At 41.6% G+C, this 288358-nt stretch overlaps 4 protein-coding genes across 14 annotated transcripts; 1 reads left to right on the top strand and 3 right to left on the bottom strand.

The window, feature by feature from the left end:
- Positions 1–10165: 10165 nt before the first annotated feature.
- Positions 10166–36580, bottom strand: TMEM267 (transmembrane protein 267). Of its 5 annotated transcripts, none has more exons than XM_037902752.2 (4): positions 36408–36580; positions 21792–21951; positions 19233–19624; positions 10166–11650 (listed from the first exon to the last, which is right to left on the bottom strand). In XM_037902752.2, exons 3-4 carry the CDS (start codon positions 19554–19556, stop codon positions 11315–11317), a joined length of 660 nt encoding a protein of 219 aa, XP_037758680.1. In that variant the 5' UTR covers positions 19557–19624; positions 21792–21951; positions 36408–36580; the 3' UTR covers positions 10166–11314. The 5 variants fall into 5 exon arrangements, with proteins under 5 accessions (XP_037758680.1, XP_007052887.1, XP_037758681.1 ...); XM_007052825.4 differs by lacking the exon at positions 36408–36580 and adding an exon at positions 22222–22617; XM_037902753.2 differs by lacking the exon at positions 21792–21951.
- Positions 36581–39950: 3370 nt separating this feature from the next.
- On the bottom strand, positions 39951–61925 carry C5H5orf34 (chromosome 5 C5orf34 homolog). 4 transcript variants are annotated; one of them, XM_027817433.3, is made up of 13 exons: positions 61646–61925; positions 60904–61131; positions 60322–60411; positions 57788–58452; positions 56801–56902; positions 53567–53690; positions 51505–51596; positions 51125–51194; positions 46499–46669; positions 44704–44798; positions 43037–43117; positions 41665–41705; positions 39951–40946 (listed from the first exon to the last, which is right to left on the bottom strand). In XM_027817433.3, the coding sequence occupies exons 2-13, from the start codon at positions 61096–61098 to the stop codon at positions 40756–40758; spliced, it is 1917 nt and encodes a 638-aa protein (XP_027673234.2). In that variant the 5' UTR covers positions 61099–61131; positions 61646–61925; the 3' UTR covers positions 39951–40755. The 4 variants fall into 4 exon arrangements, with proteins under 4 accessions (XP_027673234.2, XP_027673242.2, XP_043402320.1 ...); XM_027817441.3 differs by having other exon boundaries at positions 44704–44831; positions 61646–61896; XM_043546385.1 differs by lacking the exon at positions 41665–41705 and having other exon boundaries at positions 39951–40989; positions 61646–61899.
- A 12862-nt stretch (positions 61926–74787) lies between these two features.
- Positions 74788–120546, bottom strand: PAIP1 (poly(A) binding protein interacting protein 1). Its single transcript, XM_007052823.4, has 11 exons — positions 120039–120546; positions 118111–118280; positions 113545–113733; positions 107931–108043; positions 97942–98053; positions 96619–96744; positions 89571–89677; positions 83267–83384; positions 83043–83097; positions 81118–81211; positions 74788–76186 (listed from the first exon to the last, which is right to left on the bottom strand). The coding sequence occupies exons 1-11, from the start codon at positions 120400–120402 to the stop codon at positions 76093–76095; spliced, it is 1542 nt and encodes a 513-aa protein (XP_007052885.4). The 5' UTR covers positions 120403–120546; the 3' UTR covers positions 74788–76092.
- A 2550-nt stretch (positions 120547–123096) lies between these two features.
- NNT (nicotinamide nucleotide transhydrogenase) lies at positions 123097–207245 on the top strand. 4 transcript variants are annotated; one of them, XM_037902760.2, is made up of 22 exons: positions 123097–123642; positions 136261–136468; positions 143378–143607; positions 145219–145436; positions 147828–147915; positions 148619–148707; positions 150640–150827; positions 152563–152696; positions 154844–155035; positions 156951–157104; positions 165957–166118; positions 167352–167462; positions 168448–168593; positions 170185–170380; positions 171445–171678; positions 176570–176730; positions 177869–178048; positions 181673–181832; positions 183169–183250; positions 196032–196150; positions 202783–202898; positions 205349–207245. In XM_037902760.2, exons 2-22 carry the CDS (start codon positions 136318–136320, stop codon positions 205496–205498), a joined length of 3261 nt encoding a protein of 1086 aa, XP_037758688.1. In that variant the 5' UTR covers positions 123097–123642; positions 136261–136317; the 3' UTR covers positions 205499–207245. The 4 variants fall into 4 exon arrangements, with proteins under 4 accessions (XP_037758688.1, XP_007052884.2, XP_027673214.2 ...); XM_007052822.4 differs by lacking the exon at positions 123097–123642 and adding an exon at positions 132791–132942; XM_027817413.3 differs by lacking the exon at positions 123097–123642 and adding an exon at positions 132829–132942 and having other exon boundaries at positions 136265–136468.
- Positions 207246–288358: the final 81113 nt, after the last annotated feature.

The raw sequence follows: 288358 nt of genomic DNA on the forward strand, positions 1-288358 counted from the left end.
GCTCTCAATTTGGACTCCACAAAATTGTGGCACCCAAATTCTCTAGCCACTTTTGAAAATCTCAAACTTTGTCCTTTCTGGAACTAGAGACCAGACATGAAGGTCAGAGATGTGACCTTTCCTAAACTGCAGAGATGTTTGGCACTGGTTTCGACACACCTCACTTACAAGCCATTAAATTATTATAAAATAAAATCTGATACAACCATTTAGAACATTTTGAGAATCAGCATTTTAAGTTTTGACAGCTTCAGTTTGTTACCAACGGTTATGTATCTTAACTGTATGGTTGAAGTTTGTTCTTTAGGTTTTTTTTTTCTCTCTTGCCCTCAGTGTCAGAGAGTGTATATGTTGTTGAATTGTGTAAGGATGCTTTCATGTTATTAGCTTGAAAGCTGGTTTTAAGTGCTAGCAGCTGATATACATAATTATTTGATGCCAGCAATGCTGTTACAGTAAAATAATACCAGAGCAAACAGTAACTTTTGTTTCATAGGCCTCAAGGAACTGTTGAGTTGCCTGCAGGATCTTCACAGAGTGGGTTTTCAATAGGTCCTTGCATCTTACTTGCACAGTTAAACATCACTGGGCAACTGCTTTGATAAGACAAATATTTCTATAAATTAAGGGATGGTTTTAAACTTCTCAAAGGTACAAAATACCATTTTTTCTTAACTAAGGAATCTCACCATAGTGAAATTTTCTTTAGCCTTATGTTGATATGGTAATTGTTACTATTTCAAAGTGTAACCGTAGCACAGTGAGGTTTCCTATTAATTACCACCTCCCTTCCTTTCCCCCAAAATCAATTCAAAAACTACATTCAAAGAAAACAGATGGAAAGTGACAATGAATTCAGATGGAAAGTGATGATTAAGCATCAAGCCTCCAAGAAATGCAAAAGGACTGAGTGTAATAAGCAAGCACAATCATAATTACTTTTGTCAAACATCTTTAATGTTCCAATAGTGTTATAAGTAAAATAAAACGGTCTTGCAGTACAGTATTCATTCTTATGGCCAATTTAGAGGACTTAAAACCAAAGTTGACAACAGTTAACAGATACCAGTGTAATACTTAAAAGAAAATCCTACAATTACAGATTTCCTCCACTTAAAGAATGCAAACAACAGGATTCTGTAAATGCCATTAGGATGGTGATAAAATGAATGGGAAAAGATGGCAATACATTTAAGAGATTGATTCAGCACATTTTAACCTGACAAAACTCTGCCTTCAATGGTCCCTTACAATATATGCTAACTACTTATGCTCAACAATCTGCTCCACCTTGCATTTGGCTGAGATGTTGGGAATATTTTACCTAGACGTTAAGAAGAGCTCTGTGTAGTTCAAAAGCTTCTCTCTCTCACCAGCAGAAATTGGTCCAATAAAAGATATTACCTCACCTACTCTCTCTAAAACTCCCACTGACTGTTTTCAATACAAGTTTTGCCTTGAAAAAGGGAGCAAGATCATGCCCTTAAGACCAAAATCTACTCTCCGCTACACAGGTATAAATTCCAAGTAAGGTAATACTAACAGAATAGAATTTGGCTTATGGGGAGTATAATTTACATAAAAAGGAGAATTTTAGGCTGATTCTATTAGCTTCTGTTAACTGAAGACTCTCTTTGATGTATTTATTGGTTTCAGAGTAACAGCCGTGTTAGTCTGTATTCGCAATAAGAAAAGGAGTACTTGTGGCACCTTAGAGACTAACCAGTTTATTTGAGCATGAGCTTTCGTGAGCTACAGCATCCGATGAAGTGAGCTGTAGCTCACGAAAGCTCATGCTCAAATAAATTGGTTAGTCTCTAAGGTGCCACAAGTACTCCTTTTCTTTTTGATGTATTTATGTTGCTCATAATTTCATTTTTATTTCAGGGAATGATTACAATGCAAATGCACATTTACAAGCTCCAACCAGGGCCGTCCTTAGGATTTATGGGGCCCTATGCACTATTATTAAACTGGTGCCCCTGTGCCCGATGGCAGTCCGGGCTCACATGTGTATTTTAGATAAGGGTGGTCTTTTGAAGGATTTATTAAAAAAAACTATATGTCCGAAGATCCAAGCATTTAAGGCTAAAGATGAATACTCAGATTGTGCATCTAAAAATCTATGCAAGGATTTTTTAGAGATATGATTTTATAATCTTCAGCAACACATTAACGAAATATTTTTAAAGCAAATTTTAAACTAAGGTCCTGTAGACTAACATGTTCTGAGTAAATATTACAGTAATGCACAACTGTTTTTCTCAGTAAATTCAGAAACTGACAGTACATCGCTGGGGTTGGCAAATGCCTGTTAAATGGCTTCATTACCACTTGAATGGCTCTTTAACAGTTTCATTGTTGTGCTAATAGGTCTGGCAGGCTGGAAGTCTTTTTCACTTTTAAGTACTAGATCCCCTCCAGAGGAAAACTCAACAGGCTACAGCAGCCAGCTGTGGTGGGAGCCTGCAGGAGAACAGGGATAGGAAGAGGCGGAAGGGTGGACACTAAGACACAAGGGTGCCCCAAATTTTCAGGTGCCCTATGCAGCCGCATATGCCTAAGGATGGCCCTGGCTCCCATCTTGACAATTTCAACACAATTAAATTATCTTTAAAAGTATTTTAACACATGGTTTCCCTCTCCTCAACTGCTTTTTTGTTTCCAGGTAGGAACATGAAGCAGATTTTTCATAGTCAAACGAAATGTTATTCCAATAACTGGTGAATGCCTTAGCCTGGATAGTTAACAATATACTTAATTCAATTTAACTCAGTACATGAAGACACAGCTTTGGGCAAGGCAATGATCAGTGAACTGTCATAATTTATCACAGATTAATTTAAGGCACAATCAGTATTAAAGTTCTTTAAAGCAAAAACTGTACCAGAACCCTAAAAAATATCAATTGCATTTTAAAATAGAGTAGCAGTGTGATTTTTGTGGGGATGTACGTCTTATTTTCTAATAAGGCCACTGGACAAGTAAAACAATTTTATGTCCTATTTACAGTTTTGTTGCATTTTTTTAAAATAGTTGTAAAACTGAATATATATTTAAACAGAAGAGCAAGTTACCAAAATAGAGAAACAGCATATACCCCCCAAAACAGTTTATGTGGGGGGAAATAAATATTTTTGCACTTTAAAAGTACAACCAGGAATTTTAGCATTTATGACAACCTGTGATGATTCTTTGTACACTAAAGTAACTGTTAAACTAACACCTGGGAAAACCTTAGTGGTGAGTATCTCACATTTTAAATTAAGCAATTATTCTGCATTTGCTATACTATTTTCAGTGAATTTAAGACTGGTGCACTCTATACATTTATACTTACTCTTACTGTAAAGAGTGCAGTAAATTTCAAATACATTAATTAAGTCACCCACCACGTGTCTCTAATATTCTGGGACCAACAAGGCTACAACAACACTGCATTCAAATACATTAAGTTACTTATAGAGTGAAAGACTTTCAAATGAGTTAATGCAGTCAGAAAGGCCTTTGTCACCATGTGGCTGGACTACATCACTGCAATCTACCTGCACATAAAGCAGTCAGCCATCAAGAAACGACGACAACTAGTACAGAATTGAAGGTGACATCCTGTCTTCTTAGCAGCCTAGCATACCACAAGCACATAACTGTCCTCTTCTCTCTACATTGGCTACCCATAGAATACAATGTCAGACTTAAGGGATTGATCCTTATCTTCAAAGCTTGCAATGGCCTGAGCCCAAGTTACCTAAAAAATTGCCTAAAGCTTCAGATGAGAAGCATGATTGACAACTCTTTTCCTCAGCAAAAAGGATTTGTCTACCACAAGGGAAAAGCCTGTTTGTGCAGGAGACAGATCTTTCTTGGGAACTGGTCCAAGACTGTGACGCAAACTCCTGCTGAGTCTAAGAACAACTACAATCCCCATCACTTTGTCCAAGTGAAAGGAGTGCTTTTCTGACTTGACCTTTGCTAATACAAAGAGATAGTGATGTGTACATAGGACATACTTAAATTTTTAAAAATTCCTGGGGATAGGGAGACTAGAAAGAGCCACATGTGACAGATGATAGTTATGTTGCTTAATGCACTTTTGCAGCTGTGAAAACAAGTTCACCATTTTTGAAACATTTAAGATGTTCACAGTTTAACTAAAATGACACTGTTAAGTGATTTCTCTATCTAGCAGTTTAACACAGAAGAAGAGGTTACTCATCCCATGCAGGGTGGTTCATTGAGATGCATCCCCCTATGGGTGTTCCACTCTTGGTGTGCGTGCCTTGATTGGAGATTTTCATTAGCAGTGTCCATTCAGCCCACGCATTCACCATTGGTATCCTTTTGCCCTGCTCCGAGGCTGTATGGGAAACCATTCTCTTAGTTCCTTCTGCACTACTGAATCTCAGAGGAAACTCCAAAGAAGAGGGGAAAGAGGGTAGGTACTGGAGCACTTGTAGGAACAAACATACATCTAGAAGAACCACAGTTACTGCACAGATGAGTAACCTTTGAGTAGTTTCCCTGAGTGCGCCACTCTTGGTGACTCCAGAATAGTGTCCCCAGTAGGAGGAGGACTTCGGAATGGAGTCCATCACAGAAGAGAGAACTGCATTGCCAACTGCAGCATCATACCTGGAGGCATTGACCAGGGCAGTGTCTAGAGAAGGTATGTAGCGACGACCATGTAGTGACTCTGCAGATTTCTGAAATGGGAACATGTCTAAGGAAAGCCATAGATATAGATCATGATCTAGTCGAGTGCACCAAAAAGCTAATGGGGATGAAACATCGACAACCTGGTAGCAAACTATAACACACTCAGAAATCCATTTATAGAGTAGCTGGGTAGAAATGGCAGAGCCCTTTGACCTACCTGCAATCGAAACAAACTGTCTATTGGATTTACAAAATGGTTTAGTTCTCTCCAGGTAGAAGGATAATGCCCTCCTCACATCTAGAGTGTGGAGAACAGTCTCCCGGTTAGAAGTATGCAGTTTTTGGAAGAAAACTGGCAGGTATATGGTCTGATTCAGGTGAAATTCGGAAGTTTCTTCAGGGAGAAACCTGGGATGTGGCCATAAGGACACCCTATTCTTGTGGAATATGGTCAACAGCTCTTGGTAAGATTGACCCTTGAGTAGCCTATCCTCGAGGTAAGGGAATATCACAATAGCCTGACGACATAGATAGGGAGCCACTCCTGAGAGAACCTTCAAGAACATTATCGGAGCTGAGCACAGGGAGCAATCAATACTGAAAATGATCCTGGTCTACTCTAATCAGAGGAATCAGTTGTGAGATGGATGCATTGCTATATGGAAGTACGTGTTCTGGGGGTTGAGAGCCAAATAACAATCCCCTGAATCTAGAGAAGGAATTATAGCCTTCAGGTTCAGGGTCACCATCCTGAACTTCTGGGATCTCATGAATTTGTTTAGACATCTAAAATTGGTCGCCACCCTCCATTCCTCTTTGGTATAAGGAAATGGTTTGAATAGAAAACCTTTCCCCTGTATTGAGCAGGTACCAGTTCTATTGTGCCTAACAGAAGATTTTATTTCCTGCCTTAGCAGAGGCTTGTGAGAGGGGTCCCTGAAGCGGGAAGGGGAATGAGAAGGGAAGAAGGAAGGAAAGTAATGTGGATGGTGTAGCCCGATGATATTACTTCCAGCACCCATTTGTCTGAGGTGATAGAGTCCCAGGCATGCTGGAAATGGGAGAGTATTTCCAAATGGGGGAAGATGAGCAAAACAATGAAGCTGGCAGGTTAATGAGGGAGGGAATTCGAACCTTCAGCTGTCCCATCAAAACTAATGCTTTGATGATGATACCTGTTACAAAGCCATGTCAGATGGATTAGACTGTCTTTTCCTCTGGAACCTGCCTTTCTTCCGGGGGTTCTGCAGGTCTCTGGAATCCGGAGAATTGTACAGGGTGGGATCTTAGTACCTTTTGTGATCTGCTGAACTTACATTTGTTTGCAGGAGTATAGATGCCTAAGTGTAATGTGACCCTGGAAAGTATGTAACAACTCATCTGTGCTCTCTGAAAACAACTTCCATCCATCAAATGGGAGATCCTTGACTGGGAAGCCAGACAACTGTAGGCAGGAAGCCCTACTCATCACCACCACCATAGAAACAGAATGGGCTTTGGTGTCTGCAGTATTGAGTGCTGCCTGCAGCAACGCTCTTCCCAATAACTGTCCCTCAGCCATACTGGCCTCAAATTGTTCCCTTTGATCTAGAGGAAGGTGTTCAATAAATGACCATATTTCATGCAGCTGGTGAAGTTGTACTTGGCCATCAATGCTTAGTAATTTGTAATGAGTAATTGCAGCATAGCCAATGAATGGGCCTTCCTTCCCAGGAGGTCCAGGGGTTTTTGGTCTCTGTCATATAGGATGGATTTATAATGGCATTGTTTGCCCCACTCGTTAACCACATCAATGAAAAGAGAATTGGGAGGTGGGTGGGAGAAGAGGAATTCAGAGTTCTTGGTGGGGATATAATATTTCTTGTGGGCCCTTTTACAAGTGGGTGTTAGGTAGCCAGGGTTTGCCAAATAGCATGTTCCAGTAGTCTCATTAACAGAGAGGGCAACTGTAGAGGGTGTCAGAGTGTAGAATGTTCAACAGCTTGTGCTGGGGTTCTCCAACCTCCTCAAGGGGTATCTGCAGACAGTCTGCCACCCGCTTAACAAGGTCCTGGATTGGCTATTGAAGGAGGAGGCAGCGGCATCAGGGCCTCATCTGGCAAAGAGGATGAAAAGGTGGTTTGAGGCATGGCTTCTTTGTCCACCCTGGCCTCCTGCTCCTCAAATATTTCCTCCTGTTGCTGTGGGGGAAGAAGCTTCGTTCTCCCTATCATCCCAAGGGGATAAGGTCATGCCCTAGGAAACAGGTGATAATAGGGGTTCTAGCATGGCCATGCAGGAGAAGGGGTGGCATCCAGGGTTGCTCCCACCAGGAATGATGAGATCCCAGAGCATCTTCCCTGCCCCTTTGGGAGAAGGGGTTAGTGTAAGGGCGTACTGGAGAACCCTGCACTGAAATGGAAGCAGCAGAAGGTAGGTCATCATCAACATCCTCTTTTTCTAATGGGGGAATTCCTACAGAAAAGGGGGGCAATGGTACCAGGGACACAAAAAAGATCCAGAGACCAAGAGGTTCTCGGTAGCAAAAGATATTCACTACCTTCTGGAGACTCTGGTTGAGCAGTCACTGCCAAGTCTTTCTAGTATCTGAAGTCCTGTGGTACTGAATGGTGCTGTTTATCCTTGTCCAATGGCACCAGAAGCTTAAGGGGCTTTGAAGCTGGCATCGAAGAGGTTGGAGGCTTACATGGTATTGTGATACTTGGTAAGGGCATCGAGAGACGAGTCAGAGTTGACAGCATAGATCTTCTATGTTCGGTGCTGTCCCCAGCCAAGGGTGCCAGGGTCTTCCTAGAGCACTGTTTAGCCTTAGAGCTGTGTTTTCTAACATCCTCCCCCCAGAGGGGCCTTTCCCCTATACAGTACCGAGCCTCAAGGAAGACCTTTTTGAGGCTATAGATCTGGCTGGAGACCGAGGTCTTTTTGAGGGAGAATCCCTGGGAGGGGAATTAGATCTCCTCTTCTGAGAGGATTTGGGAGGAGGGCTCCGAGCATTTCTTCCTGCTAGGAAAATGCTGCACCAAGGTGGATGGGGCACTAGAAACTCCTGGAGACTGATGTTCAGAGGGGTCTTGACCTGGTTCCAAAGGAGGGCAGAGGGCACACTTAATCATGAGGAGTTGAAGTTTGACTTCTTAGTTATTCCAAACCCTAGATTTCAGGGCTAGATGGAAGTTGCACTTCTGTGGCATATACGACTGGCCCAGGCAGTGAATGCCTGTTATCAACTGGGATGGCCACTTTACACAAGAGGCAGTGTTTAAACTCCAGTGAACCAGGCACATGCCTCACAGGGAGAATTTCCCTGATGAGAACAGAACAAGTCTTCATAACCAAAAGGAGAGGGTTGTTTTGTTTTGAACACTAAGCTAACTACAACTAACAAGCCAGTTAACTAAACTAAAGAGAAGCTCCATAAACGCCGAAGTAGGCGAGAAATAAACATGCTAGCTCCGTCTCGAGCTGAGGTGGTTGAGAAGGAACCGAGGGGGAGGTTTACCCACACAGCCTGATATAACCTCAGTGCAGGGCAAAGGATACCAACAGCACATGCCCAGGCCAAGTGGACACTGCTAATGAAAATCTCCAATCAAGGATGCATTAGGCACATGTGCACCAAGAGTGGAGCACTCATAGGGATACTACTCAAAGAAGAACTAAACTTTTTTATAGTACTAGTCTTAAGGAAAATTGGCAGAAATGTATCTGGTACAAAAATGCTGTGATTACAACCTGAAAATGTAATCATCTTTAAGAATCTTTAGTTCCTCTCCCCCATCAATTTGTGAGAGTTTCATTTTAGTTTTATCATAATAGTCTTTGAATAAAAATAAGTTATACAGATAATATTGTACTATGAAGCAAAAACAGAAGAAACTTTCCCATATGGATTGTCTTTATGCATGGGTTTTAATTACTAAACATTCGGTAGCCTATATTTTTAAATAAACTTTAAATAAAATCCCTACCCTATTAGGAGAATAGAAGTTTTTGTTTTCTCCTCTTATTGTTTTAATTAAAAAAAAAAGAAGAAGAAAAAGAAAGGATAAATATCCAGTTCCCGCAAAAAGGACACTATTCAATTTGAAATTCCTGTGGTGTTGCATTCTGGGCAGCAATCCTGGGTGATGGGTGAACCCTGGGCTCGGGGAGGCTAGCCCCCAGCCACTCCTTCTGCCCGAGGCCCCACCCCCCCACTCCCATCTCCACCCCCGGCACATGGGGTGGAGTCCCTGGCTGCAGGCCAGCCACAGCGGAAGAGCCCCACGCAGCACAGCGCCACAAACCAGGAGGGGGCCTGGAGGTGGAGCTTGGGCAGGGCCACGCAAGGCTGTTTGCGGAGGCTCAGCCTCCCCCCGCCTTTGATACCCGTCGCCCATTGCAGCATTTGTTGCATGTAAAAGGGAAAGATTCACATGCTGTGCAAAGCACCCCTAAAGAAGCTCCCTTTTTTCATGCCATACTGCTCCCTCAAATTTTCTTTTTAAGGAGGGTACTCACTTTAAGACCTTTAGGTTTCATGCTAAGCAGAATAACTGCATCAACACTCTTCCCATAAGCCTAATTACCATATGATACTCAAGTGGTGCTGAGTCTTCTGCTTCTGAGAGAAGACTGGTGGGAAGTAACTCTTTAGAATGGGGTGCAGTATGCACAGCTGAATAGCACAGGTCTATGCAGCCCCCCATGAGTCAGTAATAGCAGAGGCAAAGTTAGAGAGCTCTAAAATGCACAAAATACAGAAGTTTTTCTTTTCTCTTTGTTCCTATTATTTTAAACAAATCCAACTCTACAGTTTCTCTTCCATAAAAACATCTCCGCAGGCTAGATCTTCGGGTGGTGTAAGTTGGCATAGCTCCACTGAAGTCACTAACTTACACCAGCCAAGAATCTGGATCCTTACTCCTATAAATAAATTGGAATTTGTTGTTTTAAGAGTTTTTAAGAAAGAGGTTGATGCAAATATTTCACAACTTACAATGATACCCACTAAAACCTAACACACACAGTTCTGTTTTGGGGATTTTCTGAGAGACTTCTACAGAATGAAAAAGGTTACTTTGAATAAGCTCATGGTTCACATTCCTGCCATTTTCATGAATTTGCCACACACAAAAAGTTGCATGTTACCAGCATAAAATAACAACATTTCAGTATAATGAGGTGCTTTTGTTTTTAAGTAGAGGAACAATATATTTAGTAGAAGCTGCTGCAGCTAAAAAAGCTTCACAGTAACAGGTAATAGATACAGTAGTAAACTCTTAGTACAATAGCTATATTTCTGGAGACATTTCAATTTTCTTAGGATTTAACTGAAAATTCTTTAAAGCTCATACTTTCCTGCAGCAAATAAGCCTTTAACACAATTGTTTAAATATTAAATTAATATTTATTAGTATTAAATAATGCAAACCTTGGTTAGTCTCTAAGGTGCCACAAGTACTCCTTTTCTTTTTGCAAACTTTCTGTAATTTCACAGACACAGTACTCCTAAACTAATTGTTTTCTCTTTTCTAACCAAAAATCCCAGATAAGAGTTGTTTGGAAATTGAATATCAGGCAACTATGCAAGAGCAGTGCTTGGAATACATTTTACTAAATAGCAGGTTTCAGAGTAGCAGCCGTGTTAGTCTGTATCCGCAAAAAGAAAAGGAGTACTTGGGGCACCTTAGAGACTAACAAATTTATTTGAGCATAAGCTTTCGTGAGCTACAGCTCACTTCATCGGATGCATTCAGTGGAAAATATAGTGGGGAGATTTATATACACAGAGAACATGAAACAATGGGTGTTACCATACACACTGTAACGAGAGTGATCAGGTAAGGTGAGCGTCCTGCTGGTAATAGCTCACCTTACCTGATCACTCTCGTTACAGTGTGTATGGTAACACCCATTGTTTCATGTTCTCTGTGTATATAAATCTCCCCACTATATTTTCCACTGAATGCATCCGATGAAGTGAGCTGTAGCTCACAAAAGCTTATGCTCAAATAAATTTGTTAGTCTCTAAGGTGCCACAAGTACTCCTTTTCTTTTTACTAAATAGCAGTCACTGTTCAAACTTAAGTGTTCCCAGACAATCAGTAGCACATCCTGAAAAAACAAAAAGAGCACTATTTTTCCAGCCAGTTGAGTACAAGAAGTTAGACTCAACTGAGGTAAACTAACAAGTTACAAAAAACAGCTGTTAGATATTTCTCAGAAGTGATATACAGCACTGAATTCTTACTAATACTTAGCACTTCTGTAGTGCTTTACATCTTCAAAGTGCTGTGCAAATGTTAATTATAGAAAGAAAGTTGGTGCTCAAAGAGAGAGCATATTTCCCAAAGTGGAGGGTGACCAGAGGAATGGCACTACTATAGCAGAGATAATGGCAGGAGGAGGAAATTTAAATATTTAGGAATGACTGAATTTTATATATTAATTAGCTATTACAGAACTGACATTGAACACTACAGATGTCATGAAGAGGATGTCTGGAAATTACATCAACACCTTTCAGACAACAGATTTCTGTAGCCACAAATAATCAATTCTGGAATTATAAATGGCTCCATGGCTTCAGATTGCCTAATTTAGAAATCATGAGGAATGCACAGGGATCAGCTTCTCTGTAATCTTTAAAACAGGTGACTTCCAAGGACTACTATCCTTAGACATCAATGCGAATTCCATGTTTTATAGACATTAGTTCTCCAGTACCTGTTAAATACATAACAAATGAACACAGATGAGGTAAAGATGCTGTGATTGCCACATAAAGCCAGTATGGCAAGGGAGCAGTTTTTCCAAACGGACAGATCCAAAGGCCATGACGAATTCCATCACGGACATGGTGAGAAGTCCAGGATATACACAACATCCAGGGAAGAAAGCACCATGAGTCCTTAAGCCTGAAAAGGTGCATAATAAATTTTAATGTCACAGCCACAACAGGAATCACAGTAGAACAATGAAGAAGTGGTCTTTGTGGAAGAGTCAGAGCAGCCTGTGGAAAGGAAAAAATACAGTTGGCAACCAGCACCATCATGACAAGGTAAAAATACTTCTTGGATGTTTACAGATAAAATATCAAGTGAACAAAAACCATTTGTTTCCCACAGAAGTGCAAATAAAAGCTGTTTTTCCTATTATCTTTATTCATTTCTCCCTCTCAAGATTTGAGACAACTGTTCTTATCCAGAGTAGCAGCCGTGTTAGTCTGTATTCGCAAAAAGAAAAGGAGTACTTGTGGCACCTTAGAGACTAACCAATTTATTTGAGCATAAGCTTTCGTGAGCTACAGCTCACTTCATCGGATGCATCATGCATCCGATGAAGTGAGCTATAGCTCATGAAAGCTTATGCTCAAATAAACTGGTTAGTCTCTAAGGTGCCACAAGTACTCCTTTTCTTTTTGTTCTTATTCAGTATGCTGCTGTGGTGAAATTCAATATACAGCATATAAAACAAACAGGAAATACACAACTGTACAATATACTATTTAAAAAAACCACCCAAACGCATCTTGTATTAAATTAAATTTACTGTGCTGAAATATATTGATTTGTCAATATTAGATATACCTTATTTAATATAGTAATAATTTCTAACAAAGCAAAATGAATAAAATCCAATTAAAAACACCCACCAGCTCATTTTGGCTGTCTTCTTGTCTCAGTATTCCTTGTTTATGGACAAAGAACATTTTCAAATGCTAAAAATTGTTTACATGTATAGTTAAGGTCAACATGAAATTTTTTAAGATCAATTGTTGGCTAATAACCATCACATTGAACTTGCTTAATATTAACTCAGTTCAATAACAAGAGGATATTGGTTTCTGTTGAGGTATTTGTCAAGATAGAATAATAAAAGTGTGAGATTTTGCTTAAGGTGAGATCAAATGGACTGTTTGTCACAAGAGGATCAATAAATGTTCACCATGTATGTATGTACTGGGGAAGACATTGCAAATGTGCCTATTAGAAATACCTAAAACTTTCTCCGTTATGTGTGCAGCCACACATTTCTTTAGCATAGCAATTTTTTAATATTCTAAAAGGGAAAGAAAAACAGCAGTTCAAAAGAACTACTGATCTCTCATGCAATCCGGAAGCAAGGATTTGCATCTCCTCTGACTGGCTGCAACATGAATTCAGGTAGAACTTATTAACAAGACAGGATGTGTTCACTCTAATGGAATGCCTTGTGTATAACCCCTCCGGATTCCTGAAGAGGATTTTGGAACAACTAAAAAAGAAACTACCCAGAGAATCTTTCCCAGGTTTTACATAGAGCTCACTATATGTTGGGATAGGAGTTTGGGAGTTAATCATTGCTTTGTGACTATCCATGTAGGTTAAAACATGATCAATAAAGCTAACACACATGTACACTTCAATACAGAGTCTCCGTACTTTGATTTAAGGAGCTCTCAAAAATCTATTAATTTTTATAATTGTTTTTATAGAATGTAAATTGCACACAAAAGTCCAAGACGGGCACTCAACAAATTTAAATAGAAAATAAAAACGATACTATTCAAGACTTCAGAGCAAGTTAAAAAAAATAGAAACTTTGTCTTGCCATGTGACTACAGCCCTTCAGTAGCAAGAATGTTCTTTTTTCTATATAACAAATGGTAATGGCAAGGTTCCAAAGAACCTTTGTCCACGTGCAGACAGACCACTAGCAAAAGCTGATCAGTTATCCTAGAATCATAGAAGATTTGGGTTGGAACAGACCTCAGGAGGTCATCTAGTCCAATCCCTGCTCAAAGCAGGATTAACACCAACTAAATCATCCCAGCCAGGGCCTTGTCAAGCTGGGTCTTAAAAACCTCTAAGGATGGAGATTCCACCACCTCCCTATTCTAGTGCTTCACCACCCTCCTAGTGAAATAGTGTTTCCTAATATCCAACCTAGACCTCCCCCACTGCAACTTGAGACCACTGCTCCTTGTTCTGTCATCTGCCACCACTGGGAATGGCCGAGCTCCATCCTCTTTGGAACCCCCCTTCAGGTAGTTGAAAGCAGATATCAAATCCCCCCTCACTCCCCTCTTCTGTAGACTAAACAAGCCCAGTCTCCTCAGCCTCTCCTCTTAAGTCATGTGACCCAGCCCCCTGATCATTTTCGTTGCCCTCCACTGGACTCTCTCCAATTTGTCTATGTCCTTTCCGTAGTGGAGGGCTCAAAACTGGACGCAATACTCCAGATGTGGCCTCACCAGTGCCGAATGGAGGGAATAATCACTTCCCTCGATCTGCTGGCAATGCTCCTATCAAGTTATTTAGTGTTTTGTGGTGATCAAGAAAGAGTAGGCTGTACTGTGTGATCTCATCAACATGACCAGTTTCCTACAGAAGAAGCTTGCATGTGAAGGCATCAGCAGAAGAGGATATAGGGTGGGAAAGGGGGATGAGGAAGGAAACAGCAGGGACCACTGTTGAACAAAGTCCCCTTATTACTGCTGATTTTGTTCCCATAAAACCAGACAGAAGCACTAACAGGAATACTAGCAGACATCTTTAGGAAAGAGTGACACAGAGCTGGCAGCAAGCATATTGGGCCTTTCAGGGTGAGGGGGCTTATTTCTTGTTAAGCTAAAGATCCAGAGTAGGTTTGGTGGTTATGGAGAACAAAGCTGCAGGATCAGGATTCATACGGATTTAATCTATAAATGATTATACAATGGAATTAATAGAAAAAATTAGGGCTGTCGATTAATCACAGTTTTAATCACACTGTTAAACAATGGAATACCAATTGGAATGTATTAAATATGTTTCTACATTTTCAAATATATTGGATTTAAATTATAACAGAATATAAAATACAGTGCTCAATTTATTATTTTTTGAATACAAATATTTGCACTGTAAAAATGATAAAGAAATAGTATTTTTCTATTCACCTCATACAAGTACTGTAGTGCAATCTCTTTATCTTGAAAGTGCAACTTACAGATGTAGGGTTTTTTTGTTACGTTACTGCACTCAAAAACAAAACAATGTAAAACTTTAGCACCAATAAGTCCACTCAGTCCTAGTGACTGTCTGAACAAGAAGTAAGACAAACAAGTTTGTTTACATTTATGGGAAATAAGCTGCCTGGTTCTTATATACAATGTCACCTGAAAGTGAGAACAGTCGTTCGCATGGCACTTCTGTAGCTGGCATTGCAAGGTATTTACGTGCCAGACATGCTAAACATTCGTATGCCCCTTCATGCTTCGGCCACCATTCCAGAGGACACGCTTCTATGCTGATGGGGGGAGAACCGTATGTCTCCTGCTCTGTTTTACATGCATTCTGCTATATATTTCACGTTATAATGGTCTCGGATGATGACCCAGCACATGTTGTTCGTTTTAAGAACACTTTCATTGCAGATTTGACAAAACACAAAGAAGGTACCATTGTGAGATTTCTTAAGATAGCTACAGCACTTGACCCAAGGTTTAATAATCTGAAGTGCTTTCCAAAATCTGAGAGAGATGAGGTGTGGAGCATGCTTTCAGAAGTCTTAAAAAAGCAACACTCTGATGTGGAAACTACAGAACCTGAAACACCAGAAAAAGAAAATCAACCTTCTGCTGGTGGCATCTGACTCAGATGATGAAAATGAACATGCGTCGGTCCGCACTACTTTGGATCGTTATTGAGCAGAACCCATCATGAGCATGGATGCATATCCTCTGGAATGGTGGTCAAAGCATGAAGGGACATATGAATCTTTAGTGCATCTGGCACGTAAATATATTGCAATGCCAGCTACAACAGTGCCATTGAACGCCTGTTCTCACTTTCAGGTGACATTGTAAACAAGAAGCAGGCAGCACTATCTCCTGCAAATGTAAACAAACATTTTTCTGAGCAATTGGCTGAAGAAGAAGTATGACTGAGTGGTCATGTAGTTGCTAAAGTTTGACATTGTTTTACTTTAGAATGCAGGTTTTTTGTACATAATTCTACATTTGTAAGTCCAACTTTCATGATAAAGAGATTGCACTACAGTACTTGCCATAGGTGAATTGAAGAAATATTATTTCTTTTGTTTAGTACAGTGCAAATATTTGTAATAAAAATAACTATAAAGTGAGTACTGTATTCTGTTTTGTGACTGAAATCAGTATATTTGAAAATGTAGAAAACATCTAAAAATATTTAAATAACTGGTATTCTATTATTGTTTAATCGCGATTAATTTTTTAAATCGCTTTACAGCCCTAGAAAAAATAAAAGTTTATTCCATATATAATTGTTATAGGTTGGGCTAAGTCTTGTTGAAACTGGTGGTGTAACAGCTACCTTTCATTCATAGAGAAGTGTAAAGAGCCACTGATCTCATTTATGAAACCAGGTAGGTGAAACTACGGGAGCACCACCCAAAACACAGGCACATGGTAAAGTCTGTGTACAAGCTGAACCGTGTGACCCAAGGGATTTCCCTGGGGACTGATACAGTGAATGCAGGAACTAGGGGATTGACTGGTGGAGCTGGGTGTGGGCATGACAGAAAAATACACAGAAAGACACAGAGAAGGAGCAGACAGCCAAGGAGACATCCAGAACAAGCACTGGGACCACAGCCCTGAGAAAAAGCCTAGAGAGAAAACTTTTTGGATACAGTAGAGAACATGCTTTTAGAATACAGTGATGGCGGAAACTAGGCTTGGAACTGTAAGTAGAGAAACTCTTTTCTGATTCCTATTGTGTTCAGTGAAACAGGACTTGGTACATTCTTTGTAAATGAACAGAACTGCATCCAAGAAATATCTGATTCCATCAACAATTTCTCTTCCTAACAAAAATAACTTGAGAGATCCTGAATTTTGGAAACTGCTCTCAAGTCAAAAAAGGGATAAAAATGCTCCACAGAACTGATCCATTCCTAAATGAAAAAATCATGTTTGTAAATTTTTGTTGATTCAAATTTTTAGTGTAAAAGGATCTCATACCAGAGTGTGGGCTCATTCCAAGTGCTGACATCACAGTGCTAAAAGTAAAGGCTATTCCATTGTAAGAATTACTGTCCTACATACGAATTGTTAAACTGAGTAGCTGTCCATCAATAGGCAACCTGGACAGTCTCAACTATCCAAGGCACATTTCAATAGTAGTAAATGATAAACCTACTGAGCAAAATTCTCCATGACTAATCCATTTATCTACAGTTACTCTATTATTAATACTTAACTCATTACTCTGACTTATCTAGAGAATGAAATGTGCTACTTAAAGTAAAATTTTGGAACAAGAACGAGTAAAAGGTTTTCTTAGATACTTTTAAGTACTTCAGGAGTGCCCATTTCTAACAGAGAAGAAAATACATGATCATGCTACTGCTGAAGTTAATGGTAAAGTGACCACTGACTTCAACATAAATCTGTAGGAGCTAATCCTACACTTGAAGAAAGAAATGAACAATATGACATCTTACTGGTGTCAAAGGATGTTATTCTTTATTCCTTTCTTCATTAGTGGAGGTACTTTTCATTACTCAAATCTTGAGGTGAAAAGTCTTAATATAGTTCCTCTATATGGTAGCTAAAGAAAGAATTGTTCTTGTCACAATCCTTTCATAAGTATACTGTTTTTCACTATCTATTGTAATACTGGGTGTTGAATTTTCATAATATATAATGACTGTCAGAGTTGGAATTTGAAAAAAACACATACTATTTTACTAGACTACAAACTAACAGCAAGAAAATTAAATGTCCATGTTTAATACAAAATTTCAAACAATAAATGCATTTAAAAAAATAAAGTATAATCATTCACAAAAGTAGGTTCAAGCAGAGTACTGTAGTTGAAAACAGGAATGATAGTACAAGCTGGAGTATTGTACATGCAAATATTATCTTTTTTGCACTGACATACTATTGGTGAAATTTTGCCATCTACTGGAAATAGTTAAGAAAAGGCTTATTTTCAGAATATTCCTGTTGAGAAAAAAAAGCCTCAGGATAGCGAATAGATTTTAAAAAAAGAAAAAATACTAGGTTTTAAAAATAATTAGTATTTAGTGACTCACATATACAAAGCAGATTTTTAAAAATAAGTGGATGACCAGATGACAAGTATTCATTAAAATAAATTCTGGCTAAACTTTTTGGGACATGGACAACCTGAAAACTAGTCAGTTTCAAATAATGAGTTAAGTGCCCTCTGGCAATTTTGTGGTTTTAAAATATTTTTCTATTTAAAATTCAAAAGTGTTCTGCCTTTTCTGTTATATGAAAGTCCCACACAAACAAAAGGGGAAACTGACTACCCAAAGAGTATAGTCAAATGCACAAAGTACACAAACTGAAAAAACTGAGATTTCCCTCTCTAATCTTTCATTTATAGCAATTGTAGGTATATCTTGTAAGAATAGGAGGTACAACATTTTCAAGCACAAGTATGATTTTAAAATCTCTGTTACGAATAATAGTGCCTTTTACACAAAAACTTCCTTACAAATTTAATTTAGAAAATTCAATTTTTCCCAAGTTGAAACATTTTTATATTGTTCTTTACTTTTTATTAGGTTTAACTTATGTGTTACACAGAACACTCAAATCTGGTTCTCTCCAACAAGGCTGGCACAAGAACTTTGTTCTGACACAAACAGCCCTGCAAAAAGATCCCTATCTATTATAAATACACATTCCTTAATATCAGTGTCATATTTCCTCCTCTTATTAATCCAAAGAAAATCAATCTAGTGTCAACTGCTTCTTTCAGAGTAGCAGCCATGTTAGTCTGTATTCGCAAAAAGAAAAAAAAATGCTCACGAAAGCTTATGCTCAAATAAATTGGTTAGTCTCTAAGGTGCCACTAGTACTCCTTTTCTAACTGCTTCTTGAGTACCTCCTAATGGTAGTTGGCTATGAACATCAAATTGTTAGGAGTGAGATTTTTCAAATGCTGGTCTCCATTTTTCCTCCACAATTTGCAAGCACAAACAATTGCAACACAGAAGTGACTTTATATGATGCCTACAAATAGCTGTGGTCCTAAAATTCGCCTGTAATTCCCCCCCCCCCCGCCCCCCACATACCTCCTTCTGCAGGTGCAAAACAGAGCCGTAGCTAGGCTTAATTTTCAACCTGTCAATGCCTATTCTTATTTCACAGTAAATCTTATTTAAACTAAATAACAGTTGGACGTTCTGTCATCTGGCTGCTTTTACTACTTATTCTAAAAGAAAAAAAGGGACGAATCTCATTTAAATAGACACAAAGTGTAACCTGGCTAATAAAGCGAGTGATATACAAATGTTAGGAGCTATATGCACAGAGTCTCCAGAACTTAAATATCTACATCTGATACTACACTTTTTTTAAAAGGCAAAAAAAATGCCACATTGGGCCTTTAAACTTAAAAAAATATGCAGTGAGATGTAAATGAATTTTAACATAAAATATAGCTTTTTATATATGTTTTAAAAACATTTTGTAACCAATTAAACACATCAAGACAATGAGACCTCTGACTGCAAAGTTTAGGCTCCAAGAGCTGATATAGTGTTTAGAAGTAGGTGGAAATGCAAAAATAATTAAGAAAACAAAGTGAACTTTGATCTACCTTGCTTACCTGTAATGAAAGGGAGTGAGCAAGAAAAAAATGGTCCACATCAATGACAGAAGAGAGGAAACCAGCTAAAATGACTTCACTAAAGTCACTCTTCTTCCTGAGCCCAATCACTATCACCCAGGACCATACTCCCACCACACCATGCACTCCATTATCAGAGAGAGCTCGGAGCCAGTCATGTTGCTGAATGAAAGGGAACTGCAGAAGTCGGTCTGCTATGAAGCAGAACATTCCCAATCCTAAACTGGAAATAACTGAAGCTGTGCTGAAAGTTTGGAGAAGAGCATGAGCCTTTTCAGTCTCAGATGCCATAGCAAATAACATGTCACTGTACACAAGATGCCATCAGGATACACGCAGCCCATTATCCTTTTAATCTTCAGTCAGTCATTCTGTAAATTATCAAAGAGAAAAGTCTTAATGAAGAAATGTGGCAGCCAGCACTAAATACTTGTTAAACTCAACTATATCTGCAGCGGTAATAAAACATATCCTAATAGCAAACTCATTGCTCAAAATCTAAGATTCTCCAGAAATACTAAATACAATTAACTTAATTTATTGACCCAAACAGTATGGATCTGAATCAAAAATTGTGTGCTGTTTTAATGAGAACAAACACACACTTTAGTACACTCATGCATTGACTATCTTTTGACATTTCCAATTTCATAAAACAAAATCTGAGAATTATATCCAATCATATCCCAGTCTTATTTCGAGATTTCCCCTTCCTTTCATATCAGGATTTTCACCACATTAATGCCTCTACTTTGTAGCCACGTTGTTTTGATTCTGGGGTTGATCAGATCCTCAAAACCTCAGAGCTTTTAATGCTTTGAATTTCACATCACAACTTGCAGTCTTTCACTACTATGGGAAGTTTTTTTATGCAGCCTCTTTCACCTCTAGAAATATTTTTATATAATGCACACACCTCTGTTTCCCCCCTGCAATTTGTTAGCATACATACATAACAAAACTGCCTCTCAGAACACAGTCTCAGTTCTAAACATCTGATAGTTATGCTCCTGCATTATTTCAAAAATCTGTGGGAACAGATTAGTTTCAAAGCATATTTTCTATTTAAAATGCACTCTTTACATGATGGTTGCTATCTCCCTATAATGCAGTAAAGCTTTGATAAGCACAAAGTCCTTTCTTTTACATTATTTTTTTGGTAAATAAATTTTTTTTTACTTGAAGAAGACAATTTATTCTCACACTCATGTTAAGTGGTGCCCTTAAAAATGATTTTTGAAAGACATTGTTATGAAATTTTTCATGATTGCAAATAAGTTCTTTATTATAAACCGTACAAAAGTTGAAACTGAAATAAATTTTCTTAACAAATATTTCTTCCATCCTAAGCACATGCAAGTGTATTGTAAGGTTGTCCAAAAGTGCTTCATATGCCAGACATTCATTTTTAAAGAAAAAAGTTCATTGAAGCATTCATTTGAAAAAAGAATGAATAATACATGAACTTTGCACAGAGATGAGAAAAAGTAGGTCAAGTTTAGAGCCTGTTAACCATGACTGTACCCCTTCAGAGTAATCATGTAACATGAACCATTTTCTGCAGCATGTCTTTGTACTTTTTTAAAGATTCATAATTTAAAACATCACACTTTGAAGAATTAAATTCCATTTTTTTTTCCAGTTTAAGAAACAAGTGACCCCAGCATCCCCCAAACCTTTTCCTAGCCAACCAAGTAGCAGCACTTATTAAAGAAGTGGTTCGCACAGCATGGAGGGTGGGGGAGAAGAGCTGGAAAACTGGAGAAATATAGTTAAAAAGACCACTTCTACTTGATTTCCATGTCAGATTGGATGTTGTCTCAGCTCACAATATACCATGCACAGGACTCCTGTTTAGGAAGAGTTCATTAAGAGACATTAAGAGCTCTTTGTACGTACATACATATGCATGCATGCACAGTTGGAGTAAGTGGACATATCTCTATTTACTTCATTGCAGTTGCGTCAACTTACTTCAATAGCAAATTTGGCTTACAGTCCACAGATTATAGCATTTGCACCTGCTTGCTGTACTCAAATCATTTTGGGATGTTCACACTCCCTACTTCTAACTACAGAGGTAAGGAAATACATAAACAGTCAAACCCCAGTAAGCACAGACAGCTGGTCCTGTCTTTGCACAAATCAAACCAAGTAACAGTAAGCATTCACATAGCACAGAAGCTTTACAAATGTTTTACAAAATATATATGAGCACAGAACAGAAAATCAAAATATGGAAGAAACCCCAACATCCCCATTCACCAAGCTTCTACCTGATAAGTTCCTAAACAAATATGATCACCAAATGAGAAATGACATAAGCTAGACCACAGATGACCTATGAATGACTCTGGATATCAACAAAACTTAACATTTTTTATAATTGATCGTTAGTTAAAGATAGAAGGCACTCAGGAAAACAGATAACTTGCTACAGAGGAAACCCTCCCATTTAAAACACAAGTGCCTATTTCACACTAATTTGACATTTCATGACATTATATTCAGAACATCCAGAACTGTAAGCTACCTTACCTCAGCAGGTGAGAGCTTTGCTGGAGATTAGACTGTGGGGTAGCTGACTACCTCACCAGCAAACTCCAAGATTCTGCTAGTTTAAACCTGGCCTTGTAGGTGATAATCAATGAATACCAGTTCCTGAGAGATGTCTTTCTGCAGTGTCCAGGCCCTCTCACTGTGACACACAGAGAAATAATTAAATTCACTCACTCCAAAGAGACAGCATACACAACAGCCTGTTAGGTTAGCTGAAGACTCACACCTCACTTTAATACATAGCAATGAGACTGTTTTGTAATGAAACTAGAATAAATTTATTAATGAAGAACAGAATTTAAGTGATACTAACCAAGAACAAAAGAGACAGGTCTGGTTACAAACAAAACATGCTTTCTAGTATACAAAATTTAATAGATTATAATCCTGGTCTCAGGCAATTACTCACCAATAGTCAGTTCCCAGAGACTTCAGCCCACATGGTTGAAGGATCCACCTTTCACAGATTCCAAGAACTTCTGGCCTCTTTTGTCCCATAAGTGTTGTATAACTAGAACATCTTTTTGCTTCTTCTTATATTTTCCAGCGTCCATTATCTTTTTGCTTCTTCTTCTATTTTCCAGAGTCCATTATCTCTGTCTCAAGAGCCAGGAAGACTTCCTGGGGGTGCAGACTCGGCCCCCGGTCTCAGTAAACTCCTTCCTCCATTTCTTGATAATTTGATTGCTTTGTTTACCTTGTATGTGTAATCCTTCTGCCAGGTGGAGCCAGCAGCAACAAGGGCTGCGTTCAATATCTAGGGGTTCCTCTTGAACAATACAACACAGAACCGGCTCAAGCCCATACCCAGTAACCTGGGAAAATTACACACCACCCCATGGCACCTCTGAGAGGCAATACTTCCCCACTCACAATCACAGAGTCTGAGTGTGGAAAAGAAACTTTTAATGAAAGGAAGGTCACCTGACATTAATTAGTGAAAATACCACAAGCAGGATTCATAATCATAAAACTGTGAGGAGGACACCCACCCCAGAGAGCGTAGGGCAGTGCCTTCTGTCTCATGTTCTTGAGTTCTACAACCAAAAGTTCCTTTTCTGTGCCCCTCTCTGATCCCTCACCACACTCCACTCACAGTTGTTGTCCTTGGTCAGTGAGGATCCAGGGTTCAGAGGCGCATCTGTGTGAGTTCACTTCCCACCCGGGAAGAAGGCACCTTGCTTGCTCTGCCATCTGAACACTTGCTCTGGCCAGCCACCTCGCCAGCTGCTCGTTCACCTGCCGACTCGCCAGCCGCTCGTTCGTTGGCTGATTGTCAGTTACCTTCTGCTGCCTCCTGACTCTCTGCTGTGACCTCTGCATATCAGTCTCTTAGTGATTTTCAGCGCTTTGCAGACTGGACAGAAACACTGCCCCACCAAAAGTGATTTCAGCTCTCATTTGAGCACTTTGACATAACTAAAGGCTCCTAATGAAGCCTAATTAGCTCTATCTTTGAACAGTGGGAAAGAACAGACTGGTGACCCATAGGGAGAGTCCACACCTCCTGGCTGGGACACCTATCCCCACCCCTCTTACTCTCACAGGGGTCTGGCATTCGAGCCCCTGGTTTACAAGTTCCGTTCAGCTGAGGGCGACCCCTCATTTGGGACAAGCTCAGCACAATTCTGCTCCCCTTTAGTCATACAATGAAGATAACATTGATAACATTTCTCTACCCCTGCATGCCATACTAAAGTGATTTGTAACCCAACACCAGCCAAAGCTTGGAGCTACACCACTCCTATCTGCTAGATACCTACACAGAGTAGGTGTGTTTGTGTAAATACAGTTTGCTTCTTAAGTCTCTCCCCTTCCCGAACTAGCTGTCAGGGGAGAGCTCATTCAGACCCTGCTTACATCTGTAAACGTACTTTTATTGTCCTCTGCCTATAATTAAGACAGACAGGTGAATCCACATTCTTTTGTCTAGGGCAGGATGGTTTAATGCATTGCCTCCCAAATGCATTTAAAGAACGTATTTCCAGCACACATGCATAACTCTTTGTACTCAACACGTACATACATCACATAATCATTTTTGGAACCAGCATGTCACCAGTTTACATACGATACCTCACATGATACATTTTAGACACATAGTATGATACTTATGTTGGGTGTAGTGAATGTGTCAAGCCTGATATGCATTGCAGTATAGTGGGCCATCTGCCTGTGGGCATTTAGGGGCTCTTTCATCTGCCATTTTGTTGCCTAGTCACCCAGTTTTGAGAGATCCTTTTGTAGCTCTTCGCAGCCTGCCTGGGACCACAAACGTGAAATTGCAGCACTACTAACTGTAGGCTGTAACCTGTCATTTAAATCAGCTTCTGTACCAAATGACTGGAGGATAGCTAATATAGCTGGACCGCTTGGTAACAGTGATCGTAATATAATTAAATTTAACATCCCTGTGGCGGGGAAAACACTACAGCAGCCCAACACTGTAGCATTTAATTTCAGAAAGGGGGACTACACAAAAATGAAAGTTAGATAAAAAGAAATTAAAAGGTACAGTGCAAAAAGTGAAATCCCTGCAAGCTGCATGGAAACTTTTTAAAGATACCATAACAGAGGCTCAACTTAAATGTATACCGCAAATTAAAAAACACAGTAAGAGAACCAAAAAAAGTGCCACTGTGGCTAAACAACAAAGTAAAAGAAGCAGTGAGAGGCAAAAAGGCGTCCTTTAAAAAGTGGAAGTTAAATCGTAGTGAGGAAAATAGAAAGGAGCATAAACTCTGGCAAAAGAAGTGTAAAAATATAATTAGGAAGGCCAAAAAAGAATTTGAAGAACAGCTAGCCAAAGACTCAAAAAGTAATAGCAAAAAAAAAAAAAAAGTTTTAAGTAAATCAGAAGCAGGAAGCCTGCTAAACAAACAGTGGGGCTACTGGACGATCAAGATGCTAAGGAGCACTCAAGTATGATTAGGCCATAGTGGAGAAACTAAATGAATTCTTTGCATCGGTCTTCACAACTGAGGATGTGAGGGAGTCTGCCAAACCTGAGCCATTCTTTTTAGGTGACAAATCTGAGTAACTGGTCCAGATTGAGGTGTCATCAGATGTGGTTTTTGAACAAATTGATAAACTAAATAGTAATATGTCCCCAGGACCAGATGGTATTCACTCCAGAGTTCTGAAGGAACTCAAATGTGAAATTGCAGAACTACTAACTGTAGTCTGTAACCTATCATTTAAATCAGCTTGTGTACCAAATGACTGGAGGATAGCTAATATGACTCCAATTACAGGCCAGTAAGCCTGACTTCAGTACCGGGCAAACTTGTTGAAACTATAGTAAAGAACAAAATTATCAGACGAACATAATTTGTTGGGGAAGAGTCAACATGGTTTTTGTAAGGGAAATCATGCCTCACCAATCTACTAGAATTCTTTGAGGGGGTCAACAAGCACATCGACAAGGGGGATCCAGTGGATATAGTGTACTTAGATTTTCAGAAAGCCTTTGGCAAGGTCCCTCACCAAAGGCTCTTGCGCAAAGTAAGCTGCCACGCAATAAGAGGGAAGGTGGTCTCATGGATTGGTAACTGGTTAAAAGATAGGAAACAAAGGGTAGGAATAAATGGCCAGTTTTCAGAATGGAGAGAGGTAAATAGTGGTTTCCCCCAGTGGTCTGTACGGGGCCCAGTCCTATTCAACGTATTCATAAATGATCTGGAGAAAGGGGTAAACAGTGAGGTGGCAAAATTTGCAGATGATACAAAACTACTCAAGATAGTTAAGTCCCAGGCAGACTGCAAAGAGCTACTAAAGGATCTCTCAAAGCTGGGTGACTGGGCAACAAAATGGCAGATGAAATTCAATGTTGATAAACGCAAAGTATTGCGCATTGGAAAACATAATCCCAACTATACATATAAAATGATGGGGTCTAAATTAGCTGTTACCACTCAAAGAGATCTTGGAGTCATTGTGGATAGTTCTCTGAAAACGTCCACTCAATGTGCAGTCGAAGTCAAAAAAGCGAACATAATGTTGGGAATTATAAAGAAAGGGATAGATAATAAGACAGAGAATATCGTATTGCCTCTATATAAATCCATGGTACGCCCACATCTTGACTACTATGTATAGATGTAATCGCACTGTAACATTACACTCCATCTTCTTATGAAAATATGATTGTGGTAGGGACATAACTAAGATATGCTTTATGCAAGATAACTCTTGTAAGCTATCATTGGAAAGGTTATAATTTACTGAATATGATTATCCTATTTGTATGCTTGTATCATTTCTGTATCTGAAATTAGGACTATTGACTATGTATCTGTATTTCAACTATGCTACTCTGGGTAACACTCACTACTAACACTTCAGGTACAACAATGAAAAAGCCCAACAGTGCTGACGGCCCATAAGCAAGAGACAATGGACAGTAAGAGAGCTTAGCCTTCCTGTGAACCTGTGGGTCACCCTGTGAAGAATGGCCACAGGGGCCCTATAGGTTTTAGAGTAGCAGCCGTGTTAGTCTGTATCCGCAAAAAGAAAAGGAGTACTTGTGGCACCTTAGAGACTAACAAATTTATTTGAGCATGACCTTTCGTGAGCTACAGATGGATACGGATGCATCCGATGAAGTGAGCTGTAGCTCACGAAAGGTCATGCTCAAATAAATTTGTTAGTCTCTAAGGTGCCACAAGTACTCCTTTTCTTTTTGCAGGTAAGATGAGCTATTACCAGCAGGAGAGAAAAAAACAAACCTTTTGTAGTGATAATCAAGGTGGGCCATTTCCAGCAGTTGACAAGAATGTGTGAGGAACAGTAGAGGGGGGAAAATAAACATGGGGAAATAGTTTTACTTTGTGTAATGACACATCAACTCCCAGTCTTTATTCAAGCCTAATTTAACAGTGTCCAGTTTGCAAATTAATTCCAATTTAGCAGTCTCTCATTGGAGTCTGTTTCTGAAGTTTTTTTGTTGTAATATTGCCACTTTTAGGTCTGTAATAGAGCGACCAGGGAGATTGAAGTGTTCTCCGACTAGTTTTTGAATGTTATAATTCTTGACGTCTGATTTGTGTCCATTTATTCTTTTACGTAGAGACTGTCCAGTTTGGCCATTGTACATGGCAGAGGGGCATTGCTGGCACATGATGGCATATATTGCACTGGTATATGTGCAGGTGAACGAGCCTCTGATAGTGTGGCTGATGTGATTAGGACCTATGACGGTGTCCCCTGAATAGATATGTGGACACAGTTGGCAAGGGGCTTTGTTGCAAAGATAGGTTTCTGGGTTAGTGGTTTTGTTGTGTGGTTGCTGGTATTTGCTTCCCGTTGGGGGGCTGTCTGTAAGCAAGTACTGGCCTGTCTCCCAAGATCTGTGAGAGTGATGGGTCGTCCTTCAGGATAGGTTGTAGATCCTTGATGATCCTGCTGGTAATAGCTCACCTTACTTGATCACTCTCATTAAAATGTGTATGGTAATACCTATTGTTTCATGTTCTCTGTGTATATAAAATCCCCCTCCTATATTTTCCACTGCATGCATCCGATGAAGTGAGCTGTAGCTCACGAAAGCTTATGCTCAAATAAATTGGTTAGTCTCTAAGGTGCCACAAGTACTCTTTTTCTTTTTAGGGGTCCTACAGACGCAGGTGACCATGTCGCCCGATACTGGAACCCATCTTGAATTCTGTACTTTTCCACGACAAGCTGGGGGGTGTGTGTGTCAAACTAGGAAACAAAGAACTCCCGCCTTATGCAAATCCTATTTAAGGGTAGGGAGTGAGGTAATCCTGGTGGTCAGTTCTCCCCTGCTACCCCACCCAAGAGGACTGGAAACAACTAAGGCCCCATCTACACTGGCAAGTTTCTGCACACTGAAGCAGCTTTGAGCGCTGTAACTCCCGAGATGTACACACTGCCAAGCCACTTAGTGTGCAGAAACTGTGCAGTTGCAGCACTATAAAAAACCACCCCAACGAGAGGCGTAGCGCTTTCTGCACCGGGGCTACAGCGGTGCGGTGCCAGTGTAGACACCATGGCGATTACAGCGCTGTGGTTGGCCTCCGGGAGGTGTCGCAAAATGCCTGTTCTCACCTCTCTGGTCATTGGTTTGAACTCTACTGCTCTGCCCCTAGGTGACCAAACATCAGCCCCACCCCGTACATTCCTTTGCAAATTTGAAAGTCCCCTTCCTCTTTGCTCGGTGATGCATGCAGTGGTCTCAGCACATCTTCCCAGGTGGCCATGCCTCCTCCACGCACTAGGCAATCCCCTGCTTGGAGCAATGCCGAGCTGCTGGACCTCATCAGCATTTGGGGAGAGGAAGCTGTGCAGTCCCAGCTGCGTTCCAGCAGTAGGAATTATGATACTTACGGAGAGATTTCATGATGCATGATAAAAAGGGGCCATGACTGGGACACATAGCAGTGTAGGGTAAAAGTGAAGGAGCTGTGGAACACCTACCACAGGGCACGGGAGACAAACTGCCACTCTGGTGCTGCGCCCACAAGTGGCCGGTTCTACAAAGAGCTGGACATGATACTTGGTGGCAACCCCACCTCCACTGCGAAGGCCTCTGTGGATACTTTGTTGGCTGACGTGCCAGTCGAGAGTAGACTGAGCCAGGAGGAGGAAATCTTGGACGAAGAGGGGGATGGGGACACAGAGGATGACTCGGAAGCCAGAGATGCATGCAGTCAGGAGCTCTTTTCTACCCCGGAGGAGCCTAGCCAGTCACAGCAGTCGGAGCTTGGCAAAGTGCAAACAGGAGAGGAGGCCCCTGGTAAGCGGATCTGATTTTGGGAATTGCTGAAGCGAGTTGTTGGGGGCAGGAGGGTTGCAAGAAGCAGGCTTGTCTCCCACCGCATGCCTTGTCTGAGTGGCAGAACAGGCTGTTGATAGACTCCCTCACTTCATGGGAATCTTCCTCAGAGATCTCCAGGAAACTCTCGCGGAGATAGTGGGCAATCTGCTGCTGCAGGTTCCTCAGCAGAGCTGCTTTGTTTCTTGCCCCATTAACAGTAACTTTCTCATGCCACTTTGCCGTGACTGGGGGAGGGGTGGAACCATTGCTGCATACAGGCTAGCCGCATGTGTGCCAGGGTGGAAGCCGCAGGCTTGGAGAAAACCCTCCCTTGATTCCCTGCTCACCCTCAGCAGCGAAATATCTTCCATAATGATTACCTCCTGTGGAAAGTGTGGGGACAGAAATTATTACCAGAACCACCCTAGAGTGCCTGCTGTCCCCAAGAGCCACGTGCCAAGTGTACAGCAGGGTCCGGGAAGAGTGATTTACCCTGCCCCTGTGGCTACTCACCATTTTGGGGGTCTTGTGGCTCATGTGTGCTTGTTTGGGGTCAGCCAGTTAGTGACAGGTGTGAGAGTACTACCTGTGTTTTAAAGCACTGAATCGCTGTTGCAAACAATACTGCTTCTGTAAAATGTTGCATTTAAAACTTCACAGAGACGACCTTGGGAGGCCAGCCTCCCTTATCAGTGGCAGAACGGCTGCGGAGAATTAGAAAGCGTCCAAGAAGAACTAAGGAGGACTTTCTGCATGAGGTTATGATGCACTCGGCTGCCAAGAAACAGGAACTGAAGGAATGGCGGGACAGCGAGAAGAAGGACCGAAAGGAGAACGCGACACACCAGAAAGAAGCCACGGAGTAGCTCCTAACAGTTATGGAGTGCCAAGTGGACACACTCCAGGTGATACTAGCTCTTCAAACCAAGCAGCTCCGCCCCCGCCCTCTCCTGCAGCCGCTGTCGCAAAATTCTTTCCCATGTGCCCCACACGCACCGCCAACACACTGTTATCAACCTCCTGGCTCCACTCGCTACTTGCAGAATTCCACTCCTCCCTCCTCACAGTCTAGCAGTGTGGACTCCCACTACCCACTGCACTCAACACCCATCCCTCAGCAGTTTGGCCCTGCTGAAGTACAGCACTGGGTGCATTGTACTCCAAAGGAGAAGGTTGGGTATGATCCCCTGAACATACACAAATCTGTAGCTGTCCCGGGAATCCTCCTCCTCTTGAGAGCTTCCCTTCCCCCATACCCTCTCCCCTTCCCTGCTGATGAATTTTTTAATTTGACTCTCTCCTCCGGTTGTTGTCTTTTAATAAAAGAATTGTGTTTGTTTGAAAGCAATCTTTATTCTATTAAGCGAAAGCAAAAACAGCACTGCAAAGCAACATAAAATAACGTTAAGGTCCCTTCTTGCATCATGTGCACAGTCACCTCCTAGCATTACAAACACTGCAATCCCGAGCACAGCAAAAAATATTAGTGGCTTTCAGCTTCAAATTTCTGCCTCAAGGCATCCCTGATCCTTATGGCCCCGTGCTATGCCCCTCTAATAGCGCTGGTCTCTGGCTGTTCAAAGTGAGCCTCCAGGTGCTAAGCCTCTGCGGTCCAGCCCTGAGTGAAGCTTTCACCCTTCCCTTCACAAATATTACGGAGCGTACAGCATGTGACTATAAGCACAGGAATATTGTCATTGGCCATGTCCAGCTTCCCATAGAGGCAGCGCCAGCAGGCTTTTAAATGGCCAAATGCACACTCCACAGTCATTCTGCACTCTCTCAGCCTGTTGTTGAACCGCTCCTTGCTGCTGTCAAGTTGCCCCATTTATGGCTTCATGAGCCATGGCATTAAGGGTAGGCGAGGTCTCCCAGGATCACAATGGGCATTTCGACTTCCCCTACGGTGATCTTCTGGTCCAGGAAGAAAGTCCCTGCTTGCAGCTTCTTGAACAGGCCAGTGTTCCGAAAGATGCATGTGTCATGCACCTTTCCGGAGCAGCCTGCGTTAATGTCTGTGAAACGCCCACAAGCGCATGGAGAACCATTGAGAAATACCCCTTGCGATTAATGTATTCGGTGGCTAGGTGGTCTGGTGCCAGAATTGGAACGTGCATGCCATCTATTGCCCCTCCACAGTTAGGGAAGCCCATTTGTGCAAAGCCATCCACATCACACACGTTGCCCAGAGTCACGGTCTGTCAGAGCAGGATGCGATTAACGGCCCTCCACACTCCTGCTCATCATCCCAGAGGTGCATCACGATTTGATCCCACCACTCAGTGCTTGTCTCCCAAGCTCAAAAGCGGCGTTCCACTGTGGTCAGCACCTCGGTGAATGCCACAAGCAATCTCTACACTACTATGCGTGGTGAGATCAGTTTCGCATTCCTCTTGCCTTTGTAGTTTAAGGAATAACTCCACTGCCACTCGTGACATGTTGGTCAGAGCGACCAGCGTCCTGGTCAGCAGTTCGGGATCTGTTCCTGCAGCCTGAAAGAAGCAGAGCGTGCAGTACACAAACCGTTGAAAGATGGTGCCAAATGCAGACGGAAGCACAGGGATTGATGGGATGCAAAGCAATGCATCATGGGGCATTGGGACCGGATCCAGAATGTCCCCCACCCCCCTCTGCCTTCCCACAAGTCTTAGCAGCAAAAGAAAAAAAGAGGTGCTCTCTGGGATAGCTGCCCAGAGTGCACTGCTCTGAATAGCGCTGCAAGTGTGAACACACGATCGCGCAGGTAGCTGTCAGTGTGAACACACAACAGCGGTTTCCCTTCTGTGCTCTCTGAGCAGCGCTGTAACTACTGGCGCTGTAATTTTGCAAGTGTAGATGTGCCTTTAGACTGAACTGGGGGCAGAGAACTGAACCCAGGCTGGAAGGGCATCTGGCCTCTGAAGAAGATTATTAGAACCACATTTAGGATGAGAACTTGCATGTAACCAGTTTCTTTAGTGTATTAAGCTGTTTGCGTGCTCATTTTTATTTTCTTAGTAATCTGCCTTGTTCTGTCTGCTACCTCTTTAACTACTTAAAATACACCTGTTATAGTTGTTAAATTTACTTCTGGTTTACAATATAACCTAGTTTATGTGATTTCTAAGCTGGGGGGGCCAGAAGCGGTGTACACCCTCCTCCACATTGACGGAAGAGGCAAATTTTATATAATTTTGGGTTTGTACTCCAAACGGGGGGGTAGACATCTGAGTGCTGTGGCAAGCACCTTAAGCTGAGCCTTCCCAGAGCGGATCTCTGTCTCTCTGTGAAGCTGGGCGTGTCACTGTGTGCTTGGCTGGAAAAGGCGAGGGAGCCAAGCCCAGCAATACTAGGTGAAAGGGGGCCCAGACTGGTAGAATAGTCTGACTCAGTGGTGTCCCAGCACACCAGATGACACCTTGGGGGTCCAGACCATCATATGCCCCATCTCAAAAAAGATATATTGGAACTGGAAAAGTTTCAGAAAAGGGCAACAAAAATGATTAGGGGTATGGAATGGCTGCCACATGAGGAGAGATTAATAAGACTGGGACTTTTCAGCTTGGAAAAGAGACTAATAAGGGGGGATATGATAGAGGTCTATAAAATCATGACTGGTGTGGAGAAAGTAAATAAGGAAGTGTTATTTATTTCTTCTCATAACACAAGAACTAGGGATTACCAAATGAAGTTAATATGCAGAAGATTTAAAACAAACAAAAGGAAGTATTTTTTTCACACAACACACAGTTAGCCTGTGGAACTCCTTGCCAGAGGATGTTGAAGTCCAAGACTATAACAAGGTTCAAAAAAGAACTAGGTAAGTTCATGGAGGATAAGTCCATCAATGGCTATTAGCCAGGATGGACAGGGATGGTGTCCCTAGCCTCTGTTTGCCAGAAGCTGGGAATGGGCGATGGGATGGATCACTTGAAGATTACCTGTTCTGTTCATTCCCTCTGGGGCACCTGGCACTGGGCACTGTCGGAAGACAGGATACTGGGCTAGACGGACTTTTGGTCTGACCCAGTGTGGCCATTCTTATGTTCATAGAAAGATGATACCAGACACTAGACTAGAGGGTTCTTTAATTCAGCAAAGGCATAACAAAACCCAATGGCTGAAAGCTGAGGCTTGACAAATTGAAACGGGAAATAAGGTACACATTTTTAATAGCAATGATAATTAACAACAGGAATAGATTACAAAGAGACGTGGTAAATTCTCCATCACTAACTTTTAAAATCAAGCCTGAGTATTTTTCTAAACTATCTGCTCTACCTCAATGACAAGCTATTGGGCTCAATGCAGGAAGTAATGGGTGAAAACTCCATTGTCTGTGTTATGCAAGAAGTCAGACTTGATCATACTTGTCCCTTCTGGCCTTAAAATCTATTAAGTCTCAAGCCTAAAAAAACAAATTCTACAAGCAACCCCATTCACATACTATTAATATTCAAGACACTGGAGCAAACTCTCAAGAGATTACCTAGTGGGACAAGAGATCAAAACCCAAAACAATCTAATCTGCTATATTTTTCCACATAAACATTCATCATTAAAAGTGTACTTTGCAATCAGAAGTTACAGCAGTAGTCGACTTGGGGTGGGATGTATCAGAAATATGCAAAACATAGGTAGGATCTTAGGGGTGTGATCCACGAAGCAATTTAGGTGCCTAAACTCCCAGTGTGTGGCACCACTGCAATCCACGAAATTCTCCCTTAGCTGCTGCCTAACCCTGTAAGCACCTACACTCACTTAGAGCCTAATTTTCTGCAGTAAAAATTCCTTAGGCACTTCAGTGCCCTGGGACATGCAATCTGCTGTCTCCCTCTAGGCACCCTGGAGCCTATGTCCTGCCTAAGCCCCAGAACAATTCACGAATAGGGGAAGATACATGTTTGTCCACCTAAGTCACATGCGGGGCCTGATCTGGTAGGCAACCACTAAACATGCCTATCAGATCAAGTCCTATTGAAGATCTGGGAGGTGGAGCGGAAGGAGGTGCCTGTCACAGTTCATGGCAACTGCAACTGTATTCTCCCTCCATGGTCCAGCAAGAGTGTCCGCTCTTGGGCTTCTGGCTCCCCAGTTGTCACCTCTCTTGGTCAGAGAACCACGCATCTTTTTGTCTCCTAACCAGGGTATTTCCAGGCTGCACAATTTCCTGCCTATACTGTGAATTTCCCAGCAAAGTCAGACTGACTAAGCAGGCCTGCTCTGATTTTCTCCTCAGAGGCTACAAATAGTATAATTGCCACTGTTGTAAGTTACCACACAGCCCTCTCTAATCAAGTACATTTATTCCTAAGGTAAAAGCATTACAGAGAAAATATATTAAAGACAACTAAAGATCCTACATGTGATGCATGCTAATAACCTTACCAGAGATCGCCTCAACTCCAGCAAAGGCTCTGACTGATGAACAGTTGTTCAAACCCCAACAAGAGGTTTTTCTGTGGTCACAAGTTCACAACAGCTGTTAGCTCAGAACAAACACACCCATGAATCTTAGAGTCACTCTTCTATCCAGTATAGGCCTCTGACCTCATCCTCATGTTACAGGTGATCAGCAAACAATGGGTTTCCTCTCAGGTTGCAACTTCAAATGGATGGATCCAGAGCTAGGTAATTTGCATTCCCCTCCTAAATATTTTCTAGGAAACCCACTGAACTGAAAGTTCAGTCTTATCTGGCCCACTGTTTTAAAAGAGTCCACTGGAGAACTCCTTGGCAAGGAGAAGTGGGAGGTGATGGTGTACGTCTTGTAATTTTTAGCCCAATGGTTAGAGCACTCACCAGGGATGTGGGAGATCCAGGTCCAATTTACCCCTCTCTCTGTAGTCCAGTAATCTGGACATGCACCTGGGCGGTGAAAAGACCCTGGGCCCAGTCCTCCTGCTCCTATCACTCTTCCATTTTTTATCCATATTGGAAGAGCTTCAACAGTAGTGACAGCAAGAACCCCACATTGGATTATCCAAAAGCACAGAGGTTAAAGCTCTCTCCTCAGAGGTGGGAGACCCCTGTTCAAATCCTCTCCACCCCTCTGTCTCCTACATACCAGGTGAGTGCTCTAAGTCAAGGCCAAAAGTCAAAACGTGGGCATCACCACCTTCTCCAGCTGTTTTGTGAGGAGTGAGGCAGGTACCTAACTCATTCATATAAGAAACAGCTTAGGTGCCTAAGATGCCTAACTCTAAGCAGGTTTCAGAGTAGCAGCCGTGTTAGTCTGTATTCGGAAAAAGAAAAGGAGTACTTGTGGCACCTTAGAGATGAACCAATTTATTTGAGCATAAGCTTTCATGAGCTACAGCTCACTTCATCGAATGCATTCAGCGGAAAATACAGTGAGGCGATTTATATACATACAGAACATGAAAAAATGGGTGTTATCATACACACTATAAGGAGACTGATCACTTAAGATGAGCTATTACCAGCAGGAGACAGGGGGTGGAGTGGGGAGAAAACCTTTTGTAGCGATAATCAAGGTGGGCCATTTCCAGCAGTTAACAAGAACGTCTGAGGAACGGGGGGGGGGGGGGGGGGGGGGGGGGGGGGAGAGGGAGATAAACATGGGGAAATAGAGCTGTAGCTTACGAAAGCTTATGGTCAAATAAATTGATTAGTCTCTAAGGTGCCACAAGTACTCCTTTTCCTTTTCCTTTGTGTAATGACTCATCCACTCCCAGTCTCTAGTCAAGCCTCAGTTAATTGTATCCAGTTTGCAAATTAATTCCAATTCAGCAGTCTCTCGTTGGAATCTGTTTTTGAAGTCTTTTTGTTGTAACTTTTAGGTCAGAGATCGAGTGACCAGAGAGATTGAAGTGTTCTCTGACTGGTTTATGAATGTTATAATTCTTGACATCTGATTTGTGTCCATTTATTCTTTTACGTAGAGACTGTCCAGCAGAGACTGGTTCTTGTTTGTGGATAGCTAGCAAAGATAAGCACCTAAATCCAGGCTGCAGGGAGGCACCTATCTTGGAGGGAGAAGCAGGGTATAGGACACACTCCTGTTGTTGGCATCTCTGATTGGCTAGTTTAGGCAAGTCCCCGTTTAGCATCCTAGCTTTTGTGGATCATATTGTTAGATGCTTCTCTAGCTCTCTCCCCCCTCCCTTGTTTCGGGAGCCTAGGTGCCTAACTCAGCTTTATAGATCACAGCGTTGTTCCTATGATTTTTTAGGCACCTAAAGTCAGGTAGCAGAACCATTGCAAGCAGGGGATGGCCAGGCTGGGCGTGCGGGGGAGGACTCCACATGGAAGAGTTTATCAGCCTGACAGAAGCGGTTCTGAAGAGCAGTCAGTAAATCTACTACCTGGCTCCACAGAGCAGAGCTAAAGCCCAGCTATCCCGGGTGCCGCTAGTCTCTAGCGATGACGAAGCAGCAGCTCAGCACTTGCTCTGCCCCAGATCCCTAGACTAGGCGGTCTCGGCTCCCGGCTGCTCCAAACAAAACCTGAGTAGGCTGTGACGGGCGCCCAGCTTTTGGTGCCAAGGGAAGGGGCGTGTGTGAACCCTCCCTAACCCTGCGGGAGGGCGCGTGACACTGGAGCCTAATTAAGGCAGCAGAGGAATCCGCAGCCGCGCTGAGTCTCTGAGGCCACGCAGCCAAGAGAGCGTCTGGGGGGGCGAAGCGCCAGCTCCCCCGGCTGCCCCACCCCGCACCGACACCGGGGCCTCGGCCCAACCTAGCCTGGACCGACGTCAGGGCCCCTCCGCTCCCCCATCCTAACGCCGGGGTGGGACGGGACGAGGCCCCGCCCGAACTGACCCCAGCCCCGCCTCCCCTGCCCTGCCCGGCTCACGCCGGGGCCGCAGCGCAGACCTTTCTCCTCCCAGCCGCTCCTGATGCTGCCGCCTCTTTCCGCAGCCGGCGGCTCCGGCTCCGCGCGGCGCCCCGCGTCAAGGGCCAGCCCGGCTCGGCTCACTGGGAGGCGCTGCCGGCGGCGGCGGTCACGGCGGGGCCCACGTGTCCCTATAGCGACGCAGCGGGCGGCCCCTCCCCCCCGCGAAAAGGCACAAAGCACTCTGGGATAGCGGCTAGCGGGCCGACCTCCGGGAGCCGCCCCACGCGGCGCGGTGCCCGGCCTGCGGGCGGCCCCCGGAAACCCCGCTGAGCGTCCTGCCGCCCCCAGGGGCCCTGTCCGCGCCTGCGGCTGCTCTCGCCGCAGCGGGGGGGGGGGCGGCGCCTGTTGCCGCGGCGCGGGAAAACCTGTGGCCAGCTGCCAAGGTAGACAGGGCCTCCGGCCCTCTGAGGGCAGCGCCGGATGCCCCCAGGCGCCCCCCGGCCAGCCCAGTTAGCTTTGGGGACATGGTCGTTGGGTTACGCAGCGTTCCCTTGGAAAACGTTTCCCAGAAAAATAAGCCCAGCGCCTAGGTCAGGGACTGTAAACGCATCGCCAGCTGCACCCCCGGGCAGCCAACAGTTAAAAGCCCCAGAGATGCTAGTGTGCTCCGGCCGCAGACACCTGCCTGAAACGCAACAGCAGCTTGTGACAGGGTTAGACAGGCCCCTAAAGCTCAGTCAGTCTAACCCCGGCCCCTGCCAAGGTGGAGCCTGTGTTGTGTCTAAACCATCCAAGACAGACGGCTCAGCCCAGCCTGCTCCTGAGACCCCTCCAGGGAAGGAGATTCCCTAACTGCCCTGTGCAGTTTGTTCCATTGTCCTAGCGTACTTAAGAAAAATTTAACTGAGATTTAATCTACATCTGCAAAAACAACAAGGAGTCCGGTGGCACCTTTAAGCCTAACATTTATTTGAGCATAAGCTTTTGTAGCCTAATGCATGGAGAGAAAGTTACAGATGCAGACATAAATATACTGACACATGGAGAAGGGCGTTACCTCAAAAGTGGACAATTTGATCAGGGAGGATGTACTCCACTCCTAACAATAGATGAGGTGGTGTCAATTCCAGGAGAGGCAAAGTTGCTTCTGTAACGAGCCAACCACTCCTAGTCCCTATTCAAACCCAAATTAATAGTGTTAAATTTGCAAATGAATTTTAGTTCTGCTGTTTCTCTTTGAAGTCTGTTTCTGAAGTTTTTTTGTTAGAGTATATAGCTACTTTCAAATCTGTTTTAGAATGTCCAGGAAGATTGAAGTGTTCTCGCACTGGCTTTTGTGTATTACCATTCCTGATATCTGATTTGTGTCCATTTATTATTTTACGTAGGGACTGTCTGGTTTGGCCAACGTACCTGGCAGAGAAGCATTGCTGGCACATGATGGCATTTTTAACATTAGTAGACATGCAGGTGAATGAGCCTCTGATGGTGTGGCTGATGTGGTTGGGTCCTCTGATGGTGTCACTAGAGTAGATATGGGGACAGCGTAGGCAACGAGGTTTGCTACCGGGATGGGTTCCTGGGTTTGTGTTTCTGTGGTGTGTAGTTGCTGGTGAGTATTTGCTTCAGGTCGGGAGGCTGTAAGTGAGGACTGGCCTGTCTCCCACAGTCAGAAAGTGAGGGATCGTTTTCCAGGATAGGTTGTAGATTGTTGATAATGTGCTGGAGAGGTTTTAGCTGGGGGCTGTACATGATGGCCAGTGGAGTTCTGTTATTTTCCTTATGGGGCCTGTCCTGTAGTAGATGATTTCTAGGTACCTGTCTCGCTCTGTCAATCTGTTTCCTCACTTCCTCAGGTGGGTAGTGTAGTTTTAAGAAGGCTTGATAAAGATCTTGTAGGTGTTTGTCTCTGTCTGAGGGATTGGAGCAAATTCGGTTGTATCTTAGGGCTTGGCTGTAGACAATGGATCGTGTGATGTGTCCTGGATGGAAGCTGGAGGCATGTAGGTAGGTATAGCAGTAAGTAGGCTTCCGGTATAGGGTGATGTTTATGTGACCATCACTTATTTGCACTGTAGTGTCCAGGAAGTGGATCTCTTGTGTGGACTGGTCCAGGCTGAGGTTGATGGTGGGGTGGAAATTGTTGAAATCCAGGTGGAATTCTTCAAGGGCCTCCTTCACATGGGTCCACATGATGAAGAAGATATCAATGTAGCACAAGTAGAGGAGGGGCGCTAGGGGACAAGAGCTGAGGAAGTGTTGATTTAAGTCAGCCATAAAGATGTTGGCATACTGTGGGGCCATGTGGGTACCCATAGCAATGCCACTGTCTTGAAGATAAGTTGTCCCCAAATCTGAAATGGTTGTAGGTGAGGATAAAGTCACAAAGCTCAGCCACCGGGTGTGCCGTGGCCTCATCAGGGATACTGTTTGTGACAGCTTGTAGTCCATCCTCATGTGGAATATTGGTATAAAAGAGCTTCTACATCCATGGTGGCCAGGATGGTGTTTTCAGGAAGATCACCAATGCATTGTAGTTTCCTCAGAAAGTTGGCGGTGTCTCAAAGATAGCTAGGAGTGCTAGTAGCGTAGGGTCTGAGGAGAGTCCAGATAATCCTGCTGTAGGAGTGCTGGTGCCCGAGATGATGGGGCATCCAGAGTTTCCAGGTTTATGGATCTTGGGTAGCGGATAGAATACCCATGGTCGGGGCTCCGGGGGTGTGTCCGTGTAGATTTGTTCCCGTGCCGTAGCAGGGAGTTTCTTGAACAGATGGTGTAGTTACTTTTGCTACTCCTCAGTGGGGTCAGAGGATAGTGGCGTGTAGAATGTGGTGTTGGAGAGTTGCCTGGCAGCCTCCTGTTCATAATCTGACCTGTTCATTATGACTACAGCACCTCCTTTGTCAGCCCCTTTGATTATAATGTCAGAGTTGTTTCTGAGGCTGTGGATGGCATTGTGTTCTGTACGGCTGAGGTTATGGGGCAAGTGATGCTGTTTGTTCACAATTTCAGCCTGTGCACGTCTGCGGAAGCACTCTATGTAGAAGTCCAGTTTGTCATTTTGACCGTTAGGAGGAGTCCACGCAGAAAATCTAAATCTGCTATGATGCAGTTTGAACCTATTGCCTCTGAGCCTGCACTCTGTAACAAGAGTGAACAATTTTTCTCTATCTTTTTTATGGCAGCCTTTTAACTATTTAAAGACTGATATCTTGTCCCCACTTCATCTCCTCTTTTTCAGACTAAACATATCCAGTTCCTTCTGTCTTTAGTCATATGGTTTACATTCTATCCCTTTGAGCTTTGTCACTCACCTCTGGATCTTTTCCAGTTTCTTTACATCATCTACAGATGAGTACTATTAGTTGAAAAAAAAAAAAAAAAAACAACTTCAAGCCCCAGGTTTAATATTTCAAAGTTAAGAGTTTTTTTTTTTTCTTTTCTTGAAATTAAACTAATACTAAAGTTGGTTGCAGATTGATTCATAGGGCATGACAGGGACTCCCAAATTCCTTTTCAGGAAGATTACACACACCTCCACCATTATGCTCCAAAGTATCAATGCTAAAAAAAACAAACAATTTTCAGCATGAACAAGCAGGTTAAGAGTATTTTATTAATTATTGGAGTGTTGTGGGTTTTGGAAATAATTGGTAGTGCAAGCTTCTTTTCATTAGTAATTTAACACAAGACTAGTTAAAGCAGCAGAGAATATCCTGGAGGGAATAATCCTGTATAGTAGTATTGGCTGATAAGGTTAGGAACAGACAAGATGTTCTAGAAGACTTCTTCTTTATCTACAGTATGTATAAGTATGATAACTTAAACAAAACATTTTCGTTTTAGGTAAGGCACTATAAGGAAATATTAAATGAATAACAAACAACGGTTTATTTTCAGACGTTCTTAAAATAGTATTTTACAGTAAAAGTATAGAGCAGAAATAGTTCAGGGGCCATCTTAAATATTCCTTTGATCTCTTAAAAAAAGATTTTCAAATTTAAAAATTGCTTAACCAGATTATGATAGCCTAGTCAGTTATTTTACCAGTAACAACTGCTTAAAACAATTCTGTATGTATGTTGTAATTTACAAACATGCATTGTCATTTAATTTCTATTAAAGAAGGCACTTTTACTCAAGCCCTACCTGTAAATAGAACCAGACTACATAAATATACCTCATTTCTGTTCTATCCTTTGTATGGCATATTAGAATTCTGTTGTTACAGTAGGACAGAGTCAATTATTCAGAACAAAAAGTACAGCTCTTAGGGCCTGACCTTTCATTCCTTGAACACCCAAAAATCCCACTTGATGCACAAGACTGCAGGATAGAGCCCATAAACATTTAAATAAAGCTGTCTTTCAAGTGCTTGCTCAAGTGTCACTTCCCAGAAGAAGCTAGGAGAGATTCAATATCTTGGATGACTTTTGAAGTTTTTTCCAAAGCCTCTGAGATGCTCTTTTCACCAATATCCTCAGGTAAACTGTTTTCTGGTTGTCTATCAGTAATATGAGATGGATTATTTTTCATAGACGAAGTCTTGTTTGGAACATTGCTGTTCTGCAGTAAGACTAGCAGTTGCGTTGTTAAGGAAATTTCTGTTTGGTCTTCCCTCTAATAATTAAAGAAATTATTTTAAAATATTTTAACCATGGTTCTCAATTGCCAATGCATCCTGCAACCAATAAATAAAACTATGAAATCAAATATGTGAAAGTTCTTTAATATGTCCGCATCTTATTTCAATCAAATATCTATATTAAATTAATATTTTCCTGTATATATCAAAGCATATTTAAAAGAAAAACCATCAAGGAAGATATCAGATTGTGCAGTCTAAAGGAATTAACAAGGCATGTTAAAAAGCTAAAGTAAATTTAGGGATAATTACATGATGTTTTGAGTATATGAAGTAACAGGTTTTTTTCAGCTGGCTTAACAATGGAGCAAAGTTGAGGCACTTGATAACTTTGTTGACTTGGACTAGATAAGGCATATACATCACTCCTCTTTACAATAAAAGGTTAATAAAAAGATACAATTTAGAAGTTTGAACAACAGAGCTATTCCCTTTTGAGAATTTCTGTGTGTTCTGCCAGTTTTTTGGAGTTTCCAGTGGTGTGACACGGGGAGCAGGCCTAGGATAAATAACTGGGCAGAAACTTTAAAAAAAAAAAAAAAAAAAAATAGTAACCATTGAAAGTAGAGACCTATTCAATAAAAGGAGTAAAGGGACACGGTCATTTAGCACTCAAAATATGCTAAAAGAAATTTTTGTTGAAAGGATACAGTTAAATCTATGTATTTTCTCAAGTTCAGCAACCACAGACCTGTTAAAATAAAATTTAAAAAAATTTTATATAGCAGGATAGATAATGAAAAATTTCTCATGTCTACTTTTGCCCTTATGATTTTATTTCCTTATGCAGTTTTATAGATGACCTGTGCAAGTAAAAGAATGATTTGCTTTTTCCTCCCCCCACTTCATATTTTTGAGGTCAATGGAACTGCTTGTGAATAAAGTTAAATATGTGCAATTGTTTACAGGATGAGGGCTCTACTTTGAGACTGTTCTCCTCCACCAATTTTAATTCAATCGATCTAGAGCTTTTTAATGCGAAATTATATAGGTGTACCAGTATTCTTAAATATCAGCACAGTGCTAGGGAATAGCTTACATATTAATCAAAAAGGACACAGCTAGAAGTCTAGTTAATTTAAAAAGTCAGTTGGAAGTACTACACCTGCCCCTAAAGCCCTCTGCCAGTTACTGTGGAGTTGTGATCACATTTCCCTATTTAAAAAAAAATAAAAATGTTTCCTCTATTGTTGTGTAAGAGACACACACACAGGGAAAACTGTACATAAACTGCTTATATAAAATCCTGTGATGTGCACAAAGCAAACAATAAAAGATTTTTTTCCTTAACTATCTCTGAGGTAGTAATTTTAGATGTTACTTGTAACAGTTCATAAAAATAATTCAGACATAAATATGATTAAATAGTCCCTTTCACTAATGTTGCAGATTCTGTAGAAGCACAAGATGTGTTCCTGTGGGGTCAGAATAGTGATTATTCAAACAAACACTTTAGCAACAGGAGGAGTACAAAGCCAGCACCTATCCTTCAAAGTACATATTTATAATCTGTGTTCTTAGTGCCTATTACCATGCTATCTGAGCACTTCCCAAAATGATGGGAGCGTACACAGAATTTAAATATTCTTCTGATTATAAATTTTTCATAGTAAACTGTCACAAGGAAGCATATATTTTGGGACTAGAATTTTCTGGATTTCCTATGCTATTATGGACATATTTTATTTTTTAATAAGGATGATTCTCTCATAGCCCAGTTTCTCTGTTTGATCTTGCAACAGAGTCAAAACACTGTTTAATATTTGTCTTCTGCTTTGGCAAGAGCTTCAGCATTATGGCTTCAATACAGAAACAGAAAATAGATATGAGGGAACAAGCCTCTGTTTAAACACAAGCTGCCTGTATAGTTTAAAATATTGTAAGAAAAATTATGTGGAGTCATGAAATATAAAGGGGTTTAAATTTTTCATCTTTAAAAAAATGCAGTATGTCATATTTAGGGTTTAAAACTTTGGTGGTTTCCTTCTATACTATGAATAGCAAGTTATATGTGATGAGTACCAGTTTCTCTCAGTTGCAGGAAGAGTCTCTCCCTCATCATCATTCAAACTTCTGCACCATGCTACTACTGTTTCAGTGTATCTGTATTCAGAAGACAATTCATAAAAAAGAAAATAATAATTTAGATCAGACAAATACCCCTTAATTAAATTTGAACAGAAAACTGACAGCATTAAACAATAAATCTGGAGTAGGAAATGGAACAGAATAGAGCTAACCTCCAGAATATTCTTATGTGAATTTGATAAAAGAGGAAAACAAGAAACCTTCCAGAATCAGTAAGCGATTACCCAGTGAAGAAATTTTTCCTTTTATTAATCCCATATATAAATGAAAAGAACCTTACCGTACAACTGAGTACATTTTATGATGTCTAAAAAAACCACAAGGAACATTACTTTGCATTTAATTTGTTGCTTGTGAAACACTCTTCAGAGTTTCAGGTGATAGAAGAGAAGATTAGATACTGGAGATAGAAAGACAGTTTAGTGGTCTAAAGCATCAGATTTGATATGCCCAAACTCACTGGAACCAAAAACCAGAGTTTTGAATGCTATATGGTCAACTCAGCCCTTAAACTTCATAATACAGGAGTTCCATGAATTAAGTTCCATTCAGTTTGATATGCATGTGATTTGAATGCAACTTTAAAACTGAGGTATTGTCTTCTCTGCATGGATATTAAAGAGTCCACAGGAATTTTCGTAAGAATACAGGTTGTCCTTGACCACAGTTTCCCCACTCCTATATTGCGAAGTGTGCCAGTTGTCCACTTGGTTGCATCTCAGTGATCAAGTAATTTCTGTTATATATAATATATGGCGTGCACGGTTTGTCAAGTTACTTGGATAATCTTTACGATGAGAAGAGCTACGTAAATGTAAGATATTACATAGCAGCATCTGAACACCCTAAGCAGCTGTCCAAGAAACAATGGATAAGGACATGGTTTTTCTTTTAGAAAAACAACATGCTGTTATATGCATCATTAATACAACTGCCTGCCAATGAGCAAACTAAGGGCTTAAGTCCTGCTTCTCTTGTTTGCATATTCACAACAGCAGTCCCACTAACTTCAGTTAGACTATTTGTGTCATCATGGTGAGTAGGATTGGCCGTAACAAATTTATGGAAGTGATACAAGAAAATTAACATTAAAATAATTCAAGAATTGCTGTCTGATCAAATTTGTGTTAATATTTGTATAAAAATAATTCTTAGAGAATTTAAGTTAAGCAACCTTTTTGAACCCTTTAAGTAGCTGTGGATATCAGGTGTACCTCAGCAAAGAAGTGCTCTCCCTAGCCCTTTTGCTTAGGATACATTATTTGAGCCCTCCCCCCCCAGCAACTAAAACTAAAACACAGTTAGACCCCATGGCAGTCCCTCCTGAGTGCATCCCTCAGGTGACAGGCTTTGCTTCCCTCACCTCCTAATAGCTATTATTCAGAATGATGGAAAAATGATTAAATTAATAAGTGACTATCCCATCAAATTAACTGTCTAAAGCCCTGAGCTGTGCAATCTAGATCTTTGCTAGTCAGTCAGGTACAACCTTTTCCACAGTCTGTTTTACAGAAACACATTCAACTATTTACATTTCTTGACACAAAAAACTTTTACTGAATTCCTGAATTTGTTAAATTTGTTCCTTGCATCATCTGTACCTTTCATAAAGTCCAGGATGATTTATCTGGATTAGCTGCTGTGCCCCATCAGGACAGATTACTTTACACCATCCTGTGGTAGCACCTTGATTTATCTTGGAAAAGACAGACAAAAGAGCATCACTGTTCTGCAGTGGAATCAAAGAAGTATACCTACTTTAAACAACAGCAACAACATATGCTAGTTCAAAGAGAAATATCTGCAAATGCTTCACTTAAACGTTTGTATCTGGCTATGGATGTAAGGTGTGGTCTGGTGGCATGATCACAGAAACACCACCAACTGGGAGTTCCTGGTTCCAAGAATTGCCCAAACACTGATTTCAATGTGCTGTCTGAGAATAATGGAAAATTCAACCCCTTCACTTCCTGTCTGACCCCATGTGAAGAAATGTCCAGTCTTTCAGAATTTTTAATTCCTTCTGCTTTCATCCGTAGAATGAGGTTATAGATTTGTCTTGATCCTCAAGTTCTGTTATTGTTAGAGTAGCAACTTCATACAAACGAAACATCATTTCGTAACAAATCTTACTCTGCATGTACTAGTCACATCTGCTAATGCTCCCCCCCCAACCCCCAAGTATTTTTTACTTCAGTTAACATGCTAACGCAACAGAGCTACAGAAGAGTAAGTTGGATTCTTTCCCCAAGCTCAAGCATTATCTGTGGAACTGTTAAACATTCAATGGCAAGTCTTTTATTACCAGCGATGATGCATGAACTAGAAATCACATAGCAACTCTCAGTCTCACCATCAACGCTGAGTTTGCAACTTGACACTCAGGAAAAAAAAAAGCAGTAGTATTTTTTCCTTGAAAACTGAATTGATTTACAAAATAAATATGGAATCCCATTTCTACATGTCACTTATCACAGAGGAAGCATATATTGCATTATTATAATATTTGCTGATAAAGGACATATTTAATGCCAAAAAAATAATATAAAAAGTTTGACACTCCTTTTTGTAAGAATTAAGATAAAAGTGTGCTTGGGAAATGTGTTTAATATTTGTTAATTTCTTAGAGGATGCAAAACAAGGGCAAGAATGATGCTCTCAGCTAGAACTAACCAGCTACAGCTCACATGCCTTTAGATACGATCAGTACTGGTCTAGTAAGCTTGCTTAAGTATGGCTTGCTAGAGGGAATTAATATGGTTTCCTTGTCCAGTGTAAACAGGACTTCATGTCAGTCTTGGTGATTTACTCATTTTTGTAAAGTTGGTAATATTACATAATTTGTAAATGTAAGTGAAGTTACACCCCATCCTTTTACTTTAACACTTTTTCTGAGAGGAGATGATCGTCTGAGATAACAAACTCCATTTCAAATTACAAAAAAAAAAGTTGAGCACTCTTATACTATCAAGACTTAGTATATTTTTCAAGGATAAACAGTTCCAGCAAAATTCACATAATAGCAAACAAACTTATAAGTACCAGTGCCTCTCTCCTTAGTTATGGTTTGAGACAAGGGCTGTCATTATAGGCTAAAGGAGAAAAAGTTTCCCCCTTGTTAAAGTATTGGCAATATATCAATAGTGGCAAATAAGGAAAGGTCAGATTTTTAACTAGATGAAATATCAATTTACCAGCTCATGACAGTGAACCAGTGTATAACCAATGTGACTTACAAACTCAGGGCAGATGGAGGCTCCCCAACTGCACAATTTGCTTTTTAATGCCTATCAGAACCAAATATAAAACTTTCCCTAGACTTCACATTTATTAACTAACACCACCTTCAGATAGGAACAGGGGAATAGCTGTTTTTAAAATCTTTCTGAGAATTACCTGTGTTCTTCCACAGCAAGAGCTGAAATCCCAAACCATATTCAGGGTCATCCCATCACAAAACAGAGCGTGGACTTTATTATCTGAATATGCAACAAGTCTTCCCACATTGGGAATAACTGTTTCATGCAACGGAACTGGCAGCATTTCTCTTCCATCTGTCCCTGGTATCTAATGTGAACCAAGTGTTAAAGAAAAAATAAAATTTACTATATTTAAAATTACGTTATTACTAATATTAAACTTGTACCAGATTCACAGTGCGGCTTTTTTATTGAGACACCAGTAACCTGCTTCCCTGCCTGGTTGTACCGGGCAAATTAGTTGAAACAATAGTAAAGAATAAAATTGTCAGACACAGAAAAACAAATTGTTGCGCCAAAGTCAACATGGCTTCTGTAAAGGGAGATCATGTCTTACTAATCTATTAGAATTCTTTGAGGGGGTCAAAAACATGTGGACAACGGGGAATCCAGTGGACATAGTGTACTTAGATTTCCAGAAAGCCTTTGACAAGGTCCCTCACCAAAGGCTCTTACATAAAATAAGTAGTCATGGGATAAGAGGGAAGATCCTTTCGTGGATTGAGAACTGGTTAAAAGACAGGGAACAAAGAGTAGGAATAAGTGGTAAATTTTCAGAACGTAGAGGGGTAACTAGTGGTGTTCCCCAAGGGTCAGTCCTAGGACCAGTCCTATTCAACTTATTCATAAATGAGAAGGGGAAAGGGGTAAACAATGAGGTGGCAAAGTTTGCAGATGATACTAAACTCCTCAAGATAGTTAAGACCAAAGCAGACTGTGAAGAACTTCAAAAAGATCTCACAAAACTAAGTGATTGGGCAATAAAATGGCAAATGAAATTTCATGTGGATAAATGTAAAGTTATGCACATTGGAAAAAATAACCCCAACTATACATACAATATGATGGGGGCTAATTTAGCTACAACTAATCAGGTGAAAGATCTTGGAGTCATCAGAGAACTATCCATGAAGATGTCCACGTAGTGTGCAGCGGCAGTCAAAAAAGCAAACGGGATGTTAGGAATCATTAAAAAAGGGACAGAGAATAAGACAAAGAGGACCTTATTGCCCTTATATAAATCCATGGTATGCCCACATCTTGAATACTGAGTACAGATGTGGTCCCCTCATCTCAAAAACATTATACTGGCATCAGAAAAGGTTCAGAAAAGGACAACTAAAATGATTTGGGGTTTGGAACGGGTCCCTGAAGAGGCTAGGAATTTTCAGCTTGGAAAAGAGAAGACTAAGGGTATGTCTTCACTATCTGCTGGATCGGCGGACAGCAATTGATCCAACGGGGATCGATTTTATCGAGTCTAGACTAGACGTGATAAAATCAATCCACGAGCGCTCTCCCGTCGACTCCTGTACTCCAGTGCTGCGAGAGGCACAGGCAGAGTCGACGGGGGAGCGGCAGCAGTTGACTCACCGCGGTGGAGACACCACAGTAAGTCGATTTAAGTACGTTGACTTCAGCTACGTTATTCACATAGCTGAAGTTGCATAACTTACATCATTCCCCCCCAGTGTAGACCAGGACTAAGGGGGATATGATAGAGGTATATAAAATCATGAGTGGTGTGGAGAAAGTGAATAAGGAAAAGTTATTTACTTGTTCCCATAATATAAGAACTAGGGGCCACCAAATGAAATTAATGGGCAGCAGGTTTAAAACAAATAAAAGGAAGTTGTTCTTCACTCAGCGCACAGTCAACCTGTGGAACTCCTTGCCTGAGGAGGTTGTGAAGGCTAGGACTATAACAGGGTTTAAAAGAGAACTGGATAAATTTATGGAGGTGAAGTCCATTGATGGCTATTAGCCAGGATGGGTAAGGAATGGTGTCCCTAGCCTCTGTTTTTCAGAGGGTGGAGATGGATGGCAGGAGAGTGATCACTTGATCATTACCTGTTAGGTTCACTCCCTCTGGGGCACCTGGCATTGGCCACTGTCAGTAGACAGGATACTGGGCTGGATGGACCTTTGGTCTGACCCATTTTGGCCATTTTTATGTTGCTCTCTGACTTGCTGACATCCCCTTACATTCAGAGGGTTCAGGCCCCACCAGCTAGTCCTAGGTCTTTGTTCTTAGCTTATACCCACCTGTAGAATACATGTAACACGAAAGAATTAAAGTTATCTTAAGTTTGGTTACAGGTGTGACTTAACCAACAAAGAATGGAGAAGCAGAGCACCACTTCACAAATTAGCAATCCAGAAGGTAAAAGATTAGTGCTGATCTCAGGATCATAGATATAGATATCTATGTGTGTCTCTTATAAAGAAGCCCCCAAACAGCAAGTAAAAGAAGGCCTTGAGAATAATTAGTATTGTAGTGTGGGAAGGCTGTAGGGCAGGAGTGGGCAAACTATGGCCCACGGACCACATCCAGCCTGCCAGCTGTTTTAATCTGGCCCTCGAGCTCCCGCTGGGTAGTGGGGTCTGGGGCTTGTCCCGCTCCGGCACTCCAGCCGGGGACCAGAGTCATGGGCCATTCTGCATGGCTCCCAGAAGCAGCAGCATGTCCCCCCTCCGGCTCCTTTGCATAGGGGCAGCCAGGACCCCTATGCATGCAGCTCCACATGCTGCCACGCCCCAAGCCAATGGGAGCTGGCCAATGGGAGCTGCAGGGGCAGTGCCTGCGGATGGGGCAGTGCACAGCAGAGCTGCCTGGCCGTGCCTCCGCGTAGGAGCTGGAGGGGGGACATGCCACTGCTTCCAGGAACTACTTGAGGTAAGTGTGTTGGATCATATTAAAGAAGTTCTGTATTAAAATCACAAATGAGTTTGATTCCCCATAGTTTAAATTCCAGCGTATTACTAATTAGGAGGTCTCTTGGTTTTTGGTACTGTTTCTCTCCCTCTATGTGTGAAACTTGCAAGCTGCTAATTGCATTAGTACATTCTAAGACAGAGTCTGTTCTCAAAGCAATTCACACAGAGAGAGACTCAAAGCAATACTCTGTAACAGAAACAGCACCCAGAGACTCTCTGCCCTTTTGTTGTATTAACAATTGTGATTAAAATAGAGATAGAGGATGTATGTGGATGGATGCTTGGTGTGGATAATAACTGAATGATCAGGGAGGTGCCAGCCTAAGAATCCAGTGTCCATCGGCTGAAGAAGGCGTCAAGTGGAAATAACCAGAGGACCCCCGGAGGGCAGACTGGAATCCATCCAACAGCCTCAAGAATGGGAGAGCCAAAGAACAAGATAACATCTAGCAGCACGGAGCCGTCAGGAATGTGCTATCTGCTGATTGATTCAGCAACAGCATGATGAAGCAATTCCTATAGACTGGCATAGGAAGAAATTCCTATAAAAATGGACTCTAGGAAGTGAGAACTTTGGGGTCTGATTCTGCAAACCAACTTCCGGGAGCATATCGATGAGCATCTGACAAGGCCCTGCTCCCTCCTCATGTCCAGGCTACCCAGCCAGTGGCTTGGCATGAGCAACTCTAAGGCTGGTAACTATGATAACAACCTTGCAGAACCTCTGTGTGTGTGTGTATGAATGAATGAATGTGTGAATAAATATGAGATTGAATGGAATGTTATAGCTATAACTAACTGCTTACTATGATTCTTTCTGTATTCACAATAAAATGTGGTATTTTGCCTTTTTCCCTTTTAATAAGATCCTGCTGGTTTTTAAATTATTGGTATAACAAGTGCCTCCCAGAGCCGGCACCCCTGAGCCACCCCCCTGCCCCAGCCCTGATCCTCTTCCCACCCTCTGAACTCCTTGGTCCCAGCCTGGAGCACCTTCCTGCACCCCAAACCCTTCATCCCCAGCCCCACCCCTGAGCCTGCACCCCCAGCCGGAGCACTCACCCCCTCCCACATCCCAACCCAAATGCTGTGAGCATTCATGGCCTGCCATATAATTTCTATGCACAGATGTGGCCCTCAGGCCAAAAAGTTTGCCCACCCCGATGTATGGTTTCAAAAGTAACTAATAAAATAAAGAGCTATAATAACAAGACAAAGAAAAACTGTCTTAAAAGAAACAAGTCCAAATCTTCCCACTGTTCTGCTTGGGGGTGGGAGGGAGAAGGTATGAAAGGAAAGGCCTTGGGAAGAAAGGAGGGTCTAATTCTTATCTGGATTAAGACTAGAAATAAGGGGGAATTGTCTCAACTTGGTTTTTAGCTGAAGTCAGTAACTGGCAATGACATTACTTGTTTGTTAAAGGGTATAAAAAGTAAACTCTTACTTCATTGCTAATACCTGCCTGACCACATTGAAGCTGACCAATATGGGTCTAAGCACCCACAGGTTTAGCTCATTTGTAAGTATCTTGATCAAATGCTTATCAATGTTTTGTACTGTTTAGACATAGTAAGTTGCTTATTAGGCATGTTTAGAGCAATGGTGTAAATACCATATGGCCTTTGGATTTAATAAAGGAATTTATGGCTAAATTAGTGTTTGGTTGTTAGCCAGATCAATATTATGAATTTCAAATATTATTACTAATTCCAACACCACCTCTCTTTTACCCAGAAGCTGTCTATAGACCCTACTAAACACATGCTAACAATTCAAATGTTAACATACTTACAAGTCTACAAGTTACAAGTCTTCAGTTACATACCATTCTCCAGCAGCAGATACTGTAATTATGGGTTAATGAAAGTTTAGTCTTGTAACAGTACTGGAGAATTCTGAGAAGGAAAAAAAAAATACATCTCTCATATGCAGAAAACATGCTGCACTGCACAATTACTTACTGTAGCTTCATTTACACACAGTTACTATTAAGGGTCTATTTTGTAACCTAATTTCATTATGTTTATATATTTTTCTGGTACTGTTGATATAATTTAATTTGCTTTATTTCTTATACTCACAGTTATAGTTGAAGTCTAACTAGAACAACATGGTAATTATTATTTGTCATCTTTGTTACTGAATGCCCTTCCAAAGGGCTAGAGCAATTCATATAACAAAAATAAAACAAAAGGAATAATTCACCTGGTTGCCTGGGTAATAATGGAACAGATGGAGTATGGACTTTCTGGTGTATCTGGAGGCAGACTGTTTGCTGAATACATGTTTTCTTCTCTCTAGAACATAACAGAAAATAGAGGACTTATATATAAATACTGTGGTATTTAAGAACTAGCAAGATACCAAGTTTGGGGCATTTTTTCGCCCAGTGAACTGTTATAGCAGCATGTTTGTGCTGAAGGACGAATAAGAATATCCTTTCAAAGCTACAGGGCAGTCATATTCATTAGACCATGTCCTACACTCAGACGTAAGTACAAAAATTGCACAGACTAAACAGGAACGGAGTACTTTTATGAGGGCACATTTTGGCCTATCATCTGTAAATGTGATGCTACTCCAAGTAACGAACCAGTTTTGAGACCTGTTGTGTGGAACCTTACCCTGCTTTAAATTCTTAAACTATCCAAAGTGCTTGAAAGATGGCAAGGGAGTCAACATTTTAAATAAAATATTGAGAGAAAGCAGGGAACAGTCAAAGAAAATATAAACGGAATGAATGAATATACCTTGACCTGGTGAGGTTACAAAACTATCATGACAATGCACCGAAATCTTAAAACAAAGCAATATCGCCTCTATGGAACATTAGAAACTTATTTTGATTGGATAATTTTGATGGAATAAAAAGATTTTGAAAGTTGCCGCCCCTATTTTGAATGGTTCTTTTTGAGGCACACCAGACATCTTATTCAGCATGGGAGGAGGCATCACCACCACCACATCAAACAAGCATCCTGTCATGGTCATCCCCTTGGACCAAGGCCTTTCACCAAGGCCCAGCTGTGATGCTAAATTCCTATGATCTGATTTTGAAAGATATTCTGACCAGACCAAGTAAGGAGATAGAACCAAACATAACTATTTCTAGGGCTGTGTTCTTAGCAACTCCTAAGATGTGAACTTAAGGTTCATGTTATCCACACACCCTGTGAGTCAATTTCCATCCCGCCCCCCTTCAAGTGCCTCATTTTAAGAGCCTGGTTTAGACAGCCAGAACAAGTTACACTTTGCAACACTCTGCTGTGACCATCTTATAAACTGATTCACTGTGGAGGTTTTACTGAGTCTGCAGTTGCCAACTCAGTTATTTGCTGTGCCACCTGTGGTCATTTAGCAACTGAACTGCATCCTAGACACACAAGCTGCATTTTCCTGTATTTTCTGTTCTTTTCCACTCACCCCTTTATTATTTATACTATCGCAGCACCAGCAAAAATCAGGATATCCCCAAACCCATTGTGCTAGGCACTGTACAAATACTTGAGATATGTTCTTTGGGGCAGAGCCTAAAATAAATAGATAAGAAAGAAAGGGTGAGAGGGAAAACAGAGACAGAGAGGTGAAGTGACTTGTCCAAACATAAGTAGGTCAGTCAGTCACAGAACAAGGAGTAGAACCCAGGTCTGGTAGGTCCCGTCCACTGCACCACACTGCCTCTTTTATTTGTCTCGTTTTAATAAAGGAGATCAGAATTTAGTAAGAGAGCTTAAGAACTGAGAGCTACCACTTAAAATTGACACTCTGGACATTTGATGCTATTTAAAAAAATTAAATTTCAAGAATGAAGTTTTTAACGGGAAAAATCTTAACAGAGAAAAAAAATGGAGAATATGGGATCACAATACCTACTTTTTTGAGTTTTTGAGATAAATGTTCTAACCAGATTTTTCTCTAATTCACAAGTGATAAAAATACATTATTGAAAAATCTTCAGTGTAACTTTCATGCAAAATACTAAAGTGTGACTTAAACTAGAACAATGTCTTAGTACAAACTGTCCATGCATCCGATGAAGTGAGCTGTAGCTCACGAAAGCTTATGCTCAAATAAATTGGTTAGTCTCTAAGGTGCCACAAGTACTCCTTTTCTTTTTGCGAATACAGACTAACACGGCTGCTACTCTGAAACCTGTCCTGTTATAGCAGTTTCTTAAAGTGAAATATGCTGATAACGTTGAATGGAAAATTAGAGTAGTATTCAAGTAGTAAAACAGTTTGATTTTTTTAAGTAGTGCGATTCCCACCTGTCTTGTTTCTTTGTGAACTGAATAATGTGTAAAATAGTTTCCCAAAAATGCTCCTTCTGACTTGAAAACTGATCCATCTCCAGGATAAATTTCTATAAAGTTTTCAATATCGTGGATAAGCCTATGAGATCAGAAGACAGAACACAAAAGTTGTTAACTATCAGTATTGCCATTTAAAGGGAATTTTTTTTTTTAAATTTACTAGATGTGAATACACATCCTTTCACCAAAGCCACCACATGAAAAGTTATTTCCTTGTTTCCCCAAACAGTATTCTTATTGCTTACTTTTTATTTTCCCCTTTAAAAAGGAAGCTTAGCTTTATGTTTTTACAAAATTGGAGAGAGCCTTTTTTTAGTTTCTTAAATATAAGTAGCTATCCCATAAAAACATAATTCATCCACAGGTAATGGAAATGAAATATAGCAATGATGGAGGAGTGAGGTGTACGTCCACATTAGAGGGAAGTTCTGATTAAACCCTCCAAGAGACAGGAAATTCAGATTTAATGCTACCTTAGCAACCTTACCACCTCTTCGTTGCATATAGTTATTTTAATATGATACAGGATTTTTCATTACATGATCACATAATATTATGTGATCTATGACTAGACCAGGGCCCAATTCTCCAACTTAATCTGGGTGTGCAGTGTGCTCCGTCCACAAAAAGCCCCACTGAAGTCCAAATGGCTTAACATGGGTACAGGGAAACACATGTGGAATGAATTGCAGAACTGGGGCCTTAATAGCCAGTCTGCTCATGTAGGGTAAACATTTGGAAAGTTCAGAAATAATTTCACGCTCACTGTTATTTGGCAAACAGATATTCTAGAGAAAGAATGAATCTTTAAAGTATTTCCTTTCCCACTATACTACTGTGAAGGACAAAATACCAAAGTCTCTCATTTCAGTGTCTATTTGAAAAAGTTTCAGTTCTCATCAAAAGACAGTTAAACAGCAAATGTGAAAGAAGCATTTAAATAATCTTACTTTAAAATTAGGGCTGTCAAGCGATTAAAAAAATGAATCGCGATTAATCACACTTAATAACAGTATACCATTTATTTAAAAATTTTTAGATGTTTTCTACATTTTCAAATACATTGATTTCAATTACAACACAGAATACAAAGTGTACAGTGCTCACTTTACAAGTATTTGTACGGTCAAAAAACAAAAGAAATAGGATTTTTCAATTTACCTAATACAAGTACTATAGTGCAATTTCTTTATTATGAAAGTTGAACTTACAAATGTAGAATTATGTACAAAAAAACCCTGCATTCTAAAATAAAACAATGTAAAATTTTAGAGCCTGCAAGTCCATTCAGTCCCACTTGTTCAGCCAAATCGCTCAAACAAGTTTGTTTATATTTGCAGGAGATAATGCTGCCTTCTTTTTGTTTACATCACCTGAAAGTGAGAACAGGCGTTCTCATGACACTGTTGTAGCCGGCGTCACAAGATATTTATGTGCCAGAGAGGCTAAAGATTCATATGTCCCTTCATGCTTCAACCACCATTCCAGGGGACACGTGTCCATGCTGATGACGGGTTCTGCTTCGTAACAATCCAAACCAGTGCAGACCAATGCATGTCCATTTTCATTATCTGAGTCAGAAGATTGATTTTCTTTTTTGATGGTTTGGGTTCTGTAGTTTCCGCATCGGAGTGTTGCTCTTTTAAGACTTCTGAAAGTATGCTCCACACCTTGTCCCTCTCAGGTTTTTAAGGCACCTCAGATTCTTAAATCTTGGGTCAAGTGCTGTAGCTATCTTTAGAAATCTCACATTGGTACCTCCTCTGCATTTTGTCAAATCTGCAGTGAGAGTGTTTTTAAAATGAACAACAACATGTGCTGCTATAACATGAAATATATGGCAAAATAGAGCCGGGGACATACAACTCTCCGCCAAAGAGTTCAGTCACAAATTTAATTAAAAAAATGCATTAATGAGCGTCATCAGCAGGGAAGCATTTCCTGTGGAATGGTGACCAAAGCATGAAGGGGGCATATGAACGTTTAGCATATCTGGCACATAAATACCTTGCAATGCAGGCTACAAAATTGCCACGCAAATGCTTGTTCTCACTTTCTGGTGACATTGTAAATAAGAAGAGGGCAACATTATCTCCTGTAAGTGTAAACAAACTTGTTTGTCTTAGCATTTGGCTGAACAAGAAGTAGTGGGATTGAGTGGACTTGTAGGCTCTGAAGTTCTACATTGTTTTATTTTTGAATGCAGTTATGTAACAAAAAAAATCATTTGTAAATTGCACTTTCACGACAAAGATTGCATTACAGTACTTGTATGAGGTGAATTGAAAATTTTTCTTTTATCATTTTACAGTGCAAATATTTATAATCAAATATACAATTTGATTTCAATTACAACACAGAATACAATATATATGAAAATGTAGAAAAACATCCAAAATATTTAATAAATTTCAATTGGTATTCTATTGTTTAACAGTGCAATTAAAACTTTAATTAATCGCAATTAATTTTTTAATCGCGATTAATTTTTTTGAGTTAGTTTATCACATGAGTTAACTGCGATTAATCGACAGCCCTATTTTAAATGATTTGCATATAAATCTATACAAATTAGTCCATATTAAAGTTTGGCTGATTGCTAAATCTGGATTCATTTAGAAACTGAGACCAGCATATTAAAACTTGGTTGCCTGAAATTAGCCCTAAACAAGCAGCATGATTTTCAGAGGAGCCAAACTCCTAAACTCTGGCAGATGTCCATAGGAGCTACAGGAGCTCAATACTCCCCTCCCCCCACCCGACTTCAAAAATAAAAAAAATAAAAAAAAAATTCACCTGTCCTCTTACTTAGGGGTTTTAAATGTGGCTTCAGAGTCCTAACTTTATTTGTAAAATATGTACCCAGCCCAGAATTTTCAAGCACAGGAAATTCTGAAGCACCTTTTTAAAAGTTCATATAATTAAAAAATGACTGAATAAAACATTTTTCAATTCAGTGACAAATGTTTACTCCCAAGTTAATACTACAATGGCCACAGTCACAGTCTACAAAGTTTTATTTCAGAGTAATGAACCCTGATAAACACAGCAGAAACATGATCAGAACATTAAATGTAACTCCTCAATAAGTAAAATAGGGATTTGAATCTGGAAATGTCATCTTTTAAAAGCCTAATTCCCATAGAAGTGCACAAGCTTCCAAAAGTGAACAAATTATTTGTTTCTTACCTGTAAACAATACCCTGGCACCAAACAATTTTTATTAGTAGAGGGTGTGAATTATGTTCACTGTCTTGCTTCCTCTGTAGAAAGAAGTCACAGAAACTCCATCTGTGCAAAAGTCAAAGACAGAAAAGGTGCAGTAAGTTTGCAGTTTATCAGTATTATTAATAATATTTTGCACTGTTCTAAGAAGCCAGGGAAATCTTTGCTTAACTTGCTTAATTTTTGATAAAAATATATATATAAAAAAATGCAATACTCAACTCACATAAAGCAGCAGTGCATATTCAGGAACTGCAAATGGATGAATTGAGAACCACCCTACTAGCCAAGAAATTATTCTTCAGGTCAATGAAAGGTCTCAGAGTAAATTGGCGTGAGAGACAGTGTTCAAACTTTGTGACCCTTAAAAAAATTGTTTCAAGGACACTCAGTCTGCTCAATTATTACCATTTAATCTGACTTTCTAAGTTACAGCTCTACTTTCCCGCTCATGCTTTATATGGAAAAAGTTACTTATAATCAAATACGAATCATGTTTTTGTGAATAGCCAGCAACACCCCTCCCATCCTCTTCCTTTTTCTGAAAATAAAGTTTAAAACAAAAAAAAAAAGTAGTCCATGCCGCTGGCAAACTTCCCAAGCATTATTTTCCCAAACCCAAAGTAGTTGTAATGTATTTTTTGAATATCCCCATTATTAATTGCATATTTGTTTAAGTAGAGCTTCTCTCTCCATAACAAACCAAATATTAAAGCTTAGCATTTTTCTTCAGATTGATATTACAATTTCTTACACCGGTATACGTATTGTTGGTCTTATGAATACCACATTTCATGAAGTTTGTAAGAAAAGGGTGTTTGTTACATGTTTTACTTTAAATAGACATTTATGATGGTTAATATTCAATCAGGCTGTTGAAGATCTGCTGTTCAGATCTAGGGAACTGTAATATATTACACAAAATTAAAAAGCAAACACATTTCCTGTTACCTGTGTAGATGTGGTGCACTACAGCTGAGTGGCAAAGCTCTAGGCAGATGAGAAACTGCCTTTGTTTTTTCACTTTGCTTTAAAACATCAGATCCCGCAGTTCTATTTCTAGTGCATTTATTCTTCACATATGTTTTATGTATGTTATCAGTGTGCAACTGATAGAACATTAATGCCAAGGACAAAGGGTATTTCCATTCTTCTGGATATGAGGAAACAGACCAGCGCTGCATAACCCACATGTATTCAGATGAACAGCATGTAAGAGACAATGGGGCCTCATCTTGTCCCTTTATTTGGTTTAAATAGTCCTTTGATTTGTCCAGTTCCCTGTATTTGTTTATAGTCCAGCAACGTTCCTCTTTCTTATTCTCCATTCTCATCTGTTTAGGAAACATTTCTGAGATAAAACTTCGGCTTGATTTTCCATGCTGACCTTTGTTTTCATTATTGCTGTTTTTTTCAGAGACAGATGAAGACGCTGCACACTTTTGGCTTACTTTGCATAAAAACTGCACAGTAAATTCTTGTTGCAGTTCTGACATGCAGAGATAAGCATGACCATCTAAGGATGAGACTGTTACACTGCCATTATCCATACATTCTGCTGCATCAGTAGCATTGGGGCTCGGCCAATTGATTTCTGAGATATCAGAGAAAAGAATCTAAAAAGAAGAAAATGAACAGAAGGTAGTAAAATCTATTTTAAGTGAATTTAGTTCTTCTGAAAAGTGACAGTGGTGAAGAGTGAAGGTTCCTATTTATCTATAAAATAAGACATCTCACTTCACTTCTCAAGTGTGCTTCTTCCCGTTGTAGCGGAACCATACCCAGTGCTAAAGGAGTAATTTAGTTACTATGCTCATGCTCATTTAATCCTTGACCTCTCTGTTGAGACTGCCAACAAGTAGGCTTGGCAGAATTTGAATTTTTTTTAAATAATTTCAGTTTATTTTTAAGCTTTTTTTTATTTTTATCCATTTAAATTTTCACAGTTGTGCAAAATCATGGAGGGAGGTCAGACAATAGTTATTTAATGACAGATGCTGGGACTCAAAAATTAAAGCTTTTTAACTGTTAAAAACAAAATTTGTCAACATCAGATGTCAAAATATACAAAGTAATTATCCTTTAATCAAAAACTAAGAAGTTCTCAAGTGGCATTTTTTTTTTAAAACTTTGCCCATCTGTAAATTTCAATTATGATAGATAGAAATATGTTTATTTCAGTTTGTGTACAGTGAAAACAATGTTTAAAAAAATAAATCTAATCCTTCCAAGCCTACCAACAGGGCAGCAGCTGTGGTGATTTAGTGAGGTGGATCTCTTTTGAAGTGCCTAGAATATGTTTCCGAAGGAAATTTTAAAATATAATAATGAATTTAGACCTTTTGTGTTATCACATTTCAGAGGTACCTGAAAATGTACCTGTTAAACCTATTTGCAAAAAAGGTGTCAAAATCTGACATTAGATCAGTTACACCTCAACTACCTAGCTACATCCACGTACAGATTATTGCTTCAACTTACATTCTTGTATAACTTTTTCTACTGTGCTCATCATTTTAATATTCGGTGCTTTTACCAAACTAAATACGTTAAATAAAATAGTTTCCAACATCTTACACAAAGTAAACCAAATCCTGTATCTACCTTAAACCCCAGATATATGCCAAAATGAAGATGTACTATGTACTGCAACAAGTCTTGGATTTTATTCTTACTGGTAAATTGAACTAAAAAAAAAAAAAAAAAGTTAAGTGATATCTTTATTATTCAGCAGTAGAGACCATGCATACAATACATCTTAGTTGAAGCTTGAAACATTTTAATCGTTTTTCAAGTTTCAATTAATAATGTAATTCAGCCTGGAAAAAGAGATGACTAAGCGGGAATATGATAGAGGTCTATAAAATCATGACTGGTGTGGAGAAACTAATTAAGAAAGTGTTCTTTACTCTCTCTCATAACACAAGAACTGGGGGTCACCAAATGAAATTAATAGGCAGCAGGTTTAAAACAAACAATAGGTTTCTTCAACGCACAGGCAATCTGTGGAACTCTTTGCCAGAGGATGTTGTGAAGGCCAAGACTATAATAGAATTCAAAAAAGAACTAGATAAATTCATGAAGGATATGTCCATCAATGGCTATTAGCCAGGATGGGTAGGGATGCAAAACCATGCTCTGAAGTGTCCCTAGCCTGTGCTTGGAGGAAGCTGGGAATGGGTGACACAGGATGGATTACTTTATGATTACTTGTTCTATTCATTCCCTCTGAAGCACCTGGCATTGGCCACTGTCGGAAGACAGGATATTGGGCTAGATGGACCATTGGTCTGACCCAGTATGGCCATTCTGATGTTGTTCTTATGTAACTTAAAATCAATTTTTTCTAAACCTAATTTACCAATCAAAACTTAAAATGAACACATACTATGAAAGTAAACTAAACTAAAAAAAAAAAAAATCACTGAATCAGACTCCCACTGAAGTTTATTTTACAAAAATATTATTAGGTGTGCAAAACTTACATTTTTCCTTTCAGAAGGTATGATACTTGAAGGTAAATACAAGGAAGTACAAAACTGGTTCCGGAAATCTAGTGCTCGTAGGAGTTGCTCCTGAGGAAAAAGTATGAGACACGTTATCATGGAACTGGCTATGCAGTAGGAACATTTCAGTGGTTGCTTTATCTCCTCTTTTTGGGAGGAAAATAGCGATTAAGAATTCAGCATTATTTGTACACTGATAACCAACAATGCCATCACAATTTCTCTACAATGCAAAAGCACTGTGTGAACTACCAATCAACATTAAGATATCTACTTAGCCTTTCGGAATAGTAAGGGCCAGATATATCGTCCACCCACAATGGACTTCTATACATTTGAGAAGAACATGTCAGCTGACTGACAATGTTTACTTTGATTGCTAACACTGGCAGTTCATTCAGTATTTCAGCTACCTTTTTAAAGAACGTTTTTATGTGGTTTGCTGCTATAATGGAAGGAATAAAAATGTGCCATGGTACTACCTTGTTATCCCACCTGCTCTTCTCCTTTATTTTTGCTCTATTTGGAGATCGCATAGAAAAAGAAATTTAACTCACGTACTCGGTAGGTACTAATAACAAACTGAGTCCTTTGGCGAATCCTTTCAGCTGGCTGCAGAGGATGGGCAGAGTCAGGAAGTGCCTTTTCAAACAGGAATTCAGAGCCACAGGGAGAAAGAAGCAGTCTGGATCCATCTATATAGTGCACTTCTACAGAGTCATCCTCATAAAGAGTCATGAGACTTTCAGGCTTCATTGCAGTAAAAGGAAAATGTTTGTCGAAGAGAGTCTACATTAAGAGACGACAGACTTAGACTATAAAGGTAATCTACCTAATGCACATGTACAAATAATGAAACAGGAGCAGAGCTACAAAAAAGGATTACAGTACAGTCCTAGATCCACAAGTAACAAATCTATCATGTCATGGGGTGGTGGAGCAAGTTTTTACTTTACATAGCATGCACAGACCAAACAAACAGCATGAGCTCCTTTTTATATGTATGAATACACATAAACCCACCCTTATTAAAGCTTCGTTTACAGATTCAGTATGTCCCAGGGCAAATATCAACAGTTCTGGAGGAAAGTAAAGATCGAAACTTCTATTAATTCTGCTGACTGTCAAGGCCGAAACGCTCAGTGCAGGCTTAAGTTAAGGTGCCTTTTGCTTCACCACACTGATCATTTGCTTATTAACAATCATCAGGACAGCGGATGAGCACGGACGATGCTCCTGACCTACACGGTGTCTTTTCCGCAGACAGTCACTATACCGGGGTACTGGGGGGATTATCACGCACCTTTCTACAGGACTCAGACCTTGGGGGAGAGTAGCTGCGTCGTGCCCAGTGCAGCACACAGACTCAACGGCAGTTCCGCACGAGCACGGCCCAGGCCAGCCACAACCCCGCCCCCGGCGCACGCCGCTCCGCATCCGGGCGCCGCCCGCGGCGGGCCAGACACTGCAGCCGGAGCAGAGCGGGCAGCGCCGCGCCGCGGGGTTCCAGCGAGCCTGGCTGAGCGCCCCCCGCTTGAGCGGCGCCGGCTCTGGCGGGCTGTAGCCGGGGCCCAATGAGAAGAGGAGTGGGTGGGGCTTCGTGTAGCGGGGCGGGGCTTGCCGACACCGCGGGGGTGGCGAGATTCTCGCGCGCCTGGAGGCTGTCCCGGCCCGGCGTGCCTGGCGCGCTGGGCGCGCGCTGCACGGCTCGCGCTGCTGCTGGGCGGGCGGGCGCGCGCGCGCGCAGGGAGAAGGCCGGCGCGCCAGCCGCGGCGGACCGGCCTCCCGTTGTGGCCTGCTCAGCTGCTGGGGCGCTGCCCATCCCTTCGCCGGGGGGCTCATTTCATTGTGCACTTTCCAGTGTTTGGCACCTGCTCGTTCCCCTGGCGTCTTCTTCTGAGGAGCCGCTGGGAAGGGGTGGCCATCGCTGCTTGACATAGGGGGGCAGAGGGGAACGCTCACCCCTTGGCTTGGAGCGATTTCAGTTAGGTACGGAGTTTACAGTTTGGTTCAGTGGCTCTCAGGACCCCCAGGATAACAATTGTTCCAGCACGCTGGGGAGGGCTCTGCAAAGCAGGGTTGGGCATGCTCTTCACCAGAGAGCTGCCGTGCTTGCTGCGAGGGGCTGAGGCCTGGCCCTGCGGGAGCTGTTCCTAGAGCTGACTGTGAGGGAGCATGTACAGCAGGAGCAGGGACTGGGACACAGTCAGGGGCGGCAGGTTTGTAGAAATTTTGGTGGTGCCCAGAACCCACCCTGCCCCAAATTCCATTACCCCCCCCCCCATCTGCCTAAGACTCTGGGATGGAGTTTGGGTGGGGGAAGGAGGTCTGGGATGCAGGCCCTGGGCTGGGGATTGGGGTGCAGGCTCTGGGAGGGAGTTTGGGTGGGGGAGGGGGTGCAGGAGGGAGTGAGGGGGTGCAGGCTCTGGGAGGGAGTTTGGGGGTGGAGGGGTGCAAGGGTGAGGGCTGAGGATGAGAGGTTTGGGGTGTGGGAGGGGCTCAGGGCTAGGGCAGAGGATTGGGGTGTGGGAGGATGAGGGCTCTGTCTGGGGCTGGGGTTGAGGGGTTTGGGGCATTGGAGAGGCTCAGGGCTAGGGGCAGCGTAATGGCAGCCTGCCCTGCCATTAGTGAATGGGGGGGCACTAGGACCCTGCATCAGCAGTTGATGCAGGGAGCCCGCAGAGCGGGCACCGAAGGCAGGGGAGATGAGTGGGGGCTGGGGGACATTCGGGGAAGGTGCGGGGGAAAGCAGGCAGGGCTGGGGGAGAGACCCGGCCCCAAACGTTGGTGGAGCTGGGCCCCGGCCCCAAACATTGGTGGAGCTGGGCCCCCAGGCCCTGAATATTGCTGGAGCCTGGGCACCATGACTGTATATAACTCGCTGCCCCTGAACCTGGTTGCAGTGAAAATGCAGAGGTTTGAGGGTCCTACATCTCTTTGCTCACCCTACCGCTCTTATACTATCACACCCCTGGTCGACAGTGGACACCCCATAAGGCTCTTTACCCATGTAAGAACACACTGATCTTGAAGACATCAGCATGTGACATGTCTGTGTATAATGATACTAGAAAAGGAGTACTTGTGGCACCTTAGAGACTAACCAATTTATTTGAGCATGAGCTTTTGTGAGCTACAGCTCACTTCATCGGATGCACACTGTGGAAACTGCAGAAGACATTATATATATGGTATATATATATATATATATATGGTATATAATGTCTTCTGCAGTTTCCACAGTATGCATCCGATGAAGTGAGCTGTAGCTCACGAAAGCTCATGCTCAAATAAATTGGTTAGTCTCTAAGGTGCCACAAGTACTCCTTTTCTTTTTGTGAATACAGACTAACACGGCTGTTACTCTGAAACCTATAATGATACTGTACCTAGTCCACCCATTGGTAGAAATACCATTCCTAAAACTAGTTTTCATGGTCTGGCTGTTTTACATATATGCGATGGATATGGAGATCTGGTGATAGGTTACTGTGAACTAATCAAAATAGTTTTAAAGAGTGCACAATAATAGAAGCTGTCACTGCAGAAATGTCAAAAGAGAAAACTGAAATGGCAGGCTTTCAACCACTGCCTAACCTATGCAAACAATTGTGCTAATTCTGCATTTCTGAAATAAAAGAAATTACTGGGGATACATGAACTGAACCAGTTTCCACATCAGCTTTTCAGTAATGGATGTGATGTCACTGCATTATTCTAATATTCAGTGTATTTCTTACAGCCCCAGCTCCTGAAGGCATGTGACTATAGGATTTCATTATTTTATAAAATAATAATCTTCTATCCCTCATGGTTGCACAGGAAAGCTTAAAAATATGATCTGAGTGTTAAAAAACAGAATACAAGTAAAAACTATATATATATATATTTAAAAATCATGATTTTTAAAGCGTATTATTTTGGGCAGCCTGATTTTTGAGCACTCATGATTGGCAATATTGACAGTGATCAACATGTTCTCTAGGTCTCTGCTAGGGATTGGATGATAACTAACCATCACAATAGTTACAGGAGGAATTACAGAACCATCTTTTAGTCATAGATTCTAAGCCCAGAAGGGACCACATTGTGATAATCTAGTCTGACCTGTGTAGCACAGGCCCTAGAACTTTCCCAAAATATTTTCTCTAGCATATTTAAAAAAAAAAAACCAAGCTTGATTTTAATGTAGTCAGTGATATAAAATTCACCACCACCCTTGATAAATCATTCCAATGGTTAACTACTCTCACCATTAAAAATTTACACCTTATTTCCAGTTGAATTTGTCTAGTTTCAAATTCCAGGATCAGGATATCTTCCTCTGCTAGACTTAAGAGCCCACTATTAAATATTTGTTCCCAATACAGGTACTTATAGATTGTAATCAAGTCTCCACTTAACCTTTGCTTTGTTAAAGTAAATAGATTGAGCTTGAATCTATCACTATAAGACTTGTTGTCTAATCCTTTAATCATTCTTGTGGCTCTTCTCTTAACCCTGTCCAATTTATCAATATCTTTCTTGAATTTATCTCTATTTCCATGATTTTAAATCATGGCTAGATCATAGAATATCAGGGTTAGAAGGGACCTCAGGAGGTCATCTAGTCCAGCCCCCTGCTCAAAGCAGGACCAATCGCCAACTAAATCATCCCAGCCATGGCTTTGTCAAGCCTGACCTTAAAAATATCTAAGGAAGGAGTGACACATCACCGGGGTTGCTAAGGTTGGGAGGGGGAAACCTTAGTTTCTGGATCAGTTACAGACCTGCAAATCAAATCAGCAAATAGGGGGAGTTATTTCTTAAGCACCCGTCTAATGTGTAGAAAGCAAAATTGTGCCATTATGGACAAAATTTCAATTTGGGAGACATATACAAGAGGTTTCATGCACCCAGTAGTAAAATATTCTTAGTTTCTAAAACTTATACATACATACATACACGTATAGATAGATATAGATATATATAGGGACTAATGATCATGACCAGATTACTCGGAATATGGCCAAACTGAAGAAAGTCACAAGGAGTAACATATATATCCTGATGCTTCAAAAAGCTAATTTCTGAAACCTAGGAAAAATTATGAGTCAAATTGATTGGAAGAAAAAAAATGTAGACAGAAAAATTGCGAATGAAAATTGGGAGTTCTTAAAGAAGAGTTTATGAGAAGGCTCCAAACCTACAATTCCATAATCAAGGGCAACTCTGGCTAAAAGCCCATGCTCGTTCAGAAGGCAGCAATTAGAAACAAAAAAGCATTACTGTATATTACAAATGAAAAACAGAAGAATAGAATTAGAATTAGAATACAATCTAATATAAACTGGAAGTTATGACATAAAAAATGATAGGGGAAGCTAAAGATGTTGGGGGGAGAGAATGTCTGGCTGATCTAAGCACAATAAAATAGTGTAAGTACATTAGGAACAAACAAACAACAAAACCCCCAACCAAACAAAAAAATGTATCGGTCCCTTACTAAGTGGAGATGGTAAAATTGTTAATAATGATACTGAAAAGGTAAACATGTTCAATACGTTTTTATTAGGGCTGTTGATTAATCGCAGTTAGCTCACATGATTACTCAAAAATTAATCGCGATTAATTGAACTGTTAAAAACAATAGAATACCAATTGAAATTTATTAAATATTTTTGGATGTTTTTCTACATTTTCAAATATACTGATTTCTATTACAACACAGAATGCAAAGTGTAGTGCTCACTTGATATTTTTTATTACAAATATTTGCACTTTAAAAATGATAAAAGAAATAGTATTTTTCAGTTCACCTCAGACAAGTACTGTGGTGCAATCTCTTTATTGTGAAAATGTAACTTACAAATGTAGATATTTTTTGTTACATAACTGCACTCAAAAACAAAACAATGTAAAAGTTTAGAGCCTACAAGTACACTCAGTCCTACTTCTTGTTCAGCCAATCGCTAAGACGAACAGGTTTGTTATTTATGGGAGGTACTGCTGCCTGCTTCTTATTTACAGTGTCACCAGAAAGTGAGAACAGGCATTTGCGTGGCACTTGTGTATCTGGCATTGCAAGAGATTTACATGCCAGATATGCTAAACATTTGTATGCCCCTTCATGCTTTGGTCACCACTGCAGAGGACATGCTTCCATGCTCATGATGCTCGTTAAAAAAAAAAAAAGCACTAATTCAATTTGGGACTGAATTCCTTGGGGGAGAATTATATATTTCCTATTCTGTTTTACCCGCCTTCTGCCATATATTTCATGTTATAGCAGTCTCGGGTGATGACCCAGCACATGTTCGTTTTAAGAACACTTTCACAGCAGATTTGACAAAATGCAAAGAAGGTACCAATGTGAGATTTCTAAAGATATCTACAGCATTTGACCTAAGGTTTAAGAATCTGAAGTGCCATCCAAAATCTGAGAGGGACGAGGTGTGGAATGCTTTCAGAAGTCTTAAAAGAGCAACGCTTTGATAGGGAAACTACAGAACCCGAACCACCAAAAAAGAAAATTAACCTTCTGCTGGTGGCATCTGTCTCAGATGATGAAAATGAACATTTGTCGGTCCGCTCTGCTTTGGATCGTTATTGAGCAGAACCTGTCATCAGCATGGATGCATGACCTCTGGAATGGTGGTTGAAGCATGAAGAGACATATGAATCTTTAGCGGATCTGGCACGTAAATATCTTGTGACGCAGGCTACAACAGTGCCATGCAAACACCCTGTGATGTTACACCCCATAATGCTTTATGGAAATATGCTTATGAATGTATATATGACATAACTGGAATATGTTTTATGCTATATATGCCATGTAACATATCTGTAAAGGTTATGATCTACTGAATCTATTCATCCTATTTGTATGCATGTATAATTTTTGTATTCAAAGTTATGAATATTGGCTGTGTACTTGTTTGATTTTAAGTAGCCTTAGTAAGGCATTTGGTCAGCTTCTTAAGAAAAGAATTTGTGAGTTAAGTACCCAGTCAAGAAACACTTAACAGACAATGGAACCTTGGAAGACTTCAGTACACATAAGAAGTCTACCTGGGGACTTTCAAGGTAGCATGTGAGCAATGGCTGCCACCTGTAAAGTTCTGAGTCATGCATGGACATGTGACTTGCCCATGTGACTCCAAAACTCCAGCTTGCAGCTGGATTCGGCATAGGAGAGAGGAGGGGGTCTCCACCCACAAGAGAAAGTCTATTTAAGCCCCTGGGAGACCCCTCCATTTGGTCTCGCTCAAGAGGTAGCCTCTCCACCCCTAAAGGATACCTGAAAGAAACTGGAACAAAGGACAGTAACCACATGGGTGTGAGTGATTGCTGGACCTAGACTAGAAGGAGACTAGTCTGTAAAAGAAGCTTACTGGAACATCTCTGAGGGTGAAATTTCATCTGTAATTACTTTCTTACTGTATTTGGTTTAGACTTGCATGTTTTATTTTATTTTGCTTGGTAATTCACTTTGTTCTGTCTGTTATTACTTGGAACCACTTAAACCTACTTTTTGTATTTAATAAAATCACTTTTTACTTAATACATACTTTGGGTTAATGAATAATATCGGAGAGAGGGGGAAAACAGCTGTGCATATCACTCTATCAGTGTTATAGAGGGCGAACAATTTATGAGTTTACCCTGTATAAGCTTTATACAGGGTAAAATGGATTTATTTGGGGTTTGGACCCCATTGGGAGCTGGGCATCTGAGTGTTGAAGACAGGAACACTTCTTAAGCTGTTTTCAGGTAAGCCTGCAGCGTTTGGGGGATGTTGTTCAGACCTGGGTCTGTTTGTAGTAGGCTAGAGTGTCCGGCTCAAACCAGGCATGGCACTGAAATCCCAAGCCGCCAGTGAAAATGGGCTCAGAGGTAGTCTCAGCACATCAGTTGGCAGTTCCCAAGGGGTTTTCTGTGATCCAACCCGTCACACACCCATTCTCACTTTCAGGTGACATTGTAAACAAGAATCAGGCACCATTATCTCCTGCAAATTGTAACCAAACTTGTTTGTCTGAGCAATTGGCTGACGTAGGACTAAGTGGACTTGTAGGTTTTTCCATTGTTTCATTTTTAAATGCAGTTATTTTTTGTACATAATTCTACATTTGTAAGTTCAACTTTCATGATAAAGAGACCACAGTACAGTACTTGTATTAGGTGAATTGAAAAATACTATTTATTTTGCTTTTTACAATGCAAATCTTTGTAATTAAAAATAAATATAAAGTGAGCACTATACACTTTGTGTTCTGTGTTGTAACTGTAATCAACACATTTGAAAATGTAGAAAACATCCAAACATATTTAAATATATGGTATACTATTATTAACAGCACGATTAATTGTTTTAATCGCTTGACAGCCCTAGTTTTTTTGTTCTGTATTTTAAAGGATGTAGGATGATGAACTTGTAGCATATGAAGATGAAGTACTTCCTGGTTCATTAGTAACTGAAGAGGATGTTAACATCTACCAGGGATAAAGATTTTTAAAGCAGAAGGCCCGGATAACTTGCACCCAAGAGTCCTAAAAGAGATGGTTGAGAAGAGCTCTGGACCACTTACGTTATTTTTAATAAATCTTGGAATACCAGGGAAATTCCAGAAGACTGTAAGCATGCTAATATTGTGCCAATATTCTACAAAAGGCAAGTGGGATGATTTGGGTACCTATAAACTGGCTAGCCTGACACCAATCTTGGGCAAAATAATAGAAAAGCTGAAAAGAGATTCAACTACTAGAGAAGTAAAGGTCATGAATATAACTAATGCCGTTCAACCTGGAAAGCAGGTCTTGTCAAAAAACCCAGTTTCATTAGTTGATGAGATTACTTCTCTGCAGTTACCAAACTTGTAATGTACTTAGATATTTGCAAAGCATTTGACTTAGTACCCACACAACATTCTGATTTTTAAAAAAAAATAGCTGTATACAATATCAGTAAAGCACATGTTAAAAGGATTAAGAATTGGGTAACAGCTCAAAAAATAGCAGTCAATGGGGAATCATCATCGAATAGGGGGCATTTCTAGTGGATTTCTGCAGGGGCTGGTATGAGGCCAGATGCTATTCAACATTTTCATAAAATGATCTGGAAGTAAATATAAAATCACTGCTGATAAAATTTGTAGATGAAACAAAAATTAGCTGAATGGTAAATTATGAAGACATGACAGTTGTACAGAGGGATGTGGACTGATTGGTACTCTGAATCTATTCAAACAAAATGCAAAGCCAAATGCAAAGTTCTATATCTAGGAACAAGGAACGCAGGCCATACTTATAGAATGAGGGTCTTTATCCTGGAAAGCAGTGACTCTGAAAAAAGAAATAAGGGTTATAGTGGAGAAGCAACTGAACATAAGCACTTGGTGTGTGCTGTCACAAAAGGGGCTAGTGTATCGTTTGTTGCAGAAACAGGAGCAGTAGAGTAGTAGGGATGCGATTTTACCTCTGTACAATGCCATGGCAAGACATACTAAATTACTATGTACAGTTCTGGGGTCCACATTTTAAAAAGGATGCTAAAAAAATGGAGAGGGTGCAGAAGAGCCACAAAAATGATTCAAGGGCTGGAGAAAATTCTTTACACTAAGAGACTTAAAGAGCCTGTTTAGTTTATCAAAAAAGATTGAGAGGTGACTTGATTACAGTATATAGGTACCTTCACAGGGAGAAAATACTGGGTACTACAGGGCTTTTTTAATCTAGCAGAGAAAGGCATCACAAGAAATTGGCATCCGGTGGATGACTGGAAGCTGAAGCCAGACAAATTCAAATTAGAAGTAAGGAACAAATTTTTAAGAATGGGTGTGATTAACCATGGGAATAGACTACCAAGGAAAATAGTGGATACTGCATTTCTTGCTGTCTTCAAATCAAGACTGGATGCTTTTTTTGTAAGGTCTGCTTTATCCAAACAAGTTACTGTGCTCAATACAGGGGTAACTGGGTGAAACCGAATGATGCATAATACAGAGGAGATAAAATGGTTACTCACCTTCTTGTAACTGTTGTTCTTCGAGATGTGTTGTTCATGTCCATTCCAATCAGGGGTGCATGTGCTGCGTGCATGCCAGCCGGAAGATTCTTCCCTTAGCAGCGTCCATAGAGTCGGCCTGGGCGCCCCCTGGGGTCACGCCTTCATGGCGCCCAATATAGGGCCCTGCTAACCTCCCACCCCCTCAGTTCCTTCTTGCCAGCTGCTCCGACAGAGGGGTAGGACAGGTGGGTATTGGAATGGACATGATCACCACATCTCGAAGAACAACAGTCACGAGAAGGTGAGTAATCGATTTTTCTTCTTCGAGGGCTTGTTCATGTCCATTCCAATGAGGTGACTCACAAGCCAAAGTTCAGGAGGTGGGGTTGGAGTCATCCACTGATTGGAGCACAGCTCATCTGAAGGCTGTGTCGTCTCTGGCCTGTTGAGTGATCGCACAGTGCCTGGTGAAAGTGTGTATATCAAGGACCACGTTGCTGCCCTGCAGATTTCCTGTGTGGGGACCTGTGTCCAGAACGCAGCTGAGGAGGCCTGAGCCCTGGTGGATTGCACGGTGATCGGCGGAGCGGGCACCTTTGCCAAGTCATAGCACTACCGAATGCATAATGTGATCCACGATGAGATACGCTGCGATGAGACAGGGAGGCCTTTCATTCTATCGGCCACCACTGCGAATAACTGGACGGACTTTCGGAATAGCTTAGTTCTCTCAATATCGAAGGCTAGCGCCCTGCGGACATCTAATGAGTGAAGCCTCTCCTCCCTGCCACTGGAACGCGGCTTAGGATAGAATACTGGGAGGAAGATGTCTTGGTTGATGTGAAACTGGGAGACAACCTTAGGGAAAAAAGCCAGGTGAGGTCTGAGCTGAACCTTGTCCTTATGGAATACGGTGTAAGGGGGCTTTGATGTAAGGGCCCTGAGCTCCGACTGAGCTAGCTGAGGTTATTGCCACCAGAAACGCCATCTTCTGTGAGAGATAAAGCAGGGAGCACGTCGCCAGTGGCTCAAATGGTGGGCCCCTAAGTCTGGAAAGGACCAGATTAAGGTCCCAAGCCGGGATAGGCTGTCGTACTTGCTGGTGTAGTCTGTAAAGACCTTTAAGGAAACGGCTGACCATTGGATTCGCGAAGACTGAGTAGCCATCTGCGCCCGGATGGAAAGCGGAGATGGCAGCCAAGTGAATCCTTATCAACGAGATGGATAGTTCCTGTTGTTTAAGATGGAGGAGGTAGTCCAGTATAAACGGCACCAAAGCAAGCGTTGGAGACTGATGGTGCTGCTCTGACCAGATGGAGATCCTCTTCCACTTGGCAAGGTACGTTGCCCTTGTGGAGGGTTTCCTACTGCCAAGGAGAACCTGCCTGACTTGATCAGAACAGGACAGCTCCACTGCGTTCAACCATGGAGCTTCCACGCTGTGAAGTGGAGCGACTTGAGGTCCGGATGCCGGAGGCAGCCGTGATCAGGTCCGGGATGAGTGGTAGGGTGACCAGAGTTGCAATAGACATTTCCAGGAGCAATGTGTACCAGTGCTGGCACAGCCAGGCTGGAGCTAGCAATACAACTAGAATCAGGGCTTCAGTGCTGAAAGGTCCCTGCATTGCAGCAGCAGCTCTGGGAACGAACCATGCTGGAGCCGGGACTCTCTGGGCTGTTAGACTTCATTCATTTTCAAGTGCAAGTGCTGAAAATACTGAATATATTTTCCTCAAGTTCCCCTCCACCCCCTGAATGCCATTATCTGCTTCTTCACCACCTTTTGTTTCCCAAGAGACACCATGCCTACAAAAGCACTGCCAGCTGATAGGAGCTAGACAGGTGATCATTTATGACTACTGCATTCTATACAAAATATGCTCATTTTCATTGTTACCTCATGCCCCCTTCCTCCTCTCACACACCTATTTTGTCCACCTACTGAGATTTGTAAAATAAAGAGTCAAGAGTATTAGCTCTCTGGGGGTAAGGACTATCTTTTTATTTTATATTTCTACAGTGCCCAGTGCACTGAAGCCTTAATCCCTGATAGGGATTATTTATTTGTAATATAAATAATCACATCATTTATAGTATCAAATCCATAATTCTGGACATGCCTCCCTCACATACAAAGAATCATTCATATAAATCTTGTAAAATATGGTCTTAAAATTTAGATCTGGCATTTAGGAATGAAACCAATTTTTCCAAGTACTTTTAAACAAAATTATTTACCAATTTCCACTTCCTGCTTGTGTAAGCAGTGGCTGTGGAGCGGCTTAGTGACCTTATCAGCAAAAGACTGCAGGCAGTGTCCCAGTGAGCAGGACAGGGGACCGTTAAATTAAAATACCCTTTACAGATTGTTAAGTCTCCCAATTTGACTGCAAGTCACTTGATATTTGTTACCACCTGTTCGACTCCTGAGTAGCTGTTTCATTCTTTCAGGAATCCTTCTTAGGAAATATGTGGACCTCAAGGAGAGGCACATTAGGTAGGCTCTCTATAATTGGCTTCTTCCAAGTAGGGTCTCTATGGATAGAGCACGGGAGGATTAACCATATAAATACCGACATGGGAAGACTCTACCAATAGGCATCTAGATCTCAGCCACCAACCTACTGCAGTTACACACAAACATGAAAGAAATGTGACATAGAAGAGCCAAACCAGGAGAATAAGCAACATCTGATTGTGGAAGCTAGAGAGAGAAAGTCATACACATATACAGACACTGAGGAGTGGGGAGGAGAGCCAGAAAACAGAGCCAATGTCAGGTGCTCAAGAGTCTTGACCAGCAGCTCTAGAGAATCAGTGACTGTGGCTGGGGTGGCTTTCTAGAGCCAACTCTTTAGTGGCAGTGGCAGCAACAGATTCTTCTACTGTACAGTCACATGCTGGAAGAGCAGCCAGGGACCAAGAAAACATTGCTGTTGCTGGATAAAACAACAACATAGTGAAGAATGTGGTATAAAACTTACATAGAAACAGACAGCTCAAGATAAAGGCCCTTCCTTCACCACTCATTGTGGTCCTAAAGAAACAAGTCTTCCAAGCAACACTACTGCATAGCTTCCTCCAACCTCTGAAGAAAATAGGTAGGTTTTGAATTCTCCAAAATTAATTGATGGGGCTCTGCTACCCCTTGTTCTCACTCCCCAGCTGGCCTATTTAAAAAAAAAAAAAAAAAAAAAGTAGCAGACAGGAATTTTGACAGACTGGTTAGTGAGTTAGGCTAGCAACTGGAACACTGCTCAGCTGCCTGCTGGTTTCTACCAGTGAAGTCTTCAGCTTGGAAGCCTCCCGCTTACATCCAGAAGCAGGGACAGGGACAAGAGAAAACAGGAAAATCAGTTTAAAACTTACTTTAACTCTCCCCATGTGAGAGACTATTATTGTGACTGATATAACAAATAAGATAAACACTTGAAAGGGTTTCCTGTATTAAAAATGTAATTGTGTATGCGTTATTGTGGAATTGTATGTAACGTCTCTCGGAGACTGACTAATGCAATCTCTGAAAAGGATCAGGAATGTCAAAGGACTTTTTAGGACAATATGTGTTGAAGTGGATTTCCTAGGAGATACTGGGGGACAGGGGAATGCAATGACCTAGCTCTGAGTCCATCCTTTTGAAGCTTGCGCCTTGAGAAAAACCCATTGTCTATTGATTACCTTTTCCTGGAAAACTCCAGATCAAAGACCCCTGAACTGTATAAAGAATGGACTAAACTTTTCTTGACAGAGAAGCCTGCTCAGGCAGCCGATCTTTAGTTGAGAATAACTCAGTGAAGGCAGGGAACAGTTCAGCCTGGGAATACCCTGGTCAGAAGGGAGAGAGAGACAGGTCTCCATCCAAGAGAGGCAGCAGCAGCCAGGGAAACAGGAAGCCTGAGAGTGGATACCCTTGCTGGACCATTAAGGGGAAAATACAGGTGCAATTTGCCCCAAACTGAGACCATGATAAAGGTCTGATTTAAAAAAATAATTGGGGGAGAGGTGTTAAAACAAATTGGTTTTGGATGAAATGTTCTTTTCAAGAAAACTGCTTTGATGGATCTAGTTATATTATTTCTATGGTGATGTACTTGTACCTGAAAATGTGCAGAACAGATCTGTAAGGGAAATTTACTCTTACCTACAAATTCCAGATTGTGTATGGACATTTTTAAATGCAAATACTGTACTTGTATATATGTATTGTCCTTTTATGAATTTGCTTTTCAAATCTGTATTACAGAAAAAAATTCTCAGTCCAGTTGTGTAATCAAAAAATGTTAATTTGCTGCTTTCTTGAAAGTATAATTTGATAAATGCTTGAATATGAGATATTAAGTTGATTCAGCATTAGGCACTGGGTACACAGATACTGTTAAAATAAACTGGGGAAACAAAAAATTCTAATCAATTGTTTTTTTTGAAACCAGGAAAAGAAAAGCACAATGAAAATATTCCAAAGGAAACAAAGCTAGTTAAATTTTATTTTTCAAAACTTAATCTAAACTAATATGCTAAACAAACAGCGAGAAAATGTAGTCAATGCTAACAGTATTAGCTGACACAAATTGTTGTACCAAATGTATTACAGTGCAATATTAACAGAACTATTTACATGCATATTTACAACATGTGTTTTCTTTACATAAGCTATTTTACTTACTTCTTGGGAAGTTGGAAACATATGCATTTTGAGTCTGGTAATGGGTTCTACTTCATCTATCCAATACCAAATAGCATGAACCACTACAACTGAATTATAGGCAATAATAAGAACTGTCTTTGGGTATTTCAGAAAAACTACAAAACAAATTATTAGATTGGAGACAAGCAGCAGTTGACTTCAGAATTTGTTAATATATCTGAAATATAAAAATTGATACAAACCAAACTACAGAATCAACACAATAAATTGTATAAATTAATTAGAGGAATAAGAAGTGTCCTGGGGCTCTCTCAGAAGGGTAGACATGTTAATCATGTTAATCACATTCAAGAATACATAGATTCAAAGCTGCACACGTTGTAGAGCATGGGCTAAAACCTAGTTACATTAATGTATTCTTGTAGAAGAATGCAAAATATTTAGCAGAAGCTTCTGCTTGTAAAAGTTGAAAATAGACAAGTGTCCTTAAAGCACCTGGCTTCCAAAGCAGTGCTTGCGTATTAATGATGTCACATATTAAAAATGTTTATTCCAGAAATGAACCCCAAATACTGCCACATACGTTGGAAAAAAAAAACAACTAGCTTTTTTCATGATTGTGATACACATTTAAAAAAATCTACCCATCTGCAGTTGAGTTTCCTAACCTAAAAATATGTAATATCAGAAAACTCCTGTATGATAAAAAGGGTGAGGCAATCCTAGTGTATACTAAAATAAGTGAGCAATTTATTTTTAACTCAAGGTTTTCATTTCTTCCAAGATAAATTTAGCATTTTAAATGGGACATTTCCCAGTTAGTAAAATTTTATTTCCATGTGATACTTCTCAAAACAATTTTATTGCAGCCAAAACATTGTTCATTTAACTGTACATAAAATAAACTATGATATATACACAACATTTTAAGTTACAGGGCATAAGTTTACAATTTTTGGCAGATTCAGTTTAACAAAATGGAAATTGCATAACTTTAATACTCAGAGAAACTCAACATCCTTAATTTGGTATACATGTGACAAGTTCTCTTGGTTTCCCCTGTTTACTAATCATACCTAAACTGCTTTATTATGCTAATATTGTGCATAACATCTCACTGTTTTCTCTTACGTTCCGATTCTAAGCAGAATTTTTCATATGCTTCTTCAATTTCTGGATCCATCTCATCATCAATGTCATCAAAGTACCTACAAAAAAATTTTTTAAAAAATCTGCTGTTAGGCTATATTTGTACTGTTTTCTTTTACGAAAAAGAAAAAAAGTGAAGGTCACCAGACAATACACTGCTATGTTGGGACAATGTTTGGTAACAAAGTGGAGAGTGAATAACCAAAACTATTTCCTGTAGTACCTAGGATATCCTTGGAGGTTTGACATGTCTGTTCAGTTTATGAGATTCAGTACAGGCACTGCCCCTCCCTCCCCCCAACTCCCATTGGCCGGGAACAGGGAACCGTGGCAAATGGGAGCTTCGGGGGAGGTACCCAGAGGCGGGGGCAGCATGTGGAGCCCTCTGCCCCCCTCCCCCAGGGGCTGCAGGGACATGGTGCCGGCTGCTTCTGGGAGCGGCGCGGGGCCAGGGCAAGCAGAGAGCCTGTCTGAGCCCCACTGTGTGCTGCTGCCACCCTGGAGCCGCTCCAGGTAAGCAGCGCCAGGCCGGAGCCCGCACCTTGAACCCCTCCTGCACCAACTCCCTGCTGCACCCCTCCTGCACCCCAACCCCCTGCCCTAAGCCTCCTGCTGCACCCCGCACCTCTCCTGCACCCCAACCCCTGCCCTGAGCCCCTCCTGCACTCTGCACCCCCCCTGCACCCCAACCCCCTGCCCCGAGCCCCATCCTGCACTCTGCACCCCCTCCTGCACCCAACCCCCTTCCCTGAGCCCCCTCATACACCCCGCACCCCTCCTCTGCCCCAACCCCTTGCTCTGAGCCCCTTCCTGCTCACCACACCCCCTTCCACAGCCCACACTCCCTCCTGCACCCTAACCCCCTGCCCCAGCCCTAGCCCTACATTTATGGCCCTGAATGCATTTCCCCACCCAGACGTGGCCCTTGGGCCAAAAAGTTTGCCCACCCCAATCTATATGCATAACTAACAAAATGACAGCTTACAGAGTAGCAGCCGTGTTAGTCTGTATCCATAAAAAGAAAAGGAGGACTTGTGGCACCTTAGAGACTAACATATTTATTAGAGCATAAGCTTTTGTGAGTTGCATTCGATGAAGTAAGCTGTAGCTTACGAAAGCTTATGCTCTAATAAATTTGTTAGTCTCTAAGGTAACAAAATGACAGCTGTCAACTTCCCAGCTCATATACTGTATCTAACTTTTATTCATATATCATGACAAATTAATTTGTCCCATTAGGAGTCTAGAAAGCCGATTATTAGGTCTTGTGTACTCAGATTCCACAGCTTCAAAATTTGCTACTTAAACCAACTACTGATGCAATATTGTTCAGTATAATCTAAGACCCTGGTCCTGCAACACAGACCATGCAGGTGGAGCTGTGTACCCATTAAGGGTAGGTCGACCCAGCAAAGAAAACCCTGTGCCTGGCCCCTTCCAGCCAACATGGGCTCACGGGGCTCAGACTGCAGGGCTGTTTCATTGCTGTGCAGACTTCGGGGCTCGGGATGGAGACCAAGCTCTAGGATTCTCCCACCCCACAGGTCCGAGAGCCCAAGCTCCAGCCTGAGCCCGGAAGTCTATACAGCAATGAAGAGCCCGCGGCCTGAGCCCCACGAGCCTGAATCGGGTGGCACAGGCCAGGCACAGGGTTTTCTTTGCTGTGTAGTCATACCCTTAGAGCCCCACTGAGGTCAGCGGGCCTCAGGGCAGCCAACAGTTCTCAATGCAGAATCAGCGTTTAAGCTGTCATTTCTAGCCTTTTTGGTTGTGAAAAAACCTTCCAAATGCAAACTGAATTGAAAGGAATTCAATGTTGTCTCCCCAAGCCTGCAGAGAGTCTGTAACAATGTATTTGAGACACATGAAATTCATTGAAATCAGTGGGTAAAGCCCTGAAACCTGATGACAGAGTCAAGACTTAATTATTTCACTGCTTCTCATTGTAATAAAAACTTCCAGCTAATGGCCATGTCTATCAGTTTCATTCAGTAGTGGTTACTGCTGTGAGGGCAGCGGAGTGGCTGGCTGCTGTTAAGTACTGGGTGTATCCCTTTTTTCTAGAAGGAACGCACTGAGACTAACAACCAAACCCTACTCCCACACATCCCTGTGTTCCGAAAAGCCTTAACTGTTACCTCATGAATGGAAAAAGCCGCCAGCAACAGTGTAGTAATGCACTGTCATTAACGTTTGTAGAAAATGGAAAATGTAGTGATACCATAAAATTCAGGGTTAAACTAAATTCAAGGGATATTGCACTTTCCATGTTAAATTCAATAAAAGCTTTTTTTAAAATTTACCTGAAGTTTACCACAGAATGCAGTGTCCAAGTGTTACAGAAATGGAAGCCAGCTGTGCTACAGAGCTGCAGCCCAACTTGTAGCAGAGTACAAGAGGAGTCTGACCATTATCCATTGACATTGTCTTTCTCAAATACACATCATTTCCCCAAACAAATACTAATCAAACAACCTTATTCAGAAAAAAACAGTACCATATCTACTCGATCATAAGCTGGTTCATTTATAAACCGACCCCCCCGCAAGATGGATAAGTAAAAATGGAAAATTTTTATGACCCATTCATAAGCTGACCCTATAATTCAGGGGTCAGCAAACTCTGGCTCCTAGGCCACCAGGATAAGCCACTGGCAGTCCGAGATGGTTTGTTTACCTCAAGCGTCTGCAGGCACGGAGGTAAACCTAAGTAAACAAAGTGTCCTGGCGCACCAGCTGCTTACCCTGACAGGCCGGGACAGCAACTGGTGGGGAAATATTTTTGGGGGGAGAAGCTGGGGGTCAGGGGAGTAACCCCCCACATGACCCCACCCCTAGCCTGGGACCCCCACCTCTCCTCATCCCATCCCTTCCCACCTTATTGGGGGAGGCCACAGGAGGATGTGTCTGGCCTGGCTGGAGCTGCTCTGGCAGGCTGGGCAGTGCGGACGCAGCCTGCTCCGGTGGGCCAGACCGGGTGGCGTGGCTGCAGCATGTTCCAGCAGGCTGGGCTGGGCCGGGCGGCACGGCCGCAGTGTGCTCCAGTGGGCCGGGTGGCGCAGCCACAGCCTGCTCTGGTGGGTGGGGTCGAGCAGCACAGCGGCAGCTGCTTCGGAGGTTGGGGGGCGGGGGAGAGCAGCATGGCTAGAAGCGGAGAGACTCTGGCCCCGCCTCTTCCCTTCTGGCTCTGCTGCCTCTCCTTGCCCCCTCTGTTGGGGGGAGGGGCTGTGTCCCACCTCTCCCCCTCTCTATACCCATTCATAAGCCGACCCCCTTCTCTGGTGCTTCCCTTTTATACTAAAAAAATTCAGCTTATGAACGAGTATATAAAGTACATAAGTTTGAGATGGACAAACTGGTCTCCAATTTGCTGACATATGAAAGATTGCAACCTTAATTCAGTTGTCTTGTTCGTTTGCATTATGAGTAGTCTAATAATTACATGAAAACATACTCTTTTTTCCACATGACCCGTCTCATTCAGTGCACAAGATAGATTGTGCTCTGGGAACGAATCAAGATTGTCTGATGGGGGCGACTGACTAAGTCTGCCACATCTCATTCATTGCAGAAACTGAAAGGTGTGTACTGACTGAGGCAATGGACTGCAGGAAGGCAAAGGATGGTCTGTCTCACTATTAAGGCATTTGAATGCTACCTTGGAGAATTAGATTCTCTCTCTACCTCTACTACAGAGTTCCTATGTGAAGCTGGGCAAGTCCCTTAAACCAGATTTTTCACAGGTGGCCACTAACTGTGTGTTCCTCATTTTCTGGGTGTCTGACTTGAGACTGTGGGGTTTGTTTTGTAGAAGTGCCAAGCACTCAAGCTGAAACTGATATCAACGGGGGCTGTTCTCTGAACAAGTGAAATACTAGAATGCTAAATACTTGAGAGGGTTGGGGGTGGGGGGGAGAATCAGGTCTAGGCATCTCATACTAGGCACCCAAAATTGGTTGGTCTTAGTCTTTCCATGCCTCAGTTCTCCATCTCTAAAATGGGGATAATACCAATACAACTCACAGGAGTGTTGTGAAGACATACCTTTGAGAAGCGTTCAGATATTATAGTCATAAGCACTATACAAAAACCAATGAGAAAGTTAGTAATTCTGTATGCAGAGCAGAGTTTGAACAGCATGCAGCTAATAAGGCATGGGGCTATACTGAACAATGAAGATAAAATGAAATACTGAATGGTAGCTCATTCAGTGAATGTCGTTCAGCCTGTGCACTGAATGAGGCAGGGGTTCTGTGGGAAAAAATAGTATGGGATGATGTAATTAAAGACTATCATAATGCAGACATAGAAGGAGACCAAATTAAGGTTGAACAGGCAACTTTAATTCTGGCATTTCCTAACTTTGGAGTGCTTGACTTTGGATCATTACTGTTCTGTAGTTTTTTGTGTTTAATTAATTATATGTAGTTTGTACAATGCAGCCAAGGTAACACTGCTGTGGAAATAAATACTGATTTTCCAACTTAAGATGTTTAGAACTCCCCACCTTTAGTCTACCATAACCCTCAATACGATGCTTTGTATTTTGTGTAGGGCCTGTATTCTCAAAACTGCAGTGCTCTATTCTGGGCATAAGACTATACTCTTCCATTTTTTTGTAAAATTAGCTCTTGGATGGCTCTAAGAATGCCAGACCTCCATTCCACCTACCCCTCCCACCTCATCCTTCTCTCTTCTCCCTATCCATGCATGTTTTCTCATATTTTATTACTGTTACCCCCACCCAAACATGTTATGTCTATGTAGTATTGTCTGGTCTTGCAGCTTTGACAAATTGTCAAATTACATAAATCTTTTATAGATCCCATGAAGCTTGTGATATTTGGAAATATATCCAAGCTATAAGGCATGTACCTTTTTGAACTTTTCATTGTGCTTCTTTATGAAAAATCAATAAAAATTTAAACAAAAAAACTGATATGCAACTTAGACATTTTTGAGCAAAAGTATCAGACTAAAACAAAACATACGGATCTCCAGCCCCTGATAAGTCTGTTCCATTTTCTTCATAATCTGGAAAGAAATCCTCTCTGTCAAGCAACTCTTGATATTTCTCTTGATAATCTACAAAAGAAAAAAATATTGTAAGTTTATAGTCTACTTTTAACATATGAACGTTTCTTAGAGGTCTTGTAAAATTAGAATGTAATTTAAAATAGAGTAAGATTAGTCCAGCACCCAATGATGCAGTATGAACATGGCCTTTTTATTAGACTCTATAAACAATGAGATATGTATACTGCAGGAAAGTGATCTTCCTTTCTAATTTCAAATGTTGCATGTAGTGTTATAGCTGTGTAGGTCCCAAGATATTAATGACAAGGTGGATGAGGTAGTATCTTTTACTGGACCAACTTCTGTTGGTGAGACACACAAGCTTTCAAGCTTACACAGAGCTATTCTTCAGGCCCGGGAAATATACTCAAAATGTCACAGCTAAATACAAAATGGAACATATTGTTTAGCATAGTTGACACATGTTTCAAGGGACCATTCAAGACAAAGTGGCCCATTAGCACCCCTCTAGTCACAGGGAGGAAAGGAAGAGGGGGAGGGGGAAGCAGCTGGGGGTTGTTAGTGGGTTATAGATTGTTGTATTAGGCCATAAATTCAGTCTCTCTATGCAGTTCCTGATTTTTAGTGTCTAGCGAAGTTATGAATTTAAGCTCCCAAGCTCGTCTTTTCTAAGTGCTCTGCAAGTCTCCTTTGGGGATGAGGATGGATAGAGTGATCCCTTTGTGAAAAGTGTTCACGAACAGGTGATAGGATGTTTTTGTCTTTTATCATTTTCTTGTATGAATTCATTCAAGACCATAATGACTGTCTGGTTTCACCCACATAGTGGCTATTGGGGCATTTAGTGCAGTGGATGCAGTAGACCACATGTGAAGGACTCATGGATCAAGAAAAGTATGTTGTGGAGGGTGTTGATCATTGTAGCAGTGGTGATATGTCTGCAGGTTTTGCATCTGTTGTTCTGGCAGGGTCAGGTGCTGCTTTGAGTTGATGTGTCCTGGTCTGTAGCACCCAGACTCTAAATAGAGACACTGGATTTATAGCTTATTACTACAATCTATAACCCACTAACAACCACCCCCCCGCCCCCTGCGGCTTGCCTCATATCTCTTTCAGAGTCGGAGTCATGTCTGCCCAAGCCATAATGGGTTCTTTTGACCTAGTTCAGCTCTTTTCAGGATAAAATTCTCCCAGCGATAACAGATCATGTAACAGGAGAAAGTTGCTGCTAAATTTAGGAGAGGAGAATAAGGAGTGCACATAAAATACAAGATGGCTTTTTTCCTTCTCCATTAGCTAGAAAACAGGAAAAACAAAGCAGGATCAGCCAGCTCTCCCCCTTTACAGAGGGAGTGATGTAAGAAGAGCTTTGCTTTTTCTCTGGTCCCCATCTGCGAGCACACTGGAAGGATTCAAACACTTGTTTGCTTTACTGTCTTCACGCTACTTGCCACTGAAACTGCACTAATTCCATTATTTAAAAATTGTTTATACTTTGTGCCTATTTGGACAGGGCTTCCTCAACTTAGGCCTGATCTACACTGTGGGGGGGAGGGGGGAGATCGACCTAAGGTACGCAGCTTCAGCTACGAGAATAGCGTAGCTGAAGTCAACGCATCTTAAGTCAACTTACCTCGCATCCTCACAGCGCAGGGTCGACTGCTACTGCTCCCCTGTCGACTCTGCTTCCGCCTCTCGCCGCGGTGGAGTACCGGACTCGATGGCAGAGTGATTGGGGATCAATTTATTGTGTCTACACTAGATGCGATAAATCAATCCCCGATAGATCGATCACTACCCGCCGAACCGGCGAGTAGTGTAGACGTACCCTTAGTTATATTTTTCTTAGGAAAATGACTATACTAAGCTGGAGACATACCTGGGTCTGCTGCAGTGAAAGGAACACCATCAGAAGTGTAAAATGTTGGTTCATTCTAAAATTGAAATGACATAGTAAATTATACACGTATTTAATATAAACAGGATAATTGTTCATTGCCTTTACTACTTCCAGAACATCTATCAAGGTTAACAAAATTTCTATGCATTTCTTTGTGAATATACATCAACTTGAACAATTGATGTTTCTGAGTATATTCATACCATAAAATAGTTGGGGTCATTTTCAGGTGTGGCTTCCCTATATGTTGAGGTTACGTGAACTCTACCCCAGTTACTTGAGCGTAGTTCTACTAGTTTCAGAAGCATCTGTTTTACATCTCTGCAAATAGACAAAAAGCACCAAGAACTGCTTAAGTACTTTGTATTAAAATGTAAAAAAAAAAAAAAAAAAAAAAGATTCTTTACAATCCAACATCTCTGTAACACTGCATATGCTACAATTTAAGTCAAAGTCCCTTAAAATAATTAAAAGAGAATGCTTCACACACATTTATAGCTAAAGGTAGGGGGAAGACAAAGGGTTAAAGCAGTAAGATATCAAAACTCTAGCAGTTACTAAACAAATCTACAGTAAAATGGTTTTAGAAAATCCACCTGTTTTGCCACCACAATTGATTTTGAATGAACACATATGCGAGCTAGTTTCTTACCACGGATGTAGTGAAGTAATTCTGATTGTATAACGTGATCAATTACAGAAAACAAGTGTGCAAGAGAATCACATTGACATGTTAAATATCGCCCCCCAGGATATTATATTTTCCACTTATGTAGGACTAAATAGTATACATAATATCAATACATTCAAATGATGTTTTACATCTTTACTCGCTTCTTATGCGTTGCAAAATACAATTACAAATGCCAAGTTCCCTCCCTATTTTAGCTAGCACATCCACTTATATGTGCAATATGAAACAAATAACAAAAAACTATTACATTTATAAGTAAGTAGCTATTTATAAAATTAGAGGATGTACTGTTCTTGGGGAATGAGAAAGTGTGACATGCCCAAACTGTCTTTATTCCATACAACCTGTCTCAGAAAAATCCTCCGTATCTTTTGGCCCAGAACAATCTCAAACCAAGATCTATTGACACAGTGCAGCCAAGAGGATCTGAACACCATCATTGCCAGGAGGCATTGGAGATGGATCGGTCATGTGCTTCGGATGGAAACTGATTCCATCACCAGAGTAGCAAGAAGATGGACACCTGAAGGCAAGCAAAACGAGGCTGCCTGAAAACAACATGGCGAAGCGCTGTGGAAGCCGAGCTGAAAAATCTGGGGCACAGCTGGGGAACAACTGAAAGACTTGCCAGAAACAGACAGGAGTGGAGGAGCTTCATCACTGCCCTAAATGCCAGAGGCGTAATAGGAACATGATGATAAGAGAATACAAGAACAGTCATCATCATCATCCTGTTCCCATTATGCTTCTTATGAGTAACATGAAATTTTCCCAGATGTCTACTGTATGACTGTCTAGGCTGGAGGAATCTTTCCCAAAATTTTAGTTGTTTAACTTAATCATCATCATTTTGGACTTATACCTGAAAGTACTCCTTACAGTCCATTTTTCCCCTTACCTATTTTTGTGAAGGAAGATATTGTAGTTCAATCAATGGCAATGAAATGTGTGCAATGACAGAAAAAAATTAAATGTCATATTTCAAAGCTCACTTGTTCTAAAAAAAATTACTGATGAGCATACAGCATGATAAAATCATGAAAAGTAACAACTCACAAATTATTTAAAGTTGAGTATTAGTAAGCAAAATCCAAGATACTACAAAGGCTTTTGATTTGTGTGAAGTGGCTAAACAGCCATAAAGTTCATGCAACAGAACAAAAAAATCCAATTATGTTCAGGAGGTCACAGTACTGGGTAATTGGAGAACATTGTTTTTTTTTAATATACAGTTGCACCTTGAAGACAATAAATCCTTCAGATTTGTTTTGTTCCGGGATTTATTTTGGATAAATTTTCTTTTCCCGTCAGGATCTGGATGCAGTGAGATGATTTTATACTACTTTCTCTCAACTAGATCTACAGAAGGCACAAGATCAGGGATTTGCTTTTCTCCCTCAGAGTTAAGTAGATAATTGAAAAGATGATACACAACAGACAATACTTCCGTTTCCAGTAAAATATCAAACCTGCAGCAAGAGTGAATCAAGCAGAGTCTGTAACATTCTCTTTCATGTCAGCATTGCCGTCAGTGATTTTACATCAAGATGGCAATTTCACTCATTATTACCCCTCCCACCGAAAAGCCTGCATAAGAAAGCTGGGGGGATGAAAACTCAAGAACATTCACTTATCTGAATTTACCTTTGACTTTTTCGTCTGTGAGAGAGGCTTTGGTTACCATGGATTTTGGAGACTGTAGGTCCTCCCATTCCCAATGATCTTGGGGTATCTACAAAAATGAATCTCCTTCCATGCAAAGCCAGAAGCTCCCAGGTGTAATACCTGCCACAGATGCTACTGAGCAGCAACAAGGTTCCCGCAAGGACAACTACTGATCCACTGGCCTTCCTCCCTCTGACAGGACACCTGCTGCAATTGTCTGGGTCCCACTATGGCTGTGTAATAGCAGCCTTGGAAGGACTCAGAGGGATGGAATAAACTCCTGTCCAGATTTCTATTTGGAAGTCCTGAAGCTGAATGTAGTAGAGCAGTGGTTCCCAGACTGGGGTTCGCACACCCCTGGGGGTTCGCACAACATTACAGGGGGGTAGCCAGAAAAATTTCTCTAATGGTGTCCAGAGGACCCCGGGCATGGGAGGCAGCAAACGGGACCCGGTTGCAGGGCAGACAGCCCGAGACCCATGGAGTGCTGAGCAGGTAGCCGAGCCCCCGTCAGTGGAGGGACAAGCAGCCCAAGCCTGTGGAAGTTGGGGCCAGCAGCCTGAGCTCTGTGGAGCACACAGCTGAGCCCTGGTTGGCAGGAGCCTGAGCTCCAGTGCTCAATGCAGGGCTGGCAGCCCAAACCCTGCCCCAGTCAGCAGGGGGGGTGGGGGGGGAGGGAGGGCGGCAGCCCGAGCCCCAGTGGTCAGCATGGAGTCGGCAGTCCAAGTCCCATGGAGTGAGGGGCTGGGCAGTTGGGGCCAACAGCCCAAGCCCCAGTGGTCAGCGGGGACTGGCAGCCCGAGCTCAGTGGAGCGCTGAGTGGGCAGCCTGAGTCCCAGTCAATGGGGTCCAGCAGCCCAAGCCCCGTGGAGGGCAGAGCCGGCAGCCCAGACCCCTGCGCAGGGCCAGCAGCCTGAGCCCCGTGGTGGGCAGGGCAGCAGCTGGGACCCCAGGCGCGCAGGTGGCAGCTCGAATCCTTGGCCAACAGGGGAAGTTGGGCAGCATAAAGGGCAGAGTGAGCAGGGACCATGCTGCATGTGGGGGGGTGATCCAGGCTAATTTGTCCCTCATGGGGCACCCCCCTAGGAAGGGCCCTAGTGGTGGAAGAAAAGGGGTTTGCGCGCCAAACCAGCTGGAACCACATTGTAGCCAGTGTAGCAGCATTAAGGTGCCTTAGTAATTCGATACTAAGTCATTCTCTCTGGAATGCTGTTTTGCTTCAGTGAGACATGAGTGAATCTTCTCATTTTCTAGTTTGTTGGTTGTTAGCATTCTCTCTGTGTTATTTTTATTATAACACAATAAATATTTTGTACACAAGTTCAGTGGATAAGTGGCTGAAAAAGGAAAGTGTAAAGACACAAGGATCAGCCAGTGTTTCCTCAAGTCCACACTGTGGAAAATCTAAGTCTAATGATCATGATGGTCCTGGAAAGTCACTTACAAAGAAAAGAAAATATGACAATGATTATATAAAATATGGCTTTACTTGCATTGGTGATCAAGAATGTCCAAAACCACTGTGTGTAATTTGTGGTGATGTTCAGCAAACAGCAGCCTCAAACCTTCTTTACTTCGGAGTCATTTAGAAACTAGGCATCCTGCACAACTCGACAAGCCTATTGATTTTTTCAAGCGAAAATTAGCTGAGAGGAAAAGTGACATTACCAGTTTTATAACCAAAGCAAGTACTGATAATGCAAATGCACTTGAAGCATAATACTGCATGAGCTACTGAGTAGCAAAAGCATCAGAAGCCCATACCATAGCAGAGAGCTTGATTGGTCCATGTATAAAAGATGTAGTTCATTGCATGCTCAGAGAAAAGGCCGCAAAAAGGATTGACACCTTTGTCCAATAATACATTGTCACGAAGAATTAATGACATCTCAAATAATGTAGAGACTACAATGGTACATAGAGTGAAACATAGTCCATATTATGCTATACAGTTGGATGAATCAACTGATGTAGATAATCTAGCTATTTTGCTATGGTTTGTACGTTATGTGAATGAAGCTATGGTTGAAGAAAACTTGTTGTTTTGCTGACTGTTGGAAGAACGTACAACTGGAAAAGAGATCTTCAATCTGACTTATGCATATTTTCAAGAAAAGGAAATAGATTGGTTTCGTTGCCTAGGCATTTACACTGATGGGGCCACATCAATGACGGGCAAGTATACTAGATTTGTAGATCAAACAAAAAAGGTTGCATCAAAAGTCTCTTGGACTCATTGCAGTAGCCATAGACAAGCCCTTGCAACAAAACACATGCCTGAGGGACTGAAGGAAGTGCTGGATAATGCAGTGAAAATGGTGAATTTCATAAAATGATGGCCAACAAATTCCAGAATATTTCACATACTTTGTGAAGAAATGGGTAATATACACAATTGTCCGTTGACCCCCTCCGAAGTTAGATGGCTCTCATGGGGCAAAATCCTTTTGCGCTTGTTTGAGCTTAGAATGGAAATCCTAGTTTTTTTCAACAGCCACCCTTTCCACCTTGCCAGCTGTATGGAAAATAATGTCTGGCTCCAGAACCTAGCTTATTTAGCAGATATTTTCTCAAGAATTAATTACCTAAATTTATCTCTTCAAGGCCTCAATATAACAGTTTTCAATGTGCAAGAGCGAGTTGAATCCATGATAAAAAAAAAAAGTTGCAGTTCTGGGAAAGGTGTTTGGAAAACAATCAAACTGAGCATTTCAGTACTCTTCATGACTTCCTGGTAGAAGATAAACTTCAGTTGGATCAGTGCACTAAAACCAATATAACTGCACACCTAAAAGGACTTTGCACAACTTTCCAGCTATATCAGGCGATAATGACTGGATTCACAACCCTTCTGATGATACCACTTTCTCAAAACACATATTGGACACTGAGAAAAAGAGAAATTGATTGAGATCTCCTGTGATTACGAGCTGAAAAGGAGTTTCAGAAATCTGTCATTGATCAACTTTTGGCTGAGTTTAAGAAACGAGTACCCTCTTCTGGCAGAAAAAGCTATTACAGTTTTGTTACCATTTTCAACAACATACTTATGTGAGAAAGCATTTTCCTCATATGCACATCTGAAAACCAAATACAGAAACGGACTTGATGCTGAACCAGACCTGAGACTTTATCTTTCTCCAGTGGTTCCAGACTTCCAAGAGCTATGCAGAGGAAAGCAAGCGCATCCATCACATTGAGGAAATTGAAACTTAAATCCCTGGAAATATTAATTTTTAGGAGGGGGTTCATGAGATTTCACAATTTAATGAAAGGGGTTTACGGGTTGTTAAAGTTTGGGAACCCCTGTATTAGAGTGACATTTACCCAGCCACTCCTCCATTGTTTCTCCAACCTCTAATCAGATCCATAAGAGACAGAGGAGGTACTGTGGACGCAGAATAATTATTGGGGATGATCAGCGACACTGAATAAAGTCAATAAATCCTCATACTAGTGAAGTCAATCTCCCTCACAATGTCTTTAATGAACATGTTCTATGCAAGATACTCTAGCAGGAATAGTTTTGCCACTTATAATTATAGCATCCAAAATGTTCTCTTAGAAAACTAATCTTAACTCTTCTGCACAACAGTACATTTTGGAAGTGCTGTTGGTTCAAATTAATGAATATACTGAAGAGATATATTAGCAGTGAAATATACAATATTCATGATATTCTATAGTAACCAACCATCGCATATGGTATATAAATTACCAAGGTGGTAAACTGTGAACAAAATCAAGAAATATTGTAACTGACAAAGTTACTTCAACAAAAGCAAAAATTATAAAGTCCACTATAGAAGTATAGCACTGAAAAGGTATTTTAACACCCAAGGTTAAAATCTATATTAAATTGCTTAAAATATCGAATTTATACATGTACAAATTTCCCAGTCATTCTTTAGAAACAGGTTTTACTGTATGGGAATGTTCTAGCATAAAGTATATTACCTCATGGCCCATAAGAACAAAGACCCATTAAGGTCACTATAACTCTGCAAAGAATGCATTCTGTACATTGACATAATTTGAATACAGTAGAAATATTAAGTGACATACAGCTCTGAAGAAGAAGTAGGAAAACCCCACACGAGTAAAGAAAAGCAGTGAAGAATTAATGATCAACTAATTTTTCCTCCCACCTGCTGCAATTTGCATCCAGGACAACATTTTCAATTCTTTGGACCATCTCATCCATATCAGTCTTTCCTTTTTCTTTCCATGCATCTTCCAAAACTGATCCGGTCAACTTAAAAAAAAAAAAAAAAAAAAAAGCATATTTTATTAATAAAAAAGCATGTAAGTGCACTACATAAAATCTTAAAAAGCAAAGTTAAGGTTCATGGAATTCTGTGACAAGTGTAGACACATTATTTGACTACCCTAAAGGAAAAGCTAACCTTGATTTTCTAGATGTCTTTAATTTCATAACATTACAGACCGCATAAGTCAGGGGTGGGCAAACTTTTTGGCCTGAGGGCCACATCGAGGTGCTAAACTGTATGGAGGGCCAGGTAGGGAAGACTGTGCCCCCCAAAGAGCCTGGCCACAGCCCTTGCCCCCCATTCGCCCCCTCCCACTTCCCGCCCTCTGACTGTCCCCCTCAAAACTCCCGACCCATCCAACCCCCCCTGCTCCTTGTCCCCTGACTGCCCCCTCCTGGGGTCCCCTGTCCCAAACCGCCCCCCCCAGGGTCCCACCCCCTATCCAACCCCCCCGCTTGCTGTCCCCTGACCCCCGTCCCGCCCCCACCCCCTGACAGGCTCCCTGGTACTCCCACGCCCTGTCCAAACCACCCTGTTTCCCGACCCCTGACCGCCCCATTCAACTGCCCCCTGCTCCCTGACTGCCCTGGGGACCCCCTGCTCCTAACCACCCCCTGCTCCCTGTCCCGACTGCCCCCTGGGACCTTCTACCCAACTGCCCCATCGCTGCGCGCTCCGCCTCCCCCTTACCATGCCGCTCAGAGCGGCAGGATCGCGCAGCAGCGTAACTGTGGCGGAAGGGCCGGGGGGTAAGCCTCCTGGGCCAGGCAGGACAGTCCTGCAGGCTGTAGTTTGCCCACCTCTGATATAAGTTAATGAATTCTCATTAAATTGTGTTGGTAGTTCATCAACAGCTGGTCTTTGGTTTTTGTAAACAAAGTGAGTTTGGTCACTGAACCTTCCACTTTTTAATGCTACTTAGAAATTGAATGAACAGCCCTGTTGCCATTCATGTTATCTTCAGGACTTTACACTAACCACAACTTGAAAACAACTCTTCAGTAACCTCACAAGACTTTAAAGCAGCCACACAAGGTTCACTCTTTAAACACGTGCACAAAACCTGATGGTATTTTTCAAGCACTGAAGACTTTTCTATTTTACAATTTTTATGATAATTATTTCCCCTAAAAAGAGAGATATATCACTGGGTTTGCCCAAAAACCCACACATCACTGGGAGATGAGGAGCTCTTCCTAAATTACTTAGTGTAGACATTACCTCATAGGTCTTGCAACTAGGCAAAAATACCATGAGAAGGATAAACTTCAATGTTATTTCAAAACTAAATTCTGCAATAAATGTAATATTTATTTAGATTTATGACAAAAAGCTAAAAACAAAACAAAACTGGTACTAAGTTCCCAAATTCCGTATTTCAAAAAGTGTATTTTTAGGATATCTGAAATTAAAGAAGAGAAAAAGAACACAGTTTGTATGCAAGTTTAAAACTTCTATGAATCACAAAAGACCAATACGGCTACAGATATGAGAGAAGAAAGCAGCAAGATTAGACCTTACCTGAAATTTTGACTTTTGACTCATTTGAAATTCTGTCCCTTATTACTAAAATGTAATATATCTATTTTTTTCTAATGAAGGTATGACTGATGCGTAAGGCAATTGCGAATGTTGGTCTACTGAGTAATATATCATGTATAAAGCTAGACTTAATAAACAGACTTCAAACCCAACCAGACTGATTTGGCCCTTCTTCACTCTGAGGAATATAAATTGACTACTATGCACCTTACTGTTGACAGTATAAAAAAATAAAATAAAAATAAAAAATCAAGGCCTTCTTGACTGCTGTGTACAGAGATTAACAATATCTTGACACTCTCAGAAGAGCCAGGATTTGCCTGTGATCTTTGTCAAAATTTTCCCTGCCTCCACTATTGTGTACTGTACACTAGCTGGTTGCTGACCTCCAGCCTCAGAGCTGCTGTATTTCACTGGTGCTATATATATATTGTTAAACTGTTTTGGGATCCATTGAAATTATAAAAAGAAAAGGAGTACTTGTGGCACCTTAGAGACTAACAGTTTTCCACTAAATGCATCCGATGAAGTGAGTTGTAGCTCACGAAAGCTTATGCTCAAATAAATTTGTTAGTCTCTAAGGTGCCACAAGTACTCCTTTTCTTTTTGCGAATACAGACTAACACGGCTGCTACTCTGAAATTGAAATTATAGTTACTATATACAAAGTCAAATATTTTTAAAGTTATATTGCTATATTTTCTGTAGTTAGAAAATGCCACTTAATTGTTGCCAAGTTAAATCCCATATAATACCCAATTAACAAAAGATAGTAACGTTTCTTTTAAATGATCAGATGAACACAGAACGATTCTGCTGGTACCACTGTCTTAGATGAATGATTTTGAAATGCATGTTTGTCCTGATGACTTCAAAAATAAAAGATAACAAAATACAGTAGATCATTTGATAAGCCAACTACAGTCAAATATTTGATTAGTAGTTTTAACTTGTAACTGAGGGCAGAACTTGTAACCATGGTCACCGTAAGCCAGAGAGTTATTTGTATTACCTTAATGGAAAAGGCCAAACATGTATTTCTACACAGACTTCATGAACTACTCAGGATCTTTCATCAGGTGTAGTAAATATTCAACCACAAATCTATGTAAAACAGATTAAATGCTGTTTGGAAAACAGAATGAATAAAGAAGTGTGAAATACGAAAAAAGCTACAGAAGGAACAGAAGTCTTTGTGCCTATACCCCCTTATTTATTTTTTTAAAATAAGCTGAACTCCCCCAAATCTTAATGCTGCAGACATAAAACAAACCTTCATAAAGAGCGCCACGTTTTAAATTTATATAGTTCTACTGTAGATATTTTCAAAAATTCCAAGCTTGGACATTTAAATGAAGATATAAAAGCCTAGATTTAGTTCCTAAAGAAATGAGTTTTCAGAGTGCTAAGCATCTGCAGCACCCAGTCAGCTCATAACTAAATCATAGGGAGCTCAGCACCTGTGAATATCAGGCTGCTTAATTAAATGCCTAAATATGGTTTCAGAAGCCTAAACTTAAATAAAATTCAAATATGGATATCTATTTGAAGTAGAGGCTGTTTTTGGCTTATTTCTAGCTGCAAAAACCCTGGATGATATCATAGAAGCAGTTCTCAGAACAACATCATGATCTCCTGTTCTCCAACACCAATTATACTTGTGATGTCACAACCACTGCTGTAACTAGGTATCATCCCAAGAGAAAGGTGAATTTTATTTTTCTTAAATTGCAGTAGTTAAAGATGAACTACTTAGACTCTCAATGATTTGCAGAAGTTATGTGCAGACTCAAACAATGCAAATAAATTTTTCATTTTAAAACAACCAACCAAAAAAAAAAAAAACACAACCAAATACCAACCAACCAACTGCTCCTTTACCTATCTGCCAAAACTTTCAATTGTTCTATGCAGCGTTGTTGTAGCCATGTCAGTCTCAGGATGTTAGAGAGACAAGGTGGGTGAAATAATATATTTTATGAGACCAGCTTCTGTTGATGAGAGAGACAAGCTTTTGAGCTTACAAAGAGCTCTTCATGTCTGGGAAACTTATGCAAGGTCTCCACTACACACTTACTTTGGTATAACTATGTTACTCAGGGGTGTGAAAAATCCAGTGCTATGTTGGCAGGAGAGGGCTTCTCATGGAGGTGGTGTTATTAAGCCGATGGGAGAGCTCTCTTCTGTCTGCTTAGAGAGTGTCTACACTGACACTGCATTGACCTAACTACATTGACCTAAGCACTATGCCTCTCATGAAGGTGGAGTTATTAAGTTGGTGTAGTGGGCAAGTTACATGAGAGGGAGCTACATTTCAGTGTAGGCGCTTACAGAGTTAGCTGTGTGACGTTATTGACTTGAACTGGAACCATATAGAACATTGTTGCAACCAAGGTCCTGCAGCGGCACCAAATCTTGTATAAAGGGGGTCAAATAAGGTGTCTAAGACGAGGTTATGGTTTGCTGGTTATAATTATGCGATCTGTTTGCATGTATCATTTTTGTATTTAAAGATATAAGTATTGGGTTTATACTGTCTGTTTTTCAAACTTATGCTATGTTTCTGGGTGACACACCAGACAAGTTGGTGTCAGCTCTGCCTAGCCTGCTTGATGGCCCATTAAGGACCATCAGCTACACAACTGACCCACTGAGAGAAGGCAGACACGCCTTGCGACTCAGCAAGGTATGCAGGGACCTGCCTATGGACAGAACTCTGAGGTTTTTCTAGGCCATGTGAGGGACAGCTTTTCCTTGGGACAAAGGAAGCAGAGACCACATGGCAAAAGAATATAAAAAGCTGCTGCAGCTCCTCCATCTTGTCTTCAATCCTGCTTCTTACCTCTGGAGGGACTTTGCTACACTGAAGCTTTGAACAAATGACTGATGACCCATCCCAGCTGTGGATGTACTCCAGAGACTTAATTTGAACCTGCAGTTTATTCTATCACTGCTGCAAGCCTAAACCAAGAACTTTGCCATTATTGTATGTAATTGATTCCATTTAACCAATTCTAACTCTCATCTATATTTCTTTCCTTTTATGAATAAACCTTTAGATTTTAGATTCTAAAGGATTGGCAACAGCGTGATTTGTGGGTAAGATCTGATTTGTATATTGACCTGGGTCTGGGGCTAGGTCCTTTGGGATTGAGAGAATCTTTTTTCTTTTACTGGGGTATTGGTTTTCATAACCTTTTGTCCCCATAACGAGTGGCACTGGTGGTGATACTGGGAAACTGGAGTATCTAAGGGAATTGCCTGTGTGACTTGTGGTTAGCCAGTGGGGTAAAACCAAAGTCTTCTCTGTTTGGCTGGTTTGGTTTGCCTTAGTGTGCACAGAAACCCCAACCTTGGGCTGCAACTGCCCTGCTTTAAGCAATTTGTCCTGAATTGGCACTCTCAGTTGGGTCCCGCCAGAACCAGCCTCGTTACAAGCTGCAATAAGCTAAAGCTGTAAAATAAGCTGCTTTATATCCAATTAACTCTGTAGTATAGATCAGTCGTCATAGGTAAATACAAGATGGAACAGATTATTTAGCATAAGTAGTTAACGCATATTTAAAAAGGACTATTCAAGGCAAAGTGGCCTGTTAACACCCCTCCAGTCATAGGTAGGAAAGGAAACAGGAGGGGGCAGCAGCAACTGGGCGGGGTAAGGTGGGAGAGGGTGTGTTAGTGGGCTATAGATTGTTGTAATAAGCCATAAATCCAGTGTTTCTATTTAGTCCATGATTTTAGTGTATAGCAAAGTTTTGAATGTAAGCTCCTAGTCTCATCTTTTGAAAGTGTTGTGTAGGTCTCCTTTGAAGAGGACGATGGGTAGGAGCTTATATTCATAACTTTGCTAAAAGAAAAGGAGTACTTGTGGCACCTTAGAGACTAACAAATTTATTTGAGCACAAAGCTGTAGCTCACGAAAGCTTATGCTCAAATAAATTTGTTAGTCTCTAAGGTGCCACAAGTACTCCTTTTCTTTTTGCGAATACAGACTAACATGGCTGCTACTCTGAAACATAACTTTGCTAGACACTGAAAATCATGGACTGACTAGAGACACTGGATTTATGGCTTATTACAACAGTGGTTCTCAACCTTTTTGGGCTCAGGACCCATTTGTAAATGTTTATGTCCTGTCATGACCCACTAAATAGTCTGGCGGTAGAGGCCCTGGGGTGGTTTCAGTTGAATTCTGCCCTGCACTCACCCAACAGTGATGGCTTCTGCAGCTCTTGTGCTGTGGGGCTGGGTAGGTGTGGCGCTCTGCTCCAGGCATTTCAACTTCTGGGGATGCAGCACAGCTCACGTTTGGACCTGCCTCCTTGACTGGACCAAATTTGTAAGAGTGGAGTTGTGACCTGGCTCACGGCGTTGCAGTGTCACTCACTCAAATTTGGCATACCCAGACTCCCGTTGTCATGATGACTGGGCCAAACCTGAGGGGCTCTGGGACCCCAGAGGTTGCAGTGCCTGGAATAGGTAGGCAAGCCCAGCCAGCCCCTTGGGACAGGAGCTGCCATGACATCTTTTGAAACATTCTGGAGACCCAATTTGGGTCCCGACCCGCGGGTTGAGAAACCTGGTCTACACTACCAACTTATGTCAGTATAGCTACATCGCTCAGGAAAATCCACCCCCCTATGCAATGAAGTTATACCAACCTAACCCTCAGTGTAGACAGCACTATGCTGACAGGAGGGCTTCTCCCTTCGACATAGCTACTGCTGCTGAGGGAGGTGGAGTACCCAGATGGATGGGAGAAAGGCGAAAGCAATGTCTTCACTAAGTGGTGCAGCTGTGCTGCAGCAGCACTGCAAATGTGAACAAACCCTGAGTAAGTTTTCCAGACCCGAAGAAGAACTCTGTGTGCAAAGGAGGAAATGCTTTTCAAATGTTTTGAAACATGAATATATTTGCATTTGTTATGACTACACATAAAATTCTATTAATGATTTCGGTTCTTAATATACTTTTATAGATAGTCTGCAGTTTACCAGCAGAAACTATAGCAACCGCCGTATTGTTAATTCCTTCCACTTTGCATCACTAGCAGGCAATGTTTTCTCTCTCGTTATCTCCGAGGCAACTATCAAAAAATATAGCAATCACTTTAAGGAGCTATTTTAACATGAAAATATTAAAGCAATAATAATGAACTAGCAATTTTCTTTAATATATCTTGGTGTTAACTGATCTCAACATAGAAGTTATATTTTCATATAAAAAGGTAGTGTTGGTCAAGTACTTACTTTCATACAGCAGGGCAATCTGGTTATATTATGACAAAACCTGCAATATTTCATCAACATTTAAGTTTACAAAAAGTAGCAGTTACAATACACTTTTAAAAGAAAGAAAACATTGAATACTGAACTCTTCCTACCTTCAGTAACTTTACTGCACAGATTAAATTGTTGTCCACAGGATTAGAAAAAAGCGCGTTCAGTAATTCCCGAAGCCCAGTCTGCAGAATCTCTGCTCGCATTACTTGTCCTTTTGTTCCCTTAATCTACAAATGACCAAAAACCATGTCTGAACACTTAAAATAGATTCAGATTATTTCTAAAGTTTGCTATAAAGGTTTCCCCTCTTCAATTCTGTACAGTTCAATGTGATAATACAGCAGTTGGACTTGACAAGTAGAGGAATATGAAAAAGTTTAATAAAAACTCCCCCCAAAAATTCTAAAGTAGGTTTTCTATAAAATTTGACATACAGCATACTTGCTGGATGGTATTGCATAATGATTTTATTAGCACTTGTTTGGGAAGACCTACATAAATGCTTGTTGTGATTTCCCCATTCATGAGTGACAAAGGTCATCCCAAGCTCTTGAGAATAAAAACCTTTCTACCACACCATTATGTGCCCTGTCTCCCCTCCACCTCACATTTGGAAAGTTCTCTTTGTAATTAGATGTTCTAGAAACTGTTTTTTTAAATAAAGGTTAGATTCTGCAAGAGCTGATGGCTGTCATCTGGGAAAACTGTCTGACTGCCATCAGCAAATGAGCAAATGGCTTTTTTGAGGTCTAGTTATAAACAAATTAATGTGCAATACATACATTTATTTTGTGATTAGGTCTCCAAAACAGCAAAGCACATACTTAACTTATTGGAACATTCAAGTAAATTGAAACATGCATCAAATTTAAAAATCAATGAAAGGCAATATATACTTTCTAAAAATCACACCACATTTAACCTGTGAAACTCACCAGGGTAAGATTTAAAAAAACCCTTATATGGAAAATGAACTGGCATGCTTCAAGGCATAAGACAAGTTCTAACTAGTAAGAGTTAGGAAGAAACTTCCCCTATCAGCTGGTTCTTTGATTTGAGTACAATAATATATATTGTGGTGGTTTCACCAGGCAAAAATCTCATTTCAAAACAGAGAAAGGAGACACCTCATGCTGATTACTCTGCCCTAGCTTAAGAAAGAAAGAGAAAGCATCTGCATCAAATACTGACTTTAAGAAAGTTGCTCTTATTATAATTTATTAGAAGCATTTTTATTCTCTAAATGACTTGTTCTTGTGTTGTTTTCTGAGACTCTGATGACAATGAATCAGTTTTGAAGTTCCTAGATGGTTAAAGGTTCAGTAACATAAAAGATTAATAAAATTTGATTTTAATGTTTTTTTTTTTAAAGAAATTTTAAATGAGTAACAAAAAAGGGCCATGATACAGAACTTTTTTCTTACCTCGAGGTTAAGATAAAGTTCAGCTAGGAACAGCACAAAAGCATGAAATTGTTTTCGAGTAGCCTCATCACCTTTTGCTGCTTGATCTCTGTTTTCATACTCCGTTTGACACCTACAAAAACATCCTCAGAATCAAACTACCGTTACTGCTAGAAATTCTAGTGTTCATAAGAGTTAACTGTTTAACACGCTATAATGCTGTGAACTACTAAACTGAATAGAAAATATCTCAAGGACACTGAATACAGGACATCAATAAAAAAGGGACTAATTCATGAAGGAATGTATAGGACTTCATACAGACTATAGGTATTTTCTTCTTTTACATTAATTCACTTAATTGTATGATTTTTAAAAAAAAGACAAGTTTTCTAGTGCTGAAAGAATGGAAGCAGACAGCAAAATGGAACAGAACACAATACTTTTTTAAATATATCACTGATAATATATTAATTCCCTACATTGTCCCTATACAAGTTAAATATTGGTAAATGGGTCCAAAAAGATGTAACTTCACACAGTAAGTAGAAGTTGAGTAGGGATACTTTAAATGATAGTTTCTCATATCCTCCTGTTAGTGGCTTCGTGTGCAACACCACAGACTATTTTACACCACTTATCAACATGTATCACCCCTATAACCTTGGCCCATCAGTTATAAATGATTGATATATATGGTTTAATTGTAAATCAAAATGAGATGGCGGACTACAGTTGAATGGAAACACAGAACATAAAGATGAAAGGGAATAAGGGGCAATTTTGTATAGAACTCTAAGTACCCATACCAAACAAGGTCTTTGGAAATGTGCATACCAGTACACAGCAACAGAGAATCTCATGGACCAATCCTTTTCATTATCAAGCATTGTCAGTGATAATTTGATGGAACAGAAAGGGACATGGTTGTGAAGCTGAGGAGTATGACTGATTTAGGATTATGTTTGGATTGAAGAACATGCAAGTTGAGGTTGGCATAAATATTAATGTTATTTCCTGGATTTTCAGTGTCAACATTGATAAGAAAACCACATGAGCAACCTTAACTAAGTTTTCTAGATGAACTAACAAGGCAAATCTTCCTGAACACACTCATGTTTCTAAGCACAGTTCTAGAGAGCTGACCATGATTGTGGTTTAATGGATTGATTTGGGGACTGGGAACGATAAAATTTTAATCCGAAATACCGAAGTGGACTTGCTATACTGGTCTTGGGCAAATCTTAGGGAATGGCTACACTTGCGAGTTAGAACGCATTAAAGCAGTCCAGTGCACTCTAACTCACGATGCGTCCACACTGGCAAGGCACGTAGAGCGCTCTGACTCCGCGGCTAGAGCGCTTCTGGTACTCCACCTCGGTGAGTGGAATAACATTTGACGAGCCCCCGCTGGAGCGCCGCAGCACCAGTGTGGATGCCCTGGTCTGTTAATGCGCTCTGATTAGCCTCCAGAAGTGTCCCACAATGCCTGTTCTAGCCACTCTGGTCATCACTTTGAACTCTACTGCCCTGCCCTCAGATGACCAACTGTCAGACCCGCCCTTTAAATTCCCTGAGAATTTTGAAAATCCCCTTCCTGTTTGCTCAGCCAGGCGTGGAGTGCTCTCAGCAAATCTTTCCAGGTGACCATGCCTCCACGCGCCAGGCGATCCCCAGTATGGAGCAATGGCAAGGTGCTGGACCTCATCAGCGTTTGGGGGAAGGAAGCTGTCCAGTCCCAGCTGCGCTCCAGCCATAGGAATTATGATACCTTTGGGCAGATATCAAGAGACACGATGGAAAGAGGTCATGACCAGGACGCACTGCAATACAGGATTAAAGTGAAGAAGGTGGTGAATGCTTACTGCAAAGCCCGCGAGGCAAACAGCTGCTCCGGTGCTGCTCCCTTTATCTGCTGTTTTTACAAAGAGCTGGACGCGATACTTGGGGGCGACCCCACCTCCACTCCGAGTACCACCATGGACACTTCAGAGTACAGTCCAACAAGGCAGGAGGAGGAGGAAAAGCAAAGCGGGAGCGAGGGTGCTGAGGAGGAAGACACCCTGGCATCCCTAGATGCATGCAGCCAGGAGCTGTTCTCAAGCCAGGAGGAAGGTAGCCAGCTGCAGCGGCCAATGCTTCGGGAAGGATAAACACCATAGGAGATTCCCGGTAAGTGGCTTTTATTTTGGGAAGGAAGTTATTCGGTGAGAGCTCTTGGGGCAAGCAGGGTTAGGGCTACATGCATGCCTAGATGTGGAATAGGGCATTGATGTGCTCTCATACATAGTGGTAATCTGCCTCAGTGATCCCTTCAAAGGTCTCACCCAGAATTTGGACATTGTGGGAGAGCCACTGTGGTCCTTGTCCCAATCAAGCTAACATGTACGTGCCACTGTGCCGTGAGGGGCGGGGGGACCATTGCTGTACACAGGCAAGCTGCATATGGGCCAGGGCAGAAGCCGCATTGTAGAAGAAGACCCTCTCTTGCTTCCCAGGTCACCCTCAGCATCGAGATATCTTCCAGGACGAACTCCTGTGGAAAATGTGGGGACAGTGTTCAGTATAGGGGCCTCCTGTAGCTGTTGGCTTTCCCCAAAACACAGAAACCCAGAGGACAGTACAGCCATGAAAGAATCAGTCCCCCTTGACCCTGTGCTTACTCACCATTTTGGGGCTCCTGGGGATTATGTGTGCTCACTTTGGGACAGGCAAATTATGTGATTGTGCAGACTGTGCTTGCCCTCCTTAAGTACAGAGGATCATTGCTCCGTCTGGTGTGAACAATGCTGCCTCTGTTAAGTGTTGCATTTTGCCTTTACAGATCCAACCTTGAGATCTCAGCCGTCCATGTTATCACCGGCTGAGAGGCTGCAAAGAATCAGGAAGAGGCCACGTAGAAGCAAAGAGGACATGCTGCATGAAGTCATGCAGCACTCCCTTAATGAAAATCAAAAAGTGCTGGAGTGGCGGGAGAGTGAAAGGAGGGTCCGCCAGCAGAATGTGGACTGCCGGCACCAAAGCACAGAGCGGCTGATAAGCATCATAGAGCGCCACGCAGACTCGATCCAGGCGCTTGTAGCCATGCAAGCGCCCCACCCCCCGCAGTCCTTGTCCCAATACTCTTTCCCTTGTGCCCCATGTCACCTCCAACCCACTTTCCCCAACATTTGGGTTTTTATTGCCACCAGCTGTCTCCAACACCTGTAGCTTCACCACCCAGCCCTGAAAACTACAACCCTTACCCACTGCACTCAACCCCCATCACCATGCAGTATAGACATCCTGAAGTGCAGCACTCATTGCACAGCACTCCAAACAGGAAGGCTGAGTATGACAACAGGACATACGCAAACCTGTGATTGTACCGTTCCTCACCGCAACCCCCTTGCCCTTTGTGTTTCCCAGGCAGTTGTGTTTCTTTTCAATAAATGCATTTTCTTTTCATTAAATGGATTTTTTGGCTTTGAAAACTTTCTTTATTATTGTATAAAGTAAAAGATACCTTCGCCCAGGAAAGCAACAGTCACTGCAAGTCAGTGTATCATATGTAGCAAAAACAGATTCCTGCTAACATTGGAACCACTGCACTTCACTCCCGTGCAGGGCACCAGACATTACTGGTGGATTTCAGCCTCAAATTGCTCCCTCAAGGCATCCCTAATCCTTGCAGCCCCGCGCTTGGCCCCTCTAACAGCCCTGCTCTCTGGCTGTTCAAATTCAGCCTCCAGATGTCGAACCTCCGAGTTTCATGCCTGAGTGAATCATTCACTCTTCCCTTCACAAATGTTACGGAGGGTATAGCAAGCAGCTATAACCGCGGGGATGCTGTTATCGGCCAGGTCCAGCTTCCCATACAGAGAGCGCCAGCGGCCCTTTGAACGGCCAAAAGCACACTCCACAGTCATTCTGCACCAGCTCAGTCTCTTGTTGAACCGCTCCTGGTTGCTGTCAAGGCTCCCTGTGTAGGGTTTCATGAGCCATGGCATTAAAGGGTAGAGTGGGGTCTTCAAGGATCACAATGGGCATTTCGACTTCCCCTACGGTGATCTTCTGGTCTGGGAAAGAAGTCCCAGCTTGCAGCTTCCTGAACAGGCCAGTGTTCCAATGGATGCGTGCGTCATGCACCTTTCCGGGCCAGCCTGCGTGAATGTCAGTGACACACTCACGGTGATCCACAAGCGCCTGGAGAACCATAGAGAAATACCCCTTCCGATTAATGTACTTGGAGGCTAGGTGGGCTGGAGCCAGAATTGGAATGTGTGTGCCATCTATTGCCGCTCCGCAGTTAGGGAAACCCATTTATGCAAAGCCATCCACAATGTCAAGCACACTACCCGGAGTCACAGTTCTTCCGAGCAGGATGCGATTAATGGCCCTGCAAACTGGCATCAACATGATTCCAACGGTCGACTTTCCCATTCCAAACTGGTTAGCGACCGATTGGTAGCTGTCTGGAGTTGCCAGCTTCCAGATTGCAAAAGCCACCCGCTTCTTCACTGTCAGGGCAGCTCTCAATCTCGTGTCCATGTACCGCAGGGTGGGGGCGAGCTCCTCACACAGTCCCACGAAAGTGGCTTTTCTCATCTGAAAGTTCTGCAGCCACTGCTCGTCATCCCAAACTTGCATGATGATGTGATCCCACCACTCAGTGCTCGTTTCCCCGAGCACAAAAAGTGCCGTTCCACGGTGGTGAGCATGTCCATGAATGCCACAAGCAATCTTGTGTCATATGTGTTACTTGCGTTGATATCATCGTCAGAGTCCTCACTGTCACTTTGGATTTTAAGGAGTAACTCGACTGCCAAATGCGATGTGCTGGTGAGACTCGTCAGCATATTCCTCAGCAGTTCGGGGTCCATTCCCGCAGACCGAAAAGGAAGACAGAGCACGCAGTACAAAAAATGTTGAAAGATGGCGCCAATTGTGGACGGAAGCAGAGGGATTGCTTGGATTCGAACTGATGCATCATGGGGCATTGGGACAGCACCCAGAATGCCCCGCACTCCCCGCCTCCTTCCCACAAGCCACAGCGCCAGAATGGGAAGAGGTGCTCTGTGGGATAGCTGCCCACAATGCACTGCTCTCAATGCCGCTGCAAGTGCCGCAAATGTGGACATGCCAGTGTGCTTGCAGCTGTCAGCGTGGACAGACTGCAGCGTTTTCCCTACTGCACTCTAAGAAGGCTGGTTTAACTCAAAGTGCTCTATATTTGCAAGTATAGCCATGCCCTTATTCTCCCTGCTTCTGCTTTTTTCAAGCCTAAGCTTCTATAGCTTTTCTTCCAAAGTGCCATCTGTGATGCTGGCAGACGAGATGCCAGCTTATGCCAAGGTCCCTAAGCCTCACTGAACACAGACACATGCATAGCTGGAAACAAATCAGACTCACCTGTGTGTTACTATTGTTAAAATAGATATTAGAGTTCTAAGAATGTATTTAGTGTTTAGACTTTATGAAATGCTTGTATGATGCTGCATGTATTAATCTCACTAATATTATCTGTATTCCGTATCATCAGGTGATATTTAAGTGTTTGCTCTGTAACTATAAAAAGTTTGCTAAGATTGTATACCCCACAGTCAGGAGAGAAGCATTACCAAGTGCGATATACTAGTTTACCATATCATCCCCTCCCCAACAAAAAAAGGCCCATAAACACCAGACAAACCATTGTGGAACATCAGTGGACAAAAGACTTTGTTGATTGCTTCCCTCGCACCTACGAAGACAGCAGGGGACTGGACTAGATGACCTTTTGAGATCCCTTCCAGTCCTACGATTTTGATTCTAGGTGCACAAGCACTCATCCCACCACAGCTTGAACGCTGGGGGAAGGGAATAGAAATCCACATTAAGGAGAAATCATCATCACTATGCTGCTTGGAATTGGGAGAGGGCAATATTTCTAAGCATATGCCAGGGATCCCCAAGTCGCTTAGTTTGGTTAGCCCTAAAAGACATAATGCTTGTATAAAGAGCAGCTACTATCACCTTTTTGGAACTTAAGACTAACTCATTTGTGTGTATGGTTATCTGCTTTAACCTTGTAAATAACTAATTTCTTTTTCCTAATTAATAAAACTTTATTCAGTTTATTACAGAATTGGCTACAAGCATGGCCTTTGGCGAGAGAGCTAAAGTGACCTGTGGTAAGTGACTGGCTCGTTGGGATTTGGAGTAACCACAATATCGTCGTGATTTGTGGTGGAAGGGACCATCTATCACAAAGGCAGGCTTGCATGGGTGGCAAGATAAACTGGAGTGTCCCAGGGGACTGTCTGTTACAGTGCTTGTCAAGTTCACATTTGTTACTTGATTGGTGGAATCTAATATAAAACATTAGGGCTGTTGATTAACTGCAGTTAACTTACATGATTAACTAAAAAAAATTAATAGCAATTAAAAAAAATTAATCTTGATTAATCGCACTGTTAAACAATAGAATACCAGTTGAAATTTATTAAATATTTTTGGAGGTTTCTCTACATTTTCAAATATATTGGATTTAAATTACAACACAGAATACAAAATGTACAGTTCTCACTTTATATTATTTTTATTACAAATATTTGCACTGTAAAATGATAAGATAGTATTTTTCAATTCACCTCATACAAGTATTGCAGTGAAATCTCTTTATAGTGAAAGTGTAACTTACAAATGTAGATTTTTTTTTTAAAACATAACTGCACTCAAAAATAAAACAGTGTAAAACTTTAGAGCCTACAAGTCCACACAGTCGTTGTACTTCTTGTTCAGCCAATCGCTAAGACAAACAAGTTTGTTTACATTTATGAGAGATACTGCTGCCTGCTTCTTATTTACAATGTCACCAGAAAGTAAAAACAGGCATTTGCATGGCACTTTTGCAGACGGTGTTGCAAGGTATTTACGTGCCAGATATGCTAAACATTCGTATGCCCCTTCATGCATGGGCCACCATTCCAGAGGACATGAGTCCATGCTGATTATGCTTGTTAAAAAAATACTGCGTAAATTAAATTTGTTACTGAACTCCTTGGGGGAGAATTGTACGTTTCCTGTTCTGTTTTACCTGCATTCTGCCATATATTTCATATTATAGTAGTCTCAGATGATGACCCAGCACATGTTCGTTTTAAAAACACTTTCACAGCAGATTTGACAAAATGCAAAGAAGGTACCAATGTGAGATTTCTAAAAACAGCTACTGCACTTGACCCAAGGTTTAAGAATCTGAAGTGCTGTCCAAAATCTGAGAGGGATGAGGTTTGGAGCATGCTTTCAGTTGTCTTTAAAAGAGCAACACTCTGATGTGGAAACCTCAGAATCCGAACCAGCAAAAAAGAAAAGTCAACCTTCTGCTGGAGGCTTCTATCTCAGATGATGAAAATGAACATGTGTCTGTCCACTCTGCTTTGGACTTTTATCAAACAGAACCCATCATCAGCATGGAACGGTGGTTGAAGCATGAAGGGACATATGAATCTTTAGTGCATCTCGCACGCAAATATCTTGCAACGCTGGCTACAACAGTGGCATGTGAACACCTGTTCTCACTTTCAGGTGACATTGTAAACAAAAAGCGGGCAGCATTATCTCCTGCAAATTGTAACCTAACTTGCTTGTCTGAGAGATTGGCTGAACAAGAAGTAGGAATGAGTGGACTTGTAAGATTTATTGTTTTGTTTTTGAGTGATGTAACCAAAAAAAATAAATAAAAAAATCTACATTTGTAAGTTACACTTTCACAGTAAAGAGATTGCACTCCAGTACTTGTATGAGGTGAACTGAAAAAATACGACTTAAATCGTTTTTACAGTGCAAGTATTTGTAATAAAAATAATAACATAAGGTGAGCACTGTACACTTTGTATTCTGTGTTGTAATTTAAATCAATATATTTGAAAATGTAGAAAAACATCTAAAAATATTTAAATAAATAGTATTCTATTATTAACAACGCAATTAATCTCGATTAATTTTTTTAATCACTTGACAGCCCTACAAAACATACAACCAGTTTGGGGCTTGTGCCCTGGTTTGTGGCAATCTGCCCTAAGGTTGGCACTCACGTCCATGAGCGTCTTCAGACAGCTTGACACCATCATTTCAAAAACTGTATTCCACACACAAAGCCATGCAACTTGAGTTCTAATAACTGAAAAATGTGGACTAAGAGTGGAAGAATCATGAGATTCCACCCTGAGACAGGAAAGCACAAGAGACCCAACCCCGAAAGGGGACAGAGGTGTAACTAGCCCTGTAATTGTAATAAATATATATTAAATAATGATTTTCTAAAAGCTATACAAGTTTATTTAACTCACATGGATGTAACCAAGAGTTTTCCCCAATTTCATTTGTTACAAAATAAAACAGAAACTAACAAATGACTAGAAGAACTAGAAGGGAGGTTGAACAAGTCCTTAATTTGTTTTCTAAGAAAATAATTTGCTTTAAATAGCAACTGAACTTTCCATCTGTATTTCAAAACACTTGTGCACTATACTTAGTTTCACAGAGTTGTGGCCAACCTTGCCTTTCCGGCAGGGAAATAAAATACTGCTTAGAATAAAATTATCTGACAATTAGCAAAACAAAAAGTAGAATGTAAGGTATAAGTTTTTAAACAATGAGGGTAATTAACTATTGGGACAATTTACCAAAGGTCACGGTAGACTTTACAAATTAATATTGTCAGTGATAGAAATATAAGTCCTATATTAATTATCTGAGTGTAATATTTAATATTACTAACTTATAATTATGATGCTCACAAATCACTCAGGGAAAGAAGGAAATAAATATTCAACAACATGGTAATGGAATATGCTCCAATGAAGTATTTTATTAATAATGAAATAGAGGAGTGGATCCTTTGGAGAGTTCCTAGGAATCCACAGAAGTCAAAAGTTATTTAAAAGAAAAAACATCTATTTAATGTCTAGTATCTTTCCTGGGAGGTCAAAGGGTTAGAAATTCAGATTCCTAAGAAGAGAAAGAATTAGTGCCTTTTATTGCCCAGCAGCAGATTTCTCCCGATTCACTGATATGATGATAGCCTCAATGCTGATTAACATGTGTTTAGCTAGAAATCTACTGATTGCAGTATAAGAAAGATTTAAGAGGAAAAGAACAAATCTTTACAGCTCTGACAATGACCCAAAGGACCTTAGCAAAAGGAAGAATAATTTCTTTTAAAGACTAAATCTTATGAAGAAAAACTGTAAATTTAAGTATATCTTTCAAGTGCACTAATCTGTCAAGCCTGTTGCCATAAAAACTAATAAAAAGTGCTCCCCATAATTTATTAGAGGCCAAGAATACCCCTCTTTCAAAAACAGGATTACCTCAACAGAACTCTTGATTCAAAATAAAGTGCTTTGCCAAAAGAACTCTGAAGAGAGAATCCTATTCTTTTATACTGCATTTAATCTCCCTTAGTCTCATAAGTGTATTTCTCTACAGTTCGAATTAGAAGACATAAAAAACTTGAAAACAAAAAAGTGAAATATCAAAATCCTAAAAATCGTTTTAACACAAACAATTCAGGGAATTTAAGAACTGTTGGTTGCAGCAGCAGAGCATATTGACATGCAAGAGAAATTCAGAAACAATATGATACAGATGCTGCAGAGATATGGCACTCTTGAATTTCAACGGGAAGGTGCAAGTTACTTCACCGAGGAAGCACATTTTCCTTTTCAAACAAGAGACTAATTCAGGACACTTTAGAAGTTATGAAAAATTTGAAAAAGATTGTGGGGGATACTGCACTGATTTTTGGAGGAACTAGTTTCCAGTCAGCTTTATTAGTAATTTATTAATTCATAAATTCATCAAAAATGAGAGTCTTGGTCTCGAATATGTAGCTTTCATTTAAAATGTCAGTCTGAACCTTGCTTTATATTAAATATGTATTTTGACTCCTTTAAGTTTGGGGGGGGAAATACAAGAGGAGGAAAACAAGTCATTTTTAAGCATACTAGTTTTTCCTGATCATAAAAATACAGGTAGATACTGACCTCTGAAGTAACAACTGCCGGAAGTTTCCACTTTGTGGATTAATGGTTAGATGATGAGATAGATAATTACACAGCCGTGCTCCCATGTAGGAAAAATTGGGGACAGATGTGGCCTTCCAAAATAAATTCAGAAAAATAAATTATTATTCACAATAAATGAAAATTAGCTCATTAGGAAATAAAGATTATCTTTCAGTAAAAGCACTTGATCAACACCAATGGATTTCTTAAAAGCTGGCTATATCATAGAGCAGCAGACTAAGCAAAAAGAGAGAACTTCAATAACTTATTTGTAACATGCTTAATTTCAGCAAAGGATTGCTCAGAGTCTAATGGCAATTCAATATCAAACAAGCTTTCCCACACGTTGAAGTTCTGACTTCATAAAAATGCCAACACCCGCCAGCATAAAGGCACTGTAAGAACAGTAAGACAATGGAACAGTCTGCCTAGGGAGGTTATGAAAGCCCCTTCACTGAAGGTTTTCAAAAGGCGGCTGGACAGCCACGTGTCTTGGATGGATTAGATACAACAAATCCTACATCTTGGCTGGGGGTTAGACAAGATGACCCTTGCCGTCCCTTCTAACCCTATGATTCTGTGTCTCCTTAATTCCTCCTCCCCTTCACATCCCAATGCCCAGTGTATTTGCCCACTAGTAATTTATTGTTTACCTAAACATCAATACTTAGATGAAAGTTCAGAAACCTAAGAGTGCTGTCAACATAAAAATAGCCAAAAACTCAACTAAAAATGCTTGTGTATCGCTCAACAGGCAAAGCACTTAACACGTGAGAAACGGAGTCAAAACCATTATAAACTAGTCAAGGTTGCAAAACCTTTATTTTCTCCCCATTCTCCTAAAAAAGACAGTACTTAATTTTGGGAGGAAGAGAGGTCTATTTTTTGAACATTTATATCACTCTGAATTAAATGAGCAAAATATTTGAAAAGCTGTGTTTTTTAACAGTAGAAACATTTTGATCTGTGAATGAAAATCTATTCTAAAAATTGAAAAAGGAAGGACATCAAGATTTTTGTTATTCCTATTAAGAAGCAATATGAAAATTAAAGAGCCCTCTAGAAGCCTGTGAAGAATGGTAACGGGTAAATAACATTGGTGATTAGAAAGAGGGTCATGGCTAGCAATTACAATCAACAGTCAGATGCTGAAGAGATGGGATTGGGTACAATTGTGAACTGTTAGGAGGGCCTGGTTTGCTGGAGTCTAGAAACTAAATGGAGGTGTGCTGGGCATTTGATAATGTTGCTCTCTATGAAGGTAGCTAGTTCATTTTAAGTCTTCAGTGATGAATTCACATAGATGGTTGTTTCTCTTTCTGAAAGGCAAAGCTAAACGGAAAAGCTATTGTTCAGTAAAACAAACTGACTGTTTAGTGATTAGCAAACATTTGCGTATGAATTCCTGACTCAGCGTGCCTAAAACTGAATGAAGGAAGGGGTACAAAACAAATGACTGGACTGAAATAATTAAAACAAAATGTTATCAAGAGTTATTCAGGAATGAATAATGGATTCATGCTCTTCTAGGAAGCCATTTTCTTCTGATTCTTCAAAATCAAACATGTCATTGAAATTTTTTCTATTGAAATGAAATAGCAGAAAATTGATTAGTTTCATGCTGCTGCAAGCAATACATTCTCAATACACGCATCATAGTCAGAACTTCTAGCAACTCTTCAATTTCAGTTTCTTTCAGAAGAAGCTTGCTTGTCTGCAACACCCCAAAAATGGCAAATTCTGTGATTATGCCAGACTGGAACTTGATAGGGAAGATACAAAGTTCCTTTATGCTAATATCACCTTCAATGTAGCACAAAATGAATAAGTTAAAAGAGATGATTGAAACACTTTTCCCTCGATATACTCCACCAGACAAATTTACACTTGTGACTCCACTGCTAAAGACTGCAAATGAAGAAAGATAGGAAAGAATTAAGAATCCATACTGACAGGATAAATTGGTTTGTCAAACAGGATAATCGAATAATGGCTATACTCCATAGAAGAAAAATGCATTCCTACTTAATTATTAATTCTACATCTGAAATCAAAACCACACAGCTTTATGTCCAAAATGCAAAAGATGCCATTCAAGAAGGATGAGAAAAATACTGACATGGAGGTCTTTACCATTTTCTTAATGAAAATAAAATGTATGGGCATTCAGCACATTATTTAAAACCCATTTAGAAAGTAGCAACACTGTGGAAATTACAAAAAACCCAAACCACTAACTGGTGTAATGGTTGGCTGAAAAAGGAGAAATCATGCCTCAACTTCCCTAAGGCACTCTAGATCTCTTAGGAAGACTGTGTGTCTATCCAACAATGATAATATGATTAAATTTGCATTATTCAGGCCATCGAAACAGCACCCATTTGATATAAGAGGGTACTAAAATTACAAACATAATTGAAAGAGGTTTCAGAGGGATTTGAAAGATTACAGGCTGAAGAAAGTGTTGCAGTTTCACTGGAATCTCATCTGATCTAAGTGAAGAACTAGAACGACACAAGAACAAAATTGAAAATTGATTCTATGGAACTTTTTCAATACTTTGCCAACATGACTGATCCAATCAAGGTCAGAAATGGAACCCAAAACAAAACCGCCTCTTCCCATCCTCACACCCAAAATGTAGTTAATACAATGTAATCCTAAATTTTGTCATTCTCTAACATTTAAAAATTGAATATTCAGGTTTCAAGCCCAAATTCTATGTTTCCAAAGGACAGTGTGACACCACCATTGCATCAAAATGGTAGAAAGTTGTAGATGTCAAATCATGGAAGACAGAACAACTGAATTCAGAACTGACAGGTTTTCTGTTGTTTTTTTTAAGAAGATCTGTACTTCTGTCTAGTTAGAATAGCTTCAGTTGAGCAAATGCTCATAACACACCGGAATTGATTTGTCTGAAATTTTTGTAATAGGTCAGACGCTGAAAAAATTAATTAAGTTGGTAAAAGTGTAATTTTATCTAGTATGAGATACAAGAATAATTGTGTGCCTAACTAATTTGTAGATTGGAAAATCAAATATTATATTCTTGTGTTTTACATACAGAACTGCAAGCTTTTCGGTGTGGATGCTGTAAGTGCCTTATGTTTAAGATGAAGTCATAACGTATACATTATGCATTGTATCACTTTGCGTGGTCTACCTCTACTGGTTCCTCTATCCCATTTGAGGAAATCACAGCAACTCAAAAAACACACTAAAGCAAAAATTTGTTAATTGTTAAAAAAAAAAAATTAAAATTGTCAGACAATTTTACTCTACGTGAAATCTCCTTGCTACTTCCATATTTATACATGGAAAAAAGTTTTACCTATTTCCTCCCTCCCTCCCCCCAATAAATTTGAGTTGCATACACTAGTTCTCTATTCATGGTGCTCCATAGAGAATTAAAATTGGAGAAATAATAGTGATGCTGCCAAATGAAGCACTGATAAAGGAAGGTTGGATGAACTGTTTGCTTAATTGGAATCAGTCTTTTTGGAAAAATATGAGAAATTTTATACAGGTTAGTCTCCCATATGACTGATCAACCATTCATTCAGCTCAATATTCTTCAAATTATCTCTCACATCAGATACCAAAACCACTTTATAAACTTACACCGTCCTGAAATATTTTAAGATCGTTATCAAATTCTATTTTAAATCTGGATACAATTTTTGTTTCAATCAACATTTGTTATTTTTCACTTTCTGTAACAAGTAGCAATTACAAATTTGCATGAAATTAAGCCAAAAGCCCTGAAAGAACAATTGATATTAGCTCATTAGCACAGAAAAATTGTTCTTAACCTCTGAGGATAGGACAAGAAGCAATGGGCTTAAATTGCAGCAAGGGTGGTTTAGGTTGGACATCAGGAAAAACTTCCTAACTAACTGTCAGGGTGGTTAAGCATTAGAATAAGTTACCTAGAGAGGTTGTGGAATCTCCATTATTGGGGATTTTTAAGAGCAAGTTGGACAAACATCTGTCAGGGATGGTCTAGATAATACTTAGTCCTGCCTTGAGTGCAGGGGACTGGACTAGAGGACCTCTCGAGGTCCCTTCCAGTTCTATGATTAGCTTAGCAACACAGCTCTTTCCAATGCCTCCCCAATTAGTACATAGTTCAATTCAAGATCTTCATCCTCATATTCATGGCCATCCATGGAACTGGACCTACCTACCTCAGAGATTAGCTCTTTCTTCAATCATGATCTTCCAAAATAGATACATTCCAATGGAAGCATAGAACCTTCAGCCATTAGAGAAGCATTTCCCAGTGTCAGGCACACAAAGGGATATGGGCAGATCCCTCAATTGTTTTCCAGTCTCAGCTTTTGTTTTTTAAAAAAGTAAATCTCTAACTGTTATTAAGAGGAAAACCTTCAAAAATTGACTCAGTTTTAACTGATGAAGCAACGTCTGTCTGAGTTCACAGAGAACCTGCAACAATAGCTCTGGGAAGTGTTAACTTGCCCATTGATTGTGATGGAAGGAGGATTCAAAGGAACCTGATGTCATCTTTCATTAATCTCTATTATATGAACTCCAACATATGCCCCTGGCAGCCCTCAAATGCCAAGAAACTAAAAGTGAGCCTCAGAAGGAGGACTACAAGTATCTTTTTCAGTCCCACATATCAGTGAATCTCAAACTAAAGATATATGTACATTGGGGGGGGGGGGGGGGGGAGAGGGGGGGGGGGGGAGGGGGAGGAAAGGAAGACCCGCAGCAATGAGTCTCAGATCCCGGGTCACTGAGCTTGCACTATGATACTAAAAACCAATAGTGAAGACATTTGGGCTCAGGCCAGAACCTGGAGACCCACCCCTTTTGCAGGTTTTAGAACCCGGGCTCCAGCCCCAGCCTGTACACTGCTTTTTTTAGCCCTGTAGCAGGAACCCTGCAAGCCTGAGTCCATTGACCCAGGCTCTGAGACACTCTGCTGTGCTTTTATTTATTTATTTATTTTTTTTGCAGTGTAGAAAAAGTCTATGCCTAAGTTGCAAGACATTATCAGAGAGCAACAGAGAAATGAATACAGCTGGAAATTGCAGTGCAAAACAAACAAGTGATATTTATCCTCCCACTTGCAGCTATGAAAGAGTAACCCAATTCCAGTCACTATTTTCAATTTACAGGGAAAAAGCTTTGCCAGAAACGTCAATCTCATGTATGAATGGAAATATACTATAAAAATATTACATGTACACAGAAATGCTAGTTGATATATGGTGACATGCAGCAATCCTAGAAATCCATTTGCTACAAATTAAAAAAACAGAATTTGTGTTTTTAAAGAGAATCTTTAGTTGTTGCATTTAAAAAAAATAAAAACATACACAGCAGAACCCGGTACCACCAGCGCGTGCACAAGAATATGGGAAATTGATACTGTGAGCCCTGGGCAGTGGGGCTCCCGCTGTCCGATTTCATTTTAATTTTGGAGAAACACTGATTATGTTTTTTTATCTGAGAAAACTAGGATTCCTGGTGATATGTAATCTTACATATCTTAATAAATTCATGCTCTGTAGCAAAACCCTATAACAGAACAATGCTATAAACAGAACAATACACAGGCTACCTGTCGATAGATGAGTTCAACAAGCTCTTGTAATGCTTCATCTGTAGTGACCCAACCATTCAGTGTCTCTGCAAAATGCTCTATTTCAGTTTCAAAACAGCCTGGTTGCTCAGTGAGGTGATTTAAGAAATCCTGTACGTATTCTGTCAGAGTTGGATAGCCATCACCTCCATCTTCAAAAGAGGAATCCTAGAGCAATGAAGTAATACACCTATGGTTAGAGGCTACTTAAAAAGCAATCTAAAATAATACGTGCCAGTATCCTCTCTAACAGTGGCCAGCACCAGATATTTCCAAGGAAAGTGTAAGAAACCTGCCATGGGCACCTGTGGGATGATTTTCCCCGCACATTAAATCTCATCCTAATCTCTAATAGTTAGACATTGGTTTAAACCAGGAAGCATGAAGGTTAATATCCCCTCCAAAAATTGTTAGCATTAAGTATTATAACGCTGGATATTCTTATTATCCATATAAATTTCCAAGCCTTTTTTCTGAATCTTGCTAAGCTCTTGGCCTCAATGACTTCCTATAGCAATGAGTCCCACAAATAACATTTTATTTTTTAACAGTCTCCCAAAAACATTTTATGTTTTCCCCTTAACTTGTTTTAAAATTAAATAGAAATATTTATCTGGTTCAATTTTACAGGACTATACATTTTCTAAATTAAGTTGACAAATAGTTGATAAGTTATAGACCCTACTGAAGGGAACAAACTGAATCAAGAGTACTTTTGGGGAACTGTGACTTTGTAAAGACTCCTTCATACCATATAAGATGACAAATCCCTTCTATAGTGAGTTAACAAAAAATTTTAAATAATATCTGAGCAACACTAAACTTGACAATGATTTTACACAAATTATTATTATATGCAATGCTTAATTAACAAATCCTTACACTGCTTGCTAGATATTGTATTTCTACATTAAGAAGTATTGCAGTCTTTATAATAATCCAGTAAACTATCATGTGATTATGTGAAAAAAAATTAAGTATTCTAAAATAAAGTAAAATTCTTCTTTCCCATAACTGCTGAGTTACTGCATAGCAACCACCATTCACATTAGGCAGGTACAGAAAAACAGGTGTAGATTCAAACAGCATCTTTGAAATCTGCTTCCACAGTCAGAGGGGAGTGCAGACACAGCAACAAGTAAAAGCAACAGCTGACAATCAGAAGCAGTAGCTATTGGGATGTACTGGACACCCTCATTTGGCAGAAAGATGAAGGACTTGGAGATGGGAGGAAGATAACAATTCATCTTGGAGAAGGAGGAGGATAAAACTGAATTCATTTTTGAGGGTGGCTTCAAGCTTCAGTTAGCTTAGACGTGTCCCTGCATTAATACGCCCCCTCTGTAGTTTAAAGGATAACTTCTGTACCACATCCATCATATACAACTCTAGTGTACTGTAGTTTTGAGGGAATTATGTCTGAGGACACTGGGTACCAAATGGGAGGGAAAAATGCATTATACATATTACTACTACCAATATAGGACCAGCATGGTGGCACCTGATACACAAAGGACCAATTGTTTGTTTTAGAGAGAGATAGAGAAACAGATGAAAGGCTGTGTGTCAAATCCTTGGCTGCAAGTCTGTCCCACCCTTAGTAAGCGTGGGGGGAGGGGGGGGGGAGAGGGAAGGGTTGGGAGGGGAGAGAAAAATGCTTTTGTTCCCTCAGATATAGTGAACACTGTCCAAACATATCTACAAATCTGGCCCAACATTTCAAGTTAGGATAATTGTTTTAAATAACCTATAATTTATCATTTTCTAGAAACATACTCTGCCTTTAGATTATATATGGACCAGCTGAATCTTACAGGACTTTACAATGCAAGCTTGTTGCAATCTTAAAGCAGAGAGAGGTCAGTGCCTCTCCATAATCACCTGTAGAAACAATGTGTAGCATGTTAATGTGTAGCTTTATACTTCAATAAATCTTATGAAACACCTATTGAACTCAATCCCCTTTGCCAATGAATTGCGGTAGGCAAGAAAAGGACTCTACCTGACTTTGGAAGTTATTGAGGTAAAAACACTCTAGCCTTCCGCTGGAGTTACGGTAATGTTATTCTTCCATATTCTACTCCTGGGGAATTCTGAGCCACTGCGCATGCACGGAATTCATGTCCCCCACATATTTCATAGAATCATGGGGTTGGAAGGGACCTCAGGAGATCATCTAATCCAACCCCCTGCTCAAAGCAGGACCAATCCCCAATTTTTGCTCCAGATCCCTAAATGGCCCCCTCAAGGATTGAACTCACAACCCTGGGTTTCACAGGCCAATGCTCAAACCACTGAACTATATTTCTTTTTTTCCCTGCAGAAAAATGACTTTCTGATGGGGAAGCAAAGGGAAGATGCAAGAGCGGTCATGTGCCCTACCCCAGCAGTGTGGGTGCCTGCTTTTGGGTTCCCAGAGTAGGCAGTGGAGAGATAAATCACCACTGGGGGCGGGGAGCAGGGCTGAGGATGCCCTGGCTGGTGGCTCCTAGCCTGTGTGGGTAGAGCTGGGTTGGGGAAGGACAGAACTTGCTCTTCCCCTGCAAAGAGCAGCTGGGGCTGGGTCAGACCCGCCCCCAGAAACCTCCCCCGGCTGCAGGAAGCTCTGAACACTCACAAACCCATTCATTTGGACTCCCCATACAGAAACACCCCACCCACCAAGCTCCCCAAAACCTCCCAACTCCACCGAGCCTCACACCCTCCTGCACCCAGAGCCCCCCTGCACCGAGAAAAAGGCTGTTTCTGATTGTCCCTCTGTAAAACCCATGACCTTTTTTAAAAAAAAAGAAAAAAAAAGAGGAAGATAATACAGAAGTACTAACAAAAAGAACACAGTCCAAAAATTAACTCTGGAACTTAGCACACTGAAATAGATTTGCCATCAGCAGCTTCTTACATTCACATAGCATCTTATCCTGAAGGACTCCAAATAGCTTTATAAATTTAAATATAAGCGATACAAGAATCACTTCAGTTATCTCTGAACTACAGTGCTATTTAACAGTGCACAGCAACACTATGCTGCAGATAAGTCTATGAAGCTAATACTGTAAATGAAAGCACTGGGAGACTTTTAGGCACAAAGTAATTATGCCATTTGAATTTGATCTGAATAAGAGTTCAACTGCTTACTTTTGCAAAAAAGTATAAGGGAATCTTTAATGAACTGAAATCAACAATCCTTTGGTTGTAAGTATCATCTGATCAAATAATCATTAAACATCTTAAAATTAATTCTCATATGAGAAACACTCACATATATTAAACAGGAGATACACAGTTTTCTATCCTACACCAATTATGCAGTCTGCTTTGAAGTACTGCACCTTTTGATTTACGTATTTCAAATTAATATATCTTTAGAAAGCAAAGTATTCTTGCTTCCATTTATACTTCTGTCCTGGTCCTTATGTCATGCAAAATGGGTACCAGCATTTTAAACAGGAGCATCATATCAAAAAAACATTAACATTAATCGATATGTAGGACATGACAAATTGGAGCAAAGAAGGCAACATTTATGTGCCTTCACCATTCTCTGGAGGGACCACTTCTTTCAGGAAAGGTTTAGCTCAATCTCCATCCCTACTCCTTTGTCTTCAGAAACTGACAAACGATACCACTTGCTACCCCTTGTATTCAGCTTATTGGTTATTAGGCGATGGAACATCTGACAGCAATAGTTGCTCCAAATACAAGCTTCTGATTTAGAGGTGACGGACCCTATACCCATTACAATCAGTTCTCTTTCCCATATTTTAATATAGCTGGTGTTAAAATTGGAATATGATTAGAAACTGGAAGCTACCAATCACAGATGTCACACAAATTTAGTTTCATCCATGTACAAAAAGTTTTTACCCTGTTAGCCAGTTAAACACATCAGCATTTATATGTTACAAGTGATGTTAAAGGATCATATTTAAAATCCAGTTTTTATTTCTCCACCTATGTTTCTCAAAACATAGTTTCTCAGTATAACATAAAAATAGTTGTCCCACCATTTATAAAATAACAGCATTGAAGTTTGAGGGTTGGTTGTTCAGACAATGCCATTGGAATGCTAAATGATCTGAGTGATTATCATGGAATAAATGGAAAGAAAGACTCCAAGAATTCTCTCATGCCTCCCCAGGACTGGAATTATTACAGAGGTAACACTCAAGACAATAGTGTAGATGGTCAGAGAGGTTCACCTTGCATTATACTTATAAGCTGGTCATGAAGAAGCATTGCAGTCTCAGGAAGAGACTGCCTGCTGGGATATTGGTCAAATCAATTTGTAGTGTAATCAGGAAGGAATGCAGTTATCTGGGACAGAAAATCAACCCACAACAAAGACTTTCGTGTATTCTGTAATATTTATTCAGATCACTTAACATTCCAATTTATTGCCGCAGGAAGTGGACCTCTGGCATGGTTGAAGTTGGTGGGGGTAATCTAGTGCTTTCAAACCTGTGACATCTCACACCAAAAAATTATGAAAAAAAATAAACAGTTTGAACCCAGTTAGATACCAAAGACAGAATATTAAACACTTACTGTAAAACTAGGATTATATCCTGACGGATAAAACTCAGGTGCATTCACTGACAATTTTGACGTTGCCACTGGTGCCACAACCAACTGAGGTTTAGCCATTGCTGATCCACAATCGCGAGCTGCAATTTTATCTTGTGATACAGGGGGGACTTTTGTCTGTGGCATATGTTCTGTAAAGATTTTAAAAGCCATCATTTTACGTTAACACCTCAATCCTAGAATTTATCAAAGTTCTGTAATTTCACGCAAGGAAACAACCATACAATGGAATTCATATTCTTGGGGGATGGAAGAGAAAGCAAGATGACTTCAGGAGTTACACATAAAGTAACCTGCAGAGAACTTTTTAAAAATTTGTATTGTGCTCTTTAAGGTGTAAAAAGGCCTAAAAGGTTTTTAGTTTTAAGAGATTTTTTGTTTACCTGGTATTTCTAAGAAATGTCAAGTCTGGTCTTCACTGGTTTTGCTAGAAAACTTGTAAGGATCTCAGATTTTTGTGATTTCTTGTACCTTAACTAAAACAGGAGAAGGCTCTGAATCTTTAGCAAACATTATTTTCTCCCATATGTTTTAACAAGACACTTCTATACAATTTGACTAAAAATCTCTTCTCCTTTCAATTGCTCAATTTTCAGTTTCTTATGATGTCATAATGTAGGCTTTGATAAAAACACTTATGCACTGGCTTAAGTTTACTACCATAAGTAGGCTTATTTGCTGCAATAGGCCTAGTCATGGTAGTAAAGCATATACATAAGTGTCTGCAGGATCCGAGCCTTAAATAGTTCTCTAATCATCACAAAAATTTCCAGAGTAGACAGGATCTGAATTTCTAACCATAAAAAACAAAAACAAAACAACACATACGACTTTGTTTTTAACAAAACACATTTTAGGCCTTTTTTATACATTGGAAAGAAGCGAAAGCCTCTTCTCTTGTTTTGCAGGTCCCCTTTAAGACAATTATACAAAAAATCTGAAACTACAAAAATCATAATTTCTAAATCACAGATGTCTGAAGAAACATTTGGCTAATCTTTTGGATTTCTCAACTTTTTTTAAAGTAATTCTTCTAAGACTGTCATGTATTGACAAATACTATGAAAATTGCTGAATTTATATTTTAACAGACACCCCCCCTCCCATTCACCCTGTTGTAAGTCATTGCCTGAGAAACAGATCAAGCGATATTTCTTGATTGAAAAAGTTATCTGTGTTTTCACATGTATTTTTATATCTTTGTTATCTTTAGCTAGCTGAGCTATGGAAGTAAAAAATTTGATACCTAGCACTGTTTCTTTGTTATCTGCTTCAGTAAACTATTTTTACAGAAAAAAATTTGCTTTAGAAGAGAGCTGAGGAGGGAACCATATATGAAAGGTTGAGCTACAGACCTCACAATCTGCTGCCAAATAAAAGAGACGTGTGGATGGATAGAAAACACAGACGAGGATGGTCAGGGGAAGCCTGTGGCGATAATATAATGCAACATCACATCTAACAACCTGGGTACAGGCGCCAGCGAGATGGGTACAGCGCCCTGGGGGGCAGACCTGGCTCTGCTCTGTTGGGGGTGGGAGGCACTCGGCTGTATCATGGGCTGTTAGGTCGCTGCTCGGTCAGGGCCCCTGGGCGAGGGGCGCAGAGCAGCTCGCCACTGGGACGAGACGTGAGTCTCGGGGCCTCTGCTATGGTGCCCCTAGAAGAGCAGGGCGCGCGGCGGGCAGGACGGCGTCCCAGCAAGCAGGCGAAGGAGCGGGCTCCGGTGACCGGTAGGGGAGCGGGTTCCCTGGGGCTCCAGTGCCCAGTAGCTGGGGTTTCCCCGGGGCTGCGGCGCCCCAGAGCTGGGGGAGGGGAGTCCCGGGGCCCGGTAACTGAGGGGGAGGAAGGGTTTCCCCGGGGCTCCGTTGCCCGGTGGCGGGCAGTACCTGCGTTTCCGGTGCCCGGCGGCGCTGTCTTAGGCGGCCGAAGCGGCTCCTGCTGCTGCAGGAAGCCCGGCTTGTGCTGCGTTTCGGCGGTCCCCGAGCTGTGGAAGCCGCTGCCTGCGAGACGGGCCCCGCTGCTCCCGCTCTCCGCGGCGCCGGATCCGCTCAGCAGGGTGCCGCCACCTCGGCCCCGGCCCTGGCCTCGGCCGGCACCAGGAGCCCGGTCGAAGCAATCCGACATGCTCGAGCCGGGTCGCTCAAGCGCTGAGGGGAGGGAGCGAGAGGCCGGGCCCGAGGCAGCTCCCGCGGGCCGCTTCCCTCCCTCACGGCGGCTGCGGCAGCCTGAGCCCTTCACTTTCAGTTTCATCCCACACTCGGCGGCGGCTCACAGCGCCCCCGAGCGGCCGGGAGGCCTCCCACCGCTCCGTCACCATAGTAACCCGGACCCCGCCGAGGCCCGGGGTGCGCCGCTGGGGCGGGCGGGGCAGGGGGAAGCGAGACCCGACCCGGTGTCCCTAGGAGGGGCGTCTAACGGGCATTAAATAGCTCAGAATTCTCCCCACCTCAGGCCGCGGGGAATGGGTTGGGGCAGGGTTGTGGCGTGGGAGTGGGGTCCAGCCATGACCCAACTCTCCTAGGGAGCAGGGGGCAGCTTCAAGGAAGAGCCAGCTCTGTGCCAGCTGAACCCATTCATAAGAACAGGGCTGGATTTAGGGGCATGCCATGCACGCGACCGCCTGTGGTGCAGAGCTTGGGGATGCTGGGCTTCGGGTGCTGTTTTTGTTGTTAGTGACAAAAGGGAAAATAGACTGTTTGAGGTAAAATGTTTCAGATCATAGGCGCCAACTTCTGCTAGCGACCGTGTGTGCTCGACCCCCTCCCTTGGGCCCTGCCCGGACTCCAGCCCTGTCTCACCCCCATTCCAACCACTTCCCCAAAGTCCCCCTCCCTGCCCCTATTAAACTCCTTCCCCAAATCCCAGCCCCGCCCCTTCCCCGCCTCCTCCCCTGAGCGCTGTGTTCCCGTTCCTTCCCCCCTCCCTCCCAGAGCTTGTTATGCCCTGAAAATTTCACTGTGGCAAGTGCTGGGAGGTAGGTGAAGGAGCGGGGACGCGGTGCGCTCAGGGAAGGGGACGGAGGTGAGGTGGTGGGGCAGGGAGTGGAGCTTAGCTGCCTTTGCGTGCAGCGCACCCACTAATTTTTCCCCATGGTGCCCCAGCCCTGGAGCACCCACGGAGTGGGCGCCTATGTTTCAGATCTTCTGTGTGTGGATTCATTTTCACTACCCTAGACTATTCGGGTCCTTTGTAGAATGTCATGGAACCTTCCAGGCTTTCTGAGAACTACATTTTCCTTGAACCTCCTAGAATGTTGTCAACCATCCCCCTCGTGACCAGTCAGTCAGTGAGAGAGAAGAATGAAGTGATGCGAGAGCCTACCTATGATATCGTGAACCTTGTTTTATTGGGTAATTGTACTGGTGTTTTAAGACTTGAAGAGTGGAAGTAGTAACTAATAAAGGACATCTTTAATGAGATGCCAGAGGTATCTATTGAACCCCATCTATGCAACAATATAAAAGAAATACTGTTACTTCTTTTGCCATGCTTAACACATAATGTTTGATGACTTTGTATGATTGCAGAACATAGACATTTGCTCTCCCTAAGGGTAAGTAAACTTATAGCGCCCTGGGGAGAATGGGCAGGTGCCTGCCTTGGCTTATAATTACTGCAGTTGTGCATGTCCGCACTACCTTCTTTGTGTTGGTGGTGCACTTCCCCCCCAGGAGCACTTCCACCAACCTAAGGGGCAGTGTGAGAAGCGGAGAGCCAAAGATCTCTCAGCTCCACTAGCAACTCCCTGCTGGAAGCCTGGCTACTGTGCCCCGTCCCCCTCAGCTCCCTGCTGGGAATAGGGGAAGCCACCTGGAGCGTCTCACCTCCCAGTTCTCCGCTGGGAGTGGGGTCTAAGCTTCTTGCCCTGGCTCCCAGCTGGGAGCAGGGTCTATTCTTTCAACTCTCATGAGGAGCAGGGGGTAGCTGGGCTCTATCTGCCCAGTTTTTGTTGGCTAACAGCCAACGTAAGTAACTGTCTACATAGACACCACATCTCTCTAACTACACCAACATAAGCCCTACACCTCTTGTGGAAGTAGAATTATTATGTCGGTGTAGTAGGGCACTTACGTCAGCGGGACAAGGCTGTAGTGTAGACACTGACATAATTAAGTGAACATACACTGCCTTACGTGATTTAACTGTGTAGTGTAAACCAGGCCTACTACTTTCTGTTTTCCCTCGTAGAAAATAAAAGATGTCTCCAAAGAAGCCTTCAGGAGTTCAGTAGAGGAAGTGAAAAGCTCAAGTAAAATCTAGTTCACAGCAAAGGGTAAATTTGATGGGAAAAGATCTGAAACAGAACAACCATGGGTGCCGGGTGAACCCCCTGCCTTTGGGGAGGCTAGCCCAACGGCCCCACCCCTTCCACCCAAGGCCCCGCCTGCCAGAGCACTGAGCCTCCCCCCCATGGCCAGAGGAGCCCCAAGCGCCCTTGATCAGTATCTGATCACCAGTAGCAATACCCTCCATCCCCCACCCCTCCACCCCCAGATCTTCCAACCAAAGGAAGAGCACTAGGCAATTAATGGGGTGCAAACAATAAGATTTATTAAAATAACTGAGTACAGTAAAAGCTGTTTTATCTGGCACTTTATCAACTGGAAAGCTCTATTAACTGGCATTTCTGATATCTCCCAATACAAATCTTCAGTCTAATAACCAGGACGAGTATACTGCTCAGGAGGTTATGCAATTGTACATTCTGCACTCTACTTTTATGCAAAAGAGGTAGAAGACAAGTAAGCAAGCTATCAGGGATTTATTCGAAAAAGCAGCTTCCAGGGTGAGTCATAGGGTCATTACAGATTCAGCCCAATCTCCTACACCTTCTACATCTACAATAATAAGAATTGATGTTGAGAATGATGACCCTAAGGCACTGGAAGATCCTGAAGTGCTTTCTGAATCATGAAAGATTAAACTATGTTCGGTATAGTTGCGTATTTTTAATAATCTGGGTGTAAGCCATGCGCTGCCCATAGTGATATGTAGTGTCATAAGAACCTACTGTATTGAAAACTTTATCTGTATACAGCTAAGTGCTTCAGAAAACCAACCACTCTGCAGTGCAGTACTACTACTGGATTTGTGAGTACCTGTATACCATTTTATACTTTATTCTTTTTATTGTATTTAATTCTTTAGAAATTGATATTCTATTGGTAAGTATAACTCTTAGTTAACTGGAATTTTTGACTAACCGGCACCCCCTGTTCCTCCAACATGTTGGATAACAAAGCTTTTACTGTAGTTAACACACAAATTTGATATGAAGCCAGGACCCCTACACTAGAAATGGGTTAACAAGATAAACAGGTAAAACTGTACATCACTATTTCACAGGGATACCAAGAGGGGAACAAGGATGGCACAACAGGATCAGGACCATGACTGGAACAGGAACAGAAGAGGACCACAACCAGGAACACCACAGACTGGACGATGAGGATCAGGAACAACGACACCAGATCAGGAACTCTCAAACAGGTATGTTGATCTTCTTTCTTGATGTTATTCTGCAGACACTGGGCTGCCTCTGGGATGCCCTGTGAAGCATGCTGGCCTTTTATGCTCTCCTGTTACTAGGCAGGCTATTTCCCACTCTTACTAAAAAAGGGTGGCAACTGACGAACAAGAAGGGTGTCAAACATGGAGGGCAAACAAAATGGCGAAAGCCAAAAACAGACCTTATAATCCCCTCCTTGTCGACTGTGATAACTTAGTTATTACAGTCGACACCACTTAGTTTCCTGTTAGACCATTGGCATAACAGTTTACCTGAGCATCCGTAGGTACGGCTGCTCACAGTTCCCAGTGGCCATGGTTTGCCATTCCCAGCCAATGGGAGCTCCAGGAAATGGCACGGGCCAGGCCACCACTTCCCGCAGCTCCCATTGGATGGGAACAGCGAACCACGACCACTGGGAGCTGCGAGCAGCCCTACCTGCAGACGCTCAGGTAAACAAAGCATTTTGCGGCCTGCCAGGGGCTTACCCTGAACAAGCTGTGAACCAAGTTTGGGAACCCCTGGTCTACTCCAAATGGATGGAGGCAGAGTCCAGGCTCAAGCTGACTAAATGCATAGATGCAGAAAACTAGCATATTATTAATGTAGAGAACCAACACTGGAGGAATGTGCTCGATGTCTGATCTCAATTACCCTCTTGCAAAGAATAACATGGCTTTCCAGGGCTTGTCAGATAAGTTATTCACAGAACATAATGGTAATTTCCTTGGTTTGGTAGAGCTCCTTGGAAAATACGATGTTATGCATGAGCACACACATTGAGTAGTTCATAAAGAAGCTATGAACCATTACTGCAGCAAAACAATTCAAAACAAATTGATTGGTCCCTACTGGAAGGAGGAAGGTGCTTGGATAGCTTTGAAGATTCTGCTCATGCAAAACATATCTTGGTTTGATGATGGCTGATAAGAGACTGACATCACTTGAAAATGCCATTGGCCAGTCTTTGGATCTCTCTGACACCGTGCTTCAGTTCATGAGGGCAAAGGTGAGAAAAGCAACTATTTGAACTAAACAACTAGGGTTAACATTCTAAGGCTGTCACCTATGCTAACACTATGTAATACTGATCCACCCAATATTGGTGTACAGTTTAATTTCTTGATGTTAGTACACTTCAGTTATTTTTAAAATTAAAAAGTTTCTATAAGCTTAGAGAAAATGATTTATTTGCTTATGTATGGCATGAATAAATAGAAATTTACAGCTACGAGCATGCAAATTTATTGTCTTATATGACAAGGATAAATTATGCACGCAAATTGTGCATCAAAGTCATTGAAAATTTTAACTAATGAAGTGGAAGGGAGAGGTGGGCATCAAAGACACTCCCCGCCTGGTGCACCATTTGGTCTAGGGCCATCCCTGCATAAAATGGGCTCTGCTACCCTGGATTAAATAAACTTTGCCTGTCTAGTGCAGTGTGACTCACCCCACATGTTCAAAAATCATGAGCCAGGCTCCCAGACACATCTGAGATTTAAAAAACTCATCAAGAATAAGGGCTTATTTTACTTGTCACCCAGCTTTGGAGGCATTCGGGTGTGTATCAGTCACATTTTTCAAGCTTTTCTCTGCAACTCTGAGGGCCAGAAACATAATTCTTTTTTTAATGGACTCAGTCTCATATCATCATGTACCCCCAGGAACAAATGCTGCAAGAGTTGGCAGCACTGTAGCTGCACATCCCAGGAAGCTCCTAGCTGTAGATGCCTCACTCCAAAGGTGTGGCTCTGTGTCATCCTCTAGTAGCTACACTACATAAGACGTTTATAACTGCTGCTAAGGCTTCATCTGCATGGAAAAGTTTTTTCAATATTATCTAAGGTGTGAATTTAACCAGTATAGTTATATTGGTATAACCAATCCATGGTGAAACTATTACTTTAGTATTAGGCCTGGCCTACAAATAGATTTTCATAGACTCACAAAAGCACAGAAGTGTAGGGCTGGAAGGCACCTTTAGAGGTCATTTCATCCAGCCCCTTGCACTGAGGCAGCACCAAGTAATCCTAGATCATTCTTGACAGGTGTTTATCCAGCCTGTTCTTAAACTCTTATGACAAGGATTCCACAACCTCCCTTGAAAGCCTGTTCCAGTACTTACCTATCGGTATAGTTAGAAAGTTTTTCCTAATTTCTGACCTAAATCTCCCTTGCTTCAGTGGATATAAAGAACAAGTAATCACAGTCCTCTTTATAACAGTCCTCTTAATGTATCTGAAGACTGTTGTCAGATGCCTCCTCCCCCTCCAGTCTTTATTTCTCAAAATTAAACATGCCCAGTTTTTTTAAAACTTTTCCTCATAGATCAGGTTTACTAAACCTTTTATCATTTTGATTGCTCTCCTCTGGACTCTCTTCAATTTGTCCACATCCATATTAAAGTGTGGTGCCCACAACTGGAAGCAGTACTCCTGCTGAGTCCTCCCCAGTACCAAGTATAGCAGGACAATTACTTCTGATGTTTTACATGCAACACTGTTGTTAATACACCAGAGGATTACATTAGCCTTTTTAGAAACTGCATCACATTGTTGGTTCATATTCCATTTGTGATCCACTGTAACCCCCCAGATCCTTTTCAGCAATACTGCTGCCTACCCAATTATTCCCCATTTTGTATATGGGTATTTGATTTTTTTCTTCCTAACTGTAGTATGTTGTACTTCTCTTTATTAAATTTAACCTTGTTGATTTCAGACCAATTCTCCTATTTGTCATGGTTGTTTAGAATTTTAATCCTGTACTCCAAAGTATTTCCGACCCCTTCCAGTTTGGTGTCATCCACAAGTTTGTATACGCCTACTCTTCACTCCATTATCCACGTCATTAATGAAAATACTGACTAGCACAAGACCCAGGACCTCTGCCAGACCCCACTAAATATATCTTTCCAGTTTTACAGCAAACCTTGGACAACTACTCTGAGTACTGTCTTTCAACCTCTACACCCACCTTATAGTAATTGACTATATTTCCTAGTTTGCTTATAAGAACATCATGTGGGGCTGTGTCAAAAGTCTTAGTAAACTAAAGATGTATCACATCTACAGCTTCCCTCCCCCTACCTGCATCCTGTAGGCCAGTAATCCTGTCCAAAAAGGAAATTAGATTGGTTTGGCATAATTTGTTTGTGACAAATCCATGTTGGCTCTTTGTTAGCCTATTATCCTCTAGGTACTTACAAACTGATTGCTTAATAATTTGTTCCAGTGTCTTTCCAGGTATTCAAGTTAGGATGATTGTCTATAATTTCCCGAGTCCTCTTTTTCCCCCCTTTTAACTATAGGTACTATATTTGCCCTTCTCAAGATCCCTGGTAATTCACCTGTCCTCCATGAGTTCTCAAAGATAATAGCTAATGGTCATAGGGACCAACTTCTGCTGGTGCTGGTGGGTGCTCGACTCCCCTCTGCTCCCGCCCTGACTTCACCCTGCCCCACCCCCTCCCGCCCCCATTCCAACCATTTCCCCAAAGTCCTCACCCCAACACCACCCCTTCCCGAAATCCCCGCCCCGCCTCTTCCCCTGAGCGCGCCGCGTCCCCGATTCTCCTCCCAGCGCTTGCCACTGCAAAGTAGTTGTTTCATGGCATAACAAGCTCTGGGAGGGAGGGGGGAGGAGCAGGAACGCGGTGTGCTCAGGGGAGGGGGCGGAGGTGTGGCGGGGAGCGGAGCTTGGCTGCTGGTGAGTGCAGAGCACCCACTGGAGCACCCACGGAGTCAGCGCCTAGGCTAATGATTCCAAGATTGTTTCAGCTAGTTCCTTAAGCTCCCTAGGGTGAATTTCATCAGGACCTCTGACTTGAGTACATCTAATTTATCTAAATGTTTTTTAACCTATTCTTTCCCTATTGTGGCTTGCATTCCTTCTCCCCTTTAATATTACTTGTCTTAAGTATCTGATAGCAATTTACCTTTTTAGCAAAGACTGAAGCAAAATAGGCCTTAAACACCTCAGTTTTCTTGATGTCATTGAGCATTACCTCTTTTCCCTGCTAAATAAAGGACCTACATTTTCCTTCATTGTCCTCTTGCTCCCAATTTATAGAACGTCTTCTTTCGTAATTCATTTTGTGGCTTACCCTTAGCAAAAATATGTACGGACAAAAATCACAATTCTTTTGTACTCCTGTCATAAATATAAAGGGAAGGGTAAATCCCTTTAAAATCCCTCCTGGCCAGAGGAAAAATCCTCTCACCTGTAAAGGGTTAAGAAGCTAAAGGTAACCTCGCTGGCACCTGACCAAAATGACCAATGAGGAGACAAGATACTTTCAAAAGCTGGGCGGAGGGAGAGAAACAAAGGGTCTCTGTCTGTCTTTATGCTGCTTTTGTCGGGGATAGACCAGGAATGGAGTCTTAGAACTTTTAGTAAGTAATCTAGCTAGGTATGTGTTAGATTATGATTTCTTTAAATGGCTGAGAAAAGAATTGTGCTGAATAGAATAACTATTTCTGTCTGTGTATCTTTTTTGTAACTTAAGGTTTTGCCTAGAGGGATTCTCTATGTTTTGAATCTAATTACCCTGTAAGGTATCTACCATCCTGATTTTACAGAGGGGATTTCTTTACTTCTATTTACTCCTATTTCTATTAAAAGTCTTCTTGTAAGAAAACTGAATGCTTTTTCATTGTTCTCAGATCCAAGGGTTTGGGTCTGTGGTCACCTATGCAAATTGATGAGGCTTTTTATCCAACATTTCCCAGGAAAGGGGGGGTGCAAATGTTCGGAGGATTGTTCATTGTTCTTAAGATCCAAGGGTCTGGGTCTGTAGTCACCTAGGCAAATTGGTGAGGCTTTTTACCAAACCTTGTCCAGGAAGTGGGGTGCAAGGTTTTGAGAAGTATTTGGGGGGAAAGACGTTTCCAAACAGCTCTTCCCCAGTAACCAGTATTTGTTTGGTGGTGGTAGCGGCCAATCCAAGGATAAAGGGTGGAATATTTTGTACCTTGGGGGAGTTTTGACCTAAGCTGGTAAAGATAAGCTTAGGAGGTTTTCATGCAGGTCCCCACATCTGTACCCTAGCGTTCACAGTGGGGGAGGAACCTTGACAACTCCTGCTTAGCAATTTGTCATGTTTCCACCATTTGTAGGATTCCTTTTTGCTTTTCACTTCATTAAAGAGCTCCTGATGGAGCCATATTGGCTTTTTTAATTCTTCCTTTCTTTCTGTCACATTGGGATAGTTATTTCACTTTGAATATTGTCTCTTGGAGATACTGCCTGATCTCCTGAATTTTTCCCCTGAAGATTTTCTTCCCATGTGACCTTTCTTACTATTTTTGAGTTTGTTAAAGTCTGCTTTTTTGAATTCCATTGTCCTTATCCTGCTGCTTTCACTTGTTCCTTTCTTTAGGATCATAAAATCTATCATTTCACGATCTCTTTCATCCAAATTGCTTTCCACTTTCAAACTCACAACCAATTTCTCCCTGATCAGACTCAAGTCCGAAATAGCTGTCCCCCTAATTATTTCTTTCACCTTCTGAAACAAGAAGTTGTTCCTAATATATTCCAAAAATTTATTGGAAATTTTGTGTTTTGCTGTATTACTTTTCCAACAGATGTCTGGGCAGTTAACAGCCCTGTGGTGAGGTGGGACTCACCACTTTGGTGACTCCTGCTGGCTGCCGTGGGAATTAGCTTTGGTCACCAGGGCACCCTCCTCTGGTGGTGCCTCGCTGCCATCACTTTCGCTCCAGGACCCGCACCAATCCCAGGAATGCAGCATCCTCTTCAGTGACACTGCTATCCAGCTGTGCCACACTCTGTGTTCTCCCCTTCTGGGGGACTTGCAATCTCCATCCAGCCACTACCTCAGTGGCAATTACAGTCCTTTGTCCTGGGGCCACTTCCTATGTGGCTCCAGCACCCTTTTCTATCCTTACCTCAGGGCCTCAGCCTGCCGGCCCTAGCAGCCTGCCAGGAGCTCTCTAGATCCCCCGGTACATGCTTGTAGCACTGAAGTGTCCCAGGCATTGGGGGCTGCTTCTTCTGCTAAGAGCCAGGTTTTCTCCCCTCAAGCTCCAGTCAGCGACTGAACTCTGCTCTGCAGCCCTTTTTATATGAGCCTGCCTGGCCCGGATTGGGTACTCCTCTCAGCCCCTTTCAAATTGACCGCCTCTGGCACAACCTCCTTAGGGGTGGTTTTTAAACCCTTTTCTGCCAGTGAGGGGCAGCTGCCTCATCACAAGCCCCCATTACTACCAGCTTTTGTGTTTCAGATATTGCTGTTAGTTGTTGTACCTCATCCACCTCCTCCTTCTGATTCAGTGGTAGACCGCTACTATGACCCCCTCCCCCCCTTTACCTAGAGACTTTCAACTCATTTGTCTCTCACCCCCTTTTGGCCCCATTAGTCATCTTGTTGCTCCTAATATGTTAGCTATCCTGTTGTAAAATGCTAATGGAGAAAAGGCACTGTAGTTTTTTACCATGAGGTCAACTACACAAGGTCAGCTATAGGACAGGGTATAGTGCTGACCTTGTGTAGTTGACCTCATGGTAAAAACTACAGTATCTTGTCTCCATAAAATTTTACAGCAGGATAGCTAATCCACACTCATTGTCCCATTGTGTGTAAAAAAAAAAAAAAAAAAAAAAAAAAAAAAAGCCCTTTTTGCAGTGAAGACATAGCCGCTGAGAGCAACATGAGAGATTTTGCCTGTGTTTCCAATGAGTGCAAGACTCTGCCTATGTAAGCTCCAAAACTGTCAAAACTTGGTCCCCCCAAAAACAATGAGATTGGCCTAAAAATCACGAGTTCTTTTTAAAAGTTGAAGTTTCTCTTTATTTGCCTTCTAGCTTTTGACCCGTTAGGGTACACAGCCAGAAGGGCTAGAAGCTTACTTTAAAGGAAAAGCAAGCTTAGATACTCAGTTAATCACTTGCCTCCAAGAACTCAGGCTTTAAGAAAAACACCAAATGTTGCGAGTTGGCAACATTGTTTAGTAAATTTACCTTTTTCAAAAAGCAAGCCTCATTCTCTAAGGTGTTATGTGGGGATTAGATGACTCAGGGTATTGTTTATGGACTTTAGAGCTTTTCACCTCTCAGTCACCAGTGTGAATCCTGCCCATCATTGCAGGGATTAAAAATTATCCCTATCAAATGGATGTTCGATAGACCCTACTTGAGCTGAGATGGCTCCTAGTTTCAGCTCTCACATCATAAACTCACCGCTACATTTTGCGCTAGACTGCAAGTTCTTCAGGGCAGGGACTTTCTCTTATTATGTCTGTACAGGGTCTAGCACGATGGGCCCCAATCTTGGTTGGGGCCCTACCAAGATTTCTCACAGCAGGACCCAATACCATAGGCACTGACTCTGTGGGTGCTCTGGGGCTGGAAAACCCACTGGGGAAAAAACAGCAGCCCCCACCCAGCAGCTCCCCCCACCACTCCCAGTGTCTCCCACCCACTGGCAGACCTTGCAGATCAGCACCTCCCACCCCCTGCAATCAGCTGTTTTGTGACAGGCAGGAGCAAGGGCACAGCATGCTCAGGGAAGGGGCGGAACTGGGTGGGAAGGGGGTGGAACAAAGGTGGGGCAGGGTCTTGGAGGAAGGGGTGGGGCATGGGTGGGGTCTTGGGGGAAGAGGTGGACTCGGGGCAGAGCTGGCAGTCAAGCACCCCCCGGCACTTTGGAAAGTTGGTGCCTGTGCCCAATATAACCATACACGCTATAAATGTGAGAATTAGCAACACTGTAATTGTCACACACAATTTAGAGACGGGGGGGGGGTTTCAAAAATGAGACAGGCCAAAACACATGATTTAATCCTTTTAAAATAATCTCATGATTTTTTGGGGGAGGGGCAGTCTGAACTTTTGAGGTTGCTATTTTCAGTACTGTTACTAGACTTCTGAGTACTGCTACTGAGCATGATCCAGTTGTTTTGATTTAGGGCTTCCCTCATTAAAAATCTTCTTACAAATCACATTCACCTTCACTCACATCCACTTTATATTTAACATTTTAAATGTTATGCTGTCTTTGGACTTGAAATTAATAGGCAGGGGGTTTAAAGCAAACAAAAGTACGTACTTCTTAACACAATGCAAGTCAGCCTGTGGAACTCATTGCCATGGCACAAAAGGACCCACCACCTCAGGGGCATCTTGCACAGATAGGCATTTTTTTAAAAATTTTAACCTATTCCACTGTAAAATGCCTAAATTATACCTGTAAATAATACGCAAGAGAGGAATTTTGAGACTACAAAAATGGAAGATAAAGTGGGCAAACCGCTAAATTGTTCCTTGTGAACAGTCCTCTGTAAAGCACCATGTTACCTATTTTACTGATATCCTAATAATTAGAATTTATAGTTACTCCTTTTTGTGGTGTATAGGCCACACTAAGATTGACGCACAAAAGAGGATCTTTTGCTACAGCACACACATTTCAAGAACTAATAAAATGTACTGTTTACGCAATGCTTTACATGTTCAGACTGCTTCCTGAACAAAACTCAGCTAATTAATTAGTTAAGCAAGATGCCTAAGGCACTTTATACCCCAAACTTTTGCCCTTCTTGAACGTGCCTGTCTGCAACACACATATCACAACATATTACACACAGCAAAGGAGATGTAGATACATCTAGCCACCATTAGCCCTAACAATAAGAACAAAGGACACCTCCCCTAGACTCCAGTGTTTTCCAGCTCTGGTGATTTTTAAGACAAATCTCACAATATTTGGAGTTTCTCTTTACGCCTCAGCTGCTGAAATGGGGACACTGCATGAGGCTCTCAGCTTTCACTAAAGAAGCGTCTATCCTGCAGGGCTGTCCAGAAAAGCTTGGAAACCAGACCTAGAAACACCACAAGGCAAATAAAAAGACCCCGCCATATATTAGCTTTAAACACTCTTCCCGGCTTTTGACCTCCCCCCCCGTGGCTGGCAGCACCAGGACACGGCCCGCGCCAGTCAGGAGAGCAGCCGGCAAACACTCGCCGCACAGCACAGTGCAGCGTGGGAACGAGCTTAGCGGAACGGTTACACGGGCACGCGCCGCTCCATGCTGCAGACATTCTATGAGCGTCATGTGATGAAATCCGCTATTTAGGTACTCTCCAGATCACGTGACGCGCTTTGCCCGCAGCGCTTGAACTAGATTTCTTCCCAGTACTTCCGGGTTGGAGGACGTTCGCTCCGCCCCTTCGGCTGGGCCCTGGCGCGCGCCGGCTCATACCCGAAGGTCGGCGCAGTGGGAGCAGGGGTCGGAGGGAACGCAACGTGGAGGCCGGTGGGTGCTATTGTTTCCTGTAATGGGGCTGGGGAGGCGTCTTATTTATTCTTTAGCAAAAGGATGGGTTAATCAGTTGCGATTGCGTGCAGAGCTAGGGGATAATCAGCTGCTTTTTACCCTGTCTTTCCGTTGCAATTGCAGCTGGTTTTATCCTTCTACTATATGTAGCAGATGCTTGGCATGCAATGGATTAAAGGCTGATTTATTCTCTCTGCTCCCCCTTTCTACTGAAATTGCAGCAAGTGCTTGGGGAGCAGGGGAGGGATGAACCAGTAGGTGCTAGTCTCTTCTCTTTGGAACTGCAACAGGGGGTAAAACAGCTGCTGCCTACTCTACCCCCATTTCACTAAATCACGAGGTGTGGGGTAATACTAAACAAAACTAAATGGAACTAAATCCTGGGGTTGGAGACTCAGTATAATTTGCTGATTCGAGAGAACTTGAATGCAAGAAGGTTTTCAGGAGGAAAAAAACTAGAACAAAAGGAAATTTCTATCTTTTACAATAGCAGGACAGTGCTGAGGTATAAACAATGCGTGAGAAAATCCCAGCAGTGGTAGTTCAGTTCTCTATCACATTTCAAGATGGGTTTTTACAGTGCAGGCCGGTAGAGTGAGTTAAACGTGGTGATCAAGAAAAGATTATGGAAAAATCAAGTCTGAAGAATGAAACTTGCAGGAAGCAAGGATTCAGTTTCAGTAACTTCACTGTCATAACGAGGGATAATGTGTTGACTTTGAGGCAACAATAGAGGACAGATCTACAGTAGTAATGGGATAGATGACCTTGTGCTACCTAGACACAATGTGGCTTTCATGGAAACATAGTTTTTGTAAAGGTTTAGGGGCGGGGCTGTAGAACAGAGAGGGAAGCTGTGAGACTAAGTGAAAAGGAGCTTGCTGCGTGGATGTATGCATGTGTTTTATGTGGAGGGAAAGGAAGATGCAGTGAGTCTGCCTGATGTCATGCTTGCACGGCTGTAGCATTTTTAATTCAACGTTGTAGATCACTTCTTTCGTGTAGGTGTTAGCTCTAAGTTATATATTGACAAATGAAGAGCTGATCGTACCAGCAATTCCCAGTGAAGTAATGGAAATTACATGTGCTAAATAGTTCTTCGATTCAAGGCATTTGGCACAGAATGTAAATATCGATGGACGGAATGAGGCTCAAAGAGCTTTAATGACTTGGCCAAGGTCAAAAAGGTCATTTATGGCACTAGAAATAAAACTCTGAACTGCTGACTTCCACTCTTATGCTCCAGTCATCAGATCATGCCGCTTTCATAATGTGCATGTCTTTTCGATTGGCTGGAAGGTAGGCACAGGCTAGGTAGTTAAACGCGCAGAAGTTCTAGGCGAGGAATTTCAAATTATTTCAGTGCTGTTTCAATAAGTGGACTTGGAGACTCCAAGGAGAGAGTGATTGACGAGGTGACGGGCGGTGGCCAATCAGACAGGCCTTGGGGTAAGGCATGAATAGCATTTCTCAATGCAAGCAGCCAATGAGAACCCGCTAATGAGAGCGGCGTCGGGACGCCGGCTGCTTGTGGAGCTTGCAGACGTGGTAGCGTGTTTTTGTGCATTGGTGGGGTTGGGTGAGGATTGTCCTTTAAAGGGGGACCGTTTCGCAGGCAAATGTTGCTTGGTAACCTGAGGTGGCACAATTCATGTTTATTTATCCCCTACTACGAGTGAAGGGGATAGATTTCTTGTCCTAAGTGCCTGTCTGAGTACGTGGCATGGGGACTTGTAACTTACTGTGCTACAATGTTTTCTATTTATGGTAATTCCTTTAGAAACCATAGCTGCCTCCTGAACGCTGTGTGGTGACTGGGTACTTCGGGCAGGGGAAAGGGGCTGGAGTTTTTTCAGCTAGGAGAGCTGTGTGTCTTGCCAAAACAGCGGAATTGTCCTAGCATATCTCAGCCTATTGTTGTGTTTTTTAAAGATTAAAATATTGCATGTGAATCAGTGTACTCAAGTAGTTCATGGCTATTGTTTTATTTTGCCAGCGTTTGGTGTAGGCATTCAGAACTGTACTTGGCACTAAAGAGGAGACCAACAAATTAGAGTAGTGAACATGACAGATACATCAGAAAGGCACCATTCATGCAAGATGTTGTATGTGACCAGGTCCTCATTGAAGTCATTGGGCCACACAGAGGTGCAGAGGTTCATCTGTGTGCAATGCACTGGCCCCAATCCTTCAAAATTAGCAAATGTTTCTGCTAGCTGTGGTTAGAGTCCAACATTGGAATGGCTGATGCCAAAACTCTCAGTAGAAGGAATTGTATCTTTACTCTCTTAAGACCTATGCCAAAAGTCTACGTGCATCTCTATGCAAGTTGGTTTTTCTCTCTATTTTCTCCTTTTTTAATGTTTTTTATAATTGAAGATTTAGACTTCAGTCTTGATTTATCAGATTTCACAATCTATACTTCTGTGGAGTGAACTTCATGTACCCCAGATTTCATAAATCCTGACTAATTGTTTAATTTCAGTAAAATTGACTTAATCCTGAAGGACAGCATCCTGATGACAATAGTGACCTACTTGATAGCTATTGTATAGTGGTGTATACCTTCAAGCTGAACCTTAGGTTCACTAACATAGTCTCTACTTTTTGATAAGCAACACAAATGTCTGAATTAATAATTGCATCTTACATGGCAACAGGAAAAGGTAATGTAAAATATTTTATTACAGTCAATTGACTTTCTTATCAGTCTATAGTTAAAATGGATATAAAAGCAAATGTGATTTATTGTTGGTGGATTTCTCTGGAGGTGGGGGTCACTGACATCAGTTCTCGCTAGTTGGATCAACATTTGTTTATAACACTTAAAGGTTTAGTTTTAATGGTCAAATATCAATTTACATTGAGGGTTGTAAATGCCTCTTATATTTAAGAGGCAGCATGGCAGTTGATGAAGCATGTGACTGAGTAGGGAAATGGATCTCATATCCACAGTGTCATTGATTTAGTGTGGCTTTTGTCAAGTCACATACACTTTTTCTGTTTCTCTGTAAAAGGGGACCTGTATCTGTCCTGTCTATTGAATATTATAACTTTGAACTAGTGCTAATAAAATGCTGTGTACATTGACGGTACTGTTATTCCTGCCATCAATCTGTCTATTTTTGATGGTGGTTCAGACTTTTTAGGAAAAAGTGGCCTTTGTTTTCTACTTGGAGGGGACAGATGGGCATTTTGTGTGGTTTTTGTCAATTGAAATAAGCATCTGACTCTACACAGTTCATCTCTCTAGTACCATTAATTGTTAATGCCTCTGTTTGTGATTTCTGTGCACAGCAAGGCTGCAGCAGGGATTCCACACGTGGCAGTCCTTGCTGTTAGATCCCAGGCAACATGGCGAGCCTCCTGCGTACAGCAGTTAGCTGCTGCTCAAATCCTCTCTTCAACAATGTGATGTCACGAAAAGTGCAGACTGTGAAGATGCCATGCTTGCGAATGTTCCAAACCCATCGGGTACTCTGGTGTCAGGCACCTGTAAAACCAGGTAAATTAATTTAAGAAAACAATTTTGTAGAGCTACTAGGTTTTCCTTTCTAAACATGGAGATTAAACTTCCTAAGTAGGTATATTTTGAAAAGGTACTGCTTAGATTAAAATGTACAAAACTCGCCCCTGAATCGTGTGAGTTAATTCTAGTGCATTAGAAGCTGTACAACTTTACATTTGTTTCACAGACCACTGTGTAACAGAGTTTCTCCTTAACCACCTCCTCTCCCAATTCCCAACACCTTGGGGCCAAATTATGCTCCTAACTATATGTTCAGAGCTCCTACTGAGTATGGCCTTGATTTAGGAAAGTACTTCTGCATATGCTTAGGTTCCATTGCTATCCAAGGCCTGGTTTACACTTAAATTTTGCTTGCATAGCTGTGGGGAAAAAACCTCACCCCTAACAGATGTATGTATCCTATGCCCTAGGATAGATGCAGTTATTCCAACAAGTATTCTTTTGAGAGTATATCTTATTTAATTCAGGGAATAGTATAAAATATGCCATCAAAATAACTCTTGCTGACATAAACTGTGTCTGCATTTAGGGGATTTGCTGGTGTAGCTATATAGGCAAACCCTTTCAACTATAGATGAGGTTTAAGAGACTAAAGCACATATTTAAATGCTTTCCCGAATCTGGATGCGTCCCTGGGCCTAATGGGAATTTAGTGTATTAAAATCTGAAGACAGAATTTAGCCTTTGGCCATAAAAAGACTTTGCTGGTAGTCCACAGATGACACAGACTGCAGTTTGACAGCTTCTTTGGTAGTCAGTAGTAATTGTTTCTACAGGTTAGGATGGACGTCTTCATGTGATACTTGGTGTTACGCCTTAAAGTATTTACTAATTACACAGTACTTCTGTCTTCAGAACTATCAACCCATGTGAAATATCATGTGTGTGTGACACTTACTGTTATGCCATCCAGTATTTAACACTGAAAGTAACCAAACTTAATAACCCTGCTAGCTGATGATTCAACTGGACCACTTTTTTGTTTTTGATAATCTGAGCATTGGGATTCAATAAACAAAAAAGGCAAATGAAGGGTAAATTTCTGAACAAAATGCCATGTTCTTCTTTGTTATTGACTAGGTATAATTTTATTTCTGTTGAATACTTTCTTTTGGGTTGGGGATTCTATAAATAAATTCATCAGCATATGAACTAAATTACTAAATTTCACTGTAACCTCAGAATCACAGTTTCTAAAAATAAAATTAGTAAATTACTGTGATGTAAATCTGCATTTGATTTAACATTATTTAGCATTCAGAATCAGCTCGCTATAAAGAAGAAGATAATTTGAAAAATGTTAGTACATTTGTTTAGCTGTTTAGGCTTGTAGGTGCTACCTGAAAATATATCCCCATATCTCATTTTGTATTGCAGAAGAGGCTTAGCCTTTATTTAAAAAAAAAAGTAAATAAAAAGGGAAACTTTGTGCTGATTCCCTTTTTCCATTTGAGATTAAATAGTCTGAGCAAAATGGGGAAGAGATTTACCACTGAGAAATCATTCAATGGAAGATATTTATTCTTACATCTATTTAAAGATTGTTTCCACATTGTGTGATGTATAGTGTTTGATATATGCTCTGTAAGACTGAGGTTAGTGAAAGGACGTCAGTAGAAAAGTTGAAATTAAAGGTAAACTTGAAGGGTGGATTCTTTCATGTCACTGTTTGTTCTGGTTGCCATTTTCTTCGTCTCTTAGGAACATAGGAATTACCATACTGGAGCAGACCAATGGTCCATCTAGTCCAGTATCCTGTCTCCATCTATGGCCATTACCAGATGCTTCAGAGGAAGGTGCAAAAACCCTGCAGTAGGCAGTTATGGAGTAACTTGCTCACAAAGAACGTTTCTTCCTACACCCTCCCTTAGAGATTGGTTTATGCCCTGAAGTGTGATTGTGCATATCCCTCCCTAAACTCCTTTTTTTTTTTAAGCTTTTTAAAAATCTTTCCTTTGTAATATTTCATATTCTTGTAACTGTCAATTATTTCTAAATCTTGCTAAGCTCTTAGTGCCAATGAGTTCCACAGGCCAACTGTTCATTGTGTTTATTAAAAAAGAAAGCCCTGAACATTTCCTTTCATTAGTTAAATTTGCTACCTTTCAGTTTCATTGTCCCCTTGTTCTTGTAATAAGATGTGGAATTAGAAGCATCTGATCTACCTTCTCTACACCATTCATTTGTCTTCATCACATCACTGTCCTTCAGAATGTCTCCTCGTCTTACTTCAGAACTCTGAGAACAGGTGAGCAGCTTCTTCTGAAGCTGATGTTAAAGTTGGTAACTAGCTGAGTTTTGTGCCTTCCTTCCCATACTAAAGACATAGCACATAATCTGATAGTCTCTTTTCCCCAGCAAACTATGTCTGATTTTCCTCTCTGATAACATTTATTGGTATCACTCTTATTACGGCACTCTCTGAAGTTAAAGTACTATGAAAAAAAGGGCTTGTATTTTTCTTTTGATTTCTCTACCCAGTTCTTGTTAACTTTTCCTGTTAGTTTAATATAGTGACTTGTTCAGTATTTAATCTTTTAAGTGGAAGTTAAATGGAGAGTAGACTCCTAATAGGCTCAGTTTCAATTGTTAGATACTTTTAAAAGCTTGGGAATCTAATTTGTCTACCTATTTTGTGTTGGGAGGAGATTTGTTTAAGGCCATGTGCGCTTTGAAAGTCTCATCAGTGAGCAGCTGAGTTTGCTGTTTACTTTTCACAGCATCACAGCAGGAAGTATGTTGCCTTATTAAAAATATTTCTACTTGTTACAGTTTGTGTATACTGTTCTTGAGGTCAATGGGACTATGCAGTTTTGGGATCCCACCTTAGATACCCAGGTGATAAAGTGCCTCTCATTACCTAAGCTACATAGTTGTGCATCAGCAAGCTTTTATGTATCTATTACTTGAATGGAAAATGAGTGAAAAGTTTAATGGCATCTCAGTGCCTGTGCGAGGTTCCAGGAAATTGAATTCCTTTATCCATGGCGTGGGAAGCAGTTCAACCTTCACAACATTTCCCCCCCCAGATTACCTCAATTCTGATATGTAGGGTAAGAGGGCAGGTCAGTCTCCATGCCTATTCAGTCCTTGGCCCCTTTTGAGTACCAACTGGGTTGGTGGGGGGAAGGGAGGGAGAGACTCTGTGCTGTGAGGTTTGCACATGTCTGATGGGAACAGGATCAAAATAAACCTAATTTCACATAAGCCATCAAAACATCTGCTGTTGCCAGAGGCTGTTCTTGAGCTCATGACTTACAGTTGAAAGGCTAAGTCTCCACTTGTACTTGAATCCCTGTAGAATCTTGTTAATGTTACAAACTATGTAGGCTATATAGAATAGCTAGGTTCTGCAGGAAGAGCTGTTGGTAATTCAGTAGGAAATGCTTCACACTCCCCTCCCTGCACAACTTAGGCTACATTTACACTTGTATCATGGGGTGTGATTTCCAACTCGAGTTAACGTCCTCCAGCTAGTGTGCTAAAATAGAGGAGTAGCTGTGGTAGCATGGGCAGTGGCCAGCAGCAGCATGGGCTAGCAGCCTCAAGTATAAACCCGCCGAGACCCTGTGGGTATGCCCTCAGAGAGGCTAGCCTGTGCTGCTGTCCATACTTCCATGGCTACAGCTGTTTTTAGGGAACTAGTTTGATGAGAGCTACCGCGAGTATGTCCACTCAAGTTGGGAATCACAACCGCAGCTCCAGGTGTAAATGTAGCCTGTTATTTAAACCCATGACTCAGAATGAGAGTGGACAATGCACTCCTGGAGATACTTCTGGGTTTTAAATTTCATTTGAAGAGTGATGATAACCCACAAGTCCCAGCTCAATTATATTTAAATTCTGCCTGTGTAAAATATTACCTGCAGAATATTGCATGTATCTTCCATTGGATGTAGTGATCGTGGTGTCCTGCCCTAACCCGTTAATATAGTTCTTTGCTCTGCATTGTTAAACAGCTGGTCCTTTTTGTTGGGGAATGAAATGCCTGCAGATTGAGATACAGGGCTCGAAAAGCATACTGGATTACTACCAGCTAGAGGCTAATGATCATGGTTGTGAGTGGGCAGCACTGTCCTGAAGTGGAGTCTTATGGCTGGTGGAAAGCGTGTAGTGCATTTGTGGGGTTGGTGGAGAGCAGGAAAATCACTGGGTATTTCTCAGTGACCTGCTTTCCCTGTTTCTTGGTGAAGGGCAAAACTTTCCATATTGGCGATAGATTGTAGTGTCTGTTAGAAAGGACACTAAATCAGATTAAAACATCCAGAGAAATACATCTTTCATGCAAGTAACATCTAACAGAATGAGTGAAAGAAATGAGAGAACTTTGCAACTGTCACACTGTGGATTTTCCCCTGAGCCTTCCACACAGCATCAGGGGAAAATAAATGGAATAAAAAAGAAAACTAATAAAACAATCAGTATTAGCAATGCAACTTGAACATGTGGTAGCAGAAAGTGTTTTAAAGTCGCTCATTGAAATTGACAGTTGTCTAGATTAAGTTTGTGTTCTTTTGTGTTCTCACTCCCTCCAGTGTCAGAATGATATAAGGGATTGATCACGCTCTTCTCCCTTTTATTGTTTGATTTTTCCCTCAGGCTCCCCAAATGCCACTGCACTGTGGAGCTTCCTCTTCCTGGTTTTGTAAAAGTGTGTGTGTGTGTGTGTTTTCTCCACTCTCTCCCTTCCTTTTGCCATTTTGTGTCCGCTTTCCCCAAATCAGCCTCTGCTGTTCAGAACTTTCCTGAGCCACAGAGTGAAATTGACAATAATCTGCTTAATTTCACTTCTGCTTTCTAAAAAAGCATGTCATTTTCACTGAGCTGAATTAGATAGAGGCAGGACTGGGTCCTCCACTACTTGGGTAGCTGGAAAGGCAGGGGAAGAGGTGTCTCTTCCAAGCAGCAAGAGAATAGAATAGAGTGCTGTTGGCACTCATATTTGGCTGGCAGAGAAAGCTTCCTACTTGCCTACTGTGGGAGTAGGGGATGTTGTTCCAGTTTTATAGTGATGTCTAGGAGGGCTGTATATTGATGAAGCAGATGTTTGTAAAGTACCTCTCAGGTACTTATGTGACTAATTGTTTTAGATACAAATCATGGCTATTACAGTGATGTAGCGTTCTTTAAACACTGCTTATTTTGATAATTCTGTTTTGTCTGATAATGGGGGAGGAGTTATGTAAAGAACTGTAGATGTACTCTGAGTATGTAGACGTTACATACTGGTGTTTTCAAACTGTTCTTCACCATTGCAGCAATTAAATTTTGGATGAAGATAGTCAATATCAAAGGAAAAGCTGAAATAATTAAATGAAATACACCTCTGGCTATTGGTCTGTTTCCTCCCTTTTAATTTCTACTACCACTCGTGGGTAGGTGTGTTCTGGCGTCAGTTCTAAAGAGTGTGGGCAACTGGCTAATCTAATTAGCTCTTCAAATCCAGATTTTTGTAGCAGCAATGCCAGATAATTATCAAGAATTGAAAAGTTTGTGACAGCATGAATATTAACCTAAAAAAAGTGTCTGTTTAGATTAAATATAAACACTTGGTGTTTCAGGTTCATAGCTATAAGATAGTTCTGGGCTCAAGGGTGAGTCAAAGCATCCCCTTTTAAAAAAAAAAAGTTGTATAAATAAAGGATGGGAGTGGGATAGCAGAGCAAACACCTAAATCCCCCAAACATTGTATAAAGTCTGTTACAAACTCTGTTTACCACCATCTTGTATCAAAGGATGTAACATTCATGGTCAAATTGAAAATCTTGTAAATTAATTTGCAACAAAAGTTCACTTTTACAAAAACAAAAACAGATTGAGTATGACTGACACATCCCTCTTATCCATCTTTATGGATAGAATAGGCTACATAAATTGTAAATCTCCATCTCCTTAATGCAAATGGTATGTAGGACCTTCTGCAAATAGCACTACACACATTCTTATTCCTCTGTGGAAATTCCATAGACTTAAGTGGTAACTGTTTGCAGGACTGGGCTCAGATTCGATAGAGCACACATTGTTTTAATGTGCTAGTACCAAAATAGTGAGGGTTGACTGACTGTGTGTGATGTATGTGTTATATAAATAAATATCAGTCTGGAGATATTTAGACATTCCCAGTTAGATTAGAACAGTTTTAAACTATTTCAGACTTGGAACTCAACAATGGGTCTTTAAATGTGCATAAATAAAATCAGAGGTTGATAATTTGAGAACCAAAGTTGTCAGTAATAAACACAACTTCTAAGCTTTTTAGAATACTGAGTTGGCTTTTTCAGTCCCTTATTTCCCTTGAAAATGACTGTAACTTTCAAACTGAGAAAACTAATAGGCTGTCATCCCAATTAAAAAAAACAAACAAACATTTAGTCTTTAACAGCTTTTACAGCAACCATCATCCAAGATCCCAAAGTGATTTACAAACCATTATGTTTCACAAGATACCCCTGGAAGGTAAGTAAGTATTATGCTCATTTGTAAAAAGGGTAGGCTCAAGCACTGATTAGTATGGGTTCAGATCCAGGCTCTATTGTACTTTCATTAAGCCAGTCAAGCCCATAGTATTTTAGTGTAATTTATACCCATCTGAATCTTTAGAGACTTCTTGCTGCCTGTGAGCTGACTTTCCTACTACATTGAACTACTACTGTCACCTGTTGGTAATTAAGGGAAAGTGATGCTTGGGAGTAGAACTGCAGGATGTTACATTTCTCGAAAAAAATTGCTTAGCCTCTTACATCTGTTTTGAGAGCAGAAAATTGTTAATGTGGGATGTATCTATAAGTGTCAATACAAAGTACAGGAAAATGCTGTAACAGAACATCAGATAGATAGTTCTTATTACCGCTAAACTAAATGCCATCTTTTCCTATGCATTTACAGGAATCCCATATAAGCAGTTGACTGTGGGTGTTCCTAAGGAGATATTCCAGAACGAGAAGAGGGTGGCGTTGTCACCAGCTGGTGTTCAGGCTTTGATTAAACAAGGATTCAATGTTGTAGTCGAATCAGGTGCTGGAGAAGCTTCCAAATTCTCTGATGACCACTACAGGGAGGCAGGAGCAAAGATCCAAGGGACCAAGGAAGTATTGGCTTCTGATTTAGTACTCAAAGTAATTATTTTTTCCTCAATATACTGTATTTTAAATGTTTTAGGGCTAATATATGACTTTTCCAAACCATTTCATATAGTCTGCTGAACTTCGAGCTCCCTCTTTTTTAAAAAAAAAAGCTACTGTTTAATTCACATCTTGCACATTTCAGGTTTTACCTGTGTTTTAATTTTCATCAGTTGATTATTTGGTGACTCAAATCTGGGCACTAAAAACTCTACTAAGCTGGAAAATAGAACTAAACCTTTGAACAGAAGTTTTGAAATGGTTTGAGGACAACTTACTGTTCACACACAGAGTAATGGCATTTCCCAGAGCAAAGTAAGGAGAATGCTGTTCAGAGTACTGAGTAGAAAGGATCCCTGCCCCAAGGAACCTGCACTCTTAAGACTAATAATAGAAAAGAAATCAGTTATTTTTCTCCTGTAATAGCTCTACATGTGGTGCTAGCTTAAGAATAAATGCCACGCACCATCCTCCAGTTGTCATTCAAAGACCTTATGGCAGCAGTGTGCTCTGAAGTGGCCATCTTAAAAATATGCTCAAGAGAGGGACTGGCTAGCTAACAGATTTGGACATCTGAGCCCTATGGGTCTAAGGCAGACACCAGCAGTGCAAGCTTCTTTTTGTTTTTCAGCCTTTAGAGGTGGTGATATCTTTAAGAGTAGCCTGGTTTCCTGATCTCTTGCGGAGTAGGACTGAGACTGCCAGTGTACACGTTAATTACAGTAATGCAAACATGTCCTTCACAAAAACTATTACCAGCTGAATAACTCATTTCACACAGGACCCTTGAATTCTATTTCTATACTGCAGGGCCGGATTAACGCAGGGGTTTTAGGGGCAGCAGCCCAGGGCCCCGGGCTAAAGGGGGCCCCAGTGCAGCAGGGCTGAGACAGTCTGCCTGCATGCTGTGGCCCTATGCCGCTCCCAGAAGTGGCCAACTGCTGGCACGTCTCTGCAGCCCTGGGCGGGGCAGGGAGGCGGCGGCTCTGCTTTCTGCCTCCCGGCTGGAGCCTACACCTTGCACCCCTCCTGCACCCCAACCCCCTGCCTCAGGTCAGAATCCCATCCTGCGCCAAACTTTCTCCAAGAGCCCGCACCCCTCACCCTCTCTTGCACCCTAACACTCTGCTCCAGCCTGGAGCCCCCTCCCGCACCCAAACTCCCTCCCAGAAAGAAACTAATATAACAGCTGTTCTAAGGTCAGAAAGAGGCTATTTTGAATTAACTATATTCTACATGTTTTAAGACTGAAATGTAACCACAGAATGGTTTTATGTTAATTAAAAGGCAAGTTTATTAGAGCATTAATATCCTCGATGCCATAATTGTGATCATTTTGTTTTAAATTCGTAAAAAGACTTGTATACGGGGACCCCACAAAATCTAATAGCCCCGGACCATAGGAGAGTTAATCCGGCCCTGCTGTACTGCCACTAAATTACCTAGGTCTGATTTTAATCAGTGACGTACAAGTGAAAGGCATGTTTCATTAGTTTAGTTGTGTAAACAATCCTTAATCAACCTCCTTGCCTGTTCATATTTTTCCATGGGACATGCAGTGATTTGTTTTTATTGATTAATCTGAACCCTTCTTTTTTCCTTCAGGTGAGGGCCCCTATCGTTAACCCTGCACTAGGAGTACATGAGGCAGATCTTTTAAAGACAGCTGCTACCCTGATTAGTTTTATCTACCCAGCTCAAAACCCAGACCTACTGAATAAACTTGTAGAAAGGAAAACTACTGTCTTGGCTATGGATCAGGTTCCACGGGTCACCATTGCTCAGGGATATGATGCTCTTAGCTCCATGGCCAACATTGCAGGGTATGGAACTAACTTTTTTTCACCTTGACTGTAAATATAGCTAGATAAAAGTAACCTAACATTCTGGTATTAATATGTTGTGTCCAGAACAATTCTGCATTGGTTTTCATGCAGCTGTTTCAAGAAGAATCAGTCTGTTAGAGTTGTCTAAACTTGTCAGTCTCTTATGGTCAGCCTTGCAATGTTCAGATTTTTTTTTTTTTTTTATTGGAAAGCAATTCTTAATCTGTGAACTTGTTTGTAGTGCCTCACCCAATGAATTAGATCAGAGTGGGCTTAAGCTATAGTTGAGATAGCGAAAGACTAAGATACACAGAGTGACTAATGTCCAACACAGAGATTGGGGTTAAGACAGTATAGAGTGCTCTAAATGAAACCCACGAACATGGCAGATGGGACTGAAAGCCTAAACTCCCCCAGGATTTGCGTTCTCAGTAGCTTCTGTGGTGGCAACTTAGTTGGTAAACTGGCTGTCAGCAAGTATTATGAACATTTGCTTTTTTGTACAGGCGTGAAGGTGTCACTCTTCAAAGTAAGAAAACATTTTGTGCCCTTCAAAATGTATTTAGCCTCTTGTTCTAGGCAAATTACCAGCTTGTTTGTGGATGTATACAGCTGATGTTATTTTTTAAATTATACTAGAGAAAACCAGGTAATAGCTTGAATAATTATTCTGCATGTCTTCTCATTCATCTTATGTAGTTTTAATAGAATGTGACAGGATGTCATAATATAAATTTTATAACTTTAAAATATAAGTTTTGACCCAAAGAATAGGTATTCTTTTGTGTACAGAACTAGAGATAGTCATAAGATCTCCTAAAGAATATACACTTAAAATAATGTTTTGGTGAATCCAGAACAATTAGCATGTTTCTTATTGTGTTAAACACCAATATAGCGCAGATACGGAATTGTTGGTATCCCATATCTTACTGTAAAATGTTTGGACTCCTGGTGAGCAGGAAATAAGTCCCAGTTTATGTCTAACAAAACAGAGACCAAAATAAGAGAATTGGGAAATCAGGCATGAAGCATACACCAGAAGAACTTTACTCCCTTAATGAGGCCCCAAGGCTCCTTTGTTTCCTTCTCCACAAGACTAAGCTGCGTTCTACACTGGAGAAGTTAGTAATAATGTTCCTGCACTTAAAAGGACATTTGCTCCTTTTCTTACAGTTTACGCTCTGCAAAATCACTGGAAAAAAGGGAAGATTGAGCACAGTAGGAAACGAGTACGCTAGTCAACATGTTGCTATTTACGGAAATGCAAGTTGGCCAATGAAAAGACCTAATGGGGCAGCATGAAGTGATAAGCATATTACATTACAATCTGCTGTACTAATATTAACTAAGCCTCCAAACATGCCTTTACGGTCAAGTAGGGTATTATCTGTTTTCAGATGGCGCAACCGAGGCACAAAGATTAAGCAACTTGTCCAAAATCACACAAGGATTCATTGATAAACCTGGGATGAGAAAGTTCTTGACTCCCAGCTCTGTGCTTAGTCACCCAGACCGTACTACCTTTACATCACAGTTACTGTACTCTGCAGTTTCCCTGTATGCAGATCCTCACATTATGCATACTTAACAGAGCTGATGCTGAGGACCTTAACTTCCAGGATTGTAAACTGTTAAAGTTAGTTGCTAAGTGTCAATATATTTATCACATTTTAAAACCCCAGGCAAGGGAATGAATGGTTAGAGACATCAGAAATCTTCCACTGCCCCACGAATACATGCTCTTAAGTAGAAAGTGCATTGTAAGGTTTCAAGAAGATTTAAGTACCAATTGTATAGAAAGAAATAATAAGCATTTTGAGCTACAGGGATGCATACAGACAAACATTTCATTCAGGCTATTTTTTTTTTAGAGATCTGGAACTTTAACTTTTGCAAAAAGACTCAAACTTTTTTAAAAAACATTTATGTTCAGAATAAATATGGGCAAATTTCAATCAAAATTAGAGGCTCAAAAATAAGCGTGTAGAGTGGCTTGTTATAAGCGAGTTGCATCCTTAACTGGCTAGCACTTCTCCATGGCATATGACGAATGCTTGTTTTGACTACATTTTCAATTGTTTTTTGAGCATAAATGAATAGCTTTGACATCAGTTTGCATGTTTCACTTAAATGTGTGTTGTTTGCGGGGGGGGGGGGAAGGAAGGGGGCATTCCCCCTCCCACTCCCCCGACTGCAAGCCGTGGAATTGGCCCCCCCCCCCACGTGTGGCCCCATTGGCCTTACTGGAGCTGTCATCCCCCCCAAATATCGAAGTCAAACTATGCCTATGCTTAAATGTGTGCCTCTTTGGCTGCTGCAATGGCTGGGTGGGAGTTGGACATGGAAAAATAGTGATACTATGTTCTCATCTTTTTCCTTTGACAGTTACAAGGCTGTTGTACTAGCAGCAAATCACTTTGGTCGATTTTTCACTGGTCAGATCACAGCTGCTGGTAAAGTTCCTCCTGCCAAGGTATGTGGACTGAGAAAATTTATTCTGTAGCAGAGGTGATTTCATGAGTAGAGCAAACCCCTGTTGATGGATGTTAAATATTTTTTGATGGGCTTGGCTTTAGTTTCAGATTTTAGAACCTGTTTATTAATTCTGAGTCACTCCTTATTCAGGCAAAGTTTTCATTGTCTGCAACTCTGAATATAAGGAATGTTGAACTTCAATAAATTTCACTTATGCTTAACTTTTTCAATTTAAGCTTCTGATATAAAATCAGTTCATGCATTAGCAGGGTGGGGAGGGTTTTGGAAACTGTTTGGGATTGTCAGGCTGGAACTTTGGTGTGTTAGAATCCTGATAGAAGTGGCCATTGGTTGGGTTTAGTGAGGGGAATGAAAGAAAGTCAGTTGAGAATGGGAAACCAAAGTTTATGTAAAATGGGGGAAACATATATTCCTTACGTCAGTCTATGTAGACTCCATGCTGTATATGGGCTGACTCCCAAATTATTAGACGTTAGAAATGAATTTCATTAAATAATGTGATATTATGAACTATACCCTAGTCAATTTGGACCCTGTACTCAAAGGTAATCTGTTAAATAGATCTGGTCAATGAGTCACATTCCCTATGGGGAATTCTGTACTATGTCAAACAGAATTGATGCCGCTTTTCCAGATCACTTTGTGTGTAGCTTGATCTCTAATAACAAATGTTATTGTAGGTCCTTATAATTGGAGGGGGAGTTGCAGGGCTAGCTTCTGCAGGAGCAGCTAAGTCGATGGGAGCAGTGGTTCGTGGATTTGATACCAGGTAAGTGTGGGTGTTTAAAATGTTAGTGGCAACTCAAGCTTATCTTTAGCTTTTCATGAAATGGTGGAGTGTAAACAAATCCTCCTGCCAAGGATTTTATTTCAGTTCACCCCAAAATAGAAAAATCATATCCTCAATCATTCACATTGTTCATAAGAAGTGACTGTGTCAGACCCCACTAAAGCCAGAGGATTATATGAGTAAAATGAATGAAAGAGTGTTTACTTGTTCAAACTTTCAGGAGAAACCCCTCAGCACCTTTCAGGTCTCTGCTTATCTGGAAGCTGCAGGAGAGGAAAGAAAGAGAGGAGGCAAGGTGTTTATACTCTTATTTCCCAGCATGCCTTGCCTCAGACCAGGACTACTTGGCTACCACAAGGGACTATGTTTCCCAGAAACCCTGCTATCCTGTATCCCAGAGTGAGGCCATCTGGAAATTCCTGAGCAAGGCTTTTTCCTTGCCATTGAATGGGAAGCAGAGATCCAAACCACTCTGCTCCTGGAACTCAAGCATTGAGTTAGAGAAGCAGAGTCAGCAGTATGAGACATTTTAAATGCTACCATCCTAAGACTGCTTCCTCTGCCTCAGAGATCATTCTCCTGTCCCAAAGGCATTTTTAAGAGGCAAGCCAGGAATAATGGGGTAATGGTGGCCCAGAAAAATTTCCGTCATGAGCCTTAAATGTTTGTTTCTCTCATTAAAGGATTTGCTTTTATTGAGTTATTGTGTGCATATCCTAGAATCATAGGACAGGAAGGGACCTCGAGAGGTCATACAGTCCACTCCCCTACACCATGGCACGACTAAGAATTATCTAGGCCATCCTTGACACGTGTTTGTCTAACCTGCTCTTAAAAATCTCCAATGATGGAAATTCCACAACCTCCCTAGGCAATTTATTCCAGTGCTTAACCACCCTGACAGTTAGGAAGTTTTTCCTAATGTCCAACCTAAACCTCCCTTACTGCAATTTAAGCCCATTGCTTCTTGTCCTATCCTCTGAGGGTAAGAAAAACAATTTTTCTCTCTCTTCCTTGTAACAACCTTTTATGTACTTGAAAACTGTTATCATGTCCCCTCTGTCTGGAAAAGAGAAGACTAAACAAATCCAATTTTTTCAATCTTTTTTCCTAGGTCATATTTTCTAGCCCTTATATGTTGTATTGGTAGTAATATTGTGTATCTGGTTATGTTTTCAAGCACCAAAGGCTTGGATATACCTTTTGTCAAATTTGAAGAAATTAAAATGAATACATATCAATTTTTTTATGGAGTGAAATGCTGCAAAAATTCTGGCAGAAGCACTCTGATTATGGAAACAGCTTTCAATCCATTACATTTAAAAATAACAATTGATTATATAAAGTGTATGTGGGATGGGGGAGGAGGAGAAGCAAGCATTCTTCCCAGTGGATTGTTTCTCAGATGCAGAAATTAAATTCCACCTTAGACTTTCCAAGTTTTCAAAATACATGTGCTCAGCAAGCTGAATATTTTCATCTTGATGTGCAAGGATTTCTGTGCATAATTCCTTGCATGTTGAGATTATATTGAAATTGGAAAGTAGTTTCTGAAAACTTTATATTTTGCACTGTGCTGCCACCTGACGTTAATAAAATCCTGCAATAATAAGATTATGTGAGTGCAGGAACAACTGCAATCTATCTGGGGTGATTATGTTCTGTATTATTATGGTATGAGTGCCTCACGATTTTTAATGTATATATCCTCAAACATCCTTGTCATGTACTAAAATGCTGTTATGCCCATTTTACAGAGGAGTTACTGGTCATTGGACCATACTTTCTCTCTGTGCTCTTCCTCTCTCATTGATACTATAAGGGTCTCCAATAAAATCCTGGATGGATTGAATTGTCACTACAAAAGCTGACTTGACTTTTCGGTGGTCTGTGTTTTGTCTAAACCTTTAGAGCTGCAGCTTTGGAGCAATTCAAATCTCTTGGTGCTGAGCCTTTAGAAGTAGATTTAAAGGAATCTGGAGAGGGGCAAGGCGGGTACGCAAAAGAAATGTCCAAAGAGTTTATTGAAGCTGAAATGCAACTTTTTGCCAAACAATGCCAAGAAGTTGACATCATCATCAGTACAGCTCTTATTCCTGGTACGTCACCAATGCAGCAGACACGTTTTCCTCTTCTGCTCTGAATACTTTTAATATTCAATCTCCACTAACCTCAGGTGAGTTTGTGCATCTTTGGGGCTATCTTGACTCCAGTGCAAGGGAGCAGAAGGCTGTTGGTAATTCAGCTTTACATAAATCTGTCCCTCCTCTTCTGTTGGTGGCTTCTAGTTCTTGAAGAGGTTGCCATATTTGTCTTTCCCACAGCTGATGCCTTGTGTAAAACAGATGTTTAGTCCAGAGGGGAGTCACCAGCGAATCATGCTGCACTATTCCTCCCGTATTAAGGACTTTCTTGTTAGAGGGGCCTCCTTTGCTGTTGGAGTTCCTGGTCCTTAGACCTTTCTGGGATGGCTCTCTGTCTTTTACCTTGGTGATTCTAATGTACTATTTTGCCACACACTCAGGACTCTTGATTTTATGAAGTTCCGTCAGTCTTGCTAGAAAATACTTAGGCATTGGGAAAATATACAGTTTTTTTTATCAGTCAGAATTTAAAAAACTCTGTGCAGATTAAATTAATTTAAATATTTCTCCTTTTAAACACAATCCTCATATTCTTTGTACATATAACATAACTAAAATTATTTTGATTCATTCTATACTATCCAACCTAGATGTTGGTGGCCAAATTATGCTCTGTTACACTGGTGTAAACATGAAGTCTGTTGACTTCTATGTGTACTATCTTTATGCTATTGTAAATATAAAATGAATTTGCACTAAATGAGGTAAGGCTCTGCCGGACTTCTGCCTAATTGACTCTGGAACATGTGCAGTGAATAAGACAAATCGTTCTGCAATAGTAGCTTGTGATCATGTAATTAAAATTTGAATCGAAACAAGGGGGATCAGAGTTTAAGGTTGCATGGACAAGCAATTTCTGAGTGCTTTGTTTTGCAACCTTAATATTCTTTTAACTGTTTGTGTGTGGCATTGTGATTGTTGGGTGTGACTTCAGCTGTGAGATCTGAAATTTCTCCTCATAGACCTTCCTTACCTTCAGTTCTTGTCAATAGATTATTGCAATATTTGCTTACATAAGAAAAATCCAGAAATAAATGCATTCTCTCGCTTAAATAAGCTTGAAGTTGCTCTTTTAAGGCCCCTATTGCATAAAGAGACTCGCTTGCACAGAGTTTGGCTGGATTTATTGGGATTCCACTGGCTGAATCCCTTTGCAAGATCCAGGCCTAACTTCTGCAGAAACCATACACCCTGGAATGAATAGGGATGACAATGCTCCTAGATCCTATTGCTGCTTGTATTTGGAGACCCAGAGGCACTTTAGAAATACTTTTAGTTTTTTTTTCAAAGGTAAATTTGCAGGTCATATCCCAAAGATAAATAAAATAAAACTAAATGCAGAATAGCGTCTTTTAACATTGTTTTTTACATAAGTAAAAATGTGCTTTTGGGAGAACAGCATTTTATTATTTCTTGAGGGGTCATGAGGAGGTTTTACACCTATTTGGGGAAAAAATTATACTATCTTTTCTCTCTGCAAATACACACAAATGTAGGTCACATATGAGTTTGAAAACATTCAAATTAGAGACCAAATTCTCTCCTTAATGTTCACATACAATTTCTGTTGAGTTGTGTGGTAACTATATGCAGATAGGTATATTTCTCTGAGGGGAGAATTTGGCCCATGGATATTAGCCACAGGATGTGACACGTAAGTGTAGCCCACTATGTTTTCTTGTCTTACCAGGTAAAAAAGCTCCTATCTTGTTTCGTAAAGACATGATTGAATCAATGAAAGAAGGTTCAGTTGTTGTGGATTTAGCTTCAGAAGCAGGAGGAAATTTTGAAACTACTAAACCAGGAGAGCTTTATGTACACAAGGTATGGGCTTTCTTATGCAGCTGTTCTGGATTTATAAGAGTGCGTGTAGTTTGAGGACTCCACAGCTTATAAACTAAACACTAAAAATGTGTAGCTTCCTGGTCTACCATATAGGCTTAAAAAAAAAAAAAAAGATATAAGACTAACACTTTGTGACCAGTCATATTTTTAAAAGACAAATGTAATTCAAGGCCTGCTCAAGAAGGATTGCCTTTAAACAGATCATGTTTCTTAGACTTGGTAAAGACTGATCTGCCTCAGCTGTGACAAAGGCTATGGCTCCACTACAGAGCTTACAGCGGAACTGCTAATGCAGACACTCTATGCCAGTGGGAGAGCTGTCCTGTCAACTTAATTACTTTAGCCCCACAAGTGGCAGTAGCTCTGTCGGTAGGAGAAGCCATCCTGCCAACATTACGTTGTCCACACCAGCACTTAAGTTGGTGTAACTTGGATCGCTCGGGGTAGCTTATTCACATCCCTAAGTGATATAACTTATATCAACATAAGCTGTAAAGTAGCCATAGCCTGATATTTTTTTCCCCTTCTGTATTTAACTCAACTTGTTTTGGGATACCTAATTCAAAAAGACCAGATCTGTCTAATTTGGTAGGTTAAATAATTTGACTATTTCAGTTAAATGTTGTGTTCTGTTGAAAATTGATAGTAACTATTTTTTTCTTTTGCTAATGAATATAATTTACATCTCTTTGGCAGACTTCAGTTTCACAGAACAGAAATATGTCTTCATAGTCTTAGAAGTTAAATTATTTTATTTCTTTGTATATGTATCATTTTATTGTTCAAATCTAAAGTTTCTAAGCACCCTGAAACTAACTTAAACAGTGCAACATTTAGTACCACACTTAGGAAGGAAAAATCAAATACACAAATACAAAATGGGAAATAACTGGCCAGGAAGTAGTACTGCAGAAAAAGATCTGGGAGTTATAGTAGATCACAAATTGAACATGAGCTAACAATGAAATGCAATTGCAAAAAAAGGCTAATATCATTCGGGAGTGAATTAACAAAGATTGTTGTAGCTAAGACATGGGAGGTAATTGTACTGCTTACTAGACATGGTGAGTCTTCTACTGGAGTATTTTGTCCAGTTTTAGGTGCCACGATCTAAGAAAAATGTGGACATACTGAAGGCAGTCCAAAAGAAAGCAAAAAAAAATTATAAAAGGTTTAGAAAACCTGACCTATGAGGAAAGGTTAAAAAAGAAGGGAGAGGGGCATATTTAGTCTTGAGAAAAGAAGTCTGAAGGGCAACCTTATAATAGTCTAATAGTTTAGTATAATAGTCAGGTATGTTAAACGCTGTCATAAAGACAATGGTGATCAATTGTGCTCCATATCAGCTGAAAAGTAGGTCAAGAAGTAATCTGCTTAGTCCGCAGCAAGCGAGATTTAGGTTAGATGTTAGGAAAAACTTCCTAACTATAGAATAGTTAAGTACTGGAATAGGTTACGAAAGGAGATTGTGGAATCCCCATTACTGGAGATTTTTAAGATCATGTTAGACAAACGCTTGTCAGGGATGGTGTAGTTATACTTGATCCTGCCTCAACATGGGGGAATGGACTAGATGACCTCTTAAGGTCCCTTCAGCCCCACAATTTTATGATTGTGATTAAAAAAGCAAATATAGCCAAGGACAAATAACTCGACTCAGCCAGACAACCAACTACAAAAAGGCTCCTTTCCATCCCCTCATCAGTCTGGGAACACACCCTTAACGCTCTCCCAAAAGACTGAAAAGACTTAATAGTCTATTCTATCCACCTCTCATCTGGCTGCTTAAAGTACCTGAAGTTATAAGAGAGTATTTTTGAAATTAGAGATGAAAAAATGCTCAGGTAGTGCATCCCTCTTAACATTCAGGCTTAATCCCAATGGTGTGCAAAGTGGATGGATTTACTCATGTTGTGATGTAAACACTGTTGGTAAAAAACACAAACAATAAGTGTAAATCTTAATGCAACAGTTTGTTTTGTAACTCATTAAAATCTATACAAACCTGTACTAAAACTAAACTTGCTACTTGATGTGCATATCCAGAAAGGTTTGGGATGTTTAGAAACACTGTTTCTTTTGAGAATTATACTGGACTTTTAAATATTTCACTTGGTTTTATTTAGGGAGTTACACATATAGGTTACACAGACCTTCCAAGTAGAATGGCTACCCAGGCCAGTACTCTGTACTCCAACAATGTTACAAAACTTCTAAAGGCTATAAGTCCTGATAAGGAAAACTTCTACTTCGATCTGAAGGACCAATTTGACTATGGCACTCTGGACCATGTTGTTAGAGGCACTGTGGTAATGAAGGTAAGTCAGCATACTATGTCTTTATAACGTATTTTTGTTTACTTCCCAGACTTATCATTGAAATCTCCTTAAATCCATCCTAAGGAGGTAAATATTTTCTTTCTTTTATGTGTAGCTTGTGAAACACAGCCTTGTTCTTGTGTTCATGTTAAACATTCCTCTGGTCTGTGCAATGATTGTGTTATCACTACTTTTTTTTATTAAAGGGCCACCATCAATTTGAAAATCGCATTTATCTGAAAATGCTGTGCCTACTACAGTAACAGAAAAGCCTAAGATATCTGTAACTGCAAAAAACAAAAATGTTTTTCTGTATTTTTTGTTTGCTTGCTTTGTGAATTTTGACAATACTTTCTGAGTAAACATTTATGCTGTTCACATTTATAGTCAGTTTTCCCCTTGCTGAAAAGATCCTTATAAGCATCCTAAAGGGAGCAGAAAAATAAAATAAAAATAAAACTTCTAAAATCTATTTTTAAGGAATTTAAACAAATAAAAATTAGGAGATTCTACTTAAAGGGAGCTCTAGCAGAAATAGAATTTTAACATTACATTTAAAAATAGATCAAGTAGACAGTGTCCTTTCAAGTTGTTTTTTAGCGTAGGTCAAAGCCAAAGGAAACTTGAAGGCCTTAATTTATTCATAGAACAGGTCCAGCATCGGCAATGGTAATACAAATTTCTCCTCTTTCCATATTAATGTGCCTCGTTTGTGATCTTATGGAACATTTAAATGAGAGGGATAGTTCATTGTGATATTGGTGTCTGTCCACTAGAACCTGGAATAAGACCTTGAATTAGTTTCCTCATATTCCAACTTTAGCTGGGAAGGGAATGAGTTATATATAGATGCTTTTTTTGTCCTAACGTGTGCTTAACAGTACATGTAATCAAGAGAGACTCCTCTGGGCAGGAAATATGTCTGTCTATATGTTTGAGAGGCAACATGGCTTAGATAAGGCACTGGGCAGATAGTCAGGAGACTATTACCCACTCTAGTACTGACATGCTGTATGACCTTGGGCAGGTTGCTTAACCTCTCCGTACTTCTGTTTGCCCTCCTGGCCCTTGTTTGTCTTGTGTATTTAGATTGTAAGTTCTTTAGCAAAGAGCAAAGCTCTTTACTGTATGTTGTACAGTGCCTAGCATAGTGGGGCCCTGATATTGATTGGGAATTCTAGCTGCTAGTATAATATACTCCCTCAGGTGCCTAGCACAATGTTAATTCTGTGAATAAATAATAATGGGGGTGGGGAGATGCTACTGTCAGTGGGGAAGGGGAGGGACAAGAGGGGGAGCGAGGGAAGCTACTGAGACTGGATGTGGCGGGGGAACCAGCTCCAGGCTGGCGAGGGATGACCTGGAAGTTCCTACTTCTGTTTGTATGGCAGTTCCTGGTGCCCTGGCTCCCCACCCCAGTGGCTGGCACACACATTCCTGCCCTCCCCCAAGCTGAGTGTCTCTTCCAGGACCTGTAGTGCTTGGAAATTAGGGAGAAGAGAATTGTTCCTACCTGCTTCCTGATAGCCAGCCCAATCTCGCGTACCAGCCCCTCTTCTGGGTCAGAAACCTAGCTGGATCCTGTCCTTGCCTCTGAGATATTTGCAGGGGAGGGGAGGGCAGAAACATACATCAGCCCCTTCAATATTTCCATTGCGGGGGTTCTATCCCCTGCCCACCTCTGGTTCCACTGTCGCGAACAGTAATCTTTAACTTTGACTAAAAAGATATTTGTTATGAAGACCATTCTATTCATAATTATGGCTCTTATTTGACAAGCCACAAACCAGATTTTCACCCATCATTCTTTGATTTGGATCTTGACTCTTGTCTAAAGAATTTATGTTTTGAACAAGCAGCAATGACCAGCTGGGCAAGCCATCTGTGCAGTAACTGTAACTTTTTGTATTGTCAGGATGGCAAGGTGATTTTTCCAGCACCTCCACCAAACAACATTCCTCAGGGAGTCCCTGTGAAACAGAAGAATGTGGCTGAGCTGGAAGCTGAGAAGGCAGCCATGATCACACCTTTTAGAAAAACTATGACTACTGCATCAGTATACACTGCAGGTGAGAGAACTTAGTCACCTAACCCTGGATGTAGTTGCAATGTCAGCGTGTTGTGTGCTAAATTCAGCCTCTTGGAAACTTAGGCTCGTGTACATGGGAAAAGTATTCAGAGTAGCAGCTGTGTTAGTCTGTATCCACAAAAAGAAAAGGAGCACTTATGGCACCTCAGAGACTAACCAATTTATTTGAGCATAAGCTTTCGTGAGCTACAGCTCATTTCATCGGATGCATTCAGTGGAAAATACAGTGGGGAGAGTTATATACATAGAGAACATGAAACAATGGGTGTTACCATACACACTGTAACGAGAGTGATCAGGTAAGGTGAGCTATTACCAGCAGGAGAGCCAGGGGAAAAAAACCTTTTGTAGTGATCACTACAAAAGGTTCCCCCCTCTCTTCCCCCCCACTCTTCTGCTGGTAATAGCTCACCTTACCTGATCACTCTCGTTACAGTGTGTATGGTAACACCCATTGTTTCATGTTCTCTATGTATATAACTCTCCCCACTGTATTTTCCACTGAATGCATCCGATGAAGTGAGCTGTAGCTCACGAAAGCTTATGCTCAAATAAATTGGTTAGTCTCTAAGGTGCCACAAGTACTCCTTTTCTTTTTATGGGGAAAGTAGTTTATCTTAATTCACTTTGGAAGTAAATCAAGCTGAACTGAATTAAGATCACTTTAATTCTGAATAAGAGCATCCACACAGGATGCAGTGTAACTAATCCACTTTAAAAGTTAATTCACATGAATTTTCCTGGGCATAACCATGTAGACAAGTTCTTAATGAAAAATAGTAACTTTAATTATTCCATTAGTAACTAGTTCTAGCCTGGTTGATTGCTGACTTAGTGTAAAAACAATGCAATAATTGTTTCTTGGAGAACAAAACGTAAAGAATCTCACCAGAAATGCAAGTATATCAACATCTCAAATAGTCCAGAGTAATTAGGCATGCATGTGTGTATGTTTGGCTAACTTAATTAAGAATTTGTGAAATACTTAGTATTCCAGCAAAGTTCTTGGAGTGTGTGTGTTTGAGTTCTTTTTCGGAAGTGGATTTTTTTCACGCTTTACTGGACAATAAGAGACACTAATTGCCCACCAACTTTGCTAAGTATGGGGAACAAGTTTGTTTTTGAAGAATAAGCAGCAGGCAACGGAAGTTGCCAGTAGGTTTTCAATTAGCATTTTACGTGCACCAATATTGTACGTTAGCCTATTAAGGAATTCAGAATATATAATTGCTATGTTTGTTTTCTTTTCTTCTTTAAATCTCATGGTTTAAGTATTGCAACGGAATTTCAGCATGATTGTGGTACTCTTATTTAGCTTTTGTATTTAATCAAAACAGGAGAGACACCACATTCAACACTACCTTTCCTAAGGTAGAAAGCTCTTCTACCAGTGTAGCTTTGTCTGTGTGCATAAGAAAAATCCAGAGAGCATGTTTATTAATAAAGATCAGCACCTGCAGAGCCTCCCTTCCCACAGATCTGATTAAATTCACACTCAAAACTGTACTTGATTTTTAGCTCAGTGCTGTCACAGTTCAGGGCAGCTGCATCTGTATTCCCCTTCATGGCCCAGCAAGAGCACTTGCTACTGGGTCCCTGCTCCTCAGCTGTTACCTCTCTTGGGCAGAGACCCACGTCTCTCTCTGTCTTGACTGGGGTATTTCCCAACTGCACAGGTCCCTTCCTGAACTGTGACCTCCCCAAGAAACTCCGGCTCCCTACGCTGGTCTGCTTTATTTTTTGCTTCAGAGACAGTAGACTGTATAATTGCCTACAGTTCAGCTATCACACAGTGCTTTCTAAGCAAGCACGTGTATTCTTAAGGTAAAAGCATTACAGAGAAAACATTAACAATAATAAAAGAACATACATGCATGGTAATAAGCTTACCAGAGGTCATCTCCTTACTCTAACAAGGGCTCTGTCTGGTGAACAGTCCTTCAGACCGCACCCAGGGATTTTCCTGTGGTCAGAGGTTCATCACAGCTTCACCTCAGAATAAGCCTACTCGTGAGTCAGAGAGTCCCTCCTTTATCCAGTTTGGGTCTCTGAAGACATCATGAATAGATAATCAGCCAGACAATGGGTTTCCCCTTCAGGGGGAAACTTCAAAAGGCTGATTTCTTACATAATTGGAGTGAGTGCATTTTCATAACCTCTTAAAAGAAGTTACATACAATCCCTCAATAGTACATAAATATTTGCATTTTTAATGTAATGGGCTCCTACAGTACTTAAACCTTTTTGAATTAATTTTAATTTAATTCAGTCAGGTTTGTCCAAGATATTGTCATATCTGTCACAAATGCTTTACTCCCATTGTACAGAATTTAAAGCTATAAGTACATTTGCAATCTGGACAGTAGTAGTAACTTGAGATGAACTCCTCCCAACACCTGGGCTGACACAGACAGTTAAAGTCTTATTGGATTTGCCAACTCAAATTTCAAAGTAGCCTTTGAGCTGATAAGCTATAATTAGTTCCCTATAACTATAACTGCTGAGTTAATGATTTACTAATCAAGGAGTCTCCAAGTGGGCATTACTATTTTAGAGAGAGCCGTTACCAGCTATTGGGTAACTTAGTTTAAATAGTGAGCCCAGTGCAGTCTGGTTGAGATAGACTTGTTCCATTGTTTCTGGCTTTCGGTTTGACGAGGGTGGCATTTCCCCCTTTCTTTCCTCCTGGGAGTTAGCCGTGTCTTTTTTAGCACTGGGAGGGAGCAGATGGGTGAGGGCCCTCTGGACCTTGTTCTCTTGGCTCATGTTTAGGGCTGGATCTGCCAGAAGGAATAATGGGCTTCCATTCACCTTTTACACAGCAAGGCAGCAATCTTCCTTGGTCTTCAGACCTTGGCATTTCCTGTTGTCTTTCATCACAAGAAATAATTTTCAGCAAAACAAGGGGTGCACAGCCAGTGCTATTTCCTGCATGGGTCAGCAGGAGTGCATCAAGGGTGACACAGTTGGCTATTCATGGTCTGGTCAGATTGGGAGAGATGTTCCCTTGTCCCTTCTGATTGCGGGTGTCTCGTACTGTCTAGGTCAACATTCTGTCACAGTTCTCTTTGACAGCCATCTGATTTTCACATCCCATGTGCCATTTGCTTGGAGTGCCCATTACAAAAACCTTTTATTTCTGTAAACTGTGCAGATTTATTCTGGACAACAAACTGGAACCACGTTTCCATAATTGGTCACCTTTCAATGTAGGCATGCATTTCAAGCCTCTGTTCATTGGCTGAGCCTTAGTCAGGGGGTGGGGCTATGAAGAAGGCCAGAGCTTTATAAAGCAGTGAGCAAGCGACCAGGGACCACTAACAGGGAGTTCTGAGAGGGAGTTTGGAAGGGGAGTGGAAAGGGGGTGAGGTACACTTGCCATTCTTTAAAACCTTTAAACTAGACTATAATCAAAACATCTTGATTTAAACAAAAACCCTATCATTAACCTAGGTAGCTGTAGGAGAGAATGGAGGCAGAAGCCCAGCAGCAGAGTGGGGGCTATCGGCGTAGCATGTATGATTACCTGTCCTGTGGGCGGCTGGCATATGTGTGCATTCAGTGCAAGGAGCTCCTGGCCCTCTGAGACCATGTACGGGCTTTGGAGGCCAGGATGGTGGAACTGGAGGAGCTAAGGAAGGCAGAGAGGTATGTTGATGAGGCTTTCCAGGAGACTGTAGATTTGTCCCACCTCCGGTCAGACAGCCTCTGCGCTGTTAAGGAGGATGAAAGGCCCTGAGAAGGAGAGCAGTCAACGGGAACAGAGGGAAACCTTCCCATAGTTGGGGCCCTCCTTCCAGATGATGATGGGGTATCCTCTCACACTGAGGTTACCTATCCGGGGGGGGAACTCCGGTCATTAGGAAAAGGCAGGTGTTCGTAATGGGAGATTTGATAATTAGAAACATAGATAGCTGGATTTGTGATGACCGGGAGAACCATATGGTGGCTTGCCTGCCTAGTGTGAAGGTTGAGGATCTCTTAAGGCATCTAGATAGACTTATGTGTAGTGCTGGGGAGGAGCCGGTGGTTGTGGTACATGTAGGTACCAATGACGTAGGGAAGGGTAGGAGAGAAGTCCTGGAGGCCAAATTTAGGCTGCTAGGAAAGAGACTGAAATCCAGGACCTCTATGGTGGCATTCTCAGAAATACTTCCAGTTCCACGAGCAGGGCCAGGTAGGCAGGCAGAGCTTTAGAGTCTCAATGCATGGATGAGACGATGGTATAGACAGGAGGGTTTAGATTTACTAGGAACTGGGGACACTTTTGGGGTAAGGGGAGCCTATACAGGAAGGATGGGCTCCACCTAAACCAAAGAGGATCCAAACTGCTGGCACTTAACATTAAAAAGGTTACAGAGCAGTTTTTAAACTAAGAGATGGGGGAAAGCCGATTGCTGCAGAGGCGCACGTGGATTGGACAGAGACTTCTCTTAGAGGAGAGTCTATTGATAGAGATTCTCTAGGTTTTAGTAAGGAGGAGAGGATGGAAGAGGATAAAGAATCTGACACATCAGAAAAGGGCAGACAAATAAACAGTGACAAGTTTTTAAAGTGCTTGTACACAAATGCTAGAAGTCTAAATAATAAGATGGGTGAACTAGAGTGTCTCAAGTTAAAGGAGGATATTGATATAATAGGGATCACAGAAACCTGGTGGAGTGAGGACAATCAATGGGACACAATTGTTAGGGGGCTTATTCCTTCACCCACTTACTTCCCTGGTCCTTCTCACATGAACAGAGAGCAACAATACCCAAAGTCCAAAGGTGCAAACAATTCGGTGTTTATTGGGGGTGAACTTCCAGCAAGCATGATTCCAGTTTCCTTCCTTAGTGTCCCCCTTCCCAGCTCTGACACCACAGGGCCTTACCTGTGTCCCTGTTCCCATTCCTGCCCTTAGCTAAACATGATTCCAATTTCCCCACCCCATTCCCTGTTCCCATTCCGCCCCGCCCCCCCCCCCCCCCCCCCCCACACACACACAGTTCCTGATTGACTGCAGACTATACAGTAAAACTTGAGTTTTGCTTAGCTATACCTTAACCAATCATTTTACTGAAATTTAAGTAACCAATCCTAACATATTGTAACATGATTATTTAACCAATTATATCCCACCACCTTAATTAGTTTATACCCAGCAAAATTAATTATACAGCAGACAGAAACAATCACAGAACCAGACAGAAATTATACAGATAAACAGTAGGGAGATGGGGACTACAGTGATAGAACAACAAAGAAATGAGGATTTCACATCCCAGCTATTGTTAAGTGAGTTCTTGCCAGACAGGATGCTATAAAACTAAGTTTCCTTTTACATCTTCTAGGCACTTCCCTTTCTCTGGAGGCAACAGGCATTATCAGGACAGGATTGTATTCCTAACAGCCCAATAGCATCTTATTGCAATGTGACTAGTTTGGAATGTGAGGCTCTGACCATTCGCTTCCCAGCTTATGGCTGCCTCTGCTGCTTAGCCAAAGATCTTAGCCTAAGCACAGGGCCTCAGACTGTCACAGTAAGAGAAGGACCTAACACCGGCAGACAGTGATTTTGATTCTTTCTTTTATTTCTCTATAACTAGCTAAGTGATAAGAATACACCTAAATTCTTAGCATATAGGCCTTTACAGACAGGCCTGAATATCTATATCCTAACAACAATCATTCCGGGGTACAAAATATATTGGAAGGATAGAACTGGTCATGCTGGGGGGAGGAGTGGCACTATATGTGAAAGAAAATGTAGAATCAAATGAAATAAAAATCTTAAATGAATCCACATTTTCCATAGAATCTCTATGGATAGTAGTTCCATGCTCAAATAAGAATATAACAGTAGGGATCTATTATCGACCACCTGACCAGGACAGTGATAGTGACAATGAAATGCTAAGGGAGATTAGAGAGGCTATCAAAATAAAGAACTAAATAATAGTGGGGGATTTCAATTATCCCCATATTGACTAGGTACATGTCACCTCAGGATGAAATGCAGAGACAGAATTTCTCGATACTTTAAATGACTGCTTCTTGGAGCAGCTGGTACAGAAACCCACAAGGGGAGAGGCAACTCTCGATCTAGTCCTGAGTGGAGCGCAGGATCTGGTCCAAGAGGTAACTATAATAGGACCATAATATAATAACATTTAACATTCCTGTGGTGGGAAGAACACCTCAACAGCCCAACACTGTGACATTTAATTTCAGAAAGGGGAACTATGCAAAAATGAGGAGGTTAGTTAAACAGAAATTAAAAGGTACAGTGACTAGAGTGAAATCCCTGCAAGCCTCATGGACACTTTTCAAAAACTCCATAAAAGAGGCTCAACTTAATTGTATACCCCATATTAAAAAACACAGTAAAAAAAACTAAAAAAGAGCCATGGTGGCTTAACAACCATGTAAAAGAATCAGTGAGAGATAAAAAGGCATCTTTTAAAAAGTGGAAGTCCAATCCTAGTGAGGTAAATAGAAAGGAGCATAAACACTGCCAAATTAAATGTAAAAATGTAATAAGAAAAGCCAAAAAGGAGTTTGAAGAACAACTAGCCAAAAACTTAAAAGGTAATAACAAAATGTTTTTTAAGTATATCAGAAGCAGGAAGCCTGCTAAACAACCAGTGAGGCCCCTGGACGATCGAGATACAAAAGGAGTACTTAAAGATGATAAACATTGCAGAGAAACTAAATGAATTCTTTGCTTCAGTTTTCGTGGCTGAGGATGTTAGGGAGATTCCCAAACCTGAGCCGTCTTTTGTAGGTGACAAATCTGAGGAGGTTTGAATGAAGTGTCACTAGAGGAGGTTTTGGAATTAATTGAGAAACTTAAGAGTAACAAGTCACCGGGACCAGATGGCATTCACCCAAGAGTTCTGAAAAAACTCAAATGTGAAATTGTGGAACTATTAATTATGGTTTGTAACCTGGCCTTTAAATCAGCTTCTGTACCCAATGACTGGAAGATAGCTAATGTAACGCCAATATTTAAAAAGGGCTGTAGAGGTGATCCTGGCAATTACAGACCGGTAAATCTAACGTCTATACCAGGCAAATTAGTTGGAACAATAGTAAAGAATAAAATTGTCAGACACATAGAAGAACATAAATTATTGCGCAAAAGTCAACATGGTTTCTGTAAAGGGAGATCATGTCTTACTAATCTAGAAGAGGTCTTTGAGGGGGTCAACAAACATGTGGACAAGGGGGATCCAGTGGACATAGTGTGCTTAGATTTCCAGAAAGCTTTTGTCAAGGTCCCTCACCAAAGGCTCTTACGTAAATTAAGTTGTTATGGGATAAGAGGGAAGATCCTTTCATGGATTGAGAACTGGTTAAAAGACAGGGAACAAAGGGTAAATGGTAAATTTTCAGAACGTAGAGGGGTAACTAGTGGTGTTCCCCAAGGAACTCAATCCTATTCAACTTATTCATAAATGATCTGGAGAAAGGCGTAAACAGTGAGGTGGTAAAGTTTGCAGATGATACTAAACTGCTCAAGATAGTTAAGACCAAAGCAGACTGTGAAGAACTTCAAAAAGATCTCACAAAACTAAGTGATTGGGCAACAAAATGGCAAATGAAATTTAATGTGGATAAATGTAAAGTAATGCACATTGGAAAAAATAACCCCAACTATACATACAATATGGTGGGGGCTAATTTAGCTACAACTAATCAGGTGAAAGATCTTGGAGTCATTGTGGGTAGCTCTCCAAAGACGTCCACGTAGTGTGCAGCGGCAGTCAAAAAAGCAAACGGGATGTTAGGAATCATTAAAAAAGGGAGAGAGAATAAGATGGAGAATATCTTATTGCCCTTATATAAATCCATGGTACACCCACATCTTGAATACTGCGTACAGATGTGGTCCCCTCATCTCAAAGATATATGGCATTAGAAAAGGTTCAGAAAAGGGGCAACTAAAATGATTAGGGGTTTGGAACGGGTCCCATATGAGGAGAGATTAAAGAGGCTAGGACTTTTCAGCTTGGAAAACGGGAGACTAAGGGGGGATATGATAGCGGTATATAAAATCATGAGTGGTGTGGAGAAAGTAAATATGCAAAAGTTATTTACTTGTTCCCATAATATAAGAACTAGGGGCCACCAAATGAAATTAATGGGCAGCAGGTTTAAAATAAATAAAAGGAAGTTGTTCTTCGCTTGGCGCACAGTCAATCTGTGGAACTCCTTGCCTGAGGAGGTTGTGAGGGCTAGGACTATAACAGGGTTTAAAAGACAGCTGGATAAATTCATGGAGGTTAAGTCCATTAATGGCTATGAGCCAGGATAGGTAAGTAATGGTGTCCCTAGCCTCTGTTTGTCAGAGGGTGGAGATGGATGGCAGGAGAGAGATCACTTGATCATTACCTGTTAGGTTCACTCCCTCTGGGGCAACTGGTATTGGCCACTGTTGGTGGACAGGATACTGGGCTGAATGGACCTTTGGTCTGACCAGTATGGCCATTCTTATGTTCTTATGTGTGTATTCTCAGAGTAGTGTAATGTTGGCATCAGGTGTGCACTACTCATTTGTCCAGGATGATAATGAATTATTGTAAAATGCTGTGATGGAGGAGGAGGGAGGGTTTTTAATCCAAGCTGTATCTTCACCATAGTATCTGAGCACCAAGAAGTCTCAAGAAGTAAGAGGTGTTCAATAGTGTACAGTTGGGTACATTCGGGAAATGGGGTGGACACCGGGAAATGCACAGTCATCAACTGCTTAATCTGATTTACATATTCAATGTGTCTTACAGTTTCAGTGGAGAAATGTAAATAAACCATTCAGAGATCACAATTTTGCATTAACCTTGTCCTCCTTAGGTCTGACTAGTTTGCTGGGACTGGGCATTGCAGCTCCTAATTCTGCATTCCCACAGATGGTGACAACGTTTGGTTTAGCTGGAATAGTAGGGTACCACACGGTCTGGGGTGTGACCCCTGCTCTTCACTCTCCACTCATGTCCGTGACTAATGCCATCTCAGGTAGGTGACTGCCCTGCAGCTATTTGTGTTGTCTAGAGGAAATATTGGGTGCAGCTATGATATTTTATGAGCTTTTAGTAGCAGTTTAATCCTCTGTATTTAAGATGCCATGGAGCCAGTTTTGGTGCTATTCCAACTGAACCTTTTGCCATGAATAGCAAAGATAACAGACTTCATGTGTAGTTCTAACTACTGGTAGCTTTTTTCAAAGAGAATTAGTTACAAATCTGTACAGGCAAACATACTGCATATTTTTAAAAGCAATTAACCATATAACTGGGTTGTCTTTTGCTTGGGACATGGTAACCTCTTTCCTGCATACCACACCTCTCCCTTCCAATCTATCCAAAATCCTGCAACTAAAATCATCTTCGTCTCCTTCCCTTCTGGCAAGCTTGCTGCTCTCTGCTTCCCTCCCCTTCCACATCACATTCAAGTCTCTTAGTCCTCACCTTTCAGGTCCTAAACAATCTGTGATTACATCTCTGGTTTCACTTCTTCCTACTTCCTCTTTTACTCGCTTCTCTCCTCTTAAGCCTCTCTCCTTCTCCTGTTCTCATCTTCATGCCTTCTTCCATGTTACTCTTTTATACTTGGAGTGGCCATCTTTCATGTTCCTCCTCAAAACTCACTTCTGGAAAGTCTCCCACTAATGACCTCCATGAGGTTTATAACCCCCTCCTTGCCCTTAAAAAATTACACCAGCACTTGAGCTAGTCTGAGTCTGAACAGCTTTGTCTGCTTTTCCTGGACTGTAAGATCTTTCAAACGGGCCATCTCCTCTTAATGTTTATACAGCACCATACAGAGTTGCAATTACTGCCATTTTATTAATGAAATTAGGATTGACAGTAAACTGGCCATCACTTTGGAAATAACGGCTGTTCTCAGCCCTCATGAACAACAAAACAGGTCACGTTTGTGGCCTAATAACTCAGCCTTTCATTTATAGATGTACAGCCAGTGCTGCTGAAGTTAACATTTGATGTGTTATATTCCAAAAATATATTGGTCTGTTACCTGTTAGTAATGTGTTCTGTGGCACACTGGGATAGTTTTTGCAGTGAAATAAAATTATTGGCAATCTTAATTCAGAGGGATTAAACTACAGTAATGTGTACAGTGTTTGGCAAAACTATAATCAAGTGGTGTCTATTGATTCTTGAATCAGAGATCGCTGCTTGGTATATAATCACCTGTTTATATTCAATAACTTGTATCTTTTTCTAATAGGACTGACTGCAGTTGGTGGGTTGGCACTGATGGGAGGAAACTATTTCCCTGAAAGTACTCCTCAAGGTCTTGCTGTGCTTGCCGCTTTTGTGTCATCTGTCAACATTGCCGGTATGAGCATGTTAACTTTCTATGAACATGAATCAAAATGCACTGTGACCACAGTCCATTAATGCCTTCTACTTTTGTAGTGGTATAGATTTAAAGGACTCTAATTTATGGATTGGGATCACTTAAAAAGCAAACAAGCGATATGGTTGTTGACAGTTGCATTCTTGTGTGCCCCTTCTGTGATGTGACTTTCTGTTTGAGAAAGTCTTAGGACGCCAGTGGTCCTTTATAGTTTAATCACTTTAGTGATTGCATGGAATACATGTATTCCTCTGCATCTTGAGATGGTATTGTATTTGTCCATCTCCCCTCTTTCCAGTTCAAAATTGTGGCCAATCTACAAAAAGACTCATAATAAAAATAGGGAAAATAAGTCTTTCCACTATGTAACATGGAAGGTCACCTGACTCCTTTGAAGACTGTTCCTGGCTTGGACTGGGAGGGAAGGGAGCAAGCATAATCTCCCTTCTGATACCTCTGTTGGTAAAAGTTTTGACATGTAGTTAGGGTGTTGGTGGCATAAATAGAGGACAACCACTGCAGAATTTTCATTGGAAACTCCAGTGTGTGTCAGTGCATTTCTGTCCCACAGTAGGGAGGAGAAGTACGATACAGGCATGGATGATGAGTGGTGTGATCATCAATGAGCTATGCTGCTGAACAGGTCGACAATTGAGAGTAATGGCAGATGGGTAGGCCACCTTGCAAATCCGTGTGGTGTCCTACAGATCTTGGTATCTGTCTGTGGTTGCCAGCCCACCAACTCCTCCCTCCAATTGGATGAATTTCCTGTGTAGTCTAAAGAAAGTAGTTATATCTGACTTTAATCCTAGATACCTGTATACTGGCTGGTACACCAGATTCCAAGTTTTCCAAAGCCCTTACTCATGTCCCAGTGGTTACTAGGATTAACGACATTTTTTCCTAGTAGGTTGGCCAAGGCCTAGTTTCAGCTTTTTTTTTTTTTCTTTTGTACTTTGGCAAGGTGGCTTTCTGGTTACACAGAGAATGCTGGATATGTTCAAGCGTCCTACTGATCCCCCTGAATACAATTACCTGTACCTGCTCCCTGCTGGTGTCTTTGTAGGGGGATATGCAGCTGCTCTCCAGGGTGGCTATAATATTGAACAGGTAAGAAGATCCTTCATTTTCTGTCATTTGCTGATCCAGCTTTCAGCAGGTCTCTTTCCCATTTGGCAACTGGTCTTAAAGTACACAGTGTTCAAATCACTTTGATCAAGCAGGTTTTGAAATAAACCTACAAAAGGTACTGTATCCCGCTGTCCTTCATCTCCCACCCAACTCTTTCTCAAATTGCCTCTAGTTTTACCTCGTTATTTATACATGTGGTAAGATGACATGGGCAAGGGATCAGAACCGGGCAAGACAAGGTCAAATGACTTTTCTGACATTTTGCAGGTTTGTAAGTAACTTAAATGCCAAAACTATTGTAGCATTAACTTCTTTGTGGGAAAGGAAAAAATACACTCTGTCGGTCTTGTTCCCTTTCTCCCCCCACACACTGAATTGCTATTCTTTCAGCATTACTTTCTTCTCTGTGCTTTGCCATGCTTTCCACTTACTGGGAATGCTTCACTCTTCAGTTTACATTATGAATTCCCTCTCCCCTTTACCTGATGTCTGGGATATGGAGCTTGTCTGTACGTCAAGTACAGGCTTTTAGAGCAAGCATCCACTGAGTACTAGTGACATGTCATACTTTTCCGTTGATGGGCTTTGGAGGGCACAAACTATTAATGGCTTTTCATCCTCTGCTTATTTCTACACAGGAAGCCAAGTGTTAGCTAACTCCATGAGCTAGCTTCAAACCTGCAAATGAACCCCTAACATTGACTTTAGTGTTGCAAAGTTTCTAAATAACAACCTCCTTTAAAATATCTTTATATTTCTGAAATAGCAGCAGGGTTTTTCGCATTATGAACAAATCTCTTAAAAATGAATAGCAGAAATAAAGCTTAAATGCTATTGAAATGAGTGCTCTAGCAATACCTAAGAACGAAATAGAGAGCTAAGAGTTTTTTGAAAATTTAAAACAAAGGTAGGAGTTCTTTTACCTATGTCTTAAAACTTTACCCCACAACAAATGTGGTTTACAAGGGACATGTAGAGGGATGGGATTCTGAGCTAAGGCCAAGGCTACAAAGATTCAGCCCAGAAGGAATGATAAGAGATACGGTCTTAAAAATAATCCCATTTCTCACAACGTAGAATATCTTATTATAGTGCTGCTGGTTCAGATTCAGATCATACTAGTTAAGAAAATGGAAATAAATTACCTTTTATTTTTTGTGGAAGTAACAATCTAAACTAACTTTATCTCGGGGATTTGTAACACAGTATTTTACAAACACCAATTTTATGCTATTTAAATTATTATTTAAATGTATCCATGTAAGCTAAACTTTTTTCTTTTGTAAACAGGAAGCCAAATGTATCATAAGTAAACATCAACAATTGTTTCCATGCCCATTAGGACAGTTGAAGCAAAAATCCTCAAATTTGATTTAAATACAAGATTTTAAAATGACCACAATCACATTACAGCAACAAATTTGCACACCACAGGAAAATCTCTAACTCCCCCTCAGGAGCGTTGGTTAAGATCAAATCCACCTTTGTGAACCATCAGCACTAAAAATCTGTCTTTCACGTAATGATCAGAAAGATTTTAATGTATATATGTGTTTCCATTATTTTAAAGATGATCTATCTGGGCTCAGGCTTGTGTTGTGTTGGTGCTCTGGCTGGTCTGTCCACTCAAGGAACTGCTCGTCTGGGTAATGCTTTGGGTATGATAGGTGTTGCCGGAGGTTTGGCGGCTACTCTTGGAGGCCTTAAACCATCACCAGAATTGTTGGCTCAGATGTCAGGTGCAATGACCCTTGGTGGCACCATAGGTGAGTACAGCTCCATGTAAAAGTCAGTTTTATAACTTACAAGTGAAATTAATAGCTCATGGTTACATGCCCACTTTTGATATCTTTACTCTAACTTAGCGCCTATAGAGTGCTTTTATCCTTCTATCAAAGCACTTTACTCTGGTGGGATAAAAATTGTGATCCCCACTTATCAGATAAGGAGCTGCCTGCTTACAACAAAGTACACTTTACCCGCCCGCGTCCCCCTGCCATAATAATGGCTGGGATACCAGTCCTGCTGCAAACCTCAATACCAAGGTCATTAATGAAAATATTCAATGAGATCAAGTTCAAAGGCTGATCCTTGAGAAACTCCACTAGTAACCTTCCTGCAGCCCGATAATTTACCTTTCAGCACAACCATTGGTGTCATGTCTTTAGCCACCCACCTCACAATTATTGTACTAATCCCAATTTTCTCCATTTTAACTAATAATTTCCCATTTATTACTGTATAAATGCCTTGCTAAAGTCCAAATAGATTAAATTTACTACACTTCCCTTGTCTAAAAAAAACAGTTATCAAAGAAAGATATTGGGGTAGTCTGGCACAATCTACCTTTGTTAAACCTTGTTGCATTTTATCCCTTTTTCCAGTTACCATCAGGTCTTTAATTATTATTTCCTTCAAAATTTGTTCTGAAGGCTTGCATACTATTGAGGTCAGACTAATGGATCTGTAGTTGCCCAGCTCGCTCAGTAAGAAAATTAAGGAACAGAGAGACTAAGTGATTTGCCCAAGCTCACACGGCAGGTTAGTTACTGACTGAGAAACTGAAATCTGATCTCCTTAGTCTAGTCAGTTTTCCTCTCTTTTTGGACTATGCTGCCACATATAAAAGGAATACTGACTCCAGTGGAAGCTTCTCAGGTGGCTGTTGTCTAATACTAATAAATTTCTGACTTTTTGATTTCCTTATTCGTACAATGTCCCATAGGTACAAAATTACTGACATTCCTCTATTGAACAGAATACACAAGCTCATGATCACATAAAACAGTACCTTCTAATATTTTAATTCTTTGTCTCCAACTCTTGCCAGGTTTGACAATTGCTAAACGCATCCAGATTTCAGATTTACCTCAGCTAGTGGCTGCTTTCCATAGTTTGGTAGGTTTGGCTGCCGTGCTCACCTGTGTAGCAGAGTACATGATTGAGTATCCTCATTTCGCTACTGATCCAGCTGCAAACCTCACCAAGATTGTGGCGTATCTTGGCACATATATTGGTGGTGTGACTTTCAGTGGCTCCCTCATAGCTTACGGGAAACTACAAGGTGAGTGTTGTCCATATTGGCTAAAAGCAAATTTTAAAATTTATTTTGTTTTTGTCATTTTTCTTTGACTCTCACACTCATTCAATAAACTGTGTGTGTGTAGAGTTAAAAAAAATTCTGTTTACAGAAAATGTATCAGGTGAGTTAATATAGGCTTAACTTGAGGGGTTTTTTAAATGCTGCCTTGCACTTTTTAAATGTGTTGTGTAGTGCTTTATTTGTGGATGATCTGCGTTCAGTCTCCTTATGGACAGTATTTCTCATGTTAATTAACAAATAATGTAAACAATCCCCAGCCCACATTATCCAAAACTTAGTACTGCTTTGGATTTCTTTATTTAATGTACTGTACATGCTTACTGTCTGGACATAATTTTCTTTTACTGAAATTTATTAAAATTAAAAATACATTAATCATCTGGCCGAGTAGACAATTTAGGGTGAAATCATGGCCCTATTAAAGTCAATAGGGGTTCTGTCACTGACTTCCATGGGATTTCTCACTTAGAGTATAGATTTCTTTTACTAGATCAATTGACTTCTCAAATGTTACATGACCCTACTTTAAACAGTCAAATTCATTAAAGTAATCTTATTTAGATGCATTTCTGCCTACATACCAAATGAAATCTGTCTCTTCTTTTTACATTTATAAACATTCCTGTGATACATAGGATCTTTAAAGATTCACCAACACCTGATGATTAGTCCTTACCTGAAGTACTAATCCTTCATTTGACATAAGTTGATTGCTGTGGAAGTGATTGAGTGAACACTTCAGTGCATACGTACAAGAAATTGAAGACCATGTCCATACTAGGGCACCCACCAGTGCTAACCAATGTTCCCTCTAATTTTTGACAGGCCGTGTGCACAAAAAATTTCTTATGTGCAAATTTTTATGTGTGCGGTGTTTTGCTGTGTGCACGGGGTTTAGGATCTGTGTGCACGCGCACAGCTTAGAGGGAACAGTGGTGCTAACCCTGGTATAGCTTGTAGTAGCACTACTGGGAATTTTTAGCTGAAATTTCTCTGTATAAACAAGGCCTCACACAGAAGGTGGAAATAGAATATACAAATAAGGTGGTTTGCCCAGGCAATTTCTCTAGTAGAGTGCTTTAGGAGGAGGCAGCTTTTCCTTGCTACCTCAGGAGCTCAAATCCTGAGTTGCCTGCCCCAATCCACCACCTCCTCTCCCTTTTCACCTTCGTAGTGCCATTGATGGGACATCCTTGTTTCCATTACTGAACCAGAGATACCAGAATACTCTTCTTTGTTCCTAGCACTGGAAGACTGCCCATTTCTTGCCCTCCCCCAAGAATGGTCCTCCTTCTGAATAAACAGGCCTTGACCTGTGACAGGAGATGCTCATCGCCCGAGTTGCTCCTGTTTGCTGGGTGAGGTGCTGCAATTTTTCTTGGTTCTGGCACCCCTTGTGGGTTGTTGCCCTTGCTGGATGGGTCTCCAGTGTCTCAGCCCTCTGGTGAAGTCACAGAGTCAAACTTGGGGTAACAGAAGTTCAACACACAGTCTGCCCTTATTAGGGTCTTCAGCACTGTCTTGGGGCCCTTCAAATCTAGCCCCTTTTTTGGGCCTTAGGTAAAGAGTCCAACTGGAACTGTTGGTCTCCCCTCACCAGGGTCTTCACGACTGGGCCCCTTTAAGTCCTGCTCTTCACTTGGGCTTCTCAACTGAGTCTTGTCTCCTTGTCAGGGCTGCAGGTCCTTTTAACTGAGCCTCTTGTGTTCTGTCATTAAACATACAGCTAAGGGTAGCATAAAATCCCTCCTTTACCTGTAAGGGGTTAAGAAGCTCAAATAACCTGACTGGCACCTGACCTAAAGGACCAATAAGGGAAGAAGATACTTTCAGATCTGTGGGGGAAGGTTTTGTTTGTGCTCTCCTTGTTGTTCTCTCTCTCGGACAGAGAGGGACCAGGGCAGGAAAAAAAATCTCTTAAAACCCTACCTGAAATAAGCATCTAAGATTACAAAAATTGTAAGTAATAGCAAGTAAATGTGTTAGATTATCTTTTGTTTTAGCTTGTGAATTTTCCCTATGCTAAGAGGGACGTTTATTCCTGTTTTTGTAACTTTGAAGTTGAGCCTAGAGGGGAAACTCTGTGTTTTAAATCTTTTTATTACCCTGTAAAATTACCTTCCATCCTGATTTTACAGAGGTGCTGCTTTTCATAGAATATCAGGGTTGGAAGGGACCTCAGGAGATCATCTAGTCCAACCCCCTGCTCAGAGCAGGACCCCAATCCTTCATTTTTGCCCCAGATCCCTAAATGGCCCCATCAAGGATTGAACTCACAACCCTAGGTTTAGCAGGCCAATGCTCAAACCACTGAGCTATCTCTCCCCCACCTGTTATTATTTTCTTTATAATAAAGTTCTTCTTTTAAAAACCTGATTGATTTTAGTGTCCTAAAGATAAAGGACACTTTGTTAACCTGTTGGTTAGTATATATTGTCAACCCTCCCAAGGAAAGGGGGTGAAGGGGTTTGGGGGAATATTTTTGGGAAACAGGGACTCCAAGTGGCCCTTTTCCCTGGATGTTTGTCTAAATCACTTGGTGGTGGCAGCAATATCGTCCAAGGACAAAGAAAGGATTTGTGCCTTGGGGAAGTTTTAACCTAAGCTGGTAGAAATAAGTTTAGGGGGTCTTTCATGCGGGTCCCCACTTCTGTACTCCAGAGTTCAGAGTGGGGAGTGAACCCTGACAGGCTCTGATTGGCTGCTTCCCTGCAGCCTTTCTAGGTGTGGCGGACTCACCTTCATTGCTCCTTTCCTGGTGTGTGGTAGGACCACAAAGCCTTCAGTAGTCACAGAGCCATTTTTTGTTACTTTCTGATGAAATATATGTAACCCTTCTGCCCATCAGAGTTGGCAGCAACAAGGGCCGGGTTCAGTATCTAGGGATTTCATTCCAATCCAATAACACAATGCAAAACCGGCTCGAGCCCCCACCCAGTGACCTGGGACAAATATATACCACCCTCGCTGGGCGCCTCCAAGAGGCAATACTTCCCCTCTCGCAAGCACAGAGAAGCCTTTTAATAACAGAGAGAAACAATGTGGTATTATGTTGGGGAAACACCACCAACAGGATTCCTAACACAACCCATGAGCAAAAAACCCAAGCAAATTGGGGCGTGTCCTTTCCCTTTGGTTCTTGAGCCCAGCAACCCAGAATCACCCAAAGTCCCAAAAGTCTCTGTCCCTGGTCAGGGCAGCCCCAGAGTTCAAAAGTTTATCTGCAGAGTTTTACCTCCCAACCTGGGTGGAGATGTGGGGGGGGGGGGGGGGGGGGGAGGGAGGAGGGGGGGGGTGGTTAAGGGGCATCTTAACGTGGTCCAAAGCTGATTGCCCCTCCTCTCCATGGGGCTCCGCTCTGCCAGCCGCCCCCATGAGCTGCTCCAGGCATCCGACAAACTGCTCTGCTCTGCCAGCTGTCCCGCACACTGCTCTGCTGTATATCTTCAGCCTCCCCCACTACTTAACACAACACTCTGTGATTTCAGCTCTTAGTAAGTTTAGCTCTTTTGTGATTTCAGCTTGAAGTAGGGGAGCCTCAGTGCTGGTGCATCATTAGCCCAAAGTGAATTCAGCTCAGCAGCCTGTAACTAGATTCCTAATGGAATCTAAATTAGCTCTGATATTTCACAGTGGAGAGAGGAGGAAATGCAATTAGCATGTAAGGTCCTCACCAGGGGGCCCATACCACCAAGTATTAATACTTGTCCCCAGCCTCTCTCCGTTTACTGGGTTTTGGAACCCATGACCCTTGCCTAGTGAGTGCTGCTTAGTTGATGGTGAGTCCCTCCATCATAACAAAAGGCCAAGTACAGTTCACTGTCCTTGATTCATGTAATCAGGATAATAACAGCTTATTCCTGTCCCAATAACAGAGAAACTGGGGCTCCTACAGCAGCCAAAGTGACCATCTAGGTAGGGGGTGTGTGCCTGTGCAAATGAGATCAGCCCCTGAAGTTCTTTTCCACAACCCACCATGACTCACCATCAGAAGTCAGGGTAGAGCTCATCCTGATTCTGCTTACATATATATGAATGTAGAATCTGTACCTAAATGGGGATTGGCATTGTGTGGTACTTCTGGTCCTGCTATAGATAGCACAAGTAAGTCTTCATCTCAGAGCTAGAACTGTTTATGTAATGCATGTTCCTTTCTACCTTCACATTCTCTCTCTCTAATCCAATCCAACCTGCTTGTTTTTATCATGAGAAATTCAGGTCAGGTTTACCTTGGAATATTCTGTGGTGACTGGAGAACTTTAGAAATTAATAAACATCATAAGGCACTAAAAACTGGGCAACTGAGAGGGAGGGATTTTTATTCTGACAGTTTAAACTTTGTTTTTGTTAATACTTATATAATGCCAATGCTTAATTAACACTTCGGGGAAAGGATATATTTGTTCCTTCCTCCTGTTAAAGTCAAAATACTCATCTCTGAGGGTGCTACCTCCCTCCCACCGCCCAAAAAAAGAAGTCTCAAGCAAGAATAGATTTGATGTTCCTAGGAGTCCCACTTAACTTTGTCTGTCTAGCACATTGTTTCAACGAGTTCTCTAAAGCTCATAACATTTCCTTGGGTATTCATTATCTATGTCTCCTCCCTAGAGATGTTACGCACAATCCAACAATACATGCTTGCATTTTTAATACAATGAGCTCCTAAGATACTGAAACTTAGTTCAGTAAAGTTTGTCTAGGAAACTGCCATATCTGCCAGTTTCTGCCTTTAACTTTGAATTTCACTTTGTTTTTGGGTGTTTTACTTTCCTTTAATCTCTTGGGGGGGACAGGGGGAGTCAGCTGTCACTCATGCATTTTAGGTTTTAAATGTGATAATGTTTGATTCCAGGTGTCCTGAACTCTGCACCACTCCTTCTGCCAGGCCGGCACTTACTGAATGCAGGTTTGCTGGCCGCTAGCATTGGTGGAATGATTCCATATATGATTGATCCTAGTTATACTACAGGACTTACCTGTTTAGGTTCAGTGTCAGCACTCTCTGCTATTATGGTAAGTCAGTGTGTCGCACAATACACAAAGTGAACAGCAATTACTGACATATAGAATTTATTTTGTTGCAATATCTGTTTTGCTGCAATATATGCTGAATGCCCACATAGCAAGGGAGCCCAGGGGAATCAGCATGTACAGAATTGTCAGGTGTTTTTTTGCCACATACCAAAATTGTCCCATCAATCTGTTGTGATGCAGTGGTTATCATGCCATAAACCAGAGCTACTGTATCATGGACCCCTGTGGGCAGTGAAGCTAATCTGTAAGAAGTCAGGTAAGGTGTGGTTTATTATATAGCTTTACAAGATGTGTAACTTTTGTATCCCTTTAAAATGTAAAATATTACCTTTTTGCTGAAGTATGCTATATCATAAGCTACTTCCTACCACATATATTGGACACCTCTGCTGTGATGCCCTGGTAAAAACTGTGGTACTGGAGTGGAATGGGAGCTAGCGTGGGACTTTAAAGGATCTGAAATTAGGCCTTGGTTCAGCAAAGTACTTACACATATGTTTAGGTTTGCTGAATCTGGATCTTGGTGAGGAAAAAGCTAGTTTACTGTGCTGAATTATCCTTCTTGCCTTTGCTATTTTGGGCATTCAGCACCTTACAAATACCTTTTAGTTCACTTTAAAAATAAAATACAGTAGAATTGCAATTCACCTTTTTAACTCAAGTACTGTATCACGAATTAATGGAACTATTCACAAATAGGATAAAATAAAGACGATCAAGAGAGACCTGTTTAATGATGCCACAACATATTTGTAGAGCTTCTACAAGTCTCTTTTTTTTTTCTTGGTACATCAGCAGCACGGTTTCTCTTTGAATTGTAAACCTGTTGCTTTTAGGGATATAATCACTTATTTTTAATCAAGGTCAATGTTAACAAAAGACCTTATTTGTGAAGCTGTGTAATGTGTTTTTTCTGTCTAATCTTTGAAGGCAGAAATTATCAGAAATCCTATATGTTAATCTCTTTTACGTAGAACATACTTGAGTGTGTGGATCAAATCATTTTGGGATCTAATTTAACGCTTTTTAGTAAATATCTGCAGTAAAACTCACATCTCTGTTGCTTACAATTTGTAAGATTATGCTGAAATGTATATATATTTTTTTTCATCTTCAGGGTGTCACTTTAACAGCAGCTATAGGAGGTGCTGACATGCCTGTAGTTATTACTGTACTGAACAGTTATTCTGGATGGGCTCTGTGTGCTGAAGGCTTCCTGCTTAACAACAACTTGCTGACCATTGTTGGCGCTCTCATTGGTTCTTCTGGTGCCATCCTCTCTTACATCATGTGTGTGGTAAGAATTAAATAGAAATTGTGTTCATACTTGAAGTTGTATTGCAAAATAACTGGGGAGCCATGCTCAGAATCTGCACTGGGCAGGGAAGGGATGTGAGGCAAAACTGCTATGACCTGTTAATGCTGTTTAGAGACTGGTAAATTTCTTTATGGTCTTAATTCAAATTGTTGGATTGGACAGACTGAACCTTTTGTGAAAGTAGAAGAAGCAATTCAGAGATCAAACATGCCTGACTTTTCTGTAGTTCTGAAACACTTCTCCTTTATAAGGCCCCAATTCAACAACCCTTCCCTAAGCAGCGAAGTACTGAAGACTGTTTTTAATTCCCATTGACTCAGTGCTCAATTCAAAGTTAAGCAATCTCTTAAATGCTTTGCAGAACTGGAGCCTAGGAATCTGATACAAAATCCATTGAAATCAGGGAGAGTCATTCCATTGACTTCAGTGGGCTAAGGATCACACCATGAATACCTAAGTAGTCTGACTCCTCAGACTTGAACATCTTTGTAATCTTTATCCATTAGCAGTATAAACGAGGCTGAGACTTGTCTGTCTGTGTTCACAGGAAAACCTGTTTTCATGAGTGAACTCAGCTATGAACCTTTACAAAGCCTGTAATGTGTGTGGTTCAATCTGATGATGGCTTTACTTACCATTTGAGTTAATAATCTACAGTCCTAAGTGATGTTAGATTGGTTTGTTCAGAGTTTGATGAATATGAATCTCCACTGGGTGGCGGCAGATGCACATTAGTCTGTTACTGACAAATCTGGAATAATGTTAAGGGTTTAAGTTTATTAACCTGTCATGTGTAATCATATTTTAGTATTAGTAATGGACTGTGCTCCTGGAATGCTTCCACACTAGTCTTTTTTTCTTCTTTTCCTCCAGCTCCTTCTCGTTTTCTAAGCGGGATAGATAGCAGAAAACTGTGTCCTTACTGTGCAACAACTGCCATTTTTGTCTGTTCCCACTATATAATTTTCAGACCTTTGGTTTCTCCTCCAACTCTTGCCTTCTTTCATATCAATGTTGCCATCTGTTCCCCTCCTGATATTTCTCTGTTACTAGCTATGACTGTCTTCCATTACTCTGTTCCTGTTAAATTAGAGTTGGTATCGTGCAAAATGTCCTGTATAATTTAATGTGAACTTTTGTTTCAACTGTTGCTCAAGAAAGATAAGTAAAAAGGTATGGTATGCATGGCCTGATCAGGTCTGTACACAGGGAAGTTTGGAGAGTAGGGGCAATCATGTTATATTTGCAAACTTTGGAGAGCTTAGCTTTTAAGATGATACTCAGTGACTCTTGTGCTGTTTTAACCGAGTATAGATAAGTCAATCAGCATAACTGCAACTGAGTTACTGAAGTGCAATAAACACAATAATGTGGTGATATTTTTCAGCAGGTGCCAGTTTTCTACCTTCCCCTAAGTAATGGACTTTGTTCCATGTTATGAACTGCCTTCCAAAATGTCGCTTTAAATGCATTACTATAATCCATGGGACTGAACAGCTTTTATTCTTCAGCCGCTCTATAATGAAAAAGAAACTTTAGTCCCATGACCTGGTAGGCAAAGTCAGATTTAAGATGATATAAACTCTTATAATGCAAACATGACTCAAACTGTGCCAGTGAAACAACATTCTTCTCAATGTGACTTCCATCCAAAACAATATATTTATTGAAATTTATCTGTTGCAGATGAGGAGGTGTTTGTGGAAATGTCTTAGTGGTTGAAAGGTTCATTCTACTGGATTTTTAATAACTTTTTTTATGATTAAAACTAACTTAATCCCAAGAAACATTCCAGATCTCTTAAAGTTTTTATAAGACATTCATAGATGAATCTGCCTGACTTTCCCTATTGTGCCTTGGACAGGGTGAGTTAAGGACAAAGTTTTAACCTCCAAACCAAAAAAGAAAAACATCTTGCTGTTAGAGCCTTCTTGTTACTTGAATGGCTTCTTTTTCTTTACAACCTTAACACAGGCCTATTTTCTTGGAAAGTTTTTGCTTTGTTAGGAGAACCCCCATCCCCTTTGCTTTTGGTTTATACATATAGATGGACAGGCTGTTCAGCCGTTAACTAATATTTAAGCACTATGCAAATTGCCTGTCTGTGGAATACACGGTGAGGTTTAGACAGTAAGAAGACTTAACTATTCTGGTAATATCTTGGGGCACTGTCTCCTTTTCTGATTTCGTGGTGTTCTTGCACAGTGAGGTATCTCTTTCCTTTTAACTTCCCTTGTAAAGACCTTCCAAGTAAAGTACAAGTTTTTGGGGTTGGCCTGTGTATCTTTAGGGAGCTGCTGCTTCCCCCTCTCTCCCCCCTTCCCCCAAGCTTCAACAAGACTGAAGGTTGTTCTATATCCTGCAGGATCAGCCCCTGTGTCTTTAAGGCAATTGGGTTTTGTTGGGAGCATTCTCCTCTTTCCAGACCACATTACCTGGCAGTTAGCCACTACCGTGCAATTGCCAATAAATTCTATTTTTCTCTTCTCCCCTTGAAACAGGGGCGTATTAAATCATCATAGCATACATCCAAAATTGTGTACTACTTATAGGTCTCAGAATGGGTCTGATCCAATGCACATTTAAGTCAAGGGAGGGATTGCCATTGACTCCAGTGGGCTTTGGATCATGCCCAACATCTGTCCTCATGATATGTGAAGTGCTGTTACCACATCACCTTTGAACAAAGGCCTTCCACTTGTAACATCCTTGTCTCCCTTTCTTTGTTCTTCTGACAGTGTTTGAATTCTCCAGAGTGGCACATCTTCTAAGGCTGTAGCAGATTATGTTTAAACACTTAATTTGACACTGTACACTTTCTTGTGGGTTTTCCTCTCATTTGCATGTATGCATATTGAGATCTGTTCTTATTAAAAGATTTGGTCTGGGCTATAACCTGGCATGGTGCGCACACTCTTAACCTAAGAGCCAAGTTATTTGCGTTTTATTCCCCTTTAGAGTTTGTCAGACTGTAATTACAACAAATTTTGCCTATTTCCTGGTAGTACCTGAATATTTTGGGACCCTAGCTATTAAAAAGCATGCATCATAGTAGTTAGTGTCAGCTAGAGTGTTCTTGTTGTCAGTCCATGGAACTAAATTCTCAGGAGGAACAGCTTTTTCAGCTGAGAGCTCATGCTTTTAGAACTCTTTTTGGTGGTCCACCAGTGTCTGGTTTCGGTCCTCTACAGTTCCCTAATGCATTGTTAGAGTTAGTATTTGGTTAGCTTGGCTTGTGTATTTTGCTTTGTTCTATTTTATTTTTCAGCTTGAAGCTGTGGGGGCAGCGTATCAAGCTACCTATAAGGGCCATTTAATTGTCATACTATGGTTTAGAGATTCTATGGTTACAGGAAGAACTGGTCAAAAACAAGGAACATCTTTTGCAGAAATTTCATCATTCCCACCCCCAGAGCCCCTTTATTGTTGAAGTGTCCATTTTTGTTGTTGTTGTTGTTGAAATGTTTTAATTTCGGGTAAAAAAAAATTATTTTTTTTTTAAACCATAAGAGTATTTTCAGAAAAACACGATACAGAAGAAAGTTTGCTTCATAAAACTATCTTTCTGTTATCCTTAGATTTAGTGATCACCTTGTTTTTCAGGCCATGAATCGTTCCCTTGCTAATGTCATACTTGGTGGCTATGGTACCACTTCAACAGCTGGTGGGAAACCTATGGAAATTACTGGTACTCACACAGAAGTCAACTTGGACAATGCAGTTGAAATGATAAGGGAGGCCAATAGCATTATCATTACTCCAGGTAAGAGGCAGTGACAATGGATATTGTAAGATACTAGAGGGACGTAGTCAGGTTGTAAATCTTCATGATTCACAATCGTAAGAGGGGACAATGTGGTTTAGTGGTTAAGGTACTAAACTTGGAGTTGGTAATCTTTAGTTCTGTTCCCAACTTGGCCACTAGCCAACTGTGCAGCCTCCTTGAGCAAGTCACTTCAGTTTTGTGTGTCTTGGTGTCTCTTCCTACCATTTATCTAGTTTATTTAGTTCGTAAACTCTTAATGTCTGAAGCTGTCTCTTACTCTGTACAGCCAACACCTAGAACAACAGAGTTTAATCTTGGTTGCGGCTTTTAGGCACTATCATAATACAGCTAGTAGTAGTAATTAAATTTCTGTACCATGGATTATTAGAACTGGAAGATTTTGTGGTTCTTCTCCAGTAGCTCAAGGTTCTATTGTTTGGACTGCTGATAAATATCTAAATCCAACCACTGAGATAACACTTTACATAGGTTTTATAAAACCTTTTTTATGGCCAAAAAAATGTAGGTTTTGTATACTTCTGTAACAGAGTATCCTTTTAAAGAGAAGTTGGTCATTAATTATATTTCAAGATTTGTTTTCATTAAACCACATGATGCCAATGGCTGCATTGGACAGTATCTTACTATTAATTTATAAAACTCCACCAGCACTCTTACTATCCTTGTACGTATGCCTTTCAGGCAAATACACTGTTTCATAAGAGTTACCTTTGCTTCAAACAGGCACACAGATGTATTTTTTTGGTGTTTGGCATTTGTTGCTATCATTGGTACTTCCAGCACTATACTACTGGAAGAATGCTGCTTACAATTTATGCCCTTGAGCGTTTTAAGGGTGATGCATGTTGCTCCCATGCATTATTTCTGTACAAAGTTAATGAAAGTAAAAGAATTATATATCCCTAAAGGCTGCATCCCACCTGGATTTGCATTGTAGATATCCAAAATTTGGTGGAAGGTACGAGTTTGAAGGTATGACAGTAGCTTCTTCACCAGTTTTTGGCTATTTTTGATGGAAGCCTTCTGTTCCAGTACAACAAAACAGGATGTATGTTTCTGTAAAGCTGAAGTTTACCATTTGTAGATTAGTTGTCCAAACAGATGTATTGATATCACAAATGTAGTTCAGTCTAGAGAGCAAAAAGAAGAAGAAAAAATTAGGTTGTGCTGAAACCCTCATGAGTAGTTGTGATGTTTGAGTGCAGCTTTTTTATGGTTAGAGCTTCTGGTGTCCACAAAAAGTAAATGAAACAACTTTTCCTACTTCAAACTCGAGAAACAATTGTTTAAGTAAGGGGAATGTTTCTTTCAGGTTATGGGCTGTGTGCAGCGAAAGCTCAGTACCCCATCGCTGACCTGGTGAAGATGCTGAGAGAACAAGGCAAACATGTCAGGTAAGTACCATTGTGATACTTGTGAGGGGGCGTGAGTGTGTGTGTGTGTGTGTGTAGAGGGAGACATAACAAAGGATTTTTGATTGTATGAAAACGCCCTAGAAGTCTGTCTTTTTGCTGTCACCAATTATGCTTCTACTGATATCCGAGAACGAGCTAATTAGAGGAACGTTCTAGTCTTATCAACCTACCAGAGTATCAAACAGTCTAATAATTTCATGATACTGTTAAATCACACAAGTATTGGTGCCATTTATTGACTTCAGTGGAGTTGCATCCATTTATGCCAGCAGTTAATTTGGTGTTTGGGTACAGCAGTAACCATTTATCTTTTTAAGCTTAGTACTACTTTGTTTCGTCTTTCATGCTGGGCTCCATCCTTACAAGCAATGGCGACAACACTCTTTAACCATTTACTACTGTTGCTCAATATAAGTGCTCATGAAATCTTTGGAAAGTTGAATCTCTTTTTATATTCCCCTTCGCTTGGGAGTATCTCTCAAAGAACAGTCATTTGGTTTTCTAAAGACACAACACATGGAGGAGACTTCTGTGCAGGAACGTCTGCTTCACTGAAATATAGTACAGAGTCCTGTTCCCTAACTTTTGCTTCACTCATGCTTCCCTATAGCACAGTCACTGTCTTCTGAGGAGGTTTAAAGTAGGAGAGGATATGGCTCTCCTGGAACTCAGGAGTGGCAGGAAGGAAGGGAAGGGAGAGAGAAGGGGAAGGGACTGCTAGGAGAAATCAATCCAATACCAGATGGAAGGATGTTAAGGTACCTCCCCCTGAGGCAGCAATCTTCACACCATGAGTACGGGCTCTATTTTCCTCAGGAAACTTAACAGTGAAATCCAGAGTAACTGATTTATAGTAATGGAATCAATGCTTACAGTCTGAGGAGCCAATAAAACACACAGTAGTAGCCAGTAAAGACACACAAGGTGGGCAGCTCACCCTGAGTGGCTTTATTTACACTAAAAAGGGGGTAAAAAAGCTTGCATTTAAAATATTGGGTAAATCTCTCTCTCTCTCTCTCTCTCATATATGAAGGCTAATACATATAAAAAAATTCTACATTTCAACTTTTTCTCACAACCCACTAAATGTCGTCCGTCGTGTCTCTCCCTCCCTTCCCCCCCCCCCCCCCAAAAAAAAAACAAAAACAACCAAACAACATGTTATGAGTTAGCTAAGAATGCAGAGTACTTGATGGCAAATTCATTTTTAAATGCACAAGTGCTGGCAGGCTTTCAGACACTGGGGTCCTTCGGCAACTCTGGTGATGGGGTAGGAGAGGCATACAGAGCAGCAGGAGTGCTTGGAGATCTCTCAGGAGCCCCTTAGTCTATGTCTAACAGTGAAGTGGTATAGCCTGCTCTAAACTGTGGCAAAAGGTTTCCTTCTCAAGGACGTCTAATTCTGAGGAGGGCAGATCAGGCAGTCCCCTCTGTTAAGATTAGCTCTCTGGTCTAGCGTGTTCCTAAAAGTCCTCGCAGGGTCTTTCTGTTGTCAGTGGCAGAGACTAACTTGCAAAGGATACATTGAGCCTGAGCCTTCTAGTCCCTTTGCAGCTCACCATTGGACTCTCCCAAATGACAGTGCTGCATCATTTAGTATTTTACACCCCATGCCCTTGGGTGTAAAAGCACCTAGCTTCTGATTTATTTAGAACGTTCCTGGTGTCTGCCTAGCCCACAGTGGCTACTTTCTGAAGAGATGGGCTTTTGTTGCCATTGTAGCTCCAGTCATAAGAATTTGGAGGCCAGGTTTTTTTCCTGAAGTTACTGTTGCAAGTTGGACTATAGATTTTCACATCCATATTTACATCAACTCCTCTAGCTCTACAGATAAAGGCTGGAAATCAAAACAAGTGTTACTCTATTGGGGTAAATTCTATGGAGTGTATGTTACAGAAAGGGGAAGTAATTCACAATGAAGCTAACAAACATGAAAACTTTAGTCTTTTCCTCCTTCCTTCCTCATAAGACTTAGCTTTCCAGTGCTTTCAATACCTGCCATGTCTCCATCGCTAATTGTTTTGGAAACTATTTTTTAATTATGGTAATTTAATATCTTAAAAATTAGTCAAGTCTCAGTTGTCATATTGGAAAAAAAGATACTCTGACAGATGCTGGTTAACCAACTCATTCTCTAATTTCTGCGTGTTTATTTTAAGTACATGATGACTTTGCTTTGGAGTCAATGTTCTAGCAATTAGTGTGTTTTTTTTCTTCAATATTTTCCACATTCATCAAAATGATATTGATAGTACCTGGCAGTGTTTGTAGTATATAATTTGATGGATAAGAGTACCAGTTAGTAAAATTTGTTCATTAGCAATCACCCAAAATAATGCACTTCTGTGTAGCAGTTTAATCTGCATGTAGGAAAGCTGAATGAGGCCCCTGCTGTCTTTCTTTCCCATGGCAATTCTTTTCATCCCTTATTTTCTCACCACTAGTGGAAGCTGGTTGCATAGCCAAATTGTATTAAAGATACTGAAGGCCCAATAGGCATGTAACAAAAGAACCTCATTTTGGGTAATATGATGACAATATCCTGTTCTTTCTTTGATTTTTCCTTTTATGGCTTCTGTGTGGGCTAGCTTCCTTTTTCATAATGATATAAAGTATTATTGATTTCACCTTGTATGTCAGCTTTGTATGGGAGAAATATGAATGAAGCTTTGTGAAGTAACTGGATTATATTTAAAATGAGTCAATTTCAGGAAGAGATTGCTGCAGTGGTTACCTAGTATTTTAATGAAATAAATCTGTATTTACAGTTTGTGGTAATTTAGGCCTTTCATCACTTTGTGGAGCTCCCACAGTGTTCATTGAGTGCAGCTGCTGTCCCTCTGGTTTCAGTAGGTCTGAAGTGCCTCAGGACCCAAGCACGCCCAGCATCCAGATGCAGTGACACACATACACATCCGCTGTGGCTGAGTGCCAGCCTGGACATACGATTGTCATCAGTTTGTTATGCCCATGCTGTGCCAAGAAAAATTGCATTTGTCATATGGTCTTTTTTTGCTTCATGGCTCATGATTGATTCAGAGACACTGTTTCCTTAACTTTGCCTGTAGCCATAACACGCTCAGTGAAGAGCATAGATTATGTAACATGATGTATAACATTTTATGACTATTTCTTAAATTCAGAAATACAGGAGGGTTTGCAAACTTAAGTCTGCTTTAGTTATTAAAATGCATTGCTAACATCACCACTGACTTGAAATGCTCTTGCAGCAGATCGCATATTAAATCTATTAGTAGAATCATGTAAGAAAACTGCATGTTACCCACCTTCCTGCTGTCTTTTCTTTTCTTGTTATCGACTGGTAGAGCTACAAAAAGTGTCATAGACTGGAAGGTTCCCAGAATCCATTCCCAGAGGGAAGACGCTTGGTCTTCAAGCAGTTTTATTCTCTGTTACTGCCTTTGTAGTACTACAGAGCTGTCATTGAAGGCTCTCCATTTACCATATATCTTGAATGGTTCACTACAATGCATGTAAAGGTGTGATTCTGAATGATCTTAATGCACTTCAGAAATGGATCAAACTAATTCAGAATAAGGCATTCTTAATCTACAGCAAAAGCATCCACATAGGGAGTTAAACAGGAATAGCTAGTCCACTTTAGATTCATACCCTACCGTAATCTGAATTAAATTCAGTGTAGGCAAGCCCTAAACATCCATCCATAGAATTTTAATCTCTTAAATTATATATTTTATGGAGTGTTTAAAATAAAGAAATTCTCAAATACATAGCATATTGAACACCGTCCACAGACATTCTAGATTCACTATATTTTGGCCATGATATCAGTTGTGTGACTTTATAGCCATTCTTGTAGAATGTATGTATTTAAAATTTCTGCTCAAGGTGCAATAGTAACCAATTACAGTAGTTTAAGGAAGTTCCATGCAAGTGCTGAAGTATTCTAAGAAAGCCCACACACTTAATTTTAAATCTGTTGACTAATGCCACAGACATGTGGGTTCTTTACTTTTTAGCTGCCATAATCAGTGGAATATGCAGTTGTGAGAGAAAATCTAGATTACTTTCTGAATATTTTTCTCAAACTTCAGTCACTAGATGGCTGGTCTTGCCTAATTTTTATAGGTTAATATCTTGGAAGGACTTATGTGCCAGTGTCTCATGACCTCAGGACATAAGGCAAAGCCCCTATCTTCTTTCCTAGGCATTTGAAAATGGAGTAAATTTTAAGGTAGGTGGACTTGAGTTTTTAAATTTACTTTGGTTACAGGTGTTGGGATGTAGTCAAATTGTACTTTTGCATGTAGGATACTAGGTGTTGCATTTTCATTATGCTAAGGGTTTCTGGAGCATATGGAGGGATGCCATCTTTAACTTTTCTTTACATTTAAATAAATAAAACTAATTAGTTTGAATTCTTAAATTATTCTTTCAAATCAAATGAATCTTGCCTTAAAGAGTCATAGAGTTTAATACTAGAAGGGACCCCAGATCATGTATTCTGATTTCCTGTATATCACTGGCCACAAACACCAGCCAGAGCCCGCACATCAAACCCAACAACAGAAATTAGACCACAGTGTGGTCTCGTGTGGTCTGTAATACTGTTATGTGCCACAGGGAAAGAATAAGAGGGAACAAGTTGCATCAATGCCTGATACCCTTGCAATGCCCCGGAATTGCTTAGGTGAGATATAACCACAAAATCCTGGCAAATGACCCACGCCCCATGTTGCAGGGGGAGGTCTTAGTTTCCTAAAAGAAAAACTGGAAGTGTTTTCTTGACTGAAAGCTCTATTTTGTAAAAATGGACAGTTTAAAATCTTTTCCAATCAGGCCTTATGTTTTGCGTAACTCAGATTTTCATGAGCAATAAACAAGTGCTAGAGTATCTGCATGCCCTTTGTACTTTCAATTGTCATTCATGTTATCTCTCCATGAAACTGGAGTGTGTTTTTTAAGAGACTTGTCAGATGTGTATGTACTGGGAACAGAGAAGCTGCATGTGTGGAACAGAGGGCACAGAAAGTTAAAAGGGGAGAAATTGGGCTCTGTTGAGCAAGCTATCCTGTGTGTGTATAACTTCTACAAATGTTCAGAAATTAAAAAAATTTGTTGAGCAAGCTAAAATAGGCACGAAGCAGATGTAACTTACTTAGAGCACCCTATGTCTCATCAACTTTGGCATAGTTACAGAAATCCTATTTTTACATGGATGAAGTGCTCTGGGAGGAAAATTGCCGAACACTGACTCCTGTGTGTTGTGTTTAACGTTAATGCATAATGCATTCTTTTAGTGCAAACACCACAGAGTCACATGACAATGAAATTATCTTGAACCACTTCTGCAATGGGTTAAATATAAATAAGCTTATTCAGGATTGAGGAAAATAGTATTGTTTTCTTATCATCTGTTTTGAGTAAAAAGATTGACTACATTAACCGCAAATAGTAAATCCCACTCTAAAGTTCTTCAGTCCTCAGTAAGCATTAAAAATAGAATACTACTGCATCTGTAATAATATCCTCGGCAACTGAGTTTAAATTCAACACAGATAAAATTGCACAAATAATTAAAGCTATTTAATCAGTGCAGAAAACTGGTATCCCAGGATTCCTGACATACAGTCCGTTCAGCTGGCGGGGGGCGGGGGGGAGAGCGGTTAATGCATCAGCACTGGTAGTGTCTAGTTTTGTAGTTTGGGAAGGCTTTGTTTCTTCATGATAGGGTGTGTACTGTAGGGGAATGCTTAACATGTGACCGTCTAGATTTATTTATAGGGCTCACATGGCATTTTCAGATTTTACAGAATCTAAACTTTCATTTTTAAAAAGGAAAGTTTCTAGCCAATAGGGCTGCGAAGAAGACAGTCCAAATGTGAGCTGATCGTAACAGATTCAGTACGGTCTTCCTGTGTTGGCAGAGAGTCTGAAACAGTAATCCTTTATTCATGTCACTGAGGTGGTGAGACTGGGTGCGCATTGTACTGTAAATGCTAGGCCATCTCTACAAGTGGGTTTGACTTCTTCAGCCTAGTGTGCCCCCTCATCCCACTGCTTAATTTTACATATATGCAGAGAATATATAGACAAAGAACAGAAGACATCAGCATATGTAAACAATTCTACCAATCAATTTTCATGAATCCAAATGCTTCTGACTTGCCCACAGAAACTAGCTTTTTCTAAAAGAAACCCATATAAAGGGCTGGATTTCAAACCAGCTCCCCATTTTATTTTATCTTTTGATATAGTTTTGCTAAAATGTATTCATGTTTTTTTGTTTTTTCCTGGTAACTCATATGGGTACAAAGTTTGGGTACAAGGTTATGCCTCTGAAACTAGAGACTTACTTTGAAAATTGGGCCCAGAATTGTACCATCTGACTTATTTGAGGTCCAAAAAGAGAACCTGTGTTTTAGTACAGCACTGAGCCAACCCCTCCGATAAACTAGAGCATGGTCATGAATTTTAGTTCTTTGGGCTGAACTTGTTGTAGCCTACACATTTTGCCAGACACGTATAAGTTCAGCAGGAGGAGATGCAAACATTTGCAAAATAGAAGGTCCTTTAGTGTTCGACTGAAAAATAAGAAATTTTAAAAACATTTTCCTGCAATTTTTTTTTGAGAAAATCTGATGTTCTTGCAGCACTGATATTAAAGACTCTTGAAAAAGAGATACTTCTTAAGCAGTTAAAGATTATTAATAATTCTCCATCTTTTCAATTTTCAATTTCTTCCATAAAGTTTCTCTCCTGTTGTATTTTTAGATATTTCCAGAATGGAATGAACGAGTAGGAAAAAAAATGGGTTTATTTTAAAACTTGTTGTGGGAGAATACGTTTGGCAAATATTTTATACCCTTAAAAAAGCTTGTTGTTTTCAAGAACTGCTGTTGTAATGTGCAGTGAACAGGACATGTCACACCCATTGCACATGATGGTGGTGAAAACAAGAGGTTGAAATCCCCTCTGTTTATGATAAGTTGAGTGCAAATCTGTAACTATAAAAATAATTCTGCAAGGTTATACAGTGTTCAGATGGGACATTTTTAAAAGTGTCCTCTTTTTCTGGTGTTTCTAGTGTAATCTCTTCTATGTTTGTGAGGAACTTGGTCTGTATTGCTTCTTCTTTGTCTTGCCATGCTCACCTGAATGGCTGGTAGGAGGATCTTCCTTTTTGAGATGAGGGGATAATTTCACTATCTATCTGTGTAAATGTTGCCTGTATGAAATCTTTATCAACATGATCATGGTGAGTGTCTGTATACACCCACCCACCGACACACACACACACTCACTCACTCACTCACTCACACTCTCTCTCTCTCTCTCTTTATATATTTATATATATATATAATATAGAAAAAAAAAATCTGGTTTGACAATTTTGCATGAATTCTTTCCAAGGGGTACTGGCAAGCCACTGTCATATTTGGTCATCAAGACTCTCAGAAACAAACTCCCTTTGAGAGTCATTTAAATGTCTCCTGTCAAATAGATTTTATATAAACAGTTCATAAACCTCCCAAATGTGTAGTGTATGGTTTCTGGCAGTATTTGTCAAAACCTGTGACAGATGATGATCCATACCATAACTCCTCTCACCAACCAAAAATATTTTTGCCCCTTCTTTTTCTTCTTCCCCTTGCCTCTGCTGAGGGAAAGTCAAAGGTGAAACTTCATTCACTTGGCAACTTACGTGTTGGTTTGGGGATCAGCCCTGGAAACAAGGTTGTGTTGGAGTATTTAATAAAAACCTCAAGCATATTTTGTTTTTTTTATTTATAAGCCAGCTTTAATCAAAAAGAAGCTCAAATAATTTTATTAGAAATTAAAGAGAATTTTGTTGGGAAATCTTTGTTCCTTGCCAAAATAGTGATGATTTTCTAATATGTTTCAGAATAAGAGTTCTTCTAATGTACTAAAAATCATTGCATTTGGGAGCAGTTTGGAAGCAACTGTGCTGCTGCACATGGTTTACATTACTGAGTGGTTGATGTGAAACTTTAAGTTGTTAATATTTTGTCCTATTTGTTTTGCTGTCCCGTATCTGATTCTAGGTATTTTCCTCTGTGCCAGGATCCCAAATATTTGCCAGCTAAATATAATGTATTCTTTTTCCTTCCTGTGCAGCTCTTATATAAAACTGGCTTCCATTCCACTCTTGAAGCAAAGTTTAACAATACTTGCATCTTGTCACAGCATCTAATAGTGCTTAGTGGCGTGATCATTCAGTATGTCTGGTTTTGAACTTGGAGTTCAAATTACCTGATATTCAAGTTGCCTGAACTCGACCTTACTACTGGTAGTTGACCAGATTATTCTCATTCTAAATTTATATTTGTACAGCATTAAAATTACTAATCACTATACATCAGTGATTGTAATAACTGGCATGGTATCACACTTTTATCTGTGCCAAGCAAAATATTGTGTAAGATCATAGTCCAGCGTATATTAGAGGCAGTTGATAGTGTTCTCAGAAAAGAGCAAGCTGGTTTTCGGAAGGGGCGTGGATGCACAGACCAGATCTTCACTCTAAGAAACATAATAGTACAGTGCGTAGAATGGCAACAGCAACTCTACATAAATTTTATAGACTTTGAAAAGGCTTTTGATAGCATTCACAGGACTAGCCTATGGCGCATTCTGCGGGTATATGGAATTCATTTCCATATAATCAACATCATCAAAAGCTTCTATTTCAACTTTACATGAAGCGTTGATCACAGTAAGCTCAGTTCTGAATCAAAACAGGAGTACGTCAGGGGTGTGTTATGTCTGCAGTCCTCTTCAGTAGTGCCATTGACTGGGTAATGTGGCATACAACAGAAGACATGCCAAGAGGCATTAAATGGACACTCTTCTCATCCTCTCATCCCTGGACTTCGCAGATGATGTCGCTCTCCTATCGCATGCCCAACACCATATACAAGAAAAAACAACTTGACTCAGTGCATTCAGCCAGCAAATTGGACTGAAAATCATCCTCAGTAAGAGATATCATGACCCTTAATATTGTCTCACCATCACCAGTACGGATAGAGGATTATGTTCTCACCAGTGTAGAAACATTCACATACTTGGGCAGCACCATCAACCAGGACGATGGAACAAGCTGGGACATCCAGAACAAAATCAGTAAAGCCAGGAACATCTTCAGGAGCTTAAATACAGTCTGGAATCATCAACATACAAAACCAAAACCAAACTCAAGATTTATCAGAGCTGCATACTTTCAGCACTACTTTATAGTGCAGAATGCTGGGGAATGAGAAAGTATGACATGTCCAAATTGTCTTCATTCCACACAACCTGCCTTAGAAAAATACTCCTTATCTTTTTGGCTCAGAACAATCTCAAACCAAGATCTATTGACACAATGCAGCCAAGGGGATCTGAGCACCACCGTTGCCAGGAAGCGTTGGAGATGGATCGGTCACATGCTTTGGATGGAAACTGATTCCATCACCAGAGTAGCAATAAGATGGACACCTGAAGGCAACCGAAAACTAGGCCGCCCGAAAACAACATGGTGAAGAGCTGTGGAAGCCGAGCTGAAAAACATGGGGCACAGCTGGGGAAAGACTTGCCAGAAACAGACAGGAATGGAGGAGCTTCGTCACTGCCCTAAACGTCAGAGGCATAATAGGAACATGATGATGATGATACATCAGTGGTTCAAAAACTGTAGTTTGTGGACTTTTGGTGGTGTTTATGTGAACTGATTCCATCGTAATGATGAAACATGCACAGTTCTCCTGTCCTAGCAAATTTCAATTTGCTCAATCATCAGTCTTCAAGCAGAGCTTCTTTATATTTCTTTAAGAGCTCCTTTATCACACCTCTGATTCTTTGGTTTGATGTACAGGAACTGAAGTCACTTAATTATCTCTTTTTGGCATTTCTTTGTGTAAATTCAATCATGATCAAAATTGCTGACTCCAAAACTGGAGGATAGTTTGTCCAAAGGTATAGGACAACATAACCCACCTGCAAAGTGGCCTGGAGGAGAGACTAGAGAAGTTGGGGCTGCAGAAAAAGAGGTGATTTGGGTCTGATAAATGTAAATACCTGTACCTGTTGAGAAGAAATGCATTAAAATAGTGGGAGGAGTTACAGCTAAGTGGTCATACCCATGAGATTAAAGCAAGTTAGGACAAAATTCAGGAGATAGGTGCTAGTACTACTTTCATGATCTGATCACCATTGCTTCTTTGGAGAACATGTTGGCTTGTGATTAGTAATGTGGGAAGGAAATGACCATGAGAGAATCTTTTGTACGCTAATGGTCCTCAGTATGGAAATATTTGAGACTCTCTGCTATATTGGGCTCAAACGTAAGGGTAAAAGGCAGCCTTATAATTAAGACAGTTTTTCAGTTTTACAGAAACAAATCTCTCCATAGTATCTTTGGATTCATAAGCCGGGGAATATCAAGTAGGAGTAGGGAGGTGCTATTAACCTCTGTGTAGCTTTAGTGATGCAGGGAGGAACTGTTCTGTGGGGGTGCCGTCATTTAGATGAGATGAAAAAAACAGAGGTCCTGACCATTTGCCTTCACCAAAAATTCTATGGCTAAAACTCCATCTACTATTCATCCAGAGTAGTGGATATTATCTCTGGTGCCCTGGTTAAATTCCATTTTCGGAATAACCTTTTGGCTACCTAAACTTGCTCTGCGATGTCATTAGGATATATGGTAGAGACTTCATATTCTGGCCTGCATTATTTGTAGTTTTGCTGCACTACTAGATGTAAGGTACTGGAAAACTTTATATACCTATAACTGTATCCTCTGGTGTCACCTGAATATTTGTTGGAGGCAAGGGAAGAGGTGAACTCTTAAGTAAGGCTTTCTTAGGTAGAAAAAATTGCAATGCTAACTTTGTACCTTTTGTCAAAGTTTTGATATGGTAAAGTATTGAGTGGAGAAGAAAAGGAGAACTCTCAACATGTGCACTCTAAGAAAAAAAAATCAAGCAAAAACTAAATAATCATTAAGGAGAGAAGACTTCTGTTCCTACTGTAAAGACCTTAATTACTTGCATTTTTCTTTTAATGACTACCAGATGAAATGGTCATAATTCTGCCTGACAAAGTTCATTTGTAACAAAGTAGATCTAACTTGTCACCAATCTTATGTTTTTATAGTATCCTATTTTGTCTGAAAGTTACAGCATAATACATCAAGCAAAGTACAGATGACATTTTACTCTTGCCTTCCTCTCATTGGAATAAAGTTGTTAATAATGTCAGAGTCTGGGGATTAGAGGAATACATGCCATGAGATGGAGTGTCCTCTTTCATTCTAAGGAGTTTTCATGTTCTTTGAGAAGATGCAAAGAGCTACCTGCCAACTTCTTAAAAACAGATTTCTAATGCCCCATTTGAGTTCATTGCATGAAGTAAATAAAGTAGAGCACACAGCCTTCTCCCCCTCGCCCCAGTTTAATCTTCCATTTCATGAGAGTAATTTTATGGCAATTACTCTTGTTACCCTGATAAATTCAATGGTTCCCATCTTTCAGAAATTAAAATAATTTTATCCAGAAGCGGCTGAAGTCCTAGATAATTGGGACAAACTTCAATTTAAGGAAACTCTTGTGTTCCAGTCTGAATCCTTGAAAGGATATATTTTATTTGTAACCAACAGAGAGAGTAAAGTATTCTCTCTAACTTAGCCTTGAAGATTTTTCTGGAGAAAGTTGGGAGATACCTTTTGGTTGTGGAACACCCCACATCATCTTCCATTTTTCATGGGAGAGTTGTTGATTCTGGTCACACCCCTAACTATATGTGGCATTTGCAGCTCTTGATAACCTAAGGAGCCTTCCCAACATCTGTTTTGGGAGCCAAAGACAAATATGCCGTTCATATGTTTTTAATTCTTCTAGTATTGTTTGGGAGGTACACACAAACATTTGGCATATATGTTTCACTTTGGCTGGTGAGAGAAGGATTTGTCAGCCAAAAGGGAGCAGGAAAAAGGCAATTATCTTTAAAATAGTTTTTAAAACCCCACCCTATTGAAGTAGAATATTACCTTGTGGAAACTTTACTTCACTCTTGCTGTGTTGTTCACCAGTGATGTATTTCCTGACACTTCCCATTCACTTATCTTGAAAGCCTCTGCCACTAGTTCCTCTGCTGCTGTAATTGGGAGTGCCTCTGTCATTCTCATTGCTGCAGGATCTCCAGAGGCAGCTTCCGTGTAGATCAGCATACTAAAAGGGCTTGTTCCATTAAATAAATGTTAAAATCTACTCAATTTCCAATTAAAATCTGTCAGAATTGGAAACTTTTTCTCTTGTCCTGGATGCATCAGTGGTTCTTTAACCTTATAAATGGCCATCTTGTCTCAGGGTAAGAGGCAAATTTAGGGGCTTTTCTTGCCTGTGGTTTCCAACACATGAATTTGGTTTTGGCACAGCTTTATGCTGAAGGATTTAATCTGTGGTCCTTGAGGCTGAAGGGTTGAGATATAAAATCCTAATCTAGTGGCTTTATGTGATTTCAAATATCTTCCTCTTCTATAGCTCCTTCCCACCCACTCTGTCTCCCCAAACTCCCAGGAAATACTGAAAAATACATGTGATTTGTCTTTGGAGATTTAATTTTTTTGTTAGTAATTCTGTATTTGGTATTAGCACATTTAGGAACTAGCATTCCAGCCCACACTTGGCCACATCCTTAAAGTATTAAATGAAACAAGATATATCTGCTAATGGGTATGTTCTTTTTTTTGTTTGTTTGTTTGTTTTGTTGCTAGGTTTGGTATTCACCCTGTGGCTGGTCGGATGCCTGGTCAGCTGAATGTGCTCCTAGCAGAGGCAGGTGTGCCATATGATATTGTGCTGGAAATGGATGAGATCAATGAAGATTTCCCAGGTTAGAGAGAGTGATAACTTGAAAACTATGTTATTTGCTAGTATATTAAACTTGCAGTGGTTATTTTTTGTTTATTTTTCAAATGAAAATAGAGGCAGATATAATATACTGTGTGTGTTCGTTTGTCCGCACACGTGTATAACAATAGGCAACTTCAACGGTAAGCATTGTTTCCAGCTCTGCTTAATGCTTTGTATTAGAAGACTCTCTTATTGTGTGCTTTATAAATTTACCAACTTTTAACCATTCAGGCTGAATCTTTTGGAAAGTTTCAGCAAAACCAGTTCAGCTGTTTGTGAACATTGTTAGAGAAAAGTGTTTTGCCAAGGATTAAAACATTCTTACAGATGCTTCATTAACAAGTTTTAACCCTTCATGTTCTGGAGCAGAGACTTGAAATGGGGCAGAGGGGTTACCTTGGAGTCAGAACGGTGCCTCTTATTGTCCTCATGAATGTTCACCCAAATTTGGCCAAGGAATAAGCCTCTGAAAATTGCCATGGCACATGTTCAGTAGAGGTTTGCTAGAGGCTGGCAACTAAATTCTGCAAAGTTCCATTTGCACTAAGCATGCTCCAACTCAAGGCTGCAGGGGTTGAGCAGGACTTTCCCTTGGCTATGGCACCGAGTACGAGACCTGAGGGCAGCGTTCCCCCCCGGCCCCTTTCTGTATTCTCACTGCTTCCCCTGCTGATGCTGAGGGAGCATGGACGAGAAGGAAGACTCATGCTGACTCAAAGGTAGAGGATTAAGGAGCAGAGAGGAGATGTAGACAGGCTAAGGATGGGAAGGAACAGGAACAAGAATAGAGGGGAACAGAAACAGATTGGGATGGGTAGGAATACAGGTGGGTGGGTGGGGAACAGAAATAGTGTGGGGAACATAAGAGCAGGGGGAACAGGCTGGAAGGGATATGCTAAGAGATTGGCTGGGAATGGGCAAAAAGGTCTCTAACCACTAGAGAACACTCCTCTCCAGAACCTGAAATTCAGCACAGGATTTCTGATCTATACATTACTTTGCTGTGAAACCAATGGTATGTGGTGTGTCTCATCTCCCTGTAGTGGCTGGTCAACAAGAGATAATGGTACTAGATACTGTCCAGTTTGGCCAATGTATCTATTCAGGGGACACCATCATAGGGCCTAATCACATCAGCCACACTATCAGAGGCTCGTTCACCTGAGCATCTACCAGTGTGATATATGCCATCGTGTGCCAGCAATGCCCCTCTGCTATGTACATTGGCCAAACTGGACAGTCTCTACGTAAAAGAATAAATGGACACAAATCAGACGTCAAGAATTATAACATTCAAAAACCAGTCAGAGAACACTTCAGTCTCTTTGGTCACTCGATTACAGACCCAAAAGTGGCAATTCTTCAACAAAAAAACTTCAAAAACAGACTCCAACGAGAGACTGCTGAAGTGGAATTAATTTGCAAACTGGATACAATTAACTTAGGCTTGAATAAAGACTGGGAGTGGATGTGTCATTACAAAAAGTAAAACTATTTCCCCTTGTTTATTTCCCCTGCTACTGTCCTTGTAAACTGTTGGAAATGGCCCACCTTGATTATCACTACAAAAGGTTCCCCCTCCACCCCCGGCTCTCCTGCTGGTAATAGCTCACCTTTCCTGATCACTCTTGTTACAGTTTGTATGGTAACATCCATTGTTTCATGTTCTCTGTGTATATAAAATCTCCCCACTATATTTTCCACTGTATGCATCCGATGAAGTGAGCTGTAGCTCACGAAAGCTTATGCTCTAATAAATCTTAGTCCCTAAGAGTATGTCTACACTATGAAATTAGGTTGAATTTTTTAGAAGTCGGTTTTGTAGAAAGCGGTTTTATACAGTTGATTGTGTGTGTCCCCACACAAATGCTCTAAGTGCATGTAGTCGGCAGAGTGTGTCCACAGTACCGAGGCAACCGTCGACTTCCGGAGCATTGCACTGTGGGTAGCTATCCCACAGTTTCCACCACCCATTTGAATATTGGGTAGAAATCCCAGTGCCTGATGGGGCTAAAACATTGTTGCTGGTGGTTCTGTGTACATATCGTCAGGCCCCCCTTCTCTCCCTCCTTCCGTGAAAGCAAGGGTAGACAATCATTTTGAGCCTTTTTTTCTTGAGTTACCTATGCAGACGCCATACCACGGCAAGCATGGAGCCCGCTCAGCTAACTGTCACCGTATGTCTCCTGGGTGCTGGCAGACACGGTACTGCATTGCTACACAGCAGCAGTTTATTGCCTTTTGGCAGCAGACAGTGCAGTATGACTGGTAGCCATCGTCGACGTAGTCCTGGGTGCTCTTTTAACCAACCTCGATGAGGTCAGGGGCGCCTGGGCAAACATGGGAGTGACTCAGCCAGGTCATTTCCCTTTTAAGTTTTGTCTCATGGCGATTGAGTTCTACCGGCAGCGCACTATCTTTTAATCAGCAGCCAGCAAAAGATGATGGCCAGCAGTCATACTGCACCGTCTTCTGCTGAGCACCCAGGAGATGACAATGGCTAGCGGTCGTACTGCACAGTCTGCTGCCAGCAAGATGTATAAAGATAGAAGAAGTGGCTCAAAACAAGAAATAGACCAGATTTGTTTTGTATTCATTTTCTCCTCCCTCCCTCCGTGAAATCAACGGCCTGCTAAACCCAGTTTTGAGTTCTGTCCTTGAGGGGGCCATTCAGTTTCTCGCAAAGCCACCCCCTTTGTTGATTTTAATTCCCTGTAAGCCATGTTGTCAGTCGCCCCTCCTTCCATCAGAGCAACAGCAGACAATTGTTCCGCGCCTTTTTTCTGTGCAGACGCCATACCACGGCAAGCATGGAGCCCGCTCAGATCACTTTGGCAATTAGGAGCACATTAAACACCACACGCATTATCCAGCAGTATATGCAGCACCAGAACCTGACAAAGCAAAACCAGGCGAGTAGGCAACGTCAGCGTGGTGATGAGGACATGGACACAGACTTCTCTCAAAGCACGGGCCCTGGCAATGTGGGCATCATGGTGCTAATGGGGCAGGTTCATGCGGTGGAACGCCGATTCTGGGCTCGGGAAACAAGCGCAGACTGGTGGGACCACATAGTATTGCAGGTCTGGGACGATTCCCAGTGGCTGCGAAACTTTCCATGCGTAAGGGCACTTTCGTGGAACTTTGTGCTTTCCCCTACCCTGAAGCGCATGAATACCAAGATGAGAGAAGCCCTCACAGTTGAGAAGCGAATGGCAATAGCCCTGTGGAAGCTTGCAATGCCAGACAGCTACCGTTCAGTCGGGAATCAATTTGGACTGGTCAAATCTAGTGTGGGGGCTGCTGTAATGCAAGTAGCCAACGCAGTCAAAGATCTGCTGATATCAAGGGTAATGACCCTGGGAAATGTGCAGGTCATAGTGGATGGCTTTGCTGCAATGGGATTCCCTAACTGTGGTGGGGCCATAGACGGAACCCATATCCCTATCTTGGCACCAGAGTGCCAAGCCGGAAAGTACATAAACCGCAAGGGGTACTTTTCAATAGTGCTGCAAGCACTGGTGGACCACAAGGGACGTTTCACCAACATCAACGTGGGATGGCCAGGAAAGGTACATGACGCTCGCATCTTCAGGAACTCTGGTCTGTTTCAAAAGCTGCAAGAAACTACTTTCTTCCCAGACCAGAAAATAACCGTTGGGGATGTTGAAATGCCTATAGTTATCCTTGGGGACCCAGCCTACCTCTTAATGCCATGGCTCATGAAGCCGTACACAGGCAGCCTGGACAGTAGTCAGGAGCTGTTCAACTACAGGCTGAGCAAGTGCAGAATGGTGGTAGAATGTGCATTTGGACGTTTAAAGGCGCGCTGGCGCAGTTTACTGACTCAGACCTCAGCGAAACCAATATTCCTGATGTTATTACTGCTTGCTGTGCGCTCCACAATATCTGTGAGAGTAAGGGGGAGATGTTTATGGCGGGGTGGGAGGTTGAAGCAAATCGCCTGGCTGCTGGTTACACGCAGCCAGACACTAGGGCAGTTAGAAGAGCACAAGAGGGCGCGGTGCGCATCAGAGAAGCTTTGAAAACCAGTTTCATGACTGGCCAGGCTACGGTGTGAAAGTTCTGTTTGTTTCTTCTTGATGAAACCCCCCACCCCTTGGTTCACTCTACTTCCCTGTAAGCTAATCACCCTCCCCTCCTCCCTTTGATCACCGCTTGCAGAGGCAATAAAGTCATTGTTGCTTCACATTCATGCATTCTTTATTCATTCATCACACAAATAGGGGGATAACTACCAAGGTAGCCCAGGAGGGGTGGTGGAGGAGAGAAGCACCAGGAGGGGTGGTGGAGGAGGGAAGGACAAGGCCACACAGCACTTTAAAAGTTCAAAACTTATTGAATGCCAGCCTTCTGTTGCTTGGGCAATCCTGGGGTGTGGAGTGGCTGGGTGGCCGGAGGCCCCACCACTGTGTTCTTGGGCATCTGGGTGAGGAGGCTATGGAACTTGGGGAGGAGGGCGGTTGGTTCCATAGGGCCTGTAGCGGCAGTCTGTGCTCCTGCTGCCTTTCCTGCAGCTCAACCATACGCTGGAGCATATTAGTTTGATCCTCCAGCAGCCTCAGCATTGAATCCTGCCTCCTCTCATCATGCTGCCACCACCTTTCAGCTTCAGCCCTCTCTTCAGCCCGCCAACTCTCCTCCTGGTCATTTTGTGCTTTCCTGCACTCTGACATTGTCTGCCTCCACGCATTCGTCTGTTCTCTGTCAGTGTGGGAGGACAGCATGAGCTCAGAGAACATTTTATCACGAGTGTGTTTTTTTTCGCCTTCTAATCTTCACTAGCCTCTGGGAACAAGAAGATCCTGTGATCCTTGAAACACATGCAGCTGGTGGAGGAAAAAAAAGGGACAGTGGTATTTAAAAAAAGACACATTTTATAAAACAATGGGTGCACTCTTTCAAGGTAAACCTTGCTGTTAACATTACATACACAGCACATGTGCTTTCGTTCCAAGGTCGCATTTTGCCTCCCTCCACCACGTGGCTAGCCCGTCCCTCCTCCCCGTGGCTAACAGCGGGGAACATTTCTGTTCAGCCACAGGCAAACAGCCCAGCAGGAACGGGCACCTCTGAATGTCCCCTTAAGAAAAGCATCCTATTTCAACCAGATGACCATGAATGATATCACTCTCCTGAGGATAACACAGAGAGATAAAGAACAGATGTTGTTTGAATGCCAGCAAACATACACTGCAATGCTTTGTTCTACAATGATTCCCGAATACGTGCTACTGCCCTGGAGTGGTAAAGTGTCCTACCATGGTGGATGGAATAAGGCTGCCCTCCCCAGAAACCTTTTGCAAAGGCTTTGGGAGTACATCCAGGAGAGCTGCGAATACCAGGGCAAATTAATCATTAAACATGCTTGCTTTTAAACCATGTATAGTATTTTAAAAGGTACACTCACCAGAGGTTCCTTCTCCGCCTGGCAGATCCGGGAGGCAGCCTTGGGTGGGTTCGGGGGGTACTGGTTTCAGGTCCAGGATGAGAAACAGTTCCTGGCTGTCGGGAAAACTGGTTTCTCCGCTTGCTTGCTGTGAGCTATCTACAACCTCATCATCTTCCTCGTCCCCAAAACCTGCTTCTGTGTTGCCTCCATGTCCATTGAAGGAGTCAAACAACACAGCTGGGGTAGTGGTGGCTGAACCCCCTAAAATGGCATGCAGCTCATCACAGAAGCGGCATGTTTTGGGCTCTGACCCGGAGCGGCCGTTCACCTCTCTGGTTTTCTGGTAGGCTTGCCTCAGCTCCTTAAGTTTCACGTGGCACTGCTTCAGGTCCCTGTTATGGCCTCTGTCCTTCATGCCCTGGGAAATTTTTGACAAATGTTTTGGCCTTTCGAAAAGTGGAACGTAGTTCTGATAGCACGGATTCCTCTCCCCATACAGCGATCAGATCCCATACCTCCCGTTTGGTCCATGCTGGAGCTCTTTTGCGATTCTGGGACTCCATCATGGTCACCTCTGCTGATGAGCTCTGCACTCACCTGCAGCTTGCCATGCTGGCCAAACAGAAAATTGAAATTCAAAAGTTTGCGGGCCTTTACCTGGCCAGTGCATCTGAATTGAGAGCGCTGTCCATAGTGGTCACAGTGGAGCACTCTGGGATAGTTCACTGAGGCCAATACCGTCTAATTGTGTCCACAGTACCCCAAATTCGACTCAGCAAGGCCGATTTCAGCGCTAATCCCGTTGAGGGGGTGGAGTAAGGAAATCAATTTTAAGAGCCCTTTAAGTTGGAAAAAAAGGGCTTTGTCGTGTGGACGGGTGCAGGGTTAAATCGATTTAATGCTGCTAAATTCGACCTCAACTCCTAGTGTAGACCAGGGCTAAGGTGCCACAAGTACTCCTTTTCTTTTTATGGATACAGACTAACACTGCTGCTACTCTGAAACCTGTATTTAAGTTGTAAGCTGTTCAGGGTAGGGACTCTTCCAATGAGTTTGGGGCTCCATTGTGTGAGGCACTGTACACTCTCTGTTGGCACTGTAGGTGCTATCATAATGCAAATCAATATTCATAGTAACTTCTGTATTGTGGTTCCTGATTTTTCAAGTTCTGTTTTTTCCTTTTTATTTTTTTAATGCAGAAACTGACCTGGTCCTTGTTATTGGTGCTAATGATACAGTTAATTCAGCAGCTCAAGAGGATCCTAACTCGATCATTGCTGGAATGCCAGTTCTAGAAGTTTGGAAATCAAAACAGGTAAGGCGAACAAATAAAACATAGTAGCAACCTCATTTATCCACCTTTTTTAAAACAGCTTTTGTTTGGAGATGCTAATAGGATTATCCTACTTTTTCTGTTTGCATACGAAGTTTCCCCATCATGTACTGCACTGTGCACAACAGAATATTCTGTGCTTCAGAAGTGCACTGCAGAGCATTAGTAATGTTGTAATACAATCATATTGCTGTGCTCTGATCCAGTGAAGCTAATGATGGCTACAACTGATGAGGCTAAAGAGTAGAATTAGGTTGGCAAGTATATTTGGCACTGTTGGCCTGGGGAAGGGTGGAGTGGACAGACAGCCATGTAGTTTCCTTATTAGCTGTCATTCCTCAGATAGTGAAACTAATAAAGCAGCCAAAGGAGTTAGTCTGATTTGAAAAATGATCTAGCATGTAGAAAATTCTTAAATGTAACTCTGTTTCTTATCTACACCTCACCCCAACAGTATCTGTATCGGTGCAGCAGTACAAATGTTATCAATTATTCCTTGTCACTAGTGTGAATTCTCAGTATTCAGATTTGCCATCCTGAAACACTCAAGTGCTCAGAGTGATGGGGTTATTATTAGTGTTCTCTCAATAGCCCTTTATCATGATTGGAGGAATACACATAAGCATGTTTTATCCATGCAGAATGCCTTGTTATGGCCTCATTTCACATTATGCTCCAGTAACTTCCCTACCTCCAAGTGCACTGATTAATTTCCTTAATTGGCTCTAGCATTAATTATCCCAAACTTATTTGTTTCTTCTAAACAGTTTCTCCAGAACCGACAACCCATTATTTCACAACGGGTTATCTTGGAAAATAGTTACCAAGAATGTGATCTTATCAACTATTGGTGCAGGACCTTCCCACAAATATTTCTTTTGGTTGTTGTTACCGAGAGGCTGGGTTCTAATAGAAAGCAGTTGCTTTATTTGTATAATATTCTTGAGTGCCAAAGTCTTGCTTTGGTTCCTTTGTGATACATAAGGTGTAAAAATAATGTAGATCTATCCTACATCAGATGAAAAGATTGTGGCGAACAAGAGACTTCACTGAAGGTTGGAAAAACCTGTGCTCCTGAAGCTGGCATAGTCTTAAATTGCTCAACTTCTTGAGGATGAAAATCTGTTAAGCTGTAGTGACTAAGAAGGCATTTTGTAGTGACTAAGAAGGCATTTTGCCAAGCTATGCCTGCTTCTTGGAGCTCCACAGCCTGAAACAGTTAACTGTGGATTAGAACTAAGCACCTTTGAGAGCACAGAAGACTCTTGAGGAGAATTGAATCAACTCAATATTACAGCCAACAATGGACTTTAGGTAACTCACATTTAAAAGATGATCATTCACTTTATCCACTTCCCAGTCATTGCAATCAAACATTAGGGAGTGATGTCAGGGGATTCTTTAATCATGCTTTAAGGGCCTTCCTGACATCTTTCTGTAGTCAGCTTTTTCTGCCCAGTTAATTAAATGTGTTCTTTCCTGCACAGTAAACTTTAAATGCAGTGGTCAAGAGTAGAGTTTCCATAGGTAACTGCTTGTGTGTGCAATAAGACTTTTTAACTGGATCATTATTACCCAGTCTCAAGTGCTGTGGATCTGAGATGCTACATGCGCTTGCAATTAAGGCGTCACATCCTGCATTTTGTTACATCCATTTTCATTGTATTTTTAACTTCTTTAGTATTTTGTATAGCGTCCAGTGTACCCTTGGGAGTGTTTTAGTATAATAATTCTTCACGCTCCTAGTCGTCGTCAGGGTAAGTCTAGACTGCAGCTCTGCGTGAGACTCCCAGCCTGGGTAGACTGACTTGTGCTAGCTTCATGTGAGCTAACATCCTAAAACTAGCAGTGTGGACCCAGCAGAGGCTTGGGCTAGCTAGTCATGCTCAGACCCAGAGCCTGAGCTGCCACCCAAGTCACAACATTCATATTGCTATTCTTAGCATGCTAGCTCGAGCCGAGCTGGGATAAGTCTGTCTACCCAGGCTGGGAGGCGCTCTCTCCCAGCTGTAGTGTAGTCATACCCTCAGTGGCTGGAGAGCATTGGGTTAGGGCTTGTGTGTGCCAGTACAGTCCCTAGTCAGCCGTTGGTCTTGCTTTTGATTAAAGCAAGCCATTCCTTCCCTGGGTCTAGGAACACACCTTACCTATGCCGGGGGTGAGGTGGAGACTGAGAATCAAACCTATGTTTCCTGCATGGGAATGTGAAACATTACTTGGAGGCCACCTGTCTACCCTGTTCATGTGACAGAGTGACATTGACCTGCAAGTAGTATATTCTGTATATTGGCACCCATAAAGTCATCTATTGCAGGACATAATATCAAATCACTTATTTTTTTATTTTGTGTATTGAGATTATTTTCAAATCTCCGGCACTGAGGGAGAAGGTTGATATGTGCTATGTCAAATATAAACTCTTCCCTTTGCAGATCATTGTTATGAAGAGATCTTTGGGTGTCGGTTACGCAGCTGTGGACAATCCAATCTTTTACAAACCCAACACCGCTATGCTTTTAGGAGATGCCAAGAAGACCTGTGATGCCCTGCAGGCCAAAGTCAGAGAATCCTACCAGATGTAAATACTGATAATCACTTATCAAAGTTAATATTTGGCCAGTATGAAAAACAAAAAGACCATTATTTTGTACATCAGAATGTAAGGCAAAGTTATGAGAAAAAAACACGAGTGCATAAATTGGCTTATATAATTTTGACATCTGAAAAAAATCAATACTACGTTAAGTGTCTAGAAAAACCTGAATTGTGTTTCTGTTGTGGGTTTTATGGATGCTATGAATCAGGAACACTTCAGCAGAATGAGTTCATCGTTAGATGAATCCAGTTGGGCTGAATTTTTTTCCTCTCCCCTAGTAGTCACCTAGGTAATATAAATTGAAATGTAGGATTTCATGGACCTGTTTCATTAGCTTCCAAGTATGACATGATATAAACATATGCACCTAAAGTGCTGAAATATTTTTCAGCAAATGCAACTAATTCAAATCTTTATCCCCTCCTACAGTTGTTGCCATTTCAACTGTTCTGAGAAAACAATGGCCCCAATCCCGCAATCAATTCTGTTTGGGCACCAGCAGTTGCCTACACTAACCTGATTGCAAAATCTTGGCCACTGCAGGATATTTCAATTTCGGTTCACTTTTGACTTTTAATTATATTTTGCTACTTTCAAATGCATTTTGATGCATTCTTAATCAACATTTTTGTAATGCTGGAAAAAGGCACTTTCTTAACATATTTAAGATGCTGGAGAAAATGCAAATCAAGAGTTTCTTTATTACCATTTTTTAAAATTAATCAGCTATCATTTGGGGACTGTAAAAGCATACCAATCTTACAATCAATGTTTTCAATATTTGACTTTCCCTTAATCTAATTAAGTGCACTATTTAAATTTTCATAATAAGTACGGCTAAGCGGTAAATCAGTTTATGGCATATAGTGCTAATTTATTTTTATTATGTTAAGAGTACTTGAATGGAACTCAAATATTTGCCTAATAAAATGAATTCATCATGTTTGCACAATGATGTAGCAGTTGTCCTCAGTGACAAAAGCTAAATACAAATAGTTATATTTGTGTTAGAAAGCATTAACATCTGGGGAAAACAAACTACTATGAAGCAAGTTTAAAATTGATCCATCCTAACTATTTATAAAACTGATTTTTTTTTAATCACATCATGTATTGGGACCTTGCATAACTCAATAGCATTTGAGAAATATTACCACTTAGCTACCTCTGTTTTTATGTAAGGATAACTTAAAACCCATTTTTTGAACAGGTAGTATATCAAGAAATGTAATAATGTATGAAAGTAACAGCCTTTTTAAAAATCTGTCTTTTCTATAAGCTCAAAAATAAAATTAGCATATAAGCATGAATATGTTGTTACACAGCATAGGAATACTTGAGTCATTAAATTCTAACTTAACACACTGGGGCAGCTATGTTTGAATGCAGTATGTATGGCCTCGTAATATAATTGTATTGATAGCTATATTTCTGTTGGGTCTGTGCAAAAAAAAAAAAAAGGGGGGGGGGGGACTTAAATAGAGGGCAATTTTGTAATCATGGAATATTAATTTTTTTGCTTGACCAAGTCTGATTTGAGTATTATTGGCTGCAGTGTCCAACTTATTTCTGCTTGCATGTAGCTAACTAAAAGTTAGTCTTTTCTTAAAATGCCTTTTCCTTTGTATTTGAAATGAAAAATGTAATTTGTTATGGATCAGAGGTGCCAGGATTAACTTTAGAACTGTGTTTTATCATGAAACATCAGAGAATTATTAAAAAAGTTTAAAGAATGTGGTTTTTGTTCATAATCATTGGTCATCTCCTCTTCAGTATAGCGTAGCCTAAAAAGGTAACTAGCCTGACACTCCACTTTGGGAGTCATAGCATCAACATTATACTGAAAGCAGGGCATGTTGGTTTTATGCCCTTTGTAGCAAAATCTCTTTGGATGCATCTGTTTTTCACCAATAGTTACCAGTCCTGAGCTGACAAGCTCTTGATTAAAATTTGAATAAAAGAAAGTTTGTTTTTTTAAATCATCTTTATCTTAAGAGGTAAAATTCTTATATTTTTAGTATGTAGTTCACTATTAGTCCTTTCAGCTGGGGGTCTTAGATTGTTCTAATGGTACCAATAATCTAAGTTAGACATTTCTACACTTGATGACGATCTCCCTATATTTGCTTACTTAAGTACACAATATAACTTCAGGCAATCTTGCAGACAGGTTTCCCAGGGTAAAAAGGAAGCTGTTCTCTTCAAGTTTGGATCTGGTCAGAACTTAGCTCTTTCTTGGAGGTATCCTATCCAGGAGCAGCAGTCAGAGGCCTTGATTCAATAGGTAGCTTTCTCTTCCCCTTGATTGATTACAACTTGGAGCCAGGACCCTTTGTGGTACCAAAATTTGGTTAAACTGTAAGAGTCCCTGCACCTGGATAGTGAATAAAATGTCCATGATTTATTTTTTTAAACTATGTTAATACCATGTCCCAGGCCACATTCCAAGTTCAGTAACTAAATTCTGCCTTCCTACATTTCTCCTGTACTTTCTACTATCGAGTATCCCATTCACTTTCTGCCCTAAACTGTGTGTCGTTTTGCACTCTACTGTTACTATCTGTTTTGACTTCAGATGTGGCTTGCATTTCAGTGAGGGGTGAAGTGATCCCAGTATATAACTTGAATGAATAAATAGGTAAAGTAATCTGCAATCCTCTGGAATGAAAGCACTTTGCAACACAATAACTTGTATTTCATATTCAACCTTACAAAGTGATGGCATAGTGTAAATTGTATTAACATGGCTCTTAAAAAGGAGTACTTAATGAAACGTTAGCCTGTGACTCCAGGGGTCAAACTTGTGTTTTGTTCTGGTATTTTTAAAATGAGATGATGATGCAATGAATAACTCATTTCCTGCTCTATCAACTGTTAGTTTTTTTCACCTGGAAAGTGTAGTGGGACTCCAATTTCTTCAGAGATGGAAAGTGATGGAAACTCAAAGCATCAGAAGAGGCACCATAGGCTGCAATTCCTTTCTTCCAATCCTGCAGATTTACTTTGTAATGACTTAATCATAAACTTTATGCTCCACTGCTGTGTGTATACTTTGAGCAAACTTTCCAATCCCACAGGAGAACTTTTTACATTCAAGAGTTTGAATATTGGGAAAGTTGGGCCGCCTTGTTCGTATATCTAGGCAGAGTGGTTCAAATATTAAATTTATGGAATTTGCCAATTTACTGGGTATTGTTCCAGCAACTGTGATTGGTGTAGGATCGTGAAAAAATTCCTCTGCTAAAATGGCAGTGACTTGCATAATCCAATTGCTCTGTAGTCACTCATAGGAAATAAATATTACATTAATTAGGTTACAGACTATTCTCATGTGATCCTTAGTGTTGTATAAAAGAAACAGAACACACTATTGTAGCTGGTTTAAAACTTTCAAACATGCAAGTTCCTAAAAATGTCTAATTAGATATTTTGCTGCAGCACCTATCCTAAAATCTTGTTGTGAAAAACTCTGCTTGGAATTAAATGGTTTTAAAATGGAAGAATGGTTGCTCCCAGGACATTGATCTCAGTGGCCTTTTTGGATGTGGGACCTTTATCTCCATAAGCATGGATATGAAACATTTGGATAACAAGAAGTCCGTGAAGAAAAATGTTAAAATGAAACTTTAAATCATTTGGTCTATTAATCTGTCTTTACCTCCCTCTGAACTTTGGAACCTCCAGTCCAGTTTTGCACACAACCTTGATTTAGGACACTGGCATTTTTGGGTCCAACTTATTACCTAATTTAAAGAAACTTATGTAAAATCCCCTATCTAATTTTTAAATCTACCCCTCTTGAAATTTTCAAATGGTCCTTTTTATATAGGTTGTATTTTAATCCTTGCATGGCAACTGTAGAAAGAGCAAAGAAAGCAGAATCACTAATAGACCATATTTAACTGCTGTGCTCGTATCAATATTCTTAGTATGCGAACAAGGAGAAAATTAGAACCATGTTGGCTTTGGCTGTATGATTACGTGATGGGTCACATAATAAAGCCAATGTTTTTTCATGAAGAGAACAAGTTGTGTACAAACAAGGTTATTAAAGTAATAAAGTAAACATTGAAGAATGAATGACAGTGGGGCACTGAGATAGCTTTGTGCCTTATACATCTCAGTTTTGTTTATGAAGAGCAGAGGTGTTACATATAGGACAAAAGTCTGTTCTTTGCAGCATATGTACTTTTATTGAATACGCTGATGTGTGAATCAGCTAGCACTGTGGATATTTTGCAATCAGGCTTTAGATCTGTGCTCGTAAAGGCCCTACAAGGTCTCTCTGCTTCTTGACCCTCTTCTCCATCTCCCCAGTTCTGTGCTGATTAGACCCTGAGAGCTGGTTTTTGTCCAACCCCATCTCTCTTGTGGGAAGGAAGCCACAGAAGGACAAAAGGGCTGAGAGGACTTCACAGTCAAAAAGAGATGACTACAAAAAAGATTGTGGTTGTTCTCTAGTTCAGTATAAAATTGTTATTCTGTTAAATAGTGTAACTGATAGTTTCTATGCTCCTGGGAATTTTTTTTAATTAATAGCTAGCACACATTTTGAAAAGCTCTAGCAGATGTTAAAGTTGTCCCATGCAATAATAGCAGTTTCCTGTTTTCTTTATTAAAATATTACAGATGTGGATAGGAAGAACTGTTTGAGAAATGTTAAATCAGAAAATCACAGTTTTATCGTCATTATAGCCTATAAGACAATTAACGTAAATGTTTGGGTTTTTTTCTTTTAGGAGGGATTTACTAACATGCAGACACCACAGGAAGATGACTTTTGCCTTTGATTTATAGGCACGCCAACTCTTTATTTTAACATCACCGTTCTCTTTTTGAAGTGTCAGTTTAGAACTGCTTTGGTACTACATGCAATTTTAAAAGCTATAATTAATGTATTTACAGTACATGTAAGTGCTAAGTATTGCTAAAATCACCCTTGTATTGCACAGCATGGCCCACAGTGGTCATCAGCAGGAATCTCTCTCTACCCCTTGCTCCCATTTCTTGGCCTTGGGATTTTATGAGGGTTCCAGGGCCATCTCATCCTAGTGGACAGGTAATAGGACATGCTGACAACAGTGGTCCATGGTTGAGATTCTGCTAGTCTCCCTGGCTCAGAGGGGACTCCTAGAAGTACAGGAAGAGCCGTTGTCCACAACTACAAGACAGACTTGTGCCTTTTGTGGTTAGTGCAAGCAAACAGCAAGAGAGGGAGCATTGTGACCATTATGGGCATACTTTAGGGGAGGACAAGGTGCCAGCTTCCCTCAATAAGCACACTCTGTCTCTGGATAGTGACAGCTTTACCACGCACCAGTTATGCCGTGTCTCTAGCATTTCCTAATCCGGAGAAATTGCTGGTTTTGTAGTCATTTGAGTTCCTAGACCTCTTTCAATCTGGTTTTTGGCCTGACTGTGGTATTGACACTTCACTGATTCATTGGTCAATGAATTCCTTGCCAGTAAATGAAGGTTAAGCATCTGTGTTTAGATCTGTGAACAATCCTCCATGTGGGTGACATGAAGCGGTTGAACTTGCCACCATGAGAGTGGATGGAGTTCTGTTTCCCTAGACGATGCTATTGAACAGTTGCCCATCTGCCTGTTGAACCCGTCCTGTTCAATGTGTATTGGAGACCACTATGGAAGATCACATTGCAGCCCAATCTCACTATCATCCGAGACTGAGGGAAAAGAGACCACTGTGTCTGTGTTCCTAGTGCTTGCCCACAGAGGCATAGATGAGAGTGGGGGTTTGAACCACAAAACAGACAAAATGACAGTAATGTTGGTACATATAGAGCAGGAGTCTTCATTTATTCACTTTAAGGTTTTGCGTGCCAGTAATACATTTTAACGTTTTTTTAGAAGGTCTCTATAAGTCTATATATTATATAACTAAACCATTGTCATTTGTAAAGTAAACAAGGTTTTCAAAATATTTAAGAAGCTTCATTTAAAATTAAATTAAAATGCTGATCTTACATCGCTAGCCCGCTGCCAGCCTAGGGTTCCGTTCACCTAGGCTGGCAGCAGGCTGAGCGGGTCCTGTGGCCGGGACCCCGGCTGGCAAGGGGCCGGCAGCCAGAACCCCAGACCAGCAGTGGGTTGAGCAGGGCCGGCAGCCAGAACTCCAGACTGGCAGTGGGCTGAGTGGCTCAGCCTGCTGCCACTCAGCCTGCTTCCAGTCTGGATCCCGGTACTGCCCACGTAGAGTGGGTACCTACCTTCTCCCTGGTTCTAGCCCATTCTCTTCCTCTCTCTGCACTGAGCTGAGAGTGGGAGGGCACTGAGCACAGGATTGGGGGTGAAGGAGCAGGCTGGGGGTTGGGGTGTAAGGTCTGGCCAGGAGCTAGAATGAGGGAGGGGGCTTAGGGTTGGGGCAGGAGGTTTGGGTGTGGAGTGCTTACCTGGGCAGCTCCCATTTGGTACGAGCGTGCAGGTGCTCCCGTTTGGTGCTCAGGGTGGGGGGTGCAAGAGTCAGGGCACAGGGTGTGGGGGGCTGGGTATGTGTGGGGGTGCAGGAGTCAGTGCTGGGGTCGTGGGGGGATGCAGTGATCAGGGCAAAGGGCTGAGGGTGTGTGAGGGGGGTGCAGGGGTCAGGGCAGAGGGCGGAGAGTTTGTGTGAGGGAGGTGCAGGGGTTGGGGCTGGGGGCATGTGAGGGGGGGTGTAGGAGTCAGAGCATGGGGTGTGTGAGGAGGGTGCAGGGGTCAGGGCAGAGGGCTGGGGTGTATGAGGAGGGTGCAGGGGTCAGGGCAGAGGGCTGAGGAGGGTGCAGGGGTCAGGGCAGAGGGCTGAGGGGGGTGCAGGGGTCAGGGCAGAAGGCTTGGGGTGTGGGCTGGGGTCGTGGGGGTGCGCCCAGCCCCTTGTCCTGAGTGGCTCATGGCAGGGGGCTGGGGAGGATATGCCCTGATTCCACCCCCACTTCCCCAAGGCCTCTTCGCCTCCTCCCCGGAGCAGCGAGCACGTGGCTCCGCTTCTCCCACTCCCTAGCAAGGGCCATCAGCTGATCGGTGGCAGAGAGGGAGAGGAGCCGGGGCAGGAACCCAGCACGCTGGGGGAAGAGGCGGGGGAGCTTGCCTGCCCTGAGCAGTAGCCGGCAGGACCAAGCTTCTTCACCCTGCCCCCGCTGGGTGGGGGGGGGCGGAGAAGAGCGGTCCGGGGCGGGCAGGACTTTTAGTGGCACGCTGCTGCCTGGGCGGCTGGGACCCTGGCAGGCAGCAGCGTGCCATCTTTGGCATGCGTGCCATCGGTTGCCGACCCCTGATATAGAGGAAGCACTTAGACTGTAGTGGGGTAGTATCTGTCCCCTCTGAGTGTGTATCCCATGGGTAGCTCTCAGTGGTCGAGAAGAGCGGAAGGATTTAGTCTCTTGCAGACTGGTGGACCTGTGTTCTTGTTGAACACTCTTCTCTCGAATTAGCTTCCACAGTCAGTCTGGATGAGACAATCTGTTGCCTTTCATGACATGTTGTGTCACTGTATCACCAAAGTACATAAGCCAGTTTGAGGTGATACTATAAACTTTTCTGTTTACTTTCAGGTCTTTGGCTGAAAAGCGAGCATGGGCTGAATGGAGATCATGAGCAAGGGAACTCTGGCTTCTAGGTGTGTTGGGTTGAAGTAGCTGTATGTGCATTTTATAATGGCTACATCTTTTTAATTAAAAAGTAAATGGTCATCTTGATAAGGAGTCTGAAACTAAACACCCCTTCACCCAATGTGGAAAGCAAAGAGGTTTTTCCCATGGCAATGTGTTCAACAAATTCATTGTTAAGCTGCAAAAGACGGCATTTAAGACACGGGGCTAGATTCACAAAGGGGACTTAGACATTGCAATGTCTAACTTTTAGGTGATCTCCTGCCTTGTGGAATTCACAACCCTGAATTAGGCTCCCAGGCTTCCCATACAATGCACGCGGAGACTTAGGAGTCTAAAAAGGGGATTCACAGAAGCAGGCAAGCAGAGTGGGGAGCTGCCTAGGAGAGCCAGTAGGAAATGCGAGGGAAGAGAGTGGCGCTCGGGCTACACCTCTCATCATGAGCACCTGTTTCCACTCAGGATTCACAGCCAGGAATTCTCTCCTGAGTTAGGTGTCTAAGTCTGTCCTTTCTTTCAGTTTTTCTTGAGATGGTGATACCCCTCCCTTTATATTCTATATCCCAATGTTTGGAGCCCTCAGGATGAGGGACACTCGGGTTGACATTGCTGCTGTGCCTGATTAGAAGCAGAGACTTGAACTCACACACACCCTCAGATCTCCTGCCACCCAAGTGCGTGCTCTAACCACTGGGCTATAGCGTATTATGGGGTGGGGTGTTCTCTCTCTCCTATTTGAAGCTGTTACACTTTGTATAAATTCTTAAACATTGGAGCAGGAACTGGAACCGGGGTCTCCTAGGTGAGTGTGCTAAACACTAGGCTAGAGTCTCACTCACAATGGCCCATTGAAGCATTTATACGAAATGGAACAGCTTCCACAGGGGAGCTCGAGAGAGTCCTACCTCAGCATAGTCATAGCCCAGTGGTAAGGATATTTACTTGGCATGTGGGAGACTAGGAGTCAAGTCCCTGCTCTGAATCAGGCAGAGGAGGGATTTGAATCTGGTTCTCCCACATCTTGGATGAGGCTGCTAACTATTGGGCATAAGGGGGGCATGGGTACCGTGACAACAATGTACAAGATCTGGTAAGTGTGCTCTTAGGAAGCCTCTGAGTGTGCCTACTGCATTGGGCCCTGCAGTGAGATAGTTGGGAGAATGCCTGGCTTGTGAATCTTGCTGGGGCTTAGGCGTGAGGTTGGCACCAAGCTGGTCAGTGGTGTCAGTTAGGTGGTTGTGCACACGCTCACTGGCAGAAATGTAGGTGCTCTGGGGACTTTCAGTACCTACAGGGTTAGGCAGCAGCTGAGCAGTGGCTTTGTGAATGCCACTGGCATCTAAATGTTGGACTTAGGTGCTTAACTGCCTCTTTAGGTGTTTAAGTCTCCCTTGTGCATCTGGCCTTTGTTGTTTTTTAGGCCTATGATTTTCTAGTCTTCCAAAACTTATGTAATACTTGGGGAGCAATTTGGGTTTTGATCAGTGTGGCTTGAAGTTAAACAACTCCGGAGCATTATGCTCTTTGCAATGAATATTTGCCAGTGTTTTAAAGTTAATTAGTATTTTTCATTTCCAGACAGAAGTCATCCTATCCCTCTTTGGTCCACTTATTTTCAGGATTTGCCTCCCATGTGGCATGTATTTTTAAGAAAAACTTTAGTATTTGGTTTGGAAAAAATTGGTACAGTTTACTTGGTGGGTGAAAATAGCTTTCAAATGTTTCCTTAATCATTTATACTTTGCTTTGGAAAAAGTGGACATAGATGATGGAATTGATATGATAATGGAGCCAGGGAAACATTAACTTTTTCACTATAACATTTTATGGACATTAAATTGTGAAGAAAACTAAATTAGTATAGTACAGGGGAGACTTTCAAAGGCACAATTAAGAGTCAACTTTTATTAGGAATTGGACACTTAAGTGCACCTTTTTGTCTTTGAAAATCTTTCACTCTGTACCTTAACATTGCATAGGCATTAAGAGGACAGACACTGCAAGACACTTAGTCCAATCTGTATTCTATATGTTCATAATTTACATTGCTACTAATGGGAATTGTGTGACTGTTTTAATGGGAGAACCGAACCTTTCAATGTACCTCACAAGCTGCTGAAGTTGAAATGAGGAACACAGGATGCAAAGTAAGAAAAGGCAGGATTCTCTGTGAGAATTAATCAACTTTAAACATTTTACTTTGATTTATTTTAAATTATAGATCTTAAATTTCAAGTTCAATCTTTCCCTTTCTTGATAGTATTCTTGTGGGTGACAGATACATTTGGGCTAAAAGAAGGGACAGGTGAAATATATATCTGGAGATTGTTTTCACCGAAAGGTGTAACCCAAGATAATGTGACACAGGAGGTAGAGCATTTTGAAGAGGAGACTCCTAGCTTGGATCTTGGCTGCCCTGAAGGAACTGCCTATGCTCACAGAGGGGACAGACTCTAAAAGATTGTCACCCCAAATAGTATACACACCTAGATTCTCACAATATAGGGTGCACAATGTGAGTTATCACAAGATAATTGCCCAGCTTGGCAATGTTAACGCTTTGCCTTCAGTCATCAGAAAGCATAGTAGCAAATGCCACCAAGGTCCAAATGATGCTGTATAGCTTGCGTAAGATCAGTTACAAACGTATTTTTTTTATGCCATTTCTTCTTTGCATCTTCACATTTTGCAGTTAATCACGTAGGTGCCATTCTTTGAAAATTTGGTCCAAAATGTCCTCCTGCAATTAAAGTATATCCTTGTTTTAGCCATAAAAAAGTGTACATCAAATAATTTGTTATAAAAATAACATTTAATGGGAGGATACATTATCTGCAGAATGTGAAATGGGATTGTTACAGCATAGTTCTTTTGTAAAGGATCTTTCCTTCTCAGGAAAGATTGGCCTGCTCTCCCCAGGTATTGAGGGCTTTCAGTAACATGTCAGCCAAGCCCATGACGGCTTTTAACTTTTTCTATTGAGAAACCTTACTCACTGGTAGTGGTGGGGGTCCTAAAATTCTTCTGTTACTGAATCTCATAGCTGGCATTAGGCTTGCTTATGTTTTTCCTGGAATTGGCACGTTTCTGGCTTCCATAGCTATTTCCCTCTATGGCAACAATGATTTTAACTTTATTTTAAACCCTAAAGTGTTGAAAACCATCATTTAAAAATGTATAATAAAGCGTGAATGTTAACAGTAATACAGCCAAGAGTAAAGCACTATGTTGAAAGCAAGAGGTATAGCAAGAATAAGGAGACTGTATGTGGTGTAAGGTGGAAAAAAGCTATTTAAAAAAAGAATAAAGCAGAAATTAATTTTACAAAAAGGTCTTTAAAATACTTTCACTTAGTTAGGATTTGATGTCTCAGAATTAGAGAGCACTTGTTAGCTCTAGCTCATTGGACTGAATCCACCCCATGTCTGTAGTAGGTAAAAGTCTACCACATAATGAATGCCTACGTGAAATGATTTGTAGTTCTCAGTTAATATGTGCCATCAAACTGGAGACGTTTGCTGGCAGTCATAGTGAAGATGGCTAAGTCTGCTTGTTGGTGAGTCTTCAAGCCCATGTTTGCAGCATGTTGGCAGGTCAGTACAGGCAACCACGTTCTTTACCTGTCTATGCTTGAACATAATGATTCAGCTTGCAGAGTTTTGACTCCAGGATTTTTCACAAGCACCAAATTCACAACATGTACATTAGAAGATGTACCTTAAAAACCAGTTTGAGTTAGAACAATGCTTTTATAAACTGATTTAGACAAGGTACTCATAAACCACAGTGATAGGCAGGGTATAAGAACCTGAACAGAATAGAAACTAAAGAAACTGATGAAGTTTTTTCAATGACGTGAAACATGAATACGTATACTGTTCTCAGCCAGGGAGATCACAGGATTCATTGACAAAGCAGATTGCTCCCATTTATCCAAGACATTTTATAAGTAAGCAGAAGTATATAAAAGAGTGTGTCATGTGCCCATATGTTCATATTAGACACCCAAGAAATTACTGAAAATGTTTTGAGACATTTGTTTTAAATATTATTGGTTAATGAGTTTTAATCTGTAACATAATTGCACAGCATGGAATGCTCATCCATTACGTAATTGGATTGTTTATTAAAAATCTAAGCCATTTAATAAATTTCCTTACCGACATTTGTTGATAAGGAACATCCTGTTTTTGGAGATGTTCCTGTTGTGTCTCTACCAGATAGGCCACGTTAATCTATTTTTCCAGGTACTCACTCTTTACCTCACTCTTTCAGCCACAGAATTTGTCTTGGATTTCTGAAGTGGTTTGGTAATTGTATGTTTGCATATTTGTTCTGTCAGTGTTTAAATGGCATAGGATTTGCTAGGGCTGCTATGAAGAGTCTCAACTACCTGTGTTCTTTCTAAGAAATCTGAGTATCAGACATATCTCAAAAGGAACAACATAAAGATGATAAATTCAGCTCATGCTGTATGAAAATGTTGTCCTATTCCTGAGTCTGCCCTAGGAGATCTACCTTTTGGAATCATTCCAGAATGGCCATGTAGGGAGCCAGGGTGGCTTCCCGCCGAACCAGAGGGTAAAGAGCCACTCTCTCAGCCTGTGTGGGCAGGGCCAGACCAAGCTTACTCCAACTCCCGGAAGGGAAGGGGTGGAACAGGAAGTACAAGGGTGGGGCCCTTAGCCCAGTCAGGGCAGCACCAGAGAGGGAGATAGACACAAATTGCTGGCTGTTCCCTTCAGACCCTGCTGCCGAGCCAGGGGAGGCCCTGGACCAGGAGAAACCTGACCTGGAGGAAGGACTGGGGCTACCAGGACTGCCAGTTGCTGAGTACCCAGAGGGACTGGAGGAGCCAGGCAATAACCTGGACCAGCGTGAGCCTGACGCAGAGGAGGAGCTGGAGCTGCCAGCAGCTGAATACGCTGACGAGCTGGAGGGACCAGAGGGACCCGCTTGAGAGACCAGGTAGGAAGTAGCCCAGGGGCAGAACTGCACAGTGTGGTGGGTCTATTTGGTCAGCGTGTTGCGGATGGCTCCCTGCTGACCCAGTGGCGGGATCCTCTCCTCCCGCCACTGTCAGGGCCCTGGGCTGGAACGCAGTGGAGTTGGGTGGGCCTGCGTTCCTCTACCCCGGCCAACCTGCCTCGGGTAGCAGAATCCTGACAATGCCGCAGACTCGTGCCGGTGCTCCCCTGCCCGAGGGGTGCGCCGCAGACTCTGGCCGGTGCACCTCCCGCCGCTAATTCCCCAGTGACAGAAAGGTGTGACCCAGGCCTGCCAGTGAGCAGTAGCTCCCCACCACCCCCAGTGGCTCGGTGGACCAATTGAAACCTGTCACAGGCCAAATTAGAGATCTGCCAAACACTGTTCAAACAACTCCTTCCACATCATGTGATTCTCAGAGGTACCCTGTTAAATTTTTTCTCTCCAACTGAGAAAACAGAGATGGTTTCCCTACTCTGTAGGTGGCATCCTCGACAGAACTGTCCATTACAGAAATGACTGAGCTCTGGAACCCACAAAAATGTCTTTGAATTTGGTTGCACTTAATTTCAAGTGTTTACAAATATTCCTTGGTGAGGATGCCTACAGCCCCCTCCACAAGGTCTCACCCCTTAACCCCACTTGAGATTACGTAGGCTGTTGCTATGCTATGCTATCAATATTTTGTATATTTTTCAGGAGCAAAATATAAATGCTCACAGTCAAGTGCAGCTTTAGATTTTTGCCAACTGCAGTTATCTCCTTCCTTTCCTTATGACTCAAAGTGCCACGCAGCTCCCTTGGATTTGTGGTTTCATATGGATACAAGAAAATTTTAGAGAAACCCCTTTTAAAAAACATTGTTAGTGTTGCTTTAAGATTCAAACAGCGTTTGTCGTGACTGACCTGGTGGTCAAATGGTGGTACAAAATTTGGGATTCCAGTTTGCGATAAAGTGAGGTCATTGCTCCTTTATCTGCCCCCTTAATCCTGGGGTATGTCTTCACTACCCGTCGGATTGGCAGGCAGCGATCGATCCAGTGGGGATCGATTTATCACGTCTAGTCTAGACGATAAATTGACCCCCAAGCGCTCTCCTGTCTACTCCAGTACTATGAGAGGCGCAGGCAGAGTGGATGGGGGAGTGGCAGCAGTCGACTCACTGCGGTGAAGACACCACGGTAAGTCGATTTAAGTACGTCAACTTCAGCTACATTATTCACATAGCTGAAGTTGCTTAACTTAGATCAGTTTCCCCCCCTCCACCCCACAGTGTAGACCAGGGCCTGGAGTCCCTCTTCAGCATGCCCTCATGGACCAGTTCTTGAAGGAGCTGTCTAGCTATCTTCAGCCAGAAGGATAGGTTAATATGCTACAAGCCCTTAGCCTAGGCGGGAAGCAGATAAAAGAAGAGACCAAGGGAAGGATCATCAGAGTACCTGGCTCAAAAAGTGAAGGCTTAAATACAAACAGTAATTAACTGAACCAGCCACTGGGTGTCACTTGTTTCACACAAATATACCTGAGAAGTTAATAGTCTGGCAGCAGAGAATTTGTGAGTCTATTCAAGATAGTACGATACAGATAGCTTCAGAGTGAAGATCCTCTTTCTTTCCCTCCTGTAGCTGTCAAAGTGGGATACCTTGTATCTAAGTGTCAGCTCAAAGTGTGAGATATCTACAGCAAATAGTCACCTGTGTGACCCAATTATGAACCCACCCTGCCACACCACTTCTTGAATGGCATGCCAGACTAGCAGCTGCAGGAGGACTCTAAACCTGCCACACAACTAAGCTAGCTTTTGCCTTGCTGCAGGAATATGACTCAGTACATAGACATGGTCACACCAAAGCTTCTGAGTTTTTGTGCAGCTGCAGACCTGGCTGAAACAGAAGGCAGAGACTGAAAGATGTGCAAATAGAGAGAGAGAGAGAGAATTCACCCCAAAAGCAAAAACAGGCAGAAAGCCATGAAGAAAAATTAAGACTAAGAGGAGAGATGCAACAAAGAGGATAAAGAAGGGAGAAAAAAAGGACGGAAAAATGAGTGTCTTCAACCGGCCAGTAACTACATCAGACTTAATTAACTAAACTCCCCATCTTGGAGGGCTGCATGGATGCATTAGATTGAATTGTAATCTCACAGTGGTTTTAAGTGCATTGACATCCATAGAGTTACTCTTGATCTACACCATGGGAAGAGAGAGTGGAATCAAAGCCACGGTTTGTAGCCTGCTTGTTACCACGGTTAAGATGGAACTGTATGCCAGCAGCTCTACCAGATGATCTAAAAGGGGAGAGTCTCTTCTTGGTTAAGCACTCAGGAGCTGGGTTGAGTTTCTCTTGGGCGGAAGTCAGTATGTGCATATGTAACTCAGTTTGTGGTGTGTCTCATTCCCTCTTCTACAGTTTCAAGCTATAGATGTTCATCTTTTTTATCTCAAATTGTATAGGCCCATGCTTTTAGCTCTGGAGATTCCCAGTTGAATCTCCCAGTCATGACCAAGATGATGATGATTATCTCACACATTTTACGAGAGGACAATACAGTTCATAACCAAATAGCTTGACTAATGGTGGAAAATGACTTTCAATTATAACGTTACAGAAGAGAATTAATGTATTCCTGAACTTTCTCTCCATGAATTCCAGGAGCTATAGTTGCTCTGGCTCCCTTACAAGCACTAGAGTAAATGGAACTGGAAGTCCTATGTCACAACTTAATAAGTGAAAATATCATCTTCTTGAGCAATATTACTGACCGTTTTATTTTGATAGAATAGCAAGATTATAAATAGCAGGGAAACATGGCTATTTAAGGGGTTTCTAGGGGTTAGCCAGCTTTTTAAAATGGCCATTGGCACTTAGGTACCTAAGCTCTGGGGTGAAATCCTGGCCTTGATAAAGTCAATGGCCGTATTTCCATTGACTCCAATAACAGCAGGATTTCACCCTTTTCAGTTGTTCTTGAATTTTACAACATTTGATTCATACAAAAATCTAGAAACATTTAGGAAACGAAATCAAAATTCACTTTTTTCATGCATCTAAAACATTAGCCCTCATTTTATTCTGAATCAAACTGTACATGCAAAAATTAGTTATTGCTATATATAGAAGCATGAATCAAATGCATTGGAATTAATTATTATAAAACAGACCCATATCCTGAAAAAAATCTTTCCTGAACCCCCTCTTCTGGCCTTCAGACAATTCACTACCTTGCCAAGCTCATCATCAGAAGGAAGCTCCCTACAGACCAGGATACACCAACTCAAAGCGGCACCAGCCCTTGCAGAACAACAAATGCAAAACCTGCAGACATATCTTGACTGCTATGATGATCAATACCCATCACAACACACTGTCAAGATCCATTGGTCCTATGCATGCCTGTCACAACATGTGGGGAACCTCATCTGATGTATCAAATGCCCCAACAACAACAAAGTGGGAGAAACCCGACAATCACTATGCTCTTGAATGAACTCTCACAGAAAAATAGTAAAAGACAAAAATGCCATATCACTCATGGACAAACACTTTTTACGAAACAATCACTGCATATCTGACCTGTCAGTCCACATCCTCAAAGGAAACCTGCACAACACTTTTAAAAGATGAGCATGGGAACTAAAATTCATAACTCCACTAGACACCAAATAATATGGACTTAATAAAGACACTGGATTTAGGGCTCCTTTACCTCCTGACTGTAGAGGTATAAACTGCTGATTTAATAAATGTTGCAAAAGATAATTTAAGATGAATGCTGTATCTATTCCACCCGTGTATTTAGCTGTGATACTCTGAGTACCTTTCCCAGATCTGAAAAACAGTTGTGTTTAAGCTTGAAAGCTTGTGGAGTCTTTGACCAATAGAAGTTGGTCTAATAAAAGTATTACCTCACCCACCTTTTTCTCTCTAATATCCTGGGACCAACACAGCTATAACAACACTACAAACAACTATTAAATGAGTCATTCTTAATTTAAAGCTATTATTAGTAATTTTTCCCTCTGTTTGCCTTTCATCATCTTGACTCTTTCATAGTATACTAAGGGTATGTCTACACTACAAAATTAGGTTGATTTTATAGAAGTCGATTTTTAGAAATTGATTTTATAGAGTCGATTGTGTATGTCCCCACTAAGCACATTAAGTCGGTGGAGTGTGTCCTCAATATCTTGGCTAGCGTTGACTTACGGAGCGGTGCACTGTGGGTAGCTATCCCACAGTTCCCACAGTCTCCACTGCCTATTGGAATTCTGGGCTAAGCTCCCAATGCCTGATGGGGCAAAAACATTGTTGAGGGTGGTTTTGGGTACATGTCGTCAGTCGCCCCTCTCTCCCTCCCTCTCTCTGTGAAAGCAACTGCAGACAATCATTTTGCACCTTTTTTCCTGGGTTACCCATGCAGACACCATAACATTGCAAGCATGGAGCCCGCTCAGCTCACCGCTGCTGTTGTGAGCATCGTAAACACCTTGCGCATTATCCTGGAGTATGTGCAGAACTAGGCAAAGAGACGCCAGCATGAGGATGATTGTGATGAAGACATAGACACAGACGTTCCTGAAAGCATGGGCTGTGGCAATTGGGACATCATGGCGACAGTGGGGCTGGTTGATACAGTGGAATGCCGATTCTGGGCCCGGCAAACAAGCACAGACTGGTGGGACTGCATAGTGTTGCAGGTATGGGATGATTCACAGTGGCTGCGAAACTTTCGCATGTGTAAAGCCACTTTCCTTGAACTTTGTGAGTTGCTTTCCCCCGCCCTGAAGCTCAGGAATACCAAGATGAGAGCTACCCTGACGGTTGAGAAGCGAGTGGCGATAGCCCTGTGGAAGCTTGCAATGCCTGACTGCTACCGGTCAGTTGGGAATCAATTTGGAGTGGGCAAGTCTACTGTGGGGACTGCTGTGATCCAAGTAGCCAATGCAATCATGGACATTCTGCTATCAAGGGTAGTGACTCTGGGAAATGTGCAGGTCATACTGGATGGCTTTGCTGCAATGGGTTTCCCTAACTGTGGTGGGGTGATAGATGGAACACGTATCCCTATTTTGGCACCGGACCACCTTGCTAACCAGTACGTGAACCACAAGGGGTGCTTCTCAATGGTGCTGCATCACGCCATTGGTGGTGGATCACAAGGGATGTTTCACCAACATCAACGTGGGATGGCCGGGAAAAGTGCATGACGCTTGCATCTTTAGGAAGTCAGGGGCTGTTTGAGCAGTTGCAAGAAGGGAGTTACTTCCCAGACCAGAAAATTACCGTTGGGGATGTTGAAATGCCAATAGTTATCCTTGGGGACCCAGCCTACTCCTTGCTCCCATGGCTCATGAAACTGTGCACAGGCAGCCTGGACAGTAGAAAGGAGCAGTTCAGCTATAGGCTGAGCAAGTGCAGAATGGCGGTAGAATGTGCCTTTGGACGTTTAAAAGTGCGCTGGCGCTGTTTGCTGACTAAGTTAGACCTCTGCGCAACCAACATTCCCATTGTTATTGCTGCTTGCTGTGTGCTTCCTAATATCTGTGAGAGTAAGGGGGACATGTTTATGGTGGGGTGGGAGGTTGAGGCAAAACACCTGGTGGCCAATTTTGAGCAGCCAGACACCAGGGCGATTAGAAGAGCACAGCTAGGTGCGCTGTGCATCTGAGAGGCTTTGAAAACCAGTTTCATGACTGGCCAGGCTACGGTGTGAAAGTTCTGTTTGTTTCTCCTTGCTGCAAACCTGCTCTCTTTGTTGATTTTAATTCCCTGTAAGCCAACCACCCTCCCCACTTCGATCACAGCTGGCAAAGGAAATAAAGTAACTATTGTTTTGAAACCATGCATTCTTTCTTTATTAATTAAAAAAAAGTGAGATAACTGACAAGGTAGCCCGGGTGGGGTGGGGTGCGGGAGGAGGGAAGGACAAGGACACATTGCTTACGTAGCCACACTACAAATCAAAACTGTTTGAATGACAGCCTTCTGTTGCTTGGGCCATCCTCTGGAGTGGACTGGCTGGGTGCCCAGAGCCTCCCCCTACCACATTCTTGGGCGTCTGAGGGAGGAGGATATGGAACTTGGGGAGGAGGGCAGGCAGTTATACAATGGATGCAGCGGGGGTCTGTGCTCTTGTTGGCTTTCCTGCAGCTCCACCAGACGCCCGAGCATGTCCGTTTGCTCCTCCATTAGCCTCAACATTGCCTCCTGCTTCTGCTCTTCGCGCTCACTTAATGCTTTCCTGGTATCTGCCACTGAATACCTCCATGCATTAAGCTGTGCCCTATCAGTGTGGGAGGACTGCATGAGATCGGAAAAGATGTCATCGTGAGTGCGGTTTTTTTCACCTTCTAATCTGTGATAACCTCACGGTTGGAGATGATGGGGGAACATATAAACATTTGCACTTGGGGGAGATAAAAAGGGAGAGTAAAATTTTAAGAGGATACATTTCTGAGAACAAAAGGGAGACTCTTTCACAGTGAATCAAGCAATTCACAGCACACAGAACATGTTGCTTTAGGTACAAGGTCTCATTTTGCCTTTTATATTGAGTGCCTGCTGGTATGGTGAGACATCACACACGGTTGGGCAACAGAATTCGGTTTCCAGGCAGCCATAGTAAGCCTTTTGATATGCAGGGTTGGCTTCTTCTGCCTTCAGCTTTCAAACTGCAGCACCATCCTTTCCCATAGCAAGCAATGCCAGTTGGGTTTCACATTTAAAAGGAGGGGGTGTGGTTTTTGGGTGGATATGTAGCATACACCTCCCCTCACCCACCGCATGGCTATTCTCCGGGATGATCCCTTTTAGCCAAGCACAAACAACCCAGCATGAACGGGGTCCTTTTACTGTTTCCTTACAAAAATTCCCCTATTTCCACCAGGTGACCATGAATGATATCACTCTCCTGAGGCTAACACAGAAAGATAAAGACCGAATGTTGCTTGAATGCGACAAAAACCCAGGACCTTTCGCTGCCATGCTTTGTGCTGCAATGATTCCAGACTACTTGCTACTGGCTTGGCATGGTAAAGTGTCCTACTGTGGAGGATGAAATAAGGCAGCCCTCCCCAAAAACCTTCTGCAAAGGCTTTCAGAGTACCTCCAGGAGTGCGTCATGGAGATGTCCCTGGAGGATTCCTGCTCCATCCCCAGACACGTTAACAGACTTTTCCAGTAGCTGTACTGGCTGCGGATGCATCCCAATTCTTCAGGGCAAATTAAACATTATTGCTTTTAAACCCTGTACTGTAGTTACAAATGTGCACTCACCAGAGGTGCCTTCTCTGGCTTCAGGGTCGGGGATCCCATCTTGGGAGGGTATTGGCTCCAGGGTGATGAAAAGGTCCTGGCTGCTGGGGAGAACGGATTCACTGCTTGTCTACTGCGCATTCTCCTTCTCTTCCTCATCCACAAAATCCTCCTCACTGTTGTGAGAGACTCCCCCCTTGCAGGTGTCCATGGACAGTGGTGGGGTAGTGGTAGGGTCCCCCCCCTAGAATGGCATGCAGCTGATCATAGAAGCAGCATGTATGGGGCTCTGACCCAGAGCGACTGTTTGCCTCCTTTGTCTTTTGGTAGGCTTGTATGAGCTCCTTCACTTTCATGCAGCACTGCTGTGTGTCCCTGTTGTAGCCTCTCTCCACCATGCCCTGTGCAATTTTGGCATATATATTAGCATTTCTTCTTTTTGTTCGGAGTTTGGCCTGCACAGATTCTTCTTCCCATACAGCAATCAGATCCAGTGTCTCCCTTTCGGTCCATGCTGGAGCTCTTTTGATTCTGGGGGGACTGCATGGTCACCTGTGCTGCTGAGCTCGCCATGCTGACCAAACAGAAAATGAAATTCAAAATTTCCTGGGGCTTTTACTGTGTAGCTGGCTAGTGCATCAGCTAGTACCTGGCTAGTGGAGTTCAAAGTGCTGTCCAGAATGGTCACATTGGAGCACTCTGGGATAGCTCCCGGAGGCCAATACCGTCGAATTGCATCTGCACTACCCCAAATTCGACCCAGCAAGGTCAATTTTAGCACTACTCCCCTTGCTGGGGAGGAGTACAGAAGTCGATTTTAAGAGCCCTTTAGGTCGACGGAACGGGGTTGGTTGTGTAGACACATTCATTTTAAAATCGACCTAATGCGGCTAAATTCAACCTAACCCTGTAGTGTAGACCAGGGTTAGTATACTCAGAAGACTAAGTAAGAAATACTTTACATGGTCAGGTGGTTATCCACTTCTCTAGCTTTAGCCAAATACTACTCTCTTTCCAAAGACCCTGTAATCATTCCAAGCATTTCAGATCTGCTGCTTTATCACACGCTGTTCACAAAAGATGTGAACCTCTTTTGATTCTCCAGTTTTGTTGTATCTTATAACTCAGAGGTGGGCAAACTACAGCCCGCGGGACCATCCTACCTGGTCCCTGAGCTCCTGGCCAGGGAGGCTAGCCCCCAGCCCCTCCACTGCATCTCCCCTCCCCCGCAGCCTCAGTTCACCACGCTGCCAGCGCTCTGGCCCGCCGCTCCTGCTGGGCAGGGCAGTGGCGTGGCTGGCTTTGGCCGGGCGGGCTGGCTGCGAGCTCCTGCTGCTCTGAGCGGCAGCTGACATGGTAAGGGAGCGGGGCATTGGATAAGGGACAGGGGGCAGTTGGATGGGGCGGAGGTTCGAGCGGGGGGCGCAGTCAGGGGAGAAGGAGCAGCGGGGTTGGATGGGTTCGGGTTGGGCGGTCAGGTGACAGGGAACAGGGGGGTTGGATCGGCGTGGGAGTTCCGGGGGCCTGTCAGTGGGTGTGGGTGTGGATAGGAGTCGGGGCAGTCAGGGGACAAGGAACAGGGGGGGTTGGATAGGGGGTGGAGTTCCGGGGGCCTGTCAGGGGGTGTGGGTGTGGATAGGAGTCAGGGCAGTCAGGGGACAAGGAACAGGGGGGGTTGGATAGGGGGTGGAGTCCCAGGGGGGCAGTTAAGGTCAGGGGCGGTCAGGGGATAAGGAGTAGGGGGGGGTTGGATGGGTCGGGGGTTCTGAGGGGCGCAGTCAGGGTCCGGAAGTGGGAGGCAGTGGATGGGAGTGGGGGCCAGGCTGTTTGGGGAGGCACAGACTTCCCTACCCAGCCCTCCATACAGTTTTGCAATCCTAATGTGGCTCTCGGGCCAAAAAGTTTGCCCACCCGTTATAACCCCACAGCCAGACTCTTGCCCCGGCTCCTCATTACTTTATACAACATTAATTACTCCAGGGTGATGTTTGCCTCTCCATGTTAACTATAAAACCAAACTAAATGCTAAGGGGAAAACTGAGCTCATGCACTCTTAATTACGTGCAATCCAAGTACTGTACAACACAAACCTATGCTAATTTTGTTTTAACAGTTAAGCATATTGGTCAAATTTGGGTAAATGATGCCCTAAAGGAATTAGCAACAGATTACAAGGATTATAAACAGTTTTTCTTGTGAAATGTAGTCACTTTATGCACTGAATGTTTTAATTAGCAAATGTAAGTGGAAATATGTTAGCGTTTTCACTGACCACAAGTGTGTGCCTAAGCAATTAAGGATTCATATTTTACTTTTTTTCCCCTACCACTGTGCACTTTTCTTCCTCAGCATCATTTTTGTCTTCTAACAAAAGGCCACTGTGAAATTTCAGATTGAACTCTCTCTTCCCCAGATACATTCCTGGAAACAGGGTAGGGGAGGGGAAGGTCATTCCCACCAGGACTGTTCATGGAGGGGGCCTTCTATGTGCCAGCCTCTGTCCTTCTTTGCAGAGGAAGCCACCCTTAAAAGTCCTGTCCTACTTTGGATGCTGGGTCTGGACGTGGACCTCCATCGATCCTGGGCTCCACATGTGAGAGGAAGTGTGTGGGGGCATGTATCATTCCTTCATCTCCAACCCACGTCCAGCAGGTAGAGTAAATTCTACCATAAAGAAAGCCCCAAGCAATATTCCCTTTTCTGCAGTGCCCTTTGTGTGGAATCCCCTTCCACACTTCATGGACAGGGATTGTAAGGGCAGCAGCAGAGGGAAGGAGCTGGGAATCCTAGAGTCAGTGTGGAGCAAACCTCACCCTCCACAGATCCCTGCCTGAAAGAATTATGATAATGTTGTATGAGAGAACCTCACTGAATATTCCTCCCTCCAGGATCCCAGCATGTTGGTGAGGGGGTTAATCTGTCTAATCCTTAGGAAATACATGGAAACACAGACATGTAGGATTGGAAGGGACCCTGAGAAGTCATCAAATCCAGCCCCCTGCAATGTAGCTGGACCAAATAATCCTAGACAATCCCCGATATGTGTTTGTCCAACCTGTTCTTAAAGTCTGCCAATGATGGGGATTCCACAACCTCCCTTGGAAGCCTATTCCAGTGCTTAACTACCCTTATGGTCAGAAAGTTTTGCTTAATATCTACCCTAATTCTCCCTTGCTGCAGAATAAGCCCATTATTTCTGGTCTTACCTTAGTGGACATGGAGAACAATTGATCACTATTCTGTTTATAACAGCCCTTAACATATTTGAAGACTTATCAGGTCCCCCCCCCCCTGTTTTTTTTTCTCAAGACTAAATGTGCCCAGTTTTTGTAATCTTTCCTCACAGGACAGGTTTTCTAAACCTTTTATTGCTTTTGTTGCTCTTGTCTGGACTCTTTCCAGTTTTCCCACATCTTTCCTAAAGTTTGGCACCCAGACTGGACATGGTATTCCTGTTGAGTCCTCACCAGTGTTGAGTAGAGCAGGACTGTTACTCCCATGTCTTACATATGACACTCCTATTAATATACCCCTATGCCTTTTTTGCAGCTGCATCACATTTTTGATTCACATTCAATTTGTGATCTACTATAACACCCAGACCCTTTCCAGCAGTACTAGCATCTAGCCACTTATTCCCCATTTTGTACTTGTGCATTTGATTTTTTCCTTCCTAAGTGAAGTACTTTTAAATTTATTGTTATTGCATTTCATCCTGTTGATTTCAGACCAATTCTCCAATTTGTCAAGGTCATTTTGAATCCTCTCATTCAAAGTGATAGCAACCCCTCCCAGCTTGTATCATCCACAGATTTTATAAGTATACTCTCCACTCCATTGTCCAAGTCATTAATGAAAATACTGAATAGTACTGAACCGAAGACTGACCCCACTAGATAATGTCCTCCCAATTAGACAGCAAGTCATTGATAACTGCTCTTTGAATACAGTATTTCAACCAGTTATGCACCCAGCTTATAGTAATAGATTCATAGAGTTTAAGGCCAGAAAAAAACATTAGATTATAAAGCCTGACCTGTATAGCACATGCCACTAAATTTCATCTGGTGATTCCTGTATTGAGCCCAACGACTTGTGTCTGGTTAAAGCAGAATCTTCCAGAAAATTGTTGTTACAAGGAGGAGGGAGAAAAATTGTTCTGTAACTTCATCTAGACCATTTTCCCGTAGTTTACTTATATGAATATCATGTGGGACTGTATCAAATGCCTTACTAAAAGATCTCTCTCAACTACCCTCCATCCCCCACTAGGCCAGTAATTCAGTCAAAGAAGGAAATTAGGGTGTTTTGGCATGATTTGTTCTTGACCAATCTATCCTGGACTATTCCTTATAATCCTTTGTGACCGTGGCTCAGTGGGAGCCAGCTGTGGTCACTCACTTAGTGTGAGCTGCAAAGAACAGGGCAGACAATCCCCAAAAAGCTAGTGGATATTCCAATATTTATATTTACCAAGCCAGCATAAAAAAAAAACTTCTTTATTACCTTACTGGTTACTCAGAAGTCCAAAACCATAGTTCCCTTAAAGTGATCCAGCCTCAGGCCTCCATCCGGTACCTAAGTCAAATATGATGACTTCTGAAAATCTTATTTCATCATATAAAAGAAAAGGTTCTACCAATCCCAAAGGATCGGACACATTACCTCCAAGGTTAATGAATGTTTCAGATCTTACCCAAATACACGCTACAGCCAATTCTTATTAACTAAACTAAATTTTATTAAAAAACGAGAGAAAGTATGTTAAAAGATCAATATCTATATAGACATGAGTTCAGTTCTAAAGATTCAGATTCATAGCAGAGATGACAGGTTTCAGAGTAACAGCCGTGTTAGTCTGTATTCACAAAAAGAAAAGGAGTACTTGTGGCACCTTAGAGACTAACCAATTTATTTGAGCATGAGCTTCTCACAAAAGCTCATGCACAAATAAATTGGTTAGTCTCTAAGGTGCCACAAGTACTCCTTTTCTTATAGCAGAGATGGTGAGCTTTGTAGTTGCAAGGAGTTCTTTCAGAAATAGTGCAATGTTTATATGTCAGGGTGGTCCAGTTAGAACTGGGATCTCAGTCTTTATGGCATAGGCCTCCCCTGCATGAAACCTTAAGCAGATCAGGACCCAACTATCTTTTATACAATTTCATGTCCTTTTTGACAAGTTGGAGTTCCTCGGGGGAAAAAACGGTAATTAGGATGATTTTGAAGGAGGTCCATCACCCGGTACTTAGCTATAGAATTAACATAAGGCAATTTGCTTGTTCCTCCACCATTCACACATTATTTGCTATACATTTCAAAGAGAGATGAATACAGAGATATCCCGTGTTTACAATTCATTTAAATGCTAGGATGTTCTTTTGATCTCTGAATTATCAGAATACAGCATAGACAGGGACTGTTGATTACATTGTTGACCCTATTCATACATATGTAAATACACAAAAACACAACCATTACCTTACCACAAGTCTTTAAGGGTTGAATTTGAGTCATTTATTTTGCGGGATGTTTAACCCTTTCTAGACATGCGTCACACTCTTTTATCCCCCATGTGCTGTACAAATTGGTTAGCAATTTGTTCCAGTATTTTTCCAGGTATTAAAGTTCAGCGGTGACTGGTCTATAATTCTCTGGATCCTCTTTGTTCCCCTTTTTAAAGACAGATACTATGTTTGCCATTCTCAAATCTTTTGGAACCTCATCTGTCCTCCAGGAGTTCTGAAAGATAATTGCGAAGGGTTCCAAGATTGCTTTAGCTAGTTCTTTTAGTACCCTAGGATGAACTTCATCAGGCCTTGCCAACTTGAATACTTCCATCTTATCTAAATAGTCTTTAAAAACCAGAGGAAAGGAATGCAATCCAAAATAGTGAAAGAACAAGTTAATGTTAATTGTGTTGAGTAGCTGGTCAGCAATAACCTTTAAGCCCTGGTCTACACTAGGACTTTAGGTCGAATTTAGCAGCGTTAAATCGATGTAAACCTGCACCCGTCCACACGATGAAGCCCTTTATTTCAACTTAAAGGGCTCTTAAAATCGATTTCCTTACTCCACCCCTGACAAGTGGATTAGCGCTTAAATCGGCCTTGCCTGGTCGAATTTGGGGTACTGTGGACACAATTCGATGGTATTGGCCTCCTGGAGCTATCCCAGAGTGCTCCATTGTGACCGCTCTGGACAGCACTCTCAACTCAGATGCACTGGCCAGGAAGACAGGAAAAGAACCACGAACTTTTGAATCTCATTTCCTGTTTGGCCAGCGTGGCAAGCTGCAGGTGACCATGCAGAGCTCATCAGCAGAGGTGACCATGATGGAGTCCCAGAATCGCAAAAGAGCTCCAGGATGAACTGAACGGGAGGTACGGGATCTGATCGCTGTATGGGGAGAGGAATCCGTGCTATCAGAACGCCGTTCCAGTTTTCGAAATGCCAAAACCTTTGTCAGAATCTCCCAGGGCATGAAGGACAGAGGCCATAACAGGGACCTGAAACAGTGCCGCGTGAAACTTAAGGAGCTGAGGCAAGCCTACCAGAAAACCAGAGAGGCGAACGGCCGCTCCCGGTCAGAGCCCCAAACATGCTGCTTCTATGATGAGCTGCATGCCATTTTAGGGGGTTCAGCCACCACTACCCCAGCTGTGTTGTTTGACTCCTTCAATGGAGATGGAGGCAACACGGAAGCAGGTTTTGGGGACGAAGAAGATAGCTCACAGCAAGCAAGCGGAGAAACTGGTTTTCCCGACAGCCAGGAACTGTTTCTCACCCTGGACCTGGAGCCAGTACCCCCCGAACCCACGCAAGGCTGCCTCCTGGACCCGGCAGGCAGAGAAGGGACCTCCGATGAGTGTACCTTTTAAAATGCCATACATGGTTTAAAAGCAAGCATGTGAAAGGATTAATTTGCCCTGGCGTTCGCGGCTCTCCTGGATGTACTCCCAAAGCCTTTGCAAAAGGTTTCTGGGGAGGGCAGCCTTATTGCGTCCTCCATGGTAGGACACTTTACCACTCCAGGCCAGTAAAACACGTACTCGGGAATCATTGTAGAACAAAGCATTGCAGTGTATGTTTGCTGGCGTTCAAACAACATCCGTTCTTTATCTCTCTGTGTTATCCTCAGGAGAGTGAGATCATTCATGGTAACCTGGTTGAAATAGGGTGCTTTTCTTCAGGGGACACTCACAGGTGCCCGTTCCTGCTGGGCTGTTTGCCTGTGGCTGAACAGAAATGTTCCCCGCTGTTAGCCATGGGGAGGGGGAAGGGTTGAGCAGGTAGCCACGCGGTGGGGGGAGGCAAAATGCGACCTTGTAACAAAAGCACATGTACTATGTATGTAATGTTAACAGCAAGGCTTACCCTGAAAGAGTGTAGCCACTGTTTTATAAAATGTGTCTTTTTAAATACTGCTTTTTTTTTTCCTCCAGCAGCTGCATGCGTTTTAATGATCACAGGATCTTCTCCTTCCCAGAGGCTAGTGAAGATTAGAAAGAAAAAAAAATGCACTCATGATGAAATGTTCTCTGAGCTCATGCTGTCCTCCCACACTGACAGAGCACAGACGAATGCATGGAGGCAAATAATGTCAGAGTGCAGGAAAGCACAAAATGACCAGGAGGAGAGGTGGCGGGCTGAAGAGAGTAAGTGACGGGCTGAAGACAGGGCTGAAGCTCAAATGTGGCGGCAGCGTGATGAGAGGAGGCAGGATTCAATGCTGAGGCTGCTGGAGGATCAAACCAGTATGCTCCAGTGTATGGCTGAGCTGCAGCAAAGGCAGCTGGAGCACAGACTGCCACTACAGCCCCTGTGTAACCAACCGCCCTCCTCCCCAAGTTCCATAGCCTCCACACCCAGACGCCCAAGAACGCAGTGGGGGGGCCTCCGACCAACCAGCCACTCCACCACAGACGATTGCCCAAAAAACAGAAGGCTGGCATTCAATAAATTTTAAAGTTGTAAACTTTTAAAGTGCTGTGTGGCATTTTCCTTCCCTCCTCCACCACCCCTCCTGGGCTACCTTGGTAGTCATCCCCCTATTTGTGTGATGAATGAATAAAGAATGCATGAATGTGAAGCAACAATGACTTTATTGCCTCTGCAAGTGGTGATCGAAGGGAGGAGGGGAGGGTGGTTAGCTTACAGGGAAGTAGAGTGAACCAAGGGGTGGGGGGTTTCATCAAGAAGAAACAAACAGAACTTTCACACCGTAGCCTGGCCAGTCATGAAACTGGTTTTCAAAGCTTCTCTGATGCGCACCGCGCCCTCTTGTGCTCTTCTAACTGCCCTGGTGTCTGGCTGCTTGTAACCAGCAGCCAGGCGATTTGCCTCAACCTCCCACCCAGCCATAAACGTCTCCCCTTACTCTCACATATATTGTGGAGCGCACAGCAAGCAGTAATAACAGCAGGAATATTGGTTTCGCTGAGATCTAAGTGAGTCAGTAAACTGCGCCAGTGCGCCTTTAAATGTCCAAATGCACATTCTACCACCATTCTGCACTTGCTCAGCTTGTAGTTGAAGAGCTCCTGACTACTGTCCAGGCTGCCTGTGTACGGCTTCATGAGCCATGGCATTAAGGGGTAGGCTGGGTCCCCAAGGATAACTATAGGCATTTCAACATCCCCAACAGTTATTTTCTGGTCTGGGAATAAAGTCCCTTCTTACAGCTTTTGAAACAGACCAGAGTTCCTGAAGATGCGAGCGTCATGTACCTTTCCCGGCCATCCCACGTTAATGTTGGTGAAACGTCCCTTGTGATCCACCAGAGCTTGCAGCACTGTTGAAAAGTACCCCTTGTGGTTTATGTACTCACCGGCTTGGTGCTCCGGTGCCAAGATAGGGATATGGGTTCCGTCTATGGCCCCACCACAGTTAGGGAATCCCATTGCAGCAAAGCCATGCTCTATGACCTGCACATTTCCCAGGGTCACTACTCTTGATATCAGCAGATCTTTGATTGCGTGGGCTACTTGCATCACAGCAGCCCCCACAGTAGATTTGCCCACTCCAAATTGATTCCCAACTGACCGGTAGCTGTCTGGCGTTGCAAGCTTCCACAGGGCTATTGCCATTCACTTCTCAACTGTGAGGGCTGCTCTCATCTTGGTATTCATGCGCTTCAGGGCAGGGGAAAGCAAGTCACAAAGTTCCACGAAAGTGCCCTTACGCATGCGAAAGTTTTGCAGTCACTGGGAATCGTCCCAGACCTGCAACACTACGTGGTCCCACCAGTCTGTGCTTGTTTCCCGAGCCCAGAATCGGCGTTCCACAGCATGAACCTGCCCCATTAGCACCATGATGCATGCATTGGCAGGGCCCATGCTTTCAGAGAAATGTGTGTCCATGTCCTGATCACTCACGTAATCGTGCTGACGTCGCCTCCTCGCCCGGTATCGCTCTGCCAGGTTCTGGTGCTGCATATACTGCTGGATAATGCGTGTGGTGTTTAATGTGCTCCTAATCGCCAAAGTGAGCTGAGCGGCCTCCATGCTTGCCTTGGTATGGTGTCCGCACAGAAAAAAGGCGCGGAACAATTGTCTGCCATTGCTCTGACGGAGGGAGGGGCGACTGACGACACGGTTTACAGGGTTGGCTTACAGGGAATTAAAATCAACAAAGGGGGTGGCTTTACATCAAGGAGTATTTCAGGCAGGACTTCACGGAGGGTTCCAATAAGAAATGGTGCACCTAAGTAATTGTTCTTATTGGAACAAGCAGGTTGGTCTGGCCTCTGATTGATACATGGCTAGATTTACCTCACTGCACCTTCTCTGTGAGTGACTGCAGTGTGACCTAGAGGAAAGAGTCCCCTAGACTGGCGAGGGGGGGAAAGCAAATGAGTACAAAACAAATCTGGTCTATTTCTTGTTTTGATCCACTCCATCTATCTTTTACATCTTTGGCTGGCAGCAGACGGTGCAGAAGGACTGAAAGCCATCCACATCTCATGGCTGCTCGGCAGAAGATGGTACAATAGGACTGCTAGCCATCCTCATCTCTTGCCTGCCCGGCAGAAGATGGTACAATAGGACTGCTAGCAATCCGTATCACCTGCCTGCTCACCATAAGATAGTTCAATAGGACTGACTGCAGGACTAAAGAGAATGACCTGGGCAAGTCACTTCTAATAATGTAGTCCCTGCACCCATGTCTGCCCAGGCGCTCCTGGCCGACGTGGCCAGGAGCACCTCGGACATGACGATGACGGCTACCAGTCCTATTGTACCGTCTGCTGCCTACAAGTCCTATTGTACCGTCTGCTGTGTAGCAATGCAGTACCACGTCTGCCAGCACCCAGGAGACATACGGTGACGGTTACCTGAGCGGGCTCCATGCTTGCCGTGGTATGGTGTCTGCACAGGTAACTCAAGAAAAAAGGCGTGAAACGATTGTCTGCTGCTGCTTTCACGGAGGGAGGGAGTGAGGGAGGGAACGGGGGCCTGACGATATGTATCCAGAACCACCCGCAACAATGTTTTAGCCCCATCAGCCATTGGGATCTCAACCCAGAATTCCAATCGGCAGCGGAGACTGTGGGAACTGTGGGGTAGCTACCCACAGTGCAACACTCCGGAAGTCGATGCTTGCCTCGGTACTGTGGAAGCACTCTGCTGAGTTAATGCACTTAGAGCATTTTCTGTGGGGACACACACACTCAAATATATAAAACCGATTTCTAAAAAAACGACTTCTATAAATTCGACCTAATTTCATAGTGTAGACATACCCTAAGTGAAGACTTAAGCAAAATAGGCAGTAAACACCTCAGTTTTTTTAGTGCCATCAGTTATTAGCTCTCCTTCCCTGCTAAGTAGACGTCCTACACTTTCCTTCATCTTTCTCTTGCTCTTAATATATTTATAGAACCTCCTTTTATTGCCTTTTATGGCCCATGATAGGTGTAACATATTTTATGCCTTAGCTTTTCTGATTTTGTTCCTACATGTCCTTTTGTGCTCCTCCTTAGATATTTGTCCATGATTCCATTTTTTGTTGGATTCCTTTTTGATCTTCAGATCATTAAAGAATGCTTAATAGCGCTACATTGGCCTTTTGCTGTTCTTCCTCTTTCCTTCACATCACAATAATTTTCAGTTTTGCCTTTGTTGTCTCCTTGAGAAACTGCCATCTTTCCTGAACTCATTTTTCCCCTTAGATTTTTTCTATTGGGACTTTACCTACCAGTTTTCTGAGTTTGTTAAAGTCTTCTTTTTTGAAGTCCATTGTCCTTATTCTGCTGCTCTCACTCCTTCCTTTGAATCATGAAATCTCTCATTTCATGCTCACTCTCACCCAAATTGCCTTCCACCTTCAGATTTGCTACCAATTCATTCCTATTGGTCTGAATCAAGTCTAAAATGGCCTGATTACTTCCTCCGCTTCCTGGAACAAAAAGTTGTCCCCAATACATTCAACAACTTATTGGACATATTGTTTTGTCCTATTACTTTTCCAACCGATGTCTGGGCCATTAAAATCTCTCATTACTAGTAGGTATCTACTTTCATAGATAAAGCAAGCAAAGATGAATCAGCTCTACCTATACCAGTATCTTCTAATGAGCTCCTCTGCTAATTCTATAAGATGTCCAACTTTCCCACTCCTTGAACATAATAATGCCTTACTAAATGTTACTCTAACTCAAGTTCATTATTCATGATGCCACAAAGGGTGGTGTCCAACAGAAAATCATGTTACTGTAAAAAAATCCTCTTAGATCCTTAGGGCAGTTATACGATAATCATGGGATAGCCAGCTGTCATAGTAAAATTTCATGTTTAATCCCCGTTGAGCTTACACACAGGATTTATGAACAGTAAGTGCTAACAAAAAACACTAGGCATGCCAGGGTTTTCTTTTTCTCAGCACTGCAAACAAATCAGAATAGGGTGAATGGAGATCTATTTAGTATTATACAACATGATATACATAGATGTTTTTAAATGCTATACTTAAGGGACCTACTGGCAAGACCTGAGAAAAGAACAAAGTGTGTCACAACCTAGTCAATATCACTAATTATGCATACTGTGACACCCATAAAAAACTTGACAATGGTTAGGCTGCAGATTTGTGGACACCACTACTTATCATGGTGACCAATATCATCTCATTGTTTACTTGTACTCCACTGTCTATATCCATCTCTTGTCTCTTGGCTTACAGTTAGATTCCAGGTTCTCTGGGGCAAAGGGCTGTCTCTTTGTTCTGTATTTGTATAGGGCCTAGCATAATGGGGTCCTAGATCGGGGTGGGCAAACTTTTTGGCCCAAGGGCCACACTGGGGTTGCAAAACTGTATGGAGGGCTGGGTAGGGAAGGCTGTGTTTTCCCAAACAGCCTGGCCCCCGCCCCTATCTGCTCCCTGACTGCCCCCCTCAGAACCTCCGACCCATCCAACACCCCCTGCTCCTTGTCCCCTGACTGCCCCCTCCTGGCACTCCCTGCCCCTAACCACCACCCTGGGACCCCACCCCCTATCCAACCCCCGCTGCTCCCTGTCCCTGGACTGCCCTGCCCCCTGACAGGCCCCCCGGGACTCCCACACCTATCAAACCACCCCCGTGTTCCCCGTCCCCTGACTGCCCCTCCAGAACCTCCTGCCCCTTATCCACCCCTCCCACCCCCTGCTACCTGCCCCCTTACCATGCCAGTCAGAGCAGCAGGACTGGCTTATCGGAAAGCCTGAGAGGTGGGCAGGCGCAAGCCATGCTGCCCGCATGGTGGCATAGCTGAGGGGGAGGAGGACAGCAGAGGAAGGGCAGGGGGCGAGCCTCCCCGTCCAGGAGCTCAAGGGCCAGGCAGGATGGTCCCGTGGGCTGGATGTGGCCCGGGGTCCATAGTTTGCCCACCTCTGTCCTAGATGCTATGGTAATACAAATAGTAAATAATAATGCAATTGATAATGGCAAGGTCTTATTCATTTGTTTTTAGTCCTTGTTTTAGAATTGTGTACCCTTTGTTCATAGCAACTCTTTGGAAGCTAGACATTCAAATATTTTCTCTTACTGAAGATATTTCCTTTGTTATGTAAGCAGAGTCAGGATGAGCTCCACCCTGACATCTGGTAGTGAGGTGTTGCAAGTTGTGGAAAAGAACTTCAGGGGCTGATCTCATTTGCATAGGCACACCCACCCCGCCTAGAATGAGGCCATAGCTGCCCAAATGGTCACTTTGGCTGCTGTGGGATCCCCAGTATCTCTGTTATTGGGGCAGGAAGAATAAATTGTTATTACCCTGATTATGGGAATCAAGGACAGTGGAACTGTACTTGGCCTTTTGTTATGATGGAGGGACTCGCCAGGCAAGGGACATGGGTTCCAAAACTCTGTGAATTGAGAGAGGCTGGGGACAGGTATTAATACTTGGTGGCATGGGCCTCCTGGTGAGGGCCTTACATGCTAATTACGTTTCCTCCTCTCTCCACTGTGGAATATCAGAGCTAATTTTGATTCCATTAGGAGTCTAGTTACAGGCTGCTGAGCTGAATTCACTTTGGGCTAATGGTGCACCAGCACTGAGGCTCCCCTACTACAAGCTGAAATCACAAAAGAGCTAAACTTACTAAGAGCTGAAATCACTGAGTGTTGTATTAAGTAGTGGGGAAGTTTGCGGGATGGCGAGCAGAGCAGTTTGAGGGACGGCGAGCAGAGCAGAGTGGCTGGTGGAGCAGAGCAGTTTGTTGGATGCCTAGAGCAGTTCATGGGGCGGCTGGCAGAGCGGAGCCCCATGGAGAGGTGGGGCCATCAGCTTTGGACCACGTAAGGTGCCCCTTACTCCCCTCTCTTCCCCCCCCCCCCCAATCTCCACCCAGGTTGGGAGGTAAAACTCTGCAGATAAACTTTTGAACTCTGGGGCTGTCCTGACCAGGGACAGAGACTTTTGGGTCGTTGGACTTTTGGTACTTTGGGTGATTTGGGTTGCTGGACTCAAGAACCAAAGGGAAAGAACATGCCCCAATTTGCTTGGGGTGGGTTTTTTGCTCATGGGTTGTTAGGAATCCTGTTGGTGGTGTTTCCCCAACATAATGCCACATTGTTTCTCTCTGTTATTAAAAGGCTTTTTGCTACACTCAGACTATGTGCTTGCGAGAGGGGAAGTATTGCCTCTTGGAGGCGCCCAGCGGGGGTGGTATATATTTGTCCCAGGTCACTGGGTGGGGGCTCGAGTCGGTTTTGCATTGTGTTATTGGATTGGAATGGAACCCCTAGATACTGAACCTGGCCCTTGTTGCTGCCAACTCTGACAGGCAGAAGGGTTACAGTTAGATTCATTCATTTTGTTATCAAAGGGTTGCTCATGAATATTTTTTGCAAACTTCCATTAAAAAAAACATACCCATGCACCCGACAATTTACAAATAAATATTTGGAAGAAAGGGGTAAAATATTGGGCACCCTCGTATTGATAATTATCTACAGTAAGTCTATTAGAGCTGGTCAAAAAACTGAATTATTTTGTCAACATTTCAAATTTTAGCCAAAAATGGAGGACAAAACTTGGACAACATTTTTGCATTTTTTTGCCAGTTCTAATAACCAGGGAATATGTGACACTATAATAAATGTGTTGCTGATATAGATATGGTCAACAGCTAAACTGTGCTTGTGCGGACATGGGGCCAGATCCTCAAAGGTGTTTAGGTGCTGAACTACAGTGTGATTTAGCTACCTAAATACTTTTGAAGATTTGGGCCTAAACGTGCGACTGTCTGCTCAAAAAGCACAAGCCTTCTATGACTTGAGCTTAAGAAGAATTTCTGAAACTAGTCTTAAAATGCAGTAGTTTTAAAGAATTTACACTCCTCTGCGTTCAATCAATAGAGATGAACTTAGTTGCCTACAATTTAAAAAGGGCAGGCATTCCATTGAGTAGATGAAACCAATACATTACAATAGGGAAAGTCATGAGTGCAGTGCTTTCTGTAATTAAAAAAATGTTCATATGAATAATCTCTTAGGAAATGGGGGAAGACAAGCAATTTTCCCACACTATGAATCCTAGAATGTGGTTTTCGTAGGGAGAGTTATCTGTGCCAATATGTTTTTGCATGAATGATTTTCTTCAGTTTGACATTTGACACCTTTTCTACCCATCAGTAAATCAAACCAAACAACTGAGGTCTAAAGTGTCAACAAAAGTCAACTGATTTTAAAGGAAAAGTGGGTGGCTGAGTGTGTGTGTAAGGTAATGAGAGGGTGCATTTTTTTCCTTTTAAAAGAGGCTGCTCATTTGCTTAAAGTTTTACAGAATAAAACATTGTTTACACATTTTCCTGTGTTCTGTTTATCTGCCAAGATAATTCTTGCACCATACTAATTCCTGTTTGAGAAACAAATGGCCCCTTTCACATTACAGCTATGCACAGTTTACATGAAATTTTCCAGGACTCCACTTCAGAAGAACTGCAGGAACACATATGCTTCACTCTTCCCTTGGGTTCAAACGATGACCTCTTTATCGAGGACCCCATTATTGTACAAGCCAAATAACTAGTGTGATAACCTATAGGTGTTACGCAAAGTACTTTGGTAAACAGGGGCACTGCAAGCTTCTTTAGAGAAAATGCCATCGGTTCTACTATCTCAAAATTTGAGATAGGCAGGCCAGAAATGGGAATGAGGAAAAAGTTTGATGTGAGTAGGATTAACTGCTTTACGGAACAGATACATCCGGGGCACTTTCTACCTTTGTTCTGAGTGCAGATATTTCATTAATATTGAGGGGCACACTATGCTTGAAACCAATCGCATAAAGTTTGCTAAACTGATAATTCCACTGTGGCAAATGTGATTACAGTAACAACATGTAGCTCAAATAAAACTCTGCTTTCCTTTAACAAAGGAAGCAAAATGACCAAAATGGCAGAAAGTTTTTCCGGGTAGGGTCTTTTATAATATTGGCTTAGTTTGGTAACAGAGTCTCCAAAGCTTATCAGGGCTATTGGGAGATATGGCCAAACAGATCCGTTCCAGTGTGATGCAAGAAGCTTCCTCTCTCTCTTAGGGGCTGAGGTTAGTGTTGCCTCTTTATCCCAGCAAAGTCATTTCAATTATGTTTAAAAAATATACACGTTAATGACAGGCAAAGGTGGACTCTACTGTACAAATATGCTAATACATATCTTAATCCCTCTTAGTGGTGGTGCTATAATTTTTAAATATTACCATCTCTTCTTTCTTTGGAGTCAAACCCAGGGGCGTTCACTCAGTGCTCCATTTCTCCTGCTAAAAGGACAAGAACAAATCTTGGAAGCTCAACTTTTTCCCAGAGTCTCCTCACACATCCCCAGAAACACTATTACTTGATTTGATGCCGATTCTAGACATATAAAAATATATTTATATGCTACACATAAAGGACCCAAGAGATCCCAGGATCATGGAAATGCTGTAGATGAGGGTGCTGCCATCTAGCCCATGAGATGGAGGAGGAGAAAGAGGGTACAGACAGAGTGGTCACGAGTGGGAACACCAGGTAGTCTTTGCCCTATAGTAGCTGTGTAGGAGGAATGTGCAGTACCCCCATGTTCCAGTTCACATGACTCTAACTACAAAGTACTTGTGTCATCCAAAAGGGGAGAAGGGATAATGTGACTGAACAGGCAGCAGAAAGGACACAGGACATGGTAAGGAGGGTGGTGATGAGCCTGATGCTCCATACAAGAAATGAGAATCAGCAGCACTGAATATGTTTGAGTTTCTTACATATGATGAATCAAAATGTGGCATGTTCCCCTTCCCCCAAAACACAGTGACACTCCTGATGTAATGTGTCCCCTTTGTTCGCTATAACGGTGGAAGGTTTGCCAGCATATCAATAGAAAATGGCTCTCATAAGCCATCTGCAGAGATGTGGTGTTATGTTCAGGTGCCCACCTAGAGAGGTTAGATAAAAACTTGACACCCCGGTTCCATATTTGGGTGGCTAGCTTGTGTTGCCACTCATACTGCAACGTCCACACTGATATTTTTAGCATGCTACCTTGAGTAGAGCTAGGGAATTATTGCTATGGGAGTTTAGTAAGCTTTTTCCCCTCTCACATGTAGCGAGAGAGGGCTTCTACAGAGCAATGGGTAAACCAATTATTATATTGCCAAAGAGCCAAATGCGTCCATACTATAACAGTTCATGCCATGGATATGAGTGCTGTGCAAAATAGAATTCTCTTAGTAGGACACTCCATTGGATAGTATCAGACCTTCCTGGCAGAGAGAAAGACCATTAAAAGCAAAATAGAAAAAGCTTTGTCAAGAAATACAGCAGCACTAAACTGAATGAAAGTAGGGTGAGAGGGCATCCTATGGAGCTTGTACCCAAAAGTGAAGGTACCTGTGAATGGTTTACCTTTTTTCACTTTCTGCTGCCAATGTTGATCCCTACCACCATGGATTTGATTTATCATGTCATTAGGGTTTTTTTTCCTTTATGGAGAATCAAAGGCAGCAGTACAGAAACTGTGCAGGTTATTCCATTACCTGGTTCTCACTCTGGTCTGAAAAATCAGTGTGTCTACTCTGCCCAGCTTGGGCTGATTGCCCCAGCCTTGGCTATAAATACAAGCAGCTGACCATACATGATGAGTACATTTTAACCCAAAGATGATACCCTGTATCTGTGAGCCATCACTTGGATAGAAGTGATGAAGTGAATGCAACACATGGAAGCATATTTATCTATGAGAATGGATTCGATGTAGGTGTCTCTGAGCAAAATAGAATTGTACATTTCAAATGCAGGGAGGACCATCCTGGACATCTTGGTAAGACTGCTGAATCACAGAAGACTGATTATTTACAAACACATGCTCAGACCCTAGTAAATAATTTATCACCTTTTACCAAGGAAATGAGAACCTTCAGAACTTGGCCAAGGACGACAACAGGCATATACCACCATTCCTCACTCACATGAGCATCAATCTTCAAATAACGTTTAAAAGATACCTGGTAAGTGTGGCCAGCTGCCATAAGGGAAACTTGCTACTTTTGGCTAAGACATATTTTGTATGTGCATCTTTGGGAGCAATTTTGTGTATGGATGCCAGCTGTGTCACAGACATTGCAGGGAGACCTAACAGTGGCTGGTTTACATAGAAGTAAAGTGGGTGGACATAAGCAGGCAAAAGGAAGTCTAAGGCTAAAGGGCTCTCACCATAGCCACCCTACCCTGAATTTGGCACGAAGCTATTATTTAAATGAAACAATCGTCATTCTGATGTGTTTTAAAACTGAGTGAAACATTTTAAAGCATTCAGTGTTAACTTAGCCTCAACCAACATGTATTTTCATGGAAAACCAAGTGCACAGCCTTCATATTAACCCATCATCTGAGGGTGTAGTACAAGTGATGCTTCTATCTCAGGCAAAAGCAAGAATCTGGGTGGTCCCCTTTGCCCCAGTATCTGAGCACTTCATAACCTTTAATGCTTTTATCCTCACAGCACACCTGTGAGATAGGAAATTGCTGTTATTCCCATTTAGCAGATGGGGAACTGAGAACAAGCAGCTTTTCCAACATCATACAGGAAGCCTGGGCAGAACAGGGAATTGAACCTAGATCTTCTAAATCCCAGGCTAATACTCTAGCCACTAGGCTATCCTTTCTCAGTACAGTTTCAGATGGGCTGTTTCTGTATTGTTAGTTGCATAAAGGGCTTATGGTCATTTCCTGTTAAAGGAACTGAGAACATCCATACAAATTTGAATAGACAATCTCTAGATATCTGGTAGTTTTCTGACGATTTAGTGTATGACTAAGAAATAGTCTTCCAGAATCAGGAAGCAGCAGGGAGGGGGACACCCCTCCACAATAACTGATCATATTTAGTGTTTATAACTGACCAATATCAGTTGGGTGCACTTCCTCCATCAAGAATGCTCAATAACATTCAAGAAACATATTTTGTAAAATTCATAACTGCTCAGATATTCCCAATCAAAGAAAAACAATCTTTAAAATACCTCTCATATCACTGGGATTAAGCATTATTTGCTTTCAGTGTTCCATGCTTTTGAAGTTATCAGTTGCAGATTTGCTTTTAACCCTAAGCACTACCACTATTTTATTGAATATTATTTGGCAACCATTTTTCCCTGCCAGCAGGTTTCTCATCAGTTGAAACTATTTACTGCAAGATCTGATGATATTTACCAGCAGAGCAATATTTTCTTAACACGGCTGCATTTTCTGTCCCGTTGTGATAACATTTTGTTCTTTTTCACTTTGCTGCTTTTTTCTCATACATGAGCTAACACAGGCACAATAAAGCAACATATATAGAACCTATGTTCCATAAAACAAATTTCAAATTGAGATATTTATTGAGATATTTAATCTACAAATATAGATTTCCTCATTAACATATATCCTTGTACTGACTTGAGAAAAATTTGGTCATTGCTTCTTGTGTTTTAATGATCATGAGTATGCCAACAGCAGCAACCAGATAAATGGTAGGCCAGACATTTGAAAAACAGGTCCTATATTACTACCTTCATTAATAGTTGAAACTCAAGCATTAGGAAAAATGCGCTTTCTTTGAAAGGGATACTATCAGGTTATAAATGTCATTTAAAATTAAGTTTTTGTATTTGTCATTAATAGAACCTTAAATTATTAAAAATTAAAATTCTAAAAATATAATGTACTGTTCACCATTACGTTACTTCGTAGGAAAAATAGGAAGTATAGCAAAAGACCATCTTGGCTTAACCAGGAGATCTTCAATGATCTGAAACTCAAGAAAGATTCCTACAAAAAGTAGAAACTAGGTCAAATTACAAAGGATGAATATAAACAAATAACAAGTGTGCAGGGACAAAATTAGAAAGGCCAAGGCTGAAAACAAAATTAAACTAGCTAGAGACATAAAGGGTAACCAAAAAACATTCTACAAATGCATTAGAAGCAACAGGAAGACCAAGTACACGGTAGGCTCATTACTCAATGAGGGAGGAAAAACAGAAAATGTGGAAGTGGCAGAAGTGCTAAATGACTCTTTTGTTTTAGTTTTCACCAAAAAGTTCAGTAGCGATTGGATGTTTAACATAGTGAATGTCAGTGAAAATGAGGTAGGATCAGAGGCCAAAATAGGGAATGAACAAGTTAAAAATTATTTAGACAAGTTAGATGTATTCAAGTCACCAGAGCCTGATGAAATACATTCTAGAATACTCAAGGAGTTGACTGAGGAGATAGCTGAATCATTAGTGATTATTTTCGAAACATCATGGAAGGTCGGAGAGATTTCAGAGGACTGGAAAAGGGCAAATATAGTGCCCATCTATAAAAACAGGAAATAATAACAACCTGGGGTTTTATAGATCAGTCAGCTTAACTTCAGTACCTGGAAAGATAATGGAGCAAATAATGATGCAATCAATTTGCAAACACTTAGAAGATAATAAGGTGATAAGTAACAGTCAGTATGGATTTGTCAAGACAAAATCATGTCAAACCAACCTAATAGCTTTCTTTGACAGAGTAACAAGCATTGTGGAGGGATGGGTGGAAAGCGATAGACGTGGTATATCTTGACTTTAGTAAGGCTTTTGATACTGTCTCCCATGACCTTCTCATACACAAACTAGGGAAATCCAATCTAGATGGAGGTACTCTAAGGTGGGTGCATAACAGGTTGGAAAGCCATTCCCAGAGAGTAGTTATCAGTGGTTCACAGTCAAGCTGGAAGGGTATATCAAGTGGGGTCCTGCAGGGATCAATTCTGGGTCTGGTTCTGTTCAATATCTTTATCAGTGATTTTGATAATGGCATAGAGAGTACACTTATAAAGTTTGCGGACAATACTAAGCTGGGAGGGGTTGCAAATGCTTTGGAGGATAGGATTAAAATTCAAACCGGTCTGGACAAACTGTCTGAAGTAAACAGGATGAAATTCAATAAAGACAAATGCAAAGTACTCCACTTAGGAAGGAACAATCAGTTGCACACATACAAAATGGGAAATGGCTGCTTAGGACGGAGTACTAAAGAAAGGGATCTGGGGGTCATAGTGGATCACAAGTTAAATATGAGTCAACAGTGTAACACTGTTGCAAAAAAAGCAAACATCATTCTGGGATATATTAGCAGGAGTGTTGCAAGCAAGACACAAGAAGTAATTCTTCCACTCTACTCTGTGCTGATTAGGCCTCAACTGAGTATTGTGTCCAGTTCTGGGAGCCACATTTCAGGAAAGATGTGGACAAATTGGAGAAAGTCTAGAGAAGAGCAACAAAAGTGATTAAGGGTCTAGAAAACATGACCTATAAGGGAAGATTGAAAAAATTGGGTTTGTTTAGTCTGGAGATGAAAGACTGAAAGGGGACATGATAACACTTTTCAAGTACATAAAAGGTTGTTACAAGGAGGAGGGAGAAAAATTGTTCTCTTTAACCTCTGAGGATAGGACAAGGAACAGTGGTCTTAAATTGCAGCAAGGGTGGTTTAGGTTGGACATTAGGAAAAACTTCCTTACCGTCAGAGTGGTTAAGCACTGGAATATATTGCCTAGGGAGGTTGTGGAATCTCCATCATTGGAGATTTTTAAGAGCAGGTTAGGCAAACACCTGTCAGGGATGATCTAGATAATACTTAGTCCTGCCATGAGTCCAATGGACTGGACTAGATAGCCTCTTGAGGTCCCGTCCAGTCCTATGATTCTATGATTAAAGCTGTTTATTAGTTGCATTTCTCCCTGCTTGGACAATGAAAGTAGACTAATCTGTTTCAGTTTTGTTTCTAGTCAGTTTCATTTCCTGGATTTTATGTAGTAGCAAAATGAGATATCATATGGAGTCATGAATACTGCAGGGGCCCCTTTAAATACAAACAGCTATTTTCAGTGGAATATTTTTAAAAAATCATGATATATTTTCTATTCATTTTATACTTTGTAAAAGCCTAGCTTTACAAAACCTAAATTTTAGGCATAAATTGATCTGAGACTGTCCATTTAAAGGAATGATTATGTAAAGAATGCTCTTTGGGTATGCTTTACATTTTATTACTTTAGAGTTGGGGACGAGGGCATTGGACAACTCACACGAGAGGAAAAAAACCTGACAAATTCTTGGGTTGTATCCAATTGCTTAGCTAAGCCACCAACTCCATATTTGGCTTGAAATGAGGAATTTTCTCCCCAACAGCTGCCTCTGGAGTCAATATAAACTGTTCTAGAATATTTAGTAACCAACAGAATGATACTATAGAAAAGCTTTAAAAAGGTTGTGTAGCATTGAACTTCATAGGGAAGTCAAGATTCATGTGCTGTATGTTAGAGAACATTACATAATATTATGAAAATCCATATTCATATTTTCATGTTATAGTACATTACCTAACAAGAGTATCCTCAGAGTGCTTTACCCTGCAACCCAAAGTCATGTGAATAGTTTTTTTATGAGTAAATCGCACTGAGATCAATAAAACGACTTCTGTGAGTAAAGACCAGGCATTTTGTTATATAATAAAATCTCTTTCATTTATTCCTTGTGAGATTTTTAAAATATCCTTGCACACCTTTTTTCTCTAACTATGCTTTTTTAAGATCCATTTCCTGAAGGGAGGATGCTTTCTGGAAGAGTATTTGATGATGGCAGCATTCACCACCTTACACCTCAAACAACGCCCCCTTCTTCCCCACAACTCTGCAAGGAAAGATTTTCCTTGAGTAGAGTTTTACCATTTTAAATTAACTGAACATTCGATCACATTCCCCAGCCACAATTTAGAGAACACCTTCTGAAGTGGATGCTTCTTTTTGTTCTTTCATTTTATGCACCATTATAAAAAAAATGAAGCAAATAAATTTTTTTAAAAACTTTGATTACATCCCCAGTTGAGCTGAAATTCTGAACTGGTCCAGAGTAGGAAACCTGGTAATGGAACAGAGCTGTGGTCACCTACTCTAGGTGTCTGATATTTATACCACTGCACAAGCAGCAGCATTACTGTATATTTAAACAGTGTATTAAAAAGAGTGCACACAAATAAAGAATGACAGCTAGATATAAACCAGAACCAGCTGGAGTAAGGGGGCTGTGGTACTGTATCTTCTCTCATGGAACATTTTGCCATCTGCTAAAATCACTGTATATTTTATAATTATCATAGAAGATGAGCACTGTTGAACTCTGAAGTATTGACTTAGAAGATTTGGATGATCTCTAGAAAGAAAGTATTACAAAAATGTGTCACAGAAAAAAAGGGGAGATCAAAAGAATACAATAAAAATCCATTTACTTTGTACAGAAATGCAATAGGATTTTAGCACCATTTTACAAATAAAAAGAAAGAATGGACCCACTTTGGGGACTGATGTGGTGCAATGTTAGGACATTTAATTTGAAGTTTTTAACTCACGTGGTATTATGTTTATGTTTTAAGAAAGATCTGTTCTAAAGGTAACACACATTTGGACCCAAGCTGTTCTAAATCTGTTTAACCAAATCCAATTAATGAAACTGTAGGAGTCTAAAAAGTGCAAAAAAGCTTAAAGCTTATGCTTATTATATTGATAGTATAAAATTTATGACATCCTTAACAGTTCACCTCCTTGCCTTTTAATAAATCAGGATGAGTAAATGACTTGTTAGAAAAATACATTGTTTTAATTTAACTACTTTAAATGCTTTCAGAAAAAAAATGTGTGTGTGTGTGGAGTTTGGATTGTATTACCACCTTGGTAAAGGCTTTTAGAGTAAGGGGATCCAATTCTGCAATCCTAAATCACATGAGTAACCCTGTTAAAGTCAATGGGACTGTTTGTATGAGTATAAGGATTACAGTTTTGGGTCCATAATTTTAGTGGCCTAAATAAGTCTGGGTCAGATTCTCTGGTCTGCTTAGCCCAGCTAGCACTGAATGGTCATCAGGTGGTGACTGAAGAACCGCCACTCTGCAGGGGAATACGCCATTAGCAGAGGCAGAAACTCTTCTTGCTTCCACCCCACCCTTGGCAAAAGGGGAGGGAGGGAGATGTGTCTAGAGAGTGCTAAGGACATACCATTTCCTTTTTATCAGGAACCTCACGTTAATGGAGAGATGAGCTTAGTGGAATTCTGCTCTTCCACACCCCATTGTCTTCCCTGTCAGGCTCATTTCCCTCTCCCAGAATGCCCATCATGGAAGTCCCATCTTCCCCTTATGGACATTAGTACATCAGAGGTGTAAATCAGAGCTGCTCCTGTGTATCTCTAACTTGCACTGTGGCTAGGTGACTGAAAATCAAGGAGCCACAATGAGCTCCCTTCAGTGTTCCCTCTTCACTGTGAGGGGGACAATCTGTCTCATCTGTTTCCAGCAGCTGTATCCATCCTTGAATGTCCCATCTGATCAAAATTTTTCATTACTTTTCATCTCTTTTTCTGCAGGTGGAACAATACCTTTCCCAAACCCTACAACAACAGCAGCATAGCCAGGGTAATATTTTATAACCAAGAATTCATTCTATAACATTATACTAGACAAATCCTTGGATTCCTTTCCCAAGGTTTGATTTGCATATTAACTGATGCCAGATTAAGGCTCAAGAGGACTGCCTATTGACGAATACACAAAGGGTCAGTCCCAGAGCACCCGTTATTAGTGTTAATGCAATTGACATCAACACTTCCCTCTGAAATCCATAACCTCTATGACCAAGCAGTCAAGGAAACTTTTGGAAACAATGGACGTGGGCCTATTTTTGTTGTTATTGTTTCCAGGATTAACATGGAGACATTTGTTTTATTGCAGACATTAGTCTGAGTGTTCAGAGATTAACTTCTGAGTCCAAAACTTCTTATGAAGCAACTAATATCACATGATTACAACTTAAAATGGAGGCTACTCTTGGCAATACAACCTTTTCTGGGGATCTCCTCAGATTTCACAGGCTAAATAGGGCCCGGCTTGGATGGGAGTTGGCATGGGTGTCATTAGGTGCCATACTGCCTTTTGATTCAATATTGAACCACTGTCACATAGTAGGGTTAGTATAGTTTACATCTTCCCTGGCCTCATCCTTCAAGGTGACCTTTCATGTCCCAGTGTGAAAGAGGGAATGGGATTCAGGTCATGCGGGGAACACAGGCCAAGTTAAGGAGAGAGGTTCTGGCTGAGGAGAGTGATCCTATCATGGCCTCCCATGGTAGAACCTGCAGGACCTGTAGCAGGGCCAGAACTCTCTCCAAGACAGAGTTGCCAGTGGCTGCAGTGCTATGCTAGAACTTAAAAGACCTTGGTTCAATTCCCGGGTCTACTACAGACTTCCTGTGTGAGCTTGTGTAAGACAATTAGCCTCTCTATGCCTCAGATGATCCACATCAGCAAAATGGGGATAATAGTGTTGCTCTGCCTCACGGGGTATTAGAGATGGGCAGGAATTTCTGTTAGGAATGATTCCCCCCTTCCCTCCAAAAAACCCCTTTTTTCAAAACCAAAATTTTCCAGAGGCATCCCAGGCAGGCAGCTGAAACATTCTATTTTGGCTCTCCCAAAAGGCAGTTTTTCCTGAGATCCCTTCCTGTGAAAAACTTCATATCTTTGATATTTTCTCACACCTTGGGGGAGAATTTGTTTTAAAAAAAAAGAATTTTTTGAGGGGATTTTGATTCTCTGGCCAGCTTTAATAAATACATTAAAGATTGTAAAGCTCTCAGATACTATGGTAACAGGGGTTATATAAGTACAATAGATAGCGTATTTCTCTTTACTATGTGGTCTGCGTAATATTTAAAATGTCCTTAAATATTCATTACCTAGCTTTTAAATATTTAGGTTTTCTAAATGATGCAATAAGTAAATACATTGTTGTCATTTAGCTAACTTCCCTGGTTTTTCATATAGATCTCATTGGGTTTTCATGTCAATACAGATAACAGTTGGAACTCTCAATACAACAAGAGGACACTGCTAATCACTACATGCTTGATGTCCATTAGCAAACAAAAAATAACTGGGAGGGCTTGACTGCTGGACAGTTATTTTCTCTCTTGAATTAAAAAAAACAAATAAATTGCAAAGTACTTTTCCATTTTTTTTAATTATTGCATTTGTCCATCATCAGTATTTCCCAACTTTTTTTCAGTCAAATGCACTCTTTGTATCTGTATAATTGTGTTTGTATTTACATTTTCCCAGGCTCTTGTAGCGCCTCAAGGAGTAATTTATGGGGCTGTAATAATGTGTTATATTATCAGGGCCCCGTAAATGACTTCCCAAGGCACTAAGAGAGCCTGGGAAAATGTAAACACAAATACAAACAAGAAACAAATACCTGTGAAACAAAGAAAGCACAAAGAAGGATAATATATGACCCTATGCTCACCTCCGTTTAAAAGGCTCAACCCAGCTCCCATTGAGGTCAGTAGGAGTTTTACCTTTGATTTCAGTGGAAGCAAAACTGTGTCTTAAAACCTCAACTGTAATATTGCAGTTGCTTAGCTTTTATATTTAATGACACTAATTGTATTTATTTAGTGATATAGGGCTATAATTAGTCACTACTAAATTAAAACAATGTAATTTAGTACTGAATATTTGGAAATACTCCTGTATCTTTATTTTTGATTCATTAGTAAGTTATCTAGGGATTTTTATTCCTTCAGGAAGGAATATAGTCCAGTGGACTGGGAATCAGGGGATCTGGATTCTATCCTCAGCATTACAAATTGCTATGTGACCTTAATGAAGTCATTTAGGGCCAGACCTCTAATTCCAAGTGTCCAACTTTAGTCACGTTGCACTGACTGACTCTTGCTCTGAGGCTGCAAAGCAGCAGAAAGCTGGCTTAAGTTGGGGCCTGAGGATACCCCTGTGAAAGGGCAATTCTTGGGTGGCAGATAGTTGCCATAACACCATTTTGCCATCCCTCCTTCTTAGGTTCTTGATTCATGGGATGTTTCCAGGAGGCAAGGAGCATGGCATAGATACGTTGCTTTGCTATCCCCAGCTGCTGGAACAACTTCTTGATTCTGTGGGCAGCTGGGTGTAAGTCAGAGCAGAGATCAGGGTACACTACCATATCCTGGGGTATGGACTGGCACATGGACAACCCCAGGATCCAGGGACGTAAAGCCATTTTGGCCCTAGGCATAGGGGGGATTTGTGCTTTCCTGATCAGATAGGCAGTGCAGAAATTAAGGCATGTGATAACCCTCCTTACTTGTCAGAAATTGAAATATAATGAAAAAAACCCAATTTATCTGATAGACACTTCCTTCAGACCAAGGCATGTGCATATGGTACTGGATTGCCATTCTCTTATGTCTGAGGTGCATTTAAATAATTACCTCTTTCTTTAGATTGAAAACACTTTTTCATACATGAAATGAATTGCTACTTAAATGTTCACTAAGGGTCTAAGTTCATGGAAGCAAAAAGTCATGGGAGTTGGAGAACAATGAAGAGTTGATTAAAATACTCAGACCTGAAAAACAAAATCAAATTGTTATTTTCCAAATGATAAGCAGCATACGTATAAGATGTTGGGGGACAATGCACAACCTGAAGTCCACTTTGCTTAGGTGTGCATAGGGATATCTGTAATGATCGTGAAGGACTAAGTTAAGGAGCTGAATATATTTCAGCCATGCAGAAGAGGGGTGAAGTCAAGTGGTGAAATCATGTAAGCAGACCTGGCATAGTCTAAGAGGAAGGTTGAACAATAAATCTCTTCAGGAATCTTTAGGCCTTGATAGTGTATTGTGTATTGTGTATTGATAGTGACTTCTATTAGATCTTGGTCCAAGTTGCTGAGGAAGACTCTTTTCAGCCAATGTAATCAGAGGCCAGGTTGGAGATCCCTTACTCACCCTGGTGAGCATTTACTCACTAGCTTGAATGGGTCTGCTTGTGGGGAGTAAATGCTCCAGCACATGAGCAAGGGGTGCACAAGCTAGTCCTATATGGTTTGATGATTTAGGCCCAATCTTGTTCCCCTTAGATTCAATAGGAGTTTTGCCAATAATTCCATGGGAATAGGATGAGATCCTGTGTGAGAATGTTTAATGCAGTTGAGGCAACCTCCACCTACCTTTTGTCATCATGAGGAAGTATATACCAAATGAAAAAGAAATGAAGTAGGGTGAGGTAATGAGGTGGACTTTGTCTACAACACTGATGGTTTGTAGAAGTGGGGGTGTTATCCAGTGAATGTCCAATCAACACGGTATGAGCCTCTAATCCCCCGCATCCCCCGGCAGTGAAGTCAGTTCTGAATGACAGATCTTGGCCAAATGCAGCTTGTTATGTTTTCCATCAGTAGAGCTGGATATCTGTGTATCATTCCTGTGGGATTTGAGGATGGTAATGTATACACATAGAAAAAGTTCAATTTCAAGTAGCTGCTAACATCCAGTAAACAATGTGTTCCAAAATTCCTTTCAAGGCTCATAGCACACAATGAGTTTTGTTCTAAACACTGCCGTTCTTTGCAAAGTCCAAGACTTCTGGTGAGAAGACTTCATACTCTGAAAAGAAAAGAATGAGAGAAAATATGTGACACTGAAACTACTATCAGCAGAAAGCCCTTTTCTAGCCATAATCCAGGTATTCCTAGTGTGCCCATCATTGAGGCATTTAAGCATTTCAGTTCAGCATGTAGAGTCATTTTTAAAGCTGTCTCTGTATGTGGAGATTATTAAGGGCAATATAAGTTAGGCACGTTTTGTGTAAAAATAATAAAGTTATTCGAATAACTTTAATAAGAAAAATTGGAAGGCGGAAGTGGACACTCACATAGACCCTCATAGTATCATGACCACCCCCAGGGTCCTTCCCCAGCAGTATGTTTCCTTCTTCCCTCCTACCTCAATAAGATCATAAACTCCTCACTCTCCCAACCAGCCTTCCCTCACTCCTCCTCCTTGCCTGTGTATCCAAGCCCAATTTCTGCACAAGGCTCTGCCTTGATCCTCTGTTGCCTCCAGCAAATATCTCCTCCATGATGAGTCTGTCCCACCCAGATCCCCTCCCGAGCCTGTATCCTCTCCCCCCAAGATCCAACAGCTGCCTTCCTCACGGGTTCTCTCCGTGAAGTTATGTGCCCCCAGCTACTACGTGTGGTGATCATTGTAACTGGACAGGCAGTGTGCACGTCAAAGCTGTCTTATTCACAATTTATTTTTTGAAGTTACTGTACATTCAGTTCAGTTGAGAAGAAGATCTCAGAATAGTCTGTGCTGCCCCTGTGAGCTCAATGGTCACTGAAATTCTACAGAATTTCTAAAGAAAATGTCTTTTCAATATATTTTCCAAAAAAGCGTATGTATGTGTTTGTGTATACACACCCACACCCACGCATAATAAACAGAACAGAACCTTTGCTCAGCCACATGGCAACTTGACAACAGTCTATATAATCAACATTGATGCTACAGCAGAAAATTCCTTCGTGTTTAACCCACAGTTTGCTTCTTCACACAGCACAAACCACAGACGTCAACCACTGCAGTTTATTCAAGCGCCACTGAGTTCCACCCCAGCTTCTAGGCCAGAAGTGCACGCGCACACGGACACAGCTGCATACATGTACACACAAATGCCTCCCTCTTCCCCCAAATCCTCTCAAGTAGCTTGACTTCCATACTCACACCTTCTGTGGTGAGGTGAAGTCACTTACCTCAGCTTCCCTTAAAGCTACAGGGTTTGTTTTTCTTCGAGGACATGACATCTCATGATTTCAAGAATTGAGTGAGCCCTAAAAATAATCTGTGAGCTTGGCTTTGAAATCATGAAGTTAAAAAAAAAGAAATGTTGGGTTCTTTACCTCCTGGTTTTGGGCTTTCACAGGGCTCTGAGGTCACATTTTCAAGCTTTACTTTGCTTGAATCTTACATTGAAAAAAAACCCGGAAAGCTGAGGTTCTCATTTAATCACTTGACTCCAAAAGCTGGGGCTTTCTGGAACTTGCCAAATATTGCCAGACTCATGATAAAATCTCAAGAGTTGACAACACTACTCATGAATACATAACCGTAACAGAGTGATGGGGCGTCTGCCCCATACTGGCAGAAAAGGGGTAAAAGCAGCCCTTGGGAGGCTGCGCAGGAGGCAGCCAATCACAGAAGGGCTTATAGGAGCAGCCAGTCAGGGCCTGGCTAACCAATATAAGAAGGGCTGCAGAACAGAGCAGGGTCAGTCACTCCCTAGAGCTTGAGAACGGAGTAGGACTGGCTGCCTTGCAGGACGACGACGACGGCGGCGGCGGCGGCAGCAGCAGCAGCAGCAGCAGCAGCAGCAGCAATCACCCTGGGCAGAGCAGTTCTGCAAGCAGAGACCATAGGGAGCTAAAGACAGATCCTGGAAGGCTGCAGGGGTCTGCAGACTGAGACCCTGACACAAGTCAAGGAGGGTGCTGGAGCCACTAAAGGGAGTGGCTGGACCATGGACTGCAGTTTGCTACTGAAGGGAGTGGACAGTAGATTGCAGGTCCCCCTGGAATGGGGGGACAGAGTTTGGCACAGCTGGAGGGCAGTGTCACTGAAGAGGATGCTGCAGTTCTGGGAGTGACATGGGTCCAGAAACAGAGGTGACAGTGGATGAAACATCACCAGAAGAGGGTCCAGTGTTAATTCCCTGGACAGCCAGCAGGAGGTGCTGCAGTGGTGAGGCACGCCCCGTCACACACCGACAAAGTGATTTTGGTTGGGGTCACGTTAGGGCCATGAATTCCACACAACTGCCGTTTTTAGGCCCTCTGCCCCTCAGCCTGCCCTCAGTGCAGTGCCTCTGGTGCACGCAATGGGTACAGAGAATGCCCTGTGTGGCTGATCCTTTGTCTCCACTGCTCATGCAACACTGCCATAGGTCCTGAATAATGCAGAGGGCCCTTCTCACCAGGGTGATTTTGAATCATGTGGCATTAGAGGATCAAACCGATCACCTTAATTTCACTATGACAGGACACTGCTTGCATTGTCTATATCCCAAAGAAAAATGACTACCTATTCTAATTCTGTAATATAAAGCTGGTTTCACATTCATGTGTTACTCACTAACATTCGGAAAGTACCTATAAAAATATTGAAGCCGATTCTGTACTGAATTTCCAGGGATAGTCCTATCAAAAAGGCATAGCTCAGAGGCAGGGTGGGAATGCGGCAAATGTATTTTTATACCACCTAGATTCTGCCTGAACTGGGTGGGGATCATTGTGGCCCCTGATGCACATTGTGGCCCCAGGGCTGAGCTAATTTATGGCAGCATAACCATGGTTGCCTATGGGCTGCTTTAAAGCCCAGAACCCCTTGTGATGCAGATCACTGTATACGTGCCCCCTCCTAAAACCAGGGCACACCCAATACTTAGGGCTGTAAACAAGGCAATGTCAGACTACTCCTGTAAATCCTACATTGCTCCTGCACCAGAGGAATTATCTCCAAGTGGTAGTGCCTCCTTTACACCACTGAACCAGCATGTAGGAGCCTGAGTGGAGGCCATACTAGTCCCCTTTATTTTTTTTTATTGGATTGGAAACTACTAGTTTTATGAATTGTTATCTGGTAATGTAATTGTATAATTCATGTATTACTTCCACAAGGAAATTTCTGTGGAAAATCAACACACTGGAAAAAAGTCAAAAGTTTCACAAAATCCATCTTAGCATTCTTGCAAATTTGATGGGTTGGACGTGAAGTTATAATTTCTGCATTGTGATGTTGATGAAAAGGCTGCTGATTTTGTTGTACAGGAGCCAACAGTGTTCTGAGTTCCCATTTTATTTGCAAAAGGGCATGGTATGCTTTTGTGATATTGAAACAACTGGATTATAAATTCCCAGATCAGCCAAGATTTCCAAATGCTTCACAAAAGCGTGACTCTCCCCGCAGAGAGATTTGTATGGGCACAGGCCCATCTATATGCAATTAACCCATCATACCTTTCTAGATAAACAGTGACAAGTTCTACATCAGTAACTCTGTGCTTATCAGTTTGTGCTTTGAGATCTTATTAGCGAATGGGATTATAAACACAGCAGAATGTGGGGTGAGGATGTTCGTTTCTCACTGAAATGTCTCTATGACTGCACAGAGTCAAACTGACATGCCTTCAGTTGGAGGCAGACTCCACATAGGAAAGGGTTTAGCGATGATAAAACTATCTTTCTCTCTCATGTAATGTAATGTAATGCTGGGGAAAGATTGCATAAGTGACAGCACCATCTAGGGTGACCATATGTCCCGATTTTATAAGGACAGTTCTGATATTTGAGGCTTTTTCCTTATATAAAAGCTTATTACCCCCTCACCCACTGTCCCAATTTTTCACACTTGCTGTCTGGTCACCCTAGCACCATCTAGCCATAGAACAGTTACGGCACAGATAGTAGTGGAAGCTTCCCCACATTGCCATATTAATATCTGAATCCTAACTAGAGGTTGGAGCATAGATCATTCTCCATACCCATTAATTCTTTTGCACACTCTTGGCAATCCTAGCAAAGAAGCAAATTGGTCATTTCCATTGTGATGTGGACATCTGAGACCACTACCAAACAGCCATCAGACAGGAGCAGCTTTCAGTCTCCATCTACCTGATTTAGCCAAGGGCCTAGGTTCTGTTAAATAGTAGTTCTCAGACTTTAGAATAGGAAGTGATACTACAACACAGTGTCTGAGATAGTGGAAACTGCCGGAAAGTGGTAAAAGTTACTTTTAAAATGGTAACCACTGTATTATTACCAGCTTCCTGAGCCATCTAGTCCTCTATTTTGCCCTCTTCTGATGAGCACAAAATTCATAATTCTGTCTAACTGGGAGTGTTGAGTGAGTTACTATACTCAAGAGAGAGCCAACTTAAGCTGATCAATATCTGAAATTTGAGTATCAAGCAGCCAAAAGCTTCATCTCTGGAACTTGCCCAGGACTTCACTATAGTAGCACACAGCCGTTCCACTGGGCAGCAAGACAGGTTCTATACCCTTATTTCTGAAAAAGAATGTGTTGGTCCACTTTACAGTTTTAGGTTGAATTTTTAGAAGACACTCCAAATGTTGAAGGGAATTTCCATGCCACTTACTTAGCCATGAACTGGAAGACAAATAAAGGAGACAAGTTTTCACCCTTTCAAAAACTGTGGATACAACCATTCTGATCGTTGAGCCTAAGCCTCTCCACACTGACACGGTTTTATTTGATGTGCTTTATGTTAGCCTTATTGACAAGTTTAAAAAAATGTGCCTAAAGTGTTCTCAGTTCAGCTACTGTCATTTGGAATTTTCTTTAAATGATGACTTTGAAGAGAAGCTCAGAAAACACTGCATAAGACAGATGGAAGCAACATTAACACATCTGATAACACTTTGCACTTCAACAGAGCCTGTCATCTGAACATCCCAAAACACTTTACCAACAATAATTAAGCCTGCCCAAATCCCTGTGAGGTAGGTATATCAACTACAAATATTCCAATGTTAAAAGAGATCACTGAACTACTAAGTGACTTGTCAAAAGTCATATAGTAAGTCATTGCCTGAGCTGAGAATAAAACCTAGTAGGCCCATCTGTCAGGCCACTGCTTTAAATCATTAGACTGCCCCTCACTAGAACTCTAAATAAACTCTCAGGAGTCCTAACACAAATTCCAGTGGTGCCTTACTACCTTTGTCAGTATGTTAAGAGCAGGCAACGTTAACCGTGTTGAAACTTACTAGAGAATCTGATGTTGGAGCTGTTAGACTTATCACTAAGGCAACTCATTACACCTGATGAGGCTTTATAGGAGAGGGCTCTCCAGTTGGTTGATTCCCACAGAGACATAAATGACAAATGTTTTGAGAGTGGGGAAATCCCTTTTTGGGAAAGTCAGGTGAGTATTCAGGCTTTATTTACTTATTACTTATATTCAGACTTTATTTACTTATTTATATTTCATGCCTCTGATGAAAGCTGCATGTCTGGTCTAATCTCAGTGTGACAGGGTTCATAAATGTACACACTACAGTTGATACATTAATGGCCATATTTATGCTCTGCTGTTTGACCTGTTAATTTCTTCAGACACCCAGAGATGAGAGAGAAATGTGCACACGGTACATTGCATATACCAGAAATGTTACCATTTGCAGGCCACTGAATCATAGTTACTGAGGATGCACAGCAGCATATGCAACATAAAAGAAGTCAGGTAGCATGAAAGACCAGCCATTCAGATGAAAATCAGCAAACTTCTGGGAGAAGTAAATGCAGAATAGCAAAAATACCCTACGCTGTCCTTACTCACACTGTTGATGCTTTCCACTGAAATCAGTGGACCCAGTTTTGGACCCCATTCCCGTTTGATGCCATCCACATATGGTGCAAACAGGAGAAAAATTGGCAAAACTGCCTCATTGGGAATTCCTATAGAGCTGGAGGAATCTCTGGGTAGCATAGGGGCAGCACATCAGCATAGAGGGGTGGTTGCCAATACTTCAAGATTCTGGTGGAAGTGCCACCATGCTTTCATTGTTCTTGCCTGCCACATCAGGACCCTGGGGCCATGGGCAGCTGGGACAAAGTCAGAGCAGTTCATGGGCTGCTCAAGTTTACACAAGGGAGTGCATTGTGTCCTGTTGGCTCCATTGAATGCAGTTGTATTTATCTATCTGTATAGCACCAAGAGTATGGAAACACTTTACAGACATATCCTCTAGCAATATTGAATGATAGAACTCTACAACATTCAGTATTTTAATGGGTGTAATTTGTTTATTGCTCCTCAAGATGAGAATTTCATATGGAAGGGCCAGCATTAACACTTGGTATCTGTGAAATTCATCTCTCTTAGCTTCAGAGTTAAAAAGTTTAATTCCTATTTCATTATTCTTTTATTTAAAAAAATAAAACATTGTTCAAAATTTTACTCTACATTTGTAGACAAAATGGTCACATCAGTATTAAAACATATGGCATTCCATTCACCTTTATAACTGACCTGCCTCAACCATACCATAGTATAGGAAAATTATGCAGCCTTTTTTAGATTTAATGAGCTCTCTTCTGTCAAAGGTTTAACACCATGAGTCTTAAAAGGCACAGTGTGGTCTGGAACTCAGGAGAGCTGGGTTCTATTCTTGGTTGTGCTGCTGGCCTGCTCTGTGACTTTGCCATTTTGTGCCTCTATTTCCCCGGGCCAGAGATTGTCCATTCCTGTATGTCCATATAGTGACCTGTACAATCGAGCTCGGATCTTGACAGGGGCCTCTACGCACTACTATAATACAAATAATATGAGTGACTACTGTGTCTTGATAAATTAAATAGAAATCAATGGGCTGGGTTCTTCTGCACACTGCAGCTTGCTTACACTGTTCTGGTGGTATAAAGGTTGGGGAGGGGGTGTAAAATGGCTTTCTATAAAATTCCACTCTCTCCATTGTCCTCAACAGGCGTAGCTGAGTGCCCAGAATGTTTAAAAACCAGGCAGTCAACTGAGTGTGGATTTGTGAACCTATCTTTGGACTCCTATCATTGAAAATATTGGGTTTTTTCCTAGCTTTGACTTCCCAAGGGAGCAGAATTCTCTTTGATTTAAACGTATGGCAAGTCTTCACCTTTTTTATGTTGTTGTTAGATGCCAAGGTTTGTATCCTGTTCTTTTTATATGTTGTGATGTACCTATTGCTCATACAATATTTGTATGTTGTTGTCCCTTGTGGCTGCCCCGCAATAGTTCAGGCTGGTACAATAGCCAGGGTTACGAATTTAAACAAAGCTCACCTATGTTTAACAGTGAAAGGATTACAATGGCACCATAAGATTACCTTCAGCTGAATAGGTTACAGCAGTAGATAAGTCATGATGATCTTTACATACACTTCCTACTGGACAAAAATACCCTTTGCATTCTTGTAGCATGCAACAGAGTCCAGGAACAGCTGGAAAAAATGCTGTCTTCATATGGATTAGTTAATATTCCTCTGATCCCTTTGTGTTGTTTCATCCACCTATTTAGGCACTTACACGCATGGTCTGGTCCTAATGATGTGTAAGCTACTGCATTCTTTGATACAGACTGTCCTCATATGCACTCTATACATCTGGATGTTCTGTCTCGAGATCTATCATATTAGCAAGGTTTTTGTGCCCCTTCTTCATGTTTTTAGGAAGTCAGCTGGAAAAAAAGAGCTTGCAGCACTTGTTTTCCATTGCTCATGCTTCTACCCCACTGGTGACCCTGAGGCCTTAGTCAGGAGTAAGATGTTTAGCTTTTCTTTTCTAGTGTACAGTCAAACATGTACTTCTGGAGACAGCTCAGCACCCCAGGGATAATGTTATTTGTCACATGGCACAGTGCAATTTACTACTTGTCCTTAGACTCTTGTTGCTCCCTAGGGAAGCATTCATTTGGAATGCAGTGAAAGCATCACAGTTAGCTTGTGGTGGAATAGGGTGTCTCATAGCCATTTCCAGCCACCTAAGGAGTGAATGTTACCAGTGGGCTTTGAAGACCTATCTAGTCATTCTTGATATGAATGTGATACATCATCTTGCAGATGGAATGGGAGAAAACGGAGGAGGATCCTCAGAGATCTCTGTAGCCTGTGCAATTTTTCTTCAAGCTTTTATCAGTGATAATATGGAGCACTTTGGCCACAGCTAATTATAATTTGCATTTGATACTGCCTCGTATGACCTTCTCGTAAACAAACTAGGGAAATACAACCTAGATGGAGCTATTATAAGGTGGGTGCATAACCAGGTTAGAAAACCATTCTGAGAGAGAAGTTATCAGCGCTTCACTGTCAAGATGGAAGCGCATAACAAATGGAGTCCCTCTGGGATCAATTCTTGGTCTGGTTCTCATCAATATCTTCAATTGTTTAGATAATGGCACAGAGTACACTTTTAAAGTTTGCAGATGATAACCAAGAGGGGTTGCAAGTGCTTTGGATGATAGGATTAAAATTCAAAATGATCTGGACTAACTGGAGAAATTCTGTGAAGTAAATAGGATGAAATTCAATAAAGACAAATGCAAAGTACTCCACTGAGGAAGGAACATCAGTTGCAGACATACAAAATGGGAAATGACTGCCTAGGAAAGAGTATGGTGGAAAGGGATCTGGGGGTCATCATGGAACACAGGCTAAATAGGAGTGAACAGTGTAACACTGTTGCCAAAAAAAAAAAAAAAAAAAAAAAAAAAAAGCAAACATTCTGGGATATATTAGCAGGCGTGTTGTAAGCAAGACATGAGAAGTAATTTTCCATACTACTCCCTGCTGATTAGGCCTTAGCTACAGTATTGTATCCAGTTCTGGGTGCCACATTTCAGGAAACATGTGGACAAGCTGGAGAAAATCCAGAGAAGAGCAAGAAAAATGATTAAAAGTCTAGAAAACATGACCTATAAAAGAAGATTGAAAGAATTGGGTTTGTTTAGTCTGGAGAAGAGAAGACAGAGGGGACATGATAACACTTTTCAAGTATAAAAGTTTGTTATATGGAAGATAGAGAAAATTGTTCTACATAACCTCTGAGGATAGGACAAGAAACAATGGGCTTAAATTGCAGCAAGGGTGGTTTAGATTGGACATTAGGAAAAATTTCCTTACTGTCAGGGTATTTAAGCACTGGAATAAATTGCCTAGGGTGGTGGTGGAATCTCCATCATTGGAGATTTTTAAGAACAGGTTAGACAAACATCTGTCAGACAGCTGAAGAAGTGGGGTTTTTTACCCACAAAAGTTTATGCCCAAATAAATCTGTTAATCTTTAAGGTGCCACTGGACTCCTTGTTTGTTGTTTTTGTTTTTACCTGTCAGGGATGGTCTAGGTAATACTTAGTCCTGCCATGAATGCAGGGGACTGGACTAGATGACCTTTCGAGGTCCCTTCCAGTTCTATGATTCTATAATATCCATAAACTGTAGTTACAAAACACAATAAGACACCTTCCTCCCCCAAAGGGGTTGTATTACATAAGAATGGCCATATTGGACCAAACGTCCATCTACCCCAGTACCCCGACTTCTGACAGTGGCCAAAGCCACGTGTATCCAAGGGAATGAACAGAACAGGTAATTATCAAGTGATCCGCTCCGTTGCCCATTCCCAGCTTCTGGCAAAACCAAGGCTAGGGACACCGCCCCTGCCCATCCTGGCTAGTAGCCATTGATGGACCTATCCTCCATGAACTTATGTTGTTCTTTTTTGAACCCTGTTGTAGTCTTGGCCTTCACAACGTCCTCTGCAAAGAGTTCCACAGGTTGACTGTGCATTGTGGGAAGAAATACTTCCTTTTGTTTGTTTTAAACCTGCTGCCTATTAATTTCGTTTAGTGACCCCTAGTTCTTGTGTTCATGAGAAGGAGTAAATAACACTTCCTTATTTACTTTCTCCACACCAGTTATGATTTTATAGATCTCTAGTATATCCCCTCTTAGTCGTCTCTTTTCCAAGTTGAAAAGTCCCAGTCTTATTAATCTTTCCCCATATGGAAGCTGTTCCATACCCCTATTCCAATATCTTTTTCTGAGATGGGGCGATCACATCTGCATGCAGTATTCAAGATGTGGGTGTACCATGGATTTATATAGAATATGATATTCTCTGTCTTATCTATCATCCATTCTTGATGATTCAAGATGAGACAAGGCAGGCTTTACCCCTTTGAGCACTTGCCCTTTTGTTTTCAATGGTACAGCTAAAATCACACATTAAAACTTCTATTTTACAAAATTTACAAAGAAAACATGAAAAAAAATTCACAATGCGAACAACTTTGTGGTTTGGAAGTAACTGAGATAGAGACCTTGAAATTAAAATTAGCAACATATTGGGTAGAATTTGTTACAAACTTCCCAGTGAAGGGAAGCAACATGTACAGTATTTGTGAAAAGGAGAAACTGGCAGCATTAGGCTGGTACTGAGGGGTTCAGAGGGCTGGATGGGGATCAGGGCTGAGGTAGGGGGTTGGCGTGTAGGGGGGTGGCTCAGGGTGCAGGCTTGGGGTGGTGCTTACCTCAAGCGGCTCCCAGAAGCAGCGGCATGTCCCCCCTCTGGCTCCTACCCGAGGTGCAGCCAGGCAGCTCTGCTGAGTGCTGCCCTGTCTGCAGGTGCCGCCCCTGCAGCTCCCATTGGTCATGGTTTCTGGCCAATGGGAGATGAGGGGGCAGGGCTTGGGTTGGGGGAAGCGTGTGGAGCTGAGCCTCCTGGCTGCCCCTACACATAGGAGCTGGAGGGGGGACACGCTGCTGCTTCCAGGAGCTGTGTGGAGTGGCCCCTGACCCTGCTCCCCAGTTGGAGTGCTGGAGCAGGGCAAGCCTCAGATCTGGCTCCCCAGTGGAAGCTTGAGGGCCAGATTAAAACAATTGGCAGGCCGGATGTGACCCACAGGCTGTAGTTTCTCTCTATGCCATAGAATAGGGGTGAGCAGAGATATGGTTTTCTACAGGAAACACTTTGGTTATAGGAGGGTGTAGTAGGCTAGGAGCCAGAAAACCACAGATTCTAACCATTTGGCTTCTCCAATGACTGCTGTGTGTATTTCTATGCGCTTCAAAACCCTTATGAATATTGAACATGGCCTCATATTCCTACCTCAAGTGTGAGGCAAATATTTGCCTATTTTACAAATAAGTTATGGGAGAAGGTGAATAAGGTCACTGCTTTATACTTGATAAGATGAATGTGTTTGTGTATAAGATAGGTGTTGAGTTTCATGATGTCCTCAGCTGTTCATTTCCTTGCTTTCATGTGCTTTGTTTTTCAACTGATGTGCTTGGTATGTACCTTAGTATCAGTTAAAATGTTTAACTCATTTATGAATTTAGTCTGTTTGTAATTGTCTGAAGTATGACAAGAGAGGGAAACAAGGATATTGCATCTGGGGGAGGTTTGGAAGCATGAAAGATGTGACAGAATGGGAGAAAGCATTTTGAAAGAAAAGAGAAGAAATGGAATGAAAGAGTAATCAATATCAAGAGGATATGCAAAATTGTGTAGAAATACTCTACACCAAATCCTTGATGTGCCACTTGATGTGCACCCTCAATCCGCAGTGACATTAATGGGAGCTCAGCATTTCTAGGTATATGGCTGTCTACAAGCTGTGCCAGTGGACGAAGAACCACAAAGAATAATCCAAGGCAAGGAAGTAATATATATATGTGGAATCAAACCTTAAATGCTGAGGAGAAACAGAAAGATTAAACAGTGAAGCTGAGAATGCAAAAAAGATAAGAAAAGCAATATGAGATTACAAAAATTCGAAAGTTTTCAAGTACAGTGCGTGAGGGACAAGAGGTAAGTGAAGGAAAGAGCAGAACTTCTGACAGTAAATCACCCATGCTGCTCTTAGAAGAGATGGAAGTTGCTAACATCTATATTATTTTCTAGTTATCCTCTGAGACAAAGAGCTATAAAGCTGCACATTTGAATTCAGCATAGGGAGCCTGGAAATACTTAAACAGTAGATTTGGCACTACATTAAATGTGGGGGAAAAATTACCTGTATTTTGAACAGGATCTCACAAATTCACCAAGAAAGGGAGTTAACTACCTTAGCAAATAGAGATGCCTGGATATTGAATTTTATAAATGGCTCTGTCTTCCCTCTGGCCAGACACCAGTCTGTTGTAAATTGACCCAGATCCTGGGCCCCACCTGCTTCTAAGCCCCTGGGTCAATATTTCTAGCTCTGGGTCTCTCAGGCTCACTCCCTATGTCTGACACCCTTCTTGGTCATTGGGACCCTGCTATCTTGTCACCCGAGACCCCCAAACAAATGCCTCAGTCCTCCTGAGCCACTCAATTGCATAGACATATTTCCCCAGAGCCCCCTTGGCTGTGGAAGTGTTGGTTATTAATCAAATCCTTCATGGACAATGTGTCTGGAGAGGAAGAAACACAGGCTTAGCAAAAGAAGTTCTTAACCACCGTCAATTTTACTTTGGAAAGCACCAGAGAGACACAGATCTTTGAAAGACAACCAAATCCTGAATGCAACCCACCCTCAACCTTTGGTTTGCGCTAACTCCTCCCGGGAGTCCTGGGGTTAGTCAGTCTCTTTAGGCTAGGCAGCTGTTCCTGCCTTCTCTCTTCTTATCCTGGCCTTCTTGTATGTGGCAGTAATCTGGCCTCGTTACTCAGAAAAGCACGCACCTTTAAAATGTCTCTGTTCCTCTTTTGCCCATGTCCTTTAGATGGGGGAATTCCAGGCTCCAATCCCTCTCCCTCCCATTGGCTTCTGTGTCAAAGTCCATGGTGATACCCCTACTAGTAAAAAAAAAAAAAAACAAACAAACCCCATTGTTCCACTAGGGAAGAGTCATGCTTATGGCCCTCTCATTGTTAGCCCTCTCCGAGGTGTCCCATGCCCCAGCATGAGCAGGGCAGTCTCTAGAATAGACTGGCCTCATCAAAATTAGACTGTTTTTTCTAAACAACCTGAAAGTCTTAGGCCATGTCTACACTATAGAGCCTATGTCAGCATAGCCCCTAATGTAGATACAGTGTATGTCAACAGAAGGAGGAGTTCTGTCAGTATAGAAACACCACCTTCCTGATGTTAGCTGTGCCAACAGAAGCACTCTTCTGTTGGCATTGCTGCATCTGTGCTGGTAGTTGTCTATGTGGGTGTGATTTTTTTCACACTCCTAGCCAACACAGCTATACCAGTGTTTAGTGTGGACCAGGCCTTAGTCCATTATAGAGGTTATAATACAAAGTAAAGGCTACAATGAGTGTTACAATCAAAATGGCATGCACAAAACAAAATGGAGTTCACAGTTTGACACAACCCTCCCACCTGCCTCTCCGCCCAATTGGTCATACTGAAGATAATATTTATCTTCATATTTATCAGAATTACTAGGCTAAATTAATTCCTAGTGTAATGGCTTTGACTTCAGTGAGTTACTGAATTAGTTCAGTGAGAGATGAATTAGGTCCAGTGAGTGGAACCTACAGACCAGGCAGAAGTCAGTCATCGGACATTGGGGAAGAATACGCTACAGTTGTCCACTTTATCTAGTCTGCACATTAAATAAAGAGGAATTTAGGTTTTATTGCTGCAAATAATAATTTTTACCAGCACAAACTTTCACCCACACAACCCATCTGCTCCACCTTCTGCAACCCCCAAAAAGGAAGTTCACAAAAAATCACAGCTTGCTAATGTATTTGCAAGTTTTGTGTTAGTCAGCTATGAACCTCTTCCCCAGGACACTGGCTCTTTCTGAGAAAGCAGAATGCCTGAGAAGTGCTCCCATTCTTCAGAACTTTACCTATCACACCCGGACTGTGCACTGCAGTCCTTGCCCCGTTTTATTTTTTGCTTCCCACTGTGAGGAGATAAAGTTGCAGAACGGAGATATTAATTCTGTGGCTGATGTGAAATCAGTTTGGTTGTTTCAGTTCAGCTGTGTTCACCTCACACGAACCACTGCTACCAGGTTTGGCTTTGGTTTGGACCATTGTTGGCAGACTGAGGAGAGAGGATTAACTGGGCCTGGAGACTGAACTATCCTCTTACCTCCCCCTAGATTTGGTCTTTATTTAGCAGGTAGAGGACTTTATCCAAGGCTATCTATCTGGCACCATTTACAAGCAGCAGATTAACTACATTTTTAAAAAATCAGTTAAAACAGTCTCTCAATTTTCTTCTAAAAAAACCACTACAATATTTTACTGGTTGGTCCCAAATGCTACATTTTGCAATAGTGTTTTGGACCAATGGTGTAATTTTCTTCTAGGGGTCATTTCCTAAAATCTCTTTACAGCTAATAATTCATGTTTCTATTTATTATCTATTCTAGTTCCTGATGTTAATCCTGCTAAATTAAAAACACAGTCACCAAACTCTGTCACTGTCTGAGATAAATGAAGAGTGTGATCAAATGTCACTGTTGACCATGGTCCATATGAAATGAAGGAAGTCTGATGTGTGAACATGTGGCTTTGCATGAAAAATGCTGGATTTATTGTGAGAGTTTATGTGTGGGCTATTTTATGCTTTACTGCTGCAGTTTTATAAAGAAAATCTGGGAAAGAAACTTGAGACTGATTGCATCCCATTTGAAAAAAAAAACAAAACCCAAAACATTTTGCCAGATTTAGTTATCAATTTTGGTGAGTGGCGCCTGTTGGAATGAATGTAGGAATCATCTGAATGTTACATTGTTTCAACACTCAAAAAACAGTGCTGTTTCATATGGAGTTGATGAAAATGCCCCAGTATTCTGTCATGCCTGGTAGAAAAATTAGTTACTGCATTTTGGGGAAGTTTCCATATTTTTCAAACAATTGAGTTTTTTCCTGTTTCCATACATGCTGTGGAGTTTAATTTTAGCAGCATGTCCCATCATAAAATATTTTAGATCAAAATGTCTGGTGAATGCAGGAGATGTGTCTATGAGTGGGGTGAGGGGGACAGCATATTTTGGAAAACAGCATATATTGTAAATTCTTTTTCAAAGTTATTTCATGTACCTATTAAAATGATTCTCATTCATGACTAGCCCCTGAACTTGTTAATTTTCTATGATGAAAGCTAAAATGGATAACTTTTTAATAGCAGCAGTATCACCAAAGATGATCACATTTCTCACATCAGCATTATCTGAAATTCAGATTTCCACACTATCCATTCTGTCTATTATTATTTTGAGAATAACCACCCTGTCTTATTAAGAATTACTTTAAATACTTTAGGTGTTTTTTACAGGAAATATTCTGTCCTGATTTACGTCTCCTGCAACCCTTGACTTATGTGGAGGGTAAGACAGTGTCAAACTTGTACCATGGTATACGATGGTCTAGATAATACTTAGTCCTGCCATGAGTGCAGGGGACTGGACTAGATGGCCTCTTGAGGTCCGTTCCAGTTCTATGATTCTATGATATGCAAAGGGCAACTTTCAGCCAAGATAGGCCTAGCATACCCCTTTACTGGATTAGTTGAGGTGAATGATTCCTTTGGTAGCTGTGTTGCCTGTAGCAGCACTGGGGCCTTGTTGAGCTCTCTGTAGTAGCATGAACTCTGCCAGTTCACCTATTGGCTAGAAGACTCCACTAAGTACCTGAGATGATGTTTCTAAAGATCTAATCAAAAGCCCATAAATGCTGACAAACAGAGTAGTCTCTCTGTTGGAGCATGGCAGGGCTGCAAAGGTGATTGATCCAGGATTATATTTTACTAGTCTTTTGAGTACTACCTAACCCCAGGAGTAATCTAATTTAAATTAATGGAAATATTCTGTGAAATAAGGTAGTACTCAGCATGGGTAAAGTGACAAAATCTGGGCTTTAATAATGTGTGCATTATAAAACGAGGAGAGTTGATAAGAAAGTTCAGTGTGTTGGTAACCAGAGGACAGTTGGCCGTAGTGGGCTTTATCGTATTAATGTAATGGATTCAAGCTTTGGGTAGCAGATTTAACTGGATTATTTGATTAAAAATTGTTGAGAAGTTTCAGCGCAGTGACCTCCAGTCCCTCTTGTAGATCAGAGTTTCAATGCTGACCTGAGTCCTTTATTTCTCCTAGCCTGACAGGAGGTGGGAGCATGGTATAAGCGAGGTGCTTAATACTGTGTACCAGCCCTTCTTAGTTGATATGAGTGGGCAGTGATATTCCATAAAGAGAGGTGGCTATGAAGCGACTCCAATTGAGGGACAAAGGAAGGAGGCTGCTTCTCAGGTGTGTGTGTGGGGGGGATTAGGGTTTGTTTGTAACTGCATCTTATTAGGCAGAAGTATTCCTGTCAGGCAAAGCACAAAGTTGTAAGGGTTAAAAAGCAGTGGCTACCCATTGAAAAGAGGTATGCTAGAAATAGTCTAAGTGAATCTTCAGAGAAGACTGACAAACACGGGGGGAAAAATAAAAGCTAACAAGCTTCCTTCTCTGAAAAAGAAAAAAACCCCACAATTAATAAAGCTGAGGCCTTGCATTATCCACTGTGTCCCAGAGACCTCTTGGTGCCAACTGGCAGAGGACACCAGGACTCATAAGGATTAAAGCAATTCCCTGGGTCTGGAGTGATGGCAGGAGACTCATCTTTATTTCCTGTTCCCAGCCACATGATCTGGATCAGGTTACAAAAGGTTGTAACCTTCATCTCCACTCTCACAAGGCAGGAGTAAGTATCCAAGAGAGAGTGAAAACCTTTCCAGAATTCACTCCAAATCTGTGTGTGATATCAAAGGTACAGTGCTTCTAGTCTCTTAATTTCCTCTTTATACTGCCAGGATTTTTGTCTCTGTTCCAATGCTGTCCTCTTGGCTCAGTCTTCTGTTATTTGGGTATGGCACTTCCTTCTGATTGCTGCCACCAGCACTTGCCGGTGCTACTTACTTAGGCTTGTTGCAATTTCTAGCTCTGTTGTCCACTAGCTACTGTTAGATTAACTCAGTGGCAAAGGGATGAGAGAAAAAGAAAATCTCCCTTTAAGAAAAGGCATTTGTAGCAGAAACCAGAAGAAAAGAACCAGTTCAAACCTGATACACTCTGAACTGGACAAAGATTCCCCAGAGTAGTCTGTCTTTGCTATTGCTAGCTCTAAAAGATGCTGTGCAACATTTTAAAGTCAACAAGGTGTCAACTAAAAATATGAAGCGGAAAAAAAGGGATTTTGCTGAATTCTTCCATTTTTGGAATCTCTCTAAAAACAAATTGGTTCCAAGTCTCTCATTTATTTTATGCCATTTACAAATCCCAACTGATTTATTTGTTAAGGGAATGAAGCCAGTGAACTTTCTCCTTACTTCTATTCTCTGGCTCTAAACACTCAATAATTTCCAAGCCAGGGAATGTATTTTCCAATCCACTGTATATTTTTCTCTGTTTTCAGTATCATTTACTCAACACATTACAACATGTTATACATATGGGAACCCTAAACGAGTCCTGGCCCAAGTCTTGTGAATCTGTCTCATGCCCTCCCTGGCTTGTGAAGGAGAGTCATGAACAACTGGTGGTACTCCTGACTGAAATAGCCAATGCCTCATTCAGAGAAGGAATCTTCCCTTCCTCTTTCAAACATGGAATAGTCTGAGGAAACCCACCCTAGGTACTTCATTCCTAGCCAACTCACCTGTTATATCAAACCTGGTATTTCTGAGCAAGCTTATTCAGAAGCTAGCAAAAGGCTAACTAAAAGCTCATCTAACGGTAGCCAACATTCTAGACCCAGCAGACTCTGGATTCAGGCCAGGACATGGAACTAAAACTGCTTTAGTGGGACTGATGGATGATCTCCTCCTGTCAATGGGCAGAGGACAAACATCCCTTCTCAAACCTCCTGACCTCTCTGTAACTTTCAACACAACCATGAGAGTCTGCTATCTCACCTGAGATGGTCGCAGGAGCCCAAGGTAAAGCTCTAAAATGGTTTGAGTCCATCCTGGAGGGATGCACCCAACAAGCAGTGATGGGAAAACTACACCTGTACCACTAGACCCTACACTTGTGGGTTTCACAAGAATCAATTCTCTACCCAGTGCTTTTCAACATCTACATGCTACCATTAGGTGAACTAGTCAGATGAGATGGACTCATGTGCCAACAATATATAGATGACACACAGCTCTACCTGTCCTTTACCAAACACAAGTACACCACTACCACCAAGATGGCTTAGATGAGATCAGTTCATGGGGATGAGGAACAGCTAGCTAAAGCTGAGCCTGAGCAAAACAAAGCTGATGCTGGTGGACAGAGGAAAGTATTCTGAGGAATTTGCAGCCATGGTGCAATCCCTTGTGACTGAAGGCACATACCCACAACTGTTTAGTTCAGAGGCCTCTTGGCTTCCTTGCTGATTCTGAGCTCTCACATCACAGTGACCACGAGCAATGCTTTCTGTCATCACTGGCTGGCTAAGAGACTCCATCCCATCCTAGCAGACAAAGACCCAGCCTCAGTTATTCATGCCTTCATCACCTCACAGCTGGACTACAGCCATATGATATACCTGGGCAGAAACCTTAAGCACTTAGGAAACTCCAAGTAGTACAAAACACTGCAGCTCTTTTCCTTGGCAACACAGGCTACTGTGAGTACACCACCCCGGTCCTCCATTCTTTACCCTGGTTTCCCACAGAATATCTAGTGAAATTTAAGGTCTGGGTCCTTATCTTTCAAGTACTTTATGGCATGGGCCCAGGACACCTAAAAGCCCTTCTACTGTTCCAGGATGAAGACCATGGTTAACAATTATACTCTGCCACAACGAAACCCTTAACAATAAGTGTAGCTCATCTGTGTAGGAGACAGAACTCTCTCTTAGGATGGTCTGAGACTATGGAATGAACTCCCCCAGGAAGTAATGACCATCACAAACCTTACCACTTTCTGCTCCACGTGCATGGCGCATTTCTTTGACCTTACCTTCTCTAACACACACATAACAGGTATATTTAACAACAAAACAAGACACTCCTCTGCACGTGTTTCTCCCTCTGGGGAGAGAAAGAAAGAATAAATGATAGCTGTGTAGTCATGTCACTTAATGCACTGCCGGAAGGCACTCAGACACTACAGTGATGAGGGCAATATAAAAACCTATAGAATATAGACTAGAATGCCAGTAACAAAATTTCTATTGACTTCAATGGAAGCAGAATTGGACCCTAGAAGGGAAAAAAAATAGCAGTGAGGAAGGGAGACAGACTCATAACAGCCACCGTGCTGGGTTAGATCAATGGTCCATCTCGCCCAGTAGCACGGCTTCTGACAGCAGCCAGTGCCAGATGCTTCAGAGGGAATGAACAGCACAGGGCAATTATTGAGTGATCCATCCTGTCATCCAGTACCAGCTTCTTGCTCATGTCTTCATAGGTAGTTTCCTAACCAGCCTTGCCTGGTTTTAGGTCATTGAGAGAGTGGTGTGAATAATGCATATTTTGGTTTGTGGGCAATTCCACAAAATTAAAAAAAAATTTTGGGTCAACCCCAAAGTGTTTTTTATTGGCAATTTTTGGCTAATTGTAATGAAATATTTTGCTGAAGTTGTATAAGTTGAAATGTTTCATTTACAAAATATTGAAATAAAGCATTTTGACTTCCAGAATTTTAATTTCTTTTGGAATGGAACCATTTGGAGACATGGATGTGAATTCACAAAATGTTTTGGTGTTGCTGAATCAGCTTTTCTCTTTGGCCATAAAATTTCATCTGAAAAATTTTACCCATGATTCCATAGCAGGCTATTGTCTGGCATTCTTTCAGCTATAGGACTGCTGGAACAAACTTGTAGTTCATGGATAACACAGTAATAATCCAGTTTATGCTCATTAGCCTTTTAGCGCTTCTCTTAAGAACCTTCTTATACAATTATCAATGTGAAGCTCCATAAGCGATTTACCTCTAACAGTCTAATGCAATTATATTCTTAGCAATTTAACAGAACAAAAAACACATGGGGTGTTGGTAATTAAACCTAATCACTGCATCTCAGTCATGCTGTGAACCAGATTGCACATGATCATGCATAACTGAAGGACAAGAAGGAAAGGAAGTTTACGATTTTAGGTCCTGACCCTGAGAGATGTTGAACTCCTACAGGTGCCATAGACTTTGGTGAAAACTATAGATTAGCAAACAAGTTTACATGTATCTCAGCCAAAGGTAGGTTTGCCTCTCAAGTTGGGTCACAGCTGAGGAAGTTGGCAAGACAGTGAAAGGGAACTCGCCTTGAGGCTGCCTGTGCTGTACCTATTCTAGTGTAGATTAACAAGAGATTCCCGCCCGCATAACTGTCAAGACAGCACCCTTCACACACACTAGTTATAAATGTTTTAAAATATTTTTTAAAAGTGAATAGCATCTTACTCTTTACTGCATAATACTGCCCTTTGTCCTTTACAAACTTAACTCATCTTCCTCTCTGGTGGGATCACTTCATTCACCACTGAAATGGTGCCTCTACCAGTCAGGATGAGACCAGACTAGTTCCACATTTTGGTCTCTCTGCCAAGACTACCAACCAGCGTGCAAATTCGTGCCAGCTGTAATAGTGGTTTCTGGACTTAGTCCACCAAACTCATTAGGCCAGGAAGTGACTTAATTGCATTCTGCTATGGGCAGAATGTAATGAATTGAGCTGGAATTTGATCAGAATACCAGAATTAGCAACCCAACTTCTAGGAGAAGTACCATGAGATATAGTCCTTGTCTGCACTACACAGTTTTATTAACAAAAATCAGGTTTCGTTGACAAAAGAGTGGAGGTGTACACACAATGCTCCTCCTGCTGATCTAACTCTCCTGATGTGCTGATATAATAAAACCACTTCGACGAGCAGCACAGAGCTTCTTGAGACAAACTTAGAGTGATGCAGTGTCAGTGTAGACACTGCGCTTGCTTATGTCACCCTAAGTGGCCTCCAAGAGGTGTCCCACAATGCCCATCATGACTGCTCTGGTAAGCAGTTTCTACTCGGCTGCCCTGCAGCCAGGTACACAGGCATGCACACTTCCCCTTTTAAAGCCCCAGAAATTTTTGAAATTTCACTTCCTGTTTTCTGGGCATGGACAGCTCGTATCAAATCCCAGCTGACCACGCTGACTTTCCGCAGCAAACACACTCCCACCTGGAGTACACTGGAGTGGCTGGATCTGTTGGGACTGTGAGGAAAGCAGGCTGTGCAGTCGCAGCTCTGATCCAGCCATAGGAACCTTGACACCTAAGAGGAGATTGCTCGTGGCATGGATGAGAAGGGGCACGAAAGGGACATGCAGTGGTGCCGTGCTAAGATCAGGGAGCTGAGGCAGGTTCACCAGAAGGCAAGGGAGGCCAAACATTGCTCTGGTGTGGTGCTGATACAAGGATCTACATGCCTTCTGGTACACCTGCCTCAGCTCCTTGAGTAGAGCTGCCCTTTATTTTGTTACATGGTGCACATGGGAGAAGGGATTGAAATTAACAACACTAGGTACTGTTTGTATCTGCTTTGCATTCCCCTGTGCAGCTACACAGTGAGAGCCTTGCAGAGAAGTTTCTTATTGCCCACTGAGATCTCCCAGGAATCCTCCATAGAGCTCTCTAGGAAACTTTCCTGCAGATACTCTGCAATCCTCTGCCAAAGTTTCCTTGGCAGAGTTGCTTTGTTTCTTCCCCCATTGTAGGAAACTTTTCCATGCCAATCGTCAATTACTTCTGCAGGAACCAAAGCAACACACAGGCGAGCAGCATGTGGACCGGATCTGAAGCTGCACACATGCAGGAGATGTACTCTTGAGTCTTCGGTTACCCTCGGTAGTGTGATTTCAGCTTCAATCGCCCCCACTTCTGGAAAACGGGGCCAGTATTCAGAATAGTGTCCCTAGGTGTCTGTATTGATCCCCTTCTGAACCCACCCAGACCCTTTGTCCCATCTCACACCACCCACTCCTGGGACAAACTCACTATGTTTAGTGCTCTGGCCATGTTGCATGCTTGTCAAGGGACAGTGAGAAGGAGATGTATGTAACTTTTATGATTCAAGACTGCGAGTGCACACAGAATACTCACTCTGTATACTGTTTCTTTTGTTTCTGCAGATGTGCCTTTGAGGGCCAGTTCCTACACACTGGTGAAGCACCTCTGTCAGATAAGGAGGCAAATGAGGAGGAGTAAGGAGGACATGTTTCATGAAGTGCTACAATAATCAAATCAGGCTGATAGTGAGCACAGAATGTGGAGAGAGATAAACGAAAAATTAGAAATGGATAGCGAGGAGAGGAGCCAGAGCCAGAAATGGATAATACAGGGTCAGGAGTGGATAATAAAGCTCATGGGAGGATCAAACAGAGATGTTGAAGTCCCTGATTGCACTGCAGGGGGAACACATGAGTGCTTAATTCCCCATGCAGCCCATACAGAACTGCCTTCTTTGCCCTCCCCAAACTCCCCACACACATTCCTCTCACATTCCTGGCCTGTCACAATACCCCTTGTGCTCCACCCCTAAGGACATTTTCCATAACGACAGCTGGACTTACACACAGCTGTGAGAACCTCACTTTAGAGGGTGCTACTCACCGTCATCCCTTGTAAGAAATGTTAATCTGTGTATTGCTGTTTAATAAAAATTTAGTCTTACAAAGATAGTGATTCTTTAGAACATAAGAATGGCCATACTGGATCAGACCAAAGGTCCATCTAGCCCAGTATCCTGTCTTCCGACAGTGGCCAATGCAAGGTGCCCCAGAGGGAATGAACAGAATAGGTAATCATCAAGTGATCCATCCATGTGCCCCATTCCCAGCTTCTGGGAAACAGAGGCTAGGGACACCATCCCTGCCCATTCTGGCTAATAGCCATTGATGGACCTATCCTCCGTGAATTTATCTAGTTCTTTTTGCCAGAGGATGTTGTGAAGGCCAAGACTATAACAGGGTTCAAAAAAGTTCCACGGGTTCACTGTGCATCATGTGAAGAAATATTTTCTTTTGTTTGTTTTAAACCTGCTGCCTATTAATTTCATTTGGTGACCCCTTGTTCTTGTGTTATGAGAAGGAGTAAACAATACTTCCTGATTTACTTTCTCCACACCAGTCATGATTTTATAGACCTCTATCATATCCCCCCTTAGTCGTCTCTTTTCCAAGCTGAAAAGTCCGAATCTTTTTAATCTTTCCTCACATGGAAGCTGTTCCATACCCTTAATAGTTTTTGTTGCCCTTTTCTGAACCTTTTCCAATTCCAATATAACTTTTTTGAGATGGGTTGACCAGAACTGCACACAGTATTCAAGATGTGGGCATACCATAGATTTTTATAGGGGCAATATGATATTATCTAACCATTTAATTATTCCCAATATTCTTTTTGCTTTCTTGACTGTCACTGCACATTGAGTAGATGTTTTTAGAGAGCTAAGACTGGAAGACTAAGAAGAACTAAGATTCCAAGATCTCCTTCTTGAGGGGTAACAGCTAATTTAGATCCCATCATTTTATATGTATAGTTGGAATTATGTTTTCCAGTGTGTATTTCTTTGCATTTGTCAACATTGAATTTCATCTGCCATTTTGTTGCCCAGTCATCCAGTTTTGTGAGATCCCTTTGTAGATCTTTGCAGTCTGCTTTGGATTTAACTATCTTGAGTAGTTTTGTATCATCTGCAAATTTTGCTACCTCACTGTTTACCCCTTTTCCCAGATCATTTATGAATATGTTGAATAGTACTGTGACCTACACAGGGTGGTTGCAACAGAAATTCATACATAGTGGCAACTGGCACATTTGCAGACAATTAATGCTCAGGCAGTAATCATTGCAGGGGTCATTCAAGATGGCAACAATGCCTGGCTCAATTAATTACAGAAAGACACATTACTGGGGCTCATTGGCAAAATGCTGCTTCAAAGCCACCCTGATTCAAATAGCTCCCCTGTTGAGTCCCTCTAATAGCCCTGGTGTCTGGCTCCTCAAAATCAGCTGCCAGGTGCTCTAGCTCAATGCTCCACCCCTGGGGAAACTTTTCCTCCTTGGCTTCACAAATGTTATGCAGAGCACAGCAGGCTACTATGACCATGGGAATATTGTCCTTATTGAGCTCTAACCTGCCAAATAGGCAGCACCAGGAAACCTTTAATCTACCAAACACACATTCTATAGTCATTCAGCACCTAGTGAGCCTGTTGTTGAAGTGATCCTTGTTGCTGTCAAGGTTTCTGGTTTAAGGCTTCATGTGCCACAGGAATAAGGGGTTGGCTGGGTCTCCCAGGATCACTATAAGCATTCCCACATCCCCTATTGGAATCTTCAGGTCTGGAAAAAAAGTCCCTGCATGCAGCTTTCTATACAGGCCAGTGTTCCTGAAGATGCGTGTGTCATGCACCTTCCCTGACCACCCAGTATTGATGTCAGTGAAATGTCCCTGATAATCCACCAGTGCCTACAATACCATAGAGAAGTAGCCCTTACTGTTGATGTACTCTGTCACAATATGCTCGGGGGCCAAAACTGGGATGTGTGTGACATCTATCACCCCACTGCAGTTAGGGCATCCCGTTGCTGCAAAGCCATCCAATATTTCATGCACATTGCCCAGGGTCACAGTCCTTCATAGCAGGAGGCTATTAATGGCCCTGCTCACTTGTATCATCATAACCCCCATGGTGGACTTCCCAACTCCAAACTGATTCACGACTGACCAGTAACAGTCTGGAGTTGCTGGCTTCTACACAGCAGCTGCTACTTGCTTTCCCATCATTAGAGCTCTCATTTTAGCGTCCTTGCACTGCAGGTGGGGGGCTAGCTCTGCAGAGTTCAAGGAAGGTGGCTTTGCGATATGAAAGTTCTGCAGCCATTGCTCTTCATTCCCTACCTGCATCACAATCCGATCCCACCATTTGGTGCTTATTTCCTGAGCCCAATAGCTATGGTCCACCACGTGCAGCTGCTTTGTGAATGCCAACATCAATCTTGAATTATTTCTTTCCACAGATTCCTGTTCAGATTCGTAGCTCATGAAATACTGCAGGATCAGCCGTGTTGTGTTCATAATGCTTATCACAAGACTAGAAGTAGTGCAGGATCCATGCTTTCAGGCAGAGATGGTGGGCACAAAGTTTACAAGGGCAGTTGAAAAATGGTCTGAAATGCAGTCTGAAGTCTTTGGAATTATGGGATGAAGAGAACTGCATCATGGGGCAGTGATCCCACTCCAGTGATGAACTGCGATCCATTCCCAGAATTCCTAGTGGGAGAAGGTGGTGATTTGCACAGTGGGCTAGCTACCCATGGTGCACTGCTCTCTGTCGGTGCTAGAGCAAGGAGGGTTGGGTGAACGTGCAAAAGTGATTTAATTCCAGCCGTCTATGATTGTTGACTTAAGTCTACTTAAATCTCTAGTGTAGACATGGCCTCAAAGACCAAATGTCAAGACTTTGATTTTACATCTCTTTTGAGTGATGGTGCCTCCAGAAGCACAGTGCCACTGAACTCAAGATGGGTTTGAAACAAAAACTTGGATCCAAACTAGAGCTGTGTGAAATCTTTTTGGCTGAAACGTGTCCCTGTTACCCACCCCCATACATATTTGGGTCAACAAACATTTCACAGATTTGTTTAGAATTTACCAAATTGCTTCATCCGGATTTAAAAAAAACAACCACCAAACGTTTTGTTTTGACATTTTCAACCTTAAGTATTTTGACATTTTCTTAAATTTTCTTTAAAAAAAGTTTTTAAAAAAGTCAATACAATTTTTGTTTTTCAGGAAACAAAACATTTTATTCAACCCAAAATGAACTTTTTTCTACTTTTTCAGTTTGCAGAAAAAGTAGAAAAGATTGTTTTGGGTTGACTGAAATGAACATTTTTTCAGTTCATCCAGCTATTCTCACAGATCTATTTCAAACACATTTGGAATTTAGCAGTGATAGCGGGGGTGGATTTGCAGTCTACACCTGATCCTTTTAATTAGGCTTGGAAGGATTAGATTTTTATTGGTAAATGTTGATTTCACCATGAATACACAAACTGATGAAAAACTATTTCTACTGAGAATAATCAACATTTACAGATAGGCATAATAAGAAAAATGCAGCTTGAGAACTTAGAGTTTAAGGGTATTGATTTGTATATTTTGACGTATGATGTTGACAATTTGTATTTTAACAGACATAAAGCTTATCTCAATGTCAATTGTCATTCAATAATCCATCTGACTTCCCTTTGTCTGACTCCCCACCGCACTGTGGAAGTTTAAATTGATTATTTTAAGCATTTTAATTTTTTTTTTAACATCTGTATTATCTGTGGAAATTATGAAAAAAAAAATCAAATTCTACCAAGCTTTCTTATAAAGAACCAAAATAAAAATTCTGATCTGGACAGCCTCTAACATTGGGGGTGCGGGCGTGGGTCAGGTGGAGATCTGGAACCGGATTTTGCTCTCTCCACCTGTACTAGTTTATTGACTTAGTATAGATTCAAAAGGAATGCTACTTTTTGCAGGATCTAATCATTCCTGGGAGGTCTCCCACCTAAATACTGACCTGGCTTGACCCAATTTAGCTTATTTTGAGATCTGAGCAGATCACAGCACAAGGCGATATGGCTGCAGGCATAAGTGGAATCCTTCAGCGCTAACCCTTTTCCACTTAGCTATCAACTTCCCAGTGTTAATTCACTACAAATGGAAGCAAGCCCCAAAAGTGCAATGTAGCATTGTTACCCCAACACCAGTAAAAGGTATAATGTGCTGCAAACACAACCAGTAAATATCACTGAATTAAGCATTCACTGTCTGTTGTATTAGCTTTACAATAAATAATCAGTGTCACAGCATTTAAATCGAACATGGGCTGGAATCTTTCATGCTCTTTAGAAGACAGCATTCAATTTAGTGCCTCACACTGTTTCCTCAGCAGTGTTCTCCTAGGAGCATTGGTGTGAAGTGTTCAGAAATAGGTCTTTTCCTCTGCTGCTCATCTATCATATGGCAATATTATAAACAGGCAACTATGCAAATAACAAACAGGTGTGCAAGTCAAGTTTGGGGGCATTACAGAACATTTGTAACACTAACAATGTTTCTGATGAAGCTGGTTGGACCTCCAGTAATATCTGCTACAACAGAGAATGGTTCTGATGAGAGGCTGCCTCATTCTCTCTTGCTGCAGCTGTTCCATTCTCAATAAATTGTCAGTCATTTGGGTGAGAGTGAGAACAAGCACGAGAATGACTCTAAAGCCTGGTGGTTAGAGCATTCACCCAGGATCCAATCCCTCTGTTCCAATGACTAATTATTTATCCAGGGTGCAACAGCTTCAACAGGAGAGACTGACGAAACTCCACATCAGAATATTCCATAGCTCAATGGTTACAGCTCTCTCCTGAGAGGTGGTAGATTCCTGTTCCCTTCCTGAGGTGGAGGGGTCTTGAACTGGAAGTCTCCCACATCCCAGGTGAGTTATTCTAACCACTGGGCAAAGAGTTATGAAGGATGTCCTTCCCCTCGGCTGCTTTGTGTGAACCCGCCTGAGGGGCTCGAACCAGTAGATGCCTCAGGAACATGTCTGCCAGGTCAGGCCCTACATGCAACTTAGGCAGCCAAACATTTATCTTCCCCTAGTTTGTGCATCACTCTGGGGCTTTGGCATCCAAACGTTTCAAGGGAGGCAGCCATGTGCATGCTCAGAAGCAGAAACGTAGGTGCTTATGGAACTTTTTACTGCAAAAACTTAGGCTCTGAGTGAGTTTAGGCACTTAAAGGTTCGCCAGGAGCTTTGTGAATTGCAGTGGAGTACAAAACTGGGGGTTAGGTGCCTAAATCAGGGGTTTAAGTGCTGAAGTACTTTTGGAATCTAGGCCATAGTCACTGCCATATTAATACCCTATTATCTCTTTTGTATAGTCAGACTAGTAACATATCTAGAAAAAAGAAAAGGAGTACTTGTGGCACCTTAGAGACTAAACACATTTATTTGAGCATAAGCTTTCGTGAGCTACACGTAAGCTTATGCTCAAATAAATTGGTTAGTCTCTAAGGTGCCACAAGTACTCCTTTTCTTTTTGCAGATACAGACTAACACGGCTGCTACTCTGAAACCTGTCATTATATCTAGACTTATACTGGGCAAGATAAAGAAATAAATTTCTATCCACCCCACCCCCTTCCAATTTTACAGCAATTTTGATTTTAGGCCAGTTTGAAATGTTAGGAGTCAGTCATCAGATCGAGTGGTTCGGATCAGAGGATGACTGTGCTTTCAGCACTGCAGCTATTCAGTGAATTAGCCTCAATGTTTACTTACCAGGCAAACAAGAGGCTTGCAAAGTTAAACCTACAAAGCTTTAAAGTGAATTGTACCATTTGTATAATTCTCCAAGGGGGAAAATGTTTTTGCAAGCTTCTTGGCATGACTTTCTTTGAAATTGTTAGAGCCTTTTATTTACCAAACAGAGTTCATTGTTAAAAGCAAAACTTCCTCTGTGTTCTAAATTTTGGCCCAGTTAATCTTTCAGGAGTGTTGAAAACAGGGCTTTAATTAGCAATTTTATCAGTTAACCCAGTCACTCATCCCTCTGCTTATCTGATACCATGTCAGTGCAGGCACTTAGGGACATCAGAAAAAGGCCGACTTGTCAGTGGGACAGCTGAGAAGACTTCTGTGGGAGGGGAAAAAGAGACCTCAGAAATGGATGGCATTAAATGGAATTTGATACAAATCCAGAAGGAATTATCTCACCAAAGTAACCTAGGATAGGAATGGCGCTCTCTTATACTTCTCACTGATCTTCTATGGTATGGCACCCACGGTAATAAAGACGAAGTTAATGGTCCTTTACAGTGTGAAAGTAGGGCTTGTTTCAGAGTAGCAGCCATGTTAGTCTGTATCCACAAAAAGAAAAGGAGTACTTGTGGCACCTTAGAGACTAACCAATTTATATGCTCAAATAAATTGGTTAGTCTCTAAGGAGCCACAAGTCCTCCTTTTCTTTTTAAAGTAGGGCTTGAAATTAGTGAAGTCCTTAGCTAGTTAGGTGCTGACTGAGTTGAAAATAAAACTGTACTCAGATGTCGTGCTCCCCAAATAGAGGCAGGTCAAGCCAAGTTGGGGTCCCCTGCCAAAGCATTATTAACCCCCTCCTGCCTGCTGCAATGCCCAAGATTTAATGTGTAATTTTCTTCTCTGACCTGTCCCAAATTCCTTTGCCCTCCAGCTAAGGGGAGAGAGAGAGAGAGAGAGACAGAGAGAGAGAGAGTGTGTGTGTGTGTGTGTGTGTGTGTGTGTGTGTGTATGGGGGTTAGGTGAAGTACACAGAACTCAGTACACAGAATTCAGAGCTGTGCTGGTATAGGGAGTTATGGGAATAGTAGATTTTTAATGGTGGGAATAAGGGAAACCTATGATGATAGGTCTCAACCAGGACTGGGATTAAGGGGGAAATCAGTGATTTCATGGAGTGTTCCAGGCTCTATCGCCATGAGGACTGTCAGCAGGAAGTAGCTTGTTCGCTCTGCCATGCGGCACTTAATCATTAGCAGTGAACAACATGCTAGACTCTCAACTGGTGAGGTTTCCAGTGGTCATCCAGGGTCTCACCCTATGGCTGCAGCTCTGGAAGCATTGTCTGACCCAGCCCAGTACACAACTATGTATCAAAACCCAATGGATCGTATGAAAAGACAAAAATGTAGACATAGGATAGCTGCTCCAGTTTACACTGCCAAGGGAAAAGAAGAGTACAAATACTGACAATACAGGAGAGAATAAAGGATATTTAATAATCAGTTGGGTAAGGACTGGGGTTTTTGTTATATTACGCACCCTGCTTCACTTGCATTCGCTACACTAAAGTGAGCTAACTCTTTCTGGGTTCAGTTAATTCATCCATGTAGTGTCATTCGTGGTTCAGAATTCTTATTCACTTCATGTTTTTTAAACAAATATGTACAACATAGACATATAGTCCTAAAATTGTATTGTCAGCTGAAAATCTGCAGCTCTCACCAGTGCAAGGAAAGCCGTTAGTGGTATTAAAAACATGCATCACTTTAGTATCTTAAGAGGGATCCATTATCATGCAGCTGAAGAGTAAGTTAGAGAGAGAAATCTAGTTGGGGGGGGGGGGTTGATTACCTGTGCCAAGATGATATTTTATGCTTGCTCAAGCTGTTCTGATGAGTTGATAGCTGAAATGTTTATGCTTTTATGCACATAGATAACATACTTAAGACATCTCATTTAAACAACAGATAATCCGAGTGGTGCATTTAGTTTGTGATGTAATGGTGGCTGGTTTTCTAAGGCTTCGAGGGCCTAATTCTGCCCTTGTTCACTTTGGCCTACCAGTCTTAGGCGATCACCTCCTGTTGAATTTAAGTAGGAGTTGGGCACATAACACCCTTAAAGTCCTTTACAAATCCTAGCTTTCAATGCCAGTGAACTGAGCCCTTAAAACAAATTCAGAGGACTGAATAGAAGAATCTTATGCTGGCGGAATATTTCATGTTGCTATCCATAATGCAAGGTGCAAATGCAAAGCATCACCACCATTTTTGATTGTCTAAGATTTAAAAAATGCTAAAATGGACAATTGGGAATGATTTCTTTAAACTAATCTCCAATTTGTAGCTTGTTTTGACACAAGCATTTGAAGATAATCAAGCACAAGCCTTGCTTCACCTTTGACTACCATGTAGCCCCATATCAGCTCTAATTTCTTACTGCAAAGGCAATCACTGCTTCTCCCTCAAGCACTTTCATGGTTTCTCCTATATTGCATCCTGTATTTGAGGAAAGGGCAGAAAGCCACATTCTTGAAACACACCTCTGCCAGGATGTCTACAAATCACTAACATCAGGCCTTGGCAGGCTGATGGCCACTTGTGCCACTTGTGGCAGCTGAGATGACTGAGTTTAGTCAAGTGTACCCTTGTGCCCCATCTTACCCGAGTGTCTTTTTCTCCACCTGTTGCATCTTGCCATAATCCTAGACTGTGGCCGGGATTGACTTTGCTTTAGTTGTTTGAATAGTATTTAGGTACAAAGGAGCCCTGACTGGGGCTTCTAGCTATTATCACACAAATATCAAAGCTTGTTTATATTGATAAAGCTCCTCTCACAGATTCAAAATCTGTTTATCCTACACTTAACCATTTCCTTCCTCTCCTGCAGATTCACTCCCACTGGAAGTGATAGGCCGTGTAAAAAGCGTTAAAAGGGTACCATTGTAATGGTTATCATTCCAAAAACACAATATGGCTTAAATTTCCTGCAGTTGGACTGCCCTTCATCTGGGAGACGTGGCCCTTTGCTGGGTGGGCTTTCACACACAGACTAAGTGTCTTTGCAGCAGAGCTGGTTGAAAAGTAAAAAACTTTGTAATGTTTTAATCCCTCCCCCCCAAAAAAGGGACAACTTTCCTGACCACCTCTATTTGGCAGTCTCTGCAACAAATGACATGACTAGGGCAACTGCAATGTCTCCACTTGCAGCAGGTTTGAATGCGGCTGGCTACATGTCAGTTACTTATCAAGGTACAGTATAATTTAGGGCAAACCTAAAATACAGCGTTGTTGCAATTTGGTGAAATTTGAAGACGAAGCTGTACAAGTTTTGACCCATTTTGCACTGCTAGTCTATCACCAGCAGTGGGAGTCTTGCTAGGAAATTCTAATGCCAGGTATCAAGGTTTAAAGACTACCATCACCCTATAGTCACTCTGTTTTTCTAAGGTCCAAGAGACTGAAGCACTCTGTATACCCACAGACCAAGTACAAGATAGGCTGCAACAGTGCAAATATCCCTCCATTGATACACTTCAAATATGCTTCCTCTCTGTCTGGAAAGGAAAAATGTAGGAATGAGAACTAGTTTAGTTTCCATTTCCATTTGGTTCTTGGTCTTGTGCAGGCGGCCAATAAACTGCACCAATTAGGGAAAACTCTTATGGCTTTTGTGTGTGTGTGTGCACACGCGCGTGTGCTGAGACACTTATTTGGTGTCAATCAAGTTTGTAGCAAACTCTTTTCACATATATCATATGAAAACAATTTTAGTCACACTAGTGATCTGGGCCTTTTCAAGAACCTGTTACCTCATGGTGAAAGGCTATATGCCATTATTAATCTTCTGATTCAACCTGATGCCAGGCACCTAACTGCACTGAATAGTACTGTACTTTACTTCATGAGCAATCCAATTAAGAGCAAGGGGACTACTCAAGGAGTAAAATACTCATGAGTACAAGTGGCAGAATCTGGCCTAATATTAGGAGTGTTTGGATATTGGCTGATATCTCTTTCTCCAGATTGAAAGAAAAAGAAAAAACAGTAGCTGGAGGTTGGTGAATTAGTTTACTCTACATTCGCACACTTGTTGATTGTTTGTTTAGTGACAACAGTGCTTGGTGCTACAGAATGTAGCAAAATATAGCCAGTTCCTGCCCTAAGAAGTTTACAGTCTGAAATACAGGCACATAGAAGACAGAACACACTGAAAATCAGATTAGATAGTAATTTAATATGGATTTTTTTCATCTTGGTTGGTCTAGTTTTTCTTGGAGGCTTTGGGGAAAAATGACATTTTAAGAGCTGAATGAAGGGTGGTGGTACTAAGGAGAAAATAGGGAACACATCCCAGGGGACCAAGCGAAAGGCCAGAAGTGGAAGAAGGAGCTGCACAGGGCATTGAGATTGGCATTGTTAGAGGAGGAATAGAGAAGTCAAGGGGCCTCTTTCAATGCAAAGATAATTAAAGGCTCTAAGCTGGCACCCTGCTCTGGCCCCTGTAGATCCAGATGAAATGCATGCCTAATTCTTAAAGAAAGTATTAAAACTAACAAAAGATGTTCAGAACAGTTTATCCCCTTATGCAAATATTGCCCCAGTACAGCTGCTAAGAGCAGTGTCTGCATGGGTTATCTGCTGTCACATACATTCTAGTTGTCTGGGAGCAATTTGACCTCGTTCTATGTAGCTGTTTATTTGTTGTTGCCATTGTGCTTGATGGATTTTTGTTTTTATGGCCAGTGGGAGAGAAACGTTCTAGGTTTTGCATTCATATATTGGTCTAAATGACTCTTTTGTGCTGAATTTATTTTCATTGCAGTCAGTCAAGGATAAGAGCCCTATTTTTAAAGCACTGATCTCTTATAATTAAAAAGAGAGCATAACATGATGGTTGTGTTGTCAATGTGCACAGACGCTAGCACAATGAGAAATTATTACAACATCCATACTGTGTTCTTGAGCACTAGCTGCTTGGAGTCCCAACATCCTCTCTTGCTCTGAAATGCCAGTGACTGGTCCCATTGAAGCCAAAGGGAATTCTGATATTTAGTCCAGCAGGATCAAGTTTTGGCCCCAGGTGCCATCCACAATATCTTTCCATGTTGTATTTAATAACTGAGAATGTTCCCTGCTGTCACTACAAAGACTACTGTATTTTCATCTCACCAAAGAGCTCCTCACTTTAATTTTCCACTGATATATTGCTAAGTAACTCTTGTTGCCCAACAATGAAGGTAAATTTTTATGAAAGCCACAAAAATAAAATATCTACACTAATTTGCTGTTACCTCACATGGCCATTCCATTTCTGCTGCAACATAGTTTTTATGTAAAGCACCACTGATCTGTAGGAGGTGTGGAGTGCTAAATGGAAGGGTGAGAAGAACCAGTGAGCAAATACAAGAGGAGGAAAAAGAAAGGAACTCCACAAACATTAGACAAAGGACAAGATTATGATGCCAGCGACAATCACAGACAATACTTATTTTCCTCCAGAAACATTCTTAAGGGCAGCTGCAGGAAAGGGTAGTTTCCCCTTCAGAAATGGAAGCCATGCCAATGGGTAGCCTCCAAGGAGACCCGTAAGCCAACAATAGTGAAAGATCAATTATGGCATACTCAAGCTCTTAAAACAAAACTTTGGGTGCCTGGGGAATGTTGTGGTTGTTTTTTTCATCAGCTTCTGATGTAACATTTTCTTGTGCAATGTTCACAGATGCGAAACATGGCAAGTGGAATTATTTAGGATATCAGCAGGGAATAACTCTAGGCTTTCCAGTCTAGCCACAGGCAAGCTGTTACCGATGGACCCTCCCTCACAAAATGTGTTCCTATTCAGTTCTCATGTGATAACAAAATCCGTTTTATAACCAGGTGACCTCACAAGAGTTTCCCCCCCAGAAATATATATGATATGATATTTTATTTCTAACTACTTTATTCCCCTGTGCCCTGTAGAACTGAATCCACAGTAGTGCCCAGTCTAAGTAGAGGACTGTATTTCAATAGCATACAGGGGCAGGGAAACAATCACTTGGTGGAGGCTACTTCACTCCACTGCTTGACATAAACCTCTGTGGGGCTACTCCACCCCTACTGAAAAGGATGGAAAGATGTCTCTGTTAAAACTCAACAGCCCAGAACCTTCAATTACAGAAGGAGCACTCAATAGGTAGACTTGAAACCCTCCCTCTTGCAAGAGGTCTTCCATCAAGACTGTAGAAGACCGGACTTTACACATTCCAGATATTTCTAACAAAACAAATTACAAAGAGGGTTAAAGAGAACCCATAAGTGGGTTACCAGGAGTGACTTGGAAACTCTTGGATATACAAAAGGGAAGGCA

Source organism: Chelonia mydas, chromosome 5 (assembly GCF_015237465.2).
Source record: "Chelonia mydas isolate rCheMyd1 chromosome 5, rCheMyd1.pri.v2, whole genome shotgun sequence".
In the NCBI taxonomy this organism is placed as follows: domain Eukaryota; kingdom Metazoa; phylum Chordata; order Testudines; family Cheloniidae; genus Chelonia; species Chelonia mydas.

What these genes read in the sequence shown, in the direction of transcription:
- PAIP1 (XM_007052823.4), bottom strand. Translation starts at nt 120,402, where the DNA reads ATGAAACTGAAAGTGAAGGGCTCAGGCTGCCGCAGCCGCCGTGAGGGA. An exon ending in CGGCAGTTGTTACTTCAGAG is followed by an intron (nt 98,054 to 107,930) that starts GTCAGTATCTAC and finishes ATGTTTTTGTAG; the next exon opens with GTGTCAAACGGAGTATGAAA. An exon ending in CTGGATGCAAATTGCAGCAG is followed by an intron (nt 83,385 to 89,570) that starts GTGGGAGGAAAA and finishes GTCTATTTGCAG; the next exon opens with AGATGTAAAACAGATGCTTC.
- TMEM267 (XM_037902753.2), bottom strand. Translation starts at nt 19,556, where the DNA reads ATGTTATTTGCTATGGCATCTGAGACTGAAAAGGCTCATGCTCTTCTC. An exon ending in CTCACTCCCTTTCATTACAG is followed by an intron (nt 11,651 to 19,232) that starts GTAAGCAAGGTA and finishes TCCTTTCCACAG; the next exon opens with GCTGCTCTGACTCTTCCACA.
- C5H5orf34 (XM_027817441.3), bottom strand. Translation starts at nt 61,098, where the DNA reads ATGAAGCCTGAAAGTCTCATGACTCTTTATGAGGATGACTCTGTAGAA. An exon ending in ATTATTACCCAGGCAACCAG is followed by an intron (nt 51,195 to 51,504) that starts GTGAATTATTCC and finishes TTTCCTTCTCAG; the next exon opens with AATTCTCCAGTACTGTTACA. An exon ending in CTTGCTGTGGAAGAACACAG is followed by an intron (nt 44,832 to 46,498) that starts GTAATTCTCAGA and finishes ATTCCACTGCAG; the next exon opens with AACAGTGATGCTCTTTTGTC.
- NNT (XM_037902760.2), top strand. Translation starts at nt 136,318, where the DNA reads ATGGCGAGCCTCCTGCGTACAGCAGTTAGCTGCTGCTCAAATCCTCTC. An exon ending in GAGGCACTGTGGTAATGAAG is followed by an intron (nt 155,036 to 156,950) that starts GTAAGTCAGCAT and finishes TTGTATTGTCAG; the next exon opens with GATGGCAAGGTGATTTTTCC. An exon ending in GAACAAGGCAAACATGTCAG is followed by an intron (nt 183,251 to 196,031) that starts GTAAGTACCATT and finishes TTTTGTTGCTAG; the next exon opens with GTTTGGTATTCACCCTGTGG.